This window comes from Pseudonaja textilis, chromosome 6 (assembly GCF_049901715.1).
Source record: "Pseudonaja textilis isolate UNSWEBS1 chromosome 6, rPseTex1.2, whole genome shotgun sequence".
Classification (NCBI taxonomy): domain Eukaryota; kingdom Metazoa; phylum Chordata; class Lepidosauria; order Squamata; family Elapidae; genus Pseudonaja; species Pseudonaja textilis.
This window is the reverse complement of record NC_141995.1, coordinates 56,174,251-56,462,608: the sequence shown is the minus strand read 5'-3', so window position 1 is coordinate 56,462,608 and position 288,358 is coordinate 56,174,251. Positions and strand designations below refer to the sequence as shown.

The 288,358-nt window shown below is 41.0% G+C and overlaps 5 protein-coding genes across 8 annotated transcripts in view; 1 reads left to right on the top strand and 4 right to left on the bottom strand.

Annotated features, from left to right (window-relative positions):
• The window catches only part of CORIN (corin, serine peptidase), a 110,839-nt gene extending 12,387 nt beyond the window's left edge, over positions 1-98,452 (bottom strand). For both annotated transcript variants that reach the window (XM_087936626.1, XM_087936627.1), the window contains exons 1-17: positions 98,243-98,452; positions 79,457-79,601; positions 76,830-77,204; positions 66,430-66,640; positions 48,316-48,497; positions 31,758-31,871; positions 30,068-30,175; positions 29,442-29,552; positions 28,430-28,546; positions 24,878-24,985; positions 23,004-23,235; positions 20,631-20,776; positions 17,653-17,760; positions 11,178-11,291; positions 7,419-7,529; positions 4,541-4,670; positions 3,383-3,505 (exon numbers count right to left, since the gene is read on the bottom strand). In XM_087936626.1, the coding sequence (XP_087792752.1) occupies positions 3,383-3,505; positions 4,541-4,670; positions 7,419-7,529; positions 11,178-11,291; positions 17,653-17,760; positions 20,631-20,776; positions 23,004-23,235; positions 24,878-24,985; positions 28,430-28,546; positions 29,442-29,552; positions 30,068-30,175; positions 31,758-31,871; positions 48,316-48,497; positions 66,430-66,640; positions 76,830-77,204; positions 79,457-79,601; positions 98,243-98,302 (2,495 nt within the window). In that variant the 5' untranslated portion in view covers positions 98,303-98,452. The remainder of the gene's footprint in view (positions 1-3,382; positions 3,506-4,540; positions 4,671-7,418; positions 7,530-11,177; positions 11,292-17,652; positions 17,761-20,630; positions 20,777-23,003; positions 23,236-24,877; positions 24,986-28,429; positions 28,547-29,441; positions 29,553-30,067; positions 30,176-31,757; positions 31,872-48,315; positions 48,498-66,429; positions 66,641-76,829; positions 77,205-79,456; positions 79,602-98,242) is intronic.
• An 11,087-nt stretch (positions 98,453-109,539) lies between these two features.
• NFXL1 (nuclear transcription factor, X-box binding like 1) lies at positions 109,540-166,313 on the bottom strand. Its single transcript, XM_087936615.1, has 22 exons — positions 165,963-166,313; positions 162,325-162,501; positions 160,058-160,167; positions 156,613-156,746; positions 155,887-156,065; positions 154,751-154,912; positions 153,513-153,613; positions 150,809-150,923; positions 149,944-150,068; positions 148,105-148,227; positions 147,637-147,727; positions 145,256-145,376; positions 142,958-143,117; positions 141,850-141,941; positions 138,278-138,299; positions 127,603-127,743; positions 124,591-124,757; positions 122,611-122,680; positions 121,743-121,847; positions 118,839-118,925; positions 113,503-113,556; positions 109,540-110,379 (listed from the first exon to the last, which is right to left on the bottom strand). The coding sequence occupies exons 1-22, from the start codon at positions 166,108-166,110 to the stop codon at positions 110,206-110,208; spliced, it is 2,658 nt and encodes an 885-aa protein (XP_087792741.1). The 5' UTR covers positions 166,111-166,313; the 3' UTR covers positions 109,540-110,205.
• Positions 166,314-170,487: 4,174 nt separating this feature from the next.
• CNGA1 (cyclic nucleotide gated channel subunit alpha 1) lies at positions 170,488-199,761 on the bottom strand. 2 transcript variants are annotated; one of them, XM_087936614.1, is made up of 9 exons: positions 199,635-199,742; positions 196,314-197,034; positions 195,391-195,417; positions 194,915-195,095; positions 187,766-187,885; positions 182,353-182,448; positions 180,377-180,484; positions 173,862-173,968; positions 170,488-172,057 (listed from the first exon to the last, which is right to left on the bottom strand). In XM_087936614.1, exons 5-9 carry the CDS (start codon positions 187,864-187,866, stop codon positions 170,661-170,663), a joined length of 1,809 nt encoding a protein of 602 aa, XP_087792740.1. In that variant the 5' UTR covers positions 187,867-187,885; positions 194,915-195,095; positions 195,391-195,417; positions 196,314-197,034; positions 199,635-199,742; the 3' UTR covers positions 170,488-170,660. The 2 variants fall into 2 exon arrangements, with proteins under 2 accessions (XP_087792740.1, XP_026555418.2); XM_026699633.2 differs by having other exon boundaries at positions 194,915-195,417; positions 199,635-199,761.
• Positions 199,762-199,915: 154 nt separating this feature from the next.
• On the top strand, positions 199,916-213,462 carry NIPAL1 (NIPA like domain containing 1). The gene is made up of 6 exons (XM_026700055.2): positions 199,916-200,049; positions 203,349-203,615; positions 206,398-206,454; positions 207,527-207,617; positions 208,691-208,851; positions 211,507-213,462. The coding sequence occupies exons 1-6, from the start codon at positions 200,019-200,021 to the stop codon at positions 212,124-212,126; spliced, it is 1,227 nt and encodes a 408-aa protein (XP_026555840.1). The 5' UTR covers positions 199,916-200,018; the 3' UTR covers positions 212,127-213,462.
• Positions 213,463-214,503: 1,041 nt separating this feature from the next.
• TEC (tec protein tyrosine kinase) lies at positions 214,504-287,691 on the bottom strand. 2 transcript variants are annotated; one of them, XM_026699915.2, is made up of 18 exons: positions 285,905-287,691; positions 256,385-256,567; positions 248,055-248,159; positions 246,552-246,633; positions 244,591-244,719; positions 243,594-243,634; positions 240,229-240,413; positions 237,574-237,639; positions 235,597-235,651; positions 232,626-232,705; positions 229,337-229,470; positions 228,140-228,214; positions 226,517-226,688; positions 224,835-225,051; positions 222,908-222,972; positions 221,486-221,604; positions 219,381-219,538; positions 214,504-215,715 (listed from the first exon to the last, which is right to left on the bottom strand). In XM_026699915.2, the coding sequence occupies exons 2-18, from the start codon at positions 256,520-256,522 to the stop codon at positions 215,641-215,643; spliced, it is 1,896 nt and encodes a 631-aa protein (XP_026555700.1). In that variant the 5' UTR covers positions 256,523-256,567; positions 285,905-287,691; the 3' UTR covers positions 214,504-215,640. The 2 variants fall into 2 exon arrangements, with proteins under 2 accessions (XP_026555700.1, XP_026555699.1); XM_026699914.2 differs by lacking the exon at positions 285,905-287,691 and adding an exon at positions 269,317-269,564.
• Positions 287,692-288,358: the final 667 nt, after the last annotated feature.

Here is a 288,358-nt window from a genome sequence, read left to right as displayed (position 1 = left end):
CAACAGAGTGGTCAATGTCTGGAATATTCTACCTGACTCTGTGGTTTCTTCCCAAAAACCCAAAAACTTTAAACTTAGACTTTCTACTATTGACCTCACCCCTTTCCTAAGAGGTCTGTAGGGGGTGTGCATAAGCGCACCTACGTGCCTACCGTCCCTGTCCGATTGTTTCTTTTATTTTTCTTATATGTATCCATGTATTCATAACTATGTTTTTACTTATACCTATTATCTTGTAAGCAGTTGACAAACCAAATAAATAAATAAAACTAAAACTATTTTATATGGACTGCCTAACAATGGATAGGGCTTCTACGCAATTGGAAATGCCTATTGAATGCATAGAGATCAAAACAGGAAGTATCACACCTGTGAAAGGGTGCTTAAGAATTTAGGGTGTGAAGGTGCAGTGCTTAGAACGAAGTATTGCAGGCGAACTCTGCCCCACAGCCTGGAGTTCAATCCTGACGGGGCTCAAGGTTGATTCAGCCTTCCATCCAGGGGTGGGATTCTACTGGTTCGGACGCACCGGTAGTTCCGGTGAGCATTTGGTCCCGCCTGCCTGCCCGTTCTTTCCTGTGCTTTATTTCCTGGGTTTTTTTTTTTTTAGCACAGCTGTTTTAGTCACTTCGTGCTATAGTAGAAAGTAAGTATAAGATTTTAAAATGGGCTTTTGAAAAATGCAGAGTGCGTGCACAAAGTGCATGCTCACCGAGCTGGTTGTTACACCAGTTGAATCGCACCCCTGCTGCCATCCTTCTGAGATCCGTAAAATGAGGACCCAGATTGAGTGGGGTAATATGCTGACTGTCAACTCATAAAGTATTTCTCTGGTCTTTTTAGAGTTGCCAGCAGAAAGGGAGGGGGGAGCAGTGTGGCAGCTGGTAAAACCGAAACTGCATTCCATAAATGTTTTCAGAGATAGTTTCTAGGTGACTGAAGTTTCTGCCATGCAAAAGTCTAACTGGAGAGCATGATTGATGACTCTGGGCTATGGATGTGTCCCATTGGAGAATATAAATTACGATACACCCGGGGGTGGGAGAAAACCAGGGTCAAGGGTGACAATGAATGATGTGCCGCAGAGTAGGCTACACTCAGGCAGTGCCAGACAGTTTAACTCCCAATAAATCTTTTGGAAGTTTTGGAAGTTTTGCTCGAGATTCATGATTTAAATGGGGGCAACTGCCGGAATCCTGACACGAACTCTGTAAATCGTTTAGAAAAGGCTGTAAAGCACTATGGGACAGTACACAGGTAGTCCTCGACTTACAATTGTTTATTTAGTGACTTTTTCAAAGTTGCAACATCACCGAACAAAGTGATTCATGACCATTTTTTCACACTTATGTCCGTTGCAGCATCCCTGTGGCCACGTGATCAAAATTCAACCGCTTGGCGACTGACTCCTATTTACGACATTTGCAGTATCCCGTGATCATCTGACCACCTTGTGCGACCTTCTGACAAACAAAGTCAGTGGGGAAGCCAGATTCACTTAACTGTGATAAAGGTAACATGGGGCAAAGCTTAACAAATGTCTCACTTAGGAATAAAAATTTGGGGCTCAATTGTGGTCATAAATCAAGGACTACCTGTCTAAATCTAAGTGCTATTGCTATTATATGCAACATCCCAGTTCTTGCTATTAGGAGGTCTGAGATCTCTCATATGTGCACAGGCCCATATTGGCAAACCTATGCCACGCATGCCAGAATTAGCACGCAGAGCCATTTCCCCGGCACACGAGAGGTCACCCGGAAGAGCCCCACTGCACATGTGCGTGCGCACCACCGCCCGACAGCTGATTGTCGGGTATCTGGCACGCATGCACAGAAGGCTGATGGTGATGCGCGGGAGACACAAGTGTATGTTCAGGAATGCACTGAGTATGAGGGGACCGTGCATGCATGCGCAGATGTACCGCACGAGGGGGGAATCGTGCGTGCATGTGCAAAGATGAACAGAGTGAGTCGTGCGCGCATGCAGAGACATGCGGCCAGGGGTGGGATTCAAATTTTTTAACAACTGGTTCTGTGGGCATGGCTTAGTTGGTGGGCGTAGCTTGGTAGTCATGCTATTGGCTGGGTGTGGCCAACTCAATATCACTCACATTGAGGCACGCATCTCCTCACTTGGCCTTTCATGACTGTGGGGATGCTGCAACAGTCGTAAGTGTGAAAAATGGTCATAAGTCACTTTTTTCAGTGCCATTGTAACTTTGAATGGCCACTCCACACAAGCAAAGTACCAGCAAAGGAGGGGGAAAGAACTCCAGAGAATTTCCTGAGACAGGAAGTCTAGTCCTGCCAAGAATATAATAAGGGTTAACAGAGAGGCAGTTTCTGTAAGCAACACCAGAATGTTTCCTTCCTGCCGTCCTTACAGGATTAGGGCCAGTAATTTCTTCTAACAATCACTTCTCCAAACTGCTTAGAATGTTAACAACCGGTTCTAGCGAATAGGTACGAATTGGTAGAATCCCACCCCTGCATGCGGTGCGCAAGGGGGAATTGTGTGTGCATGCACAGGGGCATGGGGGGCCCAGCCCACATTGCCTTCTGGGTGCTGGCATGCGAATGCGCAATTATCGGCACGGGAGCCGAAAATGTTTAGCCATCCCTGTCATAGGCTGAAGGAATAACTTTGAGGAACAGAAGGAAGAGCCACTACCAAGAGAATGATTAAAGAAATTTTAATCTGGAAGAGTGTGATATGTAAAATTATACCTGAGAAAATATAAAGCAATGGTAATGCCATCATTAACCTCTGTGGTTAACCTCAGATAATTTACTGAAATGTTATGGAAAAATTCTCTATTGTTTTGTATAAAGATTACATATTTGGCAGGTTACGCTGACCAGTGTCGTGTTAATGACGGAGATTACTGCAAATGGAAACGGGTAAACAGGATACGGAAACAGATGCTATGATACAATATTAGAGTTGTTGCGTAGGCAGATACATAGCTTGTATAAATTGTGAACCCAGGAAAGGGGCAGAGACTGTATATTTGAACCTGTATATAAACCCCAGCCTTCCTGGGAACCATGTCCTCTGCCCATGAGCAGAATTCCCTTTTGCAAAAGCTTAATAATACAGCTCTTATTCAGAGTCTCCAGTTGTTTTTTGATTTTTATCACAAGGAGAAATATAATTTGAGAAAGTTTCAGATATTGACCCTCCCTAGTTCTTACGAAGATGAAGAGGAAAAATGTATTCAGACTTGGAAGATTCTGTTACTTTAACTTGTAATAAAAGTAGCATTACCGTTCATAATTTTTTTCCCCCCTAGTCTAGTCTAGCTTGAAGGGCATGCTACATTTAAACTGCTGCATTCTTTCCATCCATAAAGTATAACACTAGAGTAGCTATTTCTTACCCTGTTACTAAAAGAGCATGCAAAGTGGATCCATTTTTCTTCTCCCATTCAGGGTGTAGATTCAACCATTTTTCCTGTTGTGGAAGCTCAGACACTGGAACAAGTTCTGTCACGACTGGTCCACTGGATGGGGGGAAGCATACATTTAAGATAGCTGAATGTTAAATTGATAAAATGAGGACCCAGATTGTTTGGGGCAAGAGGCTGACTCTGTAAACTGCTTAGAGGGATCTGTAAAAGCACCGTGAAGCAGTTGTTGTGGTTAGCTGGCAGCAGGTGCGGACAGTTGAGGAGAGCGAGGACTCAGATCAGGGGCCAGGGCCATTAGGGAGTGGACTGCTGCCTTTAGAGATTGTGGGGGCTGGCAGCAGCAATGAGGAGGTTCCCAAGGAGCCTGTGCGAAGTGCGCATGCTTGCAGGGTTGCTCGTAGGAAAGAGCAGCTACAATAGCACGGGCAACTTGGGAGTAAGGCTGCAAGGTAACGGCCCCTCCCTCAAGAGATAAAACCAGCTGTGAATTGGATGTTCTTTGCAGGAAGCAAAGACGTTTTGAAACAGCTTCATGGACATTGCAGTATCTTAGTTAGTATTTGAAGATTCTTCTATTGTAAAATATTTCTTACCTGTGATTCTTGGCAGCCTCACACAGTTTTGGCGAGGCTTGCGTTTATCAAAGTTAATTAGTTTGCAGCAGCCTTTTAACTGGGGATTCGTAAGATTCATTAAAAGATTTCTGTTCCCTTTGGTTCGTGTTTGCTTTATTGGAAAAGACTTTGGGTCAGAATAGCAGTTTATAAGTCTAAACGCTATTGCTATGTATTGGAACTAAGGGGAAAATATGATTTTTTTTTTATTTTTACACAGCAAATAAGCTACTGCATTGATTGACTAGGGTACTGATAATGTACCAAAGATCATATGTGGTAGCAAATATCAGACCACCCAATTAACAAAAATGCAGAAAACTGTAAATGCGGAAACCTGTAATCATGCTGTTCACTAAAAAGAGACTTTTTTAAAATGTGGAAAACTGAAATAAAACTTGTTTTTAAAAAAATTCAGAAAACTGAATGATCCCATGTCTTAAGAAAACATCACAGATTCAAAGACTTGTCCCTAAGGCTATGATTTATCAATATTACAAACTACTGACCTTACCCGAAACCCATCTGTTTGCACGCCAAGCGGCTTAAATTTTCTTCCCAGTCATCGGCGCATACATAATAATTGGCAGCTGACCTATATACAGTCAGGAACATCAAGGAACTGCTGTTTTTATATAGGGACACTGTGTGAAGAAAAATGAAGGGAAATTTGACTTTAATACATCCAGGTAGAAGATCATTAATTGATTTCTCATGACATGGAAGATTTGCAAATGAATATGCGATCATTAACAAATACCCTGGGTAGAATAGAATAGAATAGAATAGAATTCTTTATTGGCCAAGTGTGATTGGACACACGAGGAATTTGTCTTGGTGCAAATGTTCTCAGAGTACATAAAAGAAAAGATACATTCGTCAAGTCAAGATTCATAAGGTACAATACTTAATAATAGTCATAGGGTACAATAAGCAATCAAAGAAACAGTCAATATAAATCGTAAGGAGACAAAGTTACAGTCATACAGCCACAAGTGGGAGGGGATGGGCGACAAGGAGTGACGAGAAAGTTAATAGTAATAGTAGTGCAGATTTTGTAAATAGTTGGACAGTGTTGAGGGAATTATTTGTTTAGCAGAGTGACGGCATTCCTGTGCACTGGTTGCCGGTACTTAGCAATATCATACTGCCCCACATTAGAAGTTAACAAGGTTCTTGTTTGGCTATGGTCAAGTATGCTGAGCAACAAGGCCCTCCCTAGTTCACTAGGGCAATGTGTCAGAATTCCAGCAATCGCCCTAATTAAATCATGATTCTCGAGCCAAACTTCAAAAAATTTCAAAGGATTCATTAGAGGCGACATCCTGGCACTACCCTGTATGAAGCCAACTCTGGCATATGTAATTCACAGTCACCTGTGAGCCTCTTTCCCCCCTACCCCCCTGGGTGTCTCATAAACCAGATTCTCCAATTGAGCACGTTCACAGACTGGGTGTCATCATTCACGTTCTCCAATTAAATATATTCATGGGCAAAAGCTCTGGTATTTTAGTTGCAATCTTTTAAAGATAAGAGTTGGAATGTACTTTAGTTTTCAACTGCTCTTCCAGATTTCCTCCCCCCCCCCCTTTTTTATGGCAACTACTAAAACAGGCATGAGTTGACACAATGCACAGGCCATCACAAGATTGAAACCCCGTAGGCCAGCATGGAAAACAGGTATTCACTTAGCGTTTTGTTCTGACCCAGCTCCCCAAACACGACAAGCCCTCTGTAGTTGAAGCAATGATTCCTTTACTAGGAGCGCCAGCCGCCCAGGCAAAAAGTTTCTCTCTCAATACAGGATAACAAGTCTGTCCGGCAGGGTGATGAATAGTTGTCCGCCATATCTATTCATCTCCACCCCCTGCCTTTTATCCCCAGAGCCAGGGTGGGGCTTCGCTAGCAGCAGTGGCTCTTCCATCCCAAGGACCGGCCCATAGAGTTCCACTGCTCTCCTCTCCTTTCCCTTCTGTGCATCCGTGAGTCAGGCACTGGGCCCAGCTGTTCCTTCTCTTCCTCATCAGCTACTTCCAGACCTGGGGGCTGTTGACTCTCCATCTGAGGACTGACAAACTCTCTCTCTCTCTGTCTCCCTCCCTCCCGGCTCCATTCTCTCTTCCCCCTCGAAACTCCCAGGTTGCCCTGATGCTGACTCTGAGTCCCATGCCTCCTCATCATCTGATTTGGCTGCTGGAGGGGCCAGCGGCCAACAGGCCACAACACATCTACCCAGTTTAACCCTGAGAATTCTTGGAAAGAGGAATGTCCAAAGTATCTTCTTGAGGCCTGACCATTAGTGATCCCTTCTACCAAACCACTTGGTTTTGATCTACCTTCGATCCGTCTGGATAAAATTGAACAGAATTAAAATGTGACACTGGAAGAAGTGCTTCTGCCCTGTATTAATAGGTCTGGAAAGATTCTCCTTGTTGCGACAATGATGCTAACATGCAAACTATTAACGTATTGTGCAAGTCGGCCCACGATGACATGCATTCTCTGGTTCCTCAGAAGAGCTTAGAAGAAATTGCACATGCAATTTCATCCTTCTTGCAAAAAACCCTGCCCTGAAAAATGTACTCTGAGAGAAAACAATCTTTAGAGGCGTAAAGCTTTAAATCCTAGAACCTCTGAAGCAACCCCAGAGGCAATTCCCTGGATAGCTGAATTGGACATCCAGTCATGAAGCCCTTGCTGTACCCCTATGGAAGATTTGTATGTAATTACGTGGATTGGGTGCATATGTTTACTTCTCCTTCTGCCATGTTCTCACAATATGCTAAATATATAATGAAATTCATACAACGTTTTCCTAAAGCAGACATGGCCCAATTTCTTAGGTTAAAGGCCAGGCCTTTCATTCCAATTACATCTCGAGAAAGGTTACACCACGTTATTTTCTGTGAATGGGGTCTCTTCCCAGGAAAATCCCATTTCCACATTCATCCTACCCCCACAAAAAAAACCAACCTTTCCCCAAAACTGTGCCAACAAAATGTGACAATTGGCAGTGAAATTTTCAGATAGTTTAGAAGTGCTTCCAGGAAGGATTCCATAGGATTGATTGGTTTAATTTTATTCCCAACTGTTCTGAAAGTACAAATAATATGATGCCATTAAATTTTATGAATTTGGGGGCCAAAATACCAGGACACCAAGGACATAGATGGACTCTGATGAGGCTACTCATCCTAGAGCCATGTTTGCTTTTTAGTTTTAGTTTTCATTCAAACAGAAAGAAACAACGGCCAACCAACCAGACTAGCATCTTTGATTATCAGAGCTAGTTGTTTACTTTAAACCTGGGTTGATCTGTTTCCCGTAAGCTTGTTTCTCTTCAGCCATCCTCATGTTAGCCTCTTAATTATGGTGCAAGTCTCATAACTTACCACAGCTCCATTCATCTGATTTGTCGGCACAATCTGCTCGCCCATCACACCACCACTCGCGGGGTACGCAGTCGTGGTTCGCGCATGCCATTTCATCCTTCTTGCAAAACGCTGCCGTGAAAAAAATGTACATTGGGGAAAAAACAAGCTTTAGAAGCGTAAAGCTTTAAATCCTGTAGAACAAACGACCCCCAACCTTTCTGGCACCAGGGACAAGTTTTGTGGAAGACACTTTTTCTATGGACCAGAGGATGGTTCTGGTTTCACTCGCTCACCTGCCACTCACTTCCAGTTGTGCAACCCACTTCCTCACAGGTTATGGATTAGTACCAGACCTTTGCTTTAGAAAATGCTAGATGCTTTGTTGAATTGGGAATAGTATTATGCCTGGGTACAATCATAACATATTAGGACTGCTGATACCTGGAAGCAAACACTATAGGTTAGAGTATAGATGGGAAGCCTATGGCACTCGTGCCACCTGTGCCATTTCTTCTGGCACGTGAGCTCCAGCCAAACTTACCTGCACTGCGCATGCGTGCGCCTCCCAGCTGATTTTCGGCCCGTTGGAGGCCATTTTCGCCCTCCCAGAAGCTCGAGGGAAGCCTCTGCAGCCTCTGGAGGCCGAAAAACGGGTCTTCCAGAAATACCGGAAGTGCCCAAAGGGGCCTGTTTTCAGCCTCCTGAGGCTGCAGAAGCTTCCCTTAAGCCCCCAGGAGGGTGAAAACGGCCTCAGATGCGCCGAAAATCAGCTGCGAGGTGCACATATATGCAGTGCAGGTAAGGGGACGGGGCGGGGATGTTGCGCATGAATGCGCAGGTGGGTAGAACACATGGCATTGTCAGTGCCAGCACGCATGTGCGCTTTCAGCACATCACAATAAAAAGGTTTGCCATCGCTGCTATAGTTGCTTTTTATAGCCAGGAATAAAAATCTCAGACAGCATGGAACTTCTTAACTCGTTCTGTATAATAGTTCTGTAAACTCAAACAACATTGTTGGTAACCGCATGAAGAATACACCTTTCGTGCTGAAAAACTTCTTGATTTCTCATTTCCAGGAAGTTGGAAAAGAGCAGACAACACACAAAGTGCTTTGAAAACAGTTCAGCTTTGGATCTCACGTGAACAGTGCAAATACTTGGGAAAAGGCTGAGTTGCTTTAGTGAGCAGATATGAGAGTTGTGCTATGCTGACACAAGGTCCATAATTCTTCTTCCAAATTAGTTTGGAAGAATGCTCCACTCTAAGAGCCAGCAATGTCCTACCTGTCAATGAATACTTCAGCTTCAACCATAACAGTTCAAGAGCACACAATAGATACCAACTCAAGGTTAACCACACTAAACTTGATTGCAGGAAATGCAACTTCAGCAACAGAGTGGTCAATGGCTGGAATACTCTACCTCAGGGGTGTCAAACTCAAGGCCCAGGGGCCAGATCTGGCCCACTGGGTGCTTAGATTTGGCCCATGGAGCCACCTTGGAAACAGTGAAGGACTGACCTGCGGTGCATCTGCCTGCGTAAATGGAGCTCCGCTTTCGCTGGCAGAGGTTTGCAGGAGGCTGTCACAGCCAGAAACGGAGTTCAGGAACCCATTTTCGCAGGCAGAATGCTTGGGCCACCACAGGCAGAGTGTTGCAGGAGGCCGCCACAGCCAAAAATGGAGCTTGGGACGCCACAGGCACCCCTAACATGAATGACGTTGAGCTAGCCACAGCCACCTGGCCCACCAAGGTCAAACACCACCCTGATGCGGCCCTCAGTGAAATTGTGTTTGACACCCCTGCTCTACCTGACTCTGTGGTTTCTTTCCCAAACCCCCAAAACTTAAACCTTAGACCAGTGGTCAGGGAACAGGGGTAAATTACCCCAAATGGGGTAAAAGTGAAAATCTGGGGGTAATGAGGAGGTTGCGCTGGCCAATGGCGGAACTATCGGCATAGCAGCAGTTATTAAAACACCCTTGAGGCAAATTTATCCCCTCCACCCCACCCTTGTTTCCTGGGTCAGAAATGACTCCAGGCTAGATTCTGCAAGAGCCGCGCCGCCCGTTTTTTAGGGGAAGGCGAGCTTCTGGCATAGGGCAGAGCATTTTGGGAAAAGGGACGCTTTCCCCGCTGCGATGACCGCACGCTTTTCGCGCGCAGTTTGTGTCACCGTGGCTCCCAAATATCATCCTCCCTTCCCGCTTCCTCGCCCCCAGGCCCTGCCTGCCTGCCAACTAGCCAGCCAGCCCGGCTCCCTCCCCGAAGCCTCTCATCACTGCCAGGCACACAGGAAGCGAAGAGGCACCTGCAACTGCCGCCTTGGCCCCGAGAAAATTCCCAGAAGCCCTCGGGAAGCCTGGTGACATTTCATTCCCTGGAGCGAGCTATCCCGCCTTCTTCCCAGCCGCGGGGAGGGCACCTCCTCCCGCCTCGACCTCCAAATTATGTGTCAGCAGCCTGAGGTGGCGGGGAGGGGAGAGGCCGGGAGGGTAACGTCTGCGTTTATAAATTTTTGGGGGGGTAAGAGGTAAAAAAGTTCCCTGACCCCTGCCTTAGACTGTCTACTATTGACCTCACCCCTTTCCTAAGAGGTCTGTAAGGGGCATGCATAAGTGCACCAAGATGCTTATCGTCCCTGTCCTATTGTTTCTTTTTCTTTTTCTTATATGTATCAATTTCATGTATTCATAACTATGTTTATACTTATACCGGTTATCTTATAATCACTTGACAAATAAATAAATCCTAAATCCTAAATCCAGTTTCACGTGCCTGAAGAAATCAAATGAACTGCTTAGTGCAATTTTATCCTGAATCAACATTCAAGAGAGTCAGAAAGGAAAATAACATTTCATCACCGCATTATCAAATGAAACATTTCAGGAAAAAAAGGCATGAAAAACTCTGAATATTCTGTATTATGAAAATATATCAACCCTTGAAGCCTCTGTCTACAGAACTAAAATCCCTTAAGAGTTTTAATGAACAAGAGTTCTTTAATCACCATTTGTTATCAATGTGCTTCTACAGGGCACCACACTGCGACAATAGAATAAAATCAGCACCCAACAGTGTGTTGATTGCCTTCTAGGCTTTGTCAAGGAATTAATTAAATAAAATGAATGCAAACCTGTGAACTAATAATACTTGTCGTGAAATATAAAATTAAGGGGGAAGAAACAAAAACCAAACCCAAAATAAATTTAAAAAAATAGAAATTCAGAACATTTCCTTCCCGAATAAACCACAGGAAATGTAAATTCTAAAGACCTCAGCATTGGCGGAAATGTTTGCATGCATTTCCCCATACCTTTCCTACTTTTCACTCTTGCTCAGAAAGTTCGGCTGCAAAAAAAATGAATAATGCATTTCATCCAGTTATGAAATAGGCAAGGGCATAATTTATTTTGCTCTCTTCATTCTGTGGCCGTTGAATAGACAAAGCACGCAAAGTTCATAAAAGAATGACAAGAACAGAAAGCTTATCAAAAGTAATTGATGTTCAGACAAAAGCCCAAGATGAAAGGGGATCTCAGGACAGAGGAAAAAGGGAAGGAGGCAGATAGCAAGAAGAGAGAGAAAAGGTGGCAAAACCAAAGCATAGTTATTAAAAAGAAAAACAAGCTAGGAATTAATAAAGGCAAAGATGGAAGATTGCTCAGTATCAAAGGGGAAATGAAATGAGTAAAATGAAAACCCTTTAAATAAGAAAGGACATGCTGTGTCCGTGACTCTCTCCAAAGAAGGCGAGGCAATTTGAAATACTCACAGCAATTTTTTTCATCCAAATTGTCGAGACAGTCTGGGAATCCGTCACATATCATTGCGTGGTGAATACACAGTTTGTTTGATGGGCATTCCCAAAGACCTCTTTCTATGCAACCTGAATGTAAGAAATCAAGATGACAAACCATTCATGCGTATGAACTGGCTAATAGCAGGTAAGAAGCTACTCAAACAGGAACGCAGGAAATACACAACGTTGTGAGACTTTTTACTGACTTAAAATGTGTTTTTGACTTGATATCCAAAGATGGGATACAGAAGACATCGGAACAATCCTTTAGAGATGTACAAATGTTGTTGCCTGTTCTATTACTAGGTTAACATCTGCTGAAAGTTCTAGAACCAAGCATATCAAGTAATTTCCTCACCAGAAACAAGATATACATTCTACCTCTTCCTTATATTATATATCCTATATACCAATGACTGCATCTCAAAATACTAAAAAATACTCAAAATACCATCTATTAAAATACTGAAGTTTGCAATGACACAACAGTGATTGGTCTCATTCGAGATAACGATGAATCCACATACAGATGGGAGATTGGACAACTTGCCTCATGGTGTGACCGGAACAATCTGGAACTGAACACACTCAAAACCGTATAAATGGTGGTAGACTTTAAGAGAAACCCTCCCATACTACCACCTCTTACAATACTAGACAACACATTATCAACAGTAGAGACCTTCAAATTTCTAGGTTCTATCATATCATGAGACCTAAAATTGACACCTAACATCAAAAACATCATCAAAAAAGCATAACAAGGAATGTTCTTTCAGCGCCAACTCAAAAAGCTCAAACTGCCCAAGAAGCTGCTGATCCAGTTCTACAGAGGAATTATTGAGTCTGTCATCTGCACCTCTATAACTGTCTGGTTTGGTTCTGCAACCCAACAAGACAGACATAGACTTCAAAGAGTAATTAGGACTGCAGAAAAAACAATTACTACCAACCTGCCTTCAATCAAGGACCCGTATACTGCATGAGTCAAAAAGAGGGCTGTGAAAATATTTACAGACCCGTCACATCCTGGACATAAACTGTTTCAACTCCTATCCTCAAAACGATGCTATAGAGTATTGCACACCAGAACAACTAGACACAAGGGCAGTTTTTTCCTGAAAGCCATCACTCTCCTAAACAAATAATTCCCTCAACACTGTTGAACTATTTACTAAGTCTGCATTACTATTACTATCCTTCCTTTCACCCATCCCCTTCCACTTGTGACTGTATGACTGTAACTTTGTCGCTTGTATTGACTTACGATTTGTATTGACTGTTTCCTAGTATGATTTGATGGTTTATTGTACCCTGTGACTATTATTACGTGTTGTACTTTATGATTCTTGCTTCTTGACGAATGTATTTTTTCTTTTATGTACACTGAGAGCATTTGCACCAAGACAAATTCCTTGTGTGTCCAATCACACTTGGCCAATAAAAAATTCTATTCTATTCTATTAGTCACGTCTCTCTGATTCAATCTTAATCTTCCAACTTTGTCAGAAGACCACAACCCATGTGTTAGCTTGGTCAATTTGGACAGATGAAAGGACATTATCACTTTTAATATCTTGGGACACAATCTTGAAACTGTAAGATAGGGCTTGTTTAGACACATTTATTTATTTATAGTATTTATAATATTTTTTAAAAAAAATAATTGGTTTGCTTCAGTTGAATGTTGGTATAGAGTTAGATCCAGACTTATATTTAGAACAAAACATATGAAATCAGTAAGATTGTAAATAAAAGTGAATAAATTCAGATCCAACCTATAACAGATGTTAAACTGCATCAATACATAAATGTATTGTCTGAACAATATATTTGAAACCTTAAGATTAAGCCCATATGTATAACATATAATCCATTCACATTCCAGATTCTGACAACCAAAGTATTTTTTGGGTTGTTCCCCATTTCCATCCCCCAATAATTGTCACTGATTCTCTAGGTATCTAACAAACACTTTTCCATCCCGTTAATGGGAAAACTCTGTACTAACTTTTTCTGTTAAAATGGATAGGATGTGATTCTGTGCCAATAATCAGAATGTTAAAAGAAAAAGAGAAGTATAGATTTATTTAAAAACTTAGGCAATATGTAAGATTGTAACAAAGTATGCATTAAAATGGAGAAATGTTTGTTGACAGTGATATCCTAAGACAGAGCAATATTCAATAAACATAACCTGTCTCCTCCAATTGTTTTTAATCAATCAAACTGGTCTTCTAATAAATCCAATATGTACTTTTGCATAGCTATGTCGGTCATTCAATATTAAATTCTTACTTCATCATGTGAAAGAAATTAAGGCTGAGGGCAGATCTATGAAATATTTATATTTTATCGGATTGTATTTTTCTTTCTTAAAGCAAGTCCATTTCAGCATTCAGATGAAAGAATGACCTGTGTTAATGCAGATCATTTGCAAGTTTTTAAAAAGGATTTTAATAATACCCTTTGATTTCAGTTTGCCATAAACTTCTACAGGAGTTGAAATCTTAAATAGATTCATTCAAAGATAAGAGTTTCATTTTATGTCGTTTGTAGAGCATCAAAAAGTCTGAATTTCACAAACATGGAATAAATGAAGGTAAATAAAGCTACTTTGAATATCATAAAATCAGAGTCAAAAAGAGGGCTGTGAAAATATCTACAGACCCCTCCCATCCTGGACATAAACTGTTTAAACACCTACCCTCAAAATGATGCTATAGAGCATTGCACATCAGAACAACTAGACACAAGGAGTTTTTTTTCCTGAAAGCTAAACAAGTAATTCCCTCAACACTATCATGACTGTATCACTGTAACTTTGTTGCTTGTATCCTGACGATTTATACTGACTATTTCCTAGTATGATTTGATTGCTTATTGTACCCTATGACTATCATTAAGTGTTGTACCTGATGATACTCGACTTGATGAAGGTCTTTTCTTTTATGTACACTGAGATCATTTGCACCAAGACAAATTCCTTGTGTGTCCAACCTCACTTGGCCAATAAGGAATTCAATTCTATTGTATTCTATTGTATTGTATTCTATTCTATTGTATTGTATTGTATTCTATTCCTATTTCTATTCTATTGCCATTTCGTGCTAAAATCGAAACTACTTTAGTTCTAACCACTTGCGCCACTACAGCTCTTAGATTTCCTGTTGAATCATGGGTCATTTTATCCAATGGGATATTCTGCTATTTTGTCATTTATTACAGGTACTCCTCAACTTATGACCACAATTGACTCCCAACGTTTCTATTGTTGAGTGAGAAATTAGTTACGTGAGTTTTGCCCCATTTTACAACTTTTCCTGCCAGATTTATTAAGTGTAGCTGTCAACTTAGTAACCCGGTTGTTAAGTGAATCTGGCTTCCCCATTGAGTTTGCTTGTCAGAATGTTGCGAAAGGTAATCACGTGACCCTGGGACACTGCAACCGTCGTAAATGTGAGTCAAGCATCTGAGTGCAAATCACGTGACCGCAGGGAGGCTGCAACGGTTATAAGTGTGAAAAATGGCCATAAGCCACTTTTGTTCAGTGTTGATGTAACTTCGTGGCGTCACTAAGTGAACTGTTGTATGTTGAGGACTACCTGTATTCTTTCACCACTCTCTTTATGCTCAGGAACGTATCTTCTAACTAGGATTCCTGCTGATTTTAAATCGCCAACAACTGCAAATGTCAACTGGAATATCTGCCAGGAGAAAATTGGTTGCCGTGTTAGGATTTAATGTCAAGTTTGTTGATAATCAGAAAGCACACTACATTTAATAAAGGACTGGTGTAGAATCTAAAACAGGGGTCACCAACCTTTTGGACCACAGGGACCACCAAACTCATTATTTTAAATCTCGTGGACCACTAATGTGAATTTTGACTGACGTGGCTTGCTGACATAGGTGGGAGGGAGAAGGAGAGAAAGAGAGAGATCTGATCTAACCTCGGAGGCTGGTGATGCACTCTCTCTCTCTCTCTCACACACACACACACGCGCACACACACACAAGATCCCTCATACACCCCCAACCCTTCCAAGGCAGCCCCATTCCTAGCCTGCTTTTGAGCTCCGTTCTCAGGCGTCATGCAAGGAAAGCAGCAGAAGTCTTTCTTTCTCTCCATCCAAACTCTGCCAGAAATGAGTCTTTGCTGGCGCAGCCTCTTGGCTCAGGAGGCCTTGCAGGGTCCCAAAGACTCATTTCTGGAGGAGTTTCGGGGAGAGAAAGTAAGACTTTTGCTGCTTTCCTTGTGTGCAGCCAAAACTAGAAGAAAGATGCGGAAGAAGCAACACAGTGGACAGGCAAGTCCCCCGCTTCCCGCCCTTTCCCGCCCTCCCCTCACTACCTCGTGCTATTCCTAATGCAAGCGACGCAAGCCTTGTGTTCCCGGGCCATGTGGGCGGCGCAGCCTTGTGTTCCCGCACAGCCCGGATTAATTGCTTTGGGGTGGCATTTCTCTGTGGATCGCCAAAATTTCTCGCGGACCACCAGTGGGCCATGGCCCACCGGATGGTGACCGCTGATCTAAAACATGTTTTGCGTGGCAGTATGTATTAGCAAGTCCTGATTTAAGAGCTTCAACTTTTTAATCATTAATCCTATTATTACTTTTAATCTTATCACTCCTTATCACCCATCCCCTCCCACTTGTGACTGTATGACTGTAACTTTGTCACTTGTATCCTTATGATATTTATTGTTTCCTACTATGATTTGATTGCTTATTGTATCCTATGACTATTGTCAAGTGTTGTTCCTTATGTTTTTTTTGTTTCTTGACAAATGTATCTTTTCTTTTATGTACACTGAGAGCCTTTGCACCAAGACAAATTCCTTGTGTGTCCAATCACACTTGGCCAATAAAGAATTCTATTCTATAAGAGAATGGAGAGAGAAATGTGAGCTTCAGATATTTTTGTAGTGCTGAACTGAGAATGCAACATGGAAGATTTAGTCAGAGATTATGGATGGTTGCAAACTTCCTACTTTTATGCTAACTTCCATTACTACAGGATCCTTCGGAAGTCAAAAACTGAGAGACTAAGAGAATTGGGGAAACTGGTCTAGTTAATATCACTGCGAAATCTGGAAAGAAAAAAGTTGGGGAGACTTCTAAATATTTGCTCTTCCTTAATTTGATTCCCAATTCTTTGACAAAAATGTGGTACAGCAATAGCTGAATTATCCCAGAAGATGCTTGAAACTGTCTCTCTGGGAACTGGTTAGAGGACAATGAAAAATTAATTGCTGTGCTCGGAAATGGGCCGCTCTGTTCCTGAAATGTAATAAAGCTGAAACATCTCGCAAAAATATCTCATTTGATAAGCGGCAAGCGACTCTGGGCAGCGGACAACAATCAATAAAAACAACAACTATATGAAAAAGCTAATTATAAAAATTTAAAATCATTGTGAAAAAGGAAGACAGTATTAAAAAAATTAAAATTCACCAATCGCATGGAGAGATCTTCTGATTCTCAAACTGCCAAGGCGGGAGAACAGTAAACTTTCAAATTTATAAAAGGAAATCCCTATTATAGCGAGGATAAATACAGATAGTCCTCACCTTACAACAGTTCATTTAGTGACAACGGCACTGAAAAAAAGAGATTTATGACCGCTTTTCACAGTTATGACCTTTGCAGCGTCCTCTTAATCAACATGATCAAAATTCAGAGGATTGGCAACCGGTTCATATTTTGCTCCGGGCCTCCCGGAGGCTGGAGAAAAGAAATTCGGGAAGGCCAGAAATGGGCCCATTTCTCTCTTCCAGAGAGTCTCCAAAGCCCGAGGAGACTGTTTTCGCCCTCCCGGAGGCTGGAGAAGAGCAAAAATGGAGCCCAGGGAGAGCAAAACTGTCTCTCCCCACCTCCACCTGTTGCTAACATTTTTGAAGCTCACCCCTGGATGAGATACGAGGGGGGTTGACAATAAGGGATTAACTAACTTTATACATTTGGGGTAATAGTAAGATTACAGGTGGTTGGAAAGCATGTGACTGAACCAGACTTGGCCTGGCTAGGAAGGACCTGCAGCCGGTGAAAGGGAGGTATAAAATATGCTGAGATCTGTAACTTGGGATGGGGGTCTGTTTTTGTACCAGAGGAGCTTCGCCGCTCTTTGCAAACAAGTTAATAAATCTTACTTCTGGTTGATCCAAGTATATTGTGTGTATTTGTTACGCACAATTGGGAAACCAGATTCACTTACCCACCGGGTTATTAACTTATCAACTGAAGTGATTCCCTTTAACAACTTTGATATGAACGGTCGTAAAATGGGGCAAAACGCCTTAACAGTTGTCTCACTTCACGACAGAAATGTGAGGCCCCGTCGTCATCATAAGCCAAGGATTGAAACGTCGTAATAATGATGATAATAATCATAAGATGGTTCTGAGCCACAACTGTTTTGTTGCGAGTTTTGCTTCATTCATTTACCACAGTTCTCTTCATCGCTATCGTCCTCGCAATCTGGTTGCCCATCACATCTCCTGGAGGCCAAGATGCACCTTCCCGAACGACATTTGAAGTGACTGGGTGAGCACTCTGCCAGGAAAATCACAAAAAAGCAATCATTTCAAACTCCTGCTGTGCTACAGGGTGTTTACAAGCTATAAAAGAAAAAAGAAAGAAAGAAACAGAGAGCAGCAAGCCTTCAAATCATTCTGAAATGTCAGAAAGTTCCTCCCAGTAACTTGAATTCCGAGACTTATCCACCTGGTCTCCTCTCAGCATATATAACCATTTATTAAGGTAAAGGTAAAGGTTCCCCTCCCATATATGTGCTAGCCCAGGGATGGTGCACATTTTTGTTGTGGGGTGCCGAAAGCGCATGCATGCACAATAGCGCACGCCCATGCCGGCACCCACAATGCAATGCGCCCCGCTTCCCCGTGCATGTACGTGCAACACCCCCGCCCCGCCCCCTTACCTGCACTGCACATGTGTGCACCTTCCAGCTGATTTTCAGCCCGTTTGAGGCTGTTTTTGCCCTCCCGGAGGCTCAAGGGAAACCTCTGCAGCCTCGGGAGGCTGAAAAATGGGCCTTCCGGAAATACAGAAATGGGCCCGTTTTCAGCCTCCCAAGGCTGCAGAGGCTTCCCTCGAGCCTCCAGGAGGGCGAAAAAGGCCTCAAACGGGCCAAAAATCAGCTGGGAAGTGCGCGCATGTACAGTGCAGGTAACTTTGGCTGGGGCTCATGTGCCCGCACAAATGGCTCTGCATGCCACCTGTGGCATGTGTGCCAGAGGTTCACTATCATGGTGCTAGTCGTTTCCAGCTCTAGGTAATTATTAAAGTAATAAAACATTTATTACTTCATTAATTAAAAAAAGCACTTTGCTTTTACTGCTCCAGAGAGGGTGATGTAAGGTTTGGTGATATTTCTAGAAGGAGCAACAGCTTAGTAGGATATTCTACTAGCTTCTGCTGCAAAGTCTACGTTTTTCAAATGGAGTCTTCTTTAGAGCTTAGGTCTGGAATGCTTAACTATCTAAAGTACAGGGTGCGAGCACAAAAATGCTGTCGGGATAGCTAAAAATCGGAACATATAATAACCCACAAAAAAACCATCTCAGAAATAAGCTGTTCATGATGTTCAACATTAAACATGTTAAACGTTAAAAGCTACATTACTATAAGAATAAAACAATTATTTTGCACCTTCCCAGGTATCTTCCTTACTAATGGTTTGCACCATTTAATTTTAATATGGGAATAAGCTAACCCAACAAACTTAGTGGAGTTAGAACTACACAAAATTCTATAAGCAGAGAAATTCCCCCCACCCGCCCTCCGATTCTAAAAAACAGCTTGAGAACTTGGGAGTTGTGTTTCCTGAAAGTTTTTTACTGTATGTGAGACTGGGGGAAATTGGTAGACTGCATCCATTCAGGAGAATGAATGAATGAACTAATGAACGAATGAACGAATGAACGAATGAATGAATGAATGAATGAATGAATGAATGAATGAATGAATGAATACAGAACCAGTTAGCTGTCCCAGTTCTACATATAATTATGTTCAACCATATACTTCTCACTATTTCTGCTTTAAAGGTTAAATGGCACAAATAAAGAGATTTGGGGCCCCATTTAGCAAAATAAAGTAAAAACTGAATCATGCAATTCTTCTCAGACCCAACTCAACTCAACTTTAGAAGAACAAATAAACCATAACACTCTAGTATAATTTCATTTTATTGCACTGAGGCTTTCAATGTGTGAAGAGAAAAACTAACTTGCTCATAAATTATCCCGGAAATCATTATGCTTAATGACATTAACAAATTTCACATTATTTTTCTTGCTTAACAACTAGATAAGCATTATTGGACTGCACTAATGCTATCACCACCAGTTACTTTCTCCTGTATTGTAATTACCACAATTACCAGAGTTGCATTTTCTAATTAAGTAAGCTTCATTTTATTCTCTTATTTTATATAGCATCTGACTGCAGAAAAAAAAAAGTTTAAACACCAGATAATTGTTGCTCTCCTACAAGAATGAAATATTCATAACTTTTTAAATTAATCAAGGAGACAAGCAAGCTAGAACTAAGGAGAAATTTCCGAACAGCGAGAACAATTTAACCAGTGGAATGGCTTGGCTTCAGTAGTTGTAGGTGCTTCATCACTGGAGGCTTTTAAGAAGAGACTGGACAGCCATTTGTCTGAAATGCTATGGGGACTCCTCACTGAGCAGGAGATTGGATTAGAACAGGGATTGCCAACCAGTGGCCGCAGCCCACTGGTGGTCCGCGAGAAAATTTTGATGGTCTGCCGAGAAAAATCACCCCCCGAGCACTCCCTAAAGCAATGAATCCAGGCTGCGTGGGAACACAAGGTTGCGCTGCCCACATGGCCAGCCCGCGGGAACACAAGGCTTGCATCGGAACGAGGTAGTGAGGGGAAAGGGTGGAAGGGTGGAACTTGCCTGGCCACTGCGCTGCTTCTTTCCACTCCTTTCTTCTTCTAAGCGGGTTAGGAATGTGGCTTGAAGTGTGTGTGTGTGTGTGTGTGTGTGTGTGTGTGTGTGTGTATGAGGGATCTCTGTGTTAGATCGGATCTCTCTCCCACCCTCCCCCTGAGAACGGAGCTCAAAAGCAGGAATGTGGCTGCCTTGGAGGGAGAGGGGTGTGTGAAGGATTTGTGTGTGTGTGTGTGTGTGTGTGTGAGAGAGAGAGAGAGAGAGAGAGGGAGAGGGAGAGAGAGTTTAGATCAGATCTCTCTCTCTCCCCCATCAACGTCAGCAAGCCACCGTCAGTCAAAATTCATATTAGTGATCCCCGAGATTTAAAATTATGAGTTTGGGAGTCCCTGAGGTCCAAAAGGTTGGTGACCCCTACGCTAGAAGACCTCCAAGGTCCTTCCAACTCTGCTATCCTGTTAGAAGTTGAGACACATAAATAACCTTCTACATTGTCATCTGGCATCAGGCAAGTCCGATTGTCCGAATTTTCGTCTGGGAACTGTGCACAATCAGTTTCCTCTGGCCACTGTAAACCTACAATTCCAAGAACAGATTCACAACGTCCTTTGGACTGCTCACAAAGAGCCCTGAGAAGATCAAGAAGAATGGAGAGGGAAGGAAGAGGAAAGAGAGGGGGAAATGGGTAAAAAAAAATTACATAACCGGAAATATTCACATACACATAGCAAGTCCCACCAAAACCAGACAATTTAAAAGTCATACAGTAGAAAAATATGTATTAACATACACAAACACAAGTGGGTGTATATTATAATACAGGCAGTCCTCCACTTACAACAGTCTGTTTAGTGACTGTTCGGAGTTACAGTGGCCCTGGAAAAAGAAAATTAGGACCGTTTTTCACCCTTACAACCAGTGGTGGGATTCAAAATTGTTTTACTGCCAGTTCTGTGGGCATGGCTTGGTGGGCGTGGCAGGGGAAGGTTACTGTAAAATCCCCATTCCCTCCCCACCCCACTAACCTGCTTTCCAGCTCCGTTCTCCTGTGCAGGGCAACAAAAGAAGACCCAGCCGATCAGCTGGGACTCAATGGGAGGCGGAGAATAGATGGGGGCTGGGCCAGTCAGAGGTGGGATTTGCCGGCTCTCCAAACTACTCAAAATTTCCACTACTGGTTCTCCAGAACTGGTCAGAATCTGCTGAATACCCACCTCTGCTTACAATCATTGCATCATCTCCATGGTTACATGATCAAGATTCAGACACCTGGCAGATGATTCATATTTATAACCGCTGCAGTGAGCTCAGATCATGTGATCTCTCTTGCGACTTTCCGACTAATGAAAGTAGTAAGTGGGGAAACCAGATTTGCTTAACAACCATGTTCCTAACTTAACAACTCCAGTGATTCACTTTAACAACTGTATTTAATCAAATAACGCAAGTTGTTTAATAAGAGTAAGTGAAGATTATGGTGAATAGATTTAGAGAATAAGGGTTACAATTAAGGTGTGTATAAGGTTTGTTATTTGTACTTAAAAGAGATTGTACCCTGCCATTGTGGTTATGGAAATTTTGTATACAACAAAGGAAATTACAACAACAACAACAACAATAATCGCTTAGATGATCCACTGGAACTTCTGTCACAACTGCCATCTGCCTGTAGAAATGAACTGGTGGGATCATAAGCTTGAAAAAGTGGTTGAAAATGAGCATGCAAAACTACTGTGGGACTTCCGAATACAGACTGACAAAGTTTTGGAACACAATACCCCAGATATCACGATTGTGGAGAAGAAAAAAGTGTGGATCGTCGACATTGCCATACAGGGTGACAGCAGAATCGACGAGAAACAACTTGAAAAACTCACCAGATATCAGGACTTGAGAATCGAACTGCAGAGACTCTGGCATAGACCAGTGCAGGTGGTTCCAGTGGTTCTTGGCACACTGGGTGCTGTGCCTAAAGACCTAGGCAAGCACTTGAAAACAATTGGCGCTGACAAGATCCCCATTGGTCAGCTGCAGAAGGCCAGCTAACTGGGTTCTGCTCACATGATTCACCGATACGTCACACATTCCTAAACACTTGGGAAGTGTTCAACTAGTGCTTTGTGTTACAAAAAACCAGCATAGTTATCTCATTTGCCATATACACTGTTTTTTGTGATGATGATGATGATGATAATAACAATAACAACAACAATAATAATAATTATATGTGCTGACTTAATTTATGAATGTTTATAAATATTTGTTGCTGCTGCAGCTGCTATTGGTCTTGAAGACCTTTGCAGAGCCAAAATAGAGGTTTCAAATAATCTTCAAGGCATTCTGCCTTCCAAAAGAAAAAAAATATGGGAGATTTGGTTCTTTCCGCTTACACAGTCCCAATAATAAAATTGGTAAATGTTGGTGGAGAGCCTCAGTCCTCCAGATCATGGTTGTGTCCCAAAGGTGCTTTTTCAAGAGGCAACTGGACTTTGCTTTTTCTTTTGAAGATGTTTTGCTTCTCATCCAAGAAGCTTCTCCAGCTGATGAGAAGCGAAACATCTTCAAAGAAAAACCAGAAAGTCCAGTTGCCTCTTGAAAAAGCACCTTTGGGACAATAACGTTGGCCATGAAGGGAGAAGAAGTATAGAACAGACATCACACAAATGGCACAACTTCGCCTATGCTGAAAAGATTAAAAATAAGGAACTATGTACTGAAAGCCAAAGAAATTAAGAAAAGTACAATAAAGGCAGAACCAGAAAGACTACAAGGATTGCACTGCTGGATTGGCTAGCTATAATGTACGTTTTATTGTGTTTGTTTGTTTGTTTATTTTAGAGTAATATAGCACGTTACCTGCATGGTGGGATACGTTCATTTGTTTGGAAATCACATTTTGGCACTAAGATGGTACAGGCAAAAAACATCAGGTATTTATAACAGTTAGTCTGGACCAAGGCTGGGAAGAGGGAAGACTCCCAGCTAATAGAGGCTTCTTTCTGTGTCCGGTGGCCTAAATAATTGGGGTAATGTGTATAATTGTACGGCAGGTTCAGGCACAATTCCAGTGTAATGTGTTCACATTGACCTGGGCAGAATAAAACAGAAATTGTTTTAACGATACAGAAACAATTACTCCAGACCTATATGATAGTTACAGGAATCATAATTTATATAAGGCATCTTACAAAGATGAGAAACCTGCCTAGGAATTATTTTCTCTTTGATGCAATGAATTTTCCTACACATTGTTCTGACCCAGGCTTCGTCAAACGTAATGAAACACAAACGTGCTTTAAAAGCAAAACCTATTTTAATGCCATGCTGGGAATTACTTTCATTCACAGCCAGAACTAATCTTAAACAGTTCCTCAAGATAAGCACACGCCTGTCAGTGCTGTGGAATGCTGCCAAAATCAGAAGTATCCAAATTAATTATAACAGAAACCAACCGAAGTACCAGAAAAAAAATCAACCAGAAATACACAGAGCTTCAAGGAAGACTCGGAATCTATTGAACTGCTTTGCTTCCTGCAAAGGTGTTGTCATTGAGGTCTGACTTTTATCCCTTATGGGAGGGGCAATCACCTTCCAGCCTTACTCCCGAGTCGCCCCTTCTGCTTCAACTGCTCTCGCTTTCTAACAGCTCTGCACATAGGCGCAGTGGGAACAGGCTCCCCTGGGTCCTCTGCTTCACTGCTGCCAGACTCCAAAGGCTCACGAGTCAGCATCCCACTCCCAGATGGTCCTGGCCCTAACCCTGCATCGGACGCAGGACCCTCGTCTAAGTCCTCTCCAGATTCCCTGACTGGTTCCCTTTCTTCCTCACTATCCAATTCCACTGCTGGTTGCACCGGCTGCCGGCGATCCACAACACACCCCACCCGATATAAGGACCACCACTAGAGAAACAACCAAATAGGAAAAATGGAACATATTGAGTTCTACTGTGTATTGACTACAATTTCTTGCTTGAATCGTATTTGTTTAAATGAACAAAAGTGCAGATTCAGAGAGCAGCTTTCACATCTGACTGTTCATTCTTCCATAATGTATTTTGAGACACCGTGAAACAAGGAAAACCCAGTTGGAAGAAAGGACAGGAAGCATGTGAAAATAAAAACTTGTTAAAGATGCACACAAAACAATGTGTCTTTTTAGATGCAGTAAACATGTGACCCTTTGCTTTTTTGAAATGATTTCATTTGTGTGATACATGAGAATTAATCCTTACAAATAACTAAACGTATTTTCTGAAGTGCGCCATTTTCAGTAACTGGAACACAGAGGCTATTAGAAAGTGTACAGAAGAGACAACAATTCAAAAAGCAATACTTTGTGATGGAACTTGCTGATACGGCTAAATTGATTCCTTTGATCAGAGAAAAGACAATATCTATGTTTATTGCTGACTGAAAACCCTTTAGAGGTATTTTAAATGTGAAATAGAAAACAATGAACTCGTGGTTTATGGTTTTGATGTTTATAGATAATAGGAAGAAGAGAGCTATGATGTAACCATGGAGTAAGAGATACATTTATAATTGTTATATAATTATAAATGCTGTAAAAAAGAATGGAAGCTGTTTCTTTTTTATCTATTTTCTGTTTCCTTCTTTTAGCTTTCGTTTTGATTTCTTTCTTTTATGTAACCTACATTAGTTTGCGTTAGTTTTTAATCTTCCTTTTTAAAAACTTTTTAGAAAATCACAAAGCTGTGTGCTACTCACCGCAATTCACTTGGCTGTTGTTGACGTCACAGGGAGGAGAATGGCCACAAGAATCAGGACACAAAGTTGAATTACACTTCTGATCTCTTTCATGGCATACTCTTTGGCCTAGGACAACCACAATAAAATTTTATCTCAATCGGTGAATTATATCATGAGAAAACAATAGCCATATACGGATGTGGGAATTGGTGGCTGCTCAGTCTTGTGCAAGTAATCTTTGCTTGTTTAAGCCCAGGGCCCTCACAAATGAGCATCCTCTGAGTAGGGAACAAAGAAAGTGGTACAGCAGTAACTTCTGCATATAGGAGTATGAAACTTCTTACTGGCATCCAGATCAATACTATAACCAAAGTTTTTTTCCCAAGCAAACATGGGACCTTTCACAATTTTCTCGGCCATTTCATATTCTAATAAATAATTATACAATTTGGAAATCAAACTTTTCTCAGGGTTTAAAAGTATTTTATCTAAATATGTATCTTTTACCTCAATTCCATATTCCTTTACGTCTTTGTTGTAGCTCAGTTTTATTTGAAAATGTGACCAATTATCAATAACTATCTCTTGTGATTCTAGTTCCTGTTTCGTTTTAATTCTTTCCTCACTATCTAATATTTGGTAGTATTTAAGTTTTTCACTGATATCCATCGTATTTAAGTGAAACATTGCCTCCATCGTTGAAAACCACCTTGGGATTTTTAGTGATTCTTTCTTATATCAGTCCAAATTTTAATTAAAGACTTTCAGAATACATGTCTAGTGAAATATAAATTATTTTTACTATTTGGGTTCCATAAAAATGCATGCCAACCTAGCTGTAAATCATGTCCCTCCAATTGTAAAATCCTGTTATTCCTTAAATCAATCCAATCTTTTATCCACACTAATGCCGCTGCTCTATAATATGTCTCTCAGACAGGTAGTCCGAATCCACCCCTGCTTTTATTATCTTGTAAATAAGTTTTTTTATCCTTGTTTTTTTCTTTGCCCAGATAAATTTCATCACAATTTTATCTAAACCTTTAAAGAATTTTTTATCCAATAATATCGGAATTGTTTGAAATATATATGATACTTTAGGTAGAACATTCATTTTGATTGTTGCTATGCTACCTAATAATGAAATTTTCATCTTATTCCAATTTTCCAAGTCCTTTTCAATCTGTTTCAGTAATTTGGTATAATTATCCTCTCGCAGATTTAATGTTCTAGCTCTTAATCAGATTCCTAAATATTTATTTTTATTTACAATTTGTAACCCTGTCTTTTCTTCCAATCTTTTTTGTTTACTATTTGTTATGTTTTTAACTAGCATTTTGGTTTTTTCCTTATTGATTTTTAGTCCTGCTAATGTACCGAATTTATCTATTTCATTTAGTAGAGCTGGTCCTGAGTCTATTGGGTCTTCTATGACAAAGACCATATAGTCTGCGAAGGCTTGTAATTTATATTCTTGATTTTTAATTTTAATTCCTTTAATTTCCTTATTTAATCTAATTCTGTCCAGCAAAGTTTCCAAAATTGTTATAAAAAGCAGAGGTGAAAGTGGACATCCCTGTCTGACCCCCTTCCTTATCTTCAATGATTTGGTGATTTCTCACCAAATCTGGCAGAAAAACCTGACACTAACCAAATCACAAGGAGAATCTATACAAAATGAGGTGCAGATGGCATCTGACGCCAAAATATTTCCGACAGCCAATCCTTGCTGTTGGAAATGTAAAGGGAAATTTGGTACATACTTTCATTCATGGTGGACTTGTCCTGAGATAAAGAAATATTGGTTAAAAATAAAAACGTAGATAGAAGAAATTTATAGAGCGTGGGCTGGAGTGGAAACTGGAGTTATTTTTGTTGGGAATGATCAAAGGGGACTACCCCGCTAAAGTAAAATATTTGACCATCCATTTATTAACTGTGGCACGTATTTCACTAGCACAATATTGGAAAAACCCAAATGTACCACCGATATAGGTTGTTATTCAGAAAACATATGAGTGTGCCGAATTGGAGTGGCTTACGCTTAAAATCAATGGGAAGGAAGATACAGGTTACTACAGGATATGGGATAAATGGTATAAGTGGGTAGACAATAAAAAGGGAAACATGTAAATGAACCTAAGATACAAATTATATTCAGCAGTTTATAATATATTAAGAACATAAAAACAATTAAAGGTTTTAAACCTTCTTTTCTCTGTTACTACTACTATTATTATTAGCCATTTATAATATTTTTTTGTTTATTACTGGGTAGTTAAAAAACATGAATGTATTTGTAATAGAAGAGTAGTTATAAACCAACGTGAAAATAAGTGGAGTATGCTGCGAATTATTTAGCACTTAGGATGTGATAATGAGAGAAGATGTGACTAGTACTAGCCAATAATGATTTTTAGGACTTACCAAATTCGACAACAAATGTAAAGAATTATGTGTTATTCACATATTATTGTTTCTGTATTTTTGAAATTGTATGTTTTTAAATTTGTAAATAAAATTGTTTTTATTTTTATTTTTTAAAAAGAAACTTCTTACTGGTTCTGACTGAACAGTTCTTTTCCCCTGACACGTGCTGGTGCCCAACAAGAGCATGAGTTACTGTGCTATCCAGCCAGTGTATGGGAATTGGATAGTTAGGTAGCAATTTTGAGCTGTCCACTTAAGGGAATGCATCATGGTAAATGTAGTTAAGGTATCCTGGGAAATGTAGTTCAAGTCACGTGACCACATCTGTAATCCTGATTGGTCACTAAATTGACCCTCGATGGGTTGGGGGAGGTTTCCTCACTCTTGGCTGAACTCACGGACTCGTGGTAACTGTTCTACTTCTATTGCTACAAGATGGGAGAAAAGGGATAGGAGACAACCATCTTTTTACCTACAAGACAGATATGCAAAGAATTGGTCATGAAAGAAGAACTTTGTCACAAATGTGAGTTATGAGGATACCCGATGAACCAATAATAAAAACTTTGTATGTACGTTTTGTTGAGTTTATCTATCTGCATCTGTACAGAAGTCAAAATCTACCACTGTACATAATACAGAACAGTAAAAAGATGATTAATTTGAAGTCCTAAAGCCCATCAGTATAAAGACAGTTAATTTAAACTTGTTAAATAACAGAAAGTTAATACTTTGAGTCATATTATTTAAACACTAATGCATTGAAATGTATTGAAATAATTATAGTGTTATCGTACGATAAAAGAAACGAAGTGGGCAGGGGAAAAATGGCAAGACAGATTTTCCCTAAAAAACAAAAGAAACCCTCTATAGACAAGGAGGAATAAATCAAAACAGCGGTAACTAGAGAAATGGTGACTCTCTGCAGAAGTATCATAAGACTCCAAACTCATATATGACATTCTCATAATGTATTGTGTTCTGAGTTATAAAGCACATGAACACTGTTCAAATGAAAAATCTGAAGCACCATCCTCAAAAGGAGTCGTAGAACAAAAGAAATATTATTTTCCAAAGGAAACTCTTAGATCTTTTCTCCAGCAATTTGAGTAGAGAACGACATAAGTGGTATGCCCTTACTTCCACCACAGTTCTCTTCATCACTTCCATCCTTGCAATCATTGTCTCCATCACACTGGAATGTACTAGGAACACACTGACCATTTCTGCATTCCACCAGTCCTTGGCTATGGCATGCTGGAAACAAAAAGATTATCACTTTATAGACTTTCCATTTCTCATAAATTACAGTGACTTACTTCATTCCTACATGGATATGACCGAAAACCTACAAATGCAAAATAGGATAAAAACTGGGTATTTCTGTTACACTGATAAAATAACGAGGAAATAAGCAAAGGGTAAAGGTTCCTTCTCCGAGCTTGTGGGTTAGTTTCCACGGAGAATGAACCTTTAACTCTCATCCTACACTTGAGCTACAGGTTTTCGCCACTATTGCAAATAAGCAAAGAGCCAGTTTTGTACATAATTTTAATAGCAATAGCACTTAGACTTATCTACCGCTTTACAGTGCTTTACAGCCCTCTCTAAGTGGTTTACAGAGTCAGCCTATTGCCCCCAACAACCTGGGTCCTCAATTTACCCACCTCAGAAGGATGAGTCAACCTTGACCCTGGTGAGATTTGAACTGCCAGCAGGCAGCAGAAGTAGCCTGCAGTACTGCGTTCTAACCACTGAGCCACTCTTCATCTTAAGCACGAAGCCAGCTAGGTGACAAGGCCAGCATTGGGAAAGAGGCAATGGCCAACCACGTCCAAAATCTTGCCACGAAAACTGCAGGGACACGTCTAGGCAATTGCCAAGAGTCAACACTGACTCAAAGGCAAACATGCAAGCAAAGAATAATGATAGGATCATAGTTTTGGAAGATGACTACATAGTACATACTGATGTTATACTACTACGATAATTTAGCAAAATAGCATTTCACAAATATAAACGTTGTATTGAAGTGGATACTTTTGGATTATGCCGGATGAGATACTTCAAATAAGATTCCCAAGGAAGTCTATATCAAACAGGAAGACACTGCACTTTAAACTGTCTGTTATCAAAGCACAAACGAACTTACAACAGTTGGTTTCATCTGATTTGTCTAGGCAGTCAGGATCACCATCACAGATCCAATCCATGGTTATGCATCTCCCATCTCCACATTGATGCTGAGTCACTGGATTACAATCTTTAATAGATTGTGTTATTCGATAATATGATAAACACAGACAATATTTCTTCATTACTTAGTATAAAAACTGGCTAGCAGGATATTGAGGTTAAGAAATTATCTTCCTCTTTTGTCAACACTGGTGTACAGTAAATGTAATAATTAAGAACATGTTGCAGCAACACTGACAAGAATTCAGAGGACTGTTTTAGCTAAATCTAATTTTCAGTTTATATTCCAGAATCAACAGGAGTTGTGCAATGGCCAAGAGGTGGAGCTCTCATCTCACGGTCAGGAGGCTGTGAGTTTGATTCTACGTAGAGGCAGATATTTCTCTCTCTGGGCATGAGGAGAATATATCTGCTGAATATAGCTCCACATCGGTGACAGGAAAGGCATCTGACCAGTCAAGACTCAGCTCCATTCTGTTGCCCAGACTCCACAAGGGATTATGGGGTGGTTAAAAGTGCCTGTATCCAACTCTTTTGAGATTAAATCACCCCCAAGCTTTTAAAATGTATATTTTCCTTTACCACAATTCTGTTCATCACTAAGGTCTCCACAATCATCATAACCATCACAAACAAAGGTATAATTGAGGCATCTTCCAGTGTCACAGCGGAAAAACTCTTCACTGCAATCTGCAAAATAGACAAAAAAAAATTTAGAGCTTACTTTGGTTGAACTAAGATAGTCCATTCCCCTAAGCAAAATATTAACTCATTTCTGCTATTTTTACAAATTATTAGTTAACTTTTAAAATAAACGCTAGTTTCATTCTTTCAACAGCATGACTGACAGGGAAAGGTTGAAACTACAATAAAATGGCTTCAACTTCTACTACTGTTTTTCATAGGGATGCAATATACTTGGCGGTTAATTGAAGCTGAATAGGAGTACTCCTCAACGTATAACTACAATTGAGCCCAAAATTTCTGTTGCTAAGTGAAGCAGTTGTTAAGTCAAGCTTGTCTCCTTTTATGACCTTCCTTGCTCCAGTTCTTAAGTGAATCACAGCAGCTGATAAGCGTTGTGGTTCACCGGCAGCCAGTGGAGACAACAGAAGTATCGGACAGTGAGGATGAAAGGGAACCGGTCAGGGAGTCTGGTGAGGACTTGGACGAGGGTCCTGCATCTTATGCAGGGAAGGGGCCAGGACTATCTGAGAGTGGGGTGCTGCCTTCGGAGCCTGGCAGCAGCAAAGCAGAGGATCCCGGGCAGCCTGTTCCTAGTGCATGTGTGCACAGAGCAGCTGAAGCAGCAGGGACAACTCAGGAGTAAGGCTGGGAGGTGATCGCCCCTCCCATAAGGGATAAAAGCCAGCCCTTGGTGATGTGCTTTTTGCAGGAAGCAAAAAAGTTCATTAGATTCTGAAACCTCATCAAAACCCTGCAAACTCTGGTTTGTCTTTGCTGGAACTTTTGTTGGTTTATCTTCTAATTAAGTGGGTTTCTGTTTCTTGGCAGCCTTTTACAACCCTGAAAGGCGTGCTCTTATCTCAGACAATTGTGTTTAATGAGTTTTGGCTGGGAATACAAATAATTCCCAGCGTCGCATTAAAAAAGGTTTGCTTTTACACACCACGCGCGTTTCCTTAATTTGAACAAAGCCTGGGTCAGAACAATGAGTTAGTAACCTGGTTGTTAAGTGAATCTGGCTTCCCCATCGACTTTGCTTGTCAGAAGGTGGACAAAAGTAATCACATGACTCTGGGACGGTCATAAATATGAGTTGATTGCCATGCACCCCAATTTTGATCATGTGACTGTGAGGAAGTTGCGATAGTTGTAAGAGTGAAAAACTGTCGTTAAGTCACTTTTTTCAGTGGCATCATAGTTTTGAACAGTCACTAAATAAACTGTGTAAAGTTGAGGACTACCTATACTACTTTTATTATACTCACTATTTTGGTTGCCCTCTTCTGAGAATAGATTCAGACTTACAACTGCATGTTTCACTTACAACCACATAACTCAGACTTATGACCACATGATTTATTTAATGATGGCAGTAAAAAGTCATAAAGTTGTGTCCAATCCTGTGGCTGCCTCAATGTAATGACCGCCATGACTTACAACCCAAATTCCAGTCTCAGTTCCTGTCGTAAATCAAGGACTACCTATTATATAGATACAGTGGATGAGTACAAGTTCACTCTAATAGCTGTAATGTTGTTTTTTGCATTAATATATTGTCTAATGCACTTAGGTCTAGGTAACTTACTGCAATGCATTTCATCGCTCCAGTCATCACAATCATTAAAGCCATTGCACTGAAGAATCCTTGGGATACAAATCCCACTTCTGCACAAGAAGCTTTCGTCTTCTTCACAAAGTACTGAAAAACAAAACAAAAAAAGGAACAGGATAATAGCTTTTCTTAGATTGAAAACCAGAAACACACCCGTTTTCCTTTAAAAGGGCATTAAATAACCCTAAGCTTCAACTGTTGGCAAGCGACTATAAAAATCGAATCTTGCAAGTGCTTTACCTCCTCCTCCTCATTCTTTTTTTTTTTTTTTAATAAAGTTTTATTTGGGTTTTCACACACAAAATACAAGTAAACATCTTTTTGGAAAATAGCATGGTCCCGGGTTACACTTCTTTATACAGACACAAAACTCAATTTCATGCTCCTTTTTGTATTCTATTCCATATCTTATACTATTTTACATTTTCTATATAGTTTTTCCCCTCTTTTAATTTTCTCAATTTTATTTTGATTATCTCATCTCAATTCAAATCATTATATTTATACTTTTGTCTGTTCTGTTTCAATTTCATATTATCTTTTCTCATTAAACTAATTTTCTCCTGTAGTTACTAATTGGAGTATGACACCTTTATATCTTTTAATTACATCCATTCAACTCTTATTTAAACTTCAGTATATATGACCTTATGACCTTCAATATAATACATAATACATAACTTCCAATCGAATTCTGCTTGGTACATTCTTATAATACACACTATATTCTTAAAAAAAAAATAGTAAATATATGTAATTATAAACCCTCATTCCATTCCAGTTCAGTTCTATCATTAATAATCATTAAAATCTTAACACCTTTAACACTTCTTTTCAATTAAATATCATACTTCCTTAAAAACACATATAATCTCCATAATTAATTTTTCCCTTATTTCTCTTCACATGTTTTATAAATCATTAAATATACCTTTTGTTACATTTATTTATTGACAAGCATTCCACTGAATTACGGTAGCTATTTTATCAGACATTTTAATCATACACTGTTTCATATTTTCTAAAATTATTGGTTTCTAATATAACCATATTATCTTATGTACCTGTGCAGAATCCCTTTTTCCATTAAGTTTTCACCCATTATCTCTAAATAGGCCCTGTTTCTCTATATTTTGCTTCTGTCCTTTATAACTTCTTTTCCTTTCTTTCTTCCCTCTCATCTTCTCCCTCCCCTTTTTACCCCCTTGTCTTCTGCATTTCCCTCTTCTGTTGCTTTCTGATTTTATACTTATTTTTCACTCTATTTTTGGGGGGGAGGGGAGAGTTGTTTTTCCCAATCTTAAACTTTCCATTCCCTTTCCTTTTTTTCCCCATCTAAGATTACTTATTCATTAAAGAACGCTTCTTCTTTGTTGCAATCTTCTTGTTCTGCAGGCATTTCTTGTTGTTTCTCATAATTCCAAATCTCCATTTCTAAAAACTGAAATATGAAGCCAAAAGAACCTCTCCCTTCTTGTGCATCTTCTTTGTACTTTTTAAGTTCCATTTTCGGTTCTTCTAAAAGTGGAGCTATTTTAAACAGTTTTAAACAACCACCCGATTGATTTTAGTCACTCAAAACAATAACCAAGAATCCAGAAATCATCAAGTAATCCAGACAGTCCCGAGATATCTTCTTATTTCTTTTTCGATTTTCTCTTCCTGGGGTTTTTGTTGTGATATTTCAGTTAGTAATGTATCTTTTAGAAGTCTTGTTGAGATTTTGCTGTAAGTTCTTTTTTAATTCCAGGCAGTCTCCTCCCTTCCAGATCCTACCCTTTTATTCTTTTTCTCCCCTTTCCTGTTTTCAAAAGCTTTTAATTATCCAGAAATCTTTATTATCCTTTTGACTTTTTATTTTCAGCATTAAATGCCTATTGATGTTAAAGTGGATTTTTTTCCAATTTCTTGCTTAAGTCTCTTAGCTGTCAGTATAGGAAAAGGAGAAAACCAAATCTTTTCCCCTTTCTCTCTCCTTCACAGCTTAAAAATCTTATTAGGGAACAATGTCATTGTTTTTTAACAGTTTCAATTCCAGGGTACCTTATTTGTTGCTTTTGCTATTTGACCCGGTCAACCAAAACTTTCTCTTCTTATCTTCCTCCTGCACATTCTTTTCCAGTCGAGTTCTTCTTTGTGGTGGCCATTTCTGACCACCGCTGCAACCACCTTCGAGAAAGGGAGTAATGGCCAGCTGGGGAGGAGAGATGTGGCTCTCCTCAACCCTGCTGGCAGTCTCCCCCCTCTTTACCACCTCTATGGGATGGCTTAGCCCCAAAACCAGCCAGCTTGGGGCGCTCCAGCGGCAAGCACAGATCGAAGCCTCGCAGAGACGAGGTTTCGGTCTGTCACTGAAGAAGCTCAAACCGGAAGTCCCTCCTCCTCATTCTTATACTCATGTGAATTAGGGAGTGCCTGCCTATGCTTCTTCCCAATATTTTCTCTTTTTTTCGCGGACTCAAATATGTATTTGTCAGCCTTCCAAGCAAACCGAACAGGAAACATGACAAGATAAGCTAAATCTATTTTATTTTCAGGGTATGATAACAAATTCTTATAAGATTGAAAGTACAACTCTCCCACCCTCTCTTTTTACCGCCTGAGCTAGGATTCCAGCAGTTACCCCAATTAAATCATGAGTCTCGAGCCAAACTTCCAAAACTTCAAGAGGATTTATTGGGAGTTAATAGGCTGGCACTGCCTGGGTATAGCTGTTCTGACCCCAAGCCTTGTTCAAATTAAACAAACACAAACTGTGTATAAAAGCAAACCTTTTTTAATGCAGCACTGGGAATTTTTTGCATTCCCAGCCAAGCGTCATTTAAACCTAAGTGTCCAAGATAAAGGCAATTCCTTTCAAGGTTGTAAAAGGCTGCCAAGAACACAAGTCTAACTTCTGATAAATGTCAGAAGTTTCAAAAACAAACTGGAGTTAGCAGGGCTTCAATGAGGGACTCAGAGCCTAAAGAACTTCTTTGCTTCCTGCAAAGAGCACATCACCGAGGGCTGATTCAGAATTGGGAGAGGCAATCACTTCCAGCCTTACTCCCGAGCAGCCCTTGCTGCTTCAGTTGCTCTCTCCTTCGAGCAGCCCTGTGCACACGCGCACTGGGCACAGGCTCCCTGGGGTCCTCTGCTTCACTGCTGCCAGACTCCAAAAGCTTCCAAAGGCAGCACCCCACTCTCCAATAGTCCTCGCCCCATTCCTGTATCAGACGCAGGACCCGCATCCAAGTCCTCGCCAGGCTCCCTGACTGGTTCCCTTTTGCCGGCGAACCACAACAGGAGCCGACTCTGAGACACATAATTGATTGTCACTCTTGACCCTGGTTTTCCGCCACCTCCTGGGTGTATCATAATTCATATTCTCCAATGAGACACATTGTCATCAATCATGCTCTCCAGTTAGAATTTTGCATGGCAGAAAACTTCAGTCACCTAGTTACTATCTTCGAAAACTATTTATGGAATGCACTTTTGATTTACAAGTTGCCGCACTGCTCTTTCAAACCCCTTCCCTTTCTGTTGGCAACTCTAAAAAGACCATAGAAATATTTTATGAGTTGACAGCCTGATTTTAGTTGGGACAAATTCCTTGTAAGTTCCTTTCTTTGCCAGCTACTCAATTGTGGGCTCCTCCCCCTTTTAAGGGACGTTCCCTGGGCAGCACCTCTTCCCTCCTACCCCATCTTTAGCCACATTTCATTACAGTTCTTCTCCTCCTCATGTGCTAACAGAACTCATGTATTAGATCATCTTCTTTACGCTTTCTTAAGAAAATTCAGACATGCTGTTTCAGAGAGCTCTTGGATCTAAAACTTCTACTAAAAAAATAAAAACTAATACTGATGGTCAGGACTATTTTATATCAGTTTCACCCAAGATACTAGTGCCACTTCATCCAGATAATGAAGATGGATAAATAATTGGCATTAATTCTGGTATTTTTTCAGTTGGGTGTAGGAGATGACCAGGCTGAGCCTGAGGGAGGGGTCAAACATGTCATAAATCATGAGTCCCTGCTTGCCTGCAGGATATCTAAGTCCAGCCCACCTTGAATGCCTTTCTTATCTCCCACTTATTTCCTTTGACTGTTAGTTGCTCAGATTCTTGTAGAATTTAAGCTTGCAATAAAATGTTATACTCATTTGAACTGCCTGAATCTCCTAAATTTCCCCAGCAGTTGACACTGGGATTACTCTAATACCATGATGGCGAGCCTATGGCACACATGCCACGGGTGGCACTCGGAGCCATTTGTGCGGGCATGCAAGTTCCAGCCAAACTTACCTGCACTGCTCATGCGTGCACCTCCCAGCTGATTTTCGGCCTGTTTTGAAGCCTTTTTCGTCCTCCTGGGGGCTCGAAGGAAGCCTTTGCAGCCTTTAGAGGCCAAAAAAACGAGCCTTCCAGAGATACTTGAAGTGCCGAAATGGGCCCATTTTTCAGCCTCCAAAAGCTGCAGAGGCTTTCCTTGAGTCCCCGGGAGGGCGAAAACAGCCTCAAACAGGCTGAAAATCAGCTGGGAGGCATGCATCTGTGCAATGCATGTAAGAGGGGGTTGCGCACACATGCACAGGTGGTAGGGCGCATTGCATTGTGGGTGCTGGAATGCACACTATCACATATGCGCTTTCCGCACACCACAACAAAAAGGTTCTCCATCGCTCTAATATATTAGACAACGGTCTTGTCCAAGAATGTCAAACTGGCAGCCCCGCAGACTGGATGCATCACACACAGGCCCATGCCTACCCTAGCTCTGTGAATGGGAAAAATGTCACAAAATGTCACGTGACAGCAACGTGACGCCGTGAGCTTGACACCCATGGTCTAACCCAAGCAATCACCAGAAGTCAACACTATCTAAAAGACACCTACCCCTCCCCAAACCCTCCCCCCCCACCATAGGCTGCCTTTGAAAAGTGCTCAAAATCTTCACTAACCCAAATGAGAGCTACTAAACTAGGACTAATGAATGATGTCCACTACAAGAATTTTCACCATTCCTGAACAGGTTGTTGGTGTTGGCCTTTAATTTTGCTCTGATCTGCATGAACACTAAAAACTTTCACAAGTAGGAACCTTAGAGCCAAACTAGACAGTACATTAACAATATTATCTGAAACTATAAGCTTGTTATTTCAATGATAATGGAAAGAGCACGCTGTCATATAGACTTGCCTGACACCACGGCAGTCCAATTCCCAAAATTTCCCAATTAAGGGACCAGCTGTCTCCCATAGCATCTGACTCTCCTAATAAAATTGGGCCCACCACTCAAGAGATTTAGTGGGACCAGAAAGCAGATCTTCTCTGACATTGGTCTTTCTTTCAAAACAGCATCTCACCTTTCCTGTTGTCAAAGGCTTTTTTTAAAAAAAAACCTGGTTCCTCCTCCTCCAGGATCTTGAATGATTGTTGTTTTATGGATATTGTTCAATAGTTCTGTAATTCTTGTTGCTATTCAACTTTTGTGAAGCCACCCAAAGTTGTTTGAAGTTGGGCAGCATAGATAATTTAATCTATACACAGTTTCCCCCTATCTAAAATACAATACAATACAAAATACAATAGCTTCCAGCTCATCACATTGACTGGAAAGAACACAGAAGTCAAGAATTTGAAATTTTAATTCAATATAAATAGGAATCTTCTTTGATGCACAGTAGTTGCAACTGGTTGCTATTGTTTAACAGCATCGTTAATTTTTCAATAATAAACCTACTTAACTCCTTGAGTGTCTATCAGCTTCCAGTCTAGCATGCTAGAACTGACACTATTTATCTTTGTGCAATCTTTGTGATAGGGTTAATCCTTTCTTCTCCACTTCTGAAATCAAAGCTGCTTCATCTATTGGAATATTCTATCTTCACACATCTGCTCATCTGGTTCAATCCTTTCTGCCTTACACAAATTATTTCCATTTGGGTGAGAAACCAAACAGAAACAAGAAAAATAAATTGACTGACCGAAGGATAATATCATCTTGATTCTAGAAACTGTGGTAAACATTTGGTAATGAGCCATGTATATAGCTTCTGCAAACTACAAAGATTTATCTGGAAGCAGCATGCACAATCCTATTTTGATGTTGTTTGAAGAACACCATGAGCGGGAAACCAAATTAGAATAATCTCACAACAAAGGCAAGATGCTATTTATTCTACTGAAGAAAACATACAAGTGTTTCTCATCAGACTCCTGTGGCTCAGTCTGATTCAAGGAGACAGAGACTGCTTTTTGCCTCCCTATTGTAGTTAATTTTGAAATAAATCTTCTGAATTTTTATAATTGAAACCTGCTCATACAAATAATGTATCGGGCTGGTCACATTTATGCTATGACTCACAATACTAATTTCTAAAGAGCACGACTAGTCTGCGGATGCCTCGCTTGCACAATTCTGAAGGCACCTATTGCCCATTAAGGAACTGAATGGTGGACAAGATTCATAGTGCAATAAATGTTGGAGATGCCGTAACAAAAAGGAACGTTTTGCCATTTGTGGTGGTTGTGCAAAATAAACTCTAAAATATTGGAAAGAAGTACACCAAAACGTCCAGAAAATTCTGAAAGTAAAATTTGAATTGAAGCCACAAGTGGTCCTTATTAGGCATGATTGGGGTGGGATTCAAATTTTTTAACAACCGGTTCTGTGGGCGTGGCTTAAGTGGTGGACATGGCTTGATGGTCATGTTATTGGCTGGGCGTGGCCAACTCAATATCACTCACATCAAGGCATACATCTCCTCACCTGGCCTCTCATGACTGTGGGGATGCTGCAACAGTCGTAAGTGTGAAAAATGGTCATAAGTCACTTTTTTCAGTGCCATTGTAACTTTGAATGGTCACTCCACACAAGCAAAGTACCAGCAAAGGAGGGGGAAAAAACTCCAGAGAAGTTCCTGAGACAGGAAGTCTAGTCCTGCCAAGAATGTAATAAGGGTTAATGGAGAGGCAGTTTCTGTAAGCAACACCAGAATGTTTCCTTCCTGCCTTCCTGACAGGATTAGTCCAGTAATTTCTTCTAACAACCAGTTCTCCAAACTGCTTAGAATGTTAGCAATCAGTTCAAGCGAATAGGTGCGGACTGGTAGAATCCCACCCCGGGCATGATTCTAGAGAGTACAAAATGAAAGGCATCACAACTTATTAAGATATGTGCTGATAGTGGCAAGAATTAATCACCAAAAAATTGCAGGGAATACAATTGAAAGACCAAAAATGGGAGAATATGGAGCAAGGGGGGGAGAGGAATAACTACCATAAAAGTCTACCTAAATTCAAGCATATCATACAGCAAAGCAAGTTCAGATGATTATAATTTAGTTTAAAACGGAAACTGTTCCAAAAAATATATAATAATTTAAATAGAAATGAGTAACAATTGCAGTCTTGCCTTTAAGATGAAACCAGTTGGGTGACCTTAAACCAGTCTAGCCTCAAGACTTAAAAATTAGGCAATGACCTCTGAAAACCTGAAAAACCGTGCTAAGAAAACCACAGGGGTTACCGGTGGACTGTAATGGAGCTTGCCCATCATGGTCATAAATCACGACAGTCACAAAATGAGTTGCCCACCCGAACAATCCCATTTTACGACTTTTTAATGTTTTTTTTTTGCAGCGGTCATTGAGTTGTGAAGCGACTGACACGTTCATTATACCAACTCTATCGTCAGTAAAACATGCCAAAGCTTTGCTACAATTTCTCGAAAACCAAAAGAAAACGCCGGTTTTCAGCAAAACTTCTGCAAAACAGAGTCACATGACCACGAGACACTGCAAACATCGATAAATGCAGGCCAGGTGACCTGACATGCAATCCTGTGATGGCGGGGAGGGCAGCCGTCAGAACCAGGGCGGTCTGACGTAACTTTGAAACATTGCTAAGCAGTCAATTGTAACTTGAGGACTGTTTAAAGCAGGGGTATCAAACTGGATTTCTTCAAGGGCTGGATCAGCATTGTAGTTCTCCTCTGTGGGCTGGCCATGGGAGGCGGGGAGGGGAGATGGGATGGATGCCTCCTGAAGCACCCTGTTAGCCAAAATGGGGCGCAGGGAGGCTGCATACAGCTCCCCCATGCTCCATTTTAGCAGGCAGAGTGCTCCAGAGGCTGTCTAGGCGGAAAATGGGGCACGGGGGGGAGCACGTGGGCTGGTCCTTTGCTATTTCCAAGCTAGAGTAGAACAGAATAGAATAGAATAGAATAGAATAGAATAGAATAGAATAGAATAGAATAGAATAGAATAGAATAGAATTCTTTATTAGCCAAAATGTGATTGGACACACAAGGAATTTGTCTTGGTGCAAATGCTCTCAGTGTATATAAAAAGAAAAGATACATTCGTCAAGAGTCAAGAATCATAAGGTATCATCACCCTTAATGACAGTCATAGGGTACACTAAAGCAATCAAATCGTACTAGGAAACAGTCAATATAAATCGTAAGGATACAAGTGACAAAGTTACAGCCATACAGTCACAAGTGGGAGGGGATAGGTGATAGGAGTGATGAGAAGATTGATAGTAATAGTAGTGCAGACTGTGTAAATAATTGGACACTGTTGAGGGAATTATTCGTTTAGCAGAGTGCTGGCATTCGGGAAAAACTGTCCTTGTGTCTAGTTGTTCTGGTGTGCAGTGCTCTATAGTGTCGTTTTGAAGGTAGGAGTTGAAACAGTTTATGTCCAGGATGTGAGGGATCTGTAAATATTTTCACAATCCTCTTTTTGACTCATGCAGTATACAGGTCCTCGATGGAAGGCAGGTTGACCTGCATCCAATCAAACCAATATTCTCAGAAGTGTAGTTAAGCTTTCCAAAGCCCATCTCTAGCCAGTTTAATTTTTCACCTACCCTGTTGGTCCCACCACAACTATCTTACGTAATATGACAGGAGCGGGAGAGAAGTAATCAAGCCAAAGTACCATCCTAAGAAGCTCCTCTCCACCAGTTTTGCGGCTTCCACAGGAGGGTGTAAGTGGCTTTAATTCTTCTGCTGTGTAAATGCAACTCCATCCATTTTCAAAATTCATCTCTTTTGCATTCTTTATCCCACTGTTTCTCAACCTTGGAGAGCTGGCGAATTCAGGGAGTTGAGGTCCATGCAGCTTAATGTTGCCAAGGATGTGAAACACTGACCTACCCAATACAGCTCATTATGCAGCAGCCCCCAAAATGCCCTTCCTTTTGTAGATACTTGGCAAGTTATGGAAGCAGTAGCATCAGTAAGAGGGAATTCGAAAAAACGGGATTATTTTATTTATATCCCAGCTGTATTTTCTTCACAAACAGCTCAAGGGATGAACATATCCTACCCTCTTTCCTCCTCCTATTTCCCACACAACAACATATCCTGTGAGATGGATAGGGCTGAAAGAGAGTGAGTGGACCAAAGTCACACAACTGACTTTCATGGCCAAGACAGGGGCTTGAACTCACAACTCTCTTGCTTTCTAGCCCAGTGCCTTAACCATTGGACCAAACTGGCTCTATTAGGCTGACACCAACTTTGGTATGTGCAGTGATGTCACACATAAAAAGCATAGCTTTAGTTACACTCCCACTGTCATGCCCCTGTCGGAGTCTGAATCCGAGGAGGAAGATGAACACCTGACAGGGAGTGGGAGTGTGGCTCCGTTAGCTGTGGAGGAAACTGGGGAAGGGCAAAGTCTGGCTGGGCAGAGCAGGGGAGAGGTAGAACAAGGGAGAGGGAGTTCAGAGGAAGACCCAGGCTCACCCCCTCTTCATCCTAGGGCACGCAGGGAGGAATGGAGAAGAGAGCAACGTGGATTGCCTGGCTTACGGGGGAGGAAAGGGCCCTGATTCCCTTCATTAGCCACACCTGAGAAAAGAGTTTAAAAGAGATGATGCTGAGTGCAGCATCTGCTGGGAACAAACGTGAGTTTATCTTGTGTTGACTTTGGTTATCTGTGTTCCTGGCTTCCTGCTCTGCCAGACTAATTACCTTATTTTGCCTTGATTGGACTTTTAATTCCAGTTTTTGTTGACCACATTTTGGACTTGATGTTCTGCAGACAAAGGCTGTTCCTGGGAGAGTTTTTCTCCAGCCAGAAGGTAACCAGGACATTGGGGGCAAAGTTGGAGCTAATAAAGGGACTCTTACAGATTATCTGACTGTTGCCTTTGTGCCACGCTCTGGGTCATCACACCCACAATTGCTATCTTGGCTTTTTTTTTAAATCTTCCCCCGACCCACTCAGTGCAAGTCACAGCTAGGATGGTCAGGAATATCTTGATCAATCTGATGCTATGGAAAGATATTGACTTTCCAGAATTTTGTGGTCAGTATTCAGATTTCCTCTATAAGAGTCGTGCTGTGAATTATGGAAAATCTAGTGCAATATACTCTAGCTGGGAAAAACAATAGATTTTACTGAGATCATGCACAGCAATGTCTGGGGATCACGCTTATTCCTGATGAGTCACAAGCAGCTTTAAAATGAAGTCTCCCTGATTATGGGCCCGTCTGATGAGTCTGACTCAATCTGGAGGAAAGCTCAATACAGTCTGACCTTGCATCTCCAGGCACGGCATGTTCTCCAGTATCTGCAGATGAGACAGGACCACAAGTCTTGCCACAAGTTTTCAAGACGGGCCACCACATTTCAGCTGTCAGGGAATTGGCCACCTGTTACAGAAGCAAACCTGCAGGTGGAGCCCCCTGATTTAGAGAAAGAAAACATCCTCAGCCTTCACACATTACACAAGGATCAAGAAAGTGGAATGAAGATTTCAGTAAGGACTCTTGCAAGAGAAAGGCACAACTCTGGGACAGAGAACTTCCCATGGCAAATAATGTTCTGACCCAGCCTTGCAGAAGCAAGAAACAGGCTCCTTGTCATGAAAAAAAACCCTCTTTATTTTACCTCTTGTGAATGAATGGCATTCACCCACCGAAAAGTCCAGGCAATAGTCCTTCAAACAGTTAACTGCAGTGACAAACATTGCAGGAAATACGACTTCAGCAACAGAGTGGTCAATGTCTGGAATACTCTACCAGACTCTGTGGTTTCTTTCTTCCCAAACCCCCAAAACTTTAACCTTAGACTTTCTACTAGTGACCTCACCCCTTTCCTAAAAGGCCTGTAGGGGGCGTGCACAAGCGCACCAACGTGCCTACCGTCCCTGCCCTATTGTTTCTTTTTTTTCTTATTCGTATTCATTTCATGTATTCATAACCACGTTTATACTTGTTACCTGATAATCGCTTGACAAAATAAAATCACTAAATAAAAAATAATAATAATTGCAAGGCCATGAGCTCCCAGATGAAAATTAAGTCCTGGCAAGCCATCTCTGTGGCACGAAATACAATGAGCAAAATATTCAGAAATACAAGCTGTAATCTCCTACGACAAGCAATGTTTCTTTCTTGCCCTGCTTGCAATTCTAACAGAACGTCCTTTAATTATTTCTATGCGGAAGGAACGGAGAAGAGAGCAATGTTGGTTGTGTGGCTTACGGGGGAGGAAAGGGCCCTGATTCCCTTCATTAAACCCAGCTGAGAATAGTTTATAAAAAGGCAAGCTATGTGTGGCAGGCTGTTGGGAGCAAACGTGACTTTATCTTGTGTTGTGGCTTATCTGTGTTCCTGGCGTCTTCCCAACTATGTGAGTTTTGCCGTACCTTCAAGTCTGAAATTCTTGCTCCTGCCCTGCCAAACCTTGTTTGGACTTTTAAGTTACAGTTTATGTTTACTCTGTTTTGGACATAATTTCTACAGTCAAAGGCTGTTTCTGGGAGAGTTTTTCTCCAGACCAGAAGGTAACCTGGACATTGGAGGCAAAGTTGGAGATAATAAAGGGACTCTTATTGATTATCTGACTGTGTTGCCTTTGTGCCGTGCCCCAGGTTATCACAGTGACTGAAGTAACAGCAGCACTGAAAAAAAAAAAAGACTGATGACCATTTTTTATAGTTATGACTATCACAACCTCCCCACTTGTCAGTTTATTCCTATTTATGACGGTTGCAGCATCCTGAAGTCATGGTATTGCCCTTTTTTTTGCACATTCTAGCAAGCAAAATCAATGGGGAAGCCAGTTCCACCGAAAAACTGGGTGACTAACTTAAAAACTGCAGTGATTTGCTTAGCGCCCGTGGCAAAAAAGGTCGTAAAATAGGGTGAAACTCACTTAACTGTCTCACTTAGCTACAGAAATTTGGGGCTCGATACTTGTAAGTTGAGGACTACCTGCATTCCCATCCGCTAGTTACAAACTCTCAGATAATTTTATTAAGAAACAAGCTATAAATGTTGAATCAGACTTCAACAGGGAATAAGTGTCCTATGCACAGCACATCAGAGCCGCTGTTTTGTGATCGAGACCATAATTAAGCACACACTTAGTCCAAACAACTCTTGTTTTATTTCAATGCTGGGAATTATGTTCATTCCCAGCCGGTAATGAGTCCCAAACAGTTCCTCAAGATAAGCACCCACCTTTCTTTCCTTTGAATTGCTGCCAACAACTAAAGTACCAAATGAACTGAAAAACCCCCAACTGAAATACAAAGTCCACACAGAGCTTCAAGGATTAATCCGAACAGAACGAATGACTTTGCTTCCTGCAAAGGTTTTATCATCTTTGCCTGTCCTTTATACCTTAGCGGAGGGGCAATCACCTCCCAGCCTTACTTCCAAGTCACCCCTTTTGTCTCAGCTGCTCTTGCCTTCTCGCAGCTCTGCGCACATGCACACTGGGAACACGCTCCTCTGGGTCCTCTGCCTCATTGCTGCCAGACTCTGGAGGCTCTGGAGTCAGTACCACACTCTCAGATGGTTCTGGCCCCATCTCTGTATTGGACTCAGGACCCTTGTCTGAGTCCTCCCCAGACTCCTGGACTGGTCCCTGTTCTTCCCCACTGTCCGATTCCGCTGCTGTCTGCACAGGCTGCTGGCGAACCACAACACGCTTTTTAATATTTGATTTTTTTGTTATTATTATGGAGTGTTTTTAGATTTGTTTTTTTATGTTTTTCTTTTATTGTTCACTGCCCAGAGTCCTATTCTGTTTGTTGTATAAATGTAAGGGATGGATAAAATAAAATTAATTCAGCATGGTTTGGTGGAAATATTATATTTCTACCAGTGTTTCAAGTGAGTTTATCAGCCCGCGTAAGAGTGAAAATCAGGATTCATCCAACATTCTTCCTTCTTGCTCTTTCTGACCTTGTTTATTTACCCAGCAAGAATAGCAGAATGACATTCCTATGTCACCTCCCTAGAAATTAAAAAAAAAAGTCCACATATTTTTCTTCTTATCCTCCCTTCGCATCCCTTATATTGTGCATTCTTTTAAGCGATCAGAGTTGGACATGGTCTTTAAAACGTGATTAATGAGGGGGAAAACAGCTCTGGAATTTTTTTCATTACTGCAGTTATTTACAGCATTACTGGGGTGAACAGTTTGCCCCAGTCATTGTGTCTCCCCTCCAGGATATGATTTAGGCGAAATTAATGTTTCTGTATTCCTATCTTGGAAACATCACCTAGTTAGAAAACAAAGGTAGTTTTTTGCCACCACAAAGGCTGTATTTTATTAATGTTTATTTTAAGCTTCAAATAACAACTTAAAAAAACAAACTAAATGCAGGTAGTCCTCAAGTTACAACCACAATTGGGCCCAACATTTGTTCGCTAAGTGAAACATTTGATGTGAGTTTTGCCTCATTTTATGACTTTCTTGAAACCGTTGTTAAGTGAATCGTTGCAGTTGTGAAGTTAGTAAGATGATTGTTAAGTGAATCTGGCCTTCCCAATTGACTTCGCTTGCCAGAAAGCTGATCATCTGACCCTAGGAAACTGCAACCATCATACATACAAACCAATTCCCAAACATCTGAATTTTGATCCTGTGACCATGGGGATACTGCAATGGTCATAAGTGTGAAAAATGGTCATAAGTCACAGATCCTTGTACATAGGCTTGAATAAATCTTCTCTGCTACAACTTAACGGATGGTCTTGATCCCTTTGCAGTTAGATCGATCTAGTCAGCTAAAATGCAACACTAAATTAGCACCAGATGTGATGACCCAGAGTGGGATACAAAACAAGCACAGTCACAAAAAACAGGCAAAGCCCCTTTTATTCCTTCACTTTGCTTCCACACTCCAAATATCCTTGACTGAAGCCCAAAACTCCCACACGAACAGTTACAAGAAGGGAAAAAGCAACACAAACCAGGCAAGATAAGGGCTGGAGGACGTCCAGAGATAACACACACTGGGAAGGACGCCAAACTCAGAGAGGAACCATAAATTAGAGATATTTCCACGCTTTGTTTCCAGCGCTTGCCTGAACGCATGTCTGTCCTCTTATTCAGTTGTCACAGCTGCAGCCCATGAAGAGGATCAAGGTCCTCTTCTCCCAAATAGACCCCGTCTCTCCCTTATCCTCTCCTCCCTGCGTGCCCTAGAATGGAGAGGGGATGGGCCTGGGTCCTCCTCTGACTGCCCAGCCGGCCTCTGCCCTTCCCCAGCCTCCTCCGCAACCTCCGGAGCCACACTTCCACTCCCTGTTGGCTGTTCCTCCTCTCCCTAGGAGTCTGACTCCACCAGGGGCATGACAATAAGTCACTTTTTTCAGGGCCATTGTAATGTCGAATAGTCACTTAATGAACTGTTTTAAATCAAGAACTACCTGTAATTTATAAACTGGAAGTCTTTACGACTATATTAAATAATAATTTACATTAATTTATAGCACATTTCTTTTAAGAGAGGAGCAAGGACAGTGTCTATTGAATGGTTTCTCAACTCTTCTTTTAAAATACATGATATTATACTCTAAGAGTATCATCTCTAAAAGGACACAAGCTGTCAATTTTTTCAAATGAGGCTTTGGACTTTTAAAGTAATTTCAGTGTCACGTAAGGACAGAGATGTTAAGCAAACAAATATAGTTTCTGTTAGATGAGAAAGTTTTATCCTGCATTTTTTTTTATCATTCCATTTATTATATTGAGGCTAATTTAGCAAAAATGCATTGACCGGACCATAAAACATCTACATATTTACTCTCCTTTAAAATCCAGTTTATATATAATACAAAGGGAATCTCTTACAGGTGCCAGGATTTTGTGTTCCTCTATGTTATGTTTTGGCAAAGTTCATGCAATATATCCAGTGGTGGGATTCAAATTATTTTACTACTGGTTCTGTGGGCGTGGCTTGGTGGGTGCGGTGTGGCTTTGTGGGCATGGCAGGGGAAGGATACTGAAAAATCCCCTTCACTCCGCACCCCACTAATCTGCTTTCCAGTTCTGTTCTCCTGAGCAGGGCAACAAAAGAAGATCCAGCCAATCACCTGGGACTCGGGAGGCAGAGAATAGATGGGGGTGGTATTTGTTGGTTCTCTGAACTACCCAAAATTTCCAGTACTGGTTCTCCAGAACTGGTCAGAACCTGCTGAATACCATCTCTGAATATGTCCATCATACTAAACTATAGTTTTGCTCATCTGTGGTTTGTTGAATAAATTACAATTTACAGTGACTCAGTCATAATAACCATAATGGCACTGTGCTAACCTACTATGAAGCATATTATGATTTGGTGAACCAAGTGATAACAGTATTTCAGTTGGTTTGAGCTATACAATGATGAGCCCAACCATTCTGTAAATAGTGTTTTATGTTTTAGATCAGTGTTCCTCAATCTTGCATGCTTGAAGTTGAGTGGAGTGCAACTCCCAGAATTCCACCTAGCCAGCCATGCTGGCTGTGGAAATTGTGGGAGTTAAAATCCACACATCTTCAAGTGCCCAATGTTGAGAATCAACCTAGAAATAAGGAGAAATTTTCTGACAGTGAGAACAATCTTCCAATGGAACAACTTGCCTTCAGAAGTTGTGGGAGCTTGATCACCGGAAGCTTTCAAGAAGAGACTGGATTGCCATCTGTCAAAAATGGTATAGGTATGTGGGGACAGGACCATCTGGGAATGGGGTGCTGCCTTTGGAGCCGTCAAAGTCTGGCAGCAGTGAGGCAGAGGACCCAAGGGAGCCTGTTCCCAGTGTGTGTGTGTGCGCAGAGCTGCTAGAAGGTGAGAACAGCTGAAACAAAAGGATTCATTCTTCAAGCTCTTTGTACTTCGGTTGGTTTTTGTTCTAGTTCATTTGACACTTGTGTTATTGGCAGCACTTCACAGGAAAGAAAGGTGGGTGCTTATCTCAAGGGATTGTTTGAGATTCATTACTGGCTGGGAATGAACAGAATTCTCAGCATTGCAATAAAACAAGACTTGTTTTTTAAAATAAGTGTGTGTGTAAGTACGGTCTCGGAAGCCTTGGTCAGAACAATAACACCTCCCAAGAGTAGTTTCTGCTCTGGTTTTAGCAAGTAACTACTTGGTGAACAATTGCGTATTTCTTTCTATTAGCTTGCTAAACATTTCCTATAACTTTTCCTCCCTGATTTTTACATAAATATATATATATATATCACATCACAGTTTTCCTCCGGCTAAAAGCACGCTTTAAAAAGAGAGAGATACTTACATCCTTTCCATTTTTCCCCTTGTGGGGAGAAGCAGACTTTGGTGATATTGTTGCTTTTAGTTTTGTTACGGAACTGGGAACAGGCAAGGAACTCTGGCCAAGAAGAATTGACTATCGCAAGGACTGGTTCACATCCTTTCTTCGCTGCCTCACAAAATGATCTACAAGGCAGAAGTCCATGACTACAAAGGAAAAGGAAATGAAAGGTCATTGTTCTTTGTTGGTATTGTTGGAAGAATTATCCTCCTGGGTTCAGTTCCAAGTCGGGGGAAAAGACACTGGAAACATATGGAGGCTGTTTGGAAAGATGATTTAATGGTGGACAGGACCACATGGCTTAGAGCTCCAAAGTGAAGAGAACGATCACATGCTTCAAGATGTTGGGGGAAGGAAAAGAAGGGAAGAGATGCTGAGAGACCCTTAATTTTATACCCTCTATTGGGCCCCACCTTAGTGTTTCCTGTTCCTGTGTAAGAAATGTATCCCGTTGGCTGTCAGACTCCCGGGGTGGGGGGTCTTAACTAACTTTGTAGGCTTTGTTTGAACCACATGGCTGCACCTGAGCGCTGGCTGATACAATCTTCCCAGGCCAGGTGGTGAGATGGGTAGAGGCCTTTATTATGTAGAACAGCAGTTGCCAACTGGTGGGCCACAGTGGAATCTCACCCCCAGAGCACCCCCCCAAAAACAATTAATCCAGGCTGCGCAGAAGCACAAGGCTGCACCGTCCACATGGCCTGTGAGAACCCTCCCCGCCCATTCACTCCTTACCCGGCAAACTTGCCTGCTAAATTGCTATTTTTCCCTTTTTTTCCTGACCATCAGCTGTTCTGCTGTGCCGGGAGATTTAGATTAGCTAGGAAGCAGGAAATGGCTGGATTTCTTGCTTTCTAGCTAGACTTTAGATCTTTGGCTCTGCTTTTAAGCACAGCTAAACCTATCTTAGGACTGAAGGTTCTATTATTCAGTGCAGACTCACAGCAAGCAAATTTTATGTGACCGACTGAGCTAGCCGATGGCAGATAGATAGATCACTGAATGAAACTGTGAGCAACTCAATCTGCCTGCCTGCTTTGCCTGATTTTGGGTAAAAGTTGCTCTTCTTATTAAAAAAATCAATATTTATATAAATATTTATAATATTTACATACAAGCCATGCCCAGCCAGTCACATGACCACCAAGCCACAGCCACAAATTAGGCCACTCCCACAGAACCGGTTAGTGGTCCCTGGAATTTAAAATTATGAGTTTGGTGATCCCCGAGGTCCAAAAGGTTGGCGACCCCTGATGTAGAATACTCTGGCCCAGGCCTTAATGGCTCCTGTTGAACGAAGACATTGTTGAGATGGCTGGCTAGTCTTTGGGCAAACAGCTCACACAGGTCACTAAATCGCTGCTGTTATTGATTAACCACATGAAGCAATTCATGTCTTAAGATCAGAAGATGGATAGAGATTTCGAAACCATAATTATTACAGGTATGTCATTCTTTGAGGGAGAAGGGCAATGTCAAGTAAATAAAATAATTCAGGACAAATTGAATCGATTCGTCTCCTCTATTGCCAAGTCTACAGAGAACCTGTAGAATCCTAATTACTCTTCTTCTGAATAATATTATTGGTTTTACCATTCAATTTAATCCATTTGTATATGACAGATACAACTCTGGATGGCTAACAGTGTATGAAAAGGCATGAAAACTTTCAAGGGCCACTGAGAACAAACACAATAAACATTCGACCATGGTAACAACTCACAGGTCCTTTTAATCTTCCAACCCTATGCTCTAGAGCAGGGGTCGCCAACCTTTTGGACCTCGGGGACCACCAAAGTCATAATTTTAAATCCCAGGGACCACTAACCAGTTCTGTGGGCGTAACATAATTTGTGGGTGTGGCTTGGTGGTCATGTGACTGGCTGGGTATGACGCCTTCTCATAATTCGGCTCAAAATGCAAGTCCATGCCTTGTAATAACAGCTACAAAGGTAAAGGTGAAGCTTCCCCTCACACATCCATGCTAGTCGTTTCTGGCTCTAGGGGACGGTGCTCATCTCCGTTACAGAGCCGAAGAGCCAGCACTGTCCGAAGACATCTCCATGGTCATGTGGCCGGCATGACTAAACGCCAAAAGTGCACAGAACGCTGTTACCTTCCCACCAAAGTGGCCCTTTCAAACTGCAAGGTTGGCAGAAGCTGGGAAAAGTAACGGTAGCTCACTTGGTTACATGGCACTAGGGATTCGAACCGCTAAACTGCTGACCGTTCTGATTGACAAGCTCAGCGTCTTAGCCACTGAGCCACCACATCCCTTTCATAGCGACTATAGGGTTATACAATGACCACATTTAGGACAATCAGACCATATGTCACAGCTTTTAGCACCAGCATACATCTCCCTCAGGAGACGGGCTCTGCCTATAATAAAGACGGTGAAATTTTGGCCAGAAGATGCTTCCTAACAACTTCAGGATTTGTTTTGAGAACGCAAATTGGGACATCTTTTACCACCCTGACCTAGTGGAGCACACTGCAACTGTTCTGTGCTATATCAAATGCTGCACAGATATTGTCACTGTGGTTAAACTTATTAGGATCTATCCAGGGGTGGGATTCAAAAATTCTAACAACCGGTTATGAGGGCGTGGCTTAGGTGGTGGGCGTGGCTTAGTAGTCATGTGACCGGGTGGACATGGCTTGGTGGTCATGTTATTAGCTGGGCGTGGCCAACTCAACATCACTCACATCGAGGCACGCATCTCCTCGCCTGGCCTCTCATGACTGTGGGGATGCTGCAACAGTCGTAAGTGTGAAAAATGGTCATAAGACACTTTTTTCAGTGCCATTGTAACTTTGAATGGTCACTCCACACAAGCAAAGTACCAGCAAAGGAGGGGGAAAAAACTCCAGAGAAGTTCCTGAGACAGGAAGTCTAGTCCTGCCAAGAATGTCATAAGGGTTAACAGAGAGGCAGTTTCTGTAAGCAACACCAGAATGTTTCCTTCCTGCCTTCCTAACAGGATTAGGCCAGTAATTTCTTCTGTTCTCTGAACTGCTTAGAATGTTAACAACCTGTTCTAGTGAATAAGTGTGAATTGGTAGAATCCCACCCCTGGATCTATCCCAATCAGAAACCCTGGATGACCAAGGAAATCCAGCGCCTCTTGTGTGACAGGACCAAGGCCTTGAGGTCCAGTGATGGGGCAAGATACAGTGTAGCCAGAGCTAGTCTGAAGAAAGGTATTCGGAAGGCCAAGACTGATTATAAGAAGAAGATTGAAGATAATTTTTATAGTAATGTTATAGCAGGTGTGGCGAGCGATTCAACAAATCACCAACCATCAATCAAGGAATGTCATCCCTGCTGAGGGGGATGCCTTGTTGGCAGAGGAACTGAATCATTTCTTTGCTCGCTTTGAAGTGGAGACACCAGAGACAGCTAAAATACAGCCACCAGCCCGTTGTAGCCCCCACCTCACTATGGAAGAACAGAAGGTGAGGAGCATTTTGAGGGCTGTGGACCCTAGAAAGGCTGCCAGACCTGACGGTATCTCTGGCCGAGTGCTTAAAGACTGTGCTGATCGGTTGGCTGGACTCTTTACCAGGATCTTCAATTGGTCTTTATCCCAGTCCATTCTGGTCTTCCGCATACTTGTGATAAACACCAGTTTGCATACAGAACAAATACATCCACAGAGGATGCTATAGCCATCATTCTTCAAACTGCTCTGACACATCTGGAACACCGGGGGTGGGCTATGTGAGGATGCTTTTTGTATATTTTAGCTCTGAATTTAACACAACTCTTCCACATAGACTAGTGTCTAAACTTCTGGACCTTGGGCTTTCTTATTCAATCTGCCTTTGGATTATGGATTTCCTGTCTGGCTGCTCATAGAGAGTCAGATTAGATAACCATACCTCTTCAGCCCTTATTCTTAACACTGGTACACCACAGGGTTGTGTGTTGAGTCCCTTACTCTATACTCTTTATGTACATGACTGCATTTCCATTCACGCTAGTAATCCTATTATTAAATATGCAGATGATACAACCGTGGTGGGACTTATCTCCGGGGGTGGGAGGGATGAGTCTCCTTACCGAGATGAAGTGGACCGGTTGCTTTCGTGGTGTGGAGACAATAACTTGGTCCTCAACACCAATAAGACCAAAGAGCTTATAATGGATTATAGAAGGAACAGATCAGACATCCAGCCCTTGCTTATCAATGGAGACCGAGTGGAGCAAGTGGCCAGTTTTAAGTTTCTGGGTGTTACCCTAAAAGAGGACCTGACCTGGCTGCCCACATTGCAGCCTTGGTCAAAAGGGCCCAGCAGAGATTATACTGCCTGAGACTTCTTAGGAAACAACAATTGAATGAAAAACTGCTGATGACCTTCTACCGCTGCACCATAGAGAGTATCTTAACTTACTGCACCTCTGTATGGTTTGCCAATTGCACAGGGGCAGATAGGACAGCACTCCAAAGGGTTAATGTCATTGCCCAGAAGATCATGGGTTGCCCTCTCCCCTCTTTGGAAGAGCTTTATAGCTCCCGCTGCCTTAAGAAAGTTCAAAACATTCTCAAAGATCCATCTCATCCTGGGCACCCCATTTTTTTTTTAACTATTACCATTTGGCAGACAGTACGGGACAATAAAAACAAGGACAAATAGGCTATTCCAGGGCAGTAACTCTATTGAATTCTATTGTATAGTGCAATATTAATGCAATATCAGGGGTTTTCAATTCAATTGCATAAAAATGTAGATGTTTGCTTGTGTTTTATTTTTATAGTTTTCTTATGTATAATGTACACTGAAGGTGGCATTTAATTTCGTTGTATGAGGTGCAATGACAATAAAGTAAAGTAAAGTAAAATTACTTGCTTTCTACTTCGTTCTTCAGGGTTATCATAAACTGAATGACAGTATCAAAAGGCTTCTTGAAAATATTCTCATAAGTGTTTTTCAGTTAAATGCCATATATTTCCTGACACAGGAAACATGATTGATAAAAGAACAGTCATGAGAACCGATATGTACAACACTCAGATGAATAGTTTCCTAGCTTAAAATATTATTTTTGAAAGATTAAAGAGAAATATGCCGTCGTCTTACTCAATTTCCCCAAGGTTATATTTTCTAGAATCTCCCTAAAGATACAGTAATATAATTCTAAGTCCCATTGCCAACCAAAAATAAAGTTCACCCATAAACAGAAGAGTTGCTTTCCAAAAGATTGGCTCTGAAAATGCTACTGGCTCAGATTACAAGGCTTGAATTGGAAAGCAGGCAACACTGCATGGAGCTGAATTAAAATAGTTTTTAACTGAGGTATGAGACAAGCGATAAATCCCATTTTTCCCCATCCAGTCAAAACCTTTTAGATATTGACAATTTCAAAACAAAATCATGCATCGTTTTATAAAATTATGTTGAAAATTCCTATATTAAAAATATTATATAATCTCACCTTATAAATTACAAACTGCCATTAGCATAGGAATACACAAAACATACAGTATTTTCATGCTAAGGCACTTATCTATAGTGTTCTGCTAGATGATATGACAAACATATCCAGTTAAGATTGCTGGTCACCTTTAATATTTGGCAGTATCTTATATCAGGAGGAGTCGAGACAGCCTATAGGTCAGAGGTTCTCAGACTGGTCTTATGGTGCAAAAGTCATAACCTCACCCTGAACATCAAAAAGACCAAAGAATTGATTATAGACTTCAGAAGATGCAAAGCAGAGCCTTTTCCACTATATATCAATGGAGATTGTGTGGAAAGAATTCATAGTTTTAAATTTCTAGGAACTCATATTTCGGACAACCTTACTTGGTTGGTCCACACTATGGCCACTGCAAAGAAGTCCCAGCAGCACCTGCACTTTCTGAGGCTGCTGAAAAAGAGTGGTCTGGGTGAGAAATGGCTGGTTACTTTTTACCGTTCTACCATGGAGAGCATTTTGGCATACTTTGTAACAGTGTGATATGCTGGATGCTCTGTAGTGGATAAGAAGATGCTCCAGAGAGTTATAAACACAGCACAAAAAATCATTGGTTGCTCTCTTTCTTCTTTAGAACAGATTGCGAAGAGCAGACTCCTCTCTAGAGCACTAAAAATCTCCACAGACCGTTCTCATCCTGATCATTCATATTTCGAACTGGGAGATGTTATAGGTGTCTTAAAATGAGGACACATAGATTAAGGGTTTCTTTTCCAGTCAAATAGTGCATGTGTGATCTAGTCCTATGTAGTGGCATTTTACACTATTTAACTTACTAAATGTTTTAGATAGGTTTTAGACTAGGTTTTTAATTATTATCATGATTGTAATTCTTTTAATTTTTAAATACTTGTGATGTGGTGTTTGGGGCACTGTGCTGGAGCAGCTTTCAAATTTCATTGTATTTGTGGAATGCAATGATAATAAAGGTAAATTCTAAATTCTAAATCTCAGCCATATTTGCCATGGCTAACAGCCAGTATTTCCTTTCTTATAACTGCTAATATTATTATGCTTGGATGCTTGAAAACCAAAATAAAAATCTGTGGTTTACCCAGCACAGCTACCACAGAAATATTTCTACAATCCCTTCTTGTTCCCCATTTCACTCTCTGCCTAGCCAAGTGTGGAAGTGGGGGGACACAGAGCCAAGATTATGTGATTTAAGCAACCCCAAATGTCTTCAGTGATTTCAGTATTCAGGCTGGTATTGCAGTCAATGGGCCAAGTGGATACTTCATGGTCTCCCCAAAGAATCAGGGTGCTAATCAGGGTGCCTCAAGTTCTCCAATTTGGGAGAGTTGGAAGAAAAGTCTCCAACTCCATCTCCTTGAGTACAGCTTCCAGGGGTGGGCTGCTGGAGGTTCGCAGGGGTTCGGGAGAGGCCCTAGCTAAGATTCTGCACAGTTTGGAGAAACCCCCAAATCTCACTCCTGACTGGCCCCGCCCCAACCACCCCGCCCTTCCCAGGAGTCCCCACATGGGCCATTTTGGATGCCAGTAAGTGCAGGGTGCACACTGAGCCTCGGGGAGGGCAAAAAATGGGCCTCCTGGAAGTTTGGGAAGGCTGGAAGTGGGCCCCTTCCCAGCTTCCAGAGAGCCTCCGGAGTCCGGGGAGGCCATTTTCGCTCTCCTGGAGGCTCGAAGAAAGCCTCCGGAGCCCGGGGAGAACAAAAATGCCCCCCCCCCCGCCGTGGTGCAGGAGGCCAACTAGGCCACACCCACCACGGCCACACACCCAGAAACCAGGCAGAGAACCCCTTGATAAAAATTTTTTGAAGCCCACCCCTGACAGGTTCCCCACAGGGCTGTGTCTTGAGTCCTCTACTGTTCACCTTGAGGACCCACCGCTGCTGTGTCAAATGTGCTACAAATCATATTGTGAAGTATGCGGATGACATGGCAGTGGTGGGTCCTCAAGGTCGGGACAATAATGAAGATGCATATAGGGAAGAGGTGAAGGCTCTAGTGGACTGGGGCAATAAAAGTAACCTGGTTCTAAACGTTAATAAAACAAACGAGATAATTGCAGATTTTAGAAAGAGCTGGCATGGCCATATTCCACTCAGTATCAAGGATGCAACTGTAGAGGTGATCAAAGTATTGAGGGTGCAGATAACTAAAATCTCAACCAGCCTCTCTACATGTCATCCTTAGTGAAGTGTGCAAACCAGCATCTGCATTTCATGAGTCGGATGAGGAGAGCACATCTTTTTCCTGGCCATTTTTTACAGAGGCTCAATTGAGAGCGTTTTAACAAACCGCTTCACTGTTTGGTTTGGTGGCAGCAGTCAGTGCCTCAGATAGAAAGTCCATACAGAGAGCGGTGAGGACAACCAAGAAGATTATAGGAAGCTCGCTTCCCGTTATTCAGGATGCTGCTTATAAGAGCTATGTGCTTAGAGCTCAAAGAGAGACTCAGTTAGAGACTGCACACACCCACTTCACAGTCTGTGCTCATCTTCATTTCTTAGCCGAAGGAGCCAGTTATCCAAAGATAATTCTGTGGTCATGTCACTAGCATGACTATATGCCATAGTGCATGGAATGCTGTTACCTTTGCACCGAAGTAGTACCTATTTATCTACTTGCATTTGCATGCTTTTGAACTACTAAATGGGTAGGAGCTGGAGCAAGGAAAGGGAGCTCATGCCATTGTGTGTTTGGGTCTCGAACCCAGGCCATCCAAATATCCAGCTGAAGAGTTCAGCGTATTTAACTCTCCCACTGCCTCCTACCCCACAGGGGATAACAATAACCCCATAGAAATTATGAGACCATAAAGGAGACAGAATAATAAAATATTGACATTTTAAACATAAACATTGAAATGATGCTACCTTAAGATATGGAAGAACATTACACAGTATGATCTTTGTATTCCAACAATCTTAAAATAGCAAAGTAAGTAAACATAAAATCAGCTGTTAAACTCCTGTGTTATTTAGTTTCTGCCAATTCCCAATGGAACAACATGTTTTTTTTCCTTCAATTTCTTGTCAGGAGATCATTTGCACAAAAGTGAAGAGATACACAACTCCATTTTGTTGCTTGCTGTTTTAGCTTCCAGCTCCAGAGACATTCCACCATCATATCAAAGAATGCTGCTTTTCCTCCCCAGAAACTAGCACTTTCTGAAACAGCCACCTGTCCCAAATGTTACAGCATTGCTTCAAAATCTGTGAATGTGATCCATAGAAAAGTGTTTCGCACAGTGATTTTGCTTTTGTGGGAGACAAAGCTATGTGAATGAAGTTTGTTTTGTTTTGTTTAATCTCAATTGGGTAGTCAATTGCCTTTATGCAGAGGAACTGTGCTATCACAATGATAGGAAAATGCAAGGAATCAGCAGTTGGTGATACAGAAATATAAACATAAGGATGTTGTTCGCTCTCATCCTGTTGTCATTCTCTGGCAGCCTGTGAAGATGGCAGCGGAATCGGACAGTGGGGAAGAACAGGGACCAGTGCGAGAGTCTGGAGACGACTTGGACAGGAGTCCTGCGTCCAATGCAAAGATGGGGCCAGGACCGTCTGGGAGTTATCCGGAGCCTCTGGAGTCTGGCAGCAGTGAGGCAGAGGAACCAGGGGAGCCTGTTCCCAGTGCGCATGTGCGCAGAGCTGCGAGAAGGCAAGAGCAGCTGAGGCAAAAGGGGTGACTTGGGAGTAAGGCTTGGAGGTGATTGCCCCTCCCCTAAGGTATAAAGGACAGGCAAAGGTGATGAAACCTTTACAGGAAGCAAAATCGTTCGTTCTGTTCGGATTAATCCTTGAAGCTCTGTGTGGACTTTGTACTTCAGTTGTTTTTTTATAGGTCATTCAGCATTTTTGTTGTTGGCAGCAATTCAAAGGAGAGAAAGGTGGGTGCTTATCTCGAGAGACTGTTTGGGACTCAATACAGGCTGGGAATGAACATAATTCCCAGCATTGAAATAAAACAAGAGTTGTTTTAACTAAGCGTGTGCTTAATTACAGCCTCAGGAAGCCTTGATCAGAACAGTTCTCCCAATTCAGGCAACCCAGGGGTATTGCTTCATAATTGCTACAAAATTGAAGCTAATTACAGCTAGTCCTTTTAGCTAATTTTAGTTTTAGCTAGTTCATTTAGTCATTGTTTGAAGTTATGGAGCCAAACACTTTTGATTGTTTTTCACACTTAGAACCGCTGCAGCATCCCCATGATCGTGTGATCGAAACTCAGGCCCTTGGCAACTGACTCATATTTATGACGGTTGCAGTGTCCCGGGGTTATGTGATCACCATCTGACAAGCACAGTCAATGGAGAGGCCAAATTCCCTTAGCAACCAAGTCTCTAATGTAACAACTGCAGTGATTCATTTAAACTAAATAGGTTGCAAAATGGGGCATAATTCACAAATGGCTCACTTAGCAAGAGAAATTTGAGGTTCAATTGTGGTTATACGTTGAGGGCTGTAGTAGTCCACTGAATGCGAAAATGGCAGTCGCCTACAAGAAATCTGGTCAAGGAATGGAGAAATACGTATTTTCTACCTTATCCTAGTTAAGGTTTTACAGACCAGGAAGTAAGAATTGCAAGGGTCTGCCATGACTTTTCCCCCCGATAAGGATTTAAATGTGCATACCTGAATATGGGAATAAAAAGGTGAGGAAGGGACCTTTAGTCAGCTCTAGAGTAGATTATAGCCATACAAAGTGCTTTTGTGTGGAAATAAGTTTGCAAGCATCTTCTCTAGCTCTGAGTTTTTACTTCCCAGTTAAACCTACATCCATAAATAATAGAATAACAGAGTGGGACTTGGAAGATCTTCCAGTCCAACCACTTGCTGAAGCAGGAAACCCTGTAACATTTCAGACAAATGGTTATCCAATCTCTTCTTAAAATTCTCCAGTGTTGAAGCGCCCACATCTTCTGGAGGCAAACTTCCACTGATTAATTATTCTACCTGCCAAGAAATTTCTTCTTAATTCTTCTTGGTTCTCTCCTTGATCAGTTTCCATCTATTGCTTCTTGTTCTGCCTACCAGTGCTCTGAAGCAGTGGTCACCAACCAGTGGGTGAGGACCACTGGTAGTCCATGAGAAAATGTTAGTGGTCCACAGAGAAATGTCATCCCCAAATCACCTCCCCCCCAAAAAAAACAATTAATCCAGGCTGCGCAGAAACACAAGGCAGCACCGCCCACATGGCCCGTGGGAATACAAGGCTTGCATCGCGAACAAGGTAGTGAGGGGAAGAGGGGAAGGGCGGAGTGGGGGAGCTTGCCCCACATGCCTCACCTGGCCACCGGGCTGCTTCTTTCCGCTTGTTTCTTCTTCTGCTTTTGGCTGCACTCAAGGAAAGCAGCAAAAGTCTGTCTTTCTCTCCCCGAAACTCCTCCAGAAATGAGTCTTTGGAACCCTGCAAGGCATCTTGCTCCAAGAGGCTGCGCCGGCAAAGACTCATTTCTGGCAGAGTTTGGGGGAGAGAAAGAAAGACTTCTGCTGCTTTCTTTGCATGAAACCAAAAGTCTCTCTCTCCCCCTAAGAATGGAGCTGGAAACAGTATCCTGCGATCCCAAATAAAGAATGATCGATCGGTAGGAAAACGGGATGGGGAATTTTCCTGCAGACTTTTTTTGGGGGGGGTCCCAGGGTCTCTGGTCCGCGGGATTTAAAATTATGAGTTTAGTGGTCCCTGAGGTCCAAAAGGCTGGCAACTCCTGCTCTGGAGAATAGGTTGACCCCTCCTGCTTTCTCAAATGTTTCGCTAATTTAGAGTTAACCCAAGAGTTTTCTAGATCAGCTAGAAATCAGATACTCAGTTGAGTAGATACACAGGACAGAAAAAGAATTCTGTTAGTACAGTGCCCAGTATGAAATCAACCAGATTAGTTGCACTGTCCAAGGAGTAGTAGACCAGAACTCCTCATTTTCTTGGTATCTTCTAGGATATCCAATAGTAACACATAGACTGAAAATCTCAAGAGAATATTAGGACTGTAGGTAAGATGGCACTGGAAAAATCTCTTCCAACTGTTGCTTCATAAACTCCATCAAGCTTGACAAAGGAAATTTTTCTTCTTAATTCTTCTTGGTTCTCTCCTTGATCAGTTTCCATCCATTGCCACAAGAAACTAATCAGTAATAACATAAGAAACTTTTAAAGAATTAAATTGCTCATACTAATGTATGTTTTGATTTTTTTTTCAACATGTGTATGTTAATTAATTCTTAACAATTATAGTTAGAAGCAATATTTTTTCCGCAGACTCCTGTATCTGTGAGTACCAGTTCCCCATTTCACATACAATGCTTTCTTGACAGCAGCCCTTATCGCTCAACTTCTACTCTTTATCTGACACATATCCTAATTCCCAGGCACTTTAAGAAGCTTTTAATAACTTTATTCTTGATGTGATCCTCACTTGTCACTTCAACATCATTTTTTTGATAACTTTAAAATCATGGTTCTGATATTCCACAGTAACAAGTGGTAACAAGCAGTGGGTGTCTCCTTTATCTTAAAAAAATACATTTTTATTATGTTATATTTCATTACTGAAATAAAAGAGTAATCCTTTGATTAATTCTGAGCATGTACAGACTTGTTACATGCTTGCTGGTAGTGAGGTTGATAAGCATAATTCTTTGGAGTGTGGTCAATATATACAGTAACAAGTAGTGGGTGTCTCCTTTATCTTAAAAAAATACTGTTAGATCGGGTACAAAAGAGACGCGAGACCAGTGTACTTCAAGCTCTTTATTTTATGTGTTAAGATCTGTACAAGATCTTGGAGCCGCGGCAGCCCTTTAAATAGGGATTGCTATTATATTTGCTATTATATATTTTCTGGAAGGCGTTTTCCTCTCGCTTACCCCAGGACCAGGTGGCTGTTTTGTCCAGCAGCCTATGTAGGGGTTCCGCCGTGGTCGCCTTCTGGGGCAGGAAAACATTGTAAAAATTAATAAGTCCAAGAAAAGCCTGTAGCTCCGTTTTATTCCGAGGTCTAGGGGCTTCTTTGATGGCCCTGACCTTTTTTTCTGTGGGGTGTATTCCGTTTTTGTCCAGTAGGTACCCCAGGAATTCTACTTTCTCTGTGCAAAGCTGACATTTTTCTTTTTTAACCTTTAGCCCGGTTTCTTTAAATTTCTGTAGGACCTCCCTTAGCCGGCTTTCCAATTGTTTTTTATTTTTAGCGGATACTAACACATCGTCGAAATAGGGCACCACCCCTTTTATTCCTTGTAATAGTCTTTCCATCAGACTCTGGAATACCACTGGTGCCACGCTGACTCCGAATTGGAGTCTCTTGCATAGGAAAGCCCCCCGGTGGGTCACGATGGTTTGTGCCTCGGCAGTCTCAGCGTCGACTGGCAGCTGCTGGTATGCCTGTGCCAGATCGAGTTTCGCGAAGACTCCCCCCCCCCCGAGTGTAGGAGGTGCTGTACCACCGGGACGGGATAGGCACTCGGCTGCAACGCATGGTTGAGGGTGGCCTTGTAATCACCACAGATCCTCACAGACCCATCCGGCTTGATCGGGGTGACTACTGGGGTTTCCCACCGGGCGTGGTCTATTGGATCTAGGACCCCTTGTGCGATGAGCTTGTCTAGTTGCTCATCAATTTTGGGTTTGAGTGCGAAGGGCACTCGCCGTGGCTGTGGACCCTAGAAAGGCTGCCAGACCTGACGGTATCTCTGGCCGAGTGCTTAAAGACTGTGCTGATCAGTTGGCTGGACTCTTTACCAGGATCTTCAATTGGTCTTTATCCCAGTCCATTCTGGTCTTCCGCATACATTTGATAAACACCAGTTTGCATACAGAACAAATACATCCACAGAGGATGCTATAGCCATCACTCTTCAAACTGCTCTGACACATCTGGAACACCGGGGGGGGGGGCTATGTGAGGATGCTTTTTGTATATTTTAGCTCTGAATTTAACACAACTCTTCCACATAGATTAGTGTCTAAACTTCTGGACCTTGGGCTTTCTTATTCAATCTGCCTTTGGATTATGGATTTCCTGTCTGGCTGCTCAGAGAGAGTCAGATTAGATAACCATACCTCTTCAGACCTTATTCTTAACACTGGTACACCACAGGGTTGTGTGTTGAGTCCCTTACTCTATACTCTTTATGTACATGACTGCATTTCCATTCACGCTAGTAATCCTATTATTAAATATGCAGATGATACAACAGTGGTGGGACTTATCTCCGGGGGGGGGGGATGAGTCTCCTTACCGAGATGAAGTGGACCGGTTGCTTTCGTGGTGTGGAGACAATAACTTGGTCCTCAACACCAATAAGACCAAAGAGCTTATAATGGATTATAGAAGGAACAGATCAGACATCCAGCCCTTGCTTATCAATGGAGACCGAGTGGAGCAAGTGGCCAGTTTTAAGTTTCTGGGTGTTACCCTAAAAGAGAACCTGACCTGGGGTGCCCACATTGCAGCCTTGGTCAAAAGGGCCCTGCAGAGATTATACTGCCTGAGACTTCTTAGGAAACAACAATTGAATGAAAAACTGCTGATGACCTTCTACCGCTGCACCATAGAGAGTATCTTAACTTACTGCACCTCTGTATGGTTTGCCAATTGCACAGGGGCAGATAGGAAAGCACTCCAGAGGGTTAATGTCATTGCCCAGAAGATCATGGGTTGCCCTCTCCCCTCTTTGGAAGAGCTTTATAGCTCCCGCTGCCTTAAGAAAGTTCAAAACATTCTCAAAGATCCATCTCATCCTGGGCACCCCATTTTTTTTTTAACTATTACCATTTGGCAGACAGTACGGGACAATAAAAACAAGGACAAATAGGCTAAAGGACAGCTTCTATTCCAGGGCAGTAACTCTATTGAATTCTATTGTATAGTGCAAAATTAATGCAATATCAGGGGTTTTCAATTCAATTACATAAAAATGTAGATGTTTGCTTGTGTTTTATTTTTATAGTTTTCTTATGTATAATGTACACTGAAGGTGGCATTTAATTTCGTTGTATGAGGTGCAATGACAATAAAGTAAAGTAAAATTATTTGCTTTCTATTTCGTTCTTCACGGTTATCATAAACTGAATGACAGTATCAAAAGGCTTCTTGAAAATATTCTCATAAGTGTTTTTCAGTTAAATGCCATATATTTCCTGACACAGGAAACATGATTGATAAAAGAACAGCCATGAGAACCGATATGTACAACGCTCAGATGAATAGTTTCCTAGCTTAAAATATTATTTTTGAAAGATTAAAGAGAAATATGCCGCCGTCTTACTCAATTTCCCCAAGGTTATATTTTCTAGAATCTCCCTAAAGATACAGTAATATAATTCTAAGTCCCATTGCCAACCAAAAATAAAGTTCACCCATAAACAGAAGTGTTGCTTTCCAAAAGATTGGCTCTGAAAATGCTACTGGCTCAGATTACAAGGCTTGAATTGGAAAGCAGGCAACACTGCATGGAGTTGAATTAAAATAGTTTTTAACTGAGGTATGAGACAAGCGATAAATCCTGGAAATCCCTCACGAGCGTCTCCTCCCAGTCTGCGTCGGCGACGTGGTTGATGCCAGTCACCTCGATCCCCAATGGCGTGAACCACTCCAGTCCCAGCAGGCTCGGGTGGTCTTTTTCCACAATGGTGAATGGAAGCACCACTGTATGCCCCTTTAAAATGTCCGATCCCGGCCACGGGAATGCGGTTTCCCTGATAATCTTTCAGGGTCAGCTTCTGGCTCTCCAATTCACGTCTGTGGATGGTGGGCACCAGACGCTTGATGGTACGCCAGGACACCATGGAGAGGTAGGATCTGGAATCTACCTCCATCCCGCATGGTTGGCCCTCGATGCTCACCTCCACGGTCATCCGGGCATCGATTGTGTTTGAGTGCCCGATGATGACCATCTGGTGAGTCTCCTCTTTGCGCCGGGTCTTGTTGAACCGCTTGTTTCTTCCATCTCAGCTCCACCGGCTCTCTGTATCGCGGTCTCTGGTTCTGGGGGGTTACCGTCTCGTCGCCGGGGGCTGTGATTCCTTTTGTTCCAGCATACTTTGGCGATGTGTCCTCGTTTGTCGCAGTGCCGGCAAATAGCGTCTAGGAACTGGCACTCCGAACGGGGATGGTCATCTCCGCACCCGGCACACTGGAACCCCAACTTACGACCTTTCCGTTCCCGTCGGCCTGCAGTCTGTGGATCTCCTCCTCTTCGTCCTCGGTTTTGGAGAGGGAGTCGATATCCCCGTGGTGTGTCATTGTGTCTCTGTGGTTGTCCTCTGGTCACTTTTCTGGGGTTGGCATCGCCTCTGTGGTTGTTGGGTGGTTGGTTGCGTTCATCTACTGAATCTTTGCCACTGAGTGTTTTGCTGCCTCAGCTGCGGTTGCTTCGGCGATGGCCTCGGTTACGGAGATGTCTTTTCACGCCATCAGTCGGCTCTGGAGGATGGGGTCCCATAGTCCGAGGACCACGCAGTCGCGCAGAGCCTTGTCCATGTTGGTGAACCCGCAACATCCCCCGAGGTCTCTGAGGGTGGCCACGAAGTCGCTGATGCTTTCGCCCTCCTTCTGATCTCTCCAGTAGAATTCATGCCGGCGGATGAGGTTGGGTTCGGTGGGGGTGTAGTGGTTCCGTAGCAGCTGATCTAGGTCAGTCCAGTCCATCTCCTTCACATCTCAGGGTTTGGCGAGTGCTTTGGCCATTTGGAACACTGCGGGCCCGCAGTGTATCAGGAACACGGCCCTCTTTTTCTGGTCGTTGGCATCTTTCAAGTTGCTGCTCTCGAGGAACATGAGGAATCGATCAATGTATGATTCCCAGTCCTTGGCTGCTTGATCGAAGGGTGCGGGTGGCGAGTTGCTGCTGGCCATCTCGTCGGAAGTTCAGTGTTGGTTTGCCACGTGCTCTGTTGGTCTCCTTGTCTCACGATCCCACCTTCATCGCCAGTGTTAGATCGGGTACAAAAGTGACGCGAGACCAGTGTACTTCAAGCTCTTTATTTTATGTTAAGAGCTGTACAAGATCTTGGAGCCGCGGCAGCCCTTTAAATAGGGATTGCTCGCGACTCGCCAGCCAATGACAGGTCTTTGAATCTCCCGCGATCGGCTCGGCCAATCGCGGTTGATTCTCAGAGGACCAATCATGGCCGTTCAGTGGACCAATCACAATGCCGTTTGTGTGGACCAATCAAAAGTCAGTATTTGGAGTATGTTAATACAGAACAAATACATTTTTATTATGTTATATTTCATTACTGAAATAAAAGAGTAATCCTTTGATTAATTCTGAGCATGTACAGACTTGTTACATGCTTGCTGGTAGTGATTAAGATGGTTGATAAGCATAATTCTTTGGAGTGTGGTCAATATATCTTTTAAGAAAAATCTGATTTTTTTATCAGTTTAGCAGATGTTAAGATTTTTCATGTGCTACCTATCAATCTTTCCCAGTATAATATGCTCCATATGTATTATAAAAATGATAATAAGCTTCCTTTGAATGTGAATTGTTAGGAATTTTGGAATGGTCCCAAAACATCTGTAGAACATCTTGCCAAGGAAATTTCCTACTGTCAATGCTGACCATAGTTCTGCTTCGTTGCTTGATCTCCGTTTGAAATGCTTCTAGCCTAATTTTGTAAATGCTAAAACAGGAGTGTGACACTCCAGGTCTGAGGGCCAGTTCTAGCCCATGGAGTGCTTAGATCTGGCCCACGGGACCGGCCTGGAAACAGCAAAGGACCTGCCAGCAAAAACGGAGATCGGAAGAGCCACATGTGGTCCTCCCGAGCTCCGTTTTTGCTGGCAAAGGGCTTCAGAAGGATCCCCCAGACCCTCCCGGGCCACCATAGGCATTCCTGACACAAGTGACATTGAGCTAGCCACGCCCCCCTGCCCCTAGCCACACATCCCAGCCTCCCCAAGGTCAAACACAACCCTGATGCGGCCCTCAGTGAAATCACGTTTGACATCCCTGTGCTAAAACAATATTAAATGTAAATCTTAATATATGGAAGGCTTAGTAAAATCCTTGTTCCATTGTGTTGGAAAGCATAAACCCAAAATATCAAAGTTATGAGATGAAAGAATGGGTGTAAGTTGTCTGTGATATACTTTCTCTAACATTCAATTCTATCCATCACTATTAGCTACTCTCATTCTGAATATTGTAGTCAATTAGCAGATAACCAATATCAAATCAGACGTAAAATATTTATCAACTAGTTTTTTTTTTAAAAAAAGGTATAAAATACCTCAACTTTTGTAACGAGAGATTTAGAAGAAAAATGTTCAAGTCACATTTGCTTAATCTCCATTTTCTAACTTAAATTCTGATAATCCGAAGAGCACACTCCACTCCACACGTCTTTGAATAATGAAATTCATTTTTTTAAAAACCAGGCTAATGTATTTATAAAAGAATTAATTTTGTCCGGCCAATAAGGAAAGCTGAACTTTGCTGATTTCTGTACTATATATACTCCTTGCAGCTGGGGTGTTTTTTTGTTTTTTGTTTTTTGAGATAATCTTCTGGTATAAACAGTCTTAGCTGTGAGTTTCCTCCCAGAGATTGTAAAAGTTAACACTTACTGCACTGCCATAATTCATCTTTAATCACTAACTAGCTTTGTTTCCCAAATACCTGTTGACACCATCGCTGATGCACTGAGGAAGAGCAAGACTACATCCAAACAGCATAATGTGTTGATAGCAGCCAAGGCGGTTGAGATAACCAAAGAACTTGAGGAATTTTTCCATTTCAATGCTTCTCACAATGGAAAGAACTGATCTTAGAGTAGTCTGGTTATACGGCAACATTTCACATTGACTGTAGTTGATGTTTATGCACAAACCTGCAAAATAAAAATGTATTTGTGATAAATACTAAGAGCAAGGGTCTACTAAAAGCAAAAAGTCACTAGCTCATTCAAAATAGATGAAGCATTCATCTTAAGTATGTTAATTTTATTAAATAAATACTGATACTATCCTTCTGCTTAGAAAGGGGATTACGCACCTTTCCCCTTGCACTGGAAACTCTAGTTCAAAACTCAACAATAACAACAACGAACTCTTGTACAGTTCTACCCATTTCCACTCAGAAAATAAAGTCCTGTTAAATTTAATTGTCCTTTAGTAAGTTATAAAAGATTGAGGTTTTAGTTTAACTAGAAACATTTCATACTTGCAAGAGTTTTTTAACTACTACCGTATTTTTCGCGCCATAAGGCGCACTTCCAACCCCCCCCCACCCAAAAAAAGTGTGTGGAAATGTCTGTGCGTCTTATGGAGTGAATGTTGCCGAAGCCCCGCCCATACGCCAGCGCCCACCCTTTGGCCTCTATCTCCCAGCAATTTGCCTCCTTGCAGCAAACAGCAAACAGCCTGGTCAGCTTCAGCAGGGCCTGATTTAGCATGAGCAGCTGATTGGCGGTTGGATCAGCCTCCCGGAATACCGCTGATCAGCTGTTCCAGGCTGCAGGGATCGCCACCGCCCATCGCCGCTGCCCATTCCATGTTCGCCCTTTGCATGTCCCGTTTTCAACCTCTGCACGCCCCATTTTCCGCTTCCACGCCTCCCGTTTTTGGCCCATTCCAGGCAGCCTAGAACGGGCCGAAAACAGAACGCAGAGAGGCCGAAAATGGGGCACGTGGAGGTGAAAAACGAGACGTGCAGAGGCTAAAAACAGGATGTGCGGAGACCAAAAATGGGGCCCATGGAGGCGGTGATCGGCGACGGCGATCGGCAGCAGCAATCCCTGCAGCCTGGAAAAGCTGACTGGTGGTATTCCCGGAGCCTGATCCAACCACCAATCAGCTGTCGTGCTAAAACAGGCTATGCTGCAGCTGACTAGGCTGTTTGCTGTTTGCTGCAAGGAGGCAAATTGTTGAGAGGCAGAGGCAGATTTATTTTCTTGTTTTCCTCCCACAAAGCTAAGCACATCTTATGGTTTGGAGTGTCTTCTAGTGCAAAAAATATGGTAATTTTTATATCTGTTCTTCCTCCTCCTCTTCCTCACATTCCACCATTTATGCACAAGTTTGCATGTAGTTTTTTTTTTAATAGACTGCTTTAAAATTGTTTTGCATTAACAAATGGATAACATTTATCTCAACCATGTTGTCTACTGAGGTATTTAGATGCTTATTTTATGTGTAATACATAAAATTTAAATTCAGGGACTGCACATTGTTCTATAAACCTTCCTCCACTCATCGCTTAATAATACATTTCTAATCAATTTACTTAGGGTCCTTTATCCAGAAGGGCTAGAAGGTCAAGGAACATAAAGCGTTTGGATTATCGAATTTGAGAATCTAAATTCAGGAGATTTTTCCCTTGTATGGCTTTTGGAAAACTGTAAAGCCATCTTGTGAACTCAAGACACACACAGAGAATTACTAGATGAGGGGACAAACGGGGAATTCATCACATTTTCAAGTGACACCAAGCTGGGGGGAATAGGCAACACTTTAAAAGATAGGCTCAAGTTCCAGAAGAATGTTGACAGATTTGAATACTTGGTGCTATCCAACAAAATACAATTCCAGGGGTGAGAAAATACGGAAAAATCAAGTGCCAAGAAATATAACAAACTGCTTCAATTTCTTCCCTCAAGACAATGTTATAGGGCACTGCACACCAAAACAATTAGATACAAGGACAGTTTTTCCCTGCATGTTGTCACTCTGCTAAATAATTCCCACAAGGGTTGTATTACTATTATCCCTCTCAACTTTTCCGTTACCTATTTCTTATCTTATGACTATAATTTTGTTGCTTGTATTTTACTATTTATATTGTTTTATTTGGTATCCTAGTATGATTTATGTTGAATTATTGTTGCTTATGTTGTTATTGTTATGATTTATTGTTGCTTATTTAGTATCCAATGACTGTCACTGAGCATTGCATCTTATGATTTATGATTAATGTATTTTTATGATGACTATGATCATGATTTATCACTTGTTGCTTGTATGTACACTAAGAGCTTATGAACCGGAGACAAATTCCTTGTATGTCCAATCACACATGGCCAATAAAGAATTCTATTCCTATTCTATTCCTATCCTATCCCACCCCATTCCATTGATACTCTTATTTATTCTACTCTACCCTACTCTACTCTACTCTATATAGGAGGTGATACCTCTTCCAACAGCAGTAACTATGAGAGGGATCTAGTTGTCCTAGTGGACAACCACTTAAGTATGCAGCTGCAGTGTGCTGCAGCTGTCGAAAAGACCAATGCAGTCCTAGGCTGCAACAACAGAAGCGGTTGTATAAAAATCATGTGAGATGTTAGTATTGCTTTATACTATACACACTTGGAATACTGCATCCAGTTTGATCCATAATATAAAAAAGATGCCCAGACTCTAAAAAGGGTGCGGAGGAGAGCAACTAAGATAATTAGGGGACTGGAGGCTAAAGCATACGATAAATAGTATGTCTAGTCTAACAAAGAGAAGGAGCAGGGGTGACATGATAGCAATCTTCCAATGTTTGAGGGGTTGCCACAAAGAAGACTGGGTCAACCTATTCTTCAAAGCATCTGAGAGCAAGACAAGAAATGATGGGCGGAAAAGAAAGATCCAACCTAGAATTAAGGAGAACGTTCTCGTCAGTGAGAACAATTAATCAGTGGCACAGCTTGCCTCCCAAAGATGTAAGTGCTTCATCACTGGAGGTTTCTAAGAAGAGACAGGACAACCCCTTGTCTGGAATGGCATAGGGTCTGCTACATGAGCAGGAGGTTGGATTTATAAGACCTCCAAGGTCCTTTCCAACTGCTATTCTGCTGCAACAGGTACCTGACAGGTCCTCCTCACCTGGTCCCCTTGTGGCAGTGATTCAAACATTTTTACTACTGGTTCTGTGGGCATCGCTTGGTGGGTATGGCATGGGAAGGATGCTGTAAAGTCTCCATTCCCACCCCACTCCTGGGGGAAGGATACTGCAAAATCCCCATTCCCTCCCCACCCCACTAACCTGCTTTCCAGCTCCGTTCTCCTGTGCAGGGCAACCAAAGAAGACCCAGCCATTGAGACCCATTGAGCTGGGACTCAATGGGAGGCAGAGAAGAGATGGGGGCGGGGCCAGTCAGAGGTGGTATTTGCCGGTTCTCCGAACTACTCAAAATGTCCGCTGCCAGTTCTCCAGAACTGGCCAGAACCTGCTGAATACTATCTCTGCCTTATGGATGATAATTTGTAGCACACCCTACAGCCTGGATTGAAAAAAATCTTTATTTGCATAAACATTTCAGTTAGTTTGTTAAAAACAATAATGCTACTATATTTTATAACTCTGCCAAGTAGATCAAGATATCATGAGTCGATGAGTCCTCAATGTATTACAGCATACATTGCAGAATATATACAGAATAATATACTGCTGAATGTACCATAAATCTGCAAGTTTGTTATTACCTCTTCCTTGATTAAGGGAGAAGATATCTAATGTACTTTTCTAGCCATAATCTTGGAAAATAGCCCTTATAGACACAGGGAAACATTACAGTAATAAAACTCAACAGCTGTAATTTCTAAAGGTAACCATCTAAAATCTGGTTCTATAAATATAATGAGATCATATTCAATATATGCTATGTTTATGAATTGTTTTAATGTGATAACGTTACTTAAGAAATATATTTTCCAGTGTGCTTTTTATATTTTGATTACCCAGAATATAGTTTCAGACATATAGATTGTTATTGTCAAGTGAGAAGTTTAGTTTTATCTTTTTCCTGTCAGTAAACTACTGAGACAAATGTGCCTCTTCCTATCGGAATCACTGCAGTGAATATAGTATTTCCACCAGATGTCTATCTTGTTGGAAGAAAGAAAAAAAAATAAAAAAAAATACTTAATACTTTTCGTACATGAAAAATAAAGTCTGCAGAAGGAAACTGTTTGGTACAGTGTGAGTTCATAACTCAGTTTAATCAAATCAATATCCACTATAAAAGCAGAACTGGATAATCTTCCCTCTAGGACTTCTTTCATCCCAGTCGGAGCAAAAGAAAAGAGAAACGTTCTAAATGGAAAAAAAAATATTGCCATGAGGTCTATTACTTTGTTTAATTTTGTGCCAAAAGAAGTTAACTATTGTCAAAGTAGCTAAGCCTTTCAACCCAGAACAAAAAAATCATTTATATAAATGTATTATTTATGGACCATCCTGAATATTTATAGTAGTCTTAGTAGCTAGTAGCTACAGATGCTTTCTCATATGTAAGCAATTTCTAACTCTACAACCTCCCAGTTGCCACAAGTCATTTCAAACATCTATGCGTTCCAAGATTTCTAGCCAAGTGATCAGCATTTGTTGATCTTAATTTTTTTTGCATATTACTGAATAAATTATCAAGTAACATAAAAAAACACAGCTTAAGTATGCTTAGAGGCTCTGCTAAACACTATTTCCTTATTCAAGGATTAAGAATAGTCAATGTAGCTAATTGTTGTAAATGCACATTAGCAGTTATAATGACCTTCAGAAGTATTACACTGACTAGGATGATGCACTATGCACTTTTACTTGTCCTTGTAGCTATTATCTGCACAATTCAATGCAAACTTAGTTACAAACTTGAGGGTCCCATTGTATTCAGTGAGGTTTATCCTTTGAGGTCTCTTTGAGGACTTTTATCTCACCTAAAGACAGTGACCCGTTTTGGATTCAGGTAAATGCAGGGTGCATGCAGAGGCCCAGGGAGGACAAGAAAACGGGCCTCCCGAAAGTTCGGGAAGGCCAGAAATGGGCCTGTTTCCAGCTTCCAGAGAGCCTCCGGAGCCCGGGGAGGCCGTTTTCACCCTCTCAGAGGCTCAACGAAAGCCTCCAGAGCCCAGGAAGAGCAAAAACGCCCCCACCCCGCCATGGTGCACGAGGGCGACTAGGTCACGCCCACCATGGCCATGCCCACCCAGCAACCAGGCTAAAATTTTCAAATTCCACCCCTGACAGTACTGCCTACACAGAGCTGCTCTAAACCCATAAAAAACATCTTGAAGTAATACAGAGAGACATTTCAGAAGGTCTGGGGAAATTCTCATTAATTATTTCCTTTTTTCTTTCTCTCTCTCTCTCCAATTTTACTACTTTACAAAATCTCCCATAAAGAAAGAAGCTCTGCGGGGAGAAAGGACTGAAGAAGAGAGTTAAGTAAGAAATACATTATCGTACTGTGCAATGTGTCAACTTTTATTTTTAGCTCCATTTCATGCCATTATGAGTAAAGCGTTGGAAATATTTTTTAAAACCCTGTAACTTTGTATAGCGGTAAGGAATTATAGATAATTACTAACTTGTTTAATTGTCCATGCATGTAACTCAATAGAATGCCAAGCATATTATATGTAAAACTGAAATTATACAAGACTGAAACAACAGACATTAGCAAAACAATATCTAAGAATTATTTGTCATAATGAATTTCCTGTCAGATACAACATGTATTAGGTTAATTTGGGGGGGTGGGGGGGTGAGGTGATCAAATGGAAAACATATTTTATGCCACGGCCTGCTGGATAAGCCGGAAGAGGTTGGAGTTATATGCTGCGGCAAGTGCCAAACAATAGTTCACAAACCACAATATGGTTTTTTTTTCATGTAACACATTAAGTCCAAAACAAACATACCTTCTTCCTTATGTTTTAAATTAGAACCATGGGTGAACTCAATCTACATCTTAAAAATGAAAATAGTGTTAGATAAACTAAAAATTTTGTGGCCTGGCCAACCTCATGGATTGTTTCTGGTCAACCAAACTGATGTCATGGTTAAATGCAAATCCATCAATGCTAACTAGCCATCAGAGGACATGATGAAAACTCCTTATTTGCACAACATATGGAGAAACTGAACCACTGTTTCAAGAGTGAGCCTTCTAGGCCAAGCTAACTCCAAAAACTTTAGAGAATCCCTCGAAGCCTGGCACTCAGACGTCTCAGCCATAAACAGGCACACAGAAATAAATGACGTCTACATACCATTCAGAAGAGACTATCAAAACACCACACCTCCCAACCAACAACCAACACCTGAATAAGCAGAGATTAACACCGAACAGTAAATGATACTTCCAGTTAAGGAACTACCACCTCGGTAAACACCAACTTAACCAAGGAACTACCAAGAACATTCCCACCAACACTGACAGGGTTACAAGCCAACTGTATGTAAACAAGGAGCAAACTCCATCCCCTTCTAGGTAATGGATTATACCTAGTTGTATATGAAATGTCTGCAAAAAAACTTTTCTCTTGCAGAGAACCCCAAGAATCTCACCATTCAATCCCTGAGCTACACATATTCTGCCGGGACTATTTGACTAAATTACAACAGACCCTCCTCAGAGATACAATCCATAGTTACAACAGCCATACACACTCTGTGTCATCTGCCAACATGTGAGGGCATTTGCCAAGCAGATAAATGCTATAAATAAATGCTAGAGTTAAGCTATAAGGCATTGCATGCCAAAAAAAACTAGACACAAGGACAGTTTTTTTTCTCCATGCCATTACTCTGCTAAACAACTGATTCCCACAACATTGTCAAACTACCTACTGGGGCTATATTACTATTATCTTTCTCATCTTTCCTATTATCTTTTTCCTTAACTTCTTATGACTATAACTATATCTTACGATTTTTATTGTTTTATTTAGTATTCTAGTATGTCTTATGTTGTTTGCTTATTTGATATCCTATGTATATCACCGAGCGTTGTATCTTATGATTTATGATGAATGTATTAGAATAGAATAGAGTAGAGTAGAGTAGAGTAGAGTAGAGTAGAGTAGAGTAGAGTAGAGTAGAGTAGAGTAGAGTAGAATAGAATACAATAGAATAGAATAGAATAGAATAGAATAGAATTCTTTATTGGCCAAGTGTGATTGGACCCACAAGGAATTTGTCTTGGTGCAAATACTCTCAGTGTACATAAAAGAAAAGAGACATTCATCAAGAGTCAAGAATCATAAGGTACAACACTTAATGATACTCATGTTTTATCACTTGTTGCTTGAATGTACTGGAGACAAATTCCTTGTGTGTCCAATCACACTTGGCCAATAAAGAATTCTAATTCTAATTAGAGTTAAATGAGACAAATTATTTTGGGACTCTGGTCAACGAAGCCAGTCCCTTGAATAAAAAGAAGTGAAATAGCTCCATTCTTCAAGCACAACTTGCTTAATGTACTTTAACAAGCTTAGAGGTACTTCCTAAGTGACAGCATACCTCTGCTGTTGATTTTTCCAAAAATAGAACAGCTTAGTTTGCTGTTACCCTGGTTGGGATCTGCAATAGTTCACCTTTGCTTGTATAAACATGTTCCCAATAATCACTTAAGTGCCTGGCTGTGAGGGACTCAACATCAGTAAGTAGCTTTTATCTAATTCAAATGAGAAAAGGGGTGCTAAGTACTTACTTACATACCGTGTTTCTCACAAAATAAGGCCAGGCCTTTTTTTTTTTTTTGAGCCCCGAAAAAACGGCTAGGATGTCTTTTCGGGGATGAATTAATTTCTCCCCCCCACCCCCTGTGCACCAGTGCCATTCCTGCTTTTTCCCTGTCCCGGTAACAACAGGAAAAAAAAGATTTTGAGGTACGTGGGAGCGCCACGCATTGCGTTTTGGTTTAATCCCGAGCGGCTGGGTGGCCATGAGAAGAGCCAAGCAAGTGTCTCTGCTGCTGCTACCTTTGGTGCTCCAGCTTCGGGCTCTGCAAGTTTGCAAAAGTCCCGTTGCGCAGCCCGTTCCTGCATTCCAAGCGCCCAGGCCGAGCTGCAGCTTTCCCTCTCTCGCCAGCAGCAAGAACAGCGGCAGCAGCGGCAGGAACCGGGGAAGTTACGGAGGTGGCTCCCCCACCCAAAAAGCGGCTGAAACACTTCCACGGTTCCTGCCGCTGCTGCTGCTGTTATTGGAGACGGCGCTGGCGAGAGAGGGACAGCTGCAGCTCGGCCTGGGCGCTTGAATGCAGGAATAGGCTGCGCACTGGGACTTTTGCAAACTTGCAGAGCCTGAGGTTGGAGCACCAAGGGTAGCAGCAGCAGAGACACTCGCTCGGCTCTTCTCATGCCCACCCAGCCGCTCGGGATTAAACCAAAACGCAGAGCGCGGCGCTCCCAGGTACTTCCAAAAAAAATTTTTTTCCTCTTCTTACGGGGACAGGGGGAAAGCGGGGCAACTCAGATGCTGTTGTTCGAGACAGCGCTGGTGAGAGGCACCAGCACCGGTGGGAGCTGTGGAAGCTATGGAGGCCTGAGAAGTGGCTGAAACGCTGCCGGACATCCACGCCGACGCCGCCCGCCTACTGATCCAGGTAAGGGAGCCCTCTGTGCTCCACCATGATTGGCCGTTAGGAGCAGCTGATGGTGAGGTGTAGCTGCCCGTGAGGCACTCCTAATGGCAAGTTCCCCCCATGCCTTCCCCCCCAATTTCGCATGTTTTAAACTAGGCCTAAATTTGGGGGGAGGGGCTTAATTTCATTTTATGCCTAGAAAACATGCTGGGTCTTCCTATTGGGGTGGAGCGTATTGTTGGAGAAACACGGTATTTACATTCCGTGTTCACATTCTGGACTTCACGTTCTGGACATAAACTGTTTCAACTCCTTCCCTCAAAACGACGCTATAGAGCACAGCACATCAGAACAACTAGACACAAGGACAGTTTTTTCCTGAACGGCATCACTCTGCTAAACAAATAATTCACTCAACACTGTCCAACGATTTACAAAGTCTGCACTTCTGTTTACTATCAATCTTCTCATCACTCCTTATCACCCATCCCCTCGCACTTGTGACTGTATGACTGTAACTTTGTCACTTGTATCCTTATGATTTATATTGACTGTTTCCTAGTATGACTTGATTGTTGATTGTACCCTATGACTATCATTAAGTGTTGTACCTGATGATTCTTGACTCTTGACAAATGTATCTTTTCTTTTATGTACACTGAGAGTATTTACACCAAGATAAATTCCTTGTGTGTCCAATCACACTTGGCCAATAAAGAATTCTATTCTATTCTATTCTATTCTATTCTATTCTATTCTACTCTACTCTACTCTACTCTACTCTACTCTACTCTACTCTACTCTACTCTACTCCACTCCACTCCACTCCACTCCACTCCACTCCACTCCACTCCACTCCACTCTATTCTATAGGTACAGTAGTCCTTGATTTATGACCACAACCGAGCCCAGAATTTATGCTGCTCAGGGAGAAATTTGCTAAGTGCTGTGTTTGCCCCGTTTTACGACTTTCCTTGCTACATTTGTTATGTGAATCACTGCAGTTGTTAAATTAGTAGCATGGTTGTTAAGGTCACAAAAAATAATCACGTGAGCCTGGGACACTTGACCGTTGTCAAGCATCTGTATGTAAATCACACGACCCTGGGGAGGTAGCAATGGTCCTAAGCATGAAAAACGGTCCTAAGTCTCTTCTCTTCACTGCTGTTGTAACTTTGAACAGTCATTAAATGAACTTGTCAAACTCATAAAACATTCCTATGCCTGTTTTACTGGTTGCCATTAAAAAAGTGGGGGAGAGGAAGGAAATCTGGAAGAGCAGTGCAGCAGTTTGAAAGCCAAAGTACATTCCAACTCTTATCTTTAAAAGATTGTAACTAAAATACCAGAGTTTTTGCCCGTGAATATATTTAATTGGAGGACGTGAATGATGACACCCAGCCGTGAACTGGCTCAATTGGAAAATCTAATTTATGATGCACCCAGGGAGGAGGGGGCAAACAGGCTCACAAGTGACTGTAAATTACGTATGTCAGAGTTGGCTTCATATAGGGCAGTGCCAGTATGTCACCTCAGTTACACTCTTTGAAGTTTTTTGAAGTTTGGCTCAAGAATCATGATTTAATTAGGGCGATTGCTGGAATCCTGTATTGTTATAAGTCGAGGATTACCTATAATAGTACCTGCAAGTGTAAGAATGTTTCCAATCATCACACTGCTTTCTTGTGCCCTCATTTAAGAATCCATATTAATATAAACTTACCTTTTCTCAAACCCACGTCTTGCACAGCGGACGGTATTGTAGGTTTCACCGTAGGGTCAGAAAATGTCTTGGTCATGACTTTGATGTATGAGTAAGTGGACCCCAGCTCCTCTTCTATTTTCTCCTCTGACATTGACCAGTTTTTATTGGCCAAAATCCTTTCATCTGTAATATTAGTTTTCACTGCTGGAGTATCAGAGACAACTTGAATGGTTCCTCTAAGTATACTCATATTTGGGTGCGTCTGGTTCGTTGTCCAAGAGGTCAGCTCTACTTTATTGTCCAGTGATGGAACCACAACTGAATCACTCTTATTCATGTTAGGAAAATGAGTGTCACTTCCATTTGAATGAAGGCACTTTGTACCCAACACACCTGCATTGAAGAAAAATAATAAGGCATAATCAGCGTATCTAAAATGTGTATTTACTTCCAGGAAACATTCCACACAATATACAACCTATTCTATGAAAAAAAGACAGTTGAAATTCCCTTTTTAATTCACCAACCATTATCTCTGAAAAAACAATTTCTTTTCAACATTTTACTATTTCCATATTTCTTTATTTCATGCACCTGTTTCTTACTGCTTCTCCTCTCCCTCTTTTCCCCATATCTTTTCTCATTTCAGTTTATATCCCTCTTTCTTAATATCTTCCTTTCCCCTTTTCTTCTGGGTCTTTCTGCCTTTCCCGACCTCACAGGTATTCCCCCTTTTGATTGCCTTCTTTTAAATCTCAACTTTTTAACCTTTCTTTTCCCCCCACTTCTTTGTAGTGTTCTTTGTGTTAACTGTCTATTTAAAATGTCTTCTCCTTGAGTCGACTCCTCCTCCTCTGAAGCTTTCTTCTTGTTCTTTGCCATTTCCATTTTTTCTAACACAGAGCAAAGTGATTCGCCTCTTTCCTGTAGTAATTCTCTCATATTTTTAAGTTCCATTTTTAATTCCTGAAGAGATATCATTACACACTCTCATATTTTATGATCATTAAAGTCCACAAAAAAAACCACTTTTACTTTCCTTCTTTCTTCTTTCAATTTTAAAGTTATCAATTATTCCAGCCCAGGGTCTATACCAAAAACATCAATCAATCCCACAGTCAGTCTTTCCTTGCTTTTTTCTTTATTCTGGTTCTGCTTTTACTTTCTAAGATTCTTACTCTGTTTCAATATTTCTTTAATGTTATATCCACACTTCATTCAAAAACAGGATGTTTTGCTTTTTGTTTGAGCTCAACTTTTTGTCAAAAGGTGGCACTCTCCATTATACAGTCTTCACCTTTTTCCCCTATTTTTTTGTTTAGGGTTTTTTGAACCTCAATATTCCAGCACAGTCCAGTCTCCAATTTGTAAATTTTATTATTATTATTTTTTGACAATCTTAAATCCAGCTTTATTTTATGCCTGTTTATTGCCAAAATATTTTAGTCCAATTTAGTTAAATCTTTAGTTCCAGCTTCTTCCTTTCCCAGTTCAAAGCCCCTTTTAGCTGTCAAATATATATATATATATATTTTCCTGTCCCTTTGTAATTTCGCTGCTCACTTTTCTTAAAAATTCCATGTTACCTTAATTCCAGGGTACTTTTGTTTAGTTGTATTGCCCAGTTGTCCCAGTTCAGATGTTATCCATCTCTTTCATCCCTCCTGCACAAATCTTAATCCAGCTGAGTCCTCCTCTTCGGGGTGGCCATTTTAAACCACTGCTGCAGTCGTCTTTGTGGGGGGGGGGGAAGACCAAGCCCGGGGGGGGAGATGCGGCTCCCCTCAACCTGGCTTGCATCTTCCCCTTACTCCGCTGCCCCTCCAAGGCAGCTTCAGCCCCTAATCATAATGATCAGGGCTCTCCAACGAAAGAGCACGGACCATAGCCGCAGAAAGTCGTGATATACGGTCCATCAGCAAGGAGGCTCTGCCTTCTTTTTCAAGAAAGTTCAAAACATTCTGAAAGATCCATCTCATCCTGGGCACCCTTTTTTTTTAATTATTACCATTTGGCAGCCAGTACAGGACAATAAAAACAAGGACAAATAAGCTGGAAAACAGCTTCTCTCCCAGGGCAGTAACTATTTATTTCTACTGTATAGTACAAAATCAATGCAATATCAGGGGTTTTCAATTCAATGTATAGAATATGAAGGATGTGTCTTTGTGTTTATTTTCAGTCATAATGTACACTGAAGATGTATTTAATTTCGTTGTATGAGGTGCAATGACAATAAAATTAAATTAAATAAATAAAATAAATCATAGTTTATAAATGTATACTTAGCCTAGGCTTTCGAAACTAATCCAGAATGTATCACTGAGAGATATCAGTTGCCAAGAACTCTTCTCCTGAAATATGCTAGCATTTCAGAAGCTGTTAAAAAGAAGCTAGTCCAGCAAAGCTTTAATTCATGCAGATTGAAATGTAATGCAATTGCCTCTTAATGCAATTTCTTCAAGACAACATAGCTCCAGAAAGAGTTTGTTTTGCTCGCTTTTCAAGACAGAAATTAGTATCTCAGGGATGGCTTTCTTACACTGCAGAAAAACAGGTATGCCATCATCTTGTGTGAACAAATGATCGATTAAGTTCAACATCCTTCACTTATTATGTCTTCACTTATCTTTTCTGATACTCACCTACAAATGAAAGAAGAATCACAAACGTAAGAATCAGGGCACAGAGGCATGGAATCAGTATTAGCAATAAGAGCCTGAAGCATTTTGCTGAGGCCTGTTTCTGAGAACAGCCATCCTCCATTTTATCTTCGTCTGTTCCTGGAACCTGAAACACAGAGAAACCATGATTTATAATTCTATAGGTAGAATTAGAAAACTGCCACCAAATCAAAATATTCATTTTTTCTAGCAGAAATCTTGACTCCAAATCTTGACCAACAAATGCTCTGTCCTACACATTGGTAAAAAAAAATCTATATACCAAATACAATCTAGGCAGATATGACCTTGTTGATGACCTCACTTTGTCAAGGACCTTGGAGTTCTCATATCAAATGATCTAAGCGCCAAAGCTCACTGCAACAGTATTGCCAAAAAGGCTTTAAGAGTTGTAAATTTAATTTTACGAAGCTTCTTCTCTGGAAATACTGATTGGCAAACTAGGGCGTTCAAAATCTTTGCTGGACCAATACTTGAATTCAGCTCCGCTGTCTGGAATCCGCACTGTATATCAGACATAAATACAATTGAGCGAGTCCAGAAGTATTTTACCTGAAGAGTACTACACTCCCCTGTTCACAACAGAATACCCTATAACACCAGACTTGAGATTCTAGGCTTAGACAGCCTTGAACTACGCAGGCTAAGATTGGATTTAAGCATAGTACATAAAATCATATTACAATGTCTTACCAGTTAATGAAAATTTCAACTTTAGCCACAAGAGCGCACAACAGGTATCAACTTAATGTAAACCACTCCAAACTCGATTGCAGGAAGTACAATTTCAGCAACAGAGTGGTCAATGTCTGGAACCCACTACTCGATTCTGTTGTCACCTGCTCAAACCTCTACTCCTTTACCCTCAAACTAACCTCTATTGACCTCACCCCGTTTCTAAGAGGTCTGTAAGGGGCGTGCATAAGCGCACCATCGTGCCTATTGTCCCTGTCCTATTGTCCCCAATTATTAGTTCCTATTTCTTATATTTAAACTTATGTTTATTCTTATTTCTATTGTACTGTAAGCTTTTGACTAACTAAATAACTAAAAAATGGCTAAGCCTGTAGGGTGAAAAGCTGGAGCACTCAAACTCTCTTTGCCAGAAGCCACTCAATATATATAGAGGTAGTCCTCCACTTACAACAGTTCATTTAATGACTATTCCAAGTTACAACAGCACTAGAAAAAAGTGACCTATGATCATTTTTCACACTTACGACCGCTGCGACACCCCCATCAAACTTCAGGAGCTCCCCTTTTGCAACTATCTGACAAGCAAAGATGATGGGGAAGCCAGATTCACTTACTGACCACGTTGTTAATTAACTTAAGAACTGCTAGTGATTCATTTAACAGCTGTGGAAAGATAGGTCGTAAAATGGGGCAAAACTCGCTTAACAAATGTCTCGCTTAGTCACAGAAATTTTCAGCTCAGTTGTAGTTGTAAGTTGAGGACTGTCTGCACTCTTGATTCTATCTCGGCAGTTCCCACTGCCACTCCCAATCTTTCAGGAGCTGCCTGACAATATCCATCTTCTACTTTTGGGAAAAATATCCTTCTGGGTTCACTTCCACGTGGGGAAGAAAAGACACCGGAAACATGGTGATTGCTTGAAAAGATGGTTTAATGGTGGACTAAAACATATGAAGAACGGTGACAGGAACTAGTCTAGGGAAGAGAAGGACCAGGGGAGACAGGAGAGCAGTCTTCCAATATTTGAGGAAGGGGGTCAAGCTGTTTTCCAAGGCACCTGAAGGCCAGACAAGGAATAATGGATGGAAACTGAACCAGGAGAGATTCAACCTAGAGATAAGGAGAAACTTTCTGAGAACAGTGAGCGCAAGCAACCAGTGGAACAGAAATTACCCTCGGAAGTTGTGGGAGCGCCATCACTTGAGGATTTCAAGAAGAAATTGGACTCCCATTTGTCAGAAATGATGTAGGGTCTCCCATTTGGGTGGGCGGGGGTTGGACTAGATAACCTATAAGGTCCCTTCCAACTCTGATTATCGGTTAAATGGACAGGATCACATGCCTTGGGTGAAGAAAAAAGGGAAGAGATGCTGAGAGTGCCTGGGTTTTATACCCTCTGCTGGGATTTGAATTTGAGCTTGTATTCTGATTGGTTCTCGGACTCCCATGGGGCCATGCAGGGGCAACTCTGTAGGCTGTCCTGAATCCCAGGCTTGGTTGAGCCTTGCTGGATGATGATGCAATGAAAGGGCTTTGGGGCAATTCCTATTATGGGTCTGCCTGAAGGAAGTAGATCTTTGTTATGTAGAATAGACCGACCCAGGCCTTAATGGCCCATTAGAAAAGGTGGGGGGGTGAGGCTGAGTTTCTGCCTCTCTGAGTTTCTACTTCTCTTTTAGGGGAAATATTCTGCCTTTTTAATATATCCTACAATATTTCATTTCTCTGGGAGAGAAGTGGGTTGAGTGAAAATTACCTTCAGTTGATGACTTGAGTAGGAAATCAACATCACATAAATCAGGAGTACTTGTATTGCAACCGCTATATGAACAAGCCTGAATGCGCTTCCCCCTTTTCAAGTATCTCCTTGTGAATTAGGGAAGAGCTTATCCGATATTAAAATTGGTGTTGGTAATGATAAACGTCAGAGCTAATTAAAAAAAAGGAAAATTGCACATGAAAAAAAAAAATGTTCCAAGCAGACCACTAGATGGCTCTAGTATGTTTCAACTGCCTTATTTGGCCCGAACATCAAAAGGTATCCAAGATTAAAATTACTATGGTAGTATAAGAAGGGTCTTCAGAAATATCGCAACTTCACACAAACTTTAGACATTTTAAATCAGCTACAGTTAGTCCTCGACTTACAACAGTTCATTTAGTGACATTCAACATTGCGACAGCATTGGAATAAGTGAATTGTGAATGACTATGACTGTTCTCCCAATAATCATATGATCCAAATACAGATGTGCTTGGCAATTGATTCATGTTTATGACGGTTGCGTTTTTTCAGTGGTGTTGTAAGTTTGAACGGTCACTAAATGAACCATGATACGTCGAGGACTACTTCAGGTGTGGGATTCTACCTGGTAGGACCAGTTCTATAGAACCGGTTGTTATGATTCTGCCCAGTTTGGAGAACTGGCAAATAGTGCTACTGGCTGGCCCACTCACTCCTTACCTGGCATGTGCGCCATCAAACTTGCCTGCTAAGTTGCTATTTTTACTTTTTTCCCCACAACCATCAGCTGCTACATTAGCTAGAAAGCAGGAAATGGTTGGATTTCTTGCTTTCTAGCTAATCTAAAAGCAGAGCTGAACCTTCCTTAGGACTGAAGCTTCTATTTCTCAGTGCAGACTCAGGCAGCAGATTGCAGAAAGGTAGATCTCTGAGTGAATTTGTGATTCTGTGAGCAACTCAATCTGCCTGCCTGCTTTTGGGTAAAAGTTGCTTTTTTAATAAAAAAAAAAAATCAATGTTTACATTAATATTTACATACAAGCCACGCCCAGTGTCACATGAGCACCAAGCCACGCCCAGTCAGCAAGCCACTCCCAGCCAGTCACATGACCACCAAGCCACCCCCACAAATTAGGCCACCCCCATGGAACTAGTTGTTAAGAAATTTGAATCCTACTTGTATTCAGAGCATCTCTGAAAACAATTCCCTTTACTGTTTCAACAACAAGGGACATGTGAGATAATGACCCACCACAATACAAATGTTTGGACCCTAATTTGTCCTTTTGCGATCCCCTATATCAGTGGTGGCTAACCTTTTTGGGCTCCTGTGCCAAAAATTGTGCGCATGCTTGTGCTGGTGTGCCAGCACCCAGAAGGCAATGCGTGCAGCCCCTCCATGCCCCCTGCACATGCGTGCATGATCCCACTGCCCCCTTATCTGCACTGCGCATCCCAGCTGATTTTCAGCCCGTTTGAGGCCTTTTTCGGCTTCCAGAGACTTGAGAGAAGCCCCTGCAGCAGGGGTGGGATTCAAACGGCATTACTATTTTTTTATTTTACTTATTTTTGTCAATTGCTTACAAGATAATAGGTATAAGTAAAAAACATAGTTATGAATACATGGATACATATAAGAAAAATAAAAGAAACAATAGGACAGGGACGGTAGGCACATTGGTGCGCTTATGCACACCCCCTACAGACCTCTTAGGAAAGGGGTGAGGTCAATAGTAGACAGTCTAAGGTGAAAATTTTGGGGGTTTGGGGAAGAAATCACAGAGTCAGGTAAAGTATTCCAGACACTGACCACTCTGTTGCTGAAGTTGTATTTCCTGCAATCAAGTTTGGTGCGGTTAACCGTGAGTTTGTATCTATTGTGTGTTTTTGTGTAGTTATGGTTGAAGCTGAAGTATTCATTGACAGGTAGGACATTGCAATGTATGATTTTATATATTATACTTAGATCAGACCAAAGGCGGCATAGTTCTAGATTTTCTAGGTCTAGAATTTCAAGTCTGGTGGCATAAGGTATTCTGCAATGAGTAGAGGAGTAGAGAACTCTTCTTGTGAAATATTTCTGGACTTTCTCAACTGTGTTAATATCAGATACGTAATGTGGGTTCCAGACTGAACGTTTGGTGATTACGATTTGCGCATGCGTGTAAATTAACCTTAGGCTGTGCCATCCGGGGAGCTGAAAAGCACAGCGTGCAGGTGCAAAGCATTTGAAAAGTCTCTTTTTTCCTGCTTTTTCAAACTCAGCTGTGCCGCGCAAAGCAGCTGAGGTTGAAAAAGCAGGAAATAAAGGACAGGTAAGAGCCCAGGTGGGCGGGTGGGCCAAACAGCAGCAAACATAGAACCAGTTCTGTGTTTGCTGCTCTTCAGAGCTACTGGTTCTTGAGAGCCAAGCAGAAACGGTAGCATCCCACCCCTGCCCTGTCCTTACAGGACGAAAACTGTGCCTGTTTCACAGGAAGGCCGCAAAAGGCCCGAAAATCAGCTGGGAGGCGCACGCATGCATTGTGAAGTATGTTTGTTACAGTGGTCAATTCAGGAGATGATTAGGATATGATTATTATATCCATAATGACATGCATGTCAGTTGAGCAACAATTAACTGCCTGGCTGAAGACCAAATACAATTCAAATCAATTATCTACAGTATAGCCATGAATTGACATAAACTTGACCACAATAACTCGACACAAGGAGTTTTTTCCCGAACGCCATCACTCTGGTAAACAAATAATTCCTTCAACACTGTCCAACTATTTACAAAGTCTGCACTACTGTGATGTGGTTGATGCCGGTCACCTCGATCCCCAACGGCGCGAACCATTCCAGTCCCAGCAGGCTCAAGCAGTCTTTATCCACGATAGTTAACGGCAGGACCTCTGTGTGTTCTTTAAAGTTCACCTGAAAGTGTCCGATTCTGACCACGGCGATCCGGTTCCCCTGGTAATCTTTCAGGGTCAGTCTCTGGCTTTCCAATTCTCACCTGCGTATGCTAGGTACCAGGCACTTAATTGTATTCCAGGAGACCATGGAGAGGTAGGATCGGAATCCACCTCCATGTTGCATGGTAGGCCTTCGATGTGTACCTTTACGTGCACTTTTTGGGCAGCAGCTGTGGTTGAGTGCCCAATGACGACTGTTTGGTGCGTCTCCTCTCTCCGCCTCGTTTTGCTGAGCCGCTTGCTTCTCCACTCTCAGCTCCACTGGCTTTCTGCGTGTCGGTCTCTGGTCCTAGGGGGGGTGCCGTCTCGTCTGGGACTGTGGTTTCTCTTGTTCCAGCAAACCTTGGCGATGTGCCCCCATTTGTCACAGTGCCGGCAAATGGCATCTAAGAACTGGCACTCTGATCGGGGATGATCGCCTCCGCACCTGGTACACTGGAACCCCGAATTATGACCTCTCCGCACCTTGCCAGTCTTGTTCCAAGTGCATTCTGTGGATCTCCTCGTCATCCTCGGTTTCGGAGAAGAGGTCGATGTCCCTGTGGTGTGTGGTTATGGCTTTGTGGCTTGCTTCTGGTCTTTTTTCCAGAGCCGGTGTCGTCTCAGTGGGTGCTTGCCGGTCTGTCATGTGCATCTGCCTCATCTTGGCCACTGATTGTTTCGCTGCCTCGGCTGCGGTTGCTTCGGCGATGGCCTCAATGATCGAAATGTCCGTTCAGGCCATCAGCCGGCTCTGGAGTATGGGGTCCCTTAGCCCAAGGACCATGCAATCTCGCAGAGCCTCGTCCATGTCGGAAAATCCGACATGCCTCCGAGGCTCCTGAGGGCCGCCACGAAATCGCCAATGTTTTCGCCCTCCTTCTGGTCCCTTTGGTAGAATTCGTGCTGTCGGATGAGGTTGGGGACGGCCGGTGCGTAATGGTGTCGGAGAAGCTGGTCGAGATCTGCCCAGTCCATCTCCTTTACGTCTCAGGGCTTGGCCAGTGCCTTGGCCATTTTGAACACTGCGGGCCTGCAGTGTGCCAGGAACACAGCTCTTTTTCTCTGGCCATTGGCATCCTTCAGATTATTGCTCTCGAGGAACATGAGGAATCAATCGATGTATGATCCCCAGTCCTTGGCTGCCTGGTCGTAGGGTGCGGGTTGCGCGTTGCTGCCAGACATCTTGTCGGTCGTTCAGTTCTGGGTGCCACGTGCTCGCCTGGTCTCGTCTCAGGATCCCACCCTCGTTGCCAGTGTTCGATGGCGGGAAAAGAGAGACTTGAGACCAGTGTGACAGTTCAGCTCTTTATTTGGTATATAGTTCTGTGCTGGACCTGCAATCCGCGGCAGCCCTTCTTATAGGGATTGCCGGTGGCTCGCGGCCAATGATGGCTCTTTGAATCTCCCGCAATCGGCGCGGCCAATCGTGGTTGATTCCTTGTGAGCCAATCACTGTAGCTCTTTCCACTAATCATAGAGTAGTCCATTTTGGCCAATCAGGTGAGGGTATTCCAAGAATGCTAATATGGAACAACCAGGGCTGCAATGTTGGCACACAGGTCAGGTCCTTTTAGGGTAACACCCAGAAACTTAAAACTGGCCACTTGCTCCACTCAGTGTCCATTGATAAGCAAGGGCTGGATGTCTGATCTGTTCCTTCTATAATCCACTATAAGCTTTAGAGTAGAGGCCCTGCTTCGAACCAGCGAAGTGACTTCAACTACGTGGCTCTGTACAGAAACTGTCCCTAAGAAAGTAGAACAGCTAATCAATCCCACCTAAATATTCAGCGGAGACTTCAGTGATGTGTCTTTATAAAGCCCTTCACCGTGGCAACCCAGAGCTAATGTGGTGTCACCTAGACCTCAGAAGATCCAGGTGCTGGTTTAAGTTAAGCCACAGAAACTCATTGGGTGGACTTTGAGCCTGTCATTGTCTCTCAGCCCAGCCTGTCCCACATGGTTATGCAGGTAAACTGAAGGGACATCCCAAAGGAAGCCAATTTTCACTCCCAGAGAAAAGGATTTAAAACTAGTGAATCAAATAATGCATATTAATAAATGGTGTGGTTAAAATCTACACACTTCTACTAATCAGAAAGAGTGCAGAGAAGAGCCACAAAGATGATTAGGGGACTGGAGGCTAAAACATACGAAGAACGGTTGCAGGAACTGGGTATGTCTAGTCTAACGTAAAGGAGGACTAGGGGAGACATGATAGTAGTGTTCCAATATCTCAAGGGCTGCCCCAAAGAAGATGGAGTCAAGCTATTGTCGAAAGCCCCTGAGGGCAGGACAAGAAGCAATGGATAGAAACTAATCAAGGAGAGAAGCAACATAAAACTAAGGAGGAATTTCCTGACAGAACAATTAACCAGTGGAACAATTTGCCTCCAGAAGCTGTGAATGCTCCAACACTGGAAGTTTTTAAAAAGATGTGGGATAACCATTTGTCTGAAGTGGTGTAGGGTTTCCTGCCTGGGCAGTGGGTTGGACTAGAAGACCTCCAAGGTCCCTTCCAACTTCTATTCTATTCTATTCTATTCTATTCTGTTCTATTATTTCTATTCTAATCAATACTGATGGCCCAAGTTCTGACTCCTCAATAAATAGGCTAACCACCAAAGGCTCTCCTCTTTTAACCTACTCGTCTCTTCCCCAGGAATTACAAGCTTGATAAATCTTCCTAGACCCCTTCCTCATAGCCAGAGAAGCTGACAAGCCAGAAGAATATGGGTAGCATTTTTATAAACCTAGAAGAGATCTTGGCACAGAGTCAAAATTTATAGCTTAAATATTCCTTATCAGGTTTTTAATTATCCCAACTGATCAAATTTAATATACATTCATGCCAGAAGAGTTTTGATAGAGGAGAATCCTTATTTTACTAAAGCAGCTCTTCTACTGACTGGTTTCCGGTGGGTGCTTTAGTCCAAATGCTGTAGGTGCCAAAATTAGAATCCATTCACATCTGCTATTTTATTCCTGGTGGTATGGAATTCCTTTGCAAATATGTTGTTGGACTGATGCCAACAAGGGAACCACATATTAAGCCTCCTGTGAGCTGAGTCTTTGAGATGTAGTTTCCTTTTGGTTCGAGTCCAACAAAACATTTGAAGGGAATTCCCACTGCACGGTACTTTCTAGGACTGGAAGAGGTAGTATTATGTATATTTGCCACTTGAATTATTCACAAAGTAATTAAAGAAGGATAAGAGGTAATACATAAATTCAAACACAATACTTCAGAATCTAAAATGAGTTTTTGTTCCTGTAAAAATAATCCCAATCCAATGTTTTTGAGAATTCCTCAATGCTTCAATTGAAAATTCTGGATTTTTAGTGGAATTTAAAGAACGAATGGGAATGAATAGAAGTGGAAGCCTTAATTGTCACCATACCTAACCTGATTAAAAGCATCTGTAATTAAACTAAGTTGTCTTCAAGGATTGTGCTATGAAGTTCAATAAACAATAAACAGTATTTTCAATAATAATGTAGTTATTACTTTAATTGTATCTATATTTTTCTCAATATTTTTTAAAAAACAAATTTTATTAATTTTCAAAGACAACACACAAACAAACAAAACATAAAACGTAAGAACATAAAACATCTTTTCTAAAAACTGCTTGTTAGGTTTTAACAAAACAAATAAAACATCTTCTTTAAGTACAACATAGTTCCAAATTATCACATTTCCATACAAACACAATTTAATATGCATCCTGTGTATTCAACTTCAAATCTTATTACTCTTTTTCCAAGTTCTCACTATTTTCCTTTATTTCTATTCAATTTTATTCATTAAACTTATACTTTCATCTTATTTACAATTTCATATGTTCTTATCCAACATTCTTAATTCTCAATAAACAACCATAAACAAACAAAACACATAACATGAAAACATAAAACTTCTTTTTAGAAAGCAGCTTATCCCCGGGTTACATCTTTTTGTACAGACATAAATCAAATTCATGCTCACCTTATATACTATTTCATATCTTGTTTAACATTCTATATTTTCTATGTGTCTTCTCCCCTCTTTTCACTCTCTTAATTCTACTTTATTTACTTCATCTAAATTTAAATCATTATACTTGTATCTTTTGTCCATTCTTTTTCAATTATCTATTTATCTTTTCTCTTTAATACAATTTTTTTCCTGTAATCACTGGTTGAAGTATGACGCCTTTCTATCTTTTCCCCAAATTTAACACTTAAAATAATACATAATTTCCATTCTGATTCTGCTTAGTACATTCTATGTAACATTTTAAAATAAAAAACATAATAAGCTTATAGTATAGTAAAAACAATGTTCAATAACAAATTAATTAATTAAACTCTATTATTAAATCTTAGACATTTACACATTCCCTACAATATTCTATTAACACCTAAATTATTCCAATTTTCTAACTCTATTTCAAATACAATACGATCTTATGTACTTTTGCAGAATCTCTTTTTAAATTGTTTTACCCTTTGTCTCTAAAAAAAACGTTTTTTAACATCTTGTTTTAAGCCTTTATAACTTCTCTTCCCTTTTTCCCCTCCTTTCTTGTCGAATCTAGTCTTTTTACCCCCCCTCAATCTCCACCCTCTTAGTTTCCCCTCTCTGTTGTATTCCTCTTTTCTGTTGCTTTCTAACATATCGATTTTCCCCCTTATTTTTCCCTTTCTTGATTGTTTTTTTAAATCTTGAATTCTCCATTTTCTTTCCCCTTTTTCCCTTTTCTTCCTCAACTAAAGTTGTTTGTTCATTAAAGATGGCTTCTTCATCATCCCAGCTTTCTTGTTGCTGTATTTCCTGATAAGTAGAAATCGCCATTTCTAAAAAGTGAAAAACAGATCCAGAAGAGCCCTTGCCTTCTTGTTCCTCTTCTTTTAGCTTTTTAAATTCCATTTTCAATTCTTCTACAGATAATGCCATTATGAGATTTTTTTTTAAACAATCTAAATGTTTTTAGTCTTTCAAAAGATAGTTTACAAAAGTCCCAAAGTCATCCAGCAATCAAAATCAACACAAACTGTTTCATTCAGCACTTTCTTCTTTTAATACTTTCTCTTCCTGAGTTAGAGTTCAATTACACAATTCCAAAATGATTTTTTAGAAGTTTTATTGCAGTTTAGTCTCTGATCTAATAAACTCCAAGAAGTCTCCTCTAGCAAAATCTTAGTATAAATCATTTACCTCTCCCTTCCCACTTTTAGCAAAAAGATTTTGATTTCTAAATATCAATGTTCAGAAATCTTTAATGTCCCCTTGGCTTTAATTTTCAAAATTAGTTACCTTCTGTTGCCAAAGCGGGTATTTCCGATTTCCATCTGTTATCTCTGTAGGGAAGGAGAGTGGAAGAAAAAAAACTTTCCCTTTCCACTTTCATCTGCAGCTATATACGATCTTCTTAGGAAACAATGTATCTTTTAGAGAGCTAAATATCCAGGGTATTCAGATGTTACTTGTTGTCCCGGTTCAGCCAAAAACTTTCACTTTCTCAACTTCCTCCTGCACAAGAGGTTCTTTGTGGCGGCCATTGCTGCCTGCTGCTCCGCCTTTGGAAAGGGGAGTTAAGCCGGCTGGGGAAGGGGGTTGCTATGCCCTCAGACCCCTGCCCGGATCTCCCCTATCTTCAGTTATCTCTACGGGATAACTATAGCCTCCAAATCCAGCTGGATCAGAGGCACTCCATCAGCGAGTGCAGGAGGAATCGCGCACAATCGCGAATTCCTGCTGTCACCGAAACCTGACATACCGGAAGTCCTTTTTTCTCAATATTTTTAAAGGATTAAGGGGTGGGGGATAAAACTTGTATGTCACTAGATAGTTTCAAAGCAGTAACTATTGTTAAGCCATTGGAATTTATTTAGGCAGCGAATAAGCACTGCTAACTTGGGTAACCCCATCTTATTTTTAGGAACAAGGAAGGAAAGAGTAGTTCAGGAGTTCAAAAGCCACCACGCAGAAAAGAGAGGTGGCTAAGGATCTTACAGCAACAGATCTCAATCTGGCCTTTTCAGGATAGTTTTAGTCCTTTTCTCTAGACTAACCACACCCAAATCCTGCAACCACTCTTCATGTTTTAGGTCTCCAGGCCTTTAACCATCATAGTTGCTCTTCTCTGCACTTTTTCCAAAGTTTCAACATCCCTTCTGTAGTATCGTGTCCAAAACTGGATACAGTATTCCAGGTGTGATCTTATTAAGTTTTATAAAGCGGTACTAATACTTCACATGATTTTGATTCTATACCTGTTTATACAATCAACGTATTAACTTTTTTGGTTGCCACCGCACACTGCTGGCTCATATTTAAGTAATTATCCACTTCGATATCTAAATTTATATCCCAAATATATCTAAATTGACATGGCAGGTGAGAGGGGAACCACAAGTTAAAAATGAAGCATTAGAAGATGTAAAGGAAAGCAGAGGATTGAATCTACCCAATTTAAAATCATATTTTGCTGTCTGTTGCTTAGCTTGGATGAAGGAATGGGTGTCCCTGAAAAACAGAAACTAGGCTATTGGGAAAAGGCGACTGAAAAACAAAATATAAGATTTGAGTGGCATGTATATTTGTGGTATGATAAAGCTAAGTTATAGACTATAGACTTTAAAAATACTATGTTAGAGGAACCATTTTGAGAATACGGAGTAAATACAAATCTAAGCTGTGTCTGAAAATAATTTTGTGGCTTTTAACACAATTACTTTTTATTGTTAAAATGTACTTTTGTTGAAATTTGAGGCAGAAGAACAAGTGAAAGAACGCATGATAAAATGATAAAATAGGCTAAGAATTTTTGTTTAATATACAAAGGGAACAAAGGGAAAATATGTGGTTGAAAGGCTTAAATTTATATTATGTTTTTGTCTTAAAATAATTTGTTTATATAATGATGTACTGTTGGTATATGGCACCAGAAAAATTCTCTGGAATGTATAAAGGTACTTCGAATTCATGCTGGAAATAGAACAACACGACGGGACATTTGTTGAACTGTACCAAAGCCAGAAATTTTTGAATTTAAACACATGTATTAATTCATATGGTTTTAAATACAATTGAAACCAGATTACTTTCCTTTTGGGACTAATGAATAAACTGGGGGAGCTGGGGGAAAAGCCATGGAACTTTGTTTTTGTATTATTGTAGCCAGATTATTATTATATGCTCAAAACTAAAAATATTCAGCACTCCTCTCCCCACAATGGATGATGGTTGGTAAAGATGATGGAACTTGCAAAGATGTCTAAAGTTATTTCCTTATTAATGAAAGGACATCTATATCTAACTGGAAACTCCTTGTAGACTTTTTGATGAAACAAGAACTTTTGATTTGCGGTTTTGATGCTTAGAAAATATTAGAGAATAGAAAAGTGTGAGCTTTTTGTAACTACAGAGCATAATCACACATTTGCTGCAAAGAAATCCAAACTTTCTATTTCTTTTTACCTTTTATTTTTGCACCTTTGTGATTTCCTGTCTTTTTTCCTTTCCTTTCTTTTCTTTCCTTTGTATTAGTTTTTGTTAGTTTTTAATCTTCCTTTTAAAATGTTTAATAAAATGTATACATCATTCGTGGAAGTCTTTAATGATTTCATATCATTGCATATATATTTTATGGAAGGATCAGGCCCTATTTGGCCCTAAAAAGGAAACTCTACTGCATAAGATGCAAATAGTGAGCTATATTGTTTGGGGATTTAAAGTGTAGTTGGTTTTGTTTGCTTTTTTTCCTTTTACATGCCTTAGACTTTCATTTCATTTCCAGTCCAACATTTCAAACTTTTTCACATACAGAGAAGCGGAAGCTTCAGCTACCAAATTTCTATGTGTTGTACAATTGTTAGGAGATTATCTATCTATCTATCTATCTATCTATCTATCTATCTATCTATCTATCTATCTATCCATCCATCCATCCATCCATCCATATCTTTCTGCAGGGCTTTAATTGTTCTTGTTAAAATTTGTCCTGATGACAGCCTTTTACTTATAGCTGGCCCTTGATATTTCCTCCAAGAGGAGCCAAAGTCAGCAATAACTGCCCCAGTTCCTTTTTCAGATATTAAACAGAAGCAGGGAAATCATTCATTTTCCCTTCTGGAATTAGACACACAATCCTGCAGCTGCACAGTTTTGCTACATGCCAAAACTGACTTGGAAGCTTCAAACAGCCTGAGGGAGACCAACAAGTGTGAACCTTGGCAATTATGGGTATCTACTATGATAGCAAGAAGACGTCGTACTTACTGTCAATCCTGTGCTAGATTCTTTCCCAGCGTCCTAGGGTTTTATTTTTACAATGGTATTTTTTTTCCTCAGACTTTCCATCGCTCAGGGAGTCCTGGGAATCTAACATAAGCTGGACCATAGCTATTTATAACTTCAGGATTGGAGGGGTGGGAGGAATCGCCTTTCCGAATGCTTTAGGCTTTCCTTGGCTTTCAATGGGAGAGGAAAAAGGATACCATCCACAACATGAGGCTGGTAGCTCCCCAGATATTTTAACGTCAGCTGACATCTGTGAGGAAGTCTCCAGTTTTGTCATTCGCAATCCCCGAAAATGGCAGTCTTCCTCATCCTCTAAAGTTCAGTGGCTTTTTCTGTTCCTGCCAGACTTCTGAACAATACATCTATTAGAGAATCTGTCATATGTAATATTGGGGCAGGGTGTACCTCCCATTTAAAGATTCACGCCTAAATGTAAGCAAGGGAAGACAGGATTTTATTATTATTTGTTTTAGATTTTTTTTATTTTTAATATAATCATTCCATCTTCAGCTGAACAGTGTGTTGTCTGGGTACAAACATCTGTTAAACAATGAACAAAATTACAATATCCTTTGTTAAATCAATATTGATTCTGCAATCTGTAACATAATAATATTCAACCTACGAGTCATAATATTTACTTATCTCTTTTAACATACCTTCTTTATTTTTGTTTCCCTATTTCTAACTTCCATTTTTATTATTTGGCCATTGATAAAATAGATCCCATACCATTCAGTTTGCTCTTTCTCTTGCTCAAAAGAGCAAGAGGATTTTATTCCTCAATGGAACCAATTCCAAACCCAACTTTGAAGCCTGGGTGTTTTTGCAGAACACAACGAGAAATAACAGCATCTACCCTTTTTCACAAGATAATGAATTCCAGAATTACAAAGGACACCATTCCTAATTCGCACTATTTTAAACTGATTAACCATATCTTATTGCAAGTCAGAGAGAGCAAATTAATTTTGTTCCTCCTTCTTTAAAAGGACATGTTTAATTAAATCACATAATTGTGGGAAATGTTATGCTGAACAGAATTCATAAGCTGCCAGATATAAATCAATGTTCACATTGCTAATGATTCCTACTTGCAATTCTGTAATCTGTTTCAGGGAAATATTATTCACATTGTCTCCTTGAGGTGACTGTCTATAAAAGACACCAATCATAATTTTGTTTTTGTATCTTTTTTATTTATTTTGACCTTGATGTTTTTCACTGGACAGCTACATTTACTCTATTGCTATGCTTGGGGAAGCATACTGTGTTTGGGAAACCATACATCTTCTATTTTTTTTTCCATAGACAATAAAAATTCCTGGTTTATTTGAAATAGCAAAGGCATGTGAGAAAACTGTCAAACACATTTTGAATATTTCAATTTCTCTACATATCAGAAACATATTGATTAAACGAATAAAGACCCCTACTGCTCCTTCATTAGAGTTATATGCCTCAACTTACCACCAGGGATGAGATCCGACCAGTTTATTTACCGGTTCTGTTGCTCTGTGTCATGCATGAGTGTAATTTACGACCTGCTGAGCTGCGGAGACAGCTGAGCAGCTCTGCATGCAAGTGTGAAGCAGCTGGAAAAGCCCCCTTTTCTTGCTTTTTCAACCGCAGCTGTGTTGCACAAAGCAGCTGCGGTTGAAAAAGCAGGAAATAAAGGTTAGGTAAGAGCCTGGGTGGGCAGGTAGACCAAAACAGCAACAGACATAAAAACGGTTCTGTATATGCTCTCTGTTTGCTGCTTTTCAGAGCAACCGGTTCTACAGAAGTGGACAGAACCGGTAGAATCCCACCCCTGCTTACGACTACAACTGAGCTCAAAATTTCAGCAGCTAAATGGGACATTTGTTAAGTGAGTTCTGCCCCATTTTATGACATTTCTTGCCACAGTTAACCTTAATCCCTGCAGTTATGTTAGTAAAATGGCTGTTAAATGAATTTGACTTTGCTTGTCACAAGGGTTGCAAAAGGTGATCATATAATCCTGGGACGCTGCTATCGTCATAAATATGAGCCAATTGCCAATATGCCATGAGTCAATTGCTATGGTCAATGCTGCAATGGTCTTAAAGGTGAAAATGGACGTAAGTCACTTTCTGCAGTGCTTTTGTAACCTCGAACAGTCAACTAAATGAACTGTTGTTAAGATGAGAACTATCTGTACTAGAAGAAAAGGTAGGTCAGTGCAACAGAGCATTTCTGCTTTTTACTTAAAAGTTGCTAGGATTGTACAGCCCACCTGAGCCCCAGTAGGTGGCAGCATGAAGCCAATCTTGGAAAAAAACAAGACCAATCCAACCTGGTTACATTTCTTGGGTGAAAGATTACCTGGGAATGTCAGGGCTGCAAAACAAAATGGCTAGTTGAAAAATACATGTCATGAAGCAGCAAGCTATTTTTGTACTGTTTCGACAAAATGGCCTAATATCATCTGGAAAGCAGTTAGTTTCATAACTTCTTGGGTTCACATAGTGGAAAAACAGAAATGGAAACTGAATGAACACATCCCCGCTACAATGCCTCAAAAACAAAATTAAACAAACTCAAAGTAGAAGATGAAATTATGGTTGCATTCAATGTCACAGCACTCTTATACATCCATAGTCCCAGAACTAGCAAAAGAATCCATGGCGACAATACTATACAACATACTGTGCACTAGACCTAGCCAAACATATGTTAGGATGAAAAAATCTGAATCAGGGATCTTATCCACTCTTGCCTCACTACCCACATTCAGTTTTGATGGACAAATAGACCAGAAAATCAGAGGAACTTCCACAAGGATCAGCACTATCAGGATTCATAGCAGAGACTGGAATGCAACATCTAAAAACTACAGCACATACAGTCTACTCTAAAGTATGCACCCAATATTAGACAGCACCTTTGTTGTTATAAAGAAGGGACAACTAGAGAAGACTCATGAAACAACCAACGTTTTCAAAGAAACAAAAGTTCACAGGGGAAGAAGAAAACGTCCCTTTCCTTCCTAGATATATTCTCAACAACAGAAGAAAGAGCCCAGTCTGTTGAAAAAGAAACCACACTCTCACCAAGTGCTCCAATGCTCAAGTAACCTCCCACAAGAGGAGTTGTGTAAGAACATAATTCAGACGACTTACGCACTACAGCAACTCAGAACATCAGAATAAGGAAACAGATATAAGCACCTTCCAATAAAATGGATGCCCCCACAACTTTGTCAAAAACTGAATCCACCACATTTAAGTCAAGGCAAGCTATAAAACAAGATTTATGGAGTATTTACGCAAACTGATGTTATTTAATCGGGTAACGAAATGCCTGCAAACAACCAACCTCGGAGAGGACCAATCATTACGGGTTTTTTTCTCTCTTTCTCTTCATTTCCTCCTATTTATTCTTTCTTCTTCCCGGGAAACCCTGGGAGAAAGGCTGGGCTCGCGGATCCAAAATCAAACGGGGGGGGGAGGGGGGGGAGAGAATTAAGGCTGAATCGGAACCGCGACTCCCCGTCCTAGTAGTCCAAACTCTTGCAACCAAGCTTGCATCTCCCCGCCCGGTTTGCAAAATCTCCGGTCCAAAGCCACCTCTCGGGCCCGGATGGCAAAGGCGGGAATTCAGCCTCCAGGGCCACGGGGAGGCTTACTCGTTTGCTTCCACAATCCGGTTTGCAAAAAATAAAAAATAAATAAAAAAAAACCCTGCCCGAATTCAAATCCTGATCTTAGAAATGAAAGAAAGCTGCGAAAGTCAAGTTTGCCCTTTGGTGATGATGGAAGCGGCCAATTCCCGACATTGAACAGATAAGAGATAATCAGAGTTGGAAGGGGCCTGGTAGGTCATCTAGTCCAACCCCCTTGCCCAAGCAGGAGACCCTACCCCATTTCTGACAGATGGCAGTCCAAATCTCAAGTCTCAAGTAAACCCAGTCGCGGGAATCACACACCCACCCACCCCCAAAAAAGAAGAAACCCAACGGGCTTGATACACGCCACCAAAGTTTAAAAAAGAAGAAAGGCGCCTCCCGCTAACCATAGTTAAGCTATGGTTAGCCTTATAATCATGATTTGGGTCAGGTACCAAAGCGAACGGGTTGGGTCCGGCTTCCCCAAATGTTACCGATGATCCCGAAGCGGGAGGGTTGAGTCCCCGCAAACAACCAGCCACGATTTAAGGCGCGTGGTTTGTTTTTTGTTTTTTTTGAGCCGATCGGGGGTTTGTGTGCCAAATCCGAAGGGTTTCGCTTTATAGGGTTTCGATCCCGCTCGGAAAGATCTCCGGAAAAATCTGCTTCGTTGTGGGTGAACCTGTCGGCCGAGAAAGCGCGCAACCTTTCCCCTCTGCGCGCCGGGATAGGATTTGCGGCGGTCGGTTGATGCCCGCCGAAGGCGCTCGGGCGTCGGACGGCGCCGCCTGAATTCTCCGTGTCTTCCCCCGCCCCCCTCACCCAAGTCGGGGGTTGGTGGTGTGGAAAGAAAAAGATCGGGCGGGGAAACCCACCCCTCATCCCCGCTCGGTTCCCGCGCTTCGCCCGGTGTTTCTGCGGCCCCCTCAGCCGCTTTCGCGCTCGCTTTTTTTTTTTTTTTCTTTTCTCCCCGACGCCTGCGGGTTGTTGCCTTACGGAGCAGAAAAAGCGCAGCCCGGCTCCGCTTCCAACTTTCTTCAAGCAGAAAAGGCGGACAATAAGCCGGGCTTTTTTTTTTGAAAAAAAAAAAAAACCTCCAACGAAACCTGCGAGACGGTCCTCTCAGGCGCGGCGGCTCGGTTCCCAAAGATCATCAGTCCGGCTTTAGATCACGCACCCACACGCGCACTTAGTCGAGCTACCTTCCCACGATCCCTTTTTCTCCCCGATCCCGGCCAGGTGGGAAAGGAGAGCCAAGCCGGCGAGTTTGGGCTTGGCGAGCGCCCTGCTGCGCGTCTCCTTAGACGCCTGAGGGAGCCTCGCGAGGATCGGGCTGGGAAGGGCGCGCTGAGGAGCCCTTCGTGGCCCTTTTTATACCCTTTTTATACCTACCTCGTAGCCCCTTTTTTATACCCTTTTTATACCTGCCCGCGTAGCCCTTTTTTTATACCTGCTCGGTGGGGAAGACGTGCTGGGAGCTCTCCTCAGGGAGCCGGTCGGGAGGAGACATGGCCTTGCCCTCCCGCCTTCGCCGCCGCTTGGCCTGACTGGGGCTGTCGGGCTCCTGAGGCGCGGTTTCGCGGCGGCCAAAGCCAGCCCGTTCTCCCCCCCGCCACCCTCCTCTCGATAGGCAGGCAGGCGGCTCCCGAGTGGGGTTAAGGGGTGGGGATTCGGCCACCGGGTCCTCGTCGGAGCGTCCGGAGGAGACCCCCAACCTCCCCGCTCACCCGGCCTGCCGGGCGGGAGGGCGGACGCCGCGCGAGGAGGAGAAAGGGTCGAGCCTCCGCTTCGCGGCCCCCTCAGCCCTCTCAGAAGAGACTCCCCCGAATCAGGGCACCCCGGGAAAAGCTGCCATCGAGCCGGCTTGAAGGGTTCAGAGCCCGAGAGTGGTCGAAGGGCGACCCAGGGAAGCTTATATAAAAGGACTTCAACAAAGTTCCCTTTCTTTTATCAAACACACGCACGCACGCACACACACACACACACACCCGCAACATGGCGCGTCCCTCTTTAGCCTGCTTTTTTTCTCTCTCTCTCTCTCTCTCTGGAAATCCATTCCTACTCCCACACCATTCCAAGGGTCTTCATCCCAAATTGAACAGCCAAAAGTCTGTAGAGATTCTCAAGTCATTCAGGTCATGGTGGTCCCAAACATGCTTTTTTTTTTTTTTTTTTCCAGGAGGCAACTGGACTTCCTTAAATTTGTTTTTGAAGACGTTTCGCTTCTCATCCAAGAAGCTTCTTCAGCTCTGACAGGATAGCGTGAATGGAAGGATTTATACTCCTGGCAGACAGCTGGTCATTTGTCATTCTTTTAGAGAGTCCATGAGGCCACTCGGAGGTTTAGTTTTGTCCTCAGGGCCACCTGAGTGGTGCAAATGGTTCCTGTAGTCTGCAAGTTTTCTGCAAATTCGTTTATAGTCTTCACACCTTTCGAAGAGTGTTCATCCTAATGTGCGTAGCTAAAGGTCTATGGAGATTCTAGAGTCATCCATTCAGGTCATGGTTGTCCCAAAGGTGCTTTTTCAGGAGGCACCGGGACTTCTTTGTTTTTTTCTTTTTGAAGACATTTCTCGTTTCTCATCCAAGAAGCTTCTTCAGCTTTGACTGGATAGTCCTTCCATTCCTCACTATCTTGTCTGAGGTGAAGAAGCTTCTTGGATGAGAAACAAGAAACATCTTCAAAAAGAAAAAAAAACAAGGAAGTCCAGGCGCCTCCTGAAAAAGAACCTTTGGCAGGGAGAATATCTGACCAGGTACTCCTTGACTTACTCAAAGTTACAAAGGCGGTGAAAAAAGGGACTTACGATCATTTTTCACACTTAACGACCCATGGTCACATAATCAAAATTCAGACGCTGATATCTATTTAATCATACACATAATCACGGCAGCTAGAATAGTATTCGCCCAAAATTGGGCAAATGAAATACCTAGCGAAAGATGTTATAATTGATAAGACAGTACAATACGCCGAAATGGACAGATTGACACTAGAATTGAAGGAACAAGATAAATTAGAATACTATAAAGTATGGAATAAATTTTACTATTGGAGTGGTATGAAAGGGACTTCACAAAATTTGAAATAAGAACTCAAGGTGAAATAGGGAAGAGGAGAGACACCTATTTGAAAAATAAGAAAAAAAAGCTCAAATGTGTTATATATATAAATGTATATATTCTTTTGAAAATTTCTAAATGCAAAATATTCTGACAGAAATGTATGTCAAAGACAACCATTGTGTTCACTGTTTTTTAATGTTTATCCTCAATAAAATTTATTTTTTTAAAAAAATCAGATGTTTTGCAACTGATATATTTATGATGGTTGCCATGTCTTGGAGTCAGGTGATCGATCACTTTTTGCAAACCTCTGACAAGTAAAGTCAATGGGGAAGCCAGATTCATCTAACAACCATGTTACTAACTTAACAACTGCAGTGATTTACTTAACAACTGTCACAAGAAAGGTCGTAAAAGGAGGTAGAACAACAAATGTTTCACTTAGCAAGAGAAATTTGAGGCTCAATTGTGGTCGTAGGTAGAGGACTACCTATAATAAAAGGACTTCAACAGGGCATGTCCCTCATCGATAAAACTAGGTGGAGAAAAGTCTAGCTAGTTACATAGAGAGTCAGAGGGAACTGAAGAGAATATCTGTAGTACAAGGTTGAATTACTGCTATGGAGTTCTCAGTGGTCTCTGAAGTTAATTGTTTTCTTCAGAGGTTTAGTTAACTTCACTAGGCCTGAAGAAAGCAAATGGAGGGGTTACATAAATTTCAGATTTGTATTGTCAGGATATACCACTCTCCAGAATCTCTCAAAGATAATCTTGGACTAAGAACTGTACAAGTAGAATGCCCTCTGGATGGCAAAATAGGATAGAATAGAATTCTTTATTGGCCAAGTGTGGTTGGACACACAAGGAAATTGTCTTGGTACAAATACTCTCAGTATGCATTAAAAAAAAGATACATTCGTCAAGAATCATAAGGCACAACACTTAATAGTCATGGGGTACAGTAAGCAATCAAATCATACTAGGAAACAGTCAATATAAATTGTAAGGATACAAGCAACAAAGTTACAGTCGTACAATCACAAGTGGGAGGGGATGGGTGATAAGGAGTTAGGAGAAGATTAATAATAATCAGTAATAGTAGTGCAGACTTTGTAAATAGTTGAACAGTGTTGAGGGAATTATTTGTTCAGCAAAGTGATGGCACTTGGGAAAAAACTATCCTTGTGTCTAGTTGGTGTGCAGTGCTCTATAGCGTCGTTTTGAGGGAAGGAATTGAAACAGTTTATGTCCGGGATGTGAGGGGTCTGTAAATATTTTCACAGTCCTCTTTTTGACTCGTGCAGTATACAGGACCTCGACTGAAGGCAGGTTAGAAGTAATTGTTTTTTCTGCAGTCCTAATTACTCTCTGAAGTCTGTGCCTGTCCTGTTGGGTTGCAGAATCAAACCACACAGTTATAGACTCTCACTAAAAACGCTTATTCCTCCTTCTGCTAATAAAATTAAAGCCATGATGCGCAATTCATTCCCCCCTTAATCCCCACTGCCACCATCAAAGGTTGCATCACTCCAAAGTGTGGGTTTCTACCAATTGTGATGTAAATAGGGCAATGGAGCCTCTTGTTCTTTTCCTATTAGCTGTGATTGCATCACCCATGGAGTACAAACCAGGATTTCAGGCTAGTGTGTTGTGGAAGTTTGGGGGCTAGGCAGGTTTCAAAATAAACAAATAGAAAACAATGTTGCATGAAAATATGTCTTCTCAGGATAGTGATATATTGAATATAAAGTCTGGTTTTACGGTTGAGAAAAAGGTGAAATACTTAGGGGTTAAGTTGACAAATACAAACATAAAATTGTTTGAAAATGACTATGTTCCTCTTTGGAGGGATGTTAAACAAGGCTTATAAAGATGGGATAAATTGCATTTATCATTATTGGGAAGAATCTCTGTAATTAAGAAGAATATTTTACCAAACATATTTTTTTTTAAATTTCAGACATTACCAATACTTACAATTGATAACCCATTTAAACAATGGCAGAAGGATATTTCTAAGTTTATATAGCAAGGGGAAAAAATGTAGAATTAGATATAACCTATTGCAAGATGCCAAGGAAAGATGGGGATTGGGCCTACCAGATATTAAATTGTATTTTGATGCATGCTGCTTGACCTGGGCAAAAGAATGGGTGAGTTTACAAAACAAGAGGTTACTTGAATTAGAGGGACATGAATTAAGGTTTGGATGGCACGGCTACTTACAGTATGATAAAAGTAAAGTTAATGTTGATTTTAATAACCATATTGTTAGATGTACCATACTAAGAGTTTGGAATAAATATAAAACAAGGCTCTCTACAAAGTTGCCTCTCTGGGTTTCACCACAGGAAGCTTTTTTTAGAGAAGAAATGGCGGCAAAGCCAAATTGGTTGACGTACGGTAAAATTTTATCTTTCAATTCTGGTGACCCAATACTAAAACCGAGGGAAGAAATTGAATCAGAAGGTTATGCTTGCCATTGGTTTACTTATCAGCAATTGAAGGAAAGGTTTAAATTGGATAAAAAGAGCTATGGATTTGATTTTGTTAAAAATGAATTGGAACTTTCATTATGTAGCAACGATGAACATATTATTGCTAAGGATTTATAAAATGTAAATCATAATTTATCTCTCAGCATATTTCATAAGCCTAGATCCCATCTGAATAATTCTCCAGCTGTTTTGCCCTTTCTCCCTTATTTTTTAAATACATCCCTTACAGTTACATACTAAATTCAGCAAAGTAGTTTATGTCCTGGTTTAAAACACACAGAGACATGTATGTAAGCCAACGAACATCTTTAGTCTTAAGGCTTCTCTAAATGATTGTCTAAGTGTTTATCAACCTTAGCCATTATGTGTGAACATCAACTCCCAGAATTCCCCTGTCAGTCTAAGGCAGGGTGTCAAACTCGATTTCATTGAGGGCCGCATCAGGATTGTGTTTGACCTCTGGGGGGGCAGGTGGCTGGGGGGGGCGTGGCCAGTTTGACATCACTTGTGTCTGGGCGCCTGTGGAGGGCCAAGCACTCTGCCAGCGAAAACGGGCTCTCCGTGCAATGGCCTCTTGCAACCCTCCATTTTCGCTGACAAAGGCACTGCAGGCAGGCTCTTTGCTGTTTCCAGGGCAGCCCTGCGGGCCAGATGTAAACACCCCAGGGACCAGATCCAGCCTGCAGGCCTTGAGTTTGACACCCCTGCTCTAAGGGCAAAATCCTTCGCCATCATCCTTTCGGAGAAACAATGTGTGATGACCCAGGGTGGGATACAAAATAAACACAATCACAAAAAAAAAAACCAGGTGAAGCCCCTTTTATTCCTTCACTTTGCTTCCAAGCTCCAAATATCCTTGACTGAAGACTCCCACATGAGCAATTACAAGAAGGAGGAAATGCCATTTAAATTATTATTATTATTGTAAATTTTATTTGTTTTCACAAAAAAAAAAACATAATACAAATAAAACATCTTTTTTGAAAGTAGCATGGTCCCGGCTTACCCTTCTTTGTACAGACACAAATTCAATTTCATGCTAATTTTTATGTTCTGTTTCATATTTTATTGCTGCTTTACATTTTCTACGTAGCTTTTCCCCTTTTAATTTTCTCAATTTTATTTTGATTATCTCATCTCAATTCAAATCACTATATTTATACTTTTTGTCTGTCCTGTTGCAATTTCATATTATCTTTTCTCATTAAACAAATTTTGTCTTGTAATTACTAATTGGAGTATGACACCTTTATATCTTAGTTTTATCCATTTAACTCTTATTTAAGCTTCAATGTATACCTTAAAGTTATAACATTCAATATAATACATAACTTCCATTCAAATTCTGCTTGGTACATTCTTAAAATACACACTATATTCTTAAAAAAAGATTATGAATATATGTAATTAAAACACTCATTCCATTCCAATTCAGTTCTATCATTAATATTAATGTTCATTAAAATCTTAACTTCTTTAACATTATTTTTCAATTAAATATCATACTTCTTTGGGAACAGTTATAAGCTTTCCATAATTAATTTTTCCCCCTATTCCTCTTCACTTATATTTTATAAAACATTAAATAATTAAAATGTTCCCATCTTCCTAATTCAATTCTCTCATTCATTTTATTTCATTAATTTATTAATGAACATTTCACTAGGTTACAATAACTATTTTATCCATCATTTTAATCATACATTATTTCAAATTTTCTAAAATTATTTCTATTTCTAATATAACAATACAATCTTTTGTACCTTTACAGAATCCCTTTTTCAATTAAATTTTCACCCATTATCTCTAAATAGGCCCTGTTTCTCTATATCTTGTTTCTGTCCTTTGTAACTTCTTTTCCTTTCCTTCTTCCCTCTCTTCTTCTCCCTCCCCTTTTTACCCCCTTGTCTCTCTACTTCTATTTCTCTCTTCTGTATTCCCCTCTTCTGTTGCTTTCCAATATTATGCTTGTTTTTCAGACTATTTTTCTTTTCTTTGGTTGTTTTTTTTAAATCTTAAACTTTTCATTCTCTTTCCCCACTTTCCTTTTTCTTCCCCAGATAAAATTACTTGTTGATTAAAGATTGCTTCTTCTTTGTCCCAGTCTTCTTGCTTTGCAGTCTTTTCTTGTTGTTTCTCATAGTTCCAAATCTCCATTTCTAAGAATTGAAATACGAAGCCAAAAGAACCCTCCTCTTCTTGCGCATCTTCTTTGTACTTTTTAAGTTCCATTTTCAATTCATCCAAAAGTAATGCCATTGTAGAAATTTTTAAACAACCGATTGACTTTAGTCCTCCACAACCTCTGGAGCCACACTTCCATTCGACTGTTCCTCCTCTCCCTCAGAATCAGCCTCCCCCAGGGCCATGACACAATGTCCAACTGTCTACTTGGCAAAAAACATCCAATTCCACTTTGGGATGATGTTTTCTGGTTAGAAAACTCCCATGTAAGCCTCTTTTGAGGCCTACATGGGGAACTTCCTACAAGTAATACACACTGGATGTGAAACTTCAAGGATAACAGTACATACATAAAGCTCTCAGAAGAAGCAGGCATGGAGTCAGGTGATTCTGAATCTCCACACAAAATACAACCCACTGTTATTTTTGAAAGTTAATTGCTTGAGGCTGTACAGAGAGGAGAAAAGGCTGCTTTCTGTATGATTCTCCACCTCTCAAATCATCGTAAGCGACTCTTCCTGTAGGTGCCAATAGTTTATCATACTTGGGGGTTTTTTTTTTGTCTTAAAAGAGACCTTGATTGTTGATGCTATATATTATATTCAATAAGTGGTCTTTAACAATGTTCTTTCTGCAATCATAGTAGAGTTTAATTCCACATTTGCTCTCACTTTCAGGAAATACGAGAATCAAAGACTTGAGATTTAAAAACCAGACCTTTAACAAATAGTAAGCAACCCTAAACAAAACTTTTCTTTTCTTTTGAAATGATGGAAAGGGTTCACATTGAACATTGAACTCTGCTTTTAAATTCTTCATCCCCTCTTCTAGAAAATAAAACCTGCCACAGTGAACTCTTATTTAACACCAGGATTATTTTATAAATAGCTTTGCTCAGATTTGGAGAGCTTTTCTTTTTCTGGTACGTAATTTGTTAGTTACAAGTTCATATTTTTACAAAACCCTTCAGTGGCCCAGCTTTCATTCCTCCTTTAATGCTTTACTCTTCAACTGCTACCGTGTCACACTACAGGCAGCCCTCAACTTACAACTATTCATTTAGAAACCATCCAAAATGACAACAGCACTGAAAAAAGTAACTTATGATCATTTTTCACACTTACAAACCAGCGTTGAGATTCAAATTTTTTTACTACCAGTTCTGTGGGTACGGCTTGGTGGGCATGGCTTGGTTGGCATGGCAGGGGAAGGATACTACAAAATCCCATTCCCTCCCCACCCCACTAACCTGCTTTCCAGCTCCGTTCTCCTGTGCAGGGCAACCAAAGGAGACCCAGCCAATCCGCTGGGACACGGGAGGCGGAGAAGAGATGGGGGCGGGGACAGTCAGAGGTGGTATTTCCGGTTCTCCAAAGTACTCAAAATTTCGGCTATTGGTTCTCCAGAACTGGTCAGAACCTGCTGAATCCCACCTCTGCAATGGATGCTCCAAAAAGTACGTATGAGCTTCTGATAGTGGTAGCTTAGTAACTGGCCTGCATTTATGGCTATTTGCAACATCCCACGGGCACACATTTACAACATTTTAACCCAAAACTGGCATTTACTTTTGGTTCTCAGCAAAAACACCCTATCATGAACAATGGTTCTCTTAATAATCATGGCATTCGCATAATGACTGTGGAATTGGCTTTACAACCACAGTGTTCATTTAACACTTACAAGAACACACACACACACCCCAAAAATGTCAACTTGCTTTACATCCATCCCAATTTATCACTGTAATTGGCAGGTTCCATTACAGTCGTAAGTCAAGAATTACCTGTTACGGTTTATAGCAGTTTATAATTTAATTATAACCTAAATTATTTTAACAAGTGTGCATTTATATCCCATTTCCTGCCCTCCCCCGATTCCCGCTATTAAACACCACGGTTTCCACCGTTAAAATGCTTCCCCTAGAACTCATATGGAGCTTTTGCTCTGTATGCATAATATTCTGAGTCAGAGAAAGCCTTCATTGTGAAATCTTAAAAGAGTTTCTGGCTATTGATCCTAAAAATATTGAATTACAGCATCGACCCTATTACCCGTTTTCTTCTAGGGTACTTTTTTTTCCCCTGAAATATCACGCAGTTAAGTTTGGGGGGGAGGGGAAATGTGTTCCCGCGAAATATCCAAAACATTCTTACAGTTCTAAGCAACCAAGTATGGATAAAGAGAAATGAATTAGCACTGCTGCAGTATGTACAAAGCATGCTAGCGAGGATCACATCCTGTATCGGAGCTGTGCGTAACCCACTAAACACCTTGAGCAGAAAAGGAGAACTTCTAGTAGTTCAGCTGAAGCCAGGGGTGATATTCTACCCATTTGGCCTGGTTCACACGAACCGGTAGCTCCAAAATTCATCTGGGAGAGAACCGGTTTGCTCTGACGATCCGTTCCATGCTGACCTTTATTTCCTACTTTTGACGCACAGCTGCATCGCGCAGCATAGCGGATTGCCGTGAATGCAGGAGTGTAGGTCAGTAGGAAGGCCTCTGCGCGCATGCAAAGTGTTTGCCCCGCCTGCGCGCAAAGCACGCCCACCAACCCATGCCCACCGAACCTGTGGTAAACCAATTTGAATCCCACCCCTGCCTGAAGCTCATTGCAAAGACTGTCTCCTGCAGGCGCAAATCTATTTGGGTCACCTGGCCCCTTTAAAGAACAGCCCAAACTAGGATATGCTTAAGGCAGCCAGTGTGCGGTTGGGAAATGGGGAAGAGAGGCTTGCTAGTTTCAGGTGTTTTTTTTTTTTGTTGTTTGGCAATTGGGAGAGTATCACCGTCTCTGAGCTTCAGCACCACATGTGATGATGTCCCTCATCTAAGTGAAAAACAGCCTTGGGTCATGGGATTCTGTTACTCTCGTCAGACATGTCAAACAAGCAGCCCGTAAGCCAAATCCAGCCCATGATAGGCCCAGGGTTTTCCCACGGGCCCACCCACCGTTGGCCATGATGACCAGGCCACACCCAGCCCGGCCCCCCAAGGGGCAAACAAAATCCTGATACGGCCTGCAATGGGACAGAGTTTGACACCCCTACTCTACATGGTCTCTTATGGTTACTTGGTTTTTTAAACACTATCATTATGTACAGGGGTGGGATTCTACCAATTCGCACCTATTTGCTAGAACCGGTTGTTAACATTCTAAGCAGTTTGGAGAACAGGTTGTTAGAAGAAATTACTGGGCTAATCCTGTAAGGAAGGCAGGAAGGAAACATTCTGGTGTTGCTTACAGAAACTGCCTCTCCGTTAACCCTTATTACATTCTTGGCAGGACTAGACTTCCTGTCTCAGGAACTTCTCTGGAGTTTTTTTCCTCTCCTTTGCTGGTACTTTGCTTGTGTGGAGGAACCATTCAAAGTTACAGTCGCACTGAAAAAAGTGACTTATGACTGTTTTTCACACTTACGACTGTTGCAGCATCCCCAGTCATGAGAAGCCAGGCAAGGAGATGCATGCCTTGATGTGAGTGATATTGAGTTGGCCACACCCAGCCAATAAATGACCACCAAGCCACGTCCACTCAGTCACATGACCACCAAGCCACGCCCACCAACTAAGCCATGCCCACAGAACCAGTTGCTAAAAAAATGGAATCCCACCCCTGGTTATGTATGTATGTATGTATTCACTTATTCACTCATTCACTATTTATTTAGAACTATTCTTGGCCCTAGTTTGCCTGTAAAGGGAAACGTTTGGCTTTTATGAGTTTCCAGAGTTCCAGAAAGTCACATATGCTATCAGGTCTTCCATGTTCTAGAAACACATTCTATTAGCAAAAGAGTTAATCCACTAATAGGAAAACAGCCCTCCACGTGTATAGAAACTATTAAATGTTTATCGTTGCATATCTTTATTTTCAAACTGATAGAAAGCCTGCTTGATTTAAATGCCTATCAAAAGTAATGCTACATTAACCTCTAATGGGTGAAAGTCATTGTGATACATTAGAGGAGGCTCGGAGTTCGGCAAATCCCACCTCTGACTGGTCCCGCCCCCATCTATTCTCCGCCTCATGAGTCCCATCTAATTGGTTGGGTCTTCTTTTGTTGCCCTGCACAGGAGAACGGAGCTGGAAAGCAGGTTAGTGTGGTGGGGTGGGAAAGGAGATTTTACATTATCCTTCCCCTTCCCCTGCCATACCCACCAAGCCACGCTCACCAAGCCATGCCACACCCACCAAGCCACGCCCATAGAACCGGTAGTAAAAAAATTTGAATCCCACCACTGTGATACATAGGATAAACACATTCCATTATGGCCAAAAATGCAAACATCTTTTTTTTCCCCCCGGAATAAAATATTGCAAGCCCAGTGTCTAAAAAGATGGAAATATATATGAAAACAGTAAGTCTTCTGGGTTTTGTACCATAAATTTTGTTTTCGTGTAACTATGTCTTCACTTCCTCAAATAAATTGCAGTATTTGCAAACAATGTTTCTAATATATAATGTGAAAGTTATATGCATTACACATACCTATTATCTACTTTCTGGGCCTAGATACTTTTATAATGTGTAATACATTTATAATGGTGATCTCATCTAACCCATTTCATTAATATTTGAAAATATCAGGTGAAATGAGTAGCACAGAAGTCTAATATATAATAATAATGAAAAGGGATATTGGAAGCTTCTTTCTATTTCTTTTATATATTTTTATGCATTTTTTCTTCTTTAATTCTTCTGCTTTTTATTATATTGTATAGTTTTAATGTTCTTTGCAAAATGTTTAATAGAATTTTGATGAGCAACCAAATAACTGAAAGGTTTGAAGGAGGGCTATTAATATGTTAATATATTGTAAATATGTATCAGGTTGGTTGACCATTTAAACAACTTTTTAATCATTCCCCTAGAAGGCACAATTTTAAAATATATTAAATCTTTTTAACATATTAACACATCTGAATCAGATAATTTTTTTCTAAGTGTGAGCATGTATATATTGATAAAACAAGTGCCACTATACACAAAACTGACAGAGATAATAATTTATTTAAAGTACATTTTCATTATGAAAACAGTTTTTCAGAGGGGCAGAGATATTAGTTTTATATACTATGGTTTGGAAGCCTTTCAGCTTTCTTCAGCAGAAGAAATCTAAAGAAGAAGCCATTTATACAGACTATTGTGGCAATCACAGTAGAAATTGCCTAATACAGAAAGAGTTGCTATTTGATTATATAATTAGCAAAAATGGATCGGAGCACAGAATGCTTAAAGTAAAATTCTGAAATTTCATTTAGCTAGCTGCTAAACTATACACCTGCAAGGACTGTGCAAGTGTACTAAACCGACTTTAAGCTATGTTTAAATCACCAAGCGATCATGCTTATGAACATTCTTCAAAACAACTAAGCACTGGCAACCCTCACAGTTAACCTGAAACAAAATAATGTCAGAGAAGCAATACATGATTAATCTTATTCAAACGTTCTAAAGAACTTGGCATATTTGCCTAGGACTAAGTATAGTATGATCACCACAAGATATTTTGAAGTGATTCTGAGGTAAAAACCGAAATAGGTTTTGTTCTATTAAGTGAAATTATTGAAAAACACCAAAGACCATTAATTCTCAATGTAGAACACAGAACATTTTACCAATTCTTTACACAGAAGCATGCAGAAGTAATGAAGTCTTCAATTATTGTATGCTAGGAACCAGGCCATCATTAAAACAATAATTCCACAGACTGGCAGCAAAATCATATTCTTATACTTTTGCCATAAAGGTTGTTCAATTTCAACCTCATCCTTTTTCCTCTTATTCTTCCGACGTCCTTTCAACCTATTTTCAAAAGCCTCCAGTTCTGCCTGCAGAAGAGAAAAAAAATGAAATGATAAAAAAATTTTAACAATAAAATGTACCAATTTTTTCCACTTATTTCTCAAGATAATATGCTGTATGATACAATGGTTCTGTGTAAATGGAATAATGCCAAGGTTTGACTTGCTGAAGCTCATTAAGGAAAAAAATGGGACTAGAGAACATCAGACAGGGAAAAGGTTCTTCTACTACAAGCATATGGTAATACATGCACACTTTGACCCTACTCATACACTACAATTGGAAGTTCACTTGGAGTGAAACAAAAAGTCTAGGGTATTTATGTTCTTCAAGGTCTTGGAATAAGCAAGTGATTACCAGAACAATCTGGAACTGAACACACCCAAATCTGTAGAAATGGTGGTAGACTTTAGAAGAAACCCTCCCATACTACTACCTCTTACAATAGTAGACAACACAGTATCAGTAGTAGAGACCATCAAATTTCTAGGTTATATTATATCACATGATCTAAAATGGACACCTAACATCAAAAATGTCATCAAAAAAGCACAACAAAGAATGTTTTTCCTGCGCCAACTCAGAAAGCTCAAACTGCCCAAGGAGCTGCTGATTCAGTTCTACAGAGGAATTATTCAGTCTGTCATCTGTACCTCTGTAACTGTCTGGTTTGGTTCTGCAACCCAACAGGACAGACACAGACTTCAGAGGATAATTAGGACTGCAGAAAAAAACAATTACTACCCACCTGCCTTCCATCCATTGATGACCTGTATATTGCATGAGTCAAAAAGAGGGCTGTGAAAATATTTACAGACCCTTCATATCCTGGACATAAACTGTTTCAACTCCTTCCCTCAAAACGACGCTATAGAGCACTGCACAACAGAACAACTAGACACAAGGACAGTTTTTCCCTGAAAGCCATCACTCTGCTAAATAAATAATTCCCTCAACACTGTTCAACTATTACAAAGTCTACACTACTAATACTGTTAATCTCATCACTCCTTATTGCCCATCCCCTCCCACTTGTGACTGTATGACTATAACTTTATCGCTTGTATCCTTACAATTTATACGGACTGTTTCCTAGTATAATTTGATTGTACCCTATAACTATCATTAAGTGTTGTACCTGATGATTCTTGACGAATGTATCTTTTCTTTTTATGTATACTGAGAGCATTTGCACCAAGACAAATTCCTTGTGTGTCCAATCACACTTGGCTAATAAAGAATTCTATCTATATCTATCTTCTATCCATTTGTGTGCTCATGGACATTAATGTGAGAAGATACATGCAACAAACTCATTCAATGTTTCTTCAGGGAAAAGCTTCAACTCTAAATGACAATAGCACTTGGACTTATATTCTGCATTTTTCCCCCAACAATCTGGTTCCTCATTTTACCGACCTCGGAAGGAGGGAAGACTGAATCAATCTTTAGCCCGTAAGAACTGAACTGCGAGCAATTGGCAGAATTAGCCTGCAATACTGCATTCTAACCACTGCGCCGCCACCACCGTCGTTAAGCTCCGTATTAAGAAGGACATTATGACTTTAGCACTAGCCCATACAAAGTATATCTGTATATAAAGTATATGGTATATTTGTATGAGGTGTACATAGAATGTTTAATATTGCTGCAATGAGCAACTTGCAAGGGAAGGAAAAAAGAGAAACTATGAATTTACTGTATATCAAAGTGTTATGGTTGATACTGATTGCATTAAATAAATTCCTTCATAAGGAAAAAGAATTTCTGCTAATTGTATTATCAGAGCTTGTTCATGAAGATTTTAATCAGCGAAGAATGAAGATGTTAGAGGAAAGGATATTACTCGATGAAGCAGGCACTACAGTTTTCAAAATATAATTATGGAATTATATTTAGCCAACCCCAACACATGGGTATTGCTCTTTTTCCATGATCACGTATCCAATACAAGTAGCATTTGACACAATTATAAATAACACTCTTACAAAAAAGAAGGAATGTTTAGAAAAATGAAAACTGACAAAAGTAACCACATTTGTTATGTGGGAGCTTTGAGAGGTGATTTTCAGACCATATTTGAACACATTGGTCAGATTGCCCACATAAGCCAACCTTTTTCCAAATTACAGCTTATCATGATTGTGCAGCGGGCATTTATTTAAATAATATGCAATCATTCCATTTGCCTCTCCCTGCCAGTAAGAACAGCTAAGTAAATTAGGGGGCCTGATGTGTGCTTTCTTTAGCATTATCTCTCAGCGCGATCCCTTCTGACAAGGTTGCCTCTGACCCTTGGCGTCAGAGTCTGTGTTATCAGAAGGGCAACAAAATAGAGATCCCAAAAAGTAGAGGAACTACCGGTAATTCATAACATGGAACAATTTAGATCAGTGGTTGTGAGAAAATGTTGGTGGTCCACAGAGAAATGTCCCCCCAAAACACCTCCCAAAGCAATTAATCCAGGCTACGCGGGAACACAAGGCTGCACCGCCCACATGGCCCACGGGAACACAAGGCTGCGCTGCCTACATGGTCCAGCCACCCACTGGTCCCCATCCTTCGGCCGAGCGCAAAACTTACCTTGAGTAGAGCCACGTAAGCTGGAACTGGAAGGTAAGACCAACGGCAGGGGAGGGAAATCAGCCCTGGGGTGGCTTGCTGACATTGGTGGGAAAGTCGGCCCCATATTCCAGAGCTGCAGGAGTCATAGGACTGACCCTTCGGTCATCCCGGAGCAGCTGCTCCTCCACCCAGGTGCACCAGCCTGCCATGGACTGAAGGAGCTGCTCCGGGATATCCAAAAGGCCAGTCCTGTAACTACTGCAGCTCTGGAATATGGGACTGACTTTCCCACCACCCTCAGCAAGCTACCGTCAGTCAAAATTCATATTAGTGGTCCGCAGGATTTAAAATTATGAGTTTGGTGGTCCCTGAGGTCCAAAAGGTTGGCGATCCCTGATTTAGACTGATGTAAGCAGCTAAGCAGGATCAACTGAGTAAGGGTTGCTCAAGCACAATAAATCTGCTGAATGAAGTTGGCTTGTTTAGAATTTCACAAGTTTACTTTAATCTGAAACGTCTAGTTCAAGGCGAGAACGTATTAAAAGTTTATCCTATGAGATGGAAATAAGAGTTAGGGTGCATACCTGCTGTCTTCGTTTTTCCTCTTCGATGGCCGCTCTAGCCTCTGCTTCCTTAATCTGTGTGAATAAAATATGAAAATTACTTAGTTGCTTTTTTGTGAAAATAGTTCCAAATAGATTATCTAACTACAACATACTTTCATAACATACAACATACTTTCATAAATTCCTTCATAAGGAAAAAGAATTTCTGCTAATTGTATTATCATGACATTAGAAAATGGAAAGATTTTCAGCAGCTTTCTAAACTTGTTTAAAAAAGTTTTGCTTCTCATCCAAGAAGCTTCTTTCATTTTAACTGACTGGTAGTATCATGCCCTTGTTAGAGACAGACTCTGAGGGAGAGGAGGAACAGCCGACAGGGAGTGGAGGTGTGGCTCTGGAGGTTGTGGAGGAGGCTGGGGAAGGGCAGAGGCCGGCTGGGCAATCAGAGAGGACCCAGGCCCATCCCTTCTTCATCCTAGGACAGGCAGGGAAGAATGGAGAAGGAAACAACTTGGCTTACGAGAGAGGAAGCGGCCATGATCCTCCTCATTGGTTGCAGCTGGGGAGACTAGTAGAGAGATGGTTAAAACACAGCATTGCCAAAAGCAAAGCATGTTTTATTTGGGGCCGAAATTATCTTGGTTGGCGTCCTTCCAACAGACTGTGCCTTGTTATTTCCTGGAAGTTGGTAATTACTTATCCTGGTCCGTTGTGGAAATTTCCTTCCTTATTTCACCTCTATCTGCTCATTAAGTATGGAATGTAGCTTTCTTTTGAAGACTATTTTTGAATAGGTTTTATCTCCAACTGAGAATTATTGAACAGTGGGGCCAAATTGGAGGCATTAAAGGACATTTATTTACGTTTTGGATTTTGTTACGTTTATGTTACACTCTGGGTCATCACAGGTAGGGAATGGTGGGATTTATATTCTTTGCAGTTGTCTGATGGTTAACTCTCTGAGAGTTGTTGAGACTACTGGTGGTGGGGCTTTGTCTGTATCCACAAAGTTACCTGAATCAGAATACAAACAGGTGTGGAACCATCATGGGGCTGCATTGTAAACAGAAGTTAGGTGGTGTCGTATCCTTCCCGCTTTATTGAGGGGGAATGTTATTCAATTTTAACATAGATGGTCCTCTTTCAAGCCAATGGTCCTCTCTGTACAGAATCTGAACTTTGCTGTCTTCAGAAGAGCGGCCCTTATTTTTTCAGACGCAGATGGACTGTTGAATCCTACCCCTGATGAGTTGTGTTCGCCTGTGTTGTGAGGTGGTTGTTTTGTTTCTCCAATGTACACGTCTGCACATGCCTTGCTACACTGCACTGCATATTGCTCTTATTTGTGTCTGGGTGTTTTGTCCTTGAGGTGGGTAAGCTTCTGTCTTAATGTATACCAGTGTTTAAAGTGTGCAGGTATGTTGTATGGATCGAAAACCCTCCTGAGCTTTTCAGATATTCCTGCAACGTATGGAATGACAACGCTGGTGTTTGTTGCGCTTCTCTTGTCTATTACAAAAGAGCTCCTGATGGATCTCTTCGTGGATTTGATGAAGACCCAGTTAGAATAGCCACAAATTCCAAGGGCCTCTTTGATGCTTTCAAAAAAAAAAAAAAGCCCAACAGCAACCAAGGATGCTGTCTTTTGGAAAAAGCACCTTTGGGACAACCATGGCCTGGATAATCGACAATAGATTTTTCAGCCTCACCCACATATATGAGGTGATCCCAAACTATCTGCGTCACCCCCTTCCCAATGTGAGCCTCGGAGCCCTAAAACCCTGAAGTCTGGCTCTTAGTCACAAAAACAACTTCAAAGTTCTGATTTTGTCGAAATGCCAATTTCACCAACATCTAAGATGTTGGTTCCTATGCTTCCCTCAAACATAATTTCTATTGTGTGGAATATCCATTATAGATTTCAAACAAATTGCATGAGAGTGGAATGTACAAATAGACTGTGTGCATGCACACAGGTGGGGGGAAGAGGAGGAGGAAAAAGAGGAGGAGGAGGAGGAAGAGAAGGAGGAGGAGGAGGAAGAGGAGGAGGTCTCTTCCCTCAAGGCCAGAGGTTCCCAAACTTGGCAACTTTAAGACTTGTGGACTTCAACTCCCAGAATTCCCCAGCCAGCATAGCTAGAAGTCCACAAGTCTGCTCAAGGCAGTAAGGCTGATTGTCAGGAGCAGGTAGGATGCAAGAGATTAATTCACTGGTCTTTTCCTAAAATGAGTCAGTCAGGTTTATAAAGCAGCCAAATAGTTGACAAATCCTGTGTGCAACTGCTTGGGATGATGGACTAAGATTCCTGATGTGGACAAACAGCAGAACTAAGGATCTGCCCTCCAGATCACTCCACTGCTCTCAAATGCAGGGATCTGACCACAGGGGTGACAAGATTTGAGGGCAAATATATTTGTTTCTGTATCTAGGGCTCTCACTTGTTCTGTTCCCAGATTGGTTGTTTTACATCCTTTTTTTTTTGGCACAAGTTGCCACAATGCCATCTGTCATGCAACATGCCAGGGCTCTGAACTGGGAATGCAGCGTTGTGCCCTCATTGAATACATTAAAATCTGTTCCAAATTAGTCCGTTCGACTTTAGAAGGCAAGCTTTTTGTAACCCACAGCCTTTAAAAAAAAAATTCCTTTGTTGGAATGCCATAATGCAAATGCTTTTTAGTTGCATTGGCAGTATAAATGTTAACTATTAAGAAAGCTATAACTTAGCTATAGTTCATCCAATTATTGATATGCTGCCCAGTAAAATTTCCAGAGAGCAAGCTCCAGAAACAGCGTAGTTACTATACAGAATTAACCCAGCCTTAAAACAGATATGTGTTATTTTTCAATCACTCAGAATGACGATCTTTACACATGGAGGCTTTATATTATTAATACCACTATTCTTGCACTAGATTTTTTTCAGCTTAACTTTAGTCCCCGTGAAAAATAGCTCAAATGGTTCAAAATGAAATGGTGCAGAGGCCTGATTCATTCTTGTCATATGTTGGCTGTTAAATGTAAAGGGTTTCTTTCATTTCTTTATTTGCCTCTTTTATTATTTTCTAAAGAACTCAAGGTGGTGAATGCACCTAATATTCCCTCCTCTTCCTATTCCCCCCCCCACAACAACAACCCTCAGAGGTAGGTTGAGATGACAGAGGGCGACTGGCCCAAAGTCACCCAGTCAGCTTTCATACCTAAGGTGGGACTAGAACTCACAGCTTCTAGCTGGATGCCTTAACCACTAGACCAAACTACTATTCTGTATCACCTTCTTATAGCTGAAATTCCATGCACAAAATGGATGGGGTAGATACTCAATTGTCAAATTTATTTATTTAGTGTATGGCACATGCTAGCCAGGGATCACCGAGGCGGCTGGCTGCCTCTGTGAAAGGAATTTTTTCGGGCGGTGTTATTTTTACCCGTGGGATGCCTGAATGCCAGTAGGCAATCGGGGGAAGGCTCCTTTCTTGTCCCTTCCATGGTTTATTCGCTCACAGGAATCGAACCGCCGCGCTGCCAACCTCAGCGGTACGCAGGCCCAGGGCTTTTACTATGTGAGCCACCACGGTCACAGCCAAGCACACACATAAACTAACTGACAAGAGTTTGAAAGGACAAGAAATACACTCAGTAAATTATTACACATAAAACATAATAGACAAGACCGTGCAGAATAGTAAGTCAGAGTGAGCAGCGCATTTCCCTCTAAAGGAAAATGTACGTCTATAAAAAGGCTCAAGAAACACCCCAATATAAATTATAGAAAAAAAAATAGAGGAATAAATAAGGATTAAAATTACTGCAACCTAAAATGTGTGCTGGCACACAGCATTAAAGAGCAAGACAATGGAACATGGGTTATGTTATATTATACCAAGGCAGACCACCCCCCTAGCATATTTTATCTAATTCTGCATTGTTCTCGGCTCAGCTTGGTTTCAGCCAAATTCAATCCCATTTGGGGACTTTCTGCTTTATTTGCACTTCATACAAACGAACTAAAATTAACATGCAATTGCTGTTTAATTGGCCTACCCAACAATCGTGGCAAGTAATCCTGCACACATTTTCTTTAACACAAAATAGCAACAATATTGCTGTGGCCTGCCAGCTGCCAGCGGAGCTCAGATGAGGAGGTTGGAGAAGAAGTGTCATGCCCCTGTTGGAGACTGACTCCGAGGGAGAGGAGGAACAGCTGACAGGGAGTAGAAGTGTGGCTCCGGAGGCTGGGGAAGGGCAGAGGCTGGCTGGGCTGTCAGAGGAAGATCCAGGCCCATCCCCTCTCCATCCTAGGGCACACGAGGAGAAGATAAGGGAGAGACGTGAACGGTGTGGTCTATGGGGGAGGAAAGGGCCTTGATCCTCTTCATGGGCTGCAGCTGTAAGAACTGGTTAAAAGGACGGACATGCGCATGGGCCAGTGCTGGAAACAAAGCGTGGAAGTATCTCTAGTCTGTCGTTTCTCTCTGGGTTTGGTTTCCCAGTGTGTGTTCTGATATCTGTGGACATCTTCAAGCCCTTATCTTGCTTGGTTCCCTTAATTGCTTGAGTGTTGTTTGTGTTGGTTTTACGCTCTATAATTTATAGGTATTTTTAGTTTAAATGGCATGTCCTCCTTTTCATAACTGCTTATGGGGGAGTTTTTTGTCTCCAGTCAAGGATATTTGGAGCTTGGAAGCAAAGTGAAGGAATAAAAGGGGCTTCACCTGTTTTTGTGACTGTGTTTATTTTGTATCCCACCCTGGGTCATCACAGGAACTTGGGCCAGTCGTGCGGTCTGGGGAAGGCTCTGATGGATGCTCTGTGTTGGAAACAGAGATAGAGCCAGGGCCGTCCAACATTTCCTAGCTGCCTCCGGAGTCGGAGATAAGTGGGGAAGAAGAACAGCTGGGGCCTGTTCCAGATGCACGTATGCGCAGAGCTGCCAGGAGAGGAGAACAACCGAGGGGCAGAAGCCGATTCAGGCACATGTGGACACTGAATGGCCCTCCCTAGCTGGGGAATAAATAGAAGCAAAAAGGGAGTGGTGGTTGCAGGAGACAATAGTTTGTATTTCTTTCAGAAGATTTACTTATCTTGGTTCGTGCCTCAGAGACTTCCTGCCAGGAATTAATTTACAGCTTTTGGACTGGAAGCTCTCGGCCTGGCAATTATCCAAGGACTGATAAGGTCAGTTCTTGCAATTAACCCTTGGAAGGATTATTGCCGGGATTTTTCTGTATGTGAATGCCATTAATTCACAGTAACTAAATAAAAAAGGGTTTTTCAGGACAAGGAGTCTGTTTCTTGGTTCTGCTAAGGCTGGGTCAGAACAAATATATTGTAACCGCAAAGGGCAAATTACCTCAGAAGCTTTCCGTTTCATTTCTTGGCATACCGCATCACACTCCAAGTAACACTGACCTTCACGAACTTCACTGCACAGAAGTTCCTAGGAGAACAATTTGAATATATTTTTTTAAAAAAACCTTACTTTCCCCCCCAAAAAATTCTGAATATATTATAATATAATATATTATAACGATATTTATCACAAAGAATCTTCAAAACAAACTATCTTATTCTCCCAACGAACAAAAGTACACTTATTAACTATTTGGTTATATTTCATGTTTCTAGACTGCCCGGCTCCCTCAAAGAGGAGCTCTAAGTTGCTCCAAATTATTTGATTAAGATGGGCAGTCATACGGAAGGAAGGAAGGAAGGAAGGAAGGAAGGAAGGAAGGAAGGGAGGGAGGGAGGGAGGGAGGGAGGGAGAGATTCGATTGCACTCATCTGCTAGCTGGATGGACACCACAATTCCCCTTCTTTTTACATCCCATATCCTCCCAAAGTGGGGAGATTTGGGAAGGAGGAGAGGACAGAATAAACTGTGAGTTATGTCGTGCATGCACAATAAGGACTGACTGGGAGGGGCGGGGCGGGCGGAGAGGGGTGGGGCCAGCCAGGGGAACATTTTGCCGGTTCTCTGAACTGCGCAGAATCATAACAACTGGTTCTATAGAAGCGGTCCGAACCAGTAGAATCCCACCCCTGCATCCATCTCATATTATCTGGTTTTAATTTTATTTGTTGCTATTATCATGCATTTTATATTGTACTAATTGTATTCTTACATTGTTTACTACCTGGCAATAGTCTGGCAAATAGTCAGTATATATAATACGCCAAAAAAAGTCCACCATATAACATAATCCTACATTTTATTAAGAATCAAACGTCCTTTTTCATTCATGTCACTTAGTAATGCGTTAAATTAAGCGTCAGTGGCATTTAATTGGATTGTTTTAGACGGATATGCAACACACATTAAGAGCTTAAACAATTCCCCAACAATGAATTCCTCATTTACAGGATCCAATCTGGATTGGTCACTGGGACCAGAGGTTTTGTTTTCCTGGCTTTGGGACTCGTGCTGGAACCCACTTCCACGGAACTTCTCTCTAGCAGAGTGTGAATTGAATTAAATTCAGACTGAATTAAATTTCCTAATTTAATTCAATGTTCAAAGCATACACTTAATATTTATGTTATGAATATTAATACAGGACACTGGTTTATGACATATGCCTCTGCTTGACTCTCAGAAGTGTGCAGCTGGCTAATTTTAGAATACCCTTAGTAGCATTCAAGGAAGAAAAACACACAATTTTTAATGGGTAATTAGACAGATATTCAATTGATGCCTGTCATGAAATGGTAATTAACCTTCTGCCTTTCTTTCTCTATTTGATTAGCGTGTCATCACCAATATAAAAAAATCACATCCAGCCGTATACAAGTGATTTAAGTGGAAAAATTACTCATACCTAAATTCAATTCCACATTAATTATGCCATAAATATCCTAGGGCTTAAATAATTTCTATTGCCACTATTTCAGCTGCATCTACAATATTTTAATATTTAGGTCTTGTACAAAGCAGCCAAAAAAATACAAAGAAGAGCTGAAAGGAAGAAGTTCGAAAAATTCTTTCTAATTAAGGATGATTTCAAGAATGAAAAAAAATGAAAAGCACATATAAGTTTAAAGAAAAACCCCCACACTAAAACCCATCTTGTAATTTGCATTTAAATGTGTATATATACTCAGAGTTGGGTGGCATCTAAATTTAATAAATTTGTTATTAAATTGCTAACTGTTAATTAATAATACTATTGTATTATTATTACAGCCCTAAAAATATAGTAATTTATACCATTTAATTTATACAATGTATATTTCTTTGCTATGCTTTTGCTTTTATTATCTCTAATAGAGCTTTATTATAAGTTAGAGTTAAATTTGACAAACAAAACTAAAAATACAATAAAATATTCATATTAATTATTATGATGCACTATTTTTTTTTTAAAAAACGGAAAAGCAGTTTACAAGTAGTGCTTGACTTTAAAAAGTTCATTTAGTGACGGTTTAAAGTTACGACTGGAAAAATTGACTTATGATCATTTTCTACACTGTAGCATCTCCGTGGTCACATGATCAAAATTCAGATGCTTGGCCACTGACTCATATTTATGATGGTTGCAGTGTTCTAGGGTCATGTGATAGTCCTTTTGCAACCTTCTGACAAGTAAAGGCAAGGGAGAAACCCATTTACTCAACAATCGTGTTACTAATTTAACAACTGCAGTGATTCGCTTAACAAACATGACAAGAAAAGTCGTATAAAATGGGGTACAGCTCACTTATCAAATTTCTCACTTAACAACATAAATTTTGGGCTCAGTTCAGAGGTGGGTATTCAGCAGGTTCTGACCAGTTCTGGAGAACCGGTAGTAGTTCGGAGAACCGGCAAATCCCACCTCTGACTGGCCCCTCCCCCATCTATGCTCCGCCTCCCAAGTCCCAGCTGATTGGCTGGATCTTCTTTGGTTGCCCTGCACAGGAGAATGGAGCTGGAAAGCAGGTTAGTGGGATGGGGAAGGAATGGAGATTTTGCAGTATCCCTCCCCTGCCACGCCCACCAACGCCCACCAAGCCACACTACACCCACTAAGCCATGCCCACAGAACCGGTAGTAAAACATTTTCAATCCCACCACTGGCTCAGTTGTAGTCGTAAGTTGAGCACTACCTGTAGTAAATCATGAGCTGATTTCTCCTCGTGAAACAAGGCTTCCCTGTGCTTCCCTGTGTCAAAATTGCTCCAGAAAGTCCCTCAGTAGTAAATCTCATTTCACGAATGAGTACATACAAAATCCAATAACCTTGTTTATGAGATAGTTTACTTCATCAATATAGCTTACCTTTTTGAGTCTCTTACAAGGACAACGGATCTTAACCTTCTGATTGCAATTCTGACAACATTCCCCTAGGTGACAAACCTCCTTACATCGATGACCACAAGGTAGCTGTAATGTCAGAGAAAAATACATGTGTCTGGCACAAAGTATAAATGCTCATTTTTGCTTACTTGCATTTGTTGGTTATTATACTTAAATTCCTTATATTTTGAACCAAGGATGTGAAGAACATTTCTATACAACTCATTTTTAACGCAAAACTCTTTCCAGGCTCATACCAAGACAACGATGTAGATTCATCCATATGGTCACCAAATGTTACCAAACCATCACTTCAGAATTTACTATTCAAATCAACCCACAGATTCTTTTTCCCCATTAGCTTTTAGAATGAAAGTCATTGGATGCATTTGTCAAGGAGCAGACATGGTTTAAAGCAGGGGTCCCCAACCACCGGTTCCCGGACCGGTACCGGTCCGTGGATCATTTTTTACTGGGCCGCAAAGCTTGGGTGCCGCCATCTTGTTTCGACGGCGCCTCCGGGTTTTCGGTTGCTTCTGGGTTTTCGTTTGGAAAGTGCTTCCAGGTTTTCAGTTGGAAAGCGGCGTTTGGGTGCTCGCGCCTTAGTTTCGTCAAAGGGGTGGCGGCTTCGAACAAAGAGCCATCCCAATGGCGGTGGAGTCTCACGTTACTCATAGAAGAATAAATAATTGTGAAACCGGTCCCTGGTTCAAAAAAGGTTGGGGGCCACTGGTTTAAAGGACTTCAAATCACTTTTGAAATCTCCTATGGTGCTACTGATCAATTTCCAATGCTACATTAATATCTACTGCCATTAATAGTTTAAAATGTTTTTTCTTTTAGGGTTTACCTCCTTGGGGCACTGGTTTTTGCAGGAACACAGCTCTTCTTTTTCTTCTGCGTCAGCATTAGTGATTTTTCTGAAGAAATAGAAACCGATGGTCATCCATTAAAAGAGAGACAAAATGAACAGCAAGACAAGTTATTCATTGTCTTATTTTCAGTTGACCTTGTCAATGCTGAACGGAAAAAGCAAATGTAAAACAGATGAGGATTTTTTAAAAAGGGGACTGAGTTTGAACAATCAAATAAAACCTGGTCCAGTGATTTAATATCAGATTAAGTGATAATCTCATGAGAATAAAATAAACAAATTTTATACGGCAAGATCTGAAATGCTTACTATATCTCAAGTAAGTTTTGGAAAAAAAAAATGCTTTGATTCAAACCAGCCTGATAATTAGGATAAACTGACCACTAACTCAGCATGCCACAAAATAATAATCCTAGTTTTAACCTTTAAATCTAATTTTTCAGGCCTTTTATATCTGAAACATAAGCAGAAAGCAAAATGAAGTCAGAAAGACAGATGAGTCAGCCAGTACAAAGTGCTAGGGCAGTAAAATGACAGTTCTTTTTTACTTCTTTTTGTATATCAAGTTGAATCAAGACTGAAGGAAGATCCTCAGAAATTGGTACCTCCATCTACCATTCCAAACAGCTGCCCCTCCCCCCCCAAAAAACCCCAATAAAACCAATTTGGACCAAAGAGCTTGAGCCACAGTGGCACAGTGGTTAGAAGGCAGCACTGCAGGCTACTTCTGTTGACTACCGGCTGCCGGCAATTTGGCACTTGAAATCCCACCAGGCTCAAGGTTGACTCAGCCTTCCATCCTTCTGAGGTGGGTAAAATGAGGAGCCAGATTGTTGGGAGCAAGAGGCTGACTCTGTAAACCGCTTAGAGAAGGCTGTAAAAGCACTGGGAAGCGGTATATAAGTCTAAGAGCTATTGCTATTGCTTAGGATGGGGTTGGGGGAATAAGCCTGGCTGACATTCCAAATAGACCTATGTATATGTATATATCACTAACCCTGATGATGTTAGTTAGAGTAATGAAATATCTGCAAGAAAACAGGCAAGCTCTCAGACCTATCTATGCGCTATTTGTTTGCAAGTCTTCTTCTTCATCTTCATCATCATCAACTGCAGCTGCCCATCCTAATGGGCAGCCTACAAAACATAAAATATTAAAACAATGAACACATAACCGATAATCAGAGTTGGAAGGGACCTTATAGGTCATCTAGTCCAACCCCCCCGCCCAAGAGGGAGACCAATACTATTTCTGACAAATGGGAGTCCAATCACACTCAGCATCTCTTCCCTTTTTTCTTCACCCAAGGCATGTGATCCTGTCCATTTAACCGATAATCAGAGTTGGAAGGGACCTTATAGGTCATCTAGTCCAACCCCTCGCCCAAGTGGGAGACTCTACACCATTTCTGACAAATGGCAGTCCAGTCTCTTCTTGAAATCCTCAAGTGATGGCGCTCCCACAACTTCCGAGGGCAACTTCCGTTCCATTGGTTGATTGTTCTCACTGCCAGAAAGTTTCTCCTTATTTCCAGGTTGAATCTCTCCTGGTTCAGTTTCCATCCATTATTCCTTGTCTGGCCTTCAGGTGCCTTGGAAAACAGCTTGACCCTCTTCCTCCTCTCTGTGGCAGCCCCTCAAATATTGGAAGACTGCTCTCCTGTCTCCCCTGGTCCTTCTCTTCACTAGACTAGCCAAGTCCAGTTCCATAAACAACAAGACAATTGGGACTAACCACTATTTAAACATCCCATGGGTGCAGTTGCCTCCCACCGGAAGATTCAGACTGTTTATTTAGAAAGAGAAGGAAACTGGTTTGTGTGTGTGTGTGTGTGTGTGTGTGTGTGTGTGTGTGTGTGTATACCCTCATCTCAACACAGCAGCATAGAAACTAAATGAAAACAGCTTAATTACCAAACGTTGAAACAAACAAACAAAGGTCATTGAATTACGTACATGCATTCAATATACAGGCTTGTCAGTTTGCAGTGACATTTTATTCGGATCATTTGGGCACAGGGCGGACATTCTCCAGGATGGCATGGCAGAGGGCATGCATGAGAGCACCCAGCTGGCCGTGGCTTGGAACATCCTTCTTCACACTGAGAACATTCTGGACCCGCCTAATAAAACAAGCAAAATGTGACTTATAATTTATTTGCTTTTTGGGACTATCCATCGGTTCATTTAAACATATGTAAGGACGCTTGGTGTGATGACCCGGGGCGTGGCACAAAGGCAACACAGTCAAATAAGCAAGAAGAGTTCCCTTTATTATCTCCAACTTTGCCCAGGTTACCTTTGGCTGGAGAAAAACTCTCCCAGGAACAGCCTTTAGCTGTGGAAAATTCAATCTAAAACAAGGTACACACAAACTGCAACCAAAAAATCCCAACAAACAAAGCTGCAATAATTAGCTTGTCAGCAGGAAAAGGAATTTCAGACTTGAAACTCACACAAAACTCACACAGTTGAGAAGATGCCAGGAACATAGAGAAGTCACAACGATACAAGATAAATTCACATTTGCTCCCAACAACTTGCTGTGCGCAGCTTCCTCTTTTATATACTATGTTCCCAGCTGCAGCTAATGAAGGGAATCAGGACCCTTTCCTCCCCTGTAAGCCATGCAACTCATGTTGCTCCCTTCTCCGTTCCTCCCTGCGTGCCCTAGGATGAAGTGGGGGGTGGGCCTGGATCTTCCTCAGAATCCCCTCAGCCTTGCTCTACCTCTGCCCTGCTCTGCCCAGCTGGACTTTGCCCTTCCCCAGTTTCTTCCACAGTCAATGGAGGCACACTCCCGCTCCCTGTCAACTGTTCAGCCTCCCCCTCCAAATCAGATTCCGACAGGGGCATGACACTTGGCCCGCTCAAGTGACAGAAAGTTAATACAGTATATTGGCTTGAAACCAACACACGCGCACGCACACGCACAAGACTTTTGTTCTTCCTGTAAGCTCCTCCCTGAAAGTCACTCCTAAAGAACAATGGGTAGGGGAGAGCCTCCTGTGCAGTGGTGGGCTGCAGCTGGTTCGGACTGACTTGGCCGTACCGGTAGTTACGACCAGGGGTGGGATTCTACAGTTCGCACCTATTTGCTAGAACTGGTTGTTAACATTCTAAGCAGTTTGGAGAACTGGTTGTTAGAAGACATTACTGGCCTAATCCTGTAAGGAAGGCAGGAAGGAAACATTCTGGTGTTGCTTACAGAAACTGCCTCTTCATTAACCCTTATTACATTCTTGGACAGGACTAGACTTCCTGTCTCAGGAACCTCTCTGGAGTTTTTTTCCTTTGCTGGTACTTTGTTTGTGTGGAGTGACCATTCAAAGTTACAATGGCACTGAAAAAGTGACTTAGGACCATTTTTCACACTTACGACTGTTGCAGCAACCCCACAGTCATGAGAGGCCAGGCGAGGAGATGAGTGCCTCGATGTGAGTGATATTGAGTTGGCCACACCCAGCCAATAACATGACCAAGCCATGTCCACCCAGTCACATGACCACCCAGCCACGCCCACAACCTAAGCCATGCCCACAGAACCGGTTGTTAAAAAATTTGAATCCCACCCCTGGTTACAACCAACCGCTTGGGCCCACCATCCCACCCTGTAAATCTCACATTTTTACTTGCTCGCTCTGCCCTTGCAGCCCAGCGGCTTTCTGCTCCCCCCCACCTGATCTACTCACACCCTGGCTTCCATGCAGAGGAATTCCCTGTGGTTTTGCAGCCGGGCTCAAGCGCAGATGGCGCTCGCAGTTTCGGTTCTGCACTAGGTGAACCGGTTGTTAAAACTATGTGCAGCCCAGCTCTGCTCCTGTGGGATCTAAACGAGTCTGCAGTTTTAATGAAGGATTAAGCAAGTTGAGTAGAGAAAGAATGTTTTCTGTTTTTGTTTTTTTTCATATTAAGCAATCGCCTGGGTGTGAATGGCCTCTCAGGGTGACAGGTGAGAGGGGCAAAGCACTCGGCAAAGAGTACTGTGGTTCAGCAGGAGATAGCATCTTTTAAATGCCCAGCCCGTTTTTTAAATTCATAACCAAACAGAGCTAGTCTGCACTGATAAATGTAAGAGATAATTAGCATAAGAGCTGGCAAACGCAGGAGCCAGAGCAAAAAATGGCTAATGTTAATCTCAGGAAGGTTTAAGGAAGGAACTGGTTGTCTGATTCTAACTGTGGCACTTAAGCACAAAGCCAATGCATTTGCACTGCTTTTTTTTTTTGGAAGAATAAAGAAAAGAAAAAGCAGCAATGGCCAAAATAGAAACAATCTAAATACCGTTATTAGACTCAACGATTATCAATGATTATAGTGTTCTATTATCATCTGCAAATCTGTATCTTCATTACTATCGGCATCTACCAGCAGAATACTTGGTAAAAATTCAACAAATTGAGCCTTCATGATCCCAAGCAAGCTAAGTGTTGTATCTTATGATTCTTGATGAATATATTTTTTTTCCTTTTTATGTACACCGAGAGCTTATGCACCAAAGACAAATTCCTTGTGTGTCCAATCACACTTGGCCAATAAAGTATTCTATTCTATTCTATTCTATTCTATTCTACTCTACTCTACTCTACTCTACTCTACTCTACTCTACTCTACTCTACTCTACTCTACTCTACTCTACAGATTTCCATTCAGTATACACAGAGACAGGGCTATACTTAAGTAGATTTACAATCCTATTTAAATTACTGCATAGATCTCTGCCATTTTAAATACCTATCTGATTCATGCGTTCCCTGTCTGATGCCACCACCGTACAACAAGCAAGAATGAACAACATTATTCCAAATTGTATTCCATGCATTTCCCCAAATGTTACTACTATTAGAAAGAATTTTACATTGAGGGGCTCTGTGCAACACATATATAACCTACTTGTAATGAGCCTGTTAAAAAAGCTCTGGTCTTATCATGAAATCAACTGTGTTTGCCACTGAAAATATTACTTGCCTTCTGCCTGTCATTGTTGGCATCTGTTCCAGAAACTGTGTGGCATTCTTTCAGGCAAGTATGATTCTGACAATCAAGCCACCTTCCACAGTCTCTTTTACAGGAATACGGCCCTGCAGTATGACATGGCAATGGGCTTATCTGAAAGATTAAAATAATTACTTCAGGGACACTGTAAACAACCTTCAATGTTAATTCTACAAGCTTTCATACAGGACACATTAATGCATAACATTAACATTATTTAAGACATGTTGCTTCAGTCATGGATTCTAAGCAGTTTACAACAATCAAACCATACTTATTAAGGTTGATCATACAGTCAGCCAAATGTTTAGACTGGATTTAATATTTTTATCCACCTTTTGAGTCCTACCCGGGACATGGGAAGGGCAGTTGTTGTTGTTGGATGATGTTAAAGCTGTACACATATAAATTGTTTGAATTATATTATTATTATTATTATTACTACTACGACTACTACTTAATAAAGGCTGCCTCTCCAATAAACTCTAGTACAGTAGAAGGCAACTGCAACAACGACACTATTAAAGCCAACCTCTTTAACACATTCTTTGGCTCAGAATTGGAAACAGCAATGGATCATGCCCAGTATTTCCTAGTCGAACCACAGACAACTACAATGATCTAATACATATCGATTTTACAGAAGAGAATGTTGAAAAAGCACTACGCAATCTAAAACCATCTCTATCTATTGGACTGGACGGAATATGTGCCTACTTCTTAAAAAAGCTACCCACTGCCATAGCCAAACTTCTAAGTATAATCTTTGAAAAATCTTTTAGGACCAGCTCCTTGCTAAAACTATGGTCACAAGCTATGGTCATCCCCATCTTCAAAAAGGGAGACGGCAGCTTAGTTGAAAATTACAGACCAATCTCTTTATGCTGCATAAAGTCATGGAATCAATTATTAACCAATCCATCATCCTCCACTTAGAAACAAACAACCTACTCTCTAATAAACAATTTGGTTTTAGGAAAAAACTATCATGTAATCAGCAACTCTTACACTGCAAAAACATATGGACTACACAACTCCATCAGGGCAAAGCAATAGATGCAATCTACATAGACTTCTGTAAAGCCTTTGATTTAGTGGTACACGACAAACTACTCCCAAAACTAAAATCTTACGGTATCTCTGGATACCTGCATTACTGGATAGAAGCATTCCTGTCAAGCAGACAACAAATGGTCAAAATTGGGAGTGTCCTATCAAATTCTGTACCTGTCAACAGTGGTGTCTCCCAAGGCAGTGTTCTAGGACCAATTATTTTCATACTCAACATAAATGACCTCTGTGATCATATCAAGAGCAACTACATTCTCTTCGCTGATGATGTAAAGCTATTCAATACCACAGACAATACTGCTACCCTTCGAAAAGACCTTGACTATGTGTCAGAATGGTCAAACAAATGGTAACTTCAAATCTCAAGAAATAAATGCTCTGCCCTACATATTGGCAAAAAAAATCAGAAAATAAAATACAGTCTGAATAGTCAAGACCTTGTTGATGATCCAAACTCTGTCAAAGATCTTGGAGTACTCATCTCAAATGACCTAAATGCTAGAGACCACTGTAACTACATAGCCAAAAAGGCATTAAGAGTTGTTAACCTAATCTTACGTATTTTTTTCTCTGGTAATATTACACTAATAACTAGAGCATACAAAACATTTGCTAGACCAATACTCGAATATAGCTCATCAGTCTGGAACCCACATTATGTATCTGATATTAACACAGTTGAGAAAGTCCAGAAATATTTCACGAGAAGAGTTCTCCGCTCCTCTACTCATTGCAGAATACCTTATGCCACCAGACTCGAAATTCTAGACCTAGAAAACCTACAACAACGCCGCCTTTGGTCCAATCTAAGTATAGTATATAAAATCATACATTGCAATGTCCTACCTGTCAATGAATATTTCAGCTTCAACCATAACAACACTAGGGCAAACAATAGATACAAACTCAAGGTTAATCGTACCAAACTTGATTGCAGGAAATACGACTTCAGCAACAGAGTGGGTCAATGTCTGGCATACTCTACCTGACTGATTTTTTCCCCCCAAACCCAAAAACTTTAACCTTAGACTGTCTACTATTGACCTCACCCCTTTGAGGTCTGTAGGGGGCATGCATAAGCGCACCAATGTGCCTACCGTCCCTGTCCTATTGTTTCTTTTATACATTTTTTATTTTTCTTATATGTATCCATGTATTCATAAGTATGTTTTTACTTATACCTTTTATCTTGTAAGCAATTGACAAATAAAAATAAATAAATAAAAATAAATTATTGTGGTACCACACATTTCATGCATCAATATCCAAAGAAAACTGGTTCAAATTTTGATAAGGATGTTACTACAGAGTTCATTAACCTAGAGTCCTAGACAAATTATTTAGAATCATTTCATGATGGATACAGAGCAATGCAAAGAGACAGATTGTATTTTTTGAAAATTCTGTTGCTCGTGAATAAATCTTTCACCTGAGCTTTTGCAAAAGAATACAACATGATGAATTATTGTAAAAAAAATCCTTAGGATTTTGAAAGAATAAAAACTAGAGGTTGGCCATAAATGTTATCAAAGTCTTTTAAATGAAATAAGTGGTTTCATTCTGATGCTGTTTGAAGCTACATTATTAATCTCAAATTATCAGCTTTTCTTTCACCAGAAAATCCTTTTTCAGCAAGATGTATTCATTTTCCTATAAATTTCCTTCTGAAGTTGGTCAGTACAATCACCAGTACTTATTAGACAACTACCGTACCTTTATGGATGTAATAGGATTGTGATACTCATTTAGTTTTGGAATGTTAGTGATACAAGCATCATTAAAATAAAGTGGCATAATACTAGATTTAAATTCATTTATTACAAAAATCTAAAATTATGCAAAACGTTAAGTACCAAACTGTACTTAATTGAATTAAGTACAATTGAATCCCATCCCTGCCTGTAGATATTGTTCCATTTAGGAATATATGCTGAGTGTGGTTGGTCATCAACACTTCACAATTCCTTGTCAAGATCTGGAAGAGTGATTATAGTTCAGAATTCTTATAAAAAATAATCTGAAGACAGAGTAGGAAAAAAAAAGAGACAGACGCCAAACTAAGTTATTAAATACAGAGGAAGCTTATGAAGACAGCAGCCAATAGGAATTCTAATTACGCTAGAGATCAGATGCTAATCTGAGAAGGAATAAGGAAGAGAAGGAAAGTAAAGGGCAAAGTATAAATGGAAAAAAGAAATATAAATGGCAGGAGCCCATTCAGAATATTAAGAAGGAAGAGAGTCTTGTCTATTAACATATAAGCATGCCTGAATCAGTTATGCTCAATCTCTCTCTCTCTCTCTCTCTATCTACAGTATCTATCTATCTATCTATCTATCTATCTATCTATCTATCTATCTATCTATCTATCTATCTATCTATCTATCTATCTATCTCCATCTATAGTCTGAATTTTACCTGGAAACTTTGTATTTTATTTTTCCATTGATACATTAAAGTAATATTACTATTACTTCCAGAGTTTCGTGAAGTTCCCTCCCTCACAGCATTTGGAAAGACAATTTTATTTTGTTGGTCTTTCAACTCTAATTAAATGTTAATTGGCATTGTTGTCTTATAAATGGACCAGCTGCAAACAGCAATAAAACAATGTTCTCCCCTGGCCATGAAGATATAATGCAGTGCAATTTTAAGAGCAGATTGATAAAAAAAAAGGCGGAAATCTTTTCATAATTTCTAAAATTCGCTGAAATACAGCGTGAAAGATTTAGTTCAAAATTACTGACCCTGTTTCATCTTCTGACATTCTGAATAGACATTGCTGCAGAACATTCTCTAATCTGCTGCACCCTTGTGCATGATTTTTACCACAGGTGGTCCTCGATGTACAACGGTTCATTTGGTGACCATTCAACATTACAATGGCACTGAAAAAAGCGATTTATGACCATTTTTCGCACTTAGGACTGTTGCAGCATCCCCATGCTTACTTGATTTACCGGCGGGTGCTTGGCGACTGACTCACACTTATGAACGTTGCTGTATCCCATGGTCATTTGCGACCTTCTGAGAAGCGAAGTCAATGGGGAAATCAGATTCACTTAACAACCGTGTTACTAATTTAATAATTGCAGTGATTCACTTTACAAATGTGATGAGAAAAGTCATAAAATGAGGCAAAACTCAAAGTTGTGGTCCGCCAGCAGCCTGCGGAGATGGCAGCAGAGTCGGACAGTAGGGAGGAACATGGGCCAGTCCAGGAGTCTGGGGAAGACTCGGACAAGGATTCTGCATCCGACACAGAGATGGGGCCAGGGCCATCTGAGAGTTATGTGCTGACATCCGGAGCCTCCAGAATCTGACAGCAGCAAGGCAGAGGAACAGGGGGAACCTATTAGCAGTGTGTGCATGCGCAGAGCTGACAGAAGGCAAGAACAGTTAAGACAAAAGGAGCGACTTGGGGGTGAGGCTTGGAGGTGATTGGCTCTCCCAAAAGACATAAAGGAGGAGCAAAGGGACAGGAGCCTTTGCAGGAAGCAACTTTGTTCGTACTGGTCAGTTTGAAACCTGAAGCTCCGTGTTGAATTTGTGCTCCGTTTGGCCTTGTACAATTAATTGGCAATTTCGTCGTTGGGAGCATTTCAAGAAAGATAAAGGTGTGTGCTTATCAGACTTATCCCGAAGGACTTCAGCAGATTTCTGTGGGACTATTTACAAACTGTATGAGACTCATTATGGGCTGTGAATGACTATAATTGACAGCCGTTGAAATAAAATAAAATTTTTTTGAGACTAAGGTGTGTTTGTTAATGTCTCGGGAAGCCTTGGTCAGAATACTTAATAAGTTTCTCACTTAACAACATAAATTTGGGACTCAACTGTGGTCATAAGGTGAGGACTCCCTGTATAGAGAATATTTGGTGTAATAGTTTTTTTTCTGCGACACATCCCATTCCCAACTCTTAATGTCTACCTCCACTCATATCCAAAAAGCTTTTGTCTTGATCCTTCCAGACATCACATCATCTGCAAATAGCAGCCTACTGGAAAGTTGAGAAAGTTGAGTTTCAATCCACATTACTGAAAGATAATCCACCCTTGTTCTAAAATAAAAATCTATTCCAGATGTTCTAGTCCATTATTAATGGTGTTTTTTTCCAAACCTGAGGGGTCTGAATATATGAAGTTGTTAAGGTATTTCTTACTAACCAAAGCCCATTTTTATTGATATTATGACGATTAAATTAGCCTTAACAGTTTACATTCCTGCCAGTCTACATATGTTTTCCAAAATATACATGCATCAGAATGAGACATCTTGTGTAATCACCAAAAGCATAACATTTTGGAATGTTAATTCTCTTCAGACCTCCCTGTCATTTTTTTTAAAATCCGCTGTTATTTTGCAATAAGTAATTATACTTAGATGACTGGTCAATTACAGCCTTATGGAATTCAGTTCATCAAAATAATCCCTTTTTACTGAAGGACACTGATCATTATTCTACTATCAAAATTCAAAAATGGAAGCATGTTAAGTTTAAATGTTTCCTTAAAATTGTGTCATGTAATCTTTCTGCTTAGCTTGGGGAGTGGCGTTACCCATGTACCAGACTCCCAGAAATACACACATAAAGACTGTTAAGGAGAGAAAAGGAACAAGCTAGAAAGTGACAGGAAAGATCAGAGGTGTTGATTCTCCATAATCCACTAGGTCCGTGACGGTTGTTAGGAATCTGTCCACCAATTAGTTGGGTTGGCAATATATAAACCAACAATGTATGCTTGTAGCTTTAAGAGAAAATCACTGTATTGATTTATACTATATTCCAATTGGTTGATTATATTGCGAATTACCATAACAGGGAGCTAGAGATCATAGCTTGTTCTCTCTGACATTCTGTCTCTCTGACATTCTGTTGCTACCTAAGGTTCTCTGTTGTATTTATGCTGTGTTTATACTTTGATATCTTTGTTTACTGTAAATGACAAAGGCAACTGGTAAGAAGACTTTGTAATTGGATATTCTTTGGACTGTGAAACATATACAACCTGGACAGTTTATTGGACTATGCTATTTCTTAAAGTAAATTTTAACTCAATTCAGTGTAGCTGTGGCTGAATAATTATTCATAACTACTTTCATAAACATTTCCATGTGCATATCCTTGTTACTCAAGGGTTATTCTGTACATATCATAACAATGGTGAACCTATGGCATGCCATCTCTGCCAGCACACGAGCCATCACCCAGATCAGGTCCACTGAGCATGCGCACGCGCCTCCCTCCAGATAATTGTTGGGTATCTGCCGTGCATGCGTGGGGGCGCACAGTGCAGTTGCGTGCACATGGGCATGGGCGAGCGTGGGGGGGGGGTCATGAGCACATGCATAGAAGCACAAGGAGAACGTGGGGGGTCACGTGTGCATGTGCAGGGGCACGGGGAGTCGCGCACGCATTGTGTTATGGGTGCAGGCACGTGTGCGCCCACTTTTGACACGCAATGACAGAAAGGTTAGCCATCACTGTTATAATCATGTGTTGTTAAGGCATACTGTGTGTCTGGCAACCTCTTTATTTATAGCAGGAAATAAATTAATTTATTACTAGTATTTAATATTAAAGCCACTCTTCTGGTCACAATGTGCTTTTAGATAGAAAAGTGGTATCAGTCATATAAAGAAAGCAGAAGAAATACTAGAACAACCAAATTAAACTATGTAAGACTTTCTGCTCTGAACATCCAAAACATTCCTTTCCATGCCTGTGAAGAGTAGCCTGCAAGGAATGTTTTGAAGATTTACAATCTTCTCCTTAACCGACTCTTAAAAATATTTTTTCCGCTGAAAATAAAAACTTTCAGGAATGAAAAGCACCACGGTATTTTATAGAATATTAGAAAGACAGAAAGAGATGATCAAGGAAAAAATAGGAGAAAAATTAACCATTACAACCTAACATGTAAATACTGTCTCTGGTATTACATTAAATTAAAAAAAAGGAACGGGGTGACATGATAGCAGTGTTCCAGTATTTAAGAGGCTATTACAGAGAAGGTAAGGGGTGTCAATCTATTCTCTAAAGCAGCGGTCACCAACCGGTGGGCCGCGGCCCACTGGTGGGCCATGAGAAAATTTTGGTGGGCCACAGAGAGATCTCACCCCCAGAGCACTCCCCCAAAGCAATTAAACCAGGCTGCGCAGAAGCCCACATGGCCCGTGCGGAAACCCTGCCCACCGACTCACTCCTTACCCGGTAAACTTGCCTGCTAAATTTCTGTTTTTCCTTTTTTCGACCATCAGCTGTTCTGCTGTGCCAGGAGATTTAGATTAGATAGGAAGCAGGAGATGGTTGGATTTCTTGCTTTCTAGCTAGACTTGAGATCTTTGGCTCTGCTTTTAAGCACAGCCGATCCTCCCTTAGGACTGAAGTTTCTATTATTCAGTGCAGACTCACAGCAAGCAAATTTTATGTGACAGACTGAGCTAGCTGATGGCAGATAGATAGATTTCTGAATGAATCTGTATTTCTGTGAGCAACACAATCTGCCTGCCTGCTTTGGCTGATTTTGGGTAAAAGTTGCTCTTTTTTAATAAAAAAAATCAATATTTATATAAATATTTATAATATTTACATACAAGCCATGCCCAGCCAGTCACATGACCACCAAGCCACACCCACAAATTAGGACACACCCACAGAACCAGTTAGTGGTCCCTGGGATCTAAAATGATGAGTTTGGTGGTCCCTGAGGTCCAAAAGGTTGGCGACCCCTGCTCTAAAGGTCCTGAGAGCAGAAGAAAGAGTAACTGGTGGAAGATTATTAAAAGAGAAATCCAACCTAGAACTAAGGAGAAATTTCCTAACGGTGAGAACAGTTGATCAGTGGGATAGCTTGCCTCCAGAAATAGTGGCTGCTCCATCACTGGAGGTTTTCAAGATTAGACTGGACAACCATTTGTCCAAAATGGTATAGGGTCTCCTTCTCAAACAGACGATTAGACTAGAACAGGGGTTGCCAACATTTTGGACCTCAGGGACTACCATACTCATCGTTTTAAATCCCTCAGATCAGAAACCCTGGGAAAATCCCCCCAAAAGTCTGCAGGAAAATTACCCGCCCCATTTTCCTACCAATCGATCATTCTTTATTTGGGATCACAGGATACCACCTCCAGCTTTGTTCGTCAATGCGGTTTGTTTGGTTTTCTTTTTGCCTCATTATTTACTTTTGTGACTTTAAACTGTGCCTAATAAAACGGCGAAGTTAAGTTGAAGGCCTTACCGGACTTTAATGTATGTTTTGGGTTTGGGATTATTTTGAGAGACTACGGGTAATCATACCTATGGCATGCGTGCCACAGGTGGCACGCGCAGCCATTTGTGCAGGCATGCAAGCCCCAGCCAAACTTACCTGCATTGCGCATGCGTGCACCTCCCAGATGATTTTTGGCCCGGTTTGAAGCCGTTTTCGCCCTCCCCGAGGCTCGAAGGAAGCCTCTGCAGCCTTTGGAGGCCGAAAAACGGGCCCATTTCAGCACTTCTGGTATTTTGGCCTCCCGAGGCTGCAGAGGCTTCCCTTGAGCCTCGGGGAGGTAGAAAACGGCCTCAAACGGGCTGAAAATCAGCTGGGAGGCACACGCATGTGCAGTGCAGGTAAGGGGGCACGGGGGGGGGGTATTACGCACACATGTGCAGAGCGGGGCACATGTGTGAGCACTTTTGGCACACCACAACCAAAAGGTTCGCCATCCCTGCACTAGCAGTTCTAAGTATTCGTTTCAAAATATGGAACATTAATTTTATAGATTACATCTTTACTTATCCTAATTCTAATCTGCTCAACTCCAGAACAAGACTGTGCAGAATGAGTAAAGTACAAGAGGTTAATACTTGAAGCCTAAGCTTAAGTCAGCAAAATGAAAAGCATTTTAAAAGGTACAAAAGAGAAACGAAGCATAGCCCAAGACCATACTCCATTCTTCATTTCATAAAGGACTGCAAGACTATTTTCTAAATTACATTTAATAGTAACCACAGTGAATTTCCATATGGCACATCATCATCTAAAATCCATCATGGTACCGTACTTGTGCATGACGCCTAAATTGTCATTATTCTTATATTCTCAAACTGTTTATAATCAAATTAGACACTCTTTCTAATAGCAAACTTTGAGAGCACCAGTTATTATCGTTTGGTGATGTTTCATTCACCAGCTGTTCATAGTTACAACAATGAGAAAATTTTTACAACTATTCCTCACATTTATAACCTTTGCAAGTCAGTAAAGCAAAGAAAAGCTGAAGTAAGGTCATAAACATGGTCAGTTTCACTTAGTGATTGCTTGCCAGTCCTAATTGTCATAGCTAAATGAGGAATACCTGTAGAATAGATGAACTTGTGGCCAAAATTGGATTATCAAGCAAGAAAGGAAGGAAGGAAGGAAGGAAGGAAGGAAGGAAGGAAGGAAGGAAGGAAGGAAGGAAGGAAGGAAGGAAGGAAAAGAAGGGAGGGGGGAGGAGGGAGGGAAGGAAATGTCTGTGGAAACTCATCTGGGTTCAAGAAACAATTTTTTAAACTTCTTTAAGAAGTCTACAGGGAAAGGAAACTAATGTCCCACAGGACAGAGGAACAAATGGCATGTCCAACTTTGGAGGGTGCAATATATTTGGCAGTAGTTTATTTATTCTGTTTATTATGTCAACTGGAACATAAATCGTATTTATAAATTCTAGTTCTCCTATATTCTGTCAAAAACCTTAATGCATTTTTAGGCATTTAAGAGTAAAATTAAACTTTCCCCCAAACGTTATCTGTCAAAGTTACCTTCAGTTGCTCAGAGATCAATTCACCCTTTATAAATCTCAAGTCATTTGAATGGTGGAATATCCTTGTTTTTTAAAATATATTCTCAGAACCTTACTTCTTTTCTGCACACAAAATTCATATATAGTACTCAATTGAGATTTTTCTGTTTCAGAAAACTGTAATTCAACACAGCATACATGTTGTTTCCATTCATATTACCTGATGCTAAGGAACTGTCTACATCTTCCGTCCAGAATGACTTCAGGACTGCTTATATAATATTGAGCTTAAGATATTATTTATTACATAAAACCAGAAAGCTCTCAAATGCTACTTTGAACACCATGCAACATTTGAAAACTATTTTCAAAATATCATTTGCAGATGTTCTTGAAACAGCCACCAAATGTATCATGCCAGTAGTATCAACCAACAAGCATTTAATTGTTTCCAAGAAAGATAACATGCAAAATAATAGTAATAATAATAATAACAACAACGAAGAAGAAAGGTTATTTCATCAAAGTGCCACATTATTTGAAATATGTCAAAATTTTAATCAAACGAGGATCTTGCGCTTACAAATGATTTAGAACAATTTCCCATTATTCTGCTGACGGAAATGTCAACTTTTGGATGAAAAACTATCCATGGGTTTCAAACCAGAAGCAAAACATTTCAGTTGCAAATAAACCTCATGTCAAATCAAATTAAATGCTAATGCTTAATTCTGAGGCTCTAATTAAAACCAAGTTATGCATGGCTCAGTTATATTTCAAATAATGACAGTTCTAATGACTCACCTCGTGTTTTCCAAGGCATTGCCTGCAAAGAAAATATAAACAAGCTCAATTTATTTAAACGTGACTCCATTTTGGTTCATCGGAATTGCTTCTATGGGAACTCTTGGGAGTGATTCCCTCAGATGGGCCAACTTGTTTGTCTTTGTAGACGGGCAAAGAGAAAAGACTGGAGAAAAGCGTGGAGAACCTGCATCAGTTAGCCTGTTTTAATCTGTTCTTCTAGGAAGACTCAGGGAGATGAGAGAAAAGAAATACGTTCTGGGAGTTAGACGAATTGTAATATCTGCCAAGGAAATATATGGCAGGAGACTTGCCAAATTGCCATTACTGGATAAGAAGAATGTTCATTTTATTTAGTTTTGTCTTGCCTTTATTACTTTTTTTACAAACAACTCAAGGTGGGGAACATATCTAAAGTTCCTTCGTCCTGTATTTTTCTCACAACAACAACCCTGTGAGGTGAGGTGGGCTGAGAGGGAGCAACTGGCTCGAACTCATCCAGTCAGCTTTCATGCCTAAGTTTTTCTTAAAAAAAAAAAAGGAGTCCCTGGGGATTTTAATTCACTAATCACTGCCAACTGCAGGGGGCAGTGTTTATCTCCATTTCAAAGGGCATGGAGGCAGTGCCACCTGAAGACATTTCTGAGAGATCATGTGGCCAACATATCATGGCACACTATTACCTTACCACATAAGCGATACCTATTTACCTACTCGCATTTGATGCTATCGAACGGCTAGACTGGCAGGAGCTAGGGCAAGGGTGGGATTCAAACTTTTTAACAAACGGTTCTGTGAGCGTGGCTTAGGTGGTGCACGTGGCTTGGTGGTCATGTGAGTGGGTGGACGTGGCTTGGTACTCATGTTATTGGCTGGGTGTGGCCAACTCAATATCACTCACATCAAGGCACACATCTCGCCTGGCCTCTCATGACTGTGGGGATGCTACAACAGTCATAAGTGTGAAAAATGGTCATAAGTCACTTTGTTCAGTGCCATTGTAAATTTGAATGGTCACTCCACACAAGCAAAGTACCAGCAAAGGAGGGGAAAAAAACTCCAGAGAAGTTCCTGAGACAGGAAGTCTAGTCCTGCCAAGAATGTAATAAGGGTCAATGGAGAGGCAGTTTCTGTAAGCAACACCAGAATGTTTCCTTCCTGCCTTTCTTACAGGATTAGGCCAGTAATTTCTTCTAACAACTGGTTCTGTGAACTGCTTAGAATGTTAACAACCAGTTCTAGTGAATAGGTGCGAACTGGTTACAATGGCACTGAAAAAAGTGACTTATGACCCTTTTTCACACTTACGACTATTGCAGCATCCCCACAGCCATGAGAGGCCAGGCGAGGAGATGCGTGCCTCGATGTGAGTGATATTGAATTGGCCACACCCGGCCAATAACATGACCACCAAGCCATGTCCACCCAGTCACATGACCACCAAGCCACACCGACCACCTAAGCCACGCCCACAGAACCGGTTGTTAAAAAATTTGAATCCCACCCCTGCCTGTAACTCCACCCTTGTGAACAAATAACTTTCTGATTACTTTCAGACTGGTAGCTCCTAAGAAACTCCTGCGGAGGTGGAAGAGCAATTACAGTGGTTGAGTAAGCTGAAATTAAAACCAGAAAAAAGGCAGGGACTGTTGGTAAGAGAAAACTGGAATGGATATACTTCATCCCGTTCAGTTTGGCCTTCATAAATTGTGTCCCATTTAAACACAAATAAACTGCAGTGGCTCAGTGGCTAAGAGGCTGAGCTTGTTGATCAGAAAGGTTGGCAGTTTGGCAGTTTGAATCCCCTAGCACCACGTAATGGAGTGAGCTTCCGTTACTTGTCCCACCTTCTGCCAATCTAGCAGTTCGAAAGCATGTTAAAAATGCAAGTAAAATAATAGGGACCGCTTGGGTGGGAAGGTAACAGCGTTCCGTGCGCCTCTGGCGTGTAGTCCTGCTATCCACATGACCACGGAGATATCTTCAGACACGCTGGCTCTTTGGCTTTGTAACGGAGATGAGCGCTGCCCCCTAGAGCTGGAAATGACTAGCACGTATGTGCGAGGGGAACCTTTACCTTTACCTTAAGCTGCAATACAGGTTGTTCTCAACTTAAAACCACAATTGAGCCCACAATTTCTGTTGCTAAAGGAGATGTCTGTTAAGTGAGATTTGCCCCATTTTACGGTTTCTCTGGCTGCAGTTGCCAAGTTAGTAGCACGGTTGTTAAGTGAATCTGGCTTCCTCATTGACTTTGCTCGTTGGAAATTTGCAAAAAGGGAATCACCTGACCCTGGGATACCACAACAGTCATAAATATGAGTCAGGAGTCATATGGATGCCGCAATGGTCATGAGTGTGCAAAATGCTCATAAGGGACTGATTCCAGTGCTGTTGTAATTTTGAATGGTCACTAAATAAACTGTTGTTAAGTGGAAGATTACCTCTACTATGTACAAGTAATCCTCAACTTACGACCGCAATGGAACCCAAAATTTATGTGACTATGTGAGGCATTTGTTAAGTGAGTTTTGCCCCATTTTATGACCTTTTGTCCCACAGTTGTTAAGTGAAATGCCGGAGTGTTGATAAGTTACTAACCCAATTGTTTAGTGAATCTGGCTGCCACAATGACTTTGCTTGTTAGAAGGCCACAAAAGGGGGAAATCACATGACCCTGGGACAGGACAACCGTCATAAATATGAACCAGTCGCCAAGCATCTGAATTTGAATCACGTGACCATGGGGATGCTGCAACAGTCGTAAATGTGAACAACTGTCATGCCCCTGTCGGAATCTGAATCCGAGGAGGAAGCTGAACAGCTGACAGGGAGTGGGAGTGTAGCTCCATTGGCTGTGGAGGAAACTGGGGAAGGGCAAAGTCTGGCTGGGCAGAGCAGGGGAGAGGTAGAACAAGGGAGAGGGAATTGAGAGGAAGACCCAGGCCCACCCCCTTTTCATCCTAGGGCATACAGGGAGGAATAAAGATGAGAGCAAAATGGGTTACATGGCTTACGGGGGAGGAAAGGGCCCTGATTCCCTTCATTAGCTGCAGCTGGGAACACAGTTGTATAAAAAAAGGCAAGCTGTGGGCGGCAGGCTGTTGGGGGCAAACGTGACTTTATCTTGTATTGTTGTGGCTTATCTGTGTTCCTGGTGTCTTCCCAACTGTGTGAGTTTTGCCGTGCTTTCAAGCCTGAAATTCTTGCTCCTGCTCTGCTAAACTAATTACTTCGCTTTGGCTTGTTTGGACTTTTAAGTTACAGTTTATGTTTACTCTGTTTTGGACGTAATTTCTGCAGTCAAAGGCTGTTTCTGGGAGAGTTTTTCTCCAGCCAGAAGGTAACCTGGACATTGGGGGCAAAGTTGGAGATAATAAAGGGACTCTTATTGATTATCTGACAGTGTTGCCTTTGTGCCACGACCCGGGTCATCACAACAATGATCGTGTCACTTTTGGTGTTTTTGTAACTTCGAACGCTCGCTAAACGAACTGTTGTAAGTTGAGGACTACCTGTATTTCTATGTGTTGGAAGTAGCAAAACAACTAAACATAGTTAAAATAACTCACGTCGGTATCGGGACTTTGCATGGAGGACAAGGCAGTGCTTTCTGGATAAAAGCAGGCGCGGTGGGCTGCTCCCAGGGGCCTGCGGGTTGATGCTATAAGGGGGGAAAAAATCAACAGATAAGTCCAACTAAGTTTGGCTTTACTGATTTATTTGAAATTAATACAGAATCGTTAAGTTCAAAGCAGGCTGTGATGATGAATCACAAGTGCATTATTCCATCTGGACACATCCACGCTCCTTCAATAACTTAAGGTAGCTTTCCATTTCCCCTTCCACAGTTCTCCATTTCAAACTATATCAAAGTAAGTTATTATCTGATGTTTTGGGTAATTCCAACATCCATCCAAGACTCACGATTCATTACATCCTACAATCTAGTCAGCGCCGATACATCGCCCGCCAAGTGAAAACATATCTTGGCTACCTACCCTGTTTCCCCGAAAAGACGACCTACCCTGAAAGTAAGTCCTAAGCTTATTACATTTTTACCCCCAAAATAAGCCCCAATTAAGATACCGCCCACTCCAGAGTGTACAGGTAAAAATTAAGCTAAGGTGGGAAATGGGGGGTGGAGCTGCCCTACTACTTACCTTTGGACAGTCACAGGCAGGCCTTGCACATCCTGACAGTTGCTTTGCCAGCACATTTCTTCTGCAGCTGGCAAGGCTGGCAAGGCTTTCCTGAAGGCCTCTGGAGCTGAGAACAAAGCTCCAGATCGATCCAGAGCTCTGTTATCGGCTGCAGGGGACTTCAGGAAAGCCTTGCCAGCCACAGAAGAAGTAGTTCCTGAAGGCCTCTCACAATGAAAAGGAGGCCGTGAGCAACGCATGCAAGTCAGTGGATGACATTCCCTGAAAATAAGACCTGGTGCCTTTTTTGGTGGCAAAAAATAACAACAATTGTAAGACAGGGTCTTATTTTCGGGGAAACACGGTAGCAGAAATGAGACAATGTGGGTCAAGAGAGCAACAAAACTTTTCAAATTTCTAAAGCCAGCAAACCCACAACATCTCTATTTGCAAGCTTTTTTTTTTTCCTGAGCTTTTAAACCCTCTTTCCTAAGAAGAGTAGAAGACACTTTGAGTATGTTACGAGCGTCTGTCTCACCAAGTCAGTTTGCTTTACAAGGGCTTCGTCGTGGCAAGAAACGGGGCACAAGTGGCCACACTTTTCCAAAACTTTCTTGCAGATCTGATGGCAAGGAGGGCAAGGGCCAAAATGGCAACTGTGTTTCTCTCGGCTAAGGTGATGGCAAGTTGGTGGCTGCCTAGAACAAGAAAAATTAAGAAATTAGCCCAACGATTTGACTTATCGCTATAGTCATTTGGCATGATGCATATTCATGGTTAGAATTTATAGAGCCTGAAATAGTTTGAAAGAACTAACTGAAAGAACATGTCTTACCGAAACCTTGTTGTTAGGAATAACAAGGTTACCTAACGTAGTTTGGGTAAAATAATATATATAAACTATAATAGTTAAGTTTAAGTGTGTGTCACTTTAAACTGCAAGGCATGTAATTTTGGGTGCAGTTGTGAAACCGCCATAAGAGGGAGCAGGAGAACCTGCTGGATTGCTGACGATTGCTGGTTTGCTGGATTGATGATTTGCTAACTGCGTGTTCCCTACTGCTGAGTTTTTGAACGTCGAAGGAATAAAGGAGGTTTGACTTCTTCATATCTCTACTGCGAGGAGATATATCACTGGACTGATATTTGTAAGTTTACTGACCTCTCTTTTTTGACACTGGACTTTGCAACTGAATAATCCCCGGACGGACTGAACTAGTGAATGATACATGGACTGTTTTGACTATGCTATAACTCTTACCGGAATAAACTATTTAACTAGCACAGTGTATCTGTTTTACTGAGTGTAAGCTACAAAAACGTTTATCTCACATATTTTGCCTGCCTGCCTGACTGCCGTGCAGATTCTGCTAGGGTGTATCCCAAACACTTGTCCACTGTTCTCAGATCGCATGCTATGTCTCACTGACGCATCTGGTTGGTTCCTTCAGTCATTCCATTTATATACTTCCATGAACAGAAGAGAAGAGAAGCTGGAAGGGGCCTTGGAGGTTTCCTAGTTCACCCCCCTGCTCAAGCAACCTATATGGGTGCAGGCATGTGTGAGCGTGCGCGCACACACTTTCGGCACACGACGACAAAAAGGTTAGCCGTCACTTGTCTAGTCTTTTCTTAAAAACCTCCAGTGATGGAGCGCCCATCACTTTAATTGTGATTGCGTGCTGTCCCAGCCAGTCGACGAGAATTGGATAGTTACTTAGGAATTATGAGCTGTCCCCTTAAGGGAATGCATGATGGTAAATGTAGTTAAAGGTATCCTGGGAAATGTAGTTCATGTCACGTGGCCACATCTGTAATCCCGATTAGTCACTAATTTGACCCTCGATGGGTTGGGGGAGTTTTCCTCACTTTTGCCAGAACTCCCTAACTCATGGCAGCTGCTTTCTCTCGCTACGACATGGGTTAGGAGATAACCATCTTTTACTTTTCTGTCTTCTGCACAGTAGTGGATTTTTAAGCTGTGCAGATGCAGATAGATTAACTCAAAAAGACGTCCATCACAAAGTACATTTATTGGTTCATCAGGTATCCTCACAACTCACATTTGCCGTGGCACAAAAAGGGTTGGGGGCCACTGCACAAAAGGACAGCAATACAAAGCTTGTGTGTCTATCGGCTGCAGTGGAGTTAACTAAAATCTGGAAATAAAAGTTCCTAACTTTTGTAAGTTCCTACAATTTGTAACACAGGTAGTCCTCAACTTATGACCACAATTGAGCCCCAAATTTCTGTTGCTACGGGAGAAAATTCGTTCAGTGAGTTTTGCCCCACGCCACGACTTTTCTTGCCACGTTTGCTAAATGAACCACTGCAGTTGTTCAATTGGGAACAAGGTTGTTAAGGGAATCCGATTTTCCCATTGACTTGGATTGTCAGAAGGTCGCAAAAGGGGACCATATGACTCTGGGACACTGCTACCGTCACACATGTGAGTCAAGCATCCGAATGTAAATTACGTGAACATGGGGATGTTACAATGGTCCTAACTGTGAAAAATGGTCATAGGTCACTTTTTTCCCCAATGCCATTGTAACTTCAAACGGTCACTAAGCGACTGTACTCTCTATAAGTTTAATTTAAAATAAATAAATAAAACAAATAATTTAGTTTACTTTACTTTATTGTCATTGCACCTCGTACAACAAAATCAAACACCATCTTCAGTGCACATCATGGCCATGAAAATAAACCACGAACACACATCCTTCACACTCCACACATTGAACCGAAAACCCCCAACACTGCACCAACACTGCACTATATAGCAGAATTCAAAAGAGCTGCTGCCCTGGGATAGAAGCTAATGCACACTAACCTGCAGAATTCTTTGCATCTGGGGGGCTTGGTGGTACGTTCTCTCCCACAGGGTACTTTGAGAACAGTTTTGCCACAATTGCACTTCACATCCACAGTTTCAGGGCATGGATAGCAGCTGCCTAAAACGTAATGCATAGAATAGAATAGAATTCTTTATTGGCCAAGTATGATTGGACACACAAGGAATTTGTGCTCTCAGTGTACATAAAAGAAAAGAGATGTAGGGTTGTAATTGCAGGAATGTTCCTATCTTGGATGGCAAACCTCAGATAAAGAATGTTTACAAGCAAATACAACTCAGGCAAACAAAGTCACTAATCTAAAGGAGGATTAGAGAGAGGAAGTAAACATACGTTAGACTTTAACTAGAGATAATTAATTGTGTTATTTACTATGCTAAACAGTAACGAAAGTTAAGCAGTGACCAAAGTTAACCAATGATTGAGGATAACTAAAAATGTGTATAAATGCAAGACTAGACTCCAATAAAGTTCATCATGATTCAGTTGATCATGATCAAACAACTCAACTGCCTCATCATTACAACAAAGAGACATTCGTCAAGAGTCAAGACTCATCAGGTACAACACTTAATGATAGTCATAGGGGACAATAAGAAATCAAATCATACTAGGAAACAGTCAATATCAATCGTAAGGATACAAGCGACAAAGTTACAGTCATACAGTCACAAGTGGGAGGGGATGGGTGTTAAGGAGTGATGAGAAGACTGATAGTAATAGTAGTGCAGACTTTGTAAATAGTTGGACAGTGTTGAGGGAATTATTTGTTAGCAGAATGATGGCGTTCAGGAAAAAAACTGTCCTTGTGTCTAGTTGTTCTGGTGCGCAGTGCTCTATAGCGTCGTTTTGAGGGTAGGAGTTGAAACTGTTTATGTCCAGGATGTGAGAGGCCTGTAGATATTTTCACAGCCCCCTTTTTGACTTGTGCAGTGTATAGGTCCTCGATGGAAGGGAGGTTGGTAGTAATTGTTTTTTTCTGCAGTCCTAATTACCTAATTTATAATATGCATTACAAATAACCAGTTTTGAAATGAGACAATTAACAAACTTTGGAAAGTCACTGGCAGCTAACATGCCTCATGTCTCCTGATCAAAGTAACTAATTATATCAGACACATATTCAACACCATACAAGGCCTTCCTTCAGAGTTTTGAACCACAGGTATCTATTACATATTTACAATGCCTCTCAATCAATGATGATTCATGAACAATCATCAGTTAAATGATTAAAGGGGGTGCGATGGCTCAGCGCTTATTTATGATATACTTACAATGCATCTCAATCAATAATTATTCAGGAACAATCATCTATTAAACAGGGCCTTATTACAGAAAGGACAGAATTTTAGATTCCAAAATACACCCCCAAAATTCTTTGGCTTATCTGCAGATTAGAGCTGAGATATTTTAAAGCCATAGCTGACCTGGTTTCTTCATACGTTATCTTTAGCGAAGCATGCAAACCAATATTTGCATTTCATCAATTGTCAGATGAGGAGAACGCAACTTTCTCCTTCTGGCCTGGTTATTTTTACAGAGGCTCAATTGAGAGCATTTTAACAAACTGCATCACTGTTTGGTTTGTTGGTAGCAGGGCCTCAAATAGAAAGTCCATACAGAGAGTGGTAAGGACAACCGAGAAGATTATAGGAAGCTCGCTTCCCGTTATTCAGGATACTGCTTGTAAGCGCCATGCGCTTGAAGCTCAAAGCACTGTTAGAGACCCCACACACCCACTTCGTGGTCTGTTTCTGTTGCTCCCCTCTGGGAGGAGGTTTCAAAGTATCTATAGCAGGACTACTAGATTCTATAACAGCTTAGTTCCTTATGACAACTGTCTTATCAATTCACAGGATTCTTTTTTTTTTTCACTGCCATGTATCCAAACTAAACTGTGATGTTTCTCCGTGTCATATATGTGTATGTGGATAAATGCATAATTGTTATATTTTGAGAGCTGAATGAAACAAAATTTCATTTTTATGTATGCTGATTAGTGTACATTTAAAGTGTCAATAAAGTTTCTATTCCTATTCCTATCCTATTCTATTTCTTTAAAATAGTGTGGTTTGATAAATGATGACATAACTGTTTGCAATTTCCTACCAGTTGCTGCAGTTAAAAATTCAAGGGGTCAATCTGTGAATGATGCACTTTCATGGTGTTTTGGCTGGAATTGCAAAGGTTGACTTATCTGTGATTATATACAGGAAATGTTTTGCAACTGCAAGCAAGGAGTCAGATACCATTTAGTTTAAAAAGTTGGGCAGGGGGTTGGACTAGATGACCTACAAGGTCCCTTCCAACTCTGATTATCCGTTATCTGTTAGCAGGATTTCCAGCTCATTCTTACCTCTATGGCAGACTGAAGGACATTTGTGATTACGACATCCTAATGTTCGACCACAGACTTGATCACACGACGGACAATTTCCAGGACAACACTGTATCAAATACATAAATCCTCAAATTTAAAGATTGCCATAAGAAATTGCAAATCTATCCAGATTTCCCTGAGTAAATGCTATTATGTATAGCAGGACTTCATTCTAAGCAACTATCTATATATATTCTTTTGAGAACAGGCATCAAAATTTCATTTTTTAATGTGTGCCAGTGTGTTCACAGAGAAAAAAGGGACAATAAAGGTTATCTTGTCTTTTCTTTTCCTAACATATTCTTCCTCCTCTTCCTTTTTCCCTTGTATTTTTTTCAGCATATTCGTGCATGCAATCACATAGTTTCATAGATCCAAAACAAATTTAAACATTACATTTCTAAAATACAGTACTAAAACACAGTAGTAATGTGCAACATTTACCTTTCTCTTGCACTGGTGTTTCTGACAATCTCGTATTTTTGTACACTTGGTGTCACAGAGGTATGGTTTATGGCAGGGCATTTGCTTCGTATGCTTTCCACAACGACACTGCTTTTCAACTTCCTATCAAGGTACAATGGAAAGAAAAGCTAAAGCTAGCGTATGCATGTCAAAAACTACTTACCCAACTGATAACAAATTGGATGATGTGTAAAAATAACACTTTAGAGAGAAAAAATTAGGATGTTAAAATAGTCTCACAACTGAAAAAAAAATCTATATAATTAAGTGGTTAGAGTACAGTACTGCAGGCTACTTCTGCTGACTGCTGGCTGCCTGCAATTTGGTGGTTTGAATCTCACCAGGATCAAGGTTGACTCAGCCTTCCGTCCTTCCGAGGTGGGTAAAATGAGGACCCAGACAGTTAAGAGCAAGAGGCTGACCGTAAAACTGCTTAGAGAGGGCTGTAAAGGGGTGTATAAAGCACTGTAAAGGGGTGGCGTATAAGTCTAAGTGCTATTGTTACTACTCTTCCTTCCTTTTTTCTCCCTCCTTCCTTTTCCCTTCCTTCCTTTCTCTTCTCTTCTCCCCTTCCTTCCTTCCTTCCTTCCTTCCTTCCTTCCTTCTTTCCTTCCCGGTAATTAGAATGCAAGATTGCAGACTAACTCTGACCACAGCCAGCAGTTCGATCCTGACCAGCTAAAGGTTGACTCAGCCTTCCGTCCTTCCGAGGTGGGTAAAATGAGGACCTAGATCGTTGTGGGCAAGAGGCTGACTCTGTAAAACCGCTTAGAGAAGGCTGCAAAAGCACTGCGGAGCAGTATACAAGTCTAAGTGCTATTGCTATCTATATAGTTATTTTATTTTATTTATTATTTATTTACCTCAATATAATATTTTGGAACAATCTCTCAGTTACCTCAATTTCTGAGGGGGGGAAAACGCTTATTCGGATCCCCTTTTACTGATTGTGAACCAGTTATTCAGACACGGTTCCTGTGTTGTTCAGTATGAATGTCATTACAGGTAATTCTCAACTTACGACCACAATTGAGGCCAAAAGTTCTGTGGCTAAGTGAGACAGAGGTTTAATGGGGAGTTCTGCCCCATTTTATCCCAGTTGTTAAATGAATCACTGCACTATTAAGTTAATAACACAACTATTGGGGAATCTGGCTTCCCCATTGACTTTGATTTTCAGATAGTCACAAAAAATGATCACATGACCCTGGGATATAGCAACCGTTATAAATATGAGTCAGTTGCCAAGCATCTGAATTTTGACCAAGGGACCACAGGGATGCTGCGATGGTCGTAAAAATGATCATAAGTCACTCTTTTCAGTGTCATTATAATTTAGAACGGTCACTAAATGAAGGTAAATCAAGGACTACCTATATTTGGATCAGCCTCATTTAAATATACTCCTAAACCAGGGGCCTTCAAACTTGACAGCTTTAAGACTTGTGAACTTCAACTCCCAGAATTCCTCCTCCGGTCATGTTAGCTCAGAAATTCTGGGAGTTGAAGTCCACAAGTCTTAAACTTGCTAAGTTTGAAGACCTTTGGCCTAAACATTTCCCCAAGCCATTTTCACTTAATTACTTGGGAATTACCTTGGTTCTGGGCAAAAGAAACTAGAAATTACAAGATGTGGAAGCCTATTGGATCACACCTAGAAATAATGGAGATAGGAAGAAGCTTTTGGACTCCGTGAGAAGCAGCTGTGTACTGGAAACAGAATTCAGTGCCTCAGGAATATACCACTGAAAGATCATCTTTCAAAACAAAACCATGCAAATCTATTCAAAAGAACCTAAAGGGAAAGAAATTGCTAACCTGTCTACAGATTTCGCAAGCACCTCGATGGCAGCGTTGTGAACATCTATGAATCTCACATTCAAGGACTTTGTCGCAACTATCTCCACAAGTAGGCACGTCTTCAGTACACGGCAAAGAAAATTCTAAAATAAAAGCGAAATTGAAACCATACAAATTGCTGCTGTTTAATACCCAGAGAAAAACGCAAGGTTGTGTTTTCACCTGTTTTTGCATTTATCTCCAAGAAATTTCTTAACATAAACTATATTATAATATCATGATGTTATAGTCGTGATATGACAATGTAATGATATGCTATGATTACAATGAAACAAATGACACTATGAATTAGGTTTTGTAAAGTTGAATTTTGCTCGAAAAGGATGATATAAATGTTTAAACAGAGTCTAATAAGTTTAATATGTTTAGTTGATTTACATAATATGAATTTTAATAACGTATTTTGAAAGGAAAGACTGATGTTGTACACAAAAGATATGTACCAACCGACACACTGTACAATGGAAAGATGGTTGTAATTGATGTTTTATGTTTGTATTTGTAAATGTTTGTTGTCAAAATAAAATAAAAACTTAAATATACATACATACATACATACATACATATATTGCTTCTAGACATGGTGGTGTTTTGAATATCTTGATTTTTTTTACACCTCTAATCAGATGCATAAGTAGTTCCAGGCAGAGGTGTTGGGCATCATTTACAGCCACTTTTCAATAACCCAGTTCTTTTTAACTACTTTCATTTTTCTGTATTTCGCTCGTTCTTAATGCAATTTGTATCACAACTGTTTGAGGAAAATTGTATTAAGCAACTTACTTAATGGTGAATAAAAAAGACAGCGGAGAAGGAAACTTACTTGATTTCCCACAAGGACAAGACCTTCTCCCAGATCTGGGACATTCTCCACAGGAGCCGCGATGGCAAATTTGTTCACAAACGTGATAGCCACAAGACAAGGTTCGCCCACAAATCTTGTGAGAAAATACGCATAGCAATGGCAAGTAAGGGACCCAGAAACTATTCAAATATAATTCAACAAACTACAAGAAGAAAAGCAAGTTCTCCAAATAAATTAGCACATAAAGAACTAGTTCGATACCTGTGCTTCGCTACAAAACTATGTGGTTGGGCTTAGTTTGGGGGGAGGAAAATAAGGAACAAAAATTCTGCCTCTGCCTATCAGCATCCATTGGTATTCATCAGAGAGAGAGAGTTGAGGGCTGTTTGGAAACTGAAACAGTATTTGCTGTGTGAGCAAGGAGACAGCAAGGAGCCTGGGCGTGGCTTAGCTCAACTGTTCTGTACTAAAGCTGCCTGGTGCTGGGAAATTAAAATTGAAAGTGAAACCCCTCTCCTCTGCTTGTGTTTTGCATTTGGAACAGATTTCTTTTCAGGTGGGGAGGGGGAGTAGAGCTGCTTAGCATCAGAGCGTGTTAATAATAATAATATACGAAATACTAATGCCCTGATGGCCATTTCAAAAAATCCTTTCTTAGTGAGCACCTAGAAGTCAAGAGGAACATAGGTGCCAAATTTCAAGTTTGTAGGCTTTACGGTTCTGGAGATTTTGTGATGATGCATGAGTGGGGTGGATGGATGGATAGATAGATAGATAGATAGATAGATAGATAGATACGTTGCCGAAATGTTGCTACAACTTTAAAAGCACAACTATAATGACATGGGAAAATACCCGAACAAAGCTGAATACCATACATATAAATACCCACGAAAACTTAAGAAAACACACATATACATACATATATATATGTATATATACATGTATATATGTGTTTATATATATATATATATATATATAGAGAGAGAGAGAGAGAGAGAGAGATAAAAAAACATAGAAATAAATGATTTAAAGCACCACAGCAGGACCTGATCTGCTAATATTCACTAGGCTACAGTCCTATAGGCCCCAATCAGTATAAACAATTTTCCAGTGGGGAATTAATGGGAAGGGAAGGGAAATAATGGGATTGAGGGGACCCGTCCTATATCATGGAATAAAAAAACAGATGGCAAAACTCTAGATCCTAAGTTATATTGCTGGACAGACATGTCAAACTCAAGGCACATGGGCCAGATCCAGGCCACAAGGTGCTTAGATCTGGCCTCTGGGCCATCCTGGGGACAGCGAGGGGACCGGCCCCTGCTGCCTTAATTCCCCCCAGCCAGCAACCAAAGGAAAAACCCGAATGCAGCGGGCCAGAAGGCAGTTCAGCCATCACGTCCCTCTCGTTCCTTCTCCTTGGCCCCTGGGCCCAGATGCAACCACTGCTCCTTGGCATAGCCGGGGCTAGGCTTACAATTACATCCCCCCGCCATGCCGGGAGCCCGGCTAAAGGCTAAGCACCTCAGCCTGGCCTTGCCAAGGAAGTGGGCAGCAGCCGAACTTACACCGTGTGCCTCTCCAACAGAGGTTCATGAGGTGACACCCCGCCCCTCCCGCCAGGGAGCCTGATGACTTGCCTCTTGTGGAGGATTTTGTCGGGGCACTCAAAAGGCTGCCCCAACTTTATTCTGCAATGGAGATGGCAGCAGAGTCGGACAGTAGGGAGGAACATGGGCCAGTCCAGGAGTCTGGGGAGGGCTCGGATGAGGGGTCTGCATCCGACACAGAGACGGGGCCAGGGCCATCTGAGAGTTATGTGCTGATATCCGGAGCCTCCAGAATCTGACAGCAGCGAGGCAGAGGAACAGGGGGAGCCTGTTCCCAGTGCGCGCTTGCACAGAGCTGCCAGAAGGCAAGAACAGTTAAGACAAAAGGAGTGACTCGGAAGTGAGGCTGGCAGATGACTGGCCCCCTCCCAGAAGATATAAAGGAGAAGCAAAGGGACATGAGCCTTTGCAGGAAGCAACTTTATTAGTTCTGGTCGGTTTAAATTCTGAAGCTCTGTGTTGGCTTTGTGCTCCGTTTGGCCCTGTACAGCTAATTGGCAATTTAGTCGTTGGCAGCATTTCAAGGGAGATAAAGGTGGGTGCTTATCAGCCTTATCCCGAAAGACTGTGGCAGACTTCTGTTGGACTATTCATAAACTGTTTGGGACTCATTACGGGTTGTGAATGCATATCATTCACAGCCGTTGAAATTTTAAAAAGGGGCGGTTTTGGAAACAACGTGTGATTGTTACTGCCTCAGGAAGCCTTGGTCAGAACAGTGGGGGGCCGGTCCCTCACTGTCTCCGGGGCAGCTCCATAGGCAAGATCTAAGCATCTTGCAGGCTGGATTTCGCCCATAGGCCTTGAGTTTAACATGTCTAGGTATAAGGTCTCCTACTAGGCTAGAGAATTGGACTAGTAGATCCCTTCCAGCTCTATTCTGAATTTGAGATTTCAAATTCTCTGCACGTATGTGCCAGCAAGTCACACTGCAATTGTCATACCGACTTCCTGAACATCTGAACTGGAACATATTTTTTTTCTATTTCAATCTTAAAACCCCTGCTCTTAATGTCAAGGCATCCTTTTCTTTGGGCCAATGTAGTAGGGGGGTTGTTATGATAGTTAATAACATTGTAAACAAATCTGCTGTTTATGAAGAAACTTACCTCATCGCACTGCCATAAAGGACTTGCACACTGTCTTTCTGCTACTTGTTTACCACAGACACAACTTTGTTTGCTGACTCTAGGGCATGGTTGGCAATCCCCTAAAAGTGAGATGAAACTAATGATCAGGAACCAGCATGGAAAGAGAACATTTTAAATGTATGCCCATTGAGGGTTAGGGGAAAGGGAAAACCTCATCAATAAGAGACTTTTTATTCCTTTGATCTGCTAAACAAATAATTCCCTCATCACTGTCAAACTATTTACTAGGTCTGCATTACTATTACTATTAATCCTCGCATCCTCCCTTTCACCCATCTCCTCCCACTTACGACTGTATGACTGTAACTTTGTCACTTGTATCCTTACGATTTATATGGACTGTTTCCTAATATGATTTGATTGCTTATTATATCCTATGACTATTGTGTTGTACCTTATGATTCTTGACTCTTGACGAACATCTCTTTTCTTTTATGTACACTGAGAATATTTGCACCAAGACAAATTCCTACTGTGTCCAATCACACTTGGCCAATAAAGAATTCTATTCTATTCTATTCTATTCTATTCTATTCTATTCTATTCTATTCTATTCTATTCTATTCTATTCTATTCTCTTTCTCCTATTCTACTCTATTTTATTCTGCATTCTATTCTATTCTATTCTCTTTCTCTTATTCTATTCTATTCTATTCTATTCTATTCTATTCTATTCGGCATTCTATTCTATTCTATTCTATTCTCTTTCTCCTTTTCTATTCTCTTTCTCCTATTCTATTCTATTCTATTCTATTCTATTCTATTCTATTCTATTCTATTCGGCATTCTATTCTATTCTATTCTATTCTCTTTCTCCTATTCTATTCTCTTTCTCCTATTCTATTCTATTCTATTCTATTCGGCATTCCTATTCTATTCTATTCTATTCTCTTTCTCCTATTCTATTCTCTTTCTTCTATTCTATTCTATTCTGTTCTATTCTATTCTATTCTATTCGGCATTCTATTCTATTCTCTTTCTCCTATTCTATTCTCTTTCTTCTATTCTATTCTATTCTATTCTATTCTATTCTATTCTAATCTAATCTAATCTATTCTTCATTCTATTCTAGTCTGTTCTATTCTATTCCATTTGTGAGCCATCAAATCTATTCAGAACTCACAGCGACAAAAGAAACATAATGTAACAGAATGAGGAATTATCCAAACAAAATCTTTGAAGAGTACAATTTGTACCTGGATGACAAGGATTTCCACAGTTGTGTTGCCCACAGGGCAACTTTCTCCCACAGGGCAGTTGACAAGACCATTCTTTCATGCTGCATCTCCGTGGCAATGGCTTAGCCTTTTGGCAGTAGCAAGTTATTATGACCATCTTTGGGCAAGGTGGACAAGGACCTAGGGAGCAAAAGACAAAATCAAGAAGTTAATGTACTAATACAGGCGAGACCTCAATTTGATACACGTCAGATGTCATGGGCCAGAATTCTAATGCACACCAACACTGGAAATAACAGACAAGTCGACTGTATTTTAGAATTGATGTCCAGAGGAATTGATGTTATTTGTGGATGATGCCACACTGCAAACGATGTCACAATGTAAAATTCCTTCCTCTGGACATCACTTATAAATGATGGTGAATACCTATGACTGACATTGTTTGCAATTTAACAGATGTTTGGGTGAGATGCTCCCTGCTCCCAGGCTAATCTGAGGTGCCTAGACGCCACTTTACTAATTAACAAAATAGGCCATGGAAATCTTCGCAGCTGAAAAAAAATTCATTATAAATATCTCACCCTATTCTAACTTGCATAATTGTTACAGAGTGTCAGAGCATTTGCAGCGTGACTGCTATTGTGAGACAACCCAGGAGCAAAACACAGCACACAGAGACTTAGACATTTAACAGTGATTTATCTATAGACATATACGTGGTAGGCAAAATACCTTACAAGCAATCTTCTTAACTCTACACAGAGAACTCTGCAATGAATACCAGACACAAGGAGAGAGAACATGCCCTCTAATGGCTGCCTTTATATAAACACCTCTTAAAGGGATAGAAACCATCCCCAGTCTTAAAGGGAAATATCCATGCTATGCTGATTCATTCTTATTGCATCAGCCCATATTGCATCAGCTTCACTGCTGGTCGGCTCTTAAATCCCAAGACCTTAACACAGGTCATATTTTCATATTTTAATCTCATGTATTAACTCATGTACTGATGACACTTGGTTGCATATATGAGCTAAAATGGTTCCACGAATGATTATAATCTGAGAACTCTCATTTACTGGTGGCGTTACATGCATATAATTCTGCATTTGTAATAGCTTACAAATAACCTCCTTAATATTACATACCTGGGTGACAAAGCAATAGACACCTGTGTCCACAAGAAGGTTTGAAATGTCTCTCACAGACCTGGCCACAGGAATGTGGAACCAGCCAGGGATCCAGAGGTGGATCTTCAGTCTTCCCACAATAGCAGTAGTATCGAGTAGGAATCTCAGATCGCTTGTATTCAAACCTGCATTTTGGACTGAAAAGAAGACAAACAATGGGTCACATCCAGTAGTATTTGCTTCCTGCTTAATCTGCTCAAATGGGTCCATATGATGCGAGAGGATGCATTGTTACATTTGTTATGTTTAGCATGATTGAAGCAATACAGTCTGACGTTCGCTTACCAAAGCCTTTCCCAAAAATACGATGGATAGACTGTGAACAGTAAACTCAACTCAACTGAACGTTAACCAACGGAGAAACTCACAGATTACTTGTGTGCCAAATACAAATATTTTCAAGATCCAACAATTCTGAACAGAAGGCAAAGGTTGTGCACAATTTGGCTGAATTGGTCCTGGTGAATGTATCGCAGAGATAATATTCTTAACTTGTACAATATTCAAGATGTGCTAGATTAGCTCAACAAACTTCAAAATAAAAGTACCATTTATCAGCTTTGGAGCTTTACACTGAAGCTAAAATTGCAGCATTTACAGTGGAGGCTCCTTTTCAAAGTTATTGCTCCATCTTAACCCTCCAATGCATAAACCAGCTTTCAGAACGAAATCTTAAAAGCTTACCAGGGCCATGGATAATCTTTTTTCCCAAAATCATCATCTGTCAGAGGGGAAGATACTAAGAAAAGGCTATCCTTCGCCCACTTTTGTAGGCATGGCATGTGAAATATGCAGAAACATCCAGAACAACTCCAGACCTCGAAGAAAAACAAGGATATGTTTACAAGTCCTTCATATGCGTTGATCAAAACCGTAACATTTATTTAAAAATAAAGCAACTTAAGAGAAGATTGTCCGTCTGTCTGATGTGAAATACCTTGTTGTTTAAATGGCTGGGACAACCACTACATTAACTGTGTTTAACGTCAACTTCTGACAACATAATATTTTAGATGTCTTAGCCACAAATTAATAATGTTTAAGTTTCTTACTTTATTTCCCCTCCAAACTTTTCTTACTCTACTTGTGTTTAATAAGGTATTTTAAAATGCAAAGCCAAATACAGGTAGACCTCAACTTACGACTGGTAGCTAGGTAATGGAGCCCACAAAAAATACTTACAGCCCAGTTCTCAAGTTCTCAAGTTCTGACAGCCACTGTCCACTCCCCAGCTGTCACGTGGCAACATTTTGGTCACTTGGCAACCAGCCTACATACCATTTACAATCCTTTTGCTGAAAACTGATGATTATTTGAGTTTTTGGCAAAAAAAAGCCAGCCCATAGGGTTCACTTAACAACTGCATTTGCTTAATGGCCTCTACAAAAACAATTGTAAAATCAGGTCAGTCACATGGGTGTCTATTTTACAATCGTCCCAACCTGTGATTATAATGAGAAGGTTCTATTTAAGAGCCGTAAGTTGAAGACTACCTGTATTGCATGACTATTTAAATATATTGCATTTCTGATGCAAATGACGTATTATACTATTTATAAAAGCTTTCCTTAAAGAAAAGAAACATTTCCTTAAAAACTTTTTTTTAAAGATTTTCATGACACTATAGGTGAATGATATGGCTTAGCTTCCCACAGGAATTATAACTCTATGATTGTCCTGTTTTAAGTTGATGGCTATTATTTCCTTGTGTTGCCAAGTTCTCGGCTCTTAAGTACTGATAAACTGGTGGCAAATCAGCAAAACTAAAAATTCTCCCAAGTGATTATAACAAACGTGGACCAATTCTATGAGGGAACATAAAATGACTAAAGGTTGTTATAGTTGTTATAGCGCAGTCACTCATGCCTCACTGATCTCTTGGCTGGTTTATGCAATTGTTCCAATGGGGATATATACCCCTAAAGAGAATTCAGAAGCTACAACTGATACAAAATGAAGCTACACAGGCAGTTCTGGAGGTCCTTAGGGCGGTGCATATAGACAGTACACATATATACTGGGTGAAACCAGGCTCAATAGCAGTAACTGTGAGAGGGATCTTGGAGTCTTAGTGGACAACCAGCTAAATATGAGCCAGCAGTGTGCAGCAGCAGCTGAAAAAGCCAATGCAATCCTAAATTGTATTAACAGAGGGATACAGTCAAGATCAAGGGAAGTACTAATACCCCTCTATAAAGCCTTAGTAAGACCACACCTAGAGTACTGCATCCAGTTTTGCTCATCACATTATAAAAGAGGTTGAGACTCTAGAAAAAGTAGAGAGAAGAGCAACCAGGATAATGAGGGACTAGAGACTAAAACATACAATGAATGGTTGCAGGAACTGGGCCTGACTAGTCTAGTGAAGTGAAGGACCGGGAAGACAGGATAGCAGCCCTCCAATATTTGAGGGGCTGCCACAGGGAGGAAGGGGTCAAGCTATTTTCTAAAGGGCCTGTAGGCCAGACAAGGAATAATGGATGGAAACTGAACAAGGAGAGATTTATTCTGGAGATAAGGAGAAACTTTCTGACAGTGAGAACAATCAACCCATGGAACAGAAGTTGCCCTCAGAAGTTGTGGGAACATCATCACTTGAGACTTTCAAGAAGAGACTGGACTCCCATCTGTCAGTAATGGTGTAGGGTCTCCTGCTCAGGCAGGTGTGGTGGTGGTGGTGGACTAGATGACCTACAAGGTTCCTTCCAACTCTGATTATCTATTATCTGCATATAGCATTGCTGTTCCACAACTACATTGGTTGCCAATTTGCTTTTGAATCCAATTCAAGATGTTGGTTATTACTTTTAAAGCCCTTTAGGGCATGTGTCCAGGGTATCTGAGGTGCCACCTTGTCCCAATGGGATTGTCCTACACAATTCACTCCAGCTAAAGGGGTTTGCTACAAACCCCATCAGTCAAGGAATTTTGGCAGGTGGAGTCAAGGAGAAGGCCTTTTCTGCTATGGCCCCACCTTGTGGAGCATTGTACCACTAGACATGTGGTCTACCCCCACCCTTCTGGCCTCTGGAAAGTCTTTAAAGCCTGGCTTTGCCAGTTAGCTTGGAGCCCTTTGCTGAAAGTGGTTGATGGGGTAAGGGACAACTTCCTAACCCCGTGATGGCAAACCAATGGCACGCGCGCCACAGGTGACATGCAGAGCCTGTTAGGCATCCAGAAATTGTCCACGGCAATCAATCACTCCAAGACAAGCATAATCTCCAACTGATTTATTAGGAACAGCTCTGGTATGTCTATGGAAATTTCCAAAACTGAAAGTCATTTTCAGCTTGTTTCACAAAGTCCACCTTCTCTCCTCTCACTTCTCCCACTTCATTAATCACAAGAACCAGTTAACTGCAGCTGGAATTTCTTAATGCGACATACGAAATAACCTTGAACTTTCGAACTCCTCCATCCTCCTTTCATTCCTTATAACATTCTTGGCAGCTGAATCTCAGAGCTGACAGAGCCATTTGTATGGGAGCCCCAGCCAAACATTGCACACATGCATGCCTCCCAGCTGGCTTTTGGCCCATTTGAGGCCATTTTCACCCTCCCAGAGGCTCGAGGGAAGCCTGTGGAGCCTCGGGAGGCCAAAAATGGGCCTTCCGGAAATACCAGAAATGCCGAAACAGGCCTGTTTTTCAGCCTCCAAGGCTCCACAGGCTTCCCTTGAGCCTCTGGGAAGGTGAAAACGACCTCAAATGGGCCAAAAACCAGCTGGGAGGCACGCACATGCACAGTGCAGGTAAGAAGCCAGGCCAGGGGTGTTGCGTACGCATGCGCAGGGCGCATTGCTTTCAGCACACAACAAAAAAGTTCACCATCCCTGTCCTAAACTATGCCACCGGTTTTGATTTTTATTCAAGTCTTATTAATGCTAAGTGTTTACAAATTTAATCATTTGAACTGTTTGTAGAAATTTAATAAGGAAATCTATTCACTCAGGTTGACTCAAGTACCCACCACAGAAAAGGAGACTTGGAATGCCCTGATTGAAGATTCCAAAGGGGAACTCTCAACTAAGCATCCTGATACGCTGTTCCGTTTTGGAAGCCAAGAGTATTTCAAGAGGTTAGTGAATACAGATAGGGAAAAAGGAAGTACAGCAACGTAAGAGACTTACTGCTTGGTTTCTCTTAATTGAAGCAATGCAAATCAGACACGTCAGCGCCCCAGACTGAAAGGCATCATTCATATATTGCTTTGTGCGCTCCAACTCACTTGCATCTCCATCTTTGAATAGAAAAAGACTCTAGTGAAAATGTTGTTATGTTAGCAGATAAAGGCAGATGGGTAATCGATAGGTTCTTTTAGAGAAGGGGTACGAAACTCAAGGCCCGTGTGTGGCCCTCTTGATTTTCGCTGGCAGAATGCTGCAAGATGGCGAGCTCGCCATGCCCACCCTGGTCATGTCCACCACGGCTATGGCCACTTGCCCCGAGGTCAAACACAACCCTGATGCAGCATTCAATGAAATCGAATTTGACACTCCCTGTTTTAGAGTTCCATGCTAGTCATTTCCAGGGTATACCGTATGATAGTTGCCTCGGCCTCTATGGGCTAGAAACCGTAGAATCACAAATCACTTGTGTTCTTTTGAAGTGTCTATCACACTAAGTATTAAGTATTTCTTTCAACTTCGTTCCAATCAATTCTACAGAATGTCCTCTTCACAGAACTGTTTAAAATCATTAATATTTCCTGCTTCAAGTCATGCCACATTTCAATTGGGGCAAGATCACCTCTTTTTCTCAGGCATTCCAAAATGTGACATTTCTCTTGCTCCAGCCATTCGATTATAGAGTTACTTGTGTGTGTCTCTGTGTGATCATTCTCACAAAGTATATTTATTTAAGCTTCACTTCGTGGACAAGTATCTGGACATTCCCTCACAGAATTTACTGGTACAATCTAGAAATCATGTTTCCTCAATGAAAAAGAGCCATCCACATTTGGTGCCTACAAGATTGTCTAAGGATTTATCCAAATTTAAAACCAAATTGCTGGAAATGCAGACTAAAACAAGGTAACTTCTTTCATACATGGTGGCTATGTCCAGAAATGAAAAAAATATTGGAAGATAATACAAATGTGGTTACAGGAGCTAATTGGAAGTCAAATAGATTTTCTTCCGGAATTATATCTTTTAGGGATAATAAAAAGGAATTACAATAGAAAGATAAAGTATTTGACGTTACATATACTAACAGCAGCAAGGATTTCCAATTGGAAGCAAGATTGCATACCATCCAAGGGTTTAGTAATTTAAAAAAAATTGAGTGCGTGGAAATGAATAAATTGACCATGGAAATAAAAGGAAAAATAGATTCAGAATATTATGCAATATGGGAGAAATTGTATCATTGGATTGACAATAGAAATAAAAAAAGAAAATGTATATAATAGATACAGAAGGTATAGCATGTATAGTTTGTATCGGATAGGATATGTGTATGTGTATATGAAATGTCATAGTACTGTTTATCAAGTAATAGAGATATGTAAAAAGAAAAAGAAAAAAAAAACCAATAAAGTATTTTTTTTAAAAAGAAAGAAAAAGAGTCATCCATATTCGGAGCCTAGAAAGCAGCCGCATATTACAGTATTTCAGTCACCGTGTTTCATGGAGGAGAGGAGAGTCTTTTATGGAAATGCAGTGTTTTATTCTAATAACTATCTAGATTATCTAGGTGATAACTGGCAAAACTAAGAGGGATGGCAATTTTTCTGGGGAACAGTGGCTGCCTCCCTCATATCCTTTTATGCGTACACCTTGTATTCAATAATTACATAATGTAAGAATCTTGAACACTAATGTCTAACACTGCAAGAGTGGCTTGCAGATCCTTTGCCTTTATCCTGAGGTTGTTTTGCAACCTCTCTGGGTACAAGTGCATTGTACTTGGTTTGAGGGGAAATTTTTGTTTGACAATCACTTCCAGGAAAAGTAATGCCAGCACTGCATACATTTTGCCTGTCGAGTGATGAAGGCCAATGTTTTGGCAATGCTTTTTGCAGGCCTTTGTGCCTCATATATTGATAAAACCCTTTCTACAGAAATCTCTTTTGAGTAATCATCATTCACTTCTCCAAACCTGCATCCAGAAGAGCAAAATTTCAATTTCACTGTGAGGAACACCAACCACAATTTACCACCTTGAAGGAGCAGAGTATTCTGAGATTTTACATAATTATTCCAAAACACACAAGCAAAAGTTGACACAATATGTTTAGCTAACTAGGCTATGTGAATAGGAGCAGCAGTTCTCCAAATCTAGCAAAGTAATATTCTATCATAAAGACGGAAATTAATCTCTAAGCGATATTTTTAATGTAATGCTATGTTTTTCTTTGAAATGAAAACTGAGAAGCCAATATAGAAAAATTTACCAGTCTGATTAGTATATTTTGTAAATGTTTTGGCCAGTATTTGTCCATGCTTTCCTTCAATTTCTTCATCTTCTTCATCATCATCAGATGAGGAACTAAATTGATTTTCAACAAGCCTCTTAACAGCAGCTTGATTAGCCTTCTTAATTTCATCAAACTTTTTCTGTGATGCAAGTTCTGTTAAAATAATAATACTATACATTAGGAGAACTAAAAACAGTAATTAGTGTCATATAACACACAAGCAATGGTTTGTTCAACTGCTGAATGAATCACAGTAACTATGTATATAAATATACTCAGGCCAAACCAAACAACCCACATAATGGCTTAGCATGAAATATGAATCCAGACCCTATTTTTTCAACACTAAGGTCAATAAACTAAAGTTCTGTGTAAATATTTACCTATAATAAATCTATATATCAATATTATAAAGTTTAAAAAGAGTTTTTGATGTGAGCTTTCTCGAGATACCGTAATCTCAATTATCTTCAAGCATCTATGACCAGGAAAATTAAGGTTACTCTCTCCTTATGGTTAGATTTCCTATTTCTTACTGTACTACACTAATATTCAAAATTCTGAAATAAATCATCCTTTGAATATAATCTTTCGGATGAAAGCAGATCTGAAGGAAGTCAGTCAATGATAGCTCGGATCCAGGATTTTAACTAAGCAAAAATGCATGAAACTCTCTTTTTCAAGAAAGACTAATTTGGAGTATAAAGAAATGGGGAAATTCCGTCTTCAGCGTCCTGGTTTTCCTTTCTTGACATATTTTGGAAAAAATAAAACAGGAATCATGGCTTTCCCATTACAAGAATCCAGCTATAAACTTTCTGCTGAAAAACGGAACTAAGCTACAATGTTTAAGTAATACAAATAAGAACTCTGCTGTTTTGCACAAGGTCTACATGTACCCAGCTATTACTTTTTTTACTACTGGCTCTGTGGGCGTGGCTTGGTGGGCATGGCAGGGGAAGGATACTGTAAAATCTCCATTTCCTCCCCACCCCGCTAACCTGCTTTCCAGCTCCGTTCTCCTATGCAGCTGCAAGCAAACTTACCTCACTGGGCAGGCACGCGCCTCACAGCTGATTTCATCACTTCCCGTTTTTCCGAAAATACCGGAAGTGATGAACCGGGGCTAGTTTTCAGCCTGTAAAGCCTTCCTCAAGCCTTTGGGAGGCTGAAAAAGGCCTCAAACTGGCCAAAAATCAGCTGTGAGGCACAGTGTAGGTAACGGGGTGGCGTGGGTGGGTATTACGTGCGCATACGTAGGGGACGTGCATTGCCTTCTGGGTGCTGGCACGCGAGTGTGCAAGCACGTGCACAATTTTTGGCACAGGAGCCCAAAAAGGTTAGCCACCACTGTTCTAGAGTCTCAACATCTTTTTTACATTGTGGCGACCAAAACTGGATGCAGCATTCCAAGTGTGACCTTACCAAGGCTTGTATATATGACCAGTGCTCGAATTTTAAGCTAAGGAATGCGCTGAAAAGTGGCAAGCCAAGCACATAAATACATTGCTCGTTTCCATAACTACCATGTGCAAATGCAGAACTGGATCTCTAAGCTGGTTTCTTTCCCATTTCTATACCGCTGGAAGAATGAGAGTCAAAACTGGAAGCTACTAAAATTACAAAGACTGTTAAACAACTGAGAAGCACAGGTAGTCTTCTACTTAAACCAATTGTTTAACATTTGTTCAAAGTTACGACAGTGCTTAAAATAGTGACTTATGACTTGTCCTCACACTCACAACCACTGCAGTGTCCCAGTCACATGATCAAAATTTTGGCATCTGGCAACCAGCTTGTATTTATAATGGTTGCAATGTCCCAAGATCATGCAATCTCCATTTAAGACCATAGGGGGGAAGAAACATTTGCAGCAAGTACAGTGGGGGGGGGGAGCCAGCTTCATTTGCTGACTTGCTTACAAAAGGTTGTAAAATTGGATGTGACTCTTTTAACGTCTGTTTCACTTAGTAATCAATGTTCCAGTCCCAACTGTGGTTATAAATTAAGGACTCCCTATAGCAAGATCCAGGACTAATCAGCTGGAAAAATATAAATGAGTCGGATTAGAAATCTTTTTACTTTACACCCACTTGGGCTCTTTTTCTATAAAAGGAGATAAATTATTATTCCCTGAAAAAAAGATCCAAACCATTCAACCTGATTTAGAAAACTCAGTATTAACTGAGTTCCAGAACAGTCCTGAGCTCCCTGGAAGAATGAAAACAAGTAACAGTAACAATAATATAATTTGTTATATTTATATGCCATCCAATTGAGTTCCAGGACAGTCCTGAGCTCTCCTGCAGAGAGTTGGCCGCAGCAAGTTGTTATAGCCAGCTGAACGAATAGGCTGAAAAATACGCTTTTATCTGTGGGTTGTCAGACTTCTGAACACAACATAAACACCACAATTAAGTTTAATTTGATAAGACCTGCAGGACCACCAAGGGAGGCTCATTTCAATTTCATTGTCCCCATGTTGTGGACCCACGATAAACATTTGATTTGATTTAACAGATAATCAGAGTAGGAGGGGACTTTGTAGGTCTTCTAGTCCAGAGGTCACCAACATTTTGGACCTCAGGGACCACCAAACTCATCATTTTAAATCCCGCGGACCACAGACTCTGAAAAATCCCCCCCAAAAAATCTGCAGGAAAATTCCCCACCCCGTTTTCCTACCAATCGATCGTTCTTTATTTGGGATCGCAGGATACCGTCTCCAGCCCCGTTCTTGGGGGGGGAGAGAGAGAGAGAGAGAGAGAGAGAGAAGGAGACTTTTGGCTTCATGCAAGGAAAGCAGCAGATGCAGCAGAAGTCTTTCTTTCTCTCCCCAAACTCTGCCAGAAATGAGTCTTTGTGTGACTTGTTGTGCCTCTTGGAGCAGGAGGCCTGGCAGGGTCCCAAAGACCCATTTCTGGCGGAGTTTGGAGGAGAGAAAGAAAGACCTTTGCTGTTTTCCTTGCGTGAAGCCAAAAGCAGAAGAAGACAGAAGCGGAAAGAAGCAGTCCGGTGGCCAGGCGAGGTGCGTGGGACGAGTGGGGCAAGTTCCCCCCCCCCTCCGCCCTTTCCCCCCTCCCCTCACTACCTTGTGTAGTTCGCAATGCAAGCCACCACGCAAGCCTTGTATTCTCTTCGCAGCCTGGATTAATTGCTTTGGGGGGGACATTTCTCTGCAGACCACCAAAATGTTCTCACGGACCACCAGTGGTCCCCAGCCCACTGGTTGGTGACCACTGTCTCTAGTCCAACCCCTTGCCCAAGCAGGAGACCCTACACCAGGGGTGTCCAACCTTGGCAACTTTAAGACTTGTGGACTTCAACTCCCAGAATCCCTCAGCCAGCAAAGCTGGCTGAGGATTCTGGGAGTTGAAGTCCACAAGTCTTAAAGTTGCCAAGGTTGGACATCCTGCCCTACACCATTTCTGACTTGTCCTAGAGCCCCCCATGGTCTACACCCCCCATAGACTCACCTGGAAACCCCCCAGCTGGAGGGCTCCAGGTGAGCAGGAACCCGCGCTCCCCCAGCCCACCTTCCGGATGGAGGCGGCTCCTGAAAGCCCAAAGATGAAGCGCCCCAAAGATGCGGCACCGCCGGGAAAGATACTCACCATGGGCTCCCCCTGCGCTGGCCGGCACCCCTCCCGCTCCTCTCGCCTTTCCCCGCCCGCCGGGTCCGTTCCCCAGAGAGACCCCGCCGCCTGCAGCCCGGCCCCTGCCTCTCCCGCGCCCTCCCTGGCGCCAAGCAGCGGCTTCCATCCCTCCGCTTGGGGAAAAAAGGCCCGGGCCTCCGACGGCCGCTTTCTCTTTCCGACAGTCCGCAGCCTCGGGGACAAGGCGACGTAACCCTTCGGCTCCTGGCTTCAGGCCGGGGGAGGGAGAGGGGGGGGGGCTCAGACTACGATTCCCAGCATCCCCTTGCGCCGAAAAGCCAGCCGTGGAGCGGAAGCGCCCGCCAGAAAGAGGCGTGGAGACTGGCCGAGGGCGGGGCTCTTGCCATTCAAAGCGAGCCGAAGCCGCCGGAAGTAGCGTGGCCGCGCCGCTCTTCCTGCAACGCGTGCGTGTTCTCTATGCTTTTGCGATAGCTGTCCTTTTAGGATTGATTTTTTTTTTTTGTTAATTACTTTTTGTTTTTTTGCAGCAAATCTTTTCGGATAGAAAAACCATCAGAGTAACATCTTCTGCGTCCATGGCAACGCAATTTGTTACGGCTCCCAGATCGGTTCAGATTGCAAACATGAATAAAAAAGGTGCGGAGGGGAAAGAAGCGGTTATTTCTCCTCTGTATTCACGGATTAGTTTATGTGGCATCAAGTCGTTTTCTAAACTTCTAGAAAACCACCTAAATCTGCATCCGTCATGGGTTCCCTAGTTGCAAAAATGCAAAAAAATTATGTGAAAATATTCTGCATCGAGCAGACGAAAAGTATCAAATCATGTATTTTGCTCTTTTTAAAATTACACAATTGGTCGGTTTGCTGTTTCATTTTTTCTTCTTCGAAAATATGTTTTATTGGTACATTTTTCTTTTTAAAATATTATAAATTCCATCTCTATCTGAACAGCCTGTTGTCTGGGCACAATTAATGTTAAGTAAAGATACAACAATAACCATAATCATACTAGTCATCTTGATAAAACGTATCAATATTAATCACAATAATAATACAATTAGTTTATCCATCTTGCATAATTTTCCATACAAAATTTTTGTTATCTTTTAAAATTCTGTTTAGTTTCTAACTAACCTCTGTTTCTGTTAGTTAACCATTATTGGCAAAATCCAATGTTAAAAAATATTCTGTTTCTTCCTTTTTCTTTACTTTTGTTAACAGATCCTCCTATCAGGTTATTTCAGAGAAAGACGGAGTAGCCAGGTTTTAGCCACTTTTGGGACAAAACGAGACTGACAGATCTGTAGTTCAGGGCTGCCTTTGCACAATTTCTTAGAACTGAATCTCCGGAATCCAACGTTTCTTAAGAGAGAGTATAACTTTTAAAAAGAGTGTAATTCTCATTCTCTACCCCCCCCCACCTCAATTGGTTTGTGGTCCTGGGCTTTACATACTACCCAAGCTTGGAACAAGGCATTTAAAGTGAATTAACCTCTTCTTACTGGCACAGAAATAGGATGTTAAAGCAGTCTGGCAAAAACAATGTTTCAGTTGTCTGTCCATTTTTTTTCACAAGTACATTCACTCGTTTAACATCTACATGAAGCAGCTGGGAGAAGGTTATCCAGAGATACGGGGCTGGTATGCTGATCTTACTCTGCTTATGTCTCAGCTCTGGTTTCTAGTGATGTGATCAAGGTTGAATCTCGGTGTCCAGAGGCCGAGGGAATCTGGATGGGAGAAAAACAGGTTCATTCACAGCAAAATTGAATGGCTGTGGGTATCTCTAGCTCCTGGAGATGTCTATAAAGATTCTCAATCATCCAGGTCATGGTTTTGTCCCAAAGGTAGTTTTTTTTCAAGAGGCAACTGGACTTTCTCATTTTTTTTTTCTTTTGAAGACGTTTCACTTCTCATCCAAGAAGCTTCTTCAGCTCTCACTGGATGGTGGGGAATCTTAGGATCATTCTTTCCATTCCCCACCATCCAGTCACAGCTGAAGAAGCTTCTGGGATGACAAGAAAAACATCTTCAAAGAAAAACCAGGAAGTCTAGTTGCCTTTTGAAAAACACAGGGAGCAGTAAATCCCAGGAAAGCTGCAGGGCCTGATAGCATTCCTGGTAGAGTAGTTAAAGCGTGTGCTGACCAATTGGCAGAAATACTCACAGAGCTGTTCAATCTATCTTTAACACATGCCATCATCCCACAATGCCTGAAGGCTGCAACCATCATTCCTGTTCCCCCAAAAAACAAATATAAACACTCTCAATGACTATAGGCCCATATTGTTAACAAGCTCCATTATGAAGGTTTTTGAGTAACGAGTTTCACGACACATCAGAGACTGCCTCCCGCCCTCCTTTGATCAACATCAGTTTGCTTATAGAGCAAACTGATCTACAGAGGATGCTGTGGCCATCACACTTCATAGAGCGCTGAGTCATCTGGAGAACAAACAGAGCTATGTGAGGATGCTCTTTGTGGGCTACAACTCTGCGTTTAACACTATCATCCCAGATATACTAGTAACCAAACTGTATAATCTGCAGGTCCTCACCCCCACGTGCTCCTGGATTAAGAACTTTTTGACAAACAGACCACAGTCTGTTAGACTTGGGCCCCACCCTTCTTCCACTATTACACTCAGTACTGGTTCCCCCCTAGGGTTGTGTCTTGAGCCCGCTGCTATATGCCTTGTATACCTTTGACTGCTCACCAAGCCATGCAACAAACACCATCATAAAGTTTGCAGATGACACGACCATGATTGGTCTCATCTCTGGAAAGGATGAGACAGCATATAGGGCAGAAGTAGAGAACCTGTCTGTCTGGTGTTCACAGAACAATCTGTCACTGAATGTCCATAAAACCAAAGAACTGATTATGGACTTCAGGAGACATGGAAAGGAACACACCCCACTCATCATCAATGGAGAACAAGTGGAAACTGTCCCTACGATCGGATTCCTTGGCATCCATATTTCAGCTGATATCTCCTGGTCCCCTAATACCAAGGCCATAGTGAAGAAGGCTCAGCAGCGGCTGCACTTCCTGCGAGTTCTCAGGAAAAACAATCTGGATAAGAAGATGTTGCTGGCTTTCTATAAAGCCTTTGTGCAGAGCACTCTGACATACTGTCTGGGTGTGTGCAGGCTCCTTAGCTGAGGACAGGAAAACTGTACAGAGGGTGATAAACACAGCTCAAAAGATCATTGGTTGCCCTCTGCCCTCCCTGAAGACTTAGCCAGGTCCTGCTGCCAAAGCAGAATCAAGGCCATCATAGAAGACCCCTCACACCCTGGCAATTATCTTTTTGACCTGCTGCCGTCTGGATGGCGCTTTAGATCAATAAAATCCCACACCACTAGACTAACTAATAGTTTCTTTCTCTGGGCCATCCGAACCGCAAATAAATAAAAAGTCACTACCTTATTAAGATGTGAAAAGATGTGAAATCGCAATACCTCATTCAGATGTATAATAACGTATTACAATACAATCCATCTCTTGTGTATTACACTTGGCAAAGCGTCACAGTCAGTGTTGGATGTATATTTTGTGTATATTCGTAGATATTGTACTCTCAAATTGCAAATGGAGACGCGGGTACTCTATTTTTTTTTTATCTTCATCTTTAAGTGCTCTGGTTTTATTGTATCGTGAACAGTTGCTGGGGTGCATCCACAGTTTCGTTGTACTTGTACAATGACAATAAAGTTGTTGTTGTTGTTCTTCTTCTTCTTCTTCTTCTTCTTCTTCTTCTTCTTCTTCTTCTTCTTCTTCTTCTTCTTCTTCTTCTTCTTCTTCTTCTTCTTCTTCTTCTTCTTCTTCTTCTTCTTCTTCTTCTTCTTCTCCTTCTCCTTCTCCTTCTCCTTCTCCTTCTCCTCCTTCTCCTCCTCCTTCGTGAAAGGTTTCGTGCCTGTACTACATTTTACATCTTCATTCTGGATTCCTCAATTAGGCATCTTCTCCATTACTGAGTCTTATAATTTGACAGCAGGACTTGCTGTCATTTCATTTGTATCATCTGGTTGCTACAGAAATATACTCCGCTTTAAAACACTGATAATCAAAAAGAATAACTCTCATGGTAAAAGATTCTGTCTGTTTATCCAACAGATACTTTAACTTATGATGAATTGCTTACAGTCAGTACAACTAGAGCAATTCTTCATAAATAACATTGTTACTAGCAGTGCAGATTTTTCTTGTGGAAATATTTCCACATCACACAAACCACTTTGAATTTTCTGGATAATTATGATAACAAGGTTGTTCTCTGACTCATGAATCTAATATGATCAGATGGTTTAGCAACATCTATCAATTGTAAACTCACAATAGCTACTGAGTAGCTGGGAAATGTTTCTTTCTAGATGGATTATCCAGACAAAATTTAGAATATAACCTACTAAGCCTTCATTAATTCCTTGTTCCAAGTTTCCAAATTGAACCATGAAATTCTGAACCACAGTATATGATGGCATTGACATATGCTTCCTAGAGACAAAATTTAAGTTCTTAGACATGTCTACTGAACATGGTTTATTTAAAAATCATATACTGCCCAGAAAAAAACCACATAGTTGTCATGAATAGTTTCCCATGTCCAATGAAATATCTAACATAGTTCTGCCCATCATTTATTAATTTATCCTCAAGTATGAATATCTGAAATGATTTTTTTCAAATCCTTAATGACCAGAAGTGCTCTGCAATTCTTCTAAGTCTGAAAAATCATACTCTAGGGATGGTTTCACTATAGTCTCGACTTGTCTTAACCTTATTTTCAATTTCTGCTGTGCAGCACTATATTCAGCTAAAAGTTTAGCAAACCTTGTTTGTAAATTATCTAGCATTCCTTCTATTTGGCTAACCTTTTGCTCGAGGTTTTCTGTGTCTCTTTTCATGCTTGCTTGCTCTAAATCCAGTAATCCATCTTTCATAAGGATCTGCTTTCCCTTTTCTTCCAACAAGGTCTTTGCCTCTGGATATTCTATTAAAGCTTCCATCAGGTCATCTTTATGCAGACAAAACAAATCTGAATAGCCAAGACTTCTAATATTAGCTGTCCTTCTATTTCCAGCTTTGCTACCTTTAATGTTAAGGATGCTAATCTCTCCAAAATAGCTGCCATCACTAAGAACCACAAACTGAGTTACTCCATCATCAGCTACCACTGCCAGTTTTCCTTCTTTGATAATGTACATTTCTCGCCCAATATCACCTTTCCGGCAGATATAATCTCCAGGACTATATACCTGAGGTTGTAGTTTCAGGACCAGCTCAACTAATAGACCAGCTTCGCAGTCTGAAAAAATCTGGACTTTTTTTAATGTCTCCAAATGAACATTAATAGCAATTTCGGCTCGTAATTTATCTGGAAGAAATTTCAAGACTTCTCTTTCATTTACGGCCTTCTTGTTTGTCCACAAATAATCAAACCACTTGATAACCCGTTTTTCTAAATCTTTGCTCACATTACGAAACTGCATGTACTGCTTGATAGCATCAATCTTTGCTTGAAATTCCTCCCGGGCAGCATTCATATTAGAGATCATAGAACCAATATTACCAACAATAGTAGCAAAGATTAACACACCAACCAGGAAGTTAACAACAACAAACCAATACTCAGTATCATGAACAGGAGGCGGTGTTTCACCAATAGTTGTCAAAGTCAGTGTTGACCAGTAAAGGCTATACACATATTTTCTAGCGAGCCTGCCAAATTCAGGATGAGAAATATTGGGGTAGACCCATGAGTCAGTTCCAAAGCCGATCGCTTTTGAGAGAGAGAAATACGTACAAGCATTCCAGTGGATGATAATTATAATGTACATGACAAGGTTAGAGATTCTGAAGATATTTGGATAACTTGTTCTCGTTTCTGTTTGCTGGAAGAATTCAAACATGCGTGATATTCTAAGCAATCTGTTTATTCTTATTTCTGGGTAATTCAGTCCAAATTTGAAGTAAAGTAGATCAGTTGGCACGATGGACAGCAGATCTAATTTGAATTGTGACATTTCCTTGTATCTCTTCTTGAGCTTAGATTTTTCTTTCACCAACAAGCCTTGCTCCAAATAACCTGAAGCAAAATGTAAGCAACTTTTTATGGTACGAATCTATTTTTAATCAACGACAAAAGGGAAACAAAAGTGATTACTAAACCATTATCTATAACTAGAGAGGTATTTCTATCATCTTTGCATCAATGACAAAAGGGAAACAGAAGTGATTGCTAAACCATTATCTATAACTATAGGTATCTTTATCATCTTTGCAAGTAGTCAGAATTTTGAACCTTTCCAGTTCACATTTAAAACTAAATTGTGAAGAACCAAACCAACATTTAGAAATTTATCATCTTTTTTCTCCAATATATATTTTATAAGCCGCCTTGAGTCGCCATAGGCGAATAGGCAGCAATATAAATTCAATAAATAATAATAATGATACTTGAGTTACTACAATGAACTTCCATGAAGCTTTATCACACTTAAAATTCTAAATTAACTTCTTAATGTGATCGTTCATTATATAAAATCATGCACAAACACTGCTAAGTGCTTTTACATTTTTATGCAGGGCTTACAGTTTTCCCATACATTTCAAAACCCAAAAAACCAAACACCTCTTTCAAACTAGGATTTGTGATCATCAGGAATACTTGAAGTGCTACCTGTGAGGGAATTTGGAAGACCCCCTATTTCTTAATTTAGACATTAAATGTTATGGATAATTAAGATAATCATCCCTAGAAATTAAAAAATGAGCATCTGAAATTTATGAGATGTATTTATTCCTGCCTTAATATTTTTTTAAATACTGAAAATTGTGAACATACCTAATACTGCTTCCTCCTATTTTCCCCAAAACAGCAACTGTGTGAGGTAGGTTGGGTTGAGAGAGAATGACTGGTCCAAAAAGTTACGCAACTGGCTTTCATTTTTCACTAGTATCCAAGTTTCAGTGCCTTAACCTGAATAAAACTGGGTGATCCTTTTTTTTGGTAAGGAAGGGAATTCTGGACCTAGCTAACTTTAAAAATTCCCTCATAAAATACATTTTAAATGTTATTTTTTTAAAAAAGAGAATGATTAAACTATTTCTCATTCTTGGTTTTCCTGACAACAATAAAAGTTGAAAGTTCTACTGTAATTTAGATAGGGAGAGAAAAGGTACAAGTACTTGGCAATTGGCGTTACGGGTAGTCCTCAAGTTGTGACCAAAATTGAGCCCAAAATTTATGTTTCTAAGTGAGAAATTTGTTGAGTTTGGCCCCATTTCAAAACTTTTCTTGCCACATTTGTTAAGCGAATCACTGCAGTTGTTAAATTAGTAATCAGGTTGTTAAGTGAATCTGATTTCTCCAGTGACTTTGTTTATCAGAATGTGGCAAACAGTGATCACCTCACCCTGGGACACTGCAACTGTCATATATGTGAGGCAGTTGTCAAGCATCTGAATGTAAATCATGTGATCATGTGGAATTCTGCAACAGTGAATAAGTCATAAGTCACTGTTTTCAGTGCCGCTGTAACTTTGGACAGTCACTAAGTGAACTGTTGCAAGTTGAGGACTACCTCTATATTTATGACAGTTGCACTGTCCAGGAGTCATGTGATCACCATCTGGAATCTTCCTAGCTGGCTTCCAACAATCAAAGTCAATGAGAAAAACCAGATTTCCCTAATGACTGCAATGATTCATTTAGAAACTGCAATGATTTGCTTAATTGTGGCAAGAAAAGGTCGTAAAATGAGGTGGGACTCATTTAACAACTGCCTCGCTTAGCAACAGAAATGTTGAGCTCACTGGTGGTCATAAGTTGAGTGTATGATTGTACCAATGTTTAAGGGTGCAACAGAGACAATAGAACACACTCTTACCTGTCCTCGTCCGCACAAACATGTCAGCAATATAAATAAAATCTGCAGAATAGTCCAAAATCAACCACATTTCTAAATTGTTATGATTAAGTTCATCAAAACAGGCCCTGAGTAAGAACAAAAGACACCAGAAATTTAAAATTAAGCATTAAATATCATCAACAACCACAGTAGCTATTTGGTGGAACTGAGGTGAGATTGCGTGGCATTTTAAGGAAGACATTCTGGAGAGGAGTCACAACTACAAAGTTAATGGGCCACAACATTCGATTACATAGCGTAGTCATTCTACTTTATCTGCTAAATGAAGATTTGCGTATCCCTGCAAATTTCTCCTCTTTTGCAAAAGAAACTGACAGCATTCCATTGACCAAGTTCAGGTCTATTGTAGCATAATAGGAAGAACAGTGTTAGTCTACGTTGGCATCTTTCAACTAACAAATTTTAGTAAAAGCTGCAGTTAATTTTGGAGTCCTAGTGGACAATCAATTAAATATGAGTCAGTAGTGTGTGGCGGCAACCAAAAAAGCCAATGTAATTCTAAATTGCATTAACACAGGGATTGAATCAAGATCAAGGGAGGTACTAATACCACTCTATAAAGCCTTAGTAAGGACACACCTAAAATACTGCATCCGGTTTTGGTCACCACACTATAAAAAAGCTGTTGAGACTCTAGAAAGAGTGCAGAGAAGAGCAACCAAGATAATTAATGAGACCATCTGAGATTGTTTGAAACCTTTGGATGTACGTTAATAGCCCCATCAAGTGACAAATGATTAAATTCACATCCAGCAAAAGGCTTAGCAGGCATTATTTAACATTTATGAAAATCAATATTTGTATTCGAATATTAGTATCAATACGACATTGGGGCTTATAGATTTCAGTTACTATATTCACAAGCCCATATCAGCTTCAAATGCTAAATAAAAACCTTGGATAAATCTCTATTCCTTTTTAAATTAACCTTCCTTGAAACTTGGGGTGTTACATCATTATGGAAATCAGCCATCTCCTAAGGTTAAATCAACTGCACATTCAAATCTATAATACACAGATATTCATTTCCTAATTTAAAAGTTTGAATGTTTGGCAAATGACAATGTATAAAACACTTTTGGAAACTTTGAAGAGTGTATGTACATTTTGTCAGCAGCCATCAGTATGGCTGTTAAGTATTCTTACGTAAATATCCTTATTGCCATATTTTATTTATTTATTTGTCAATTGTTTACGAGATAAGTAAAAGTGTATACATAATTATGAATACATGAAATGAGTACATATAAGAAAAATAAAAGAAAAATAAAAGAAACAATAGGACAGGGACGGTAGGCACGTTGGTGCGCTTATGCACGCCCCTACAGACCTCTTAGGAAAGGGGTGAGGTCAATAGTAGACAGTCTAAGGTTAAAGTTTTTGGGGTTTGGGGAAGAAACTACAGAGTCGGGTAGAGTATTCCAGACATTGACCACTCTGTTGCTAAAGTCGTATTTCCTGCAGTCAAGCTTGGTGCGGTTAACCTTGAGTTTGTATCTGTTGTGTGTTCTTGTGTTGTTATGGTTGAAGCTGAAGTATTCATTGACAGGTAGGACATTGCAATGTATGATTTTATATACCATGCTTAAATCAGACCGAAGACGGCGTAATTCAAGGTTTTCTAGTTCTAGAATTTCAAGTCTGGTGGCATAAGGTATTCTACAACGAGTAGAGGAGTGGAGAACTCTTCTTGTGAAATATTTCTGGACTTTCTCAATTGTGCTAATATCAGATACGTAATGTGGGTTCCAGACTGATGAGCTGTATTCTAGTATTGGTCTAGCAAATGTTTTGTATGCTCTAGTTAGTAGTGTGATATTACCAGAGAAAAAGCTACGTAAGATTAGGTTAACAACTCTTAATGCCTTTTTGGCTATGTAGTTGCAGTGGGCACTAGCACTTAGATCATTAGAGGTGAGTATTCCAAGGTCCTTTACAGAGCTTGGATCATCAACAAGATCTTGACTATTCAGCTTGTATTTTATTTTCGGATTTTTTTGCCAATATGTAAGACAGAGCATTTATTTGTTGAGATTTGAAGTTGCCATTTGTTTGACCATTCTGATACATAGTCAAGATCTTCTTGAAGGGTAGCAGTATTGTCTGTGGTATTGAACAGCTTTACATCATCAGCGAAAAGAACGCAGTTGCTCTTAATATGATCACAGAGGTCATTTATGTAGAGTATGAAGAGAGTTGGTCCTAGAACACTGCCTTGGGGGACACCACTATTGACAGGTACAGAATTTGATAGGACACTCCCAATTTTGACCATTTGTTGTCTGTTTGACAGGAATGCTTCTATCCAGTTATGCAGTTGTCCAGAGATACCATAGGATTTTATTTTTAGTAGTAGTTTGTCATGTACCACTGAATCAAAGGCTTTACAGAAGTCTATGTAGATTGCATCTATTGTTTTGCCCTGATCAAGTTGTGTAGTCCATATGTTTTTGCAGTGTAAGAGTTGCAGATTACAGGATAGCTTTTTTCTGAAACCAAATTGTTTATTGGAGAGTAGGTTGTTTGTCTCTAAGTGGAGGATGATGGATTGGTTAATAATTGATTCCATGACTTTACAGGTGACGCAGCATAAGGAGATTGGTCTGTAATTTTCAACTAGGCAAGGGTCTCCCTTTTTGAAGATGGGGATGACTGTGGCTTGTGACCATAGGTTAGGCAAGGAACTGGTCCTGAAAGATTTTTCAAAGATTATGCTTAGAGGTTCGGCTATGGCAGTGGATAACTTTTTTAAGAGATAGGCACATATTCCATCCGGTCCAATAGATAGGGATGGTTTTAGATTGCGTAGTGCTTTTTCAACATTGTCTTCTGTAAAATCGATATGTATTAGATCACTGTAGTTATCTGTGGTTCGCTAGGAAATGCTGGGCATGATCCATTGCTGTTTACAAATACTGAGCCAAAAATGTGTTAAAGATGTTGGCTTTAATGGTGTCGTCGTTGCAGTCTTTACCATTAGGTCCTATCAGGGTGGGATGGACCTTGAATCTTTTAGTTTGTTGTTTACAAAATTGTAAAAAGCATTGGTGGAATTGGTGCTTAGAAGGTTTTCCTCTTGTTTAATATGATAATTGGTGCATTCGGTCTTTATTTGGTGGCATAAATTTTTGTATCGGCTTTTGAAATTGGCAACGTGACCAGATTTGTTTTTCCGCCAGAGTGATCTCTTTTTGGATTGAAGTTTCCTTATTGTTATGGGCAATCTGTTTTTTTGTTTTGTTTTGGGAGTAGTTGTTGGTACATATAGTTTGATGACTCTTTTGACTTCAAGTAAAAATATGTTGTAATGGTCTTCAACAGTATTGCATCCATTGAATAGAGATTGCCAATCAAGGGATGAGAGATCGTTGTTTATAAGATCATAGTTGCCTTTTTGAAATTATAATTGGGGATCACAACATTGTGGTGTTTTTTGTGTGGACGTATGTTGAGACAAAAGTCAATCATATTGTGGTCACTGCTGGAAAAGGGTTCTTTAGTTTGTATTCCATAAATTAAATTTAAACTATTGCAGAAGATGAGATCGAGGCAGTTGTTTAGTCTAGTGTTGTTGGATACTAGCTGTTCCAGTCCCAGATTTGTAACAGCATTGTAAAAGGTTGCATGTATGGTTTCAGTTGTACATTCATTTAGGGTCCAGTCAATATGAGGCAGATTGAAATCACCAAGAAAGATAAAAGGGTATGGGCAGGATGCTGCCCATGTTAGTAGTGTATTTAGCTTGTTTACATGTTCAATGTCATAATCAGGTGCTCTGTAACATAGTAAGAATCGAATTGTGATATTTAAGGATAGTTCACAGATAATGGTCTCAGGAAGAGCAAGCTCCTGGGTAACTTGGATATTTTTTAGATGTAAGGACTTTTTGTAGAAGATAGCAACACCACCTCCTCTACGAATTTCACGATCTGATCGGTAAACATGATAGTCTCTTACTGTGGTAATGGAGTCGGGAGAGATGCATTGAGCCATGTTTCACAGACAAATATAATGTCGAATTTAGCCATATTTAGTAGGAGGAAAAATTCAGGTATTTTATTTACAAGGCTTCTTGCATTGAGTAGCTTGCATTTAAGGCCAGCAGTAGTTGGAGTTGAGGTAGTTAGGGCGTGCATGCCTAGTCTTGGGTGATGGTGGATTGGTTGAGGTAGGGTTGTGGTTGAAGGTTAAAGCTGAGTTGTGGGATGTGTGACTTACTTTTGATACAGTCAGCATGGTAGTCAATGTACAGGTCCTTCTCCCCATTGTCGAGACGTTTTTGAGTTCAGTGCGGAGTACACGGGAGCGGGCACGTTGCTGTATGGTTAGGTCAGGGCGACAACGGAGGTTCTTATGGTTGGTGTTGGTTTTGGCGAGTGAATTTATAGTGTAAATGAATTTGCGTTTGCTTGATTCATTTTTGCAAATGACCCTGCAGAAGCGTGGGGTCACAGAGCCGTCACTGTTTTTGAGCTCTCGGCCAATGCGGAAATGTCAAGTATTTCATCAGGGGAGATGGTTGATGCTTGATAATCACTGATGATGTTTCGGATAGTTGTGATGTCATCATTATCATTGATGCCCTCTAGACCAAATAAGATGGCATTTGGACGTTTCCGTTCACGCTCAACAGCCTCTCTGATGAGGATTGGGATATCAATATTTGTCTGGGTTATGTTTTTTTGTGGATTGGGTTGTGGATTGGGTTGTGGTTGTTGAGTAGAGATGTGGTTTGTAGCTATTGGGTGTTCAGGTTTTTGCATTGTGTCTTTTTTTTGAGGTTGGATAATCTTTCTATTAAGGCATCCAGGGATGCTACTTTGGTGTCAAGGGATGTTAATCGTGTTTCAATGGTATCGACTCTTTCCAACAGATCCAGTATGGGTCTGCATGAATTGCAGAGAAATGGAAACTCATTGGATGATTTTAGGTATTGAATCAATTGCTTGGGTAATCCCAAGCAGTCATGATGAGCGTATTTGTTACACAGAGAACATTTGATGGAGTTTTCATTATCCTTTAGAGTTTTGTAGCATTTAAGGCATGTGCAGGAGTCTTGTGGTTCATTGTTGGGGATTAAATTTTCTTTAGGTTGTGGTTTGGCATTGGATTTTTTTCTTGGCATGGTAGGTTTGTTAAGATAGTACGTTGATTGAATTAATTAATGGAACAATTTTGGGTAATCAATATAGCCAATATCACACCAATCAATCAATTGCAGTAATCTCTCTAGTCAGATAATTTCCTAAGCAACAATCAACCTAATCAATTAATTACACTAACTACTAATCAATTAATTACACTAATCATTAGTCACACTGTTCAATTAAATTCACTAAATCACTGATTTTACTAATCAATTAAATTACATGAATCTTGATCTTTAAAACTAGTCAATAATCACACTCTTTGCACTAAACACTCTAATCACAATAATCAATTAATACAATAAATCAATTAAACCATTAATAAAATATTTTATAGAAATTGATTATCTAATCATTGATGTAGATGATGAGGTAGAAAAGTTGTAAGTTTTGAGGTAACGAATTAATGGGTGTTTGATTAAAGTAATGAGGTAGTATTGAGAGTCTTTAAGGAAAGGGTTGTTTGTTTTTCTAGCAGCTGTGATAGACTGGGTAGGAGGAATTTATTGCTCTGAATGCTGCTGTTATTGCTCTGTAAACAAAAGGCTGTAACAGGATGTTCAAAGCACGCTGGGTTTTTGAAAGAGAGCAAAACTCTCTGAATTAAAACACTGTAACTACAATCAGTGTGTCTCTGAATAAGATTGTTTTGTAATAGTTTTCTTCAAGTTGAATAGTACTAAAAAAATAAAAAATAATACAGTCCAGAAATTTGGGTTAACTAATCCAATCTGTCCTTTACTTTTAAAGTTACTTCTAGTTGCAATACCTTTTTTTTACTAAATCTGACAGTCACTCCAGATCATTAATCACAGTTATTTTCCTCCTTTGAGTCCCACTTTCCGAGGAAAATTCCACTGTAGAAAAAAATAATCTTTCCCATACCGGGAGTCGAACCCGGGCCGCCTGGGTGAAAACCAGGAATCCTAGAATTATACATATTTTACACTATGTTTTGTTATTATTTTGCCAAGACCTCCATTGTTCACAGATGTTTCTTAACCCACAACCCTGGACAACCAATATTTTCTCAATAAATTTAATTGGATCAACTTTGTTATGGATTATATTTCCTGCTTATTTATTTATTAAATGTGCAGGCCACACGATTCCCAACAACTCTGAGTGGCTGACAAGTGAAAACAGTTTCAGAGAATGCAAGAAGAATTAAAAATAAAGATTAAGAAAGAAAGAAGTTCTTTCTCTGTTTAAAGCAATTGATTGCTTTGATGGTTAACAATTATGGGAGTTGAGGAAGTTAGGAAGCTGAGGTTAAGATACTGCAACACTTCTAATATGGTCATTTTTTGTATAATATTACAATACCTAGCGATGATCATTGTCCAGTTGTACATGACAGGCAATGTGATGCAGAACAGCCAATGGTAATAAAGATTTCCAGAAGGATCAATGACAAATATTTCTTTCTTCCCCCTGAAGAGGTAAGCAGAAGGAACAATTATCCATTCACCCTTTAACCATTCATACAAAATGGTGGCCCAACTTGAAACAGGAATGATTTCACTAAATCAACTCTTTCTTAGAAATCTCTACAATTTAACTTTGGCTCAAGGTGTTGCAAAAAGAAAGTAGACTGTTGTTCTGTTTGGATGCCAAGACATAGGTAGTTATCTACTTACTTACTTTACTTTATTGTCATTGCACATCATACAACGAAATCAAACACCATCTTCAGTGCACATCATGATCATGAAAATAAACACAAGCATCCTTCACCCTCCATACATTGAATCAGAAACCCGAGACACCACACCAACACTGCACTATACAGCAGAATTCAAAAGATATATCTGCCATATAACATTGGTATAGAACAGGAGTCGCCAACCTTTTGGATCTCAGGCACCACCAAACTCATAATTTTAAATTCCGCAGACCACTAATATGAATTTTGACTGACGGGTGCACCGGCCTGCCATGGACTGGAGGAGCTGCTCCGGGATGACCAAAGGGCCAGTCCTGTGACTCCTGCAGCTCTGGAATATGGGACCGACTTTCCCACTAACGTCAGCAAGCCACCCCAGGGCGGATTTCCCTCTCCCGCCGTTGGTCTTACCTTCCAGTTCCAGCTCACATGGCTCTACTCAAGGTAAGGCTGGCACTCAGCCAAGGGTGGGGGCCGGTGGGTGGGTGGGCCGTGCAGCCTTGTGCTCCCGTGCAGCCTGGATTAATTGTTTTTGGGGGGGTTCTGTGGGGGGGAACATTTCTCTGCGAACTACCCAAATTTTCTCGCGGCCCACCAGTGGCCCCCTGCCCACCAGTTGGCGACCACTGGTTTAATTCCGGGGTAAGAGTCAGATTGTTCCCTCTCAAAACCCCAAAGTGGATGATGTCAAGAGATGAGAACTGCCCCGCTCTATTCCCCAGTCCTACCCCTTTCAATTGTCCATCATGTCACAGTCCAAGGAGAAGGCTAAAATATCTGCAGATGGAGGCATGGAGGACACTGGAAAACCTTCTGCTTTCCAGATGTTGCTTGCTAGCATTGCCTTCCTAACTAATGTGGGTGCAAATAAGCATGACGAAACATCCCAGTTGGAGTCACTTGTGAGTAGTGAGTAAGTCCCATCAGGACCTAGCAGCAGGCTGCCTGCCTCCTAATCAATACCATCATCTATGTTATAGCTGGGGAGTTGAACTAAAACAGAATTCCCTAATCTTTCCAGTTTTGCGGACCGCTGGGGGTCAGGAGTGGAGATGGTTCTGTGCAAGTGGCAGGCAAGCACACATTCCAGCTCTAGGGGGCAGTGTTCATCTCTGTTACAAAGCTGAAGAGCCAGCGCTGTCCAAAGACGTCTCCGTGGTCATGTGGCTGGCATGATTAAATGCCGAAGGCGCATGGAATGCTGTTACCTTCCCACCAAAGGTAGTCCTTATTTTTCTACTTGCATTTTTGCATACTTTCAAACTGCTAGGTTGGCAGAAGCTGGGACAAGGAACGGGAGCTCACTTCGTTATGTGGTGCTAGGGATTCGAACTGCCAAACTGCTGATCTTTCTGATCAACAGGCTGAGTGGCTAAGACACCGTGTCCCTCAGCAAATCAGAAGGCTTCCCTAAATTTCTGGAGAAATTAAACGAAAGGCCTGGACTTTGGGACTTGTGGAATTCTATTAATATAATCTTACTATAAAGGTAGAGCTAGTATTTTTTGATGTGCTTCTTGTCTGAACTAATTCCATAGAATAACATCAGAACCAAAAGATCTTGTCTATAAACTGGCTTGGACAGTAATGCATTTTAACAGAAGATCGTTCTGTGTAGAAATTTAATAGCACCTACTCCTCATTGTTTTTCTTCTCAGGTTTACTTTCATTTTTCTTCTCATCCTTCTCTTCTTTGCACGCCGTGTTATTTTTCTTTGTATCACCAGTTTTGCTAAAAGAAAAAAAATATATAACTGATAAAAATAGCACCCTCGCCATAAAGTTACTCTTAGTCTGTCTTATTTTTTAATTCACTTAATTACTCTGTGTCGGGCTCCGAGCTCGCGACAGAGCCCATCAGCTCCAAACCCCACCTCGGAGCAAGTCAGCTGGCCGTGGAGAATGTCACCTTATCTCTGCTGCTGCTGGATCTATATTTCTGCTTGTATGCTGGCCGATGGTGTTGAGAGTCGCTGCAGGATGGATTCTGAAGCAACTGCGGGGCTGGAAATGGCTCTTTTCATGTATTGTGGTGCGTATTGTTAGAGGGGGCTGGAGCACATATAGGCGGTAATTAAGCATTGAGTTAAACATGGTGAAGGTGGCACCAGGTGGGGATCAGTTAGTGAGGGTTGGAATAGGGTAGGGATGTAGACATGTCAAAGGGTTAATAGCATTTAGGGTTAATGGGTTAGGCGTGGCCAGAACTAAAACTGCGTATAGACCTGGGTGTGGTGGGGTGTGTCTCATGATAATGGTGATAAAAGGAAAGGGAGCAAACTCAAACCCAACGCTAACCTTGCCTAAATTTTACCCTTTCTTGTCAGATAAGAGTATTTGTTGTTTGCTGATCTAATGAATAAACCATCATTGCACTACAAAGGAGCTGGAGTTGGTATTCATTTAAGGACAAATCTTCAATACTCAAGGACTGGCTGAGACTCTGTCATGAAAATATTCCCATATAGTACCGTATACTCATGCTTACTACTCGCTATTGGGAATCTGATGCTTTCATTTTGAATTTGTTTCCAATTGGTCTATGACCCCGATCAACTAAACTTATAATCCCATAAAGTATTCTGACATTTCTTTCATTCTTATGCCATCTTTTTTAACCTAAGAAATTACTCTCTAATCTATTACACGCATAATTGTTATGGCTACAGATTGTATTGTAACAGTCTGTTGGCTGGAGTTGAAGTCCACACATATTAAACCTGCTAATGTTGAGAGATTCCACTCTGTATTTTCTAAAGCGCCTGTAGGCCAGACAAGGAAATAATGGATGGAAACTGAACAAGGAGAGATTTAACCTGGAAATAAGGAGAAACTTTCTGACAGTGAGAACAATCAACCAATGGAACAGAAGTTGCCCTCGGAAGTTGTGGGAGCGCCATAACTTGAGACCTTCAAGAAGAGATTGGACTGCCATTTGTCAGAAATGGTGTAGGGTCTCCCGCTTGGGTGGGGGTTGGACTAGATGACCTACAAGGTCCCTTCCAACTCTTATTATCTTTTTCTTTTGATAAGTTTTATTTGAGTTTTCACAAAAAGAAAAGAAATACAAGTAAAACATCTTTTTTGAAAGCAGCATAATCCCGGGTTACATCTCTTCATACAGACACAAATTCAAGTTCATGCTCATTTTTATATTCCATTCCATATCTTATTACTATTCTACATTTTCTACATAGCTTCTCCCCTCTTTTAACTTTCTTAATTTTATTTTATTTAGTTCATCTCAATTCAAATCATCGTACTTATATTCTTTGTCTGTCCTGTTTCAACTGTCTACTATCTTTTCTCATTAAACACAATTTCTCCTGTAATCACTGATTGGAGTATGACACCTTTAACCAACTCTTATTATCTTTATCTAATCTGTGACTGTTCTTTATTAAGGTCCCGAGTCATATGAAAAACTGAATTCAAGTTCAAATAAAATTTTGTTCCTTAGTTTAGCCTTCTAGATCAGGGGTCCCGAAACTTGGCAACTTTAAAACTTGTGGACTTCAACTCCCAGAATTCTCCAGCCAGCTATGCTGGAAGTTGAAGTCTGGAAATTAAAGTCCACAAGTCTTATTCAACAAGCCTGAATTCTAGAAGTTAAAGTCCACAAGTCTTAAAATTGCTAAGTTTGGAGATCTCTGTTCTAGATGAACATGTTGGAGCTAGGAAAAGAAAGGATTCAGGCAATACTTGTCCCCACTTTGCACCGACCTCCAACCCTTTTATAAATTCAGCTGACTGCACTGGAATATATAGGGAGTCCTCAATTTACGACCACAATTGAGGCCAACATTTATGTTGCTAAGTGAGACATTTGTCGCAGTTGTTAACTGAATCACTGCAAATGTTCAGTTAGTAACATGGCTGTTAAGGGAATCTGGCTGCCTCATTGACTTTGCTTGTGAGAAGGTCAGAAAAGGGGATCATATTACACAACCCCCCCCCGCCCATGGACCCTACAACCGTCACAAGTATGAGTCAGTTGCCAAGCACCTGAATTTGATCGGCCACTAAATGAACTGTCGAGGGCTACCAGTAATTCATGACAGATTAAGAGTTCTTGAAGCACCATTCAATCAAATCATGGCTATGATACACACAAAATTAAGGAGTGGCAGGCACTACAACCAGAATTGTGATAGTACTCTGTGTGAATCACCATACGCATACATAAGTAGAAGGAAATGGCACCTTTCATAACTCAGGGTTAATTAGATCAGCAATAAGACAAAGCAACTGAGAAATTAACAAGGTCAAAGTTTAGGATTAGGCTTAGGGTTCTACTGCTATTCTACTTCTGACACATTACGTGTAGTAGTGGGATTCAAAAAATTTTACTACCAATTTGGTGGGCGTAGCTTGGTAGGTGTGGCTTGGCTTGGCTTGGTGGGTGTGGCTTGGTGGGCGTGGCAGGGGAAGGAGACTGCACAATCCCCATTCTCTCCCCATCCCACTAACCTGCTTTCCAGCTCCGTTCTCCTGTGCAGGGCAACAAAAGAAGACCCAGCCAATCAGCTGGGACTCGAGAGGTGGAGAATAGATGGGGGCGGGGCCAGTCAGAGGTGGGATTTGCCGGTTCTTGAAACTACTCAAAATTTCCACTACCGGTTCTCCAGAACTGGTCAGAACCTGCTGAATGCCACCTCTGATTAGGTGAAAACCTAGCTTTCTGGAAAAAGCTCTACTATTGAGAAAAGGGGAAGGAAGGAAAGGATCAGATGATGTACAAGTGAGGATCCCTGGGGATCATCATCAGAGGAAGGGTTGTAGGTGGAGACAGGACAGGGGTGGGCTTCAAAATTTTTAGCAAAGGGTTCTCTGCCCGGTGGCAGAGTGGGGCATGGCCATGGTGGGCGTGGCCTAGTTGGCCTATTGCACCACCGAGGGGGACATTTTTGCCCTCCCCGGACTCCGGAGGCTTTCTTTGAGCCTCTGGGAGGACGAAAATGGCCTCCCCTGGCTCCGGAGGCTCTCTGGAAGTTGGAAACGGGCCCATTTCTGGCCTTCCTGAACTGGCGGGAGGCCCAGTTTTTGCCCACCACAACCCTCCACGCGCACCCTGCAGTTACCTGCATCCAAAACGTGCCTCATGGGGACTCTTGGGAGGGGAGGGGCAAGGTGGGCGGGGCCAGCCAGGAGTGGGATTTGGGGGTTTCTCTGAACTACACAGAATCTTATCTCCCGAACACCTGTGAACCCCCAGCAGCCCAACCCTGGATAGGATGCAGGTGTGGATGTAATGGACATGAGAGTGAGGAATATGAATTCTGATAAAAACATCTTTTTGCCTTAAAACAGACAATTAAGCAGTTTTGCTCTGCTCTTTCTCTCTCTCTCTCTCCCTCCCTCTCATTCTCTCTCCCCGAAGGAGGCGGGGGGGTCACCGGTGCTGTCTTCGACAAAGAATTAAAGATTGCTTTTATTCTTCTCTCAATAGTACGAAGGGGGCGGGGCTGCACAGTCGTACCTAGCACTTTACCTGTTAGAAAATGACCAGCCAGGATATTAGAAACAAGAATAGCTCGCTTATAAGAAAAAAAAAAACCCAAAACCACATAGCTGGCACATGAAACTAGGACATTTTGCAAGATACCTGTGACCTGGGGTGAAAAAGCAGGTGACATGACTTTTAGCTATTTAGCATAGCCAGCGTCAAGGGTTTCGGGGGCTGTAATCCAAATGACCAATCTGTGATGACCCAGGGTGGGAGACAAAACAAGCAGAGTCACAGAAAACAGGTGAAGCCCCTTTTATTCCTTCACTTTGCTTCCAAGCTACGAATATCCTTGACCGAAGACAAAAAAAAACTCACACAAGCAGTTACACGAAGGAGGGAATGCCGTTTAAATTATAAAGAGTAAAAAAAAAAAAAAACCAACACAAACCAGGCAAGATAAGGGCTTGAAGACGTCCACAGATATCAGAACATAGACTGGGAGGGACGCCTAACTCAGAGAGGAACCATAAACTAGAGATATTTCCATGCTTTGTTTCCAGCACTCGCCAGTACGCAGGTCCGTCCTCTTATCCACTTGTCACAGCTGCAGCCCATGAAGAGGATCAAGGCCCTGTCCTCCTAAGTAGACCACGCCTCTCCCTTATCCTCTCTTCCCTGCGCGCCCTAGGATGGAGAGGGGATGGGCCTGGGTCCTCCTCTGACTGCTCCACCGGCCTCTGCCCTTCCCCAGCCTCCTCCACAACCTCCGGAGCCACACTGCCACTCCCTGTCGGCTGTTCCTCCCCTCCCTCAGAGTCAGTCTCCCCCAGGGGCATGGCACAATCAATATTATCTGTTATGCATGCATTATTAGGGAAGAGCAAAGGGTTGGACGAGACCACCTTCTGACTGTAAGAATTGCTGTCCTTATATCTTGGTAACAAAATAAAAGTATAATTTTGCATCACACCTTGTGTTCGGTGACTTATCGGCTTTGACCCCAAGCCAGAGCCCAGTTTTAGGGACAACAAAAGGAGGGAGAGGGCAACCAGCAACACGGTGGAAAGACTCATTTGCAGTCTTTATAGAAAGAGTTGAAGGACCCAGGTTAAGAATACATTGTCATGGAGAAAAGCTACCTAAGAGCCAAGGTGGCGCAGTGGTTAGAATGCAGTATTGCAGGCTAATTCTGCCGGCTGCCAACAGTTCAATAGACTGAAGGTTGACTCAGCCTTCCATCTTTCTGAGGTCAGAAAAATGAGAACCCAGATTGTTGGGGGCAATAGGCTGGTTCTGTATACTGCTAAGAAAGGTCTGTGAAGCACTGTGAAGCCATATATAAGCCTAAGTGCTGTTGCTATCTATGTGGCCGCTAAGTCACCAATGACTTTATAGCATAAAGCCATTCAGTCAAAGACCTAAGAACTGTGACACTAACCCAAGTTTATGGATTACATGGGATTACAAAATACATATTACCAGGTAAGCTGCTCAGAGTTGCTTGGAACCACGGGATGGATGGAATTTAAATTTAATAAATAAATAAATAAGTTTAGATGCTCAGCCAAAAAAAAAATATCCATGCACACCCACATCTTACCTGTTTTCACCATTCTCCACATTTTTGAGACTTTCCTTTCTACCACGGCTCGCTAAATTATGAGGATCTGAATCTGAGTGTTGAGTTTCACTCTCCCCCATCCTTGTGATAATTTATTATCTGAAAGAGAGAGAGAGAAACAGAAAAAATATGTTCAAAGTGGACCAACATTTTGCAACAAGGCTTTGTTGATAATATTAATCCATCCTATCTCTAGCATGCCCAGAGGCTTAGCCAAAGTATTATCCATTTGTTTACTTATTTATTCATACCAGTCAACTCATAAAACATTCCTATGCCTGTTTTAGTAGTTGCCATTAAAAAAAAGGGAGGAGAGAGGAAGGAAATCTGGAATAGCAGTGCAGCTGTTTGAAATCAAAAGTACATTCCAACTCTTATCTTTAAAAGTTTGTAACTAAAATACCAGAGTTTTTGCCCGCGAATATATTTAATTGGAGGATGTGAATGATGACACCCAGCCTATGAAGGTGTTCGATTGGAGAATCTGATTTATGACACAACCAGAGGGAAGGGGGGAAACAGGCTCACAGGGGATTGTAAATTACGTATGCCAGAGTTGGCTTGATACTGGGCAGTGCCAGTATGTCGCCTCTAATGAATCCTTTGTAGTTTTTTGAAGTTTGGCTCGAGAGTCACGATTTAATTAGGGCGATTGCTGGAATCCTGACAATACCACTGAATACCAAGCTCTCTCAATGATTTACTGTCAGGATCCTGGAAGTTACTCCAATTAAATCATGAGCATTTTTGACATTCTCCCAAGTTGCTTTCAGTGTTGACATCCAATTGGTCAGGCTGACTGAGGAGGGGAGGGGTCCCTTGGATACTCAGGCATTGGGACGGAGTCCATGCTGCTCACTACCTTGAAGGGGGTTTGTCCCATGCTACTGTGAACAGCATCATTGTACGAGACTTCCGTGAAAGGCAGGAGGTCCGCCCAATTGGACTGCTGATAATTTACATAGCACCTCAGACGCTGTTCTACCATGGCGTTCAATTTCTCTGCCCTCCCCCATTGGTGCTTGGATGAAAGGCCGAGCTAAGGCCCTGGGACGACCCAATAGACCGCAAGAACTCCCTCCAAAATTTGGCTGTGAAGTGGACACCTCTATCTGAGATAATTCTCCATGGTACTCCATGCAGGCGGTATATGTGCTTCAGGAACAGTTTGGCTAAATGGCGGGCTGCGGGTAATATGAAAAGTGCCTGTTTGGAATACCATGGAGAATTTTGTATACACATAGTCAACATTTACATTGAAAAAGAAAAATTAGAACCGGATGGATTAAAAAATATTTTAAACCAGCATTTAAAATAACGATTAAAATCCTACTTTTAAAAAGGAGTGTTTTTGAGCTTTTTGAAAGCTCAAAGAAAACATTCAATTTCTCAACGAGGTGCACATGTTACTGAACTGGGGCATCTATAGAGAAAACATCAACCTCAAATTACCAGACATCCAGCAATAAGTGTAGGCAAATCTTCTAAGAGGAAGGAATATCTCAAGAATATCTGAGATAGAGGCGTTATATCATGTATAGGGAATCCTCGACTTACAACAGTTCATTTAGTGATGGTTCAAGGTTACAACGGCACTGAAAACAGTGGACTTACAACCATTTTTCACACTTACGACAGCATCCACTTGATCACATGATCAAAAGTCAGATGCTTAGCCATTGATTCACATTCATGACGGTTTCAGTGTCCCAGGAGGTCATGGGATGCCTTTTGCGACTTTCTGACAAGCAAAGTCAATGGGGGAAGCCAGATTCACTTAACAACTTGTGAGAAAAATCACAAAACACATCTAGAGACGGTGAATAATATGAAAGAGCTTTATTATTAAGCTTTTGCAAAAGGGAATTCTGCTCATAGCAGAAGACACCCTCCCCAGGAAGGCTGGGGTTTATATACAGGTTCAAATATACAGTCTCTGTCCCTTTCCTGGGTTCACAATCTATCCAACTACGTAATTCCCTATGCCACATCTATAGCATATCACCTGTCTCCCTTTCTTTGGACACTACCCTGGTTCTCATGGCATCTTCCTGTTATGTTCTTCTGAACACTAATCATTGATCTGAACACTGATCATTAATCAGTTCCGTTCAGGCCAGGATGACCCTACATCTCTTACATTAATTCTCAAGTCAAAATACAACCCCCCATGATCCAGCCAAAAATCTGACATTTACTTTAGAACATAACATGTTACAAAACAGTACATATTTGTTAGATACAGTTATATAACCAATAATCATTGTAAAAAGGTCATAACTTAAACAAAAATGGAGTCCCTTTTGCTCTATACTTCTCAGGTGTAACTGGTGTTTTTTATATATATATATTTTCTGAGGTTCTCGCGGGTATTTGTATGTGGATCTTTGGTTGTTCGGGTTTTCTCCCATGTAAGATTCAAAGTATCTAGGCAACGTTTCGATGAAGTCTCATTCATCATCTTCAGGCTTCTGTCTTCAGCTCTCACAGAGAAGCACAGAGCTGAAGACAGAAGCCTGAAGATGATGAATGAGTCTTGATTCACTTAACAATGGTGGCAAGAAAAGTCATAAAATTGGACAAATTTCTCTCTTGCTTAGCAGTGGAAATTTTGGGCCTCCATTGTGGTTGTAAATCAAGGATTATTTGTAATGTACCCAAAATGGCTCTCTGTGATTACATTTTAAAAAATAGTATTTTATGAGAAGTATGGAAAAATAAAAACACAGCAGCTGTACAATAATAGAGAGAGAAAAGGATGGAAAAAGTTGGCAGCATCCAGTCGAATCATTGGAAGGCTCTTTGAAACAGCCCAGGGTTCATCGACAAAGAGGAAAGAGCTTCATCTCCACAAAATGGCTGACAAACAGTTTGAGCACGTCTTGTTTAGCAACAGAAACTTTGGGCTCAATTGCGGTCGTATGTTGAGGACCACCTGTACTCTAAATCCAGGCTGCATAAGACTTTTGAAGGTAATAATTGGGACTTTGAATTTGTCTTTAGCATCGGGGCCATGCCATTTGTTTATTTAAATGACTTAAGTGGTCATCCATCTTGTGAAACTGAGTGGCTCACGACGATACTGAAATAAAAAGAAGAAAGCCAGGCACTTGATGTACCATTTCCAACCCATCAATCCATCCAATTCTCAGATTCCAAACTTTATTCCAGGGTCTGGGGAAAAGTCGGCCCTTGAGAGCTTTCTGGAAGTCTAAATACGGTCTGCTGGACCCCAGGATGAAGGATATTTCAGATGAACGGATAATCAGAGTTGGAAGGGACCTTGTAGGTCATCTAGTCCAACCCCCTGCCCAAGCGGGAGACCCTACACCATGTCTGACAAATGGCAGTCCAATCTCTTCTTGAAAGTCTCAAGTGATGGCATTCCCACAGGTTCAGAGGGCAACTTCTGTTCCATGGGTTGATTGTTCTCACTGTCAGACAGTTTCTCCTTATTTCCAGGTTAAATATCAGTTTCCATCCATTATTCCTTGTCTGGCCTACAGGTGCTTTAGAAAATAGCTTGACCCCCTTCCTCCTCTCTGTGGCAGCCCTCAAATATTGGAAGACTGCTATCCTGTCTTCCCTGGTCCTTCTCTTCACTAGGCTAGCCATGCCCAGTTCCTGTAACCGTTCTTCATATGTTTTAGTCTCCAGTCCCCTAATCATCCTGGTTGCTCTTCTCTGCACTCTTTCTAGAGTCTCAATATCTTTTTTATAGTGTGGTGACCAAAACGGGATGCAGTACGCTAGGTGTGGTCTTACTAAGGCTTTATAGAGTGGGATTAGTACCTCAATTTGAAAGGGTAGGGGGCTGCTATGGAAAAGGCACTCTTCCTAAATCAGGGGTCTCCTACCTTGGCAACTTTTAAGAGTTGTGGACTTCAATTCCCAGAGTTCCTCAGTCAGCAATTCTGGGAGTTGAAGTCCACAAGTCTTAAAGTTGCCATGGTTGGAGACCCCTGTCCTAGATCCTAGTAGTTGACAATGCTTAAGAGACAAGACCTGGAGTCCACTTCTTTGGGTTCTTCCAGAAGTTGGCTTCACTACTGATCTACTATTTATTATAAAAATCTAGAGTCCAATGGAGTTGGATGGCTATAATAAATTTGAATAAATAATAACAATAGTACTCCCTATGGTTGTTGGTGCACTGGGTACCTTACCAAAATTCTGGACACTTAAAAAAAAATCTGCACTTTTTTACAAAATTTCCATCTGACAATTACAAAGGCTTGGTCTACTCTACACTTACACAACATCCATGCATTTATGGCATCCTAGATTATTGGGAGGAACTCGATGTGTATAAAGATCAACATTGGCCAAAGAATTGTCAGCTGTGATTTCACAATTTTTGTATATATAATCATAATCTAATATCTTTGGGTTAGATATCAAGGCATACGACACGGTCTAATAATCAAACCCGGAAATGGCAGCAAATGCAGCACTCTTTTACAATCCTTTTTCCCCAGCTACTTATCAACAAGGCCCAATGAAAGTGCCGTTAACCATAACCTCCACCTATGTAACCCTAAAGTAATCCAGATATACAAGCGGATTATCTGTTAGCTTCTGGGAGAAGATAACTCAGTTCAAAGCAATAAGAACAACTACCTTTCATCAATGGGTGAAAAGTGAATCAAAGACCGAATCCCAATAGGTGTTGTTGCTCTGGGTTCTGCCTATTGCTCTGGACAAGCCAAGAAAGACCCAGTGTTTAACTGGTGTGTGTGTATCTGTGCACGTTCCAATGAAACTCCCCATTTCATTCAACACTCAGAAACAAAGTTCACCCAAGTAAGAATTTATTGAAGAAGTCATACTGGCACATCTGAGAATTCTGGGTTTTCCCTTCCCAATTGAAATTCACAAACCCACCCGCTGCACCCATCAGGACATCACGTGGCCCAATCAACTGTCGTCCCAACTGGAGACATTCCTCCAGAAACTCCTTCCCAGGTGCAGGGTAACTTGTCCTTGACTTTATGAGAAGAATGTTGTTGAGTCTAATCTTCCACCACTCTATACAATCCCCCCTCTCAAATTCCCAGACACAAAAATGTGGCAGCTTCGAATCTTCTAAGTAAAATATGGTTTCCAAAGTGTGTGTGTTTGTGTGTTGAGAGAGACAGAGACAGAGATCATTCCTTTTATCACATGGACAGGCAACCCTCTCCATTTTTTGAAGAAAAAATAAATAAAGTTCATTTTTAAAAATCAAGGCAGAGTTGGATGGACAAAGGCCTGAAAATGAGTGTGATTCAGCACCTCTCTCCATCTCTGCCTTAATTTACAAGAAGGAAAAGGATTTTTCTACAGAATAAGCAACCAGCTCAAGCATTTCCAAGGGGCGCAAATTATACTGGCATATTGTCCGAATCTGAATTGACCAATTTGGGATTCTCACCACCACACTGTCAGGATTCCATTCACAACTTAAATTAAAACTTGGTTTCAATTTCTGAAAATCCAAAGGAACAATTGTTTCAAGTTGACATAATGCCTATAATTCTGTTGAGGAACTATAAACGTCTGGCAGTAAGGTGATTATAACAACATATGCTTTCTAATCAGACTCTGTACTTTAGCTGAATTGTGTGTGTGTGAGTGTGTGTGTGCACGCATGCAATGGCTCAGCAGTTCAAGATGCTGAGCCTGTCAGCTGGAAAGCTGACAGCCCAGGTCCGAGGCTCGAGTACCACACGACGGGGTGAGATTCCAGATTCACAACCAGATTCACTTAACATGTTGTTAACTTAACAATCGCAATGATCCACTTAACAACTGTGGCAAGAAAAGTCGTAAAATGGGACAAAACATACTTGACAACTGTCTCTCTCAGTAACAGAAATTTTGGGCTCAACTGTGGTTAAAAGTTGAGGACTACATACATGCATATACATATATGTTTTCTTAAGTTTTTGTAGGTACTTACATGTATGGCATTCAGCTTTGTTCGGGTATTTTCCCACATCATTATAGTTGTGCTTTTAAAGTTGTAGCAACGTTTTGGTAGAATCTCATCTGCCATCATCGGGCTTCTGTAATGTGTTCGTCTGTGAGTTGGCTGTGAAAGTCTGACTCACTGACGAACACAATACAGAAGCCCAATAATGGCAGATGAGATTCTGCCAAAACATTGCTACAACTTTAAAAGCACAACTATAATGATGTGGGAAAATACCCGAACAAAGCTGAATACCATACATACATGTATGTATGTGTATGTATATGTATGTATAGAGAGAGAGAGTATGTATGTATGTGTGTATGTATGTATGTATGTATGTATATGTATATGTGTGTGTGTGTGTGTGTATGTGTGTGTGTGTATGTATGTATGTATGTGTGTGTGTGATATATATATATATATATATATATATATATATATATATATATATATATATATGTTTTCTGAGGTTCTCGGGTATTTGTATGTGGATCTTTGGTTGTTGGGTTTTCTCCGCGTAAGATTCAAAGTGTCTAGGCAACGTTTGATGAAGTCTCATTCATCATCATCAGGCCTCTGTCTTTGGCTCTTGCTTTTCAGAGTGATGACATATATATATAAATATGCAAAATACCACTCACGCATCATCACAAAATCTCCACAACCGTAAAGCCTATAAACTTGAAATTTGGCATGCATGTTTCTCTTGGCTTCTAGGTGCTCACTAAGAAAGGATTTTTCGAAATGACCATCAGAGCATTATTATTTCGTATATTATTATTAACACGCTCTGATGCTAAGGAGCTCTACTCCCCTTCCCACATGAAAATAAATCTATTCCAAATTCAAAGGAATTTGGAGGAATTCCTTTGGAGAGGAGAGGAGTTTCAGTTTCACAGCAGCACCAAGCAGCTTTAGTACAGAACAGTTGAGCTAAGCCACACTCAGGCTCCTTGCTATCTTCTTCTTGCACACAAGCAATACTGTTTCACTTTCCAAACAGCCCTCAACTCTCTCACACATTGACAGGACGCTAGCCAGATGAATACTGATGGATGCTGGTAGGCAGAGGCAGAATTTTTTCCCCTTATTTTCCTCCCCAAAAGCTAAGCCCGACCACATAGTTTCATAGCGAAGCACAGGTATCGAGCTAGCATACCATAAATACCAACCTCGTTTCTTTCCCTGCGCTGTAATAAATCCAAAGTGATAATGAAATCTTCAATCTTCCATTGAAGAATAAATCTATAATAAAGTAACTTGAGATAAAATAAATGAGCTGCAGCGGAGAAAGGATTCCAATACTGCTGGTGGCAATATAATGTACAGCTCTGCTTATCTTGGAAATGTAATCTGCAAATGCAATGCAAGAAATCCTTTAAGTCTCCACACCACAGCAACCACACACATAATGGGAATTAGGAATCAAATAAGGTCCAATAAAATAAACCAATAATAAATAATAATGTCGGGTTTAGAATGTTCTTCAAATCCAGATTGTGGATGACACTCATTTTCAGAAGGGACCGATAAATTCTTTGAAATCTTACTGTACTTTAAATACAGGACAAACTCAGATTTATTTATTGTTTGGTTCTCCTTTTATAGAGAAAAATATTGCTTGTTGCTGGTTCAAGCAGTACCTCACCTGCCCAGGTGCAGCATTCCTAAGGACCTGAGGAAAAAGGAAATCATAAAAAGATTAATCTATTAATCTATTATTAATCATAAAAAGAACTAACCTGAATTTCAGCACAATAAAGCAATACTATTTTGTGCCCTGAAGATGTACATTTTTTGCTCTCTTCTCAAATTCCCTCCATGAGAAATAATTGATATTTAACTCCCACCTGATTTATTTATGCATTTCTGTCAATCCTTCTCAAACCAATATCAACAACAAGATAAGTCCCCTGTCTATAAACAAATGCATGGCCCTCTGCATGTAATAAACTTCTGGCCAAAAGAAATATTTTTTTTCTAATTATTTACAATTTGAAATCTTAGACGGTTCAGAGAAGCAGCAGTGTTGGGTCAGTTTTAATAGGCCACCTTTAATCTTGTCTTGTAGTTTGCTTAGTCAAGCATTTCCCAATTCCTTTCAATCCCATTAAGGCAATCCGTATTACAAAGCCTTCCAAATCTTCTCAGAAAAACAAACAAATCTGGATAGTTCTTACACTTTTACTCTGTACATTCCAGATTCATACATCCCATTAATATATATTTGCAGAGATGGTATTCAGCAGGTTCGAACCAGTTCTGGAGAACCGGTAGCAGAGATTGGGCAAATCCCACCTCTGTCTGGCTCCACCCCCATCTATTCTCCGCCTTCTGAGTCCCAGCTGATTGGCTGGGTCTGCACAGGAGAACGGAGCTGGAAAGCAGGTTAGTGGGGAGGGGAGGGAAGGGGATTTTGCAGTCACTTTCTGCCAGGAGTGGGGAAGGAATGGGGATTTTACAGTATCCTTCCCCTGCCATACCCACCAAGCCTCGCTCACAAAACTGGGTACAGCCTGATACATAAGAAAGTATTTAGTGAAGTTTTGCTAATCTTCATGCATATCTTACCATGATTTCAACTGTCCTGTCTGAATATGGAGTACTTCACATCTACCTTGTAATAATTTGAGCTTCTTGGTTCCTGTCTAGGTTTGTGATCTTGGGTTTCCACCACTTCTACCCAGACCATGGGTGACTGGGGAATTCTGGAAGTTGAAATCCACACATCTTCACATCGCCAAAGTCCAGAAACATGGGGCTAAATAGATGAGCCAGGATGAACCTCGTTGAACAAGAGAAGATAGAGGGATCCATAGTCCTCATGGAGTTTCTCTCCGGCAATCCGTAGGAAAATAGCTACTAAGCTCGGCTCCATGTTGTGGTTGCATACTCATAGAATTGGGCTACTTCTGTAAACCAGGTTTCAGATGGCTTACATCACCTTAGCATGTTGCATATAGGAGTCTGCAGTGCTTCAAAGTCAAATCCGAAAATCGTTTCAAAGGACGTCCGCAAATCTTGAAAACAACTCTTATTGTTTCTTGGAATCACGTGAAATCAGGCCTTGAAACGCTTTAAAGAACAGCAGGCCAAATTTGCATTTCGAACCATCTTTTCTTCAAAAGGTGGCCTAAACCTAACTTGTGCAAATATTGCTTTAAAGCTAGCCTTGTGTACATGGGAAACTGTTTTCTCTTATCCTAAGGACCGTGCGAGGAGCTATGTACACCTTCCAGAAGCCACGCACACTTCGCTGTAGGCCTCTCCTGTCTTCCTTAAATTCAACAACCTGAAAATGAAACAGCAGTCATGATTGTATTTCAAAAATCAAAATATATCGAAGCCATTGTTTATGGCTTATAAAAAAAAACATTATCTCCCAGAGAGGGTGGAATTACGATCTAAAATTCTGTGCAAAGGCCTACTTCCTGGTTTAACTGCTAAGATTATGGTTTAACCCAGCACATCGTACTATCATATAGCAGTATGGATAGTACCATCAAACAATCTCATTTTGTTGATGATAAACTTGTTTCAGATCAGATATTCTCAATCTAACAGAGGTTAGAAGTCCCTAGAAGTTGGACTGCCTGAAGATGAAGGAGAAGGGTGGGGGAAACCCCTTGGAGCTACTATTAGGAGTATCACATTTAAGAAATCATAAACAAAACAGATTTTTTTTTCTAACAGCATTCATGACAAGGATATTTTCAAGTGCATTACGTCCGTGTTTCTTAAAATATGACAAGAGAGAGAGAAAGAGGATGGATGGATGGATGGATGGATGGATGGATAAATTATGTATGGACCTAAGATCTGTCCTATGGTACTCAGATGGGTTTATGTTCCTAACAGCTGGTTAATTGCTGTTTCCATGTTGCTTCCCAGAAGTTCCCAGATGAGTGCATTTCAGAGTCAAATGTGTTTTTAAGAATACATTATAGTGGGGGAAATGGCCAGATTCACCAAACTAGGGAGAGAGAGGCTAAATCACAAGTCATAAACTGTTATAGCTGGGATTTGTGCATCTTAAATCTTCTAAACTGATCCATTTATGAACGGGATTAAGTTCCTTTAATTTCTCACCCTGCAGTTATCCCCAGAGTTTCCCAGAGAAGGTAAGGAAGACGAATGGTAGGATCCACGACGTCCTTTGCTGTACAACTGGAGACTTAATGCACAAGGACCAAGGGGGTCAGGCGGAAGGGAGGAGGAAAGCAGTGGAGTAAACAGAATAACAGAATTGGAAGGAACCTCAGGGGTCTTCCATTCCACCCCCCCTGCTCAAGCAGGAGATCCTGTACTGTTTCAACAAAGGGGTGACATGATACAGTATTTAGGGATGACATGATAGCAGTGCTCCATTACTTGAGGGGCTGCCACAAAGAAGAGGGAGTCAAATTATTCTCCAAAGCACCAGAATTAAGGAGAAACCTCCTAACATTGAGGACAATTAACCAGTGGAATAGAAGTTGCCTTCAGGTGTTGTAGGCGCTTCATCACTGGAGGTTTTTAAGAGACTGGACAGTCACTTGTCTGAGATTGTATAGGTTCTCCTGCAAGATCCCTTCCAGCTCTATTTCTAATTTCTTATTTCAATATCTAATTAATTTCTAATTAACATTCCCTATTCTATCCTATTCTCTATTCTATTCCTATTCTATTCTATATTCTATTCTATTCCCATTGTCTATTCTATTCTATTCTATTCCCGTTGTCTATTCTATTTAATATATTCTATTCTATTCTATTCTATTCTATTCTGTTCTATTCTATTCTATTCCCATTTTCTATTCTATTCTATATTCTATTCTATTCTATTCTGTTCTGTTCTATTCTCATTCCCATTGTCTAGTCTATTCTATTCCTATTCCGTTCTATTCTATATTCCATTCTATTCCCATTCCCATTGTCTATTCTATTCTATTCTATTCTATTCTATTCTATTCTATTCTATTCTATTCTATTCTGTTCTGTTCTGTTCTATTCCCATTCCCATTGTCTGTTCTATTCTATTCCTATTCTGTTCTATTCTATATTCCATTCTATTCCCATTCCCATTGTCTATTCTATTCTATTCCTATTCCGTTCTATTCTATATTCCATTCTATTCCCATTCCCATTGTCTATTCTATTCTATATTCTATTCTATTCTGTTCTATTCCCATTGTCTATTCTATTCTATTCTATTCTATTCTATTCTATTCTATATTCTATTCTATTCTATTCCCATTCCCATTGTCTATTCTATTCTATATTCTATTCTATTCCCATTCCCATTGTCTAATCTATACTATTCCTATTCTGTTCTATTCTATATTCCATTCTATTTCCATTCCCATTGTCTCTTCTCTTCTCTTCTCTTCTCTTCTCTTCTCTTCTCTTCTCTTCTATATTCTATTCCCATTCCCATTGTCTAGTCTATTCTATTCCTATTCCGTTCTATTCTATATTCCATTCTATTCCCATTCCCATTGTCTAGTCTATTCTATTCCTATTCCGTTCTATTCTATATTCCATTCTATTCCCATTCCCATTGTCTAGTCTATTCTATTCCTATTCCGTTCTATTCTATATTCCATTCTATTCCCATTCCCATTGTCTATTCTATTCTATTCTATTCTATTCTATTCTATTCTATTCTATTCTATTCTATTCTATAGTCTATTCCCATTCCCATTGTCTATTCTATTCTATTCTATTCCTATTCTTGTCTGTTCTGTTCTATTCTATTCTATTTTCATTCCATTATTCTAATTCTGTTCTGTTCTATCCCCATTCTCTCTTGTCTTCTCTACTATTCCCATTCTCTATTCTCTATTCTCTACTACTCTATTCCATTCTTAGATTATCTGAACCCCCCCCCCCTCCAAAAAAAACCCCTCTCACCTTCAGCCCAAGCCCGGTTGTCAGACTGGCTTCTGCAGAGGCGGGTAAGGAAGGGGCAGCGGCGCTCCTCCGCGGAAGGCACCCAGGTCAGTAGGGGAACGTTCAACCGAGTCTTGCCCTTTGTGACGTCACACAGTGCGGGACAGGGCGGGGGGGGGAGCCGCGCCGGAGGTCTCTCGGGCTTCGCGACTTCCCCGCCCCTCGGCTGGGATTGGTGGCGCGGCGCGGCTCCTCTCTGAAGGGCGGAGGCCGCCTCCAGGTGTTCGCCTGGCCGGGCGAGGAAGGCGGCGGCTCCGCGGCGGTAGAGCGCCGGGCTGGTGCCGCGGTTCCCACGGGGCAGCCTCCGTCCCTGGCGGGGGTGAGCGGTGCGAGCGTGGGGAGAAAATGGTGTTGCTGCCCCAGTCGTGCAAGGAAGGTCAGTGCTCCTGCTTGAGCAGAGGGCTCGACTAGAAGACCTCCAAGATCCCTTCCAGCCCTATTTCTGATTAATTTCTTATTTCAGTTCCTAATTTCTTATTTCCAATTTCTTATTTCTTATTTCTAATTTCTTATTTCAATTTCTGATTTCTAATTTCTTAATTCAATTTCTTATTTCAATTTCTAATTTCTTATTTCTTATTTCTAATTTCTTATTTCAATTTCTAATTTCTTATTTCCAATTTCTTATTTCTCATTTCAATTTCTCATTTCTCATTTCTTATTTCAATTTCTAATTTTGTATTTCTAATTTCAATTTCTTATTAATAATTTCTTATTTCCATTTACTAATTTATTTCAATTTCTAATTTATTTCAATTTCTAATTTCTTATTTCCAATTTCTTATTTCTAATTTTTCTCCCCTGTTTTGGGGGGGGTGTCTTTAATTTCGCGAGGTACGCCTCCCACCTGGGTCACTGAGAAAGCTGTGCGCATCTCAGTGAGCATCTTTGTGTAGCCGTTAACAGTAATAATAGTAGTAGTAGCAGAGTCGCAAATAGAGAGGGATTAGCGGGGGTGGGAGGGAAGTGGGGTTTCCTCGGTTAGGAGGTAGCACGCTTTGCGCACCTGTGGTCCGCCAATCCTAAGTGTTGAAAAGTTTGTCGCTGCGCCTTTAAAGAGCCTCGAAACTCAACAGGTTGAAGAGCAGCCAAGGCGAAACGCTTTGCGTGCCAATTGGAGCAGCTTTCCTCAGAAAGTCACAGCACTAAAAATAAAAAATAAATTCCAAATTGATTTTGTTTACACCAGGAGGGTTTTAAAACCAACATTGGGAAAGGGGGTTGGGGGAGAGATTTGACCGATCTTTAGGACCAAATCCAAAGCATAAACCCCCCCAAAATAACCAAATCAAACAATGAGGAAGGGAATACTCAATAACAAGTAAAGCCAAAGTCCTGCAAAGGACTCAGATGCTCCTACTACGCTAATGCTCAAAGTATGAGGAAACTAGCTCGATACTCATGCTTCGCCAGGAAACACTGTGGTCGGACTTAGTTTTTGGGGAGGAAAATAAGGAAGAAAAAAAATTGTGCCTCTGCCTACCAGCATCCATCAATATTCATCTGGCTAGCATCTTATCAGTGTGTGAGAGTGTTGAGGGCTGTTTGGAAATTGAAACAGTATTTGCTCTGTGAGCAAGGAGATAGCAAGGAGCCTGGGCATGGCTTAGCTCAACTGTTCTGTACTAAAGCTGGCTGCTGCTGTGAAACTAAAACTGGGAGTGAAATTCCTCTGCTTGTGTTTTGCATTTGGAATAGATTTCTTTTCAGGTGGGGAGGGGGGTAGAACTCCTTAGCATCCATGTGTGTTAATAATAATATACGAAATGTTAATGCTCTGGTGGTCATTTTGAAAAATCCTTTCTTAGTGAGCCCCTAGAAGCCAAGAGGAACATAAGTGCCAAATTTCAAGTTTGTAGGCCTTATGGCTCTCAAGATTTTTGTGATGATGTGCAAGTGATATTTTGCTTTTTCGCTTTTTATATATATGGAAGATAAGCAGGGTGAACCTGGAGGTATGATATAGTTGCCATTGCCTAAGGTTGATAGGATGAAACTCGTGACTGGAATGTGCTGCTGGAAGTATACAAACTGTTCAAAAGAAACAGACCTAACAAAAGAGGAGTTAGAATTGCATTATATGTTAAAAAACAAAACAAAAACTACACCGCTACAGAAATGCATAAAACCAAGGATGAAAGCCTTCTTGAATGTATATGGGCTAATAGAAAAAAAGAAATGACATTGCCAATAGGGATAAACTATAGGCCACCCAGCTAAGCAGAAGAAATAATGAACGTTCTGCTAAAGAAAGTGTGCAGGAAATGCACCACAGTAATAATGCAGTTCTTTAACTCCCCTGACATCAACTGGGAGACAAACCTTACAGGAGATCAAACAGGTTCCTGACTAGCCCAGCTAACAACTTTTGTCATCCAAAAGGTAGAGGAGGGAACTTGAGAGTCAGCTATACTGGACTTAATTCTTACGAATAGAGATGAAATGAGAGACAGGGTTGAAGTTGCGGGAAAATGCTCATTTCATACTGGAATTCAACATAATGCAGGCACAAATAATCAAACAAAGTCAAACTAGCGTCTTTGACTTTGAGTTGACTTCAAATAAACTTAAGAGTATGGAAAGTTTTCCATGGATGGAAATCCTAAAGAGGTAAACAACTCAAGATGCTTGGGAAACTGAAAAAATAAGATTATAAAAACCCAGTCTAACACAATATCATATAGAAAGAAAAACAAGAGATTCCCAACAAAGCCAGCAAGGTTGCATAAAGAACTTTCTGACAAACTGGCGTGGGAGGCTGTGGAAGAATATATGTAAAAATAGGAAGAGGGACATAAATAAAACAGAATACCAACAAAGTCTACAAGGACATGTCAGGAAAGCTAAGGCTTAGAATGAACTAAGACTTGCAATAGACGTCAAAAATAATTTTTAAAAAACTTATTTCAATATGTAAGAAACAAGAAAAAGTCAAGGAAATGACCAATCCACTAAGGGGAGAAGATGGCAAGGAAATAACTGGAGTAGAGAGAAAGCAGAGCTGCTTAATTCATTCTTTGCATCTGTCTTCATGCGAAAGAAAAAAAAAATAGTCCAACCTACCGAAAGCAGCATCATAGGAGACAGACTAGAAATGAAAGTCAAAATAGTCAAGAAAATAGTAAAAGAACACCCATCCATTCAAGAGGAGTTAAAATTGCTGCGCCAAATGCATCTCAGTACTCTGAAGGCAGAACATAAAGAACGATATAAAAGACTGTTCTTTTGATAGTGAAATGTGCGTATTGAGAAATGAAAAATGTCAGTTCCTAGGTTCGTCCGTTGGTCACGCACTCATATTTGTCCCTCAGGAAACCTTGTCTGTTTGCAGCAAAACCACAGGATGCTATAGAAAGCTAGAGGGTTTAGCAAGATGGGCTATTTGTAATAATCCAGCTACTTTAACCTAACAACAGGGAAGAGGGGAGCTGGAATTCGAAGTATTCATTGACAGGTAGGACATTGCAATGTATGATTTTATATACTATACTTAGATTGGACCGAAGGTGGCGTAGTTCTAGGTTTTCTAGTCTCCAGTCCCGCAATTATCCTGGTTGCTCTTTTCTTTGGTTTGCTAAGAGTTTGTTTTGCTAAGCTAAGATCGGGTCTGCAAACATTTTCTAACACATGTGGATCAGATAGATGCTCAGTCCATCATTTTTTCTGTTTTTCTAGGGGAAGTGTTTCCTCTGGCTTGCCCCAACTCTCAACATGCCTGGTGCCAGATCCTCAACGTATCGGAGCTACAAGCTTCTTTCTTCGCCTATTCGGGGAGATACCCCAACAAAACAGTGTTGAATGTTTCCACTCCCCAAGGAAGCAAATACAGCTTATACCTAGGCATCACATTGGCCATTGGTTCCAGTATCTTTATGGGTTCCAGCTTTGTTCTGAAGAAGAAGGGCCTTTTGCAAATAGCCGCAAAAGGTTTCACTAGAGCTGGTAAAAAAAATACTACTTTTAAATATCTTTTTTTGTAATTGGGAATCAAGTCTCAAAGCATAGTGTGGCTATCAATCTCCAATGTGCATTTAATATTTAATAGTTTGCATAAGTTATACTCTTGTGGAAAGCATAGGGTAGGGGTGTGATGACCCAGAGTGTAGCACAAACGTAACAAAATCCAAATCACAAATAAATGTCCTTTAATGCCTCCAGCTTGGCCCCACTGTTCAATAATTCTCAGTTGGAGATAAAACGTACTCAAAAATAGTCTTCCAAAGAAAGCAATGCAGTCCGAACTTAGAGCAAATGGAGGTGAAATAAAAAACCAAAACAAACTACAACGCAACAGACCAGGATACGTAATTACCAAATTCAAGGAGATAACAAGGCACAGTCTGTTAGAAGGTTGCCGACCAAGATAACTTCAGCCTAAAATAACACGTACTTTGCTTCTGACAACGCTGTGTTGTAATCGTCTCTCTTATATACTAGTCTCCCCAACTACAACCAATGAAGAGGATCATGGCCACTTCCTCTCTCGTAAGCCAAGTTGTTTCCTTCTCCGTTCCTCCCTGCGTGTCCTAGGATGTAGAGGGGATGGGCCTGGTTCTTCCTCTGACTGCCTAGCCGGCCTCTGCCTTTCCTCAGCCTCCTCCACAACCTCTGTAGCCACAACTCCACTCCCTGTTGGCTGTTCCTCCTCTCCCTCAGAGTCAGTCTCCATCAGGGGCATGACAAGGGGTGTCAAACTCGATTTCACTGAGGGCTGCATTAGGGTTGTGTTTTACTTTTAGAGGGGGCAGTGTGGGCCTGGCCAGGGTGGGGTCATGACCAGCTCAACATCACTCATGTCGGGGGCACCTGTGGTGGCCTGAGCACTCTGCCAGTGAAAATGGGCTCCCAAGTTCCATTTGCAGCTGCGACGACCTCCTGCAACCCTCTGCCAGGGAAAATGGAGCTCATGAGGGCCATGGGCTGTTCTCCCAAGCTCTGTTTTCACTGGCAGAGGTACCATGGGCCAGTCCTTCTCTGTTTCCAGGATGGTCCCATGGACCAGATCTGAGCACCCCGCAGGCCAGATCCTGAGTTTGACACCCCCAGCATAAGGTATATTCTTCATCACATATGAAGCATTCTATTTTTTAAGGGGTTCTTTTTCCTGTCATATTGTAAGAGGTCTGAGAAGAGTGTTTGGGGCTTTTTTGACAATTAATAAATTAATAATGAAGAAGAGTGGTTGAAAAAAAATATTCACAGTATTTTGATCTTTATGTGTATATATAACAAAAAGTGGTCTTGAAACATAAATGAAACAAATGTAATTACTCTTCTGTTAATTAAGTTTAGTAACTTTGTTCCTATATAACTCATAATCATAATATGATTTATTAGCTTTTTATTCCACTTTTATTATTGTTTATAAATAACCCAAGATGGCCAACATCCCTAATACCCCTTCTCCTGTTTTCTCCACAACCCTGTGAAGTGGATTGGGCTGAGAGGAAGTGACTGGGCCAAACTCAGCTGTCTTTCATGCCTAAGACTGACAGAATCGTGGTTTCTAGGCCAATGTCTTCATAAATGATCTAGATGAGAGAATATAGAAGAGCAGTGGTTAGAATGCAGTACTGCAGGCTACTTCTGCTGACTGCCAGCTGCCTGCAATTTGGCAGTTTGAATCTCACCAGGCTCAAGGTTGACTCAGCCTTCTATCCTTCCGAGATGGGTAAAATGAGGGCCCAAATTGTTGGGGGCCATAGGCTGATTCTGTAAACCGCTTAGAGAGGGCTGTAAAGCACTCTGAAGCGGTATATACGTCTAAGTGCTATTGCTATTTCTATAGAAGGAGCACTCATCAAATTTGCAGATGACACCAAACTGGGGGAATTGGAAGACAGACCGAAGATTCAGAAATATCTTGATTGGGCCCTAGCCAACAAGATGCAGTTCAGTGGTGAGAAAAGCAAGATCCTGCATTTAGGCAGGAAAAATCAAATGCACAGGTATAGAATAGATGGTACATGGCCCAACAGTAGTAACTAATAATGAGAAATATCCATGGACTAGCAGTGGTCCACCAAATGCCAGAAACCAGGCTGTGCAAACAAGTGAAGTCTCATTTGCGGGATGCAGGCAGCGCACAAAACCGTCCACCCCTCCAGTCCGTGGAAAAATACTTTCTCCACAGAACTCCACAGAACTGGTCCCCAGTGTCCAAAGGTTGGGCTTGGCGTTAGGGTTAGTGGGCCACTACTTAAGTATCAGCCAAGCAGTTTGCAATGCCAAGAAGGTCATTGCAGTCTTGGGCTACATCAACAGAGAGAGAGCCTCAAGATCACAAGAAGTGATGGTACTGCTTTATACTGCATCCAGTTCTGGTCATTATGATACAAAAAAAAAATGCTGAAGCCCTAGGATAAGTGCAAAGCCACTTGTCCAGGATACCATAATATCCCCTGCCTTGGACAGGGGGTTAGACTAGAAGGCCTTCAAGGCCCCTTCCAGCCCAAAGTTCTGCGATTCTTTATTATTAAATCAAACAGTTGCTGGTATAATTCTGCCTGCAGTTACAATGGAATAAGGATGACCATTTCCCTTTTTTTAAAAATCAAAAAAGGGTTGTTGAGATATTTGAATAGAAGCTGAGTTGTTTTTTCTTCTGAAAACCTCCTTTGGAAAAAAAAACATCAAAAAAGGGATAGTTGAGGTATTTGATAGAAGCTGAGTTGTAGATTTTTCTTCCAAAAACGTTTTTTATGGTTGTTTTTCTTTTTCCTAGGAGACGGGGGCTATTCTTACCTCAAAGAATGGTTATGGTGGGCAGGATTGCTTTCAAGTAAGTATTCAAGCTTCAAAACTTTATTTTTATGTAGTTATTTTTGCATACTTCTTGTTAAAAGAAACTGTCAGTGCTTGTTACTAGTTAAGACTTCCTCTGCCTTAATGTTACTATCGTACAGTAGGAATGGAAAGCAGGTCCAGTTCCATTTGCCAGAAAATCTTGTTGTGGTTGTAGCGTGGGGTTCTTAATGCGTATACCAGGCTTGTCAAACTAGCGGCCCGTGGGCCAGAGGCGTCACCCACAGGCCACGCCCACCCCGGGCTCCTCAAAGGCAAAAAAACATTCCAATAGATCACGTGACGTGATCGAGTTTGACACCCGTGGCTTATATAATCCGTGGCAGACCAGTGCTTAAATGCATGAGAGAAAGCCTGTTGAACCGGCACACTGTATATGTGGAAGATGATTTGATGTTTTTATGTTTTGTTTGTTTATGTTTGTTTTAAAAACCAATAAAAATTTTATAAAGAAAAAAAGAAGGATGAGAATATCATGTTGTTGTTATTTATAGCTCTCCGAGACAAATAATTATCATCCTGGGAAAATGGTACCATCCGTTTTCAGTTTGAATCACTGTAGACAGTTTGTGCCTTGGCTACTGTAGATAAGGCAAATAAAAAGGTTTTGGTATTAGTTTAGTATTAGTAAAAAGTTTTAATAAAAAAGAGTGCTGAAGTATTATAAAACATTGTTTATATTGTGATAGATGCTCATGGAATGCCATTCTCTTCCTTTAACTTTTAATGAGAATTCTTTAGAAACAGATCGTTTCAGTCTGTGTGTTATGGGTGGAGAGAGAGGGGGGGGAGAGAGAGGAGGGAGGGGAAGAGAGAGATGAGGAGCGGAGGGAGGGAGAGGATGAAGGGAGGAGGGAGAGGAGGGAAGAGGAGAGAGAGAGAGAGGGAGGGAGGAGGGAGAGAAAGGGATGCACGCTCTAATAGTTTCTAAAAGTTGGTTGCATCTAACACGGGCAGGCAGAAATTACTGATAGAATTCCAGAAAGATACTCTTATTTTTAGAAAGGTTATATCTCTCGAGTAATTCTAGTTTTCTGTCATTTTGGCAGTGGGAATAGGAGAAGCTGCCAACTTTGCTGCATATGCCTTTGTTCCTGCAACCTTGGTCACTCCATTGGGGGCACTAAGCGTCCTTATAAGGTTAGTACAATTAGTACAATTGCTTTGCTTATTACGACCTCTAGGATGAGAGTTCCAACAATGGCTCAACAGGACTGTAAATATATTGCAGGCTCTTATATTCCTATTTTAGTTAAATTATGTCTATATTATCTTTCTAAAGCAATATTTCTCAAAATTGGCAATTTTAGGATGTGATTTTTCAAGTCCCAAAATTCCCCAGCCAGCCAAAAACACCGTTCTGAAGAGTCCAAAGTGACAACATACCTCATTACATTTCTGTTAGAAGTCTGCAATATAAAGAGTTTTGGACTATGCACAAATACACAGCACTTCCCATTAACTTGTGGTTCTGCAAAAATACATATTTTTCCTAATATGTGGTTCTTTTAGTATATACAGTATTTAAATTAGGAATCTGGTCAGGGATGGGATTCAACAGGTGTATCAACTAGTTCGGCTTCGCGGCACGCATGCAAAATTTACAACGCACCTTCTGCTCCAAGCCCTGTGTGTAAAACAGCTGATGCGCGACAATCCATGAAGCAGCTGAGCTGGAAAACCCAGAAATAAAGCACAGACTAGAACCAGGGCTGGCAGATAGGCCCAACAGCTGATTGTCGCAGTGAACTGGTTCTCTCCCAGTTGATCTTTGGAGCTACCAGTTCGCTTGAACCAGGCCGAACCGGTAAAATCCCACCCCTGAATCTGGCCTTGACCATTACATTACAGACACTGTGACAAAGTAGGCCTGTAAAGGCAGTTGCATATAGACACACAATTTACATGGCGGTTTAGCGACCGTCATCAGGCTCTCTGTCAAAAGACCAGGTGGAGTTCTTTATTTCTCTTTCCAATGTGTCCCAAAGTCAGGAGGAGCAGTTGTAAACCTAGGCAGAACTAAACTAAACTCTTCATACGCTGATGTGTCTAAAATGACTATAAAATAATAAGGAGGTGCAAAAGTTGTCCATTTATAATAGTGTTCTTGGTTCTTATTCATTCTATCTGTTCAGAACTTCGGTTGCTGGATTTGTTACATTCCTAAGGGTTCTGACTTTCCTTAACCGCTCCATTTATAAAATTCCAAACAGTGCAATATTGTCTTCCTATTTCTTGGAGGAGAAGCTCAACATTCATGGGAAGCTGGGCTGTGTGTTAAGCATTCTGGGTTCCACCATGATGGTGATCCATGCTCCGGAGGAGGAACTAATCACATCTTTGGATGACATGGAAACAAAACTGAAAGATCCAGGTATGAGCTATCATAAAATGTGAGGACTCCCCCAGATGCTTCCCCAGTTGCCTCTCCAGATGCTAGTTTGGAGGAGGACGAGCTGATCCCGGGGCACATTAGGAGGTGTCATACCCCTGATGGAGACTGACTCGGAGGGAGAGGAGGAACAGCTGACAGGGAGTGGAAGTGTGGCTCCGGAGGTTGTGGAGGAGGCTGGGGAAGGGCAGAGGCCAGCTGGGCAGTCAGAGGAGGACCCAGGCCCATCCCCTCTCCATCCTAGGGCACGCAGGGAGGAGAGGATAAGGGAGAGACGTGGTCTACTTGGGAGGAGAGGACCTTGATCCTCTTCATGGGCTGCAGCTGTGACAACTGGATAAGAGGACGGACTTGCATACTAGCCAGTGCTGGAAACAAAGCATGGAAATATCTCTAGTTTATTGTTCCTGAATTTGGTATCCTTCCCAGTGTGTGTTATCTGTGGACGTCCTCCAGCCCTTATCTTGCCTGGTTTGTTTGTTTTTTAATTTGTGTTGTTTTTTATAATTTAAACGGCATTTCCTCCTTCTTGTAACTGCTTGTGTGGGAGTTTTTTGTCTCCAGTCAAGGATATTCAGAGCTTGGAAGCAAAGTGAAGGAATAAAAGGGGCTTCACCTGTTTTTTGGGACTGTGTTTATTTTATATCGCACCCTGGGTCATCACAGGAGGGGAGGCAGTTGAGGGCTATGAGCCAGGAATGGAAGGGCCGAGAACAGGGGAGTGACCGGGTGAGCAGCTGGCTCAGCTAGAGACAGGAGACACAGCTATAATTGAGAAGCCCAGAGATTTTGGATGGAGAGGACACAGAGCTGCAGCTGGTCAGTGGAGATGAAGAACAGCCTCCTGATCCAAGAGCATGTAGGGCAGAGAGGAGGCAGGCACAATGAAGGTTGGCCAGGCTATTTGTGAGGAGGCAGCCTCACCCTTCTTTATAACTGCACCAGGAAGCAGTTATCTAGCTCAGCAAGGGGAATGCTGGGAACAACGTGCCTCTTTCCTTGCTGTGTGAAGTTGTGAAATGAGTGCAGAAAAGTATAAAAATAATGTCTTGGGATGAGTTCAGTGCCACTGGCCATAGCTATTCCTTGTTGGATCTAGCTATTGGCTCTGGACCTCATTGCAATAGGTTATTACTGTAAGTTGTGTTATGATGGCTGTTCATGTTCCAAATTGCTCATGAAATAAACCTCTGATCTTAACGTAGGAATTACTGTTTGTGATCTATCTGTGTTCCTCTTTATTGAAATTTTTCTACAACAGTGCTTTTTCAACCCAGAATTTGCCTTTAACTAGTGGACCTCCCTTGTGCTGTGGATTAGTCCTGGCTTCTTTTGAGCAGCCTGTTGAACTCATTGGGGGTGGGCTGGAGCTGCCAAAGGGAATTGCTAGGGAATATTAACTCAGGATTGGAAGGCGTAATAAAGACTCCCAACATCCGTGGTGTGCATGTGCATGTGAGTGGGACAGCACATAGAATGAGTCCCTATTATGAAAATGTTTCCTCATGAATATATTTAGATTAGGCTAGAACAGTGGTAGCTAACCTTTTTGGGCTCCTGTGCCAAAAATTGTGTGCGCGCTTGCATGTTTACGCTCGCATGCCAGCACCCAGAAGGCACCCTCCCACGCCCCTTACGCATGCACGTGCAATCCCCCTACCCCCCATTCATCCCCACCCCCTTACCTGCACTGCGCCTCACAGCTGATTTTTGGCTGGTTTGAGGCCTTTTTCGGCCTCCCAAAAGCTTGAGGAAGGCTTCTGCAGGCTTCTGCAAGCTTTGTAGGCCGAAAACTAGCTCCGTTTCATCACTTCCTGTTTTTCCGAAAATACCAGAAGTGACGAAACGGGGCTAGTTTTCTGCCTGCAAAGCCTGCAGAAGCCTTCCTCAAGCCTTTGGGAGGCTGAAAAAGGCCTCAAACTGGCCAAAAATCAGCTGTGAGGCGTGCACATGCATAGTGAGGTAACTTTGCCTGCAGCTCGCGTGCCAGCACAAATGTGCCATAGGTTCGCCATCATGGGGCTAGAATTTGTCTTACATAAACAGATTTGAAATTGTCCAATGTTACAGCTCACATGGAGATACTGAATGGAAATAGACTAACACAGAAGGAGGAAGTTTGGATGTTTCCAAACTGCTCCCAGGCTGCAGACAGCTGAAACTTAGTGAAAAATCAAATAACAGGATTTCCAGCATCGGGTACAACTGTGCTCTTCTTTCTTCTTCTGTCTCAGTTTTTTTCAACTTCAACCACTTTGATATCTGTGAACTTTGGAGTTGAAGTTCCACACGAAGTTGCCAAGGTTGAGAAATACTGACACAGAGAAACCTCTACAATCAGTACCTAAATTCAAACATGTTCTAATTTACCTCAATTATTAAAAAAAAATCCAGATCTTGAAGAGGAACCTATTGGTTATCAGTTTTCCTCCTAATGCTTCTCACACAAGTTCTAAAGAGCTGCCTCTACCTGGCCAGGAATACAGTTAGAAACTAGTACCAACCCTTGCAGAAAGAGGAAACATTTTAGAAGTGATTCTCCTTTTATGGAACACTGGACCAAATGCACTTGTGATGTGACATCTTTGGTGTTGTCTACAGTAAATCCTAACGTGTCATTATTTTCCTTTCTTGCAGTCTTCATTGTGTTTGCTTCTGTTGTAATTGTGACCTCACTGGTACTTATTTTTGTCGTCGCTCCACGGTTTGGACAGACCAATATATTGGTCTACATCTCCATCTGTTCACTGATAGGGCCCTTTTCCGTCTCTTCCGTCAAAGGCCTGGGTATCGCTATTAAGGACATGCTTTATCAGAAGCCAGTCTTTCGAAATCCGCTGCTCTATATTTTGACCGTAGTCTTGGTGCTGGCCGTAAGTACTCAAATCAACTACCTCAACAAGTCATTGGATGTGTTTAATACGTCTCTGGTCACTTCCATTTATTACGTGTCCTTCACAACCACCGTGGTGATTTGCTCCATTATCCTCTTCAAAGAATGGAACAGCATGGAGCTGGGAGATATCATTGGAACCCTGAGTGGATTCTTCACCATAATCATTGGCATTTTCTTTCTTCACGCTTTCAAAAATGTCAGCATTACCTGGAACCAATTGGCAGTATCTGTTAAAAAGGACCCCAACTTGCCTCTGCATGCTTATGAGTCTCATCACACTTTATTAGGAAATATGGATGCTCCCATTTCAGTACGCGATGAGGATAATACTCTGTTCAGCCAAGGAAAGGAACGACAGTAACTGCCATTAAAAGTTGTCTCTCTTGCGGCTTACCGCCAACCAGAGCAATGTCGTCATCTTCACTACCTCAGAATTTGGGGGAACAAAAGCGGGAACATGTCATTTGCTTTCGGGTTAGAAAAGGAAATTAGATCATTCTGGTATTTCTGTATTTTCCACCTTTGACAGCATGCAAAAGTCGCCTTAAGTGATGATTATGGTTTGCTAGTAAAGTGAATTACATATGTATTTTCTAAATCGTATTTTATAGTTTCACTCTTTCAAAATGAGGTTTTTTCTGAGGGCTAAATGAAGATATTCTGTGACAACCAGGACTTTTTCTAATGATCAGCAGGTTAGTAAATTGAAAGTTTTAATTTATTCTAGTTTCCCAAAAAGGAAATGTCCAGAGAGAATCTCTTTTCTTTTTTAGGTGTAACTTCCAGCATTGAAGTTTAAAGTCTAGGTACATTAAATGAAAACAGGGTCTTTCTAGGCCAGATAGCATTGAAGTTAATTCCAGACCAAGAAATCCTTACAGTAAACTCATGAAATCTGGGAATTACGTTGGTGTAGACTAAACATTTCTGGAAAACTGTTAAGTTTTATTTCCCTCATCAATTGCTTTTAATTGTTCAGGATGATAGATTAGCTTTTAAGACACATATGTGTTACTCACATATGTTAAATTCTCTTCCCTTTTATATAGAAGTGTATTATTATAATACAGTGTTGAGATTTTTTTAAAAAAACCATGGTGACCTTGTTGGTTATTTTGTGAACTGGAAAGTGATTTTGGTTACATGTCAATGTCTGAAGTAAAATGATCAGTGCCAATAAATTTGGTTCTGAAATAGAATTCCATCTGTAAACACAGGCTTGGCTGTGTGGAGATTTTTGGTCATCTCTTCAGTATTTAATATTAACACTTTAGTTCCAAAACAGCTTAAGAAACAAACAAACAGCTGGGCAGGTTTTATTACACAAATAAATTATATATTTAGCTCACAGTAATGGATAGGTATGGACTTGGGTAATATAATTTTAGCTCTGAATTTTTCTAATTACTTTGGATTATTAAGAATTGGCCTCTGTTCCATGATAAGGAATCATTTACCGAAATACAGGTTTTTAATTATTTTAAATGGTCACTTACTGTGTTGCTCATCTAAGAACCATGAGCAGTGACTGTGAAGTGCCATTCGGCGGGTGTGGGAATGCTTTTCCGTATCTATAAAGTTTGCCGTAAGTATTTATAGATATTTAATATTTATTCTTCTGAATGGAAAATCTTTGAAGCTTTGATATAATATTGACAAAAATGAATAAAAATGTTTTGATAAAGTGTGTATCCTACTAACATTGGGCCAGTTTTTATATTTTGTATCATCCTAATCCATTTGGACGATCCTCCTTTGGAAAACCTAGATATAGGGATTCAGACAGAGATAGGTCCACATAAGATTTATATCAAGAAAACAGATATTCAGACAAGAGTGTGAACTGATTGCTATTGAAGATTTTTACAATTAAAGCAAAAGATGGGTCACCTGTACAAAGTTCCTAAATTTTAGATATTTGGGGAAATATCCCTTATTTTTAAGATGTTAACAAAACATAGGGCAAATTTCTGTGGTGGTGCCATTCTTAGAAGCAAAGATTGGCTACATGTGCTGCAATTTTGCAGAAAATCTTTATGTAATGTGGTAAATAAGAGTATTTCTCTTTCAAGAAATATAGTCTAGTCTAAGGGTGTCAAACTCGCGGCCCACATGTGTCACATGCTGGCCACGTCCACCTCCAGTTTATCCAAGGAGGGAAAGTCACCATACGTCACATCATATGATGCTGTGAGTTTAACACCCCTGGTCTAGTCTTTATGTTTAAAAATGTGGGGCAAGGGGCTTACTGAAATCTTCACTATTAGACTTAGCTAAGTAATCGATGGGAATGGGAATGTCCTTTAGCTGCTGCTACTCACACCTAACCCCTTTTCAAATGTAATTAACTTGGATTTATGCAAGCAGCATTGGCATTCTTTAGCAGTAGTCTGGATTGTTTGGGCGGGATTATGTAATTCTGGGTAGGATTATATAAGTTTTTCCCCTGAACAGAACTTCAAAATTACCTTTGCTGATTTTGAACAGTTTCAGGATAAAGCAAAACAATGTCTATTTTCCTTTCGGGTTCTGTAATGCAGTGGGTAATCTGAGATGGTTTTCGATGCTTCTGAAGCATTGTGTGGCATGAGAAATTAAGTCCCCATGAAACTTTAGGATGGTCATAATGTATGATAATAAATTATGATGGTAAATAGTTTAGGAACCATCTTAATAATGAGTGTGAAAGTTTAATTTTGCCCACATACTCACCTGAAAATGAAAACGAGTAGTTCAACTTTTCATCACAACTTCATATTTATTATATGAAGTACATTTATTCGACATATTTTGCTATACATTAATTCCCTGGCAATGGAGCATGCTTTGCAGCTGGTAAAATCAAAATAACAATCTGATAAAACAAAAAAAACTCTCCAGTTTGTAATGAAGTTGGGAGCTTGTTCTCTTTTTGCTAAGCACCAAACTGAACATGTAGCATACGATAAAGGAGTCAATGTGTTGTGTTTTTAAATAGTGTAGGACATACTACATTCTCCCTTCATATGAAAACCTATGTGCAGTGCATATTTACAATCCATAAATGGCATTTAGAATACATTTGTGACAAATGCTGTGTTTCATAAGGCCCCTTCTGGTTTCTAGAAATTGACACGTTTTAAAGAGGCTTTAATAATATTTTTCTTTTGTGAAGGATTATATATCACAGATAAAACCAAAAGGGTATTTTTCTTCATTAACTTAATGGCTGCTTAAACAAGTCACAAGTACTGGAAGGTCTTTTGATAGTCTTTCTAACATCGGTTTCGGGCCTGGTGGGGTCTTTGAGCAAATCTAGTCAAGGAGATCTGATATTTTGTACTAGTCTTTCTCTTCGTCCCTGTTTTCCTGACAAGCCACTGAAGGAGACTCACAGCCTCAGTTTCTCCACACACCATCTACCTATCACCTCTACATTCACCAGCAGCTACGACCAAACCAGTGTACGCCAACCTCTGTGCTTCCTGAAAAGGAAATGTGGCCAAACGCATCTGGAGGGCTCAGCAATGGGCAAGACTATAAACGACAATCACTTTAAATTTTGTCCTTTCAAGTCAACAGCTGGCTTATAAAAAGGCTTGTGCTGAATTTGGACAATGTTGTACATAGCTTTATCCTGCTACATATGGGCATTTTCCCCTCTCAGGAAAACCACACATTGGTCCGCTTGATAACAATACTGTTTGCATAGCCAAATGGACTTTAAATTATGTGGGTAAAACTTATTCCAGAGACGAAGGAGCAATATGGACAATTGCCTTGTCTTCCCACGGTCCTTCTAAGCAGCATCCAGGACTGTCTCTGGCAAGAATCCAGCAGCATCTCTGAAATGATATTGTCCTTATTGTGAATTCTTGCACCTGCCAAGCTTATAGTCAGGATGAAGAGTCTTCAGCTATACATTCAATCCTATGCAGGAGATCCTGAAATGTAGGACGTCCTTCTGGTTTCTAGAAATAGAAAAGTTTTTAAGAGGCTCTAATAATTGATATTTCTTTTGTCAACTCAAAATATTTCTCTGGTCTTTGTAGAGTTGCCAGCAGAAAGGGAGGGGGGAGCAGTGCAGCAGCTTGCAAAACCGAAAGTGCATTCCATAAGTGTTTTCAGAGATAGTAACTAGGTGACTGAAGTTTCTGCCATGCAAAATTCTAACTGGAGAGCATGACTGATGACTGGGCTATGGATGTGTCCCATTGGAGAATGTGAATTACGATACACCCAGGGGGTGGGGGAAAACCAGGGTCAAGGGTGACAATGAATGATGTGTCTCAGAGTCGGCTACACCCAGGCAGTGGCAGCATGTTAACTCCCAATAAATCCTCTTTAAATTCTGGAAGCTTGGCTCGACACTCACGATTTAAATGGGGTTAAGTGCTGGAATCCTGACATCCTTTTCTTTTGTGATGCATGACATGCAAATAGTCCTAAGTTAGCAACCCTCCAAAGGCTACTTACCACCAATTGTGGAGTTCACATGGCTGCATACACTTGCAGTCACATGACCACATTTTGAGTGTTTGGCAACTGGCTCACCTTTACAGCCTGTTGGCAGTGTTTCAGTCACATGACAGTAATTTATAATGTTTTCCTGTTGGTTTCCTGGCTTCTTTGGGCTGTTTCCAGCAAAAAAACACCCATTGTAACCACTGTGCCACAACAATTCTTACAAAAACACCCAAGGGTGTTTTTATAAGAGTTGCAGTGGCACAGTGGTTGGAACGCGGTATTGCAGGCTAATTCTGCTGACTGCCAGCAGTTCGATTCTCACCGGCTCATGGTTGACTCAGCCTTCCATCCTTCCGAAGTGGGTAAAATGAAGACCCCAATTGCTGGGGATAATATGCTGTCTCTAAACCACTCCGAGAGGGCTGAAAAGCCCTATGAAGCGGTTTATAAGTCTAAGTGCTATTGCTATTGTTATAGGAATACATGGATGTACTTATCAATCGCAGCATTCACTTAAGAGGATGGCATTCACTTAACAATTTTGCATTCAGTCACCAACCTCCGTAAAAAAAATGTAAAATTGGGTCTGGTCATGTGGGTATCTCAACTTATGACCGTCATTATTTAGGATGGAAATTCTGGACTCCCTTACAGTTGTAAATTGTGGACTAGTAAACCAAACTGAAAGGGTATTTTTCTTCATCAACTTGATTGGCTGCTTAAGCAAATCACAAATACTGGAAGAAGCCATTTAACAGAAAATTTTGATGATTATAAATAAAAAGTTATCCTATTACTGCATATGTTTTGGGGATGATATGATCCATGAAATGGACAGTGGTCTATATTTTACCCAATTATAAATTTGTTAGTCTTTATGGTGTCACGTGTTCTTTGCTGTTTTGCTGCCACTGTCTGTTGTGGTTCACTGGCAGCCTGTGCAGATGGCAGTGGAATCAGACAATCAGAACGGGGACCAGTCCAGGAGTCTGGAGAGGACTCGGATGAGGGTCCTGCATCCAATGGAGGGATGGGGCCAGGAGAATCTGGGAGTTATGTGCTGACTCTGGAGCCTATGGAGTCTGGCAGCAGCGAGGCAGAGGAACAAGGGGAACCTGTTCCCAGTGCACATGTGCGCAGAGCTGCTAGAAGGCGAGAGCAGCTGAAACAAAAGGGGTGATTGGGAGTAAGGCTGGGAGGTGATTGCCCCTCCCATAAGGTATTAAAGTCAGGCCAAGATGACGAAACCTTTGGAGGAAGCAAAGTAGTTCGATCGGTTCAGAATCGTCCTTGAAGCTCTTTGTACTTTGGTTAGGGATTTTTTTGTACTTTTCTAGTTCATTTGATACTTCTGTTTTTGGCAGCACTTCACAGAACTGAAAGGTGTGTGCTTATCTTGGGAGATTGTTTGAGATTAATTCCGGCTGAGAATGAAAACAATTCCCAGCGTTGCAATAAAATAAGTCTTGATTTTAAAATAAGTTTGTGCATGATTACAGTTTACAAAGCCTGGGTCAGAACACTGTCACGTGCTCATAAAGCACTCTGGTGACAAATAGGTTGAACAACTAAACAAGATTAATCCTTTTTTATTCACCGTTGTTTCAACCAAATCTATTGGAATCCACCTCAAGTATAGAAGTTATAAGAACATGACAGTTCTATTAAGAGTGAGGCAAGTTTTTGTTTATTGGTATTTCATTTCTGCACTTAGCTCACCCAAATCTTTCTACCTAATACCTTTCTTGTAGATAGAACTAACATATTAGGATCACATCCTGGCACTGTAAGACAGTACTGTCAATTGCTAATGTTTTTCTGACTTATAAAATTGCTGATTGTTAGAATTAAAAATCATTGTAATTTCCAATCTTTTAAGTCTACAGGTAGTCCGTGATTTATGGAACCAGAAATTACATTGCTAAACAGACCAGTTGGTGAAGTGATTCATATCTGATTTTATGAACCTTTTCTGCCATGGTTGTTAGCGAATCACTCCAGTTCTTAAGTGGACCACATGGTCATTAATGTGAATCTAGCTTCCCCCATTAAATAGTTGGAAGTTTGATGGGAAGGTACCAAATGGCATTCACATGATCCTTGGATGCTACAACCGTCATAAATGTATGCTCGTTGCTAAGCCCCAGATTTTGATCATATGAATATGACGATATTACGACGGTCACTAAATGGGACTGGTCATAAGTCACTCTTTTCAGTGCCACTGTAACTTTGAACTGTTGTTAAATGAATGGTTATTAAATGAGGACTAACTGTACAGTGGAAACTCAGGTCACGACCATAATCTGTTCCAGGACTTTTGTCGCAACCCGATTTGGTCGTGAACTGAAGCAAGTGTCATCTCATAAAATATTTCTATGGCCTTTTTAGAGTTGCCAACGGAAAGGGAGGGGGGAGCAGTGGGCATCTTGCATTCCATAAATGTTTTTAAAGATAGTTTCTAGGTGACTGAAGTTTCTGCCATGCAAAATTCTAACTGGAGAGCATGATTGATGACTCTTGGCTATGGATGTGTCCCATTGGAGAATATGAATTATGATACACCCAGGGGGTGGGGGAAAACCAGGGTCAAGGGTGACAATGAATGATGCGTCTCAGAGCCAACTACACCCAGGCAGTGCTGGCATGTTTACTCCTAATAAATCTTCTTTAACTTCTGGAAGTTCGGCTAGAGACTCATGATTTAAATGGGGGTAACTATCGGAGCCCTGACAGCGAGACTGACTGCGCATGCGCCTACAATTATGTGCATGCACAGAAGGGGAAACCGCCGCAGCTGTATGTGATCAGCACCCGACGATCTCTCCGCGACCAGAAGCAACAATTTTCCCAATTTTTTTTGTCATCTCCTGATTTGGTTGCGAACAGAAGCGTTCATGACCTGAGGTTCTACTGTACTTGATTTCTATTTTCAGACTCTGTTCTACTTACTCATCCCTGAATGAGTGAGGTTCAAGGTAAGGGTACTGTTCAGGCACCCACAAAAAAATGGGAGGAACATACAGCATTATTGCATTGGCTTACAGTCTGGAAATTTTCACTCGACTGACCGGCGGGGTGCAAAGAATGGTTGCATCTACTTTGGGTCACTCTTCATGCCAGAATACAGCAATAGGCCTACTGCAAGTGAAGTTGCAACATAACGTACCTCATGCCAGCACATTACCATCAAGTCATAAATATTCTTAGAAGCTAGCTTGGGTCGAAATAGCCGGTGTCCTTGTGTAATCATAGTCACCACTTCGTAGTTTGTGTTTGTCTCAAAGGGCATCTTCCCTTCCGTAAACACTTCCCACATGAGAACTCCTGCAAAATCAGAGAGAGAGAGACAGAGAGAAACAGAGAGAGACAGAGAGAGACAGACACAGAGAGAGAGAGACAGACACAGAGAGAGAGGGAGAGAGACAGAGACGACAGAGAGAAACAGAGAGAGAGAGAGAGAGACACAGAGAGAGAGACAGACACAGAGAGAGAGAGACAGAGACGACAGAGAGAGAGAGAGACAGAGAGAGAGATATTTGTCAAAGTTCACAGAAATAACTGAATTGAAACATTTCAATTCCAACGTTCTGGGTTATTCTCTAGGGTGGCAAATACACGTTAAAAGAAAATCAATCCTAATGAACTAAATAATCACCTTGCCTAAATCTTCTAAGGTTACTTAGTTTATCAACAATAGAATGATTAGACAAATGCTTATGAAATGAGCCTGAAAAATAGAACTAGGCATTAGGACTACACAGGCACCAAGAATGATTTAGAAGAGATGCTTCATACTCATTTCTCAGCTACTCATTAAAGCAGCAACATCTTTTTTTTACACTACTGAGGCCTGAAAGAAAAGTTGCCGCTGTTTTCATGAATGGCTTTAAAGAGCTGACTTTTTAAAGGAGTTCTTTTAAGCTGTGATAAAATAGCTGGTTGCTTTAAGAAGCTGCCTAGTTAAAGCAATTGTTAAGATATATACATATACGGTATAACCGAATGGTGACCTAGAAGGTAATTAAGGGGCTAATTGGGACGAGTACAGGAGATAGGAGCATTTAGGTGGGTGTGTTTATACCTTTAAATAGCATTGGAAGGCAGAAGCTTCCAGTGCTAATCTAGACCGGATAGTAGGCTGGATGGGAAGTTTGTTGTTTAACATTAAACACCTTGAAACCTGCTTTCTGCTGTTGTATGCTGGTTTGTGTGCAAATCTGTGAGCTTTCAGAAGACCGGCTAAGAGTTACTAATTTAACAACTGTGGCAAGAAAGATTGTAAAATGGGTCAAAATTCACTTAGCAACAGAAATATTCGGCTAAATAGTGGCTGTAAGTGGAGGAATAGCTATACAGCCAAATTTGAGAGCCTAACATACAAGCATTTTTACCAAAAGATCTTTGTGTGTGTGTGTGTGTGTGTGTGTGTGTGTGTGTGTGTGTGTGTAAAGCCAGCATTTCAAAATTACTAAACCTTTATAGCACAAGGTTATATAGTAATAAATCTATAGATAGTATAGTAATAGTATCGTATTGATATATAGTAATAGATCTCCATAAAAACAAGTGATTGTCATTTATATAAAATTTATTTACTTATCTATTTAAGTTTGTATGCTGCTCATCTTGCTATGGAGAGTGAACATTACATTATAAACTGCCCAAAGTCACTTAGGTGAGATGGGTGATGTAAAAATTTGATAAACATATAAAACAATCAGAACAGTTAACCAGAAACATGTGTTTTGTAATATTTTTGGAAACCACCAGAAGAAAATAAAGCACAAGTTAAAAAGAGGTTACAATATCTGAAATTCCTAAATGTTAAGTTTTAAGTTCTAATTTTCACTATAAGGCAGCGGTCTTTAACTTTGACAGCTTTAAGACTTGTGGACTTCAACTCCCAGAATTCCTCCAGTCATGTTAGCTCAGAAATTCTGGGAGATGAAGTCCACAAGTCTTAAATTTGCCAAGTTTGAAGACGCTTGCTATATGATGGCGAACCTATGGTCGCCCAAAAGAGCCCCACTACACCAGCCAGCTGATTGTTGGGTATCCACTGTGCATTCGCGGGGAGAAGCGCACGCATGCGCAGAGGCATGCGGTGTGTCTGGAAACCATGACACCCAGATTTTATCCAAGATTCCCTGTATTTTTTTTCTCATTCTATCTTAATTATAATTACTGCTTTGTTGGATTGTTTGAAGAGGAATGGAAGATTTGAAAAAGTAATCCTCCTAAATTTGTTTTTAAAAAGTTAAACAATCTTACCAAAAGACCAAACGTCAGACTTGCTGCTGAATCGGCTGTAATTGAAAACTTCAGGCGGACACCACTTCACAGGAAATTTAGCGCCTGAAGAGCTGGTGTACTGATCATCAAGAACATACCTAAAAGGAGAAAAAAATAATCCTTCCTCTGAAATGAATTACAAGGGAACCTCGGTACTTGACGGCTTCAAAACTCGTCAAATTTGATATTCGACGCATTTTGATGTGAAAATGGTGTCCCATTACTCGGCGTTTGTTTAGTGCTCAATGCGCTGCAATAGGAAAAGAGGGACAGATGTAGAGAATGGACAGGAAGTTGGCCATGCTGGGAAGGTCACTGCAAAAGGAGGGGGATGGCCACAGAAGGCGGACAGGACATCGGCCATGCCGAGAAGATCACGGAGGTAGAAAAAGGGACAAGAGGAAGTTCTTCCCAGCACAAACAAAGGGTCACGTGATAAGTCACATGGTCTGTTTGTGATACGTCCATTTTAGTACTCATTGCACTTCCTGGAACAAATTAATGCCAAGTACTGAGGTAGCTCTGTACACAAAAAACTGACACAGAGAGTCCTTCAACAAGGACCACTTGTTTAACAACGGTTCAAAATTAAGATGCCACTGAAAAAAAGTGACTTTAACCCGTCCTTGGTATTATGACTGTTGCACAATCCTTCTTGCAGTTGCATGATTGTGATTTGCAAAACCTTCCTAGATGCCTTCTGGTGAGTAAAGCCGATGAGGGAAGCCGGATTTGCTTAACAACATGATTTGCTTCCATTACTGCGTGATTTGCTTAATGACCACGGGAAACAGGATTGTTAAAATTGGCTTAATGGCTGTGTTGCTTATCCACTGAAATTTCAGTCCCAATTGTGGTGATAAGTTGAGGACTACCTATATTCAACATTCATGTCACTGCCTAACAGTAATGGATACATTTGACAAATGGAATTTAAAAGGACAGACCTATCACATAGACCCGTGAGGGCGAACCTGTGGTCGCCCAAAAGAGCCCCACTGCACCAGCCAGCTGATTGTTGGGTATCTGCTACGCATTCGTGGGGGAGAAGTGCCCGCATGCACAGAGGCATGCAGTATGGGGGGGTCACGTGCATGCACAGGGGCGGGGGGAGTCACGCATGTATTGCATCATGGGTGAAGGACGCATGCAAGCGCTCTTTTGGCATGCAACGTGGAAAAGGTTAGTCAACACTGACACAGACTGACTCTGGATAACTGTTGGCAGCTAGAATATTTTTCAGTCCTCTGCATCTGAGGTAGGTGAGTTAAATTTGGTTATGTAAGCAACACATTATTGGGGTCTGTTTTAAGTTAAAAACATGGCCACCACCCTGCCACTTTGGAAAGTGCAAATGTAACTTTAAAATATTCCCATTAAATGTATACAGATGACTAATACCTTGTCATTCCAAAATCAGATACTTTCACCACTCCTGACTCATTCACTAAGCAGTTTCTAGCAGCCTAGAGAAAGAAAGAAAGAAAAAAGTAAAACAGCAGTTGGATTGCATGTCATGGATGTGGTCTGATTTCTGCTTAATGTCTAAGAGTTACACAAGTGTAGAGATATCAGGCACCAAAAACTAAGAAAGATTATGTTGCAAGTCTTCAAAGCAGAATTCTGTATGGCTTCTCACCATCAACAGAATCATGCCAAACTAAAGCATGCTACCACCCTCAGAAAGCATGGCTGGCTAGGGAATTCTGGGAGTTGAAGTCCACACGTCTTCAAACTGCCAAGGCTGAGAAATACGAATTGAGTGTAATGCAAATCAAGGGTCTCCAGCTATGAGTAGGCTACTTCTGCCTACAATTTGGCAATTCGAATCTCACCAGTCTCAAGTTTGACTCAGCCTTCTATCTTTCCGAGGTAGGTAAAATGAGGACCCAAACTGTTAGGGGCAAGAGGCTGACTCTGTAGGGGCAATAAAGCACCGTAAAGCAGTATATAAGTCTAAGTACAATTGCTATTTGAATTATGGATTTTTTTTTCAGGCAAGCCCAGAATTATGGGGTTTTTTTTCCCCAAGAGAAAAGTAAAAGCAATAACTAGGTTTACTGGAGAGCATCCTGAAGATCATTTTAGATATGCTTTAATCTGTTTAGTGTTCCCCTTTCCAGAATGGGTCAAATGTAGCATAAAATCTATGATGGAAATCCTCTCTGCTCTTCCCCAAATGCTCAAAGCCAAGATTGATTTGATGTTTTTCTGCCCCACTGTCACTTTCCAGCTATAGCTTCCAGATAACTATCAAGAGCAGCCTGATGTGAAACATGTTATAGTAATCCACTTGTAAGAAGAATAGGAATGAGAGGCTGTTAACATGTGTGTTACCGTTCTGAGTAATGCACCCATTGAAAGCAAAACTCCGAGGCAGGTAGATTCCTCGAAGAACATGTTTATTGGATACATCATATCGGCACAGCTGGTGAAAACCAACTCTAAAAGTTCCCATTGTTTTCACCTAATTAAAAGAGTAAAACTTCCCCCTCCCAGGTATAACCAGTCACATTGTCCAATGAATATAGCTGGCAGGCTCCTCTCCTCCTTCATCAGCCACCTGTTATCATGACCTTGGTTCCCACAAGATAACTTTTTGTTTTGACTGTTAGCCGGGCTATTTACTTCCCCTCTCCCTTCCCTCTCTCAGGCTTCGTGGCAACTATGAAGCAGCACAAGGAGACTTCTGCCAGATTCACTTCAGAGTTGACAATGTGTGGAAAAGTGACCTTTTTGAAAAGCACCCATTGCCATTCATGGTGGAGAAAAACACCAGCTTTAATTTCTCCTTTGCAAGTCCTTAAAGGGACATGACTCCTACTTTGCATAGCTTTTGGTCAAAACATTTCATAAACATAAAAATTCAGACCCTTTAGATCCTGTGTGTCAGGATTCCGGCAGTTACCCCCATTTAAATCATGAGTTTCGAGCCAAACTTCCCAAACTTAAAGAGGATTTATTGGGAGTTAAACTTTCTGGCACTGCCTGGGTGTAGCCGACTCTGAGACACATCATTCATTGTCACCCTTGACCCTGGTTTTCCCCCGCCCCCTGGGTGTATCGTAATTCACATTCTCCAATGGGACACATCCATAGCCCAGAGTCATCAATCATGCTCTCTAGAATTATGCCTGGCAGAAACTTCAGTCACCTAGTTACTATCTCTGAAAACATTTATGGAACGCACTTTCGGTTTGCAAGCTGCTACACTGCTCCCCCCCTCCCTTTCTGCTGGCAACTCTAAAAAGGCCATAGGAATATTTTTTGAGTTGACCCTGGGCTTTATGAATGCAACAAATGTACCCATGTTCATCCCCGGACTTACCAAATCTCTGTGTATGAAGCTATTTCTCTCCAAGTATTCCATTCCTTCAGAGACATCCTGACACATAGTCAGCAGATTGTCTTTAGTAAAGTGTCCACGTCTTTGGCGAAGATAATTTAGAAGACAGCCATGCTCCATAAACTCCGTCACTATGTAGATAGGCCTCTGCTGGGTACAAACGCCATATAGCTGGACTAATTTCGGATGCGTCAACTTCCTGAAAGTAGTTTTAAAAAAGAAAGAGTTAAACATGGGATTCATAGGGAAATGGAAATAGAAATATAGACCTAGTTTTCTTCATGAATATTTATGGAGATTCTCAGTCATCCAGGTCAGGATTGTCCCAAAGGTGCTTTCTTTCAAGAGGCAACTGGGCTTTCTGGTTTTTTTTCTTAGAAGACGTTTCGCTTCTCATCCAAGAATCTTCTTCAGCTCTAACTGGATGGTGGGGAACGGAAGGATTTATGCTCCTTGCAGACAGCTGGTCATTTGCATCCTTTTAGTGGGTAGATAAAACTCCAAGTGGCCTCAACGACCCTCTAAAAGGATGCAAATGACCAGCTGTCTGCAAGGAGTACAAATCCTTCCGTTCCCCACCATCCAGTCAGAGCTGAAGGAGATTCTTGGATGAGAAGCGAAACGTCTTCGAAGAACAAACAAGTTGCCTCTTGAAAAAGCCACCTTTGCGTCATGAAGTTAACTTTACTTAGAAAGCATACATGTCCGGAAAGAAGTCAACGGGAAATAGCTTAGGCAGTCTTTATGCTAAAAATAACAAATAACAAATTCAGAAGTGTTAAAGTTGCAGAGTAGCAGAGCAAAACAGCAAATCCTAGTAATGCCTTATAACTGCAGGCCTACAGAGCATTTAATATTATGGCAGATGGAGTTAAGCGATCAAGATTTAGGAGTTGAAACAAATTCAAACTGCAGGCTCAGACTTTAGCATACAGAAATGTGGCTGTAACGCTCCACCACTGATATATCCCCAAAATGTAATGTTTTTGCAAGGTTGCACGTCTAAAATAAATACAATAGACAGTTGGGGTTATATCGATCTAACCTAGTAAGAATAGATTTTTCTTTTTTCCGTACAATAGAATTGTTTACAGTAGAGAGTCCTAGTTTCTGAATCTTTAATGTTAAAGGTGAAAACCACAAATCCTATTACAATTTCAAACCTGCTCCCGTGAAACATCGTTTTATATGTTAAGCATTTAAATATGTCAGTGAAGTGGTTCATGAATGTATCTATGCTGGAAGATATTAAGCAGGTGGAACAAAAATGGCAATTTTTTTTTTTGTATAAGTAGGGATTTGATTATATCACTGCCTTTAGTATGGGATACTATATGTATTTCACTAGCAATATATTTTGCTAATAATAATAGTATCGTTGTTTAAACAGCCCATTCTTCTTCTGATCAAAATACAGATTTGTTTCCTGCTAAATTTGAGCTTAGAAAGTTTGATACTTCCAAAATAAATGTACAGTGCATCAAGCAACAAAATAAGGAGAGAACTAGCATCGGCTTTTGATGTTCTGACTCAGACAATAGATGTAATTCTTTGAAGTGCAGGGAAACAGACCAGCACATCTGACGATGTTCAGAAGACATTTCTTAAGATGTTTTGCAGCCTTATTCTTTAATGATTATCCAGCCCCTTTGCCTGTTACTCACATCATCACTTTGGCTTCTTCTATAAAATCCTCTTCATACATGGCACCTTCTCGGATGGCCTTGATGGCTACTTTGTACTGGGCTCTCCATTTGCCCAGCCGCACTACGCCAAAGAGGCCACTGCCCAGTTCTCGCATAAAGGTGAGTTCTGCAGGGTTGATTTCCCATTTCTCTATAAAAAAAACCAACAGCAACAACAAGAACAGATCACTTGAGGATAAACCTCCAAGACAAATTGGAAGAATTTTAATTGTCAGTATTCTTTGCATGAATTCTGGTGACCGGTAGTTAAGATTAGGCACAGTTCAACGAACCAGCAAATCCCATCACTGGCTGGACCAGGCCCCGTCCATTTTTTGGCCTGGTTTGGGGGCCATTTTCAGTCTGTTTTACAGGCGCATGGAACGCTGTTACCTTCCCACCAAAGTGGTCCCTATTTTTATTACTTGTATTTTTTTAACCTGCTTTCAAACTGCTAGGTTGGCAGAAGATGGGACCAGTAACAGGAGCTCACTGTGTTAGGCAGCACTAGGGATTCAAACCGCCGAACTGCTGACCTTTCTGATCGACAAGCTCAGAATCTTAGCCATTGAGACACCACGTCATTTATTTGTTTGTTTGTTTATTTATTGTATAAACATGATTTATACTGTTAGGCAAAGTACTGGTGGGTACAAACTACTGGTAGGTACAAAGTACTGAAAAAAAGTGACTTACGACCATTTTTCACACTTAAGACCGTTGCAGCATCCATATAGTCCTATGTTTTACATACGGATGCTGGACAACTGGTTAATATTTATGATGGCTGCAGGGTCCCAGGGTCATGTGATTCCCCTTTTACAAACTTCTGACAAACAAAGTCAATGATTCAATTATCAGTTGTGTTACCAACGTAACAACCGCAATGGTTCACTTAACAAATGTGGCAAGAAAAATCGTAAAATGGGGCAAAACTCACTTAACAAATGTTTCACTAAGCAACATAAATGTTGGGCTCAATTTTAGTTGTAAATTGAGGACTTCCTGTATAGGCTTTATAGAACTGAGATTTTCTGCATCATAATGGACAAATATAATTAAAAGGATAAATACATTATGCTACATATTTTAACTGCTGCTAGGATTTCCTAGGCACAATTTTGGAAGGAAGAAATTGTACCACCAGAGGGTGTTGTTATAAAAAAAATTTTTAGACTGTGCAGAGATGGATGGACTAACAATGAAATTAAGAGACAAAGAAGAGTTGATATATTATAATGTCTGGGATGCCTGGTATGAATGGTTTATGAATAAAAAGAAATCAAAATGGTAATTAGGTATAAAATAACAAACTATATAAATAAATATCTGTATTCATATCTATATTTATTTATATATTAAGTTGAAATTGTATAATGAAAGAAATATGTATGTAGAAAGATGATAAAGAAATGTAAAAGATGTTTTGACATTGATATAATGATGTATAAAGTTTTATTTTATGTTTTTAAATTTTGAAAACTAAATAAAATTTACTAAATTTAAATAAAAATAAAAAAAAATGGAGAGGAAATAAATACATTTCAGTTCTTCGTTTATGTACAAAATCAGTAATATTTTCATACAGAAACATAAATGTACCATAGCTGAATCCAGCAGTAGTTGGTGAAGGTTTCACTTTTGGAGTCACTGGGTATCGTAGCCTCGTCACAAGCCCTAAGATTCACAGAAAATTCAAACAGTGAGTAAGTAACTTTGAAAATTAAGCAAGATGAACAATACTTTCTGGTGTTTTAATGTTAACTATGTCATTTTCCTATAGCATCATTCGTATATATTTTGAATATATACGATTTAAGCACATTAAGCCTTTTCCTGTTAGTTTTCACAAACATTTCAGTACAAGAAAGGAATTATTGAGTCTGTCATCTGCACTTCTGTTAACTGTCTGGTTTGGTTCTGCAACCCAACAAGACAGACACAGACTTCAGAGGATAGTTAGAACTGCAGAAAAAACAATTGCTACCAACCTGCCTTCCATCAAGGACCTGCACGAGTCAAAAAGAGGGCTGTGAAAATATTTACAGACCCCTCACATCCCAGACATAAACTGTTTCAACTCCTTCCCTCAAAACGACACTATAGAGCACTGCACACCAGAACAATTAGACACAAGGACAGTTTTTCCCCAAACTCCATCACTCTGCTAAACAAATAATTCCCTCAACACTGTCCAACTACAGTATTTACAAAGTCTGCACTATTATTACTATTCATCTTCTCATCATGACTGTAACTTTGTTGCTTGTATCCTTACAATTTATACTGACTGTTTCCTGGTATGATTTGACTACTTATTGTACCCTTTGACTATTAAGTGTTGTACTTTATGATTCTTGACTCTTGACAAATGTATCTTTTCTTTTATGTACACTGAGAGCATTTGTACCAAGACAAATTTCTTGTGTGTCCAATCACAATTGACCAATAAAAAATTCTATCTATCTATCTATCTATCTATCTATCTATCTATCTATCTACCTACCTACCTACCTACCTACCTACCTAAGAATTTATAGCTATCAGCAGTATGGAAAATTAGAATTATTCTATTGTTTGAAACCTGCAAAATATAGGATGAATTAAATCATTTTCAATAAAAATTTGGAACTTCTAAGCATCCTATATGACCAAAGAAGAGGTGGGGTAGAATCTTATTTGAATAATTTATTTTCTTGAATCATATTAAAACCATTCAGCATCTTCAAAAGACCTGAAATTTAATAGTTTGGAGTTACAAAGTACAAATTAAAGGGTAAAAAACTCAGCGTCATTTACCTGCAGCGTTGTGTTTATGATAGTCAATTAACTCTGGAATGGAGTCAAAAAGATGCTTTTCCGCCAAATAATATTGCTTTTGTGATGTCATTGTTTCTTTTATATGGTAGTGTCTTATGCCAGATAGCCCTTCTCTAAAAAAACACAACAAATCATGTAGAAATTAAAACAGATTTTTGTTTTGCTGAATAACCTCATGCTCTTATCTAGCTAACAAAATATTTCATTTCAATTTGGAGGCCTATAAGTACTCAATATGGGCCTATTTTAGGAACAGACTTTTCTCCATCAGTGGTCTTAACTACAAGAAAATGTGGACAAACTCAGTTGCTCCTTAGCACCTTTAGCAGCTTTCAAGGGAAATAAAATGAATTTGATTTTTCAGAAACAGCATAGTTTTGGAAATATGCATGTCCCTCGTTACATTCAAATCAACTCAGAAACGTCTTCCATTAATTCACTGAGGCATAGTCAAGAATCCAGTTTTGAACACTAACGAGATTTCTGAAGCCAGCAAAGAAGATCAAAGCAAGATTTAATATTTTGTTACATTAAGTAGCAGGTATATATCACTTCAAGATCTCTGAGAACTAGGTCCATCATTCGATTTGACTCTTCTCTTACATATACCTTTTAAAGGACAAAATAAGAACAGTAAGGAATGGAGGTAGTCCTTGACTTACAACAGCTCTTTTAGTGACCATTTCAAGTTACAAGAGCACTGCAAAAAGTGACTTATGAGCAGTGGTGTGTTTCAAATTTTTTTTACCACCGGTTCGGTGGGCATGGCTTGGTGGGCGTGCTTTGTGCACACGCACAAACCTTGTACACACGTGCGCACCTAATGCACACTTTGTGCAGGCGCAGAGGCATTTTGACTTGCCTCCTGCAATCCTGCGCTCTCCCTGTCGCTTCAGCAGCTGCCTCGCAACACTCTGCTGTGCCGCGCAAAACAGCTGCACTTCAAAAGAAGGACATAAAGGTTAGTATGGGAGCCCAGGCGGGCGGGCGGGCCCAACAGCAGAGCAGCAGAGAGAACCAGTTTGGTCTCTTCTGCTCATTGGCGCTACCAGCTCGTCCGAACCAGGCTGAACCGGTAGAATACCACCACTGCTTATGACTGTATTTCACACCTAAGACCATTGCAGCATTCCTAGGGTCATGTGATCAAAATTCAGACACTTGGCAACTGGGTCATACTTATGATGGTTGCCGTGTCCTGGGGTCATGTGATCCCCTTTTGCAACCAGCAAAGTCAATGGGAAACCAGATTCATTTTACAACCAAGTTACTAACTTATCAACCGCAGTAGTTCACTTAATAATTGTGACATTGGTGGGATGCTGCTGGATTAACAAGCAGTTTGCTGAGTGTGTGCACACACAGCGCTGAAAATGGAGCATTTAGAACAGGGGTAGTCAACCTTTTTATACCTACCGTCCACTTTTGTATCTCTGTTAGTAGTAAAATTTTCTCTAACCGCCCACCGGTTCCACAGTAATGATGATTTATAAAGTAGGGGACAAAACCCCTACCTCCAACCATGAAAGCTGGAATGCCCACTAGTGGGCGGTAGGGACCAGGTTGACTACTACTGATTTAGCAGCTCAGTTGATTACCTTCCAAATCAGCAACAGTAAGTAGAACAGCAGGGAGGAGGGGAATCAGTTGTGCCACACGAATGAGATGAACTACAAAGCAGGAAATAAAGGACAGGATAGGGGGCGCGGGGAAGGTGATCATCGGAACTACCGGTTCGCTCGAACCAGTCTGAGTCGGCAGCATCTCACCACTGAACTGTGGCAAGAAAGGCTGTAAAATGGGGTAAAACTCACTTAACAAATGTTTCGCTTAGCAACAGAAATTTTGGGCTCCATTGTGGTCTTAAGTTGAGAACAACCTGTATATATAAATTATTTCCAGATAAGAAGTTCTACCAGAAAAATCTACTAGTTATAGGTTGGAAAAACCAATGCCATAACTTGAATACCTATATCAGTGGTGGCTAACCTTTTTGGGCTCCTGTGCCAAAAACTGCGCGCGTGCCAGCACGCACACACTCGCATGCCAGCACCCAGAATGCAATGCGTGCGCCCCCTTCCCACTCCCCTGGGCACACAATCTCCCCACCCCACGCCCCTTACCTGCACTGCACCTCACAGCTGATTTTTCGGCTAGTTTGAGGCCTTTATTGACCTCCCAGAGGCTTGGGAAAAACCTCTGCAAGGCTTTTCAGGCCAAATTATAGGCCCGTTTCGTCACTTCTGGTATTACAGGAAGTGACGAAACGGGCCTGTAATTCATCCTGAAAAGCCTTGCAGAGGCTTTTTCCAAGCCTCTGGGAGGCTGAAAAAGGCCTCAAACCAAATGAAAATAAATCAGCTGTGAGGCACAGCCACTTGTGGTTTGCGTGCCATAGGTTCACCATCATGGATCTAGATTCTAATATATTAACTTGGTTGACTTAGCATTTGCAGAATGTATATTAAAAACCAGCAGGAATCTGATTAACAATCTTATTAAAAGGCACAGACTTTTGTGAACTACTGCTTATTTCATCAGGTGCCTTTCAGCAGATGTTCTAAAAAAGCTACGTTTTTAATAAAATTGTTAGCTGCAAAGGAAAAGTTTCTACCAAAGTCCTGATTTTTTCGCTAACATTAATTGACACGTCTCTCCTCCTACCTAATGTTTACCATGTATTATTTAGTCTGGATTTATGACAAACAAATGAGCATTGCATATTTTACCATGATTAATTAATATTTTGGATATAGCTCAAGAGAGATTGGGTTCGGCTGTATTAATATCTTTGACACTAAGCAAATCTCATATATTCAGAAATATTATTGCAGTCAACAAAATATTAATACAAAACATGGAGCAGCTTTATATATGAACCTTAATACTAGCACCTTAATATAGCACTAGCATACTTAGAACCTAAATTACAGCTATATGGATAAAAAAGAAAGGAATTTTTGCAAACTGAAAGTTGAACATGTGTGCATATATGTATGAAAAGTTAATGCATTCCAGGTTGTTTATATTTGGTGATTGCTAGGAATTTAGGAGATTAAGTATATCAAATTTAGTCTAGTAGTGGCAACAGTCATTTCAATGTCAAGCAACATTTTATTTAGTTTAATTGATCTGATTTGCTATTTCGGTAAATGGAGCCTCCAGAGAATATTTCTTTTTTTATAAGATCGGGTCTCTGTAAACGCATAAGAATTTTTTTTTAATGTGCAGGGAGAACTAGTTATCATCAGTGGGTTCAAAAACTTACCCTCCAAATTTTGCGTAAAGTGATACCGTATATAAACCTGGTTGGCTGGAGTCCCTCACCATAAACCCCCCTTCTTTATCCTAAAATCCAAGAAAAAGAAATGAAACTTTTATTAGAAACCAACCAAAATTCGTTGTTGCATGATTTGCAAGATTCACAATTTACTTATATGGCATTAGAAATTGCAAGGGACTCCAACCATGATAAATGCTAGCTCTGCTTTGACAAGGTGCTTCCCCGGAGGAAAAATTGCTATCAGGAACAAAGCATTAGACCTTTGAACCATTAGAACACTCTTGAAGTTTTAAAAAAATCAGTGTTAAAATTTGGCTGTTGCACACCCACTCAAGGATATATCTCTCAAAGTATTTCTGTGTATCTTCCAAAGGACATCACTGTTTCAAAGCTCCAAAAAAAAAAAAAGGTGCTTGTGATACTCTAGCATACTTCGCAAAGATCCTCTTCCAAATGAATACTGGTAGAGATGCGGTGGCTCAGTGGCTAAGATGCTGAGCTTGTCGATCAGAACGGTTGGCAGTTTGGCAGTTCGAATCCCTAGCACCGCCTAACGAAGTGAGTTCCCGTTCCTTGTCCCAGCTTCTGCCAACCTAGCAGTCTGAAAGTATGCAAAAATCCAAGTAGAAAAATAGGGACCACCTTGGGTGGGAAGGTAACAGCGTTCTGTGCACCTTCGGCATTTAGTCATGCTGGCCACCTGACCACGGAGACGTCTTCGGACAGCGCTGACTCTTCGGCTTTGTAACAGAGATGAGCACTGCCCCCTAGAGCCGGAAACGACTAACGCATATGTGCAAGGAGAACCTTTACCTTTAATGAACACTGAGCATTTGATAACGGTTTTGTATCAGATTTTAGTTAGAAGCATCAAACAAAATAACAGAGCAGAATAACAGAGTTGGAAGGGATCCCAGAGGTCTTCTAGTCCAACCCCCTGCTCGAGCAGGAGATATACCATTTTAAACAAAGGGCTGTCCAGTCTCTTCTTAAAAGACTCCAGTGACAGAGAATCTACAAATCGTTTTGCTGATTAATTGTTCTAACGGTCAGAAAATCTCTTAGTTCTAGGTTGGTTCTCTCCTTGATTAGTGTCCATCTGTTGCTTCTTGTCTTGTCTCTTGCTGCTTTGGAGAATAAGTGGATCCCCTCTTCTTTGTGGCAGCCTTTCAAATATTGGAGCAGTGTTATAAAGTCACCTCTAGTCCTTCTTTTCACTAGACTAGGCATACCCAATTCCTGCAACCATTCCTTGCATGTTTTAGCCCTAGTCCCCTAATCACCTTTGCTGCTCTTCTCTGCACTCTTTCTAGAGCCTCAACATCTTTTTTACATTGTGGAGACCAACACTGGATGCAAAAATTGTTCTTTTTGTCTTTCAGTTTATCACAGAGTTATTTGTGCAGTCATGCTGGTTTCTTTAGAGAACTCTTATTTTTCTTCTTCATTGAAATTGTGCCAGACTGGGCTTTTATATTTCACTTTTCAAAATTTCCCAAGCTTCTTTGGTTGTTTTCCCATTGAGGATTTTCATCCATGGGATCCTCCCAATGTCAGGGTTCCGACAGATGCCCTAGGCCCCGAGCCAAGTTTAAAAAGAAATCCAATTATTTATGAGGAGCAACGTGTTAGCACTTTCCCAAGTGGAGTTGGCTCTGCCCCACATAATTTACTGCCCACTTATAACCCTGTTTCCTCCCTCCTCCCAGAGTGTGTCATAAATCACATTCTCCAATGGAGCACTTTTGCAGGCTGTAGAAAAAAACTCCTCTCTGGCTTGCTCTAGTAAACTGGGATACAATCTGGAGTAAGGTATGCATGGAATGTGCTTCTGGTCATAGCAACCGAACTTCTGCCCCTCCTGCCTATGGCAACTCAAGAACAGTCCAGGAATGCTTTATGAGTTGACACCCAAGCTCTAAGTTTATTGACATTACCTCTCTTAAAGTCCAAGACTCTAGTTTGACTGATGCTTGTGCATGCATAATGTCGCAGTCCAATATTGCAGGGTCCTTCTCCCTCCCAAAGTTCCTGTAACTTCAATGCCTTTCATCATTTCATTTCTTAAATGATAGTCTGGCTGACCCTCGAGTTCCCTTCTCTGTCTTTTTGGGAGACAAAATTATTGGCTAAGTTTGTCAGGAATACGTTCGATCTTCCACTAGGCCCAGAGTTTGTGGTTGTGGTTCGCTGGCAGCCTGTGGGGACGGCAGCGGAATCGGACAGCGGGGAAGAAAGGGGACCAGTGCGGGAGTCTGAGGAGGACTCAGATGAGGGTCCTGTGTCCGAGATGGAGCCAGGACCATCTGGGAGTGGGGTGCTGCCTCCGGAGCCTCCAGAGTCTGGCAGCAGTGAGGCAGAGGACAAGGGGAGCCTGTTCCTAGTATGTGTGTGTGTGCAGAGCCGCTAGAAGGCAAGAACCGCTGAAACAAAAGGAGCGACCCGGGGGTAAGGCTGGGGGGTGATTGCCCCTCCCATAAGGTATAAAGGACAATCAAAGATGATGAAACCTTTGCAAGAAGCAAAGTCGTTCGCTCGGTTCAGTCATCCTGGAAGCTCTTTGTACTTCGGTTTTGTTTTTTTTCTAGTTCATTTGACGCTTCTGTTATTGGCTGCACTTCACAGGGAAGAAAGGTGGGTGCTTATCTCAAGGAATTGTTTGAGATTCATTAGCAGTTGGGAATGAAAATAATTCCCAGCGTTGCAATAAAACAAGAATTGTTTTTAAAATAAGCATGTGCGTAATTATGGTTTCAGAAGCCTTGGTCAGAAGATTTGTTTCCAAGCTGATGTCAGAGAAGTTACAAGTCCCCCACTTCTATTGTGGTGTGCTTCCTTATATACCTTAGGTAACCGACTAGCAAAAAAAAAATCATCTATTTCCTCTACTTGGTTGTGTGGTGTCTAGTATACATCTTCTGTTTTTCCTATTTTATCAAAATAATGGTAAACTCACCTCATTTCTGAGAAGCTGCTCTGCCTGACTTCTATTCAGATTTCTGCAGTACCACCTAAAGAGGAAACCAGTAAAAGTTTAGCATATTATATATAAATGCTACCTTTGCATGTATGTGCCCCTTTCCTGGGTCTTTAGATTTGAAGGCAAAATTAAATGCATCTCTTCCCATGAGGAGCTGCAGAAGATAATCACAGTCTCAGGAAAAAAAGTGGCTGTTTTAAGGAGTCCTGGGCAGCTGCCATATTCATGTTCTGCATACTTCAAAGCACCTTTTTTTTTTCCTTTCAAGTTGGAACATTAAATGGGTCTGATGCTTATATGCCAAAATATATCCCTATGATTTCTATAAGTTGGTCCAACTCTTTGAAGCAAGCCAAAGTTGTAGCCAGCACGATACCTCATGGCATCAAATTCCAAATTGTGCATTTCATATTTTTTAAAAATCCTTTTGTTTCTTGTCATCCTTCAAGGATTCAATTTTATTGGATGACGTCTGGTTCTAGTATTTTGGGGTGAAGGGGAAAATAGTTTATTTATTCAGTCTGTCATCTGCACCTCCATAACTGTCTGGCTTGGTTCTGCAACTCAACAAGACAGACACAGACTTCAGAGAGTAATTAGGACTGCAGAAGAAACAATTACTACCAGCCTGCCTTCCATGGAGGACCTGTATACTGCACGAGTCAAAAAAGAAGGCTGTGAAAAATGTCTACAGACCACTCACATCCCAGACATAAACTGTTTCAACTCCTACCCTCACAATGACGCTATAGAGCACTGCACACCAGAACAACTAGACACAAGGACAGTTTTTTTTCCTGAACATCGTCATTCTGCTAAACAAATAATTCCCTCAACACTGTCCAACTATTTACACAGTCTGCACTACTATTACTATCAATCTTCTCATCACTCCTATCACCTATCCCCTTCCACTTGTGACTGTATGACTGTAACTTTGTCGCTTGTATCCTTATGATCTATACTGACTGTTTCCTAGTATGATTGCTTATTGTACTCTATGACTATCATTAAGTGTTGCACCTGATGATTCTTGACTCTTGACAAATGTATCTTTTATGTACACTGAGAGCATTTGCACCAACACAAATTCCTTGTGTGCCCAATCACACTTGGCCAATAAAGAATTCTATTCTATTCTATTCTATTCTATTCTATTCTATTCTATTCTATTCTATTCTATTCTATTCTATTCCATTCCATTCCATTGCATTATAGTCTAGTCTAGTCTAGTCTTCATTCCATTATTCTATTCTATTCTATTCTATTCTATTCTATTCTAGTCTAGTCTAGTCTAGTCTAGTCTAGTCCTTCATTATTCTATTCTATTCTATTCTATTCTATTCTATTCTATTCTGTTTCTATTTTAGTCTTCATTCCATTATTCTATTCTATTCTAGTCTATTCTATTCTATTCCAATTTCTATTTTAGTCTTCATTCCATTATTCTATTCTATTCTGTTCTGTTCTGTTGTGTTCTATTCTAGTTTCTCCATGTCCATTTTATCTACACCGTGTGTGTGTGTGTGTGTGTGTGTATTTAAGCCTCCATTGCGTCCTCTCTCTTTTGCTTCAATTTGCTTCACTATTTAATAAAAACAGCCAATAAAACCATTTATGATAAGGCCAATTTGTAAGAGTACATGAAATAAAATTCATTTTAATAAGGCAGTTCTAAAGGCAACTTACTGCTCAATCTGAATGGGACACTTTATACTTGGCTATGACAAAATCCTTGAGAGAACCTGGCTGGTATGTTAAGAACGGCCGGTTCTACTGTTTTGTGAAGCATCATATATGCAGCCCCAGAACTGGTCAGGAATGGCCCCTAAGCATCTTTCTGGAGATGCAGAGTCTTAATGGGATATCACCACATACTGGATTCCCCAGCTGTTTCTCATGAAATGATCAAAATACATAAAATCACATTTGCTATATAAAATATTGACTTACTCATATTGCTCCAGACTGTTGGACTTCTTTCCTGTTACATAATTGCTTGGAATATATCCTTGGCTTCTAGAGGGCCAAAAAGGAACAACACAGGAAGTCCTTGACTTACAACAGTTTGTTTAGTGACTGCTGAGAGTTACAAAGGCACTGAAAAAAGTGGCGTGTTATGGTTTTTCATACCTATGACCACTGCAACCTGCCCAGGTCAATTCCATGGCAAAAGAGGATCACATGACCCCAGGACACTGTGTCATTGGATTCCCTTTTGTGACCTTCTGCCAAGCAAAGTCAATGGGGAAGCTAGATTCACAGCTGTATTACTAACTTAACTGCAGTGATCCACTTAACAACTGTGGCGAGAAAGGTCCTAAAATGGGGCAAAACTCATTTAACGGATGTGTCACTTAGTAACAGAAATTTTGGGCTCAACTGGGGTTGTAAGTCAAAGATTACCAGCACATTTAAAATTTTATATTTTAATAAAGTTGTCGCTGGTAAGAAATGTTTGGATTGCATGTATAAATCATCTAGGACTGTGATGGCGAACCTATGGCATGCGTGCGGGCATGTCAGCCCCAGCCAAACTTACCTATACTGCGCATGCGCACACCTCCCAGCTGTTGTTTGGCCTGCTTGAGGCCGTTTTCATCCTCCCGGAGGCTCGAGGGAAGCCTCTGTAGCCTCGGGAGGCTGAAAAATGGGCCTTCTGGAAATACCGGAAGTGTCGAAATGGGCCCGTTTTCAGCCTCCTGAGGCTGCAGGGGCTTCCCTCGAGCCTCTGGGAGGGCAAAAACAGCCTCACATGGGCCAAAAATCAGCTGGGAGGCATGCGCATGTGCAGGTAAGTGGGCGGGGTGGGGATGTTGCACGCACGTGTTCAGGGGGCAGTGCAAATTGTGAGTGCCGGCGCGCACTTTCGGCACACCACAACAAAAACGGGGTTTGCCATCACTGATCTAGGACTCTAAAAACCACGTAGAAAAATAATGTACTTTCTTCCAGTTATTACCTGAAGGCATTATGCTTTTTGTTCAGCTATTTTAAAATTCAGGTAGTGAGAAAATTAAGATTGCTCTTGCTCTCAAAGGATGAGATTTGGCCAAGACATGATTGTGTCAGGATTCCAGCAGTTACTCCAATTAAATCATGAGCCTCGAGCCACACTCCCAAAACTAAAAAGAGTTTATTAGAAGTTAACCTTCTGGCATTAGCCTGGGCATAGCCAATTCCGAGATACATAATTCACTGTCACCCTTAATCCTGCTTCCCTCCCGCACTCCTCTGGGTGTATTATCCAAGGAAAAACACGTCCACAGCCATCAATCATGCTCTCCAATTAGATTTTTGCACAGCAGAAGCATCAGTCATCTAATCAGTCTCTGAAGAAAATATGAATGGAATGTATTTTCAATTCTAAACTGCTGCCTGTTCTTTGAAATTCCCCCCTTCTTTCTGTTGACAACTATAAAACATGTATATAAAATGTTTTATGAGTTGACAAATTGCCATCTTTTACTCTCTCTCCTGTGCCCCCCAAAATTAAAAACACATAAGATTTCAGTATTATGACTCTTCTCATCGGAACTCTTTGACATTTTTTCTTTTCTTTTTTAAATTTAATTTGGGAAATCTGTAGTTACTGTGTAACGCTGTTTGCAGGCAACTCAGCATCCTTGGTGGATATTGACAGAGATTATAATTGTATTCCGGTAAAGATCGAGATACACTTTTTTGTATCTTTTTCTTTACATTTTATTTTTTCCCTTCCTTGCACTTTTAGCTTTCTTTTAGCTAATAAAATATTAGCAAAGGCAATCGTAATGCATTTATGCATATTGTGTCAATCCTGAAGTGAGCCTGGCTGAAGCCATCTTGAAGGCTCCAGGGTTGCTGTACTATGGCGGGAGAGAGGCAGTGGTGGCATTCAACTTTTTTTTACAACCAGTTCTGTGGACGTGGCTTGGTGGGCGTGGCTTGGTGGGCATGGCAGGGGAAGGATACTGTAAAATCCCCATTCCCTCCCCACTTCAGGGGAAGGTTATTGCAAAATCCCCATTCCCTCTCCACCCCATTAACCTGCTTTCCAGCTCCATTCTCCTGTGCAGGGCAATCAAAGAAGACCCAGCCGATCAGTTGGGACTTGGGAGGCAGAGAATAGATGGGGGTGGGGCTAGTCAGAGGTGGTATTTGCCGGTTCACCGAACTATTCAAAATGTCCACTACCGGATCTCTATAACTGGTTAGAACCTGCTGAATACCACCTCTGGAGAAAGGAAATAGTTAGATGGGGTTTTGTAGCCAAAACAACAATGTTTTCCTGTGGGAACCAAGGCCATTTACACAGGTGGCGGGCTAGAGGAGGAGCCAGTAACCAAGTGACCAACCAGCACTTGGATTGGACAGCGCGACCAGTGACTTGGGTGGGGGGAGAGAAAAGGTTTTCTTTTAATCAGGTAAAAGTCGTGAGAAAATTCAGAGTCAACTTTCACCAGTTGTGCCAATATGATACATCCAATAAATCTTTCTTTGAGGAACTTGCCTGCCTCAGAATTTTGCTTTCAGTGGGTGCGTTATTTGGAATGCTGACATCTTGTATGTAATATGTAACCTATTTCTGCCTATACTTAAATTAAAATAGGTAATTGCATTCCTTACCCATATTTATCTTTTGCTTTCCACCAATGGATGTCATTTTTTACAATTACGATATATTCTTGACCTCTTTCTAATCTCAAATCATGAAGTTCCGTGGGCTCAAAATCGTACATGGCTATTACCACTTCTTCTTCTTCTTCCTCTTCTTCTTCTGGAGGAACAGGAGGTGGAGGCCTTCTCTGAAACTTAAAAAGTTATGATCTGTTAATAATTGAAATCAGGGGTAGGATTCTACCAGTTTGCACCTGTTCAGTAGAACCAGTTGTTAACACTCTAAGCAGTTCGGAGAACCGGTTGTTAAAAAAAATTACTGGCCTAATCCTGCAAGGAAGGCAGGCAGGAAACATTCTGGTGTTGCTTACAGAAACTGCCTCTCTGTTAACCCTTATTACATTCTTGGCAGGACTAGACTTCCAGTGTCTAGAATTTCTCTGGAGTTTTTTCCCCCTCCTTTGCTGGTACTTTGGTTGTGTGGAGTGACCATTCAAAGTTACAATGGCACTGAAAAAAGTGACTTAGGACCATTTTTCACACTTACGACTGTTGCAGCATCCCCACAGTCATGAGAGGCCAGGCAAGGAGATGCGTGCCTCGATGCGAGTTGGCCACACCCAGCCAATAATAACATGAGCACCAAGCCATGTCCACCCAGTCACATGACCACCAAGCCACACCTACCACCTAAGTTACGTCCACAGAACTGGTTATTAAAAAATTTGAATCCCACCCCTGACTGAAATAGTCTAATAATTCTAATTACTAAGATAATGATTTGGGATGACTCTCTTTTCAACTGATCAATGAAGCAGAGTAAAATACTTTACACAAAATTATATTCCAATTAAAATGCACGCAAGCAACTTATACAAGTACATCTATGTTATTCTATTTGTTTTTCTCATGGATTGAACGATGAGCAAACTTTAACAAATTGGACACAGGTATACTTGAAAAAATTAAAAATGAGTTTTTATTTATAATGAAGGAAACTGCTAAAAGGTAATACAACATAAAAATTAAGGCTGCAAATTAATTCTGGATCCGGAACCCTCCATTTTACTAACAAATACAGGGTTCTGGAAAAGACACGGATGTTACTTGAACAGAAAACAAAAAGAAATGCAAATTAGATTTAATTATGAATAAGTCTTCAACATTAAGGTTATTTATTTATTAATTCCTCCATGATGCAAACATGCCCCCAAATGTATGAAAAACAATCAAATCTCCTATTCTCTAAAGAATCCCTGGGACAAAAAAACAAAAATCCAAATATATTGCCTGGAATTTAAAAGCTCATATTCTCGGAATGGCAGGCCTGAAAATTTCATTCAGAACTGTTTATATATCTATTATACACCTATGCACACATGTTATTTGTATCAGCAATTTGAAAGTCACATGGCACCCAAAAAAACCCTCTCAATTTCTTTGAGAGCCGTTTGGTAATCTTTATCCTGTAAGAATGGAGTACAATAACTACAAATTTCATTCATTTGGGGGCAAAATGGAGAGGGCGGATTGATATCCTCATTAGAGTCAATGAGACCATACCGATATTGCATTTTATGGGTTGAAGGAACTGATTATTAATCTTGCATTTAGTACAGTCTATCCCTGAGTGAAACTTGCTGACATATACCATATGCCTATGAGTAATGGTGACTAGTGCAGGTATCATAGTTAGAGGCTTGTCCATCTTAGGTTGCACAATTATTAGGGTGTAACTACATGTTACCGCTAGTTCCTAAACTTGTTTTTCTGAAGCTAACATGAATGAACGAGAAAAAGCAAGCAAGAAGGTGGCATGTCGGAATCTATACACACATGCAAATTTATTCTCTGTGAAACTTAATTCCCAGTCAGGCAACCTGGAGGAGAACAGTGGAGAACTGCTAAAGACTTATTAGAAAACAGAAACTACAGGGAGACGCTAATGAGTAGGGGGGGAAAAAACTTGTAGTATTTTCCTTGCTGAGGTGACTCCAAATTAAGTAGTTTGATGTTGCAAACAAATGCCTATGCATTTAATTCAGGTTTTTTAAAAATGGTGACTAGATGCCAATAAACAAATCAGTAGAAACAAGTCTGTTAGAGCCATTTTTGTTCTTTTGCACACACAAATTGGCTCAAAAAAGTAGCTCTTCCTTAAAATTGCCAAGTTTATGAAGAGTTAAAATATGAGCCTCTCTTCCATACCTATTTATCTGCCTATCTATCTTCATCCATCCAATTTCTGCCTGCCATAGTTAACAAGACTTTCTGCAGTTCGTAATACCATGCAATAAAAAAAAAATCCACAGTAATTACCTAAAAGCTGTCAATCAAAACAAGAAATAGCAATAAAAACATCATCAATCGTTATCATCTCAATCAAGTAACATCTCAATCATCTTTGAAAGAAATTTAACTTTTAGCAATTTATGGAAGATGAGTGGCGAGTTTGTGAGGTGGCCCCATTATGATTAGCGTCCTTTTGTCTGTAATTTCCTTGTTTTGTTTTTATAGTTTTAAAATGTGTTTACAATAATTATGATAAGCAATTTCATGAACTTATCAACTGTTTTAGCTTTGTTCTATGCCACCCAGAGTGACTTCCGGTGGGATAAATAAAATAAAATAAAATATGCAGGGGATATAGCTGAGGTCCATAGCAGTAGTGGGATTCAAAAAATTTTATGACCTGTTTGGTGGGCATGGCTTGGTGGGTGTGGCTTGGTGGGCGTGGCAGGGAAAGGATACTGCAAAATCCCATTCCCTCCCCACCCCGCTAACCTGCTTTCCAGCTCCGTTCTCCTGTGCGGGGCAATAAAAGAAGACCCAGCCAATTATCTGGGACTTGGGAGGCGGAGAATAGATGGGGGCGGGGCCAGTCAGAGGTGGTATTTGCCGGTTCTCTGAACTACTCAAAATTTCCGCTACTGGTTCTCCAGAACTGGTCAGAACCTGCTGAATACCACCTCTGGTCCATAGGCAGCCTATCCCTCAACATCGAAACAAGTGGTGAAGAAAAGTGCTTAGTGCCTCAGCCTACCCGCATCAGGCACTGTGATTGGAGACCATTAGCCCATTCAGAATGCATACATTTTAATCTTTTGACTTATGTATGACTTATGTAGCTTCCTACAGATTTTGAAGATAATGATTACCAATCTAATTTAGACATGTATGAAATTGGTGGAAAAAATTGTCTCTACAGTAATAGTTAAAAGTTCCATTTTGCAGAAGAATAAATGTAGCTTTGTTTTTAAAAACAGCTATCCATTTAATTTAGCCACTAAATAGTTTACAACTTTATCAGAATTCCCAAACCAAATGCAATTTCCCCCCTTATTTTTGTTTAGTGTGCTGAATTTTAGTCCTACCTTATGTTTATCTGTCCTTGATGAAGGTACAGCTTTAACTCCTTAAAAAAAGCAAGAGAAAATAAAACTGTATAAGTTAACACATATCCATTAAAAGGTTACTGAATATTAGAAAATGTCTTTTACTGTACAGCTGTTTTCACAGTAACCTCTGTGTTTCTGTTAATGTTAAAATAATGGGTATATTATACAGTTTGTTGTTATCCTAAAACTAATATCCTGGGAAATATTTCAGGACAGAAAATAATGAAACTGAATTAATTCCCTAGGGTAATGTGATGCCATATGAACTGTTTCCTTATTCTGGCGATATTCTTTATTATCAATATTAAAATTCAATCATCAATCTGTTGTGATACTGAAGTGTAAATATAGCCATAATGATGAAGAAAAAATGAAAATAAATATAAACAAGAGTGGAAGGAAGGAAGGAAGGAAGGAAGGAAGGAAGGAAGGAAGGAAGGAAGGAAGGAAGGAAGGAAGGAAGGAAGGAAGGAAGGAAGGAAGGAAGGAATTCCTTCTGACATAATTACCTAACCCTAACTGTGTCTGAGCAATTTCCCTCCAAATATCAATCAATTTTTAAACAAACATAAAATAGTGTAAAATAAAATAAAAAGGAACAAATTTACCATACAAAAAATAAAAGGAAAACAAATCATACAAGAAAATATATAAAAAAGAACCAACAACTACTGCATATCCGGAATTCATCAGATCTTATTTTTAAAACTATTCTAAGCTTTCAGTGTTGATCAAGAGTATTCAAGTATATGTTTTCCTTAAGGAGAAGATAATATATTTTCCAATTAGCCAAATATATAATTTTCTCATAAATTGCAAGTCAAAGGTTAAACTTGAAGTTAATGGGCCCGCAGCAGTGTGCAGTTAAACTATTTGATGAATCACAGAACAGCAATTATATTCATTAGTAAAGATTAAAAAAAAGATACATTTATGAAAATATAGACAGACTATAAGGTAGCAGGGCGCTTACCATTTTCAAAGAGATTATACTTTTCACAGCCAGGTGCCAGTTTTTCAGTCTGCCGGCAACATTGATAGATTCCATCTGTCCAGAATTTAGGATGATACTTAACCATTATATTATTATTACTCTTTATTTCTAAAAAACAGAAAAGTTAAAAACAGCCGCAAATTAAATTATGTCTTATTAAGTAGTACTGTAAGTAAATATTTGAACCCAAAGCAGTTTATGTAGTAGCTCAACTTGCAAAAATCCAAATATTATCAATAACAATGGCAATAAATTGGGATTATTGATATACTAACATTAAGAACCAAGAAATGTAAAGTGTCAAACCAAGAAAGTCCAGTTACCATTTGAAAAAAGCACCTTTGGGACAACCATGACCTGGATGATTGAAGATCTCCATTGACAAATCATAGAAAAAAATCATCAGAATGGCTCAGGGACGAACAGACTTGCATTTATATTTTAATAGAGATCAGGCAGCCAAGAAGTCTTTTCTATTTTTACTTAATTATGAAATACTAGCTTCGCTACAAAACTATGTGATCAGGAAAGTTTTTGGGGAGGAAAATAAGGAAGAAAAAATTGTGCCGCTGCCTACCAGCATCCATTGGTATTCATTTGGCTAGTGTCCTGTCAGTGTGTGAGAGAGTTCAGGGCTGTTTGGAAAGTAAAACAGTATTTGCTGTGTGAGCAAGAAGGAGACAGCAAGGAGCCTGGGCGTGGCTTAGCTCAATTTTTCTGTACTAAAGCTGGTTGCTGCTCTGAAACTGAAACTCCTCTCCTCTGTCTGTGTTTTGCATTTGGAACAGATTTCTTTTCAGGTGGGGACGGGGAGTAGAACTCCTTAGCATCAGAGCGTGTTAATAATAATAATAATATACGAAATACTAATGCTCTGATGGTCATTTTGACAAATCCTTTCTTAGTGAGCACCCAGAAGCCCAGAGGAACATACGTGCCAAATTTCAAGTTTGTAGGCTTTTTGGTTGTGGAGATTTCATGATGATGCGTGAGTGGTATTTCGCTTTTAGGTAGATAGATAGATGGATGGATGGATGTATAAATAGATAGATAGATAGATAGATAGATAGATAGATAGATAGATAGATAGATAGATAGATAGATAGATAGATAGATAGACAGACAGAAATAGAAATATCTTCTGCAAAAATTATATGCCCATAACATGTGGGAGGCTTAAAATGCTTTTTTTTTTTAAACTAAGAAAGATCATAGTTATAAGGTAAATCATAGACAGCTGTATTCTCCAACTGACAGCATTACGGATTTTTTTTTTAGGGAAACTAACAACTATCTGTACTCCAGCTAGCATTCATTGTTTCTATGACCAGAGAAATACTACATTTCCCACATAAGAATTTGTGGCCAAAAAAAAAAAAAAAATTGAATCCCTTCCGATGGTTCTTTCTTTGTTTCTCCCGCCAAGGTATAACTTTTTCATCTGAAGCAATAAGGAAATAATAATAGTAAACTTACGTCCTGCAACAATACCCTTAATATTATTAAACAATAACATGTGCCTTTCTTAGATCATTGGTATGAACTTGATAGGTAGACAAAAGTGCCAAATCTAATCTAAACATCTGGTGATTGTGTGATCATCTATAATAATGTTTGTTGCACAGTAACCCAGACCAGATTTGGCATTTTTGTCCTTCCCAAGGATCTCAAATAGGCAGATGCTGTTTATTTTATTTATACGCTGCCTAACTTCCAACGACTTTTGGATAGTCAAAAATAAAAACATTAAAAAAGAAAAAGAAAGAAAACACTAGACAAAAATGAATAGTAAAGATGGCAAGGAATTGTTTCCTAAAAACTAAGACTAAAAAAAAATTAAACTAATAAATAAATAGGCAAACAGAGGGGAAGAATTGTTTGTTAAATTTCCTTCACATTCTTCACTTAAAGAGACGTATGTTTTCAAGAACTGCAATTACCTTCTTTTAAGTTTCTTACCCACTGATCCCTACTATGAGCAGTGGGGGCAAAAATATAAAGGGTGCTATTATCGTAGACAACCTGCAAGAAAGAAAAACAGAATATTACAATTGCACACAGTTTGCCTCTGCAGTTATTATGTTCCTCAGTTATTACAATTAATTATTCCTCAATAATTGCTAAATTAATACAGGATATAAGCAATGGACTGAATGGGGGCTTATACAAATGAAGCTATTTTTAGCTATTTTTTTAAATATTGGTTTTCTTTAAACACACATTTTAAATGTTAGCTTCCTTGAGAGTTTGCAGGGTGGAAAGTTGGGTTTTACAACCAAAGTACAAATAACGTAACTAAATAAACAATTATTACTATCTATGTATACTTCTTTTTGTTGCTTCTTGAAAGCTACCTTATGCAACGTTTAAATAAAGCCAATATCTGCTTTCAATATTTGGAATCTAGGAAAAAAATCAACCATAGGCACCAATCCAGCTGAATGAATGCCAGTTACTTTCTTAGCTCTAGAAAAATAGCCATGGCTTGTTCAATGCTTGCCAGAAGTCTATTTTTTATATCAGATTTGCATATTCCTACTTGTATATAGACTTTGTGCTTCCTCAAATCACAACTTCTGCCTCACCTTAGACTGGATCTGGAAGCAATGCAAGATCCAGTCTGGTTAGGAATTGGATGCAAGACTATATGAGGCTACCAATGATGTAGGCTAGGCTGAAAAGAGAACTTCAAAAATGTTCTCCAAAGAAGGCAATGAAAAACCACTTCTGTTCAAATGAAAATTGCATGGTTGAACTCAAAATAAGCTTTACTTTCATCTAAATGTACACTGCTTCTTAGAGCTCACAACTTAAGAGTCAAAGCCACAGAGTGTTATCAACAGTCGTAACAGGAAGAGGAAAGTCTTAACACATTTTCAGACACTTTTGAGTGACCATCTGGAACTGCTCATGCAGTTTTAGTTCATGCCAATCAATAGCAATAAAAGGAAGAAAGTGGGGGGAGGAAAAATTGCATGGAAATAGAGAGAAAAAGCACAAGAAAGTAATCAAACCTGCCCACAGGTCATACCCACAGTGTCTGCTTTAGCGATTTTCCAAATAAAATCATTTATGTTCTTGCCAAAAGGAAATATATGTTTGCTCTTCCAAGTGGTTAACTTGGCTAACAGCGGGAAATTTAGCCGTCATGTAAGCCTCTCAGACAGTAGTAAGATTCAATTTTTTTACTATCGGTTCTGTGGGCGTGGCTTGGTGGGCATGGCAGGGGAAGGATACTGTAAAATCTCCAATCAGAGGTGGTATTTTCCGGTTCTCCAAACTACTCAAAATTTCCACTACTGGTTCTCCAGAACCGCTCAGAACCTTCTGAATACCACCTCTGCTCTCAGAGTGGATCAGGTTAAGGGTGGCAGGGTGTCTGCTTAGCTAGACAAATATTTCCATGTTGGCTGAAATGCAGCAAACCAGATTTCACAGCTTACCTGAAATGGATATTTATTTTGACAAGGTATAACAATATCCTCATTCTTTACTGTCTCAACGCATTTGATTTTGGAAATGTCAACCGATCCTTTTCTGTACTTTTTCTGCAACAGGACAAAGATGGAACAGTTTTTAAAATGAGGAATTTCAAACAATTTGCAGAGTTAGAAAACCTGGCAAGTTGCAATCCTACACAGAGTAGGCCAGAAGAGGGCACAATTGTTCAAATAAAGCTGAAGTGCCCCAAGGTCATTGTTTTTTTCCTTGAAAATGGTCCCAGAGACTTAGAGATTTAAATTTTACTACTTTTCTGATGCACAATTCAAGCATAGAAATGTCCAGCATTTTTTTCAAAAAGTGATCCTTTTTTTTTCTGAAGTAGAGCTACTTGTATTTATACCCAACAGAAATTTCAAGTGGCTTCGTTTCCAAGGAGAAAAATGTTAGCTATTTCCTTCCAATCACCCTTTCTATGCCTAACACTGAGAGCATTTGCACCAAGACAAATTCCTTGAGCGTCCAATCACACTTGGCCAATAAAGAATTCTATTCTATTCTATTCTATTCTATTCTATTCTATTCTATTCTCTATTCTATTCTATTCCATTCCATTCCATTCCATTCCATTCCATTCCATTCCATTCCATTCTATTCTTCATTTCATTATTCTATTCTATTCTATTCTATTCTATTCTATTCTATTCTATTCTATTCTATTCTATTCTACTCTACTCTAAATCATTATCATGGCAATTAAAAATCAGTACTCCTCATCAATTGATTCCAGGAAGTGTGATGAGTAAAAAAAATGATGAGTACCAAACAAATTTTTCCCATAGTGAGTCACAAGCCAACACCTACAAGTTCTAGCTTGTGCGTGACCAAACAAGTGAAAAGTGCCAAGACAAAATTTTCCACATCAAAATGTGTTGAGTACCAAATTCAATGAGTTTCAAAACAGTTGGGTGCCAAGGTACCACGGTGTGGAACCTGATATCGAACAGGTTATTTTCAGCTTAGTCATTGTGGAAGGGTTTATCTATTCCCAAATGCACAGCAATTAATCCTAGATGAAAAATCCTCTTTATTGCCTCTTTCTGTCCTTGTTCCCAGGTGCACAATAAACTTTGCCCACTGATTACCACAGATTTATATGAGAGCAGTAATTCTGAGAATTTTATTTACATTCCTTATCTTGTGATCGCCAATGGGAATTTTCCTTTGTTCATAGCAGCCATCTCCTGCGTCAAAAGTTTCATTTAGCTATCTTTAATTTTCCTTTAGGGCCAGTTCAGACTTCAACAGCATACTTATAAAATTATTTCTTTGTTCCAATTTTTACAGTTCTGACCCTAAATCACATCTGCCTTTCAAAGACATGTGTGCTTCATTGGGGAAGATCCTTTGGAAATTTTTCATTATCTGTTTTTTGTAAGGCTACCCTGAAATATTGGATGCCATCTCCAAATCTGGTTACCTTTCTATATTATTTCTGGTTACTCTTAAAAAGCATTGAAAAGCACATTTATATCCCTTCAGAGTAAGACATATTCTTATAGAGAACGTAGCCATATTCCTAAGAGATTATGCTTTCAGTTCTTTAGACAGCAACCAATCCACAAAATGATCTGATGAACCAGGGAAAACTACGCCCTAGAAGTATCACAGATAGAAACACTCACAAAAACTGTGTATTGCATGTTCATGCTTTACTGCCCAACATCAGGAAGAAAAGCCAGGATGTTGTTAATCTAGATAAGGTTAAAAATATGCATGAAAAAACATAGTCTGCAGTTCCTGAAATTAAAGGGATAACAAAGCTTTTTTATTGTGCACACAACAAAACTCTCAGAGTTATTATTAAAGAATACCAGAGAAACAACTTTCCATTTTTAATATTGGTTTCAGATTCTTTCAATCCGAGTTTTTAATTACCAGCCATCTTGGGGCTATTCGATTTCTCTCATGAAATGCTCCACTTGCAAAAACTATGGGAATGGTTGCTGCATGTAATTATGACCTGTCCTTTCTCTTTCCTACCTACAACGACAGTAAAGGCGTTTCTTTTTAATTAGCAACGTTCTGTGATTAGTGATGCTCAGATTCAATCTTACGATATAAATTGTTCTTTGTAGATACTGTATAATCCACTGAGAAGTTTCTACAGGCTTTAAGAAATTGTTGCTTTTAAAATACAGAATAAAAAAGTTGTGGAAGCGCCATCACTTGAGACTTTCAAGAAGAGATTGGACTCCCATCTGTCAGAAATGGTGTAGGGTCTCCTGCTTGGGCAGGGGGTGGGACTAGATGACCTACAAGATCCCTTCCAACTCTGATTATCTGTTAGAAGAAGACATAATAAACTACCAAATAAAATAAATAACAAATTATCATTAACTTTAACATTCATCATAAAATGCCCTCCCTGATTGAATGCTGAAAGATGTATTTCAAATATCTTATTTTAACTTTGGAGATAAAATAAAAAAAATATTTAAAAGAAATTGTGTTCGATACATGGCACTTTCTGTTCACACAGGCACAGATTTAATCTCTTGAATGTGTAGCTGAGCTACACCCTACCCTAATGTCTAATACAGGTAGTTCATGACTTACAACCATTCATTTAATGACATTACTGAAAAAGTGACTTATGACCGATTTTGTTCTGACCAAGGCTTCCAAGACCATAATTACGCACATTCTTATTTTAAAAACAAGTCTTGTTTTATTGCAACACTGGGAATTATTTTTATTCCCAACTGGTAATGAATCTCAAATAGTTCCTTGAGATAAGCACCCATCTTAGTTTGTTGTGAAGTGCTACCAATAACAGAAGTGTCAAATAAACTAGAACAAAAACCAACCAAAGTACAAAGAGCTTCAAGAATGAGTCTGAACCAAACAAATGACTTTGCTTCCTGCAAAAGTATCATCACTTTGGCCTGTCCTTTATACCTTATGGGAGAGGCAATCACCTCCCAGCCTTACCCTCCGAGTCGCTCCTTTTGTCTTAGCTGCTCTTGCCTTCTGGCAGCTCTGTGCACTGGCAACAGGCTCCCCTGGTTCCTCTGCCTCGCTGCTGCCAGACTCCAGAGGGTCCAGAGTCAGCACCCCACTCCCAGATGGTCCTGGCCCCATCTCTGCATCGGACGCAGGACCCTCATCCGAGTCATCTCCAGACTCCCTGACTGGTCTCCGTTCTTCCCCACTGTCCGATTCTGCCTCCGTACGAGGCTGCCGGCAAACCACAACAGGTTTTTGCACTTACAACCATGGTGGCATCCCTGTGGTCACATGATCAAAATTCAGATGCTTGGCAAGTGACTCATATTTGTGACAGTTTCAGGGTCCAGGAGTCATGTGATCACTTTTCGCAATCTTCTGACGAGCAAAGTTAATGGAGAAACCAGATGAATTTAACAACCGTGTTACTGACTTATCAATTGCAGTGACTCACTTAACAACTGTGATAGGAAAAGTCATAAAATGGGGCAAAGCTCACTTAACAAATGTTTCCCATAGCAACAGAAATGTTTGAGCTCAATTGTGGTCGTAAGTTGGGGACTGCCTCTGTATGCTCCTGCCACTGAATGTTGCATGGGATCTGGAAAACTGACTTTATTGATAAGCTCCAAATGAATTCAAGACCATTACATCAAAAAACATATACGGGTGGCTCTCAAATGATAGAATAGAATAGAATTCTTTATTGGCCAAGTGTGATTGGACACACAAATTGGACACACAAATTTGTCTTGGTGCAAATGCTCTCAGTCTACATAAAAGAAAAGATTCATTCGTCAAGAATCATAAAGTACGACAATGATAGTCATAGGGTACAATAAGCAATCAAATCATACTAGGAAACAGTCAATATAAATCATAAGGATATAAGCGACAAAGTTACAGTCATACAGTCACAAGTGAGAGGGGATGGGTGATGAGAAGATTAATAGTAATAGTGGTGCAGACTTTGTAAATAGTTGGACAGTGCTGAGGGAATTAGTTGTTTAGCAGAGTGATGGCTTTCGGGAAAAAACTGTCCTTGTGTCTAGTTGTTCTGATGTGCAGTGCTCTATAGCCTCGTTTTATGTCCGGGATGTGAGGGGTCTGTAAATATTTTCACAGTCCTCTTTTTGACTCGTGCAGTATACAGGTCCTCCATGGAAGGCAGGTTGGTAGTAATTGTTTTTCTCTGCAGTCCTAATTATCCTCTGAAGTCTGTGTCTGTCCTGTTGGGTTGCAGAACCAAACCAGACAGGTGTAGAGGTGCAGATGATCACAGCGGGGGTCAGGATTTCAGTCACTAAGCGATGCGGTCATTAAGTGAGTTATCATGTGATCAGGCCTAATTTTTATGATCATGTTTACCCTGGAGGTGATGCAATGGTCATAACTTCAAGAATAAGTCATACGTCACTTTTCATAAATTTGAACCATCATTAAATGAATGCACATCAGTTGAAGATTACCTGCATACGTACATACACATACAATCATGTATACACCATTTGAGATGAAGAATATTACGAGAAACTCAGAGCCGGTAACAAAGTCATGAAATCAGAAAAACCAAGAGGAAATACAGCTAAAAATAATTTACGTTATTCACTACTCTTCCCCATATCTTTCTATTCTTTGAGACTACCCTTTCTTCCACCATGTCTATATCAGTGGTGGGATTCAAAATCTTTTTACTACCGGTTCTGTGGATGTGGCTTGGTGGGCGTGGCTTGGTGGGCGTGGCAGGGGAAAGATACTGTAAAATCTCCATTCCTTCACCACCCCACTAGCCTGCTTTCCAGCTCCGTTCTCCTGTGCAGGGCAACCAAAGAAGACCCAGCCGATCAGCTGGGACTCAGGAGGCGGAGAAGAGATGGGGGAGGGGCCAGTCAGAGGTGGGATTTGCAGGTTCTCCAAACTACTCAAAATATCTGCTACTGGTTCTCCAGAACTGGTCAGAACCTGCTGAATACCCACCTCTGGTCTACATGCCTATCCGTGCACTAACTTTTACCTCTTTAAATCTCTCCCCTCTCCCCTTTTGAAGGTCTCTATCAATTCTGCCTAACTAGAACTTTCTGAGTCTTCCATTTTATTCACCATGTGAATGTTTGAGCCTTAGAATACAAAGTCTATTATAATTTCAGCTTCTCCTCCACTTACTTGAACGGGAACGGCATTGCCTGTTGGCATAATCTTGGTGTTTTGTTTTTTTAAAAAAATAGCCAACTAAATTTTGTTCTTTCTTTTTTAAACCTATAAATGACATTCCACAAGATTTCTCATTCTTCACTTCCAGCCATCAAAGTGGTTATCATCAGTATAACTGAGATTGATCTCTTAACACACCATTTTTACTTCCCACATCTCCTAGTTCGGCATTTCTCATACTATATTCAACATGTAAATTTAATTAATAAATTAAATTAAGGGAAGAACACTGGGATCCTTTCCCAAACATTAAATATTTACGGTAGTTGTTCAATATTCTATCCTAAATGTTGCTTTCAGATCACATTATTTTCAATGGTCAACTCATACAGCCTGGTACAACGATATTTTTAAGGGTTGTCCACAATTTGCTCTTGTCAAAGTGCACGATCACCGGTTGTTACACCAGCAGCATCTCACCACTGTCTCTAAATCAGAAAATGCTGTCAGATTAAATTTATGTTCAAGAACTCTCCACTGTTTTATCTTTTGATTTTGATTATTGTCCTAGTTCAAACCAGATGGGCCCCTGACTTTCAGATTCCAGTTATGTTACTTCTTGGGATATTAACTGCCAGGGCATCCTGACAAGATTTTAATTAGTCACCAATTTAATTTGTCACCAACTTCACTTCAGCACAATCCTGGAATGCCATGATGCAAGATGAAACCCAAGGCAAATACACAGCACTTTCTCAGTGCATAAATATTACAGGCAGAGGGCTTCTCCCTAACATTTAACCAAATGAGTTTTCTCCCTAACAAGTTCTCATTTCTAAGTTCTAATAAGGCGCTGAACCAACTGGCTATTTTCTTATCTGCAACACGCCCACCTCAACACCCAGAGCATTATTTTTAATTAAAAAGGTTTTGCGTATAAGGAGGAAGAAAAAACAAAATGAAGCAAATTACAGTCTGGTCTAAGCTTAGTACACAAAATTGTCTGCTACAACGTCCTACCTGTCAATGACTACTTCAGCTTCAACTGTAATAATACACAGCAAACAATAGATACAAGCTCAAAGTAAACTGTTCCAAACTCGATGGCAGAAAATATGACTTCAGCAACAGAGTGGTCGATGCCTGGAACTCACTACCTGACTGTTGTTACATCCTCAAACCCCACAAAACTTTAACCTTAGACTGTATCGTGAACCTCACTCCATTCCTAAGAGGTCTGTAAGGGGGTGTGCATAAGTGCACCAGTGTGCCTACTGTCCCTGTCCTACTGTTCCCATTTATCCATTTATTCGTACTCATTTATTATATATACACTTATACCTGTTTATACTTATATGTTTATACTTATACTTGTTTTCTCATACAAGCTTGACAAACAAAATAAATAAAATAAACAACTGCCTGCCAATAAACATTTCTTCCAAAATGATAGACAGATCCAAACGAATGCAAAAGGACTTTCTATACATGCCGTACATACTACAAAAGAGATCCAACCCTGATTGCACAAAAATAATTTTCTTCTGTAAACAAAGAGAGCAAGTTGTGTGGCCCACAAAGCAAATCGTCTAAACTAAAGTCTTTTTCTTTAGTTTTCAAGTTTCCTTTAATGAACTGAAAAGAGACATTGTATTACATGGGTCTATCGTTTTCAAATATACACCGCCATATTAAGTAAGGCACAAAGGAGTAGACGGGATACTTCAGCAACCAACCAAAAGCATTGTTCAGGCAAGGCTGCATTTGAGATTTTGGAGCGGGAATTTGGGAGGGGGTTCCAACTCTCCCTTTCTTGGACTGAACTGAGATCCAACTTTGGCATGTTCTTATCCTGTGCTCGTGTGGGACTACCATATCTGACCTACAAAAATCTGGATGTGCATTAAAATTTAGAATTCTATCTCCTTACTGCCATCTCATGGATGTCTGGATTTCCACTGCGGTCTAGTTATGGTGGCCCTCTAGTGAGATGGCCTTTCTGAGAAACAAAGATGACACTACTTTTGATTCTACACGTTCTCATGTTTCCATCAGGCCATGGTTTTGAACAACTCTCCTACAGCAGATTAAGAAGCTCTTCAGGCTTAGAGAGAATAAAATTTGATTTCCAAGAATCTGTAAGTGGCATGGTTCATACAAGCAATCAATAATATAGCAATAACACTTAGCAATAGCACTTAGACTTACTTACACACACTTCATAGACCTCTCTAAGCAGTTTACAGAGTCAGCATATTCCCCCCAATAATCTGGGTCATCATTTTACCCACCTCAGAAGGATGGAAAGCTGAGTCAACCTGAAGCTGGTTAAGTTTCGAACTTCCAAATTGCAGGCAGCTGGCAGTCAGCAGAAGTAGCCTGCAGTACTGCACTCTAACCACAGCAGAGCCACAGCTGCTCTTGTATATTATATTATAAGAGGAACTGTATATATCAGTGATGGTGAATCTTTTTGTTGTGGTGTGCCAAAAGCGTGCATGTGCACCCACAATGCAATGCCCCCTGCCCCTCCTGCACATGTGTGTGCAACCTTCCATCCCCTTACCTGCACTGCACATGTGAGCACCACCTAGCTGATTTTCAGCCTGTTTGAGGCCTTTTTCACCCTCCTGGCGGCTCGAGGGAAGCCTCTGCAGCCTCGGGAAGCTGAAAAATGGGCCTACCGGAAAGACCGGAAGTGCCTGTTTTCAGCCTCCGGAGGGCCTCTAGAGCCTGGGGGAGGCAGTTTTCACCCTCCCAGGGGTTCGAGGGAAGCCTCTGCAGCCTTTGGAGGGTGAAAAACAGGCCCGTTTCGGCACTTCCAGTATTTCCGGAAGGGCCGTTTTTCGGCCTCTCTCGAGCCTCTGGGAGGGTAAAAAAGGCCTCAAACAGGCTGAAAATCAGCTGGGAAGTGCGTGCATGTGCAGTGCAGTGCACGTAAGTTTGGCTGGGGCTTGCATGCCCGCACAAATGGCTCTGCGTGCCACCTGTGGCACACCTGCCATAGGTTGGCCATCACAAGTATATATGAAATGCCTGCAAAAGCCCACTCAGTCACAGTTATCAATCTCTCTGAAATGCAAAGTTATTCAAACTAAGATTTATAAAAATGCTATACAAACAAATACTAAAGGCAATAGCAAAAATACATAATTGAAATTCAGTTTCCTACCTCGGGACGACCTTCGTAGTAGGCTAACATGGATTTTGTGAGCACAAAAAGCCTCTCTTTATAATTTAAAGGCGATGTCCTTTTCTTTTGTTGAGACCTTTTAATCAGAATCTCTTCTAGGATAGCATTCATATTCATTTCAACCCCTTCCTCGTTTTTTCTCCGGCCATTGAAGATCCAACTCTGTAAAAGAAGCAGCAGCAGAAACCCTTAAACTCCTTTTTTATTTTTATTTTCAGCGACACAAACGCACACTGAGAAACAGAAAGCAACAACTGCTCAGGACACTTTCATTGCTCCAGGTGGAAGGAAGTTAAATATTAGACAGAAAAGTCCACATTTTGCTTCACCAAGGACTGCAATAAATTTACATAGCAAATTGGAGCCCAGGACTCAGCTGGCATGACACACAATGATTTTCATATAGTTTACAACTTGAATATGAAATATTCATATTAAGCAAATTTGATATGGCCACCCAGGTAACGTATGAAATCCCACTGACAAACAACAATCATCAAAAGCAATACAGTACAATAAAATCTCCTATCAGCCAAATAGAAAACATCATTAAAATTAAACACCCTGTAGCCCTTGAGTTACGACCACAATGGAGCCCAAAATGTACACTAAGTGAGAAAGGGGTTACATCAGTTTGCCAAGTCATTTTACGACTTTCCTTCCCACTATTGTTACGTGAATCATTTCATTCATTAACTTTTTTGCTTGTATCCTTACGATTTTTTTAAATTGACTGTTTCCTAGTATGATTTGATTGCTTATTGTCCCCTATGACTGTTATTAAGTGCTGTACCTTATGATTCTTGACTTGATGAATGTACCTTTTCTTTAATGTACACTGAGAGCATTTGCACCAAGACAAATTCCTTGTGTGTCCAATCACACTTAGCCAATAAAGAACTGAATTGAATTGAATTGAATTGAATTCTATTCTATTCTATTCTACTCTACTCTATTTCTATTCTATTCAGCCCAACTTTCTGTTGCTAAGAGAAACATTTCTTAAACGAATTTTGTCCCATTCTACAACCTTCCTTGACACCGTTGTTAAGTGAATCACTGCAGTTGTTGAATTAGTAACACAGTTTAACTGAATCTGGCTTCCCCATTGACTTTGCTTGTCAGAAGGTGGCAGAAAGTGATCACATGACCCTGGGACACTCATAAATGTGAATCAGTTCCCAAGTGTTTGAATTTTGATCACGTGACCATGGGAATGCGACAACGGTTGTAAGTGTGAAAAATGGTCCTGTTGCTATTTTTAGTGCCTTTGTAACTCTGAACGATCACTAAATGAACTTTGTAAGTCAAGAACTACCTGTATAGTATAATGCCTTTAGTGTACGTTTGTCCTGAAAACCTCCTAGACTAGAAGTCATTACTCATTCAAACCATCCAATAAAAGCAATGGCTTTGGGTGCTTCAAAACAGGATCCCTCCCAAATCTCCATGATGCTCAGTTTCACCAGCCGTTGTTTAGCCAGTCTGACTAGTTGAGACATTGAGGTTTTGTAACCAACACCCACGTTCATGGGAGTTTTAAATATTCAGCTTTAATGGCTCCAGGATGCTTTTGCTTAATTTTTAAAAATAATACTAGAATAATACTAGGACCCCTTAGGCCTGTGGTGGCTAACCTTTTTGGGCTCCTGTGCCAAAAATTGTGTGCGTGCTTGCATGCTCGCGTGCCAGCACCCAGAAGGCAATGCACGCCCCCCCTCATTACCCCCAAGCATGGACACGCAATCCCCACCCACCCACGCTGCCCCCTTACCTGCACTGCACCTCACAGCTAATTTTTGGCTGGTTTGAGGCCTTTTTCGGCCTCCCAAAGGCTTGAGGAAGACTTCTGCAGGCTTCTGCAGGCTTTGCAGGCTGAAAACTAGCCCTGTTTTGTCACTTCTGGTTTTTTCGAAAAGTCAGGAAGTGACAAAATGGGGCTAGTTTTCGGCCTGAAAAGCCTGCAGAAGCCTCTAGAAGCTTTCCTCAAGTCTTTGGGAGGCCAAAAAAGACCTCAAACTGACTGAAAATCAGCTCTGAGGCGCACATATGCATCGGGAGGTAAGTTTGCATGCAGCTCGCATGCTGGCACAAATAGCTCTGTGCGCCACATGTGGCATGAATGCCATAGGTTCACTATCATGACCTTAGGCAATTGGAGTTGGGGGGATGAAAGGGGAAAAAAATTTGGGGGGGAAAATTGTGGAAAAAAGTGAAATGAAGGAGGAAAAATTATTATTTCAGTCAGTTTAGGCATCATCCAACTCCAAAATGGGTGGTTCACAATATAATAAACCATACAACACAATACAAATAGTCTTCAACTTACAACAGTTTGTTCAGCAACCATGCAAAATTACAACGGCACTGAAAAAGGTAACTTATGAATGTGTTTCACATTTATGACCGTTGCAACATCCTCATGGTCACATGATCAAAATTCAGGTGCTTGGCAACTGACTCATATTTATGATGGGTGCGGTGTCCCAGAGTCCTGAAATCACCTTCTAACAAGTCAATAGGGAAGCCAGATTCATTTAACAACTATATTTCTAACTTAACAACTGCAGTGATTCAATTATAAGTGGTAAGAAAACTCGTAAAATGATGCAAAACTCACTTAATTTCTCACTTAGCAACAGAAGTTTTGGGTTCAATAGTGGTGGTAAGTTGAGGACTCCCTGTAGCAATCACTCTACACCAGAGGTGTCAAACTGGAGGCCCGTGGATCAGATGCATCACACCAGTAGTGGGATTCAAAATTTTTTACTACCGGTTCTGTGGGCGTGGCTTGGTAGGTGTGGTTTGGCTTGGCTTGATGGGCATGGCTTGGTGGGCATGGCAGGGGAAGGATACTGCACAATCCCCATTCCCTCCCCACCCCACTAACCTGCTTTCCAGCTCCGTTCTCCTGTGCAGGGCAACCCAAAAAGACCCAGCCAATCAGCTGGGACTCGGGAGGCGGAGAATAGATGGGGGCGAGGCCAGTCAGAGGTGGTATTTGCCAGTTCTCCAAACTACTCAAAATTTCTACTACCGGTTCTCCAGAACCGGTCAGAACCTGCTGAATACCCACCTCTGCATCACACGCAGTCCATGCTCACCCCAGCTCCGCGAAGCGGGAAAACATAGCAAAACGTCACATGACGGCAACATGAGGCGGTGAGTTTGGCACCCGTGCTCTACACAAAAACATACAAGAGCTCCATCCATCTCAGTCCAAAGTTTGGGAACACAACCAACCTCTTATGGAATATGAGAGACCAGAAATGAAGACATCACTCTTTTTTGGAATAAATGCTGCCACGTTGTTCCACACAATCAGGAATAAAGCCACGTGGTTTTCTGATCCCATACAGGCCATCCTTGCATTCAACATGAAATCTGAAGTATAACCATATAATACCAAAATCACGTACAATATGTTGTCCTTTATGTTGTAACGTGACTATCAACATTAGGTTATTCCTAAGCAGAAAGCTTAAATGTCAGGGGAATAAGTTGATTTAAAAAGTCTGGAAACAGGGTTTTGCTATAGTTCTCATTCAGACGGACAAAGTGAGAACTGTTAGCATTTCATTCTGAAAGAAAATGCAGGGAGAGAGAGACATTGAAGAGGCGTTTGAACTTCTTCAATAATTCTCATGGTATTTTAATGTTTCAAAAAGGCAACATGAAACGCAGCCCTTAAAACTATAAAGCTCTCTTTTCAAACACAGGCTAACAATTTCAGATTTGGAGAAAACAAACTCGTCAGCCAAAAAATGCTTACTGAACACAAGTCACCCACGTTTACAAGTATGATTTATATAGTTACTTGAGATAAAAACTAGTCACGCTACTTCCATTAACCTGTTTCATTTAGAAGTACATTATGAATGTATAGATCTCCAATCTGATTTTAAGACTGGCCTCAAGACTCTTTCATTTTCCAAATGGGGAAACTGGGAAGTTGAGTAAATTGGGTGATTCAGTGGCAAAATTAATCTTGACCCTCAAAATCAGATCCCTTGCCTCCAACACATCACACTAGCCAATGGAAAAATGCCGGAAACTTGTGACAATCTTCCTTGTGAACAGAAAATAAATCATGTATCAAACACTAAGAATGGTTGTGTTCCATCCAATTTAGTGTAAAAAAAAAAACCACATTTAAGCAATTACAAGTTATATATATTATAGGCAGGTCTGATTACTTGTAATCAAGTGGTTTTGGACTATGGTCAACTATTAGAAGATCTGGTATTTTACCAGACTTGACACAAAAACCAATATGTCATTCCACTTTTCCCTACCACTAATATATAAGTTATTTTAAAAAATCATCTCTGCAGAAGAACATTGCGCAAACCTATTTTAAAAGTGTGATTGAAATCAGTGGTGGGATTCAAATTGTTTTACGATTGGTTCTGTGGGTGTGGCTTGGTGGGCGTGGTATGGCTTGGTGGGCGTGGCAGGAGAAGTTTACTACAAATCCCCATTCCCTCCTCACCCCACTAACCTGCTTTCCAGCTCCGTTCTCCTGTGTAGGGCAACCAAAGAAGACCCAGCCAATCAGCTGGGACTCGGGAGGCAGAGAATAGATGGGACGGGGTCAGTCAGAGGTAATATTTGACGGTTCTCTGAACTACTCAAAATTTCAGCTACAGTTCTCCAGAACTGGTCAGAACCTGCTGAATATCCACCTCTCATTGACATGCTTTAAACTATTTTCTTTCTCTTTTCAAAACTGTTCTTACAGTTACATGCGATTTAATTAGGTTCACTATTTTGGGTGGTAGCCAACAGAATGGATTTGAATTTCCTTCTGAAAATTGATTACAGGTAGTCCCCGACTTAAAACTACAATTGAGTCCAACATTTCTGTGGACGTTGATTACACCACCCAGGGACACTGCAACTACCACAAGTAGAAGTGAATTAGCAACAGTGATGGGTTTTTCAAATTTTCTCCTACCAGTTTGGAGAGAGCAAAGCAAAATTCCACCGAGGGAACCAAATCATTGCAATCTAGAGTAGTTTAATTCATGCTTTTAATTCAGGAAACACTGATCAAAATCTGAAACTAATAACAGCGAGAATGGAGACAAATATAGAAGTACCTTTATGGCACTCTCAGTCCCGCAGGGGACAATGTTCCTTTTTCTTCTTAAGAACGTGTCAGATATAAAACTTCCCTGGACAATGCACCAAACAAAAATATCTACATTGAAAACATCTATTTCTAAGGAATAGGATTATGATATGTTTAACTGCAAACATAAGTGTGTTGAAGGAAGCCATGAAAAAAAAAAGATACAAAAAGAAGCGAGGCACCTTGGCTAATGCAATATAGACAAATATAAATTACTTCTCTTATTTTGCAAATCTTGTGGGGAATAACTTCCCCCTAATAGGTTAGAAAAGTTCTTATGCAGAGTATAATTTCCGTGATGATCCGTAGTCAAAATGTATTAAAAAAATAGCAATAGCAGCTTTTTGGTTACACAAATGACCATCATAGCAGTTAAACAGAGTTAACAAACTGTTCAGTCTGTACAAAAGCAATGTTTTTATGTAGCAACCGGCAAATGTAAACGAAAATAATTTCTGATTTCAAAAGTATTACAAAGATCAGCTAGTGGAGATTGTAAAAATAAAAATGTGCAAAAATGTATTAGGTAATATTTATGCTAAATTCTGTAGCTTCATAGAGAAAAAATGTCCTCGTGTATCTATCTAGGTTAACAATTACATTAAATAAGTTACTCCACAATTGTTCTACAGAAACAAGAAAGCAATCCAGATATTCAGTATAACTGATGTATGAAATGGAAAAAAACGCTTCGATGAAAAAAAACTGAATTCAAATAAGATTTTGCAGTAGATCCAGCTGCTTTTGATAAAGAGCAACATATTCTAAGTTTCTCTTTTGTGTCTCATATGTTATTTTTTAAAAAAATAATTAAAATAAGATAAATAACCTTTTGGGATCTTCTTGATTCTGACCCTCAAAACGTTATCCTTCCTGAGGGAGATACAAAAATCTAAAATTTGTTATAAATCCATAGCAGGATAAGTCCATCGATGTGCTGAATGATTGTATCATCCAATTAGAATATAATTTACTCAAAGTAACCTCACAAGCATGAGCACTGGTCCCAAGATTTTTTTTCCAGTACTGTCATAGCTTTGAAAAGTTGTTAACAAAATTATTGTAAGCGGAGGAAAATGAAAACTGGTTTTACTTTGTTAATGTTGGTTTCTTGTTTATTTCTCAAATTTATTGGCTGTACATCACACTGTGTTCAGGAAACTCTGAGCAGCTCACATCAAGATAAAGTAAACCTTCAGCAATTATAAATATATAAAAACAGATTAAAATTACAAAAAATTAAACCAACTAAAAAAGCAAGGATTCAGAGGGAAGAGCTGGAGTACCAACCACCCCCTAGGTAACCTTCAAAATCCATATTCCTATATTCTATCTTTTTAAGGCTGTCTGGTAATCAACTGAAATTAGTTAAAGGAATGATATAACATTCATTTTCCTCTTATCTTGTTCACCTATGACGGGGTGTCAAACTTGTGACGACATGCTGTCGTCACGTGACCTATTGCAACTTTCCCCCCTTCGCTAAAACAGGGCGTGGCCAGTGCATGATGCACCTGGCCCATGGGCCGCAAGTTTGACAACCCTGAGCAATGATGACTTACACCCCTGCCAAAAAATATTAAGTGCAGACACTCAATGGTTGCTACCTGTTGTAAAACTTGGCTTACCAGCTAAATGTAGCCTCTTTGGGGAAACCGAATCACCTGTTCCTTTGCTTTGAAATACAAACTTAGACTAGATCATCTGATGTTGTCTTTTTAAGAACAGCTGTTTTACAGGGTGCTTTTTTAAAAAGCTTGTCTCAATATATACGATAACATTCTTATCCTGAGATTACTTCCTCTGTCACTTCCTTGCTTGTATGGGTAGCTGAGCACATGCACTTCAGAACAAACTAAATAGAGCAACCTCCTACAAAGTCTTGTAGCCCATTATAAGACTTTAAAATAGTCTGTAATAGAAAGAGTGGCTACAACATGGAGAAAATCAAGTCACTTCAAAGACAGGTTATTCTGTATTTCTGGGTGGTGTAATGGTTAGATGCTGGATTGGCTCTGAGGAGACCCAACTTCAGTTTACCTGCAGCCATAGAAGTTCACTGGGTGACTTTCAGAGGTGGGTATTCAGCAGGTTCTGACCAGTTCTGGAGAACTGGTAGTGGAAATTTTGAGTAGTTTGGAGAACCGGCAAATACCACCTCTGAGCTGGGTCTTCTTTGGTTGCCCTGCACAGTAGAACGGAGCTAGAAAGCAGGTTAGTGGGGTAGGGAAGGAATGGAGATTTTACAGTATCCTTCCTTGCCACGCCCACCAAGCCACACCCACCAAGCCACGCCCACAGGACGGGTAGTAAAAAATTGGAATCCCACCACTGGTAGCTTGTTCAGCCCAAGCTATTTCAAAAGATTAAGGAAAGAGTACTACCGGAGATCAAATAAGATAAAAATCTAATGCAAGGCTATCAAACTCGCGGCCCACAAGGCTGAATGCATCATGCACTGACCACACCCACACCCGGCTTAATGAAGGGGAAAAAAATCTCGATACGTCATGTGACAATGCCGTGACATCGTGGGTTTGACACGGCTGATCTAATGGAAAAATACCCTACAGATCCCTTTTTTCATTTTAATTGTTTTTAGGTAATATTTATGCTAGAAAGAACAAGAACGAAAGGTAACAGCAATGAATAAGGTATGTCAACATTCAGTCATAAGTTGCATATAACAGTCTATTTATCATGAAAAATTAGTAATAGCTTAATTTATACATAATCTTTCTAGATCCAATAAAAATGTGATTCATCCGTTTGAAAAGGATGTATCTGAATTTTTTTTTCAAGCATGTATCGGTCACCTTTTTTTTCCATAAAAGCAATTTTCCATACCTTTGCATGGCAACTATTCAATGATAGGTTATCCAGAAATGGATCCATTTGGAGCAAATCTCAAACCTGCAGCCAGGAAAGCTACAATAAACTCTATAGTTATCTTCCTCAAAAATATGTAATAGTCCCAATTCTGGATTACTTTTATACTTTTTCTTTATTTATTATTCTAAATTATTCATCCATATTTTGATGAATGACGATGGACTAGTTCTGTTAGTCTAAGCCAGCTGAAATTAAATTCCAACAAGGTAATACTCTGTTTTCCTCTGTATCTCTCATATGGAAGGTGGTAGAAAATCACAACCGTTTGTCATTTGAGGCCAAGTGACAAATGGCTTGGAAATCAGGTGATTTTCTACCGCCTTCCATATGAGAGATACAGTGATAGAAACCCACCTGATTTCCAAACCATTTGTCACTTGGCCTCCTCCACTTGTTTTCCCACATTCGTATCTCTCAAAGTTACATGCCTTTATGTATAATCTGATCATTTTGCCTCTGACTTAAGTAAGGACCTATAACCGTGAGGGCGAACCTGTAGCACGCAGAGCCATTTGTGCGGGCATGTAAGCCCCAGCCAAACGTACCTGCGCTGCACATGCGTGTGCCTCCCAATTGATTTTCGGCCCGTTTCAGGCCGTTTTTCGCCCTCCCGGAGGCTTGAAGGAAGTCTCTGCAGCTCTGCTGCCTCCAGGAGGGCAAAAACAGTCTCTCCCGGGCTCCAGAGGCTGAAAATGGGCCCTTCCGGTATTTCTGGAAGGGCCGTTTTTTGGCCTCCTGAGGCTGCAGGAGGCCAAAGTCTCAGGGAGGGTGAAAACCGCCTCAAACGAGCCAAAAATCAGCTGGCAGGCACGTGCATGCACAGTGCATGTAAGGGGGCAGGGTGGAGTGCTGCGCATGCACGCGCAGGGGGAGCGGGGCGTATCACATTGTAGTTGCACGCGCTTTTGGCACACCCCAACAAAAAGGTTCGCCATCACTGACCTATATAGTCACCCAAACTCAAAAGCTGACTGGGATGCCTGGAGTCAGGATCTCAATTTGATGCTCTTGTGCCAATTAGGATTTGTAAATTAAAGAGAATGCTAGTTGAAGAGCCATGGTGATGCAGTGGTGAGAAGGCAGTATTGCAGGCTAACTCACTGCTCACTGCCAGGAGTTCGATCCTGACCAGCTCAAGGTTGACTCAGCCTTCCATCCTTCCAAGGTGAGTAAAGTGGGCAATAGGCTGACTCTGTAAACCACTTCAGAGAGGGCTGGAAAGCACTATGAATTGGTATATAAGTCTAAGTGTTATTGCTCTTATCTTATGGAAGGGGGAAAAAATTAAAAATAAATAAATAAAAAGATTTCTAATGAACTTAGTAACTTAGATAAGCAGACACAAAGCTGCTCTGTGTGACAATGGGTAGCTATTTCACTAAAAATGAGAATCAGAATAATCGTTTCCCTTTTGTGTGAGAGTGGTCACTGGGTATTTCCAAAACCAGACAGATAATTTTCCAATATGATTTATAATGGCCACCCATTTCACAAAGGTGACTCTGAGCAGCAAACAAAATTAAAGCAATACTTAGATTAGCTATATATAGGAAAGATACACCACAATTTAATGGATTAAGTTGGAATCAACAGAGCAGTTATGATCCCTGAAACATAATCCAATTCATTGGGATCCAATGAATAATTTTACCATGAACTTATTAACATAAATGAAATCTTAAGAAATGCCATTGTTTGGAAATGGAACAAGGTATCAGAAAGACTTACACCAGGGGTGTCAAACTGAAGGCCAGGGGGGTGGGGTGGGGGGCGGATCCGGCCAGCAGCGTATTTAGATCTGGCCCCTGGGATTGCCCTGGAAACAGTGAAAGACTGACCTGCAGTGCCTCTGCCAGCAAAAACAGAGTCCAGGAACCATGGGCAGCCCTCCCAAGCTCCATTTTCACCGGCAGAGCATTGCAGTAGGCTGTCACAGCCAAAAACGGAGCTCGGGAACCTGTTTTCATTGGCAGAGCACTTGGGACACCACAGGCACCTCCAACACGAGTGATGTCGAGCTGGTCAAGCCCACCCTGGCCATACCCACCTCAGCCACTCCAGGTTAAACACAACCCTGATGTGGCCCTCAATGAAATTGAGTTCGACACCCCTCACTTACACCATCAAATAAACATACACACATACATACACACACACACACACACACACACACACACACATACATATACATACTGTTCTGACCCAAATACCGGAAGTGACAAAACGGGGCTAGTTTTCAGCCTGCAAAGCCTGCAGAGGCCTGCAGAAGCTTTCCTCAAGCCTTTGGGAGGCCAGAAAAGGCCTCAAGCTGGCTGAAAATCAGCTGTGAGGCACAGTGCAGGTAAGGGGGCGGCGTGGGTGGGGATTACACACACATGTATAGGGGGGATGGGAGCCCGTGCATTGCCTTCTGGGTACTGATGCGCGCACAATTTTTGGCACCACTGACAAAGGGTCTCCTGCTTGAGCGGGGGTGGGTCTAGAAGACCTCCAAGGTCCCTTCCAGCTCTTGTTACTCTGTGCTCTCTAAGGAAAACCAGTTCCCAATGAATCTCAGAAATCTGGAGCTGAGTCAGAGAAAGAGACGGCTGATCTTGATCCAAGAACTCACCAGCAACTAAGACATGCAGAATGCAGGTGGTCAGCTTGTCTCCTCAAGAAAAATTGGTGGCCAACCTCTGCCAACGACTGGGACTATATAAGAGCAACCTCCGGACTCTTTCTTAACCCTTTTCGAAAACAACATTCCCATTTTTGGCCTTTGCACATTGAACCTCTGGCACGGCTTCAGAATTGGACTCTGGGTACCCCTGGGCTTCTCTGCTTCTTCATTCTCTTTGTCAACATGCTTTGACTTGAAAAGCAAAGTACATACATCTCCTGACTCTTGATTTGCAACCTCTCCAGTCAAGTATGATGTCAATCAAGTATGATGTCTGCCATTCACTGATAACTCGTAAAACATTCCTATGCCTGTTTTCGAGTTGCCATAAACAAGGGTGGGGGGGAATCTGAAGGAGTAGTATGGCAATTTAAAACTGGAAGTACATTCCACGCTTATCTTATAAAGATTATAGCTAGGCTACCAGATCTTCTGCCACAAAAATCCTTCATTGGAGAACATGATTGATGACACTCAGCCTGTGAACATGCTTCATTGGAGGATATGATTTATGAAACACCCTGGGGGGAGGGGGGAAACAGGGTCACAGGTGACTGTAAATTACGTATGCCAGAGTTGGCTTCATGTAGGTTAATGCCGACATGTTGCCCCTAATAAATCGTTTGGATTCTTTTGAAGCTTGGCTCGAGGCTCATGATTTAATGAGGGCAATCGCCGGAACCCTGACACTCACATTGACAAATTTATAACTCCAGCATAAAACTGCTTGTGAACTTCTAATCTACGGGCTACATTGCAGGACAATGCTGCAATCAAGGTATATATTTTTTTTCTCTTCACAAATCTGACAGGCAGGTCACACCAGGATCACTAGGCCAATACTTAACTCACCCAACTTAGATGGCTAAAGGAGCCGTGGTGGCGCAGTGGTTAAAATGCAGTATTGCAGGCCAACTCTGCCCATAGCCAGTTTGATCCTGACCAGCTCAAGGTTGACTCAGCTTGCCAGCCTTCTGAGATTGGCAAAATGAGGGCCCAGATTATTTGGGGCAATATACCAAAATTTGTAAAGAACTCAGAGAGTGCTAAGACACTATGGAGCAGTATATAAGTGCTATTGCGATTGCTAAACCCATCAGTCTGTCTATCAAGATTTGCCTCCTTCCTCAGCCAAAGTCATCCATGTTGAGGAAGTGATTGGTGGTTGTTTTGTTGCTGGCATAAAACCCAGTAATTATTGTATCTTACTAATCTGTTAGGATAATAGCACTTTCTGCTCTCAGGACCAAGGCAGAATAGAGTAGTGTAGAGTAGAGTAGAGTGTCAGTGTAAGTGTAAGTATAAGTATAAGTGGAATAGAATAGAATAGAATAGAATAGAATAGAATAGAATAGAATAGAATAGAATAGAATAGAATAGAATAGAACAGAATAGGATTCTTTATTGGCCAAGTGTGATTGGACACACAAGGAATTTGTCTTTGGTTCATAAGTTCTCAGTGTACATCATAAAAAATAAAATACATTCATCAAAAATCATAAGATACAACACTTAGTGAATAGTCATAGGTTACTAATAAGCAATCAAATCATGCCAGGGAACAAATAAAACGATATAAGTTGTAAAGATACAAGCAATACGGTTATAGTCATAAGTTGGAAAAGATAGGAAATAGGAAGGATGAGAAGAAGAATAGTAATACAGTCTTAGTAAATAGTTGGACAGTGTTTAGGGAATTATTTGTTTAGCAGAGTGATGGTGTTCGGGGAAAAAACTGTCCTTGTGTCTAGTTTTCTGGTGTGCAGGGCTCTATAGCGTCGTTTTGAGGGTAGAAGTTGAAACAATTTATGTCCAGGACAGGTTCTCCATGGAAGGCAGGTTGGTAGCAATTGTTTTTTCTGCAGTTCTAACTATCCTCTGAAGTCTGTGTCTGCATAATGTGCCCTTATGTGCCATAATGTGCCTTAATGCTGTCTGCCTGAATGTGCCCTTATGAGTCAAATACAGTTTAGCCTTCCAAACGAAAAGAATGACCAGACCAGAACCCTTAGAAGGACAAACTAAGAACCACGAGTGTTGTTCTCCAGCAAATATTCCTCCACCAACAAGTTATATCAATCGAATTATGCAGGCAATACTCCCATCATATCCATTTTAGCCAAACCTCCATTACTTAAAAGTCCGGAGAAAGCAACAGAATATTTACAGAAATACAAAGTTAACAGAGTGGAGCAGATTAGAAAACAAGATACAGGAAGCTACCTTTCTCCTGATCCTTTTTCTCCTCCATTGGTGCCTGAGCCACCCCAGCATCAGAGGTTCACAAGGAACAAGCCACTCTGCACTCGCTGCTAAAAGCTCTTGGAAATAAAGCGTTATTCCCTAGAAAACAGGCCTTATGCAATGGTTCTTCTGTTCCGACATGGCCATCAGAAATGTTGTATGAGGGTTAGAAGATGGAAAAGCTCGAGGGAATTGAAGCCGAGATGAACAGCAATCACAGAAAAAAGGCATACAAAAGGGGGAGAAACAACTTTTGAGGAAGAAGAGGGGAAAAACCGCTTGTAGATCGTGTGACTGTGAGAAAGAGGAAATAGCATACATGCGGCAGGCAGAGGAAGCTTAATTGAAGACGGACACCAGCGGTTTAGCAGTCTAACAACCCAAATGAAAATTTTATGCGATGGCTCAACATGTAAATATTCTTGGGTCTCTTAAAGTGAACATTTTGTAAAGATTTTGTCTCGGTTGTCATTGCACTAGAAGACAGCAAAGCAGAATATTTTGGACCATTATTTCTAATTTGCTTTGATCTATTTACGCTATAAATGACAAAGACATTTCAAGGAATAAATGTCTATAGAATATTGTCTGTGCTATCATGAACGAAAGACATTTGGGGAGGTGGTAGTGACAGGTTATTGTCTGGGCTGCTGTTAGAAGAATAATGCCACCAAGCTATCCTTGGCTTCTCTGATTCTGCGAAGGGAGAGAGAGTACTTGTTAATTTATGTTGGGTAGAGAGTAAGCAGATTTATAACAAGGGGCATGTGAATCTCGTATGAAAAGAATGACATTCTGCAGTAGTTATCCGCTGTGGATAGCTTTCAACGTTATGCTAAGCATTTTTGAGACCAGAATATCTGAAAATCCTCCCTTCCTTCTCATTGAAACCTGCTCACTTAACTAAAATAATCACTTGAGGTCCTTGAATGCATCCCAGGGCCACAAGAACTCTTAGTTTGGAACTGGAGATGCCCTGATGTTCCACAACTTTCTTCAGAGAGAATCTCACCTCCCTTTTAATTAATGTACTAGCTTGATATCCTTGCTTCACTACAAAACTTTGTGGTTGGGCTTAGTTTTTGGGGAGGAAAATAAGTGTGTGGGGGGCGGGAATTCTGCCTCTGCCTACCAGCATCCATCAGTATTCATCTGGCTAGCATCCTGACAGTGTGTGAGAGAGTTGAGGGCTGTTTGGAAACTGAAACAGTATTAGCTGTGTGAGCAAGGAGACAGCAAGGAGCCTGGGCGTGGCTTAGCTCAAGCTGGTTGCTGCTATGAAACTAAAACAGAAACGGAAACTCCTCTCCTCTGTCTGTGTTTTGCATTTGGAACAGATTTCTTTTCAGGGGGAGAGGGGGAGTTGAACTCCTTAGCATCAGAGCATGTTAATAATAATTATATAGGAAATACTAATGCTCTGATGGTCAGTTTGAAAAATCCTTTCTTAGTGAGCACCTAAAAGCCAAGAGGAACATACGTACCAAATTTCAAGTTTGTAGGCTTTACGGTTCTGGAGATTTTGTGATGATGCGTGAGTGGTATTTCGCATTTATGTATATAGAGGAAGAAGATATGCCTAAACATCCTTAGTTAGGAAGTCTTTTCATATTTGCACGACTTAAGCTCCTGAAATGAAACCTGCTGCATCAAAATCATCGCAATACCGCAATACCTCAATACCGTTTTTCATTTGGTGCTTTTCTGCATTTTGATTTCACTCGCGCTTGGTATATGAGTGCTAGCCGTGGCATTTTGAAAAAAAAAAGATAGAATATAATTTTCAACTTCTAAAGAGTAAAAGTTGGAAAAGGGGCAAAAATGGAAGAAATTTAAATTAGGGAAAAGGGAGGAGGGGGGAAAGCAACAAGGAAATAGAACGCGGAGGCCGTTTGTTAGAAAGGCAGGCATTCTAATGTTGAATGGGAATAAATCACTGCCTCTTTATTATGAGTTTGTTTATAGAACTTTGTTCATAAACAAAACCAAGAGCATCAAGTTAACAGCAAAATTCAAGCAGATATTTTAAAAGTTCAAATATTTAAAAAAAACTCAGTTGTAAACACGAATATGTAAAAATATGTAAAAAAAAAAAAGATCTGTACTAAGACCAAGATACTACTGTGCTAAGGCACTAACAGGGAAGGCACCCCCACCTCTCCCCTTTCGAACCCTTGTATTTTATTTTATTTTAATTTTTGTAATTTAAATCAGTTTTATATTTATAATCGTTGGGTATTTGTGTGTTTTACCTTGGTGTAAACAGCCCAGAGTTGCCTTGAACCATGAGAATGGGCAGCAAATAAATCTGATAAATAAAATAAAATATCTGAAAACATGCCTTTCGGTTATTATTGCATTGGACTTTCAATATCTACAAAAATTATTTAGTCTTGTGCTTGTCTCACTCGCCCCCAAAGTTCCTGCAACTTCTACCCCCTCAATCATTTCATCTCTTGTGAGTAAGAATTAAATCCAGTACAGCTGATCCTCTAGTTCCAATCTCTCTACCTGTTGTCGTTTAGGCTGGTCAGGAAGCTATTTGATCTCCCACTTGATGCAAAATTTGTGTCCCAGTTAATGTCAGGTTAGTTGAAGTCCCCTATTACTACTGTGGTGTGTTTCCTACGTATATTAAAAGTTGAGCAAAAAGTCCGTCTATTTTTTCCTCCTTGGTTGGATGGCCTGCAGTGTATACCTATGGCAGGGGTGTCAAACTCACGTCGTCATGGCAGCATCACATGACACATCGGGACTTTTTCCCGTTCGCTAAACCGGGCATGGGCGTGGTCAGCACGTGACACATCCGGCCTGTGGGCCGGGAGTTTGACAGCCCTGACCTGAGGCAATGTCGTTCTTTTTATCCCCCTTTATATTAGCCCATATGCATTCAAGAAGACTTTCATCCTTGGTTTTATGCATGTTTTATGTAGAGGTGTGGTGATTATTTTTTTTTACATATAATGCAATTGTAACTTCTCTTTTGTTAGGGTCTGTTTCTTTTGAACAGTTTATATGCTTCCAGCAGTACATTCCAGTCATGAATATTTCAGTAATGGCAAGTATATAACAGATACCAGATAACCAGAGTTGGAAGGGACCTTGTAGGTCATCTAGCCCAACCCCCTACCCAAGCAGGAGACCCCTATACCATTTCTGACAGATGGGAGTCCAATCTCTCCTTGAAGGTCTCAAGTGATGACGCTCCCACAACTTCCAAGGACAACTTCTGTTCCATTGGTTGATTGTTCTCACTGCCAGAAAGTTTCTCCTTATTTCCAGGTTGAATCTCTCCTTGTTCAGTTGCCATCCATTATTCCTTGTCTGGCCTTTGGGTGCTTTAGAAAATAGATTGACCCCCTTCCTCCTCTCTGTGGCAGCCCCTCAAATATTGGAAGGCTGCTCTCCTGTTTCCCCTGGTCCTTCTTTTCACTAGACTAGCCAAGCCCAGTTCCTGTAACTGTTCTTCATATGTTTTAGTCTCCAGTCCCCTAATCATCCTGGTTGCTCTTCTTCTCTGTACTTTTTCTAGAGTCTCAACATCTTTTTTATAATGTGGTGAACAAAACTGGATGCAGGACTCTTAGGTATGGTCTTAGTGAGGCTTTATAGAGTGGTATTAGTACCTCACTTGATCTTGACTGTATCCCTCTGTTAATGCAATTTAGGATTGCATTGGCTTTTTTGGCTGCTGCTGCACACTGCTGGCTCCTATTTAGCTGGTTGTCCACTAAGACTCCAAGATCCCTCTCACCGTTACTGCTATTGAGCCTGGTTTCACCCAGTCTATAAGTGTCCTTTTGGTTTTTCTTGCCTAAGTGTAGGACTTTACTTTTCTCATATCATACTCATATATTACTAGTTCAAGTTCACCCTGAACTTGAAAGTCCCTAAACTTTGAGCGTTAGTGTATCGGCACCTGAGTCCTTTATGGCTGATCCTGGATATACTTTCTACTTCTCCTGCCTTATATCTGAGTTTTTCTTCCTTCCCATCACTGCCTACCTCCTTGTTTGATTGATTTTCTTGGGGTTTATATTTGGGATTAGATCCTAAAAATTGGTCACCCTCCCCCCTCAGTTTTTGTTTGAAGCTTTTTGAATAAGCTAAGCCACTTATTTTCTTTTTTTTATAATTTTAATTGAAAAGTTTTTCTCATATACAGCATCATTTTCATTCACTGCAATACTTCTATGACAGTATACATACTTTTCCATAAATCTTAACTAGCTGTACATTTATCTATATTCCTTCATCTATCTTTGTCCACTATAACCTTTACCGTATTATCCTATTGTCATATTCTCTATTCATCTCTATATCTATTATTTAGCCAATCATACAATGCATTCCACGTCAAATAATAATCTGTTTCTTCTCTGTTTTTTATCTCCATGGTCAACTTATCCACCTCGGCACACTCTAATATCTTTTTTATCATATTTTCCTTTAGTGGCATACTATCTTTTTTCCAATTTTGTGTGTAAGTTATTCTTGCCGCTGTTATAAAATATTCTGTTTTCTTATCATATGTTCCTGTTAGTATACCTAATAGAAAAGTCTCCGGTATTATTTCAATTTGTTGTTTAATTATTTCTTCTATCCATTTTCTTGTCCTTAACCAATATTTCCTTACTACAGGGCATGTCCACCACACATGGCAATATGTTCCTTGCATCTGTTTGCATTTCCAGCATTCCGGTGGAGCAACTTATTTTCTGAATACATTCCTTCTGGTTCTTGTGAGGGACAGGCCATCCCTTCCTTGCCAGGAGCCCTTCATGTAGGTAATGCAGACCATGGTCTAGATTACATAGATTAAATACCAGTTTACATAGATTAAATACAAGTTTACATAGCTATTTTTCATGCTTTATGTTTCTCAAGTTCTTACGTTTCTTCAAGTTGCTTTTGCTTTTTATTTATGATGCTGGATTATCCTTACTTGGTTCACAAAAATGAACTGTGACTGAAAATGAATTAATGGAAAAGTACAAATAGCATGAAGATACAAACAGCAACTTCAGTCTAGGACAAGGGTCTTCAAACTCGGCAAGTTTAAGACTTGTGGACGTCAACTCCCAGAATTCCTGAGCTAACATGACTGGAGAAGGAATTCTGGGAGTTCAAGTCCACAAGTCTTAAAGTTGTCAAGTTTGAAGAGCCCTGATCTAGGACAATGATGAAGAGGTAGCAACTGCAATTACTTCTAGAGTTATTATTATTATTTTTGCTATGCCAAGTGGAATAGTCATGTCTTATATAAGCAAGCAAAAATGTGCGAACAGGAAATATACTGATAAGTATCTATAACTGTAATTTCATTGGGCTGGAGATCCATTCCCCAACTCCCACACAGTCCTCTCAAGCATTATGTTCTGAAATTTTGTCGAACAATGCCATAAAGCTAAAGAGTTCTTATTCTAAAGCAGGAAATGCATAAAACAATTCAAGTGGAAAATAATTTTGGCTAAATATTTTGAATACAGAATCTAATGAAAAGACCTTCAAAATAAAAAAGACAAGAAAGCACAGTTAAATATTAATAATAATCATTATTGTATACATCGAAGATGTAAGCTGAGATTCTCTGGAAGATTAAAAATATATGCGTTTAAGTCAGTGGTCCTTGCATTTTTTGAATGCTTATTTAGAAGTCCGTGAAAACAAAAAGTTTAAGAAATGGACCTAGTACCTATGCCTCATAGGAAATAAATACTAAAATTAAATGAGAGGTGATGCTCTTCCTTTTTCTTCGTTCACTCTTTATTTATTTTATTTATTTATTTGATTTGTCAATCGCTTACAAGGTAATAGATATAAGTATAAACATGAGTAAGAATACAGGAAATAGGTACGAATAAATGGGGACAATAGGACAGGGATGGTAGGCACGATGGTGCACTTATGCATGCCCCTTACAGACCTCTTAGGAATGGGGTGAGGTCAATAGTGGTTAGTTTGAGGTTAAAGGAGTGGAGTTTAGAGGATGTAACAACAGAATCAGGTAGTGCATTCCAGGCATTGACCACTCTGTTGCTGAAGTTGTACTTTCTGCAATCAAGTTTGAAGCAGTTTACATTGAGTTTGTGTCTGTTGTGTGCTCTTGTATTGACTTGCAGGACATTGTAGCTGATAATTTTGTGTGCTACGCTGTTGTGAGCACTCTCTCTCTTCCATGTGGCAGGCGGAAAGGAAAATCGGTGAAACTCTCCTTGTATATAAACATAATATCTGAAGTTGGATCAAGAAGGGCCACTAAACCCCTGAACTGAAATAGACTAAATAATGCTATGTCCATCCCACATCTTTAAAGAATCATACAGCTTTTTGGATTGTTTCCTATTTATGCTTTTGAGTTGTTTTTATTGATGCTGGTATGTCAAATCTCAATTGACACAGTACGTTCTCCATCAAAGAAACTGTGGAGCATGTTAAAACCACAACTGACAAAGTAATTTTAGGTGTCACCACAACTAATTTCTCAAAGTAGCAGGAAATTTGCTAAACATTCAACCTGTTTTGTCAGGAAGATTAAGTCCCCATCTGTCATAGGAAACCCTACCCAGAAGTCTCTATAACCATCATGTCTAGTTAAGTAAGTAAGTAAGTAAATAAGGAAGGAAGGAAGGAAAGAAGGAAGGAAGGAAGGAAGGAAGGAAGGAAGGAAGGAAGGAAGGAAGGAAGGAAAGAAAGAAAGAAAGAAAGAAAGAAAGAAAGAAAGAAAGAAAGAAAGAAAGAAAGAAAGGGACCACCTAGCAGTTCAAAAGCATGCAAATGCAAATACAGAAATAGATACTACATCAGTGGGAAAGTAACAGTATTAACAGTATTATAAGCCATGCTGGCCACATGACCATGGAAATGTCAATGTTGGCTACCTTGGCTAAGAAACAGAGATGTGAACTGTCCACTAGAGTCAGACACGACTGGATCAGGAAACCTTTAGAAAAAGTTTCCATTATAACAATATATAAGTTGGCATGTGATTTGGCATGTTAAGATAGCACCAAAGACAGAACTTTACATGAAAATAAACATATATGAAAAGAATCTCAAGAATTATTTGGTTTCATTACTGGCCTCTTTTTTGCAACAATCCAAAGGTGTGATATACAAGAGAGAAGAACTGTGAAAACCATTTAAAGATACATGAGGTTCGCATGTCAGCATTTCCGACTGCTCAAGTATCAAAACTATTTTTTTTTAAATGAACAGTGACTTGTTCCACCAGCTATCATGAAAAGTGCTGCGATGAAAATGCTCTGTCTGCATTATAGTTTTGTTTTTCGTGTATTTTTTTAAAAAACTTTTTAACCTAGTGGTATATTGGAAAGACTCCTTCCGTCTTTCTGTGTGCCTGTGTGCAGCATAACTCGCCAAAAATTGAACAAATGGGACAAGATTTGGACCAGAAAGAAAGCAGGGGAGGAGCCAGTCACTCTCTCCTCATCGCTCTCTTTCTGAGTCCAATCCAACTCACAGAGCTGATGTTGTATGGAAAATAGGAGCAGGAAAGAATGTTATGTATATTTGCCACTATTGTAGTCCACAGGATGCCTGAGGAGCTGGCAGAAGAGTCAGGCAGTGGGGAGGAACAGGGCCCAGTTCTGGAGTCTGGGCGGGGGGGGGGGACTTGAATGAGGGATCTGCAAAATTCGGGAGTCTGTTTTCGCTGGCAGAGTGCTCGGGCCACCACAGGCACCTCAACACGAGTGACGTTGAGCTGGCCATGCCCCCCCCCCGCCAGCCTCCCCAAGGTCAAACACCACCCTGATGCAGTCCTCAATGAAATTTGAGTTTGACACCCCTGCTCTAGTCACCCAGTTAGCAGACATTTGGGTTACCTATCTTGCTGCCATAGTTAGCTTATTAAATAAACCACAGCCAAAGCTCAAACTGCCCAAGGAGCTGCTGATCCAGTTCTACAGAGGGATTATTGAGTCGATCATCTGCACCTCTATCACTGTCTGGTTTGGGCTCTGCAACCCAACAGGACAGACACAGACTTCAGAGAGAAAAAAAACAATTGCTACCCACCTGCCTTCAATCGAGGACCTGTATACTGCACGAGTCAAAAAGAGGGCTGTGAAAATATTTACAGACCCCTCACATCCCAGACATAAACTGTTTCAACTCCTTCCCTCAAACCGACGCTATAGAGCTGCACACCAGAACAACTAGACACAAGGACAGGTTTTTTCCCAACTGCCATCACTCTTCTAAACAAATAATTCCCTCAATACTGTTCAACTATTACAAAGTCTGCACTACTATTACTGTTAATCTTGTCATCACTCCTTATCACCCATCCCTTCCCACTTGTGACTGTATGACTGTAACTTTGTCGCTTGTATCTTTACGATTTATACTTACTGTTTCCTAGTATGATTTGACTGTTGATTGTACCCTATGACTATCATGTAAGTGTTGTACGTTATGATTCTTGATTCTTAACGAATGTATCTTTTCTTTATGTATACTGAGAGTATTTACACCAAGACATATTCCTTGTGTGTCCAATCACACTTGGCCAATAAAGTATTCTATTCTATTCTAGGGAAGCAGGAACCATTGGAGTGGACAGGAGTGGAAAAATCCGTGGCTCTGGAGATATGACAGGGTAATTTGCAGATCCCGATGGGCTGCATGGATGAAGGAGGACAGAATCAAAATAGCATAGAATCCAAGTAGCATTGGATCCTCACTGGAACAGAAAGCAGAGATGCCATCAATGCTGCCAGAACCTTTGTGAAGAGCCTTGAAGCCGATGAAAGGCCGAAGGGAAGTGCTCGATACTGGTAATGGGAGTTCTGATAACAGAAACGGAGAAACTGGCGATGATGAGGCCAAATGGGGATGTGGAGGTAAGCCTCCATGATATCAGTGGAAGAGAGGAGATCGCCCTCCTGAACGCTCTCTAAAATAGAATGCAGAGTCTGCATTTTAAATAAGCCTGTATTTTATAAATTGGTTGAGAAATTTTAGATCCAGGATGGTTCGCTACCCCCGCTGAGGCTCTGGGAACAATGAAAAGCGAGAATAAAGCCCACGTCCCCCTTGAGAGGGGGGAACAGGTTGAATAGCTCGGATTTCAAGAAGGAGTTGAATGGCCTGATTCATGAGGTCTTGCCTTGAAATGTCCCGAGAGACATGACAGATTAAAAAAATTTTGGGGGGTGACATTAGGAAGTCCAATTGTAATCCTGACCTAATAGTGCTAAGCACACAGGCATCCGCCGTTGACTCCTCCCATTTGGAGGCAAAGAAGGCTAGGCGACCTCCGATGGGTGGGGAGAACGAGGGATTACTTAGAGCGATGGCAGGAATGACCCCCACCCTCCCGAAAGGGCTGTTTACCAGTATAAGGAGCTGGGCGATAGTTGGCTCTCTTCCCAGAGGAAGAGAAAATTTTACGTTTATCTCTGGTTTCGATGAGATAAGGTTCCAGAGCATCGCCAAAAAGCTTATCGCCCTTGAATGAAACTGAAACCAGCTTCCATTTACGGAGTGATTCCGCCTGCCAATTTCTGAGCCATAACAGTCTTCTTGCTGCTACTGAAGATGCCGTGGCCCTAGATGCAAATTTGGCGGAATTGAGAGTGGCATCTGCAGTGAATTCCGCCGCTGCGATAATCTTATTAAGGCCTTGGTGAGACCGAAAGTCAGATGTAGGCAATCTAATCTGGCGTTGGTGCAGCCACCATACGGATGCCCACGTAAGAGTGCCAGTAGATGAGAGCGAGGCCAGAACCGGAATGTCAACAGAAGGCACTGCCAGGGTATTGTCCAGGGTTGCGCTGACGTTGTAGAAACGCTTATCCAGAGAAGATGGGCGAGGACCTGCTGTTCCTTGACCATGTCCAGGAACAAAGTGGGAGAAGGCAAAACCCCTGCATGCACTACAGGCTTGGAGAAGAGTGAGTCTGCCTGGCTAGAGGGAATTCCTTGTGGCTCGGGAGCCATTTCCTCTGGCGACAGCTTGGCCTTGCTGAGTAATGGCCTGAAGAGAGAAGGATTGAAGACCAATGCAGAGGATGTCTGCTCTGGGCAAGAGTCTTCTCCCTCTGAAAGATTTTGGTCAAAGGTCTCGCCCTGTTCACGTTCTGAACGAGAGGGGTAACTGTGTTCAGATGGTGAAGCCCTTCCCCCCTCATCAACCTCCTCCCATTCTGGCAGAGAAGAATGGACCCTGAGGTCCTGGGGCAGGTGTAAATCAGGGTGATGATGAGGCAAGGAACTTATATAGATTGAGAAGGGAGAAGGGCCTGAACCCTTTCCAGAGGTCGAAGGATTTGCTTGAAGCCTTCAGCCAATCCCTGCCTAATGGCCAAAGAGACAACATCTTGGATATCCCCTGGTCTATGCTCAAAGGTAGAGGCAGAAGGCAGAAGGCCGCTGCTGCTGTGGGAGTGAAGGTGGCTTCAGGCCTAGATTGAGGAGAGGTTCGAGGCCTGGAGGGAGGGGGTGGAGCATAGGGCCCAGAAGCCTGTTGGAAATCAGGCCCAGATCTGCTTAGATCCTGAGGATCATATTGTACTGCAAAGACCTCAGGAGACCAGGATGGAGGATGGAAAGGCTCATAGATAACTTCTCCTCCCCTGGGAGGGCTTGGCTGGGGCCCACGGGTATCACCTGAAACCTGCTTGTAGTTGCACTCCCTTCTGTTGAATAGTTCTGTTGAACTGCCTCTCTAGGGCTGCATGTCTGCGCTTTTCTGCCCTCAACTCAGCCTGAGTTGCCTTCTTAGGGGCTAGAGCCTTAGCTCTCATTTTAGCAGCCACCTCCCTCTGGACTGATTGGGTGCGTTGCCTACGACTTTTTCTCTTATTGCGTTTAAGAGACTGTTCCACTGGTGGGGAAAACTCTGCCTCACCCTTATCTTGCTCCATTTGAAGAATAAAGGCTCTTACCATGGAAAGAAACTGTTTGTAAATTTTTTGTATTAAGCCCCTTAGGGTATAAATTGGCCCCCGGGCTTACAAAATGGCCGCTCACCTCGTGAGGACCAAGTTATTGTCTCCACACCACGAAAGCAACTGGTCCACCTCATCTCGATAGGCAGACTCATTCCCCCCTGGAGATGAGTCTCCTTCACTTAACAACCGGATTACTAATTTAACAAGTGCAATGATTCACTTAATGACTGTGGCAAGAAAGGCTGCAAAATAGGGCAAAACTCACTTAACAACTGTCTTGCTTAGCAACAGAAGTTTTGGCCTCAGTTGTGGTTCAAAGTTACAGTCAGTGTTGGATATTTATTTTGTGTATATTCGTAAATATTGTACTCTCTAATTGCAAATGGAGACGTGGGCACTCTATTTTTCTTATCTTCATTTTTAAGTGCTTTGGTTTTATTGTATTGCGAACAGTTGCTGGGGTGCATCCAGAGTTTCGTTGTGCTTGTACAATGACAATAAAGTTCTTCTAATTCTAATTCTAATTATAAGTTGAGGACTTTCTGTAATAAAAGTTTTGAACGTGAAAAATAAATCCATGTTGGCTTGTTTTAATTATGGGAGCCAACCAGAATTGTAAGATGAATAGCCACGTTAATTAGTTAAATAAAATAAATGATAAGTAACAACCCACCAGTCTGTGTTGTGGGAAAACAATGTCCATATCTACCTGGAAAACTCAGCTAAATAAATCACAGGTAAATGAATGATGAGCAAGCATGGCATATAAACAAAGTCTCTGATGGCAAACAAGGTGAATATAAACAGAGTGTCACTATTAAGAAGCTGCCTGGCTCCTACAGAGTTGTGAACTGACCTTCCTGTTTTCAATCTATACATCTGAGTGTAGGGCATCTAATATTATAGAATATCTTTGCTGGCTATTTCAGGGCAAAGAATGAGATTCATCAGCTGTCTTAATAGTCCTAAATTTGCAACTTTAGGCTACATGGTCAGCAAGCACTGGCTCACTCATAGTAATAGTGAAATCACATTTCTTGTAATCCAGGAGTGTCAAACTCAATTTCATTTGAGGGCCGCATCAGGGTGTGTTTGACCTTGTGGGGGGGTATGGCCAGGGGGCATGGCCAGCATGATGTCATTTGTGTTGGGTGGGGGCTCTGGTGGCACAAGTGTTCTGCCAGTGAAAACGGGCTCCTGAGTTGCATTTTTAGCTACAACGGCCTCCCTCTGCCAGCAAAGGACCGCACGCAACCCTCACAAGCTCCATTTTTGCTGGCAGAGGCACCACGGGCTAGTCCTTCGCCATTTTGGCCCCGCAGACCAGATCTAAGCATCCCGCCAGCCGAATCCAGCCCCTAAACTAGTGATGGTGAAGCTTTTTGTTGTGGTGTGCTGAAAGCGCGCGTGCAATAGCACGCACGTGTGCCAACACCCACAATGAAATGTGCCCCCCACATGCGCACACAACCCCCCGGCCTTCACTGCACATGTGTGTGCCTCCCAGCTGATTTTCAGCCCGTTTGAAGCCGTTTTGGCCCACCCAGGGGCTCAAGGGAAGCCTCTGCAGGCTTTGGAGGCCGAAAAACAGGCCCGTTTTGGCACTTCCGGTTTCGTCACTTCCGGTATTTCCAGAACACCTGTTTTTCAGCCTCCAAAGGCTGCAGAGTCTTCCCTTGAGCTCCCGGGAGGGCAAAAAAGACCTCAAAACGGGCCGAAAATCAGCTGGGAGGTGTGCACATGCGCAGTACAGGTAAGTTTGGCTGGGGCCCGCATGCCCACACAAATGGCTTTGCATGCCACCTGTGGAACGCATGCCATAGGTTCGCCATCACGGCCCTAAGCTCTGAGTTTGACACCCCTGTTATAATCAGAGAAGTGAATCATCAACATGATTATAATAACTGCCTGGACATTAATTTAAAATATATACTTTCTCCTAAACAGGGTGGTCATGGGAGGTCCTTAAGCAGTTCAACTACTATGATAAAGCCATTAAATTCAAGTTGAGATTTAGAAAGAGGTTGAGCAATTCTATGGATAAAAGCAAGAAGAACCTTAACGATAGCTAAAAAAAAAACCCAATTTCATACACATCACCTATTTTTTAGGGGGGGGGAAAGCTTTCTGATATTTGTCCTCTCAAAAATCTTGCTGTGACAAAGTCTTTCAAAACAATTTTCAGTGTTTTATCTCCTCTTCATCAATTTCTTAAGTCATTCAAATATCAAATCTGAAAGTCATTGAAGGAAGGAAAGTTTTTTTATCCTGATGCAGACACACATAAATAGAGTTCTGTTTTAATTCAAGCAGCTCAAGGTGGCAATCATAATACTGAATTCCCTTTCCAAGTTATCTTAACAAAAGCCCTGTGAAATACAGGTGGTCCTCGACTTACGACCACAATTGAGCTCGAACTTTCTGTTGCTAAGCGAGACAGTCGGTAATTGAATTTTCCCCATTTTATGACCTTTCTTGCCACAGTCGTTTAGTGAATCACTGCAGTTGTTAAGTGTTCTGACCCAAGCCTCGTTCAAATCAAATAAACACAAAGTATATATAAAAGCAAACTTTTTTAATGCGTCTCTATGAATTCTGTTCCTTCACAGCAAAGGGTCATGAAAACTCTTTGTCCCAGATAAGAGCAAGCCCTTTCAAGGTTGTGAAAGGCTGCTAAGAACACAAGATTAATGGCAGGGAAATATCTAAAATCAAAAGTCTCCGAAAACAAACCAGAATAGACAGGACTTCCACAAGAACTTGAAGCGCAAGAACTTATTTGCTTCCTGCAAAGAACCCAACCCGAGGGCTGGCTTTTATCCCTTATGGGAGGGGCCATCACCTTGCAGCCTTACTCCCAAGTCGTCCGTGCTGCTGCAGCTGCTCTTTCCTTCAAGCAGCCCTGCGCACACGCACACTGGCTTCCTGGGATCCTCTGCTTTGCTGCTGCCACACTCCACGAGCTCCGAAGGCAGCACCCCACTCTCCGATAGTCCTGGCCCCCTCCCTACATCACACGCAGGCCCCTCATCCGAGTCCTCGCTCTCCGAGACCTCAGCCGTCTGCACCTGCTGCCGGCGAACCACAACCTTAAGTTAGTGGCCTGGTTGTTAAATGAACCTGGCTTGAGTGTGCTTGTTAGAAGGTCCCAAAAGGGGACCGCATAACATGAATGAATAATAGTATAGTCAAATGATTAACAATGATAATAACATTGACCCTGCTTTCCCAGTTGTTCTTGTCTTTTGCTAGCTCTAGGCATATGCAGTCTGGGAACCGGTTCCAGAAGCTTCCCCGCATCACTGCTGTCTGAACCAGAAGGCAGTAGCTGACTGCCAGTCTGCCCTGGCCCCATCTCTTAGAATAGAATAGAATAGAATAGAATAGAATAGAATAGAATAGAATAGAATAGAATAGAATAGAATAGAGAAAAGAGAAAGGAAAGGAAAGGAAAGGAAAGGAAAGGAAAGGAAAGGAAAGGAAAGGAAAGGAAAGGAAAGGAAAGAAGAGAAAAGAAGAGAAAAGAAGAGAAAATGGAATGGAATAGAATAGAAAATAGAATAGAAAATAGAATAGAAAATAGAATAGAAAATAGAATAGAATCGACAAGAAAATAGAATGGAATGGAATAGAAAATAGAAGAGAAAAGAAAATGGAACAGAACAGAACAGAATTCTTTATTGGCCAAATGTGATTGGATCCACAAGGAATTTGTGTTGGTGTATGATATAAAACAATAAAAAAATACTTTTTAAAAAAAGAGTTTCACCCAAGCCGGGCACCATATTCATCAAAAGGCTACTGCCGACTGTTATAGCATGCAACAAAGGCAGCCCTCAAGACCACAACCCAGCCCAAAATTTCTGTCGTTAAGGGAGATCTTTTACTTTGCCCCCATTTTACAATCTTTCTCGCCACAGTCATTAAGTGAATCACTGTAGCCAATAAGTTTAGTCCCCTGGCTGTGAAGTGGTTGGCTTCCCCACTGATTTTGCTGGTCCAAAAGTCGCAAGAGGGGGTCACCTATGACCCCCCCCCCGGGACGCAGCGATGGTCATAAGTATGAACCAAGCATCTGAATGTTTTGAGATCGCCTGATCATTGGGGAAGGTGCAAAGGTGGTAACTCTGAAAAAACGGCCACAATAAATCACATTTCCCAGTGTGCCGTTGTAACTTTGATCAGTCACTAAGTGAGTAAGTGTTGTAAGTTGAGGACTATCTATACAAAGTCCTGGGAAAACTCCAATTCCAGAGATTCGGTAGGGTCTCTCCCAAGAGTTGATGCTCCCTTGAAGACTTTCTGGGCCTGGAAGTTTAAAAGAATCCACAAACCCCCAGCCAAACCAGAGCTGCTCAATTACTAGTAAGGTTCAACAGGTTTACTACCTCCTTTTAGCACGACGAGGTCCAAGGTCCAGGATTCTAACACAGAGTAAGGTGGCCCGTATAGAAACAGCCGAGCAAGCGAGTTAGTGCCTTGTCTTGCAGCTACAACCTCAAATGATCTAAGAGCTAGAGCCCACTGTACCTACATAGCCAAAAAGGCATTAAGAGTTGTTAACCTAATCTTACGTAGCTTCTTCTCTGGTAATATTACACTAATAACTAGAGCATACAAAACATTTGCTAGACCAATACTCAAATACAGCTCATCAGTCTGGAACCCATATCATGTATCTGATATTAACACAGTTGAGAAAGTCCAGAAATATTTCACAAGAAGAGTTATCCGCTCCTCTACTTGTTGCAGAATACCTTATGCCACCAGACTCGAAATTCTAGACCTAGAAAACCTAGAACTTCGCCGCCTTCGGTCCGATCTAAGTATAGTATACAAAATCATACATTGCAACGTCCTACCTGTCAATGAATACTTCAGCTTCAGCCATAACAATACAAGAGCAAACAATAGATACAAACTCAAGGTTAATCGCAGCAAACTTGAAATACGACTTCAGCAACAGAGCGGTCAATGTCAGGAATATTCTACCTGACTCTGTGCTTTCTTCCCCAAACCCCAAAAACTTTCACCTTAAGACTGTCTACTATTGACCTCACCCCTTTCCTAAGAGGTCTGTAGGGGCCGTGCATAAGCGCACCAATGTGCCTACTGTCCCTGTCCTATTGTTTCTTTTTATTTTTCTTATATGTATCCATGTATTCATAACTATGTTTTTACTCAGGGGTCTCCAACCTTGGCAAGGTTAAGCCTGGCGGACTTCAGCTCCCAGAATTCCCCAGCCAACATTGTTGGCTGGGGAATTCTGGGAGCTGAAGTCCGCCAGGCTTAACCATGCCAAGGTTGGAGACCCCTGTTTTTACTTATACCTATAACCTTGTAAGCAATTGACAAATCAAAAATAAAAAAGTAACATCAAATAGGTGTTACCCAGAATTTAAACCCCTTCCACCTGGCGCCATCCAGGCCAAGGACACTTACGGACCTGCTCTATTTTTTTGTTTTTGTTTTTTTCAGGGGTTGGACTAGAGGACCTCCAAAGGTCCCTTCCAACTCAAGTTATTCTGTATTTTCCGCTCCATCTTTAACCACCGAAAGTGACTTGCAAAAAAAATAAAAATAATAAATAAAGCTGGAGTGGGGGGGATAGAGCCGCGTTTTGGGTTTGTTTCCCCTCACAGCCTTACCTGGCCGTCCGAAGCGGAACCTGCCGGCGGGGCCTGCGGGCCGAGGGACGCGATTACGCAGCGGTGGGAAAGAGCCGAGCGGCCACCGACCGACCCCCTTCTCGTCTTCCTCCGTCCCCCCCTTCCGACGGCGGGGCGGTTTCCAAAGACGGCGCTACTTTAACCTCGCCCTCTCCGGAGCAGCGCCTTCCGCGAGGGGGTTGGTTTATTGCGAATTTGCGGCGTTGGGGAGGGACGGAGGTCGCGCCTCGCGGCGGACGGCGAGGAAGCGAAAGGCGGCGAAGCTCCGGGGGCTCGACGGGTTCGCGCCCCCGCCGCCGCGCCTTTCGGAGCGCACGCTTGGTCCTTCCTGGCGCGCCTCGCCGAGGCTGGAGGAGGAGGAGGAGAAGAAAAGGAAGGAAGAGAGAAGGAGAAAAGAAGGATAAAGAGAGGGAGGAAAAAAGGAGAAGGGGAAGGGAAGGAGGAGGAAAGGAGAAGGAGGGGGAGGAGAGGGAAGGGGGAAAGGGAGGAGAAAAGGAGAAGAAGAGAAAAGGAGGAGGGGAGGAAAGGGAAGGGAAGAGAAGGAGAAAAGGAGAAAGGAAAGAAGAGAAAAGGAGAAGGAGGGGAGGAGAGGAGAGGGAAGGGAGGAGAAGGAGAAAGAGAAAAGGAGGAGAAGAAGAGAAAAGGAGAAGGAGGGGAGGAGAGGGAAGGGAAGGAGAAAAGGAGAAAGAAAGAAGAGAGAAAGAGAGAAGGTGAGGGAGAGAGAGGAAGGGAGGAGAAAGAGAAAGGAGAGAAGAAGAAAGAGAGAAGGTGAGGGAGAGAGGGAAGGGAAGGAGGAGAAAAAGAGAAGGAAAGGAGAGAAAAGAAAGAGAAGAAGAGAAAAGGACAAGGTGAGGGAGGAGAGAGGAAGGGAAGAGAGAAGAGAAAAGGAGAAAGGAAAGGAGAGAAAAGAAGGAGAAGAAAAGGACAAGGTGAGGGAGGAGAGGGAAGGGAGGAGGAGGAGGAGGAGGAGGAGAGAAGGGAGAAAAGAAGCAGAGGGAGGGGAAGAAGAAGAAGAAGATGAGGAGGAAGAGGAGGAGGAGGAGGAAGAGCCTCTCAGCTTTGGAGGGAGGCGACAGGAATGGGAGTCGATGGAGGGCAAGAGGGCCGAAAGAAAGGCAACCAGGCCCAAGAAGTCTGGTTCAAGGTGTCCTCCGGAAGGGCTTTGCAGAAGGGCGAAATCAACGGAGCTCAGCCTCAGCCTCGGCTGTAATACCGGAACTTCTTCGGTGTTGCTGCTTGTGGTTGCCTCGGCCTAACCCACCGCCGGCTTCTGCAGAAAAGGATTGCGCAGAAGAAGTCACCTCGGGGTCAGGGGAGCCAAAGCATTCCGAGGATCTCTTCCCCGGGGAGCAAAATGGTCGTAACTGCTCTGCCTCCTTCTTCCGGGGATCTTGTTGGACTTGCCCGTCTAGTCTCCGATAATTAAAATATTAAAATCCTCCGAGGCCCAGAGAGGAGAGGAGGTTTTTTTTTCCTGACTATCAAATGCCCAGAAATGCTAATAGTGGACTGCCAAGTTTTGCTGGAAATTAAAAGGCAGATCAGAAAAGGATTGGTGGTTCCCAAGGCTATAGGCTTAATAGATAGGTTTTAAAAAAAGAAGTATATTTGATAGATGGGGAGAGGGAAAGGAGGAGGAGAGAGGGAAAGAAGGGGAGAGAGGGAGAGAGAGGGAGAGAAAAGAGGAGAGACAGACAGGAGAGAGGGAGGGAGAGGGAGGGAGAGGGAAAAAGGGAGGAGAGAGAACGAGAGGAGAGGGAGGGAGGGAGGGAGGGAGAGAGGGAAAGAAAGAGGGAGGAGAGGGAGGGAAGGAGAGAGAGGGAGAGAAAAGGGAGAGATAGACAGGAGAGAGGGGAGGGAGAGGGAAAGAAAGAAAGGGAGGGAGGAAGGGAGAGGGAAAGAGGGAGGAGAGAGAGAAGGAGAGGGGGAGAGAGAAGAGAGAGAGAGAGAGAGAGAGGAGGAAGGAAGGAGAAAGAACGAGAGGAGAGGGAGGGAGGGAGAGAGGGAGGAGAGAGGGAGGGAAGGAGAGAGGGAGAGACAGACAGGAGAGGGAGGGAGAGAGGGAGGGAGAGGGAGGGAGAAGGGAAAAAGGGAGGAGAGAGAGAAGAAGGAGAGGGGGAGAGAGAAGGGGAGAGAGAAAAGGAGAGAGAGGAGAGAGGGAGGGAAGGAGAGACAAAACAGGAGAGAGGGAGGGAGAGAGGGAAAGAAGAGAGAGGAGAGAGGGAGGGAAGGAGAGAGGGAGAGACAGACAGGAGAGAGGGAGGCAGAGGGAGAGAGGAAGAGGGAGGGAGGGAGGGAGAGGGAAAGAAAGTGGGAGGAGAGAGAGAGAAGGAGAGGGAGGGAGGAGAGAGAGGAAAGAGGGAGGGAGGGAGAGGGGAAAGAGAGGGAGGAGAGAGGGAAAGAAAGAGGGAGGAGAGAAGGAAGGAGAGAGGG

Bases quoted from the DNA above. Each gene is read 5' to 3' on its own strand.
- NFXL1 (XM_087936615.1), bottom strand. From the start codon at position 166,110: ATGGAAGCCGCTGCTTGGCGCCAGGGAGGGCGCGGGAGAGGCAGGGGC. The intron at 156,066-156,612 runs GTAAGCTTTTAA...TCTTCTTTTCAG, and splicing joins AAAGATTATCCATGGCCCTG to TCCAAAATGCAGGTTTGAAT. The intron at 145,377-147,636 runs GTAAGAATGAGC...ATTACGTTTTAG, and splicing joins TCCTTCAGTCTGCCATAGAG to GCAGCTGCTATCCATGCCCT.
- TEC (XM_026699914.2), bottom strand. From the start codon at position 269,367: ATGCTGGGGTGGCTCAGGCACCAATGGAGGAGAAAAAGGATCAGGAGA. The intron at 221,605-222,907 runs GTATTAGTCATC...TTCTCCTTTTAG, and splicing joins TCTGATTTTGGAATGACAAG to GTATGTTCTTGATGATCAGT. The intron at 215,716-219,380 runs GTACGTTATGTT...TTCTATTTCTAG, and splicing joins TGGTAATGTGCTGGCATGAG to AAACCAGAAGGACGTCCTAC.
- CNGA1 (XM_026699633.2), bottom strand. From the start codon at position 187,866: ATGGGGGAGAGTGAAACTCAACACTCAGATTCAGATCCTCATAATTTA. The intron at 180,485-182,352 runs GTAGGTGCTATT...TTACCTCTTCAG, and splicing joins GAGAAGAAAAACAATGAGGA to GGGGAAGAAAGAAATATTTG. The intron at 173,969-180,376 runs GTATTGTAATAT...GTTCTTACTCAG, and splicing joins TGGACAATGATCATCGCTAG to GGCCTGTTTTGATGAACTTA.
- NIPAL1 (XM_026700055.2), top strand. From the start codon at position 200,019: ATGGTGTTGCTGCCCCAGTCGTGCAAGGAAG. The intron at 200,050-203,348 runs GTCAGTGCTCCT...CTGTTTTTCTAG, and splicing joins GCCCCAGTCGTGCAAGGAAG to GGGAAGTGTTTCCTCTGGCT. The intron at 208,852-211,506 runs GTATGAGCTATC...CCTTTCTTGCAG, and splicing joins AACAAAACTGAAAGATCCAG to TCTTCATTGTGTTTGCTTCT.